Here is a 271,487-nt window from a genome sequence, read left to right as displayed (position 1 = left end):
AACCTGATTTTAAGAAATTGTAGTCAATTAAATTAATTTGGTTCGATTTGTATTAATTTGGAAATAATTTGGGAAGAAAATTAATTGGGAAACACGGACAGAACGAAAACTGTGCATGAGTGTATACATTTATAAAAACTAGCACAGTTGGTTAGAGCATGGTGCTGATAATGCCAAGGTTGCAAGTTCGATCCCCCCCCCTATTGGACAGCTGAATATTCCTGCATTGCAAGGGCTTGGACTAGGTGATCCTCAGGTTCCCTTCCACCTTCCACCTCTACAATTCTATGATTCTATTAATTTACGTAGAAGAGGGGATTTTGGAAGAGGATAGTTTGTCATAAAAGGCAAGGAAAAGTGCATGGAATGACATAATAGAGTTATGCCCATGCTGTAACAGGCTGTTTTACAGCCTGTTGCAGTTTAAGAGAGAATTATATGAAACTCCATTATCGCTGGTACCTGACCCCAGACAGGTTAGCTAAAATAAAGATTTGAATAACAAATGTTGGAGGTGCCAGAACACGATTGGCACACTGTTCCACATGTGGTGGACTCGCCCAGTAAGTTTTGGGAAATGGTGCATGTAGAAATTAAAAAACTAATAAAAATATCATTCGTTAATATCTCTTAGGAATTATATCTCTTAGGAATTATAGGCGGTGATATTCCACGTGATAAAGTTAACATCTTTTTATACGCATCAACGGCCGCTAGAATAACAATTGCCAAAATCTGGAAAGATACATCTACACCAACAAAAGGGGAATGGTTAAGCAAAGTATTTGAATACCTAGAGTTGGTGAAACTTACAGATATAATAAGACAAAAACCAAAAGAGAGGATCAAAAACAATGGGAATGTCTTAATGACTATTTAAAGAAGACGGAAATAGGGAACAGAATATGGTTATGTTTAGACTGATCTAAAGTAAGAAGATAATGTTATCAGATTAATTGCTATATGTGAAATATATTATATATTCTATATTATATAATATATATTATATAATCCAAGACAGGGGGGGAAAGTGAACTGTAGACTACTGTGTGGAAAGCGGTGGAAGTGTATCCCGCAGTGGATTCTTTAGCTGTATTCTTTGATGTATTTTCTTTTTTTCTTTTTTCTCTTCTTTATTTTCTTTTCTTTTTTCTTTATTTCTCTTTTATTGTTTTTATTTCTTTTTCTTTTTCTTTATGTTTATTATTCTATATTTCAATTCTTTAAAGTGTATATATTCTTTATTTCTTACTTCATATACAGTTATATTATTTACATTTATATTATTTATATGTATGTATTTGTAATGTAAATATTGTATGATTTTTTAAAATGTAATTTTATGATGTATAAATCATTGCTGAAATAAATAAATAAAATTTTTAAAAGAGTTATGCCCACGGACCTTATTCCCAACTTCTACACCTTGACCAGATATTCTGCATGCAAGAGAAAAGGCCTTCAATTCCCTTGCATACAGTTCTGCTGTCTGCTCTCCTCCTTCAGACACTGGAGACCTGTTTGCCAATTGCCATAGCAGGTGAGGGAGCAGTCCAGACCAGCACACTGCAGGCACAGGATCCAGGGGAACCTCGGTTGCGCTTGCTCCCACTATAGCATGTCAGGAAGAGTAAAAGGTGCTGACCCTAGACACCAGATGAAGAAAGCTCAGGAAATACTTCCACACAGCACAGAGGCACTTCCAGGCAATACAGTATTGTGACTCCCCCCCCCCAGGAGAATGCAAGCCCCCTTTTCCACTATGCACTGGAAGCAGTGTAGCTCTTGAAGCTACTAACTCTGCCTCCTTACTGGAGCTAACAAACATTGTATGGCTCTCCCTCCTGGCTTTACTCTTCACATTCCTGTGCTTCTGGGAAAACCCCAGTCAGCCACAGAACATTTCCTTGTTGGCTCAACAGACACCACACACACTGCTGATCATTCTCCCTCCTCCCTCTTACATGACTATAGCAAGTCAATCTATCAGTAACTGGAGCAGTAACACAGATAGCAAACACTGCGGGAAAGGCACGTATAACTAAGTCATACCCAGGAATGACCACTGGGAGGAGTGCAGAGAGAAGAAATGCCATGGTGTATCTGCATCAGCACAACTGGATGCCTCCACCTGCAACAAAACATGTCTCTCCTGTGTTGGTCTCTACAGCTACAGCAGGGGCTGTAATTCTCCCACTGTTTGACTTCACCTTCGAAGGCACACTCCTCCATTGTCTCCAGAGACAGACGGGTGCCAAGAACGTACTCGGGGCAAGCCCAGCAAAATCAATGGATTTAATTGATTCTGAATTGATTCTAGAATGTATTTTAATTAATTGACTATGTGATTTTATGTACACTCTGCTATTTTTACATGTTGCTAGCTGCTCTGAGCCCGGCTTTGACCAGGGAGGGAGGGATATAAATGAAAATTATTATTATTATTATTAAATGGCAGTACAAATATGGTGGCAGTAACAGCTGTGGTGCACTGCTTGAAGGCCACATCTTCTGCCTTCTCAGCTTCCCTGCAACATGTTGCCTCTACAACAGCCTCTTGGCAAACAGGAGGCGCTACTGCCTCCCACTCTAGTTCCCAATGTAGAAACCCACAGCAAAACCCCTTCCCAACGTTCCCTCCCTTGATCCTGATGTTGCTCTTCACTTAATCCTTCTTCCCCGGGGCGCCATTTTGTGGTTTGCCTCGGATGCTAAAATGTATTGGGCTGGCCCTGAGGATTGGCATTAGAGATGGAGTAGGCCATCTCTGGCTGTCTCCTAAAATCAAACCTAGAAGTTAAAAGAAAGGACCTCTTCCCAGTGTTCCTTTCTAGGCTAGCCAGGGATGATGGAGCCCACACTTTCCTTACAAGTGCACTGGGGGTCCTTAGCTAAGGCACATTAAGCACCCACCACTCTAAGCAGCCATACTTCGTTTCCTCTTCCATATGTATTTTCCTCCTGGAAATTTGCTATGCGAGATATTCTGCACAGTGGTGTTTTTTTGTGTGTGTGTTTTGTTGTTGTTGTTGTTAAACCTGATCTGAGGAGTTTGCTGCTGGAACAGACCCTGGAAAATAGTATCACCTGAGGTAGTCAGGTCAAAGGGCTGGGAAAATAAAGATCTGCCTGGTGCAAGATCTTAAGTCTTCTCTCACTTCTCCAGACGTGTTGTGCCTTCCCAGGGGTTTCTACACGACCGTTAATAATGCACATCTTAAACCTTTTTAACTCTGATCTGCTGCTTGCCTTCACAGGCTGCCTCAGAATAAAGAATTCAGACTGTAAAAAACTATGTTAAACATCTGTGCATAAACTTTATTCATATTCATAAATTATACAGAACCCAGGTTCCTTAACATCCACAGTTTGATGGGCGGCTTTTGGTAACATCATCACAGAATTAATACACACCAAGGCACATGGAACAAGATTCCACGGAGGTCCTGTGTTCTAAGGCACAGGACTTAAAGTGCAAAACAATGCTCAATGTTTCCCCGTTATCTGAAAAAGCTACTTTAGGCACCAAATTGGTAGTCTGAAATATAAAATCATCATAAAACCTGCCTGTGCAGATTTCGAAGGAATTACTCCATTGTGTACTGTGGCCAAGTTTCCACTGCAATGCGGGTGGGATTCAACAAAGCTTTACTCGAAGTACACCCATTGAAATTTATAAAAATGGCTGAGTTAGGTCCATTAATTACAGTGGGTCTACTCTGAGTAATACTTAGTTGAATACAGCCCTATGTCAACTCCGGTCTGCCTACCTGAAAGCACAGGGGACATTTACCTCATTTGTAGATAAACAGAAAAGGGTCCACTTGTAGGTATTCCATTTCCACGTTGAGGAATTTCTACCTTTGATCTGATGTGATTAAGAAGAATGAATCACATAATCCTGAAAAAGCTCAGTGTGTACTTTCCTCTGCTGCAACCAATTTGTTCTGAAAAGCCACAACTGCCAAGAGGACAGTCAAATTCTTGTCGTCGTCCCCCGCCCCACTTTGGTTTTTCAAAGAAATCTGTGCCAAAATTACTCATTTGACAGGGGCGGGGTGAGGAGAAAACCTGTGCTGGATCCTCAATATTATTAAAAGTCCACCTTAAGAATAAACACCATGCATTTTCGTATTCACCATCCTGAAGATTTAGCGCGGCATTTCACGACCTCTCGGAGGCACAGGGGGAGGAGGGCAGAAGTTGTCACTGCTAAAAGGCCTGCAGAAGAACATTTGAAAAGCAGAGCATAAGAATAGCTTTGGAATATTACACATGCTGAATTTCAAAAGCAAGGAAACAACAGAATGCCTTTGCAGTTTTTATGTGAATCACAACACAAAATTGAATCAGAAAAGCTATTATTAATATTCTTATCTAATGATGCCAGTCTACATCTATATATGTAAATAAAAATGTAAAAGGTCCCCGTTCATACACATCGAGCTGCCTCCAAAACCGCTTGACCAATTGCGTTGAAATTTTGACACAACGTTCCATTCCACTACGCGAATGTTTGTATAAACTTTGATTATATAGGTGTCATACCTGTCACAGGTAAAAACATGGTTTTGTGAAAAAATTGTGCCCTCCATTGGACGTCAAAGGAAGAGACGCCATATCCTTTTATGCAGCAATAGCACCATCTGTTGGACTTCAAAGGAACAGATCCTATAGAACAGTCTACCCCTCCACATTCTTTCCTCCCACTGGGAACCCCGCTGGGAACCCGGGAGGAGGAGAGGGAATCGGGATATAAAACTTGCACCCTTGCATTACCATAAACGTCCACAAGCACACACACACCCCACAAACCTACAGACACACAATACGTACCTCCCACGTCAGGACCCCTGACCGGCTCCATGTTTGAGTGAGTCCCCAACAGCAATGACACCCCCTCCTCCTCCTATGCCTCCTATCTCCCCGTCGAGGCCTCCTGCCCCAGCCACAACGATGGAGACCCTACCACAGAGCTGCTCTGGCAGCCACACGCTCGATCCCTCACCCACTCGGTCGCTCAGAGGGGACTTCGGGTTCTCCTGCGCAGGCGCATTCTCCGAGGTTCCCGGACACTGCGCCTACACAGGAGAACCCGAAGCCGCCTCCCACCGATTGACCAGTCCATCCCTACCTCCACCGGAATATGTTTGGAAGTGCGGAATGCTTTGTCTCCAAAGGCCCACGCTCGCCACAGGACGTGGGGGCCAACCTACAGGAGGCCGGGAGCAGCGCAGGGGGGAGGCCGGGACAGGAGGTCTCGACGACAAGGTAGGAGGAGGAGGGGAAGGGGGAGGGTGGGGGTGCCGGTCCTGCTGGAGACTCAGGGAAACATGGAGGGAGTCAGGGGAACGTCCACTTTCTGTTTTCATTCTTCTCAATTTCACAGACTTAGCCACAGCAACGCATGGCCGGGTACAGCTAGTTTATTTATAAAAATATTAATATTCTACTAGTCATATAAACTATCAGACCAGCTTACAACTGTTTTACATAAAGCCATGCAATTAAAACCATGTAAATGTTTATTTTTAATTGCCAGGAAAAAAAGCTTGGCAACAGGGGCTTAAAGGTTAAAACAGAAGGAGGCTGGATCGGTTTCTTGTTGCTGTCAAATGAGTCTTGCCAACTTAGAAGACAACCAATAACACTAATGATGATGATAATAATAGCAATAATAAAAAATTTCATTTATAACCCACCCTCCCCAGCCAAAGCCGGGCTCAGAGTGGCTAACATCTTGCAGATGATCTCAGTGATTCCACTGGGATGTAAGGGGTTAGGCAGTCCCCAAGGACCTAAGTTGTTCAGGGTATTGTAAATTAATACAAGGACCCTGAACCTGGGTCCGTAGTAGCTGAGTAGCCTGTTCAGATGCTTTAACCATGGTGTCACATGTTCTCAACCAGAAGCTCTCATCAGGAGTCAGGCTCATGTACCAGTTGGAGCTTCCAAATGCAGGTCCACATATTGCTGTAATGCAGCTTTCAAATATACCAATGCATGGGCCACAGTGGTCAGGCTCTCTCTGTCCAAGAACAGATGAAGCTGGCTCACCAGACAGAGCTGGTAAAATGCACTCTTAGGTTTTGGGCCTCTAATAACAGAGATGAATCCAGGACCAGGAGTAGCCCCAAGCTATACACTTTCTCCTTCAGAGGGAATGTGACCCCATTCAGAATGGGCAATTTGCCAGTCTCCCGGACATGGGAACTACCCACCCTAAGAACCTCTGTCTTCCCAGGATTCAAACAGTTTATTGGTCCTCATCCAATCCACCACTACATTCAGACACTGATCCTGAGCTTTCACCACCTCTCCCATTTAAGATGTTAGAGATAAATACAGCTATCTGTCATCAGTATACTGATAAATAATTTTATTATTTATACCCTGCCCTTCTGGCTATTTAACATATAAATGTTAAGTAAGGCTAGGGAGAGTATAGTACACTTTGAAACTACATAGCATACAACACTTTATAGAGTAACACAAGCAGTATTTGTGAAGCTACATGCATACATGTAGCTTCATTTCAAATGAAGCTACATGCATACATGTAGCTTCATTTCAAATTCCGATAAAACTAGAGGACTAGGTCAAAAGCTTTACAAAAAGAAGTGGTTCAAATATAAAACTGGCTTTTACCTCATTGTGCAATTCCAATAAAAGTGAAAGAAATACTGAAAGAGATCACCTTACAGCAGCTATTTATGACTTCCAACTCTTTTTATATCTGCACGCTATTTATATCAGCACACTAAATATTTTTACTGACTATACGGAAATGGCAAAACAACTGGCTTCCATGAGCCTTTTACATAAGTCGATTTAGAAGGTTACGATAATGTTTACGGTTGGCATGCATATTTATGGTATGACAAAGTGAAGGCCCACAGAGGCTTCAAAACGCATATAATTAGAAAATCTCTGTATAGTGTTTGGTCCAGGTATAAAGATTTGTTAGGAAGAAAAACACTTATGCCTAGAACTCCCTCCCATAACACCTTTGTATGATTATCTCTCCTACTTCCTTCAAATCTTTCCTCAAAAACCATCTTTCCCACAAAGCCTCTGGCAGGAACCCCTAGTGCCTATGCCTTATCACACCTCCGTCCGTATTAAGCATAAGCAGGTGTAACTGGAACAAAATAATAACTGCATAGTCTCTTGTCTATATCTGCCACCATCACATTTCGTCTTTCATTTCCCTGTGTCTATTTTAGATTGTAAGCCCCATGGGGCAGAGACCTGTCAAACCTGTTCCTCACGTAGACAGCTGTAGAAAGGTAATGATCATGATGATATTAATAACAGCCGCAGCAACAACAACAACAACCTGCTAGCAACTCGAGGGGGTATCCTTGGAGGTCTTGTAGATGGTCTGTCTGGTGGCTGGGTCCCGGGGTTGAAATTTCTCTTCACTTCTGGCATTTCATTATCCTACATAAAGATGTGGAAGTAAGCTTTTCCTGCAGCATTTTCTTGGAAATTACACAGCCACATTTATGTGGTTGTGTGTGTGTGTGTGTGTGTGTGTGTGTGTGTGTGTGTGTGTTTCCAAGCACAATTCAAAGTGTTGGTTCCGACCTAAACGCCCTCAGCCCAGTATACCTGTAAGAGCGTATCCACCCCCATCGTTCAGCCGGACACTGAGATCCAGCTCCAAGGGCCTTCTGGCAGTTCCCACACAGCAAGAAGTGAGGTTACAGGAAACCAGGCAGAGGGCCTTCTCAGCAGTTGCACCTGCCCTGTGGAACGCCCTCCCATCAAATGTCAAGGAGATAAACAACTTTCTGACTTTTAGAAGACATCTGAAGGCAGCCCTGTTTAGGGAAGTTTTAAATGTTTGATGTCTTACTGTGTTTTAATTTATTGGAAGCTGCCCAGAGTGGCTGGGGAAACCCAGTCAGATGGGTGGCAAAATAATAATAATAATAATAATAATAATAATAATAATAATAATAATAATACACATACATAATGTTTGCATTGCCTAGGACTATGCTAGATCTGCCTTCAGGCCTTCTTCTATGAATGAATCAGTGTGCTACACAGGAACACAGAACACTGCCTTAAACCAAGCCAGACTACAGCTCTATAATTAAGGACTTTGCAACTACCTCGTCATTGGAACTACTTCATTGATTTTGAAGTTTTATATAGTGCCTATGGATATGCAAAGCAATAGCACAGTAATATGAACAGATCAAATGGGGGGGGGGGAAACGACCCCTGTGGCCCTTAGTCCACTGGTTGATGGCAAAGGCCAGAGTGGGTTTCTCTTCAACTTTGCAGCCCCAGAGCTCCTGGCTTAGGAACAGTATATTACTTCAGGCAGGGTAGGGAGTATCATGGCCCCACACCCTGGTCCTTCTCCCTGTGGATCTGCTGGCACCAGACCCCATTTCCCATAATATTTTTCCTGGGAGGCAAGAGTGCAATTCTGCCAAAGCAGTCTTTTTATTTCTCAGTTCCCCTCAGAAACACACAGCGAAGCCTTCCAATGTCACCACAGCATCAACAATTGTGGCTTGGTGCCTCAAATTAACTCTTCCCACTACTCCTTTATCAAGTTCTATGCCAGGGTTGGGGGTCACCTGTGGCCCTGCAGGTATGGTTGTTGGGCTCCAACTCCTATCAGCCCCAGCCAGATTGCCCAATGGGCAGGGATTATGGGAGTTGTAGTCCCAACGCCTCATCACTGCTCTATGCGGCCTGTTTGTTTGTCCACAAATAGGCTACTGCTTGTACACTGAAACATGCATTTCTGTAGCTTTAGTGAGGGATCAGGCCACAGCAGTTTGCTAAGAGAGAAACTTTGCAGTGAGAAGTGTTACCTCGTTGTCGCCATCCATCCCACTGCTGGCACTCAGTATACTTCGTGTACTGGATCGGTTGCTTGAACTACCTGGTTAGATGAGGAAACAAGGCCAGTTAGGGATTCTGAAGCATTTCATAAAGTGTCCACACATTCAGATTTTCTTGTGAGGAACCACCTTCCTGTAGAATAGTGGGTAAGAAGGATGAAGTCACAGCTCTCAAAACAACCAGCTCTTTATTCCAGCTCTGAGTCCAGACTGAACAGTAGCTTAGCCAACTGGCTTATATAGTACTCAGTAACTTGCAACAGTAACAAACTTCCCCTAGCTACCCAATCCGTGAACAGCACTCTCAATCCTTCATTTGCATGTTGTGGACCTGAGTGAGAACTGCAGCCACAGTGGGCAGGGTAAGAACTGCAGCCATGGTGGCCAGAAGGAGTACTGCAGTTAACTTAATACATAACACTTCCAATCCTTTCCCCTGGCCCTGAAACCACCATTCTGCTTATTCCTATAGTTACTGAATTAGGGAAGGGCTCAGTATTAAATTATTTCTTCTTACCTCTCGATTTCTTTTTCATTTTGTGTCATGTGTCTGTTAGATTGTGAACCTTTAGGCAGGGACTGCCTTATCTTTCAATATGTGTACAGTGCTTAGAAAATGGCATGTCCTGAGAAATAGGCTTTACAGTATACATGTTTATCTTACACAGGCTTCCTCAAACTCGGCCCTCCAGATGTTTTTGGCCTACAACTCTCATGACCCCTAGCTAGCAGTACCAGTGGTCAGGGATGATGGAAATTGTAGTCTCAAAACATCTGGAGGGCCGAGTTTAAGGAAGCCTGATCTTATAGGTAAATGGATTGAAGAGGGGAGGCTTTTCCCACTCCCCCCCCCCCCCGGGACAGCATCAAGGAGGTGTGGAATTCTGACCAGAAAATTAAATTACTGTTAAATTAAAAGCTGTTAAATTAAACTAAATTATTGCTATTGGATGAAACTGCAGCATGATGACACTCTTACACTTTTGCCAATCAGCAAAGGGAAAACAAGGAAGTAAAACATGTTTTATGTTTGGTTATCTGAATCTGTGGTGTGTATAGTGAGGTTTGGGTACTAGTTCCTCATGTTTAGATAAGTGAATTTTCATATAGGAAACGTTTATAAAGCGTATAAACAGACTGGGCAGTGCGGGTAATATAGAGCATGGGCTGGGAAAGCAACAATTGCTAAGTGCTCCATCCTTAACGACTAGAAATAAAAAACATCCTCATCTCTCCCTAGATGGTTTCCTGGCTGCTTACTTACTAGTAGTACTTGAGGCGCTTTCTGTTTTCCAGTCCCCTCGCCTGATTTCTTTAATTGGTTGGTAGAGATTTTTCCGAGGACTAGATTCGTAAATGCTACACTCTGGTTTCTTGGGGATGTTCTGGGAATGGCCAACAGGGACAGTGATTTCCAAATCTAGGAAGAAAAAGTCGGGAGTCAAGGCAAGGCAACTTATTATTACTATTAAAACACATTCATTCAAAAAATTACACTTCAGCTTTGTCCCTTTGGCAGTGGGCAAAACTTTTTCAAATTGGAAGTTACACCTCGTTGCTCATCTAGTACGTTCCTTGGCATCCGCAGCTAAAATTCTGATTCTGCCCCAAACAAGGTAATCCCTCCTGCACTTTGGAAATCTGTGCATAGGGCTGCTTGGATTTTCCATTGGGAGCCATTGATGTCTCTTTTCCACCTCACCTATTCTGTGCAAGTAAAGGCTCCCTGGATGGTTAAGTCTAGTCAAAGGGGTGCTGCGCTCATCTTGCTTTCAGGGCAAGGGAGCTGGTGTTTGTGAACAGCTTTCTGGATCATGTGGCCAGCATGACTTAACTGCTTCTGGCACAATGGAACACCATGACGGAAACCAGAGCACACGGGAACGCCGTTTACCTTCCCACCGCAGTGGTACCTATTTATCTACTTGCACTGGAGTGCTTTTGAACTGCTAGGTTGGCAGAAGCTGGGACAGAGCAACAGGAGCTCACCCCGTTGCACAGATTCGAACCGTGGACCTTCCGATCAGCAAGCCCAAGAGGCTCAGTGGTTTAGACCACAGCGCCACCCACATCCCCTTCAGTAATACAACTGGCAAAATTGGCATCTAGTAGGCACAGCTCTGTAGTTACAATAGCCACCGCTGCACCAGTCCAAACCATACTTTTCCCACTAGTGTCTTGCTATCATAAATGATGGCATATGATGAGCTACGACACCAGTGAAAAGAACATAATTTTAACCAGTTGCTATTTGGGCAGTCTTGGTATGCTTGTGCACATACAGCCTGAGATATTCCTGCCCTCTGTGTGTCAAATGACAGTAACCACTGAAGTAAGGTTATGTTTTGCCTCGAGTCTTTATCATAGTCTTTTTATCCGTGATCTTGTTTGTGTCCCAGGACTTTCACAAAAATGTATACATCAACTTAGAATTTCTGGGAGTTGTTTAGCCTTCTGAAATGTAAAGACTGTACTAAAGTAACAAAAAATGAGTTATTGAGAGAATCCCCGTTTACCAGTGATGGTTTCAGGTTTGCTCCCGCATTTGAGGCTCTTCAGATTGCTGGGGGCTGTTTTGCTTTTGCCTCAAAAGCCTTTGTCTTACAATCAGACCAAAGTCAAGAGAGGTTAGAAAACCAACTAGAACTAGGCCATTACAACAGAGTGTACCATGGGCCAACTAAATAAATGCACAAGTGGAACTACTTCTGCTTTTGCAATGCAACTTCCCCCTGCCCTTGTGTGCGTTCCATAATGTCCCCAAATCTGCTATGGAGGGTTGGGAAAAACCCCTAAGAGATTTAGGCAGAGCACAGGGGGAGGAGAGGGGGGAAATGCCCTGCTGTGCAAGAGGAAGTTGTTCCGCTCATGCAAAGTAGCACTTAGCAAAACGTTGCATACAACCCCTTAGCTCCACCACACTTGGCTACAGACCAGAAGGAGTGGGAGACGTCCAACTGCTGCAGTTTTCAGCATGGTCACCAATTAGTCAAGCCCTTTACCTGCATGTTTACCAGCCTTTTGCTTCTCAATTTGCCGGCGAGTGATGCTGTCACGTAATCTTTTCAGGTTTTCCTGGAAACACAAAATGTTATTTTCAAGGATCTGAACAAACATGCACAACTATTCATAATGGTTTGCAAAACTGACAAGATCTAACTGAATGCAAGGTAGATAATCCCATTTCTTCTCATAATACGTGGGCCTCACTGTGTAAGATTTTAGGAAAGAGATTCTAGTGATCATGAAGCAAGATTTAACTAATTATCAGCAATTCTCCACAGCCTCCAGCCCATGGTGTTCTGCTCTTATAAACTGATTGCCCTGTCCATGCACCTTTTTGTGAGTCCTCCTAGCTATGACTCCATAGGTTCTGAAGGTATTTCAGGAGGGAACGCAGGAAATACTTGTGTAGCTGATGAAGTCTGACCAATGTTCAACACACAATCAATAGTAAAGTGAGTTTTGCAGCAATTTGGTGTGGTTAACCAATATTGTGTTACATACTCCAAATATTCCCCCTTTCCAACCATTTACGGTACGTTTATTAGCAAAGACTCCAGTATGGGCACAAAGGCTGGCTTCTCTCTTAGCCTGTAGCTATTTGCATATTTTTAAAAATAAGACCACCCATCAGAGTGACTTCAAAGGCAAGGCCACAGTACAGCTGGGTACTATGGGTTTGTTTGTACAAAGGAGATGTTGGGGATGGTTGGGGATGATGACATTTTCAAGGGCTTGAAATGCAGGCTCCCTCCTTGCAGACTAGTCAGCTCCAATGCAAGTTGGACAATGTCCCCTTTGAGCTTGCTGTGACTTTAATTGGGGCTCCTGCCCCACATACCACATTTGCAACTGAAGCAGCAGAGCAGAAGCCCTCGGCTGTGAAGAGCTGTCATCCATTTGACAGGGGAGGGACAGGGAGGGGAAATCTACTAACTGGACTCTGCCAGCATTCCTTGCAAATCCCCTCAGGTTCTTGTGAGGAATGCTCGCAAAACTCAAGATGGTTTTCTGAGGTGGAGAGGGTCCGCCCATCCCTAGATATTGTTCTCATTGTCCTTTTTGTTAAAAGACACATTTGGGAATACTAAGACGTTTTAGCTTCCAGCTCCTACAAGCTGAAACCACTGCCCACTTGCTCTGCATTCTAAATTCCACTATGCCAACTTATGGAAAGGCGCAGGAGAGAAAACAGCAGCTTTTTACCTTTCCCAGCAATGACAACAGAAAAACAAAGAAAGAATAATGTGTGGTATGTGGTAGGGTAGACTCGGTAACGATGTTGCTTTTTATATATCCCAGTGAAAAGCACTTTTTGACTTACACACCTGCTGAAAGCGAAATGATTCTGACCGCTTCTTCTGATTAAGCTGCCACTCCTTGAAACAAAGGACAGCTTCATCTACAGTGAGCATCCCCAGTTTCACTTGCTCCTGTAAAGTGATCAGTTGCCTTTGGCCTGGGGTTTTCATCCCAGCAAATGGGTCATATATACTGGTTTGAGGCTGAGCCTTTGGAACTCTGTCTGCTTGCTCTGGAATGGAAACAAAGGAAACACTTGGAAAACATCATTAAAAAAACAAAACAAAAACACTGCTAGATGTGTCATGTGGTTCAGTTCAGGGACGGTGTTTGAAAAGGTCTGAGGGGCTGCCGACTCTGCAGGCAAGGGGTGACATAACTGGGCTTGTGAGGCTGTTCCCCCACAGGAGAGCCGCAGATAGAATGTAGTTGGTCAAGGGCAGGCATAGGCAAACCTGGCCCTCCAGATGTTTTGGTACTTCAATTCTCATCATCCCTGACCACTGGTCCTGTTAGCTAGGGATCATGGGAGTTATAGTCCCAAAACATCTGGAGGGCCGAGTTTGGCTATGCCTGGTCAAGGGAGCCATGGACTCAAAAAGGTTGAAAACTTCTGTTTTAAAAAGTATATATTAAGGGAACACCTAGAGCACATCATTGCTTTTCTAATCCAAATGCTTTTGCTACTCCCAGCCCACTCACTTCTCTTACTTATTCCACTACAGCAATTTGCACAGCTCATCTATACTTAATATGGTGAATGGTATTAACCATGAATGGAAGTCATACCCAAGAATTAGCCTCTCGGGCAATGGGAAGAGTCGCTATAACTCCAACTTACCTTTCCTAATATTGCCTGTAGACACGTAGAGGTTCCCTGGTTTCTCCTGGTGCTTTCCTGCAAAAACTAAACAGTCGCAAGCTATTTAAGGCATGAGACAATACGGCAGATCCAGACCAAACTTCAGTCAATAGGAGAAACCCCATTCTAAGCAAAAACAACAACAACAAACCCTAAACTCTTGAGTTAGCTGATCTGCAGATCAGTGTGGGAATTAGCCAGCCAACTTCCATTGGTCTACAGACAACACAGAAAGATAGATGCTGTACTCATCACCGTTGCCATGTGTTGCCAACACTGACGTCATCATCATCATCACCACCACCACCATCATAATTTATTATTTATACCCCGCCCATCCGGCTGGGTTTCCCCAGCCACTTTGGGCGGCTTCCAACAGAAAAATAAACTACAATAATCTATTAAACTTTAAAAGCCTCCCTAAACAGGGCTGCCTTCAGATGTCTTCTAAAAATCTGGTAGTTGTTTTTCTCTTTGACATCTGATGGGAGGGTGTTCCACAGGGCGGGCGCCACTACCGAGAAGGCCCTCTGCCTGGTTCCCTGTAAAGAATACTCATTGCAGTCTATGAAAATCTGAATGACAGAGCATACTGAAGACGGATATGTTTAAAGGAAAAGGAATGGGATGGGATGCACCCAGCGGCGTAGCTAGCCGCCTGGCTGCCCGGGGCGGCAAACCCGAAGGCACCCCGCCAGGGGGCGGGGTGTCCATCACGCCATGCGGCGCGCGTCATGATGCACACGGCGCATGCATACACAGGAGGCATGCGACACGGCAACACGGCAAACCCCGCGAGCAAGCCGCGGAGTGAGGCGGTCTTGGTTGCACCGGCGCTTCTCCTCCATGGCAGCGGCCATCGGAGGTGGACAGCCCCATCTAGCCTGCTGCTCGGGGCTGCGCCCCCCCCCCATTACTACGCCACTGGATGCACCAGCATTGTGTTTTGTGATTTGCATATTCTAGAAGCAGATTTAAAAAGATTTAAAAATAATAATCAAAGGTTCCACATGAAAGAAGGTCATATTAGAAAGAAACGTAACTCCTGCCGTTGCTACTTGCTTCTCATTTTAGGGTGGTGCTATCTTACATTTCTATGGGGAGTTCTGATTTCTGGCCAGGGAACATTTCACAATTTAATTTGTGTTTGTTTGTTTGAGAATAAAATAATAATAATCTGTAAACTGGACTATAAAATAGGATTTACATATTCTGAATAACTGAATGCATGAATGGCTTCTCCAATGAGAACGCAGAAATCACCTAGCAAGACAATGAGAAGATAGTTCTAGAGTAGGGTTGCCAGAGGCAAAAATCCAGACACAAAAAGCTTTTCAGCATTTTTTTGGGCAATCACCCAATAGCCCCTCCTCCTCCACCACCAAACCTGGGCCGCCCACACCAGAGCCAGAGTTTGAACCAGAGCCGCCTGTGCACAATTTAAAAAAAAACAAACCCCAAATCCAGGGCATTTGCTTTAAAATGTATAATTCCCTCTGGATGAGCACGTAGGACCCCCCAAAGGAGCATGTCCGGGAATTCCTGGACGTATGGCAACCCTATTCCAGAGGAGAGCCTGGACCAGCACTTCAAATGCTGTTTCTGCTGTTCAAACACTGCTTCTAACTGGCTTTGGTAAATCTCACAAGACAAGATCTGGAAATCTCAAATAGATAAAAAGGAACTAGGTTCGCACAACCAGATTTGCCTTATTTTTTTCCCCCAATTCACAAAAATGGGCTTGTTGTAGACTGGGCCACCCCCTCAAGCCCCAGCAAGTGTGTCTTCATTCCTCCCACGCTTGGGCCCTGGCACATGGAGGTTCCAGATCATATAAACAGGTTTGTTCTCTCCATGAGTTCCTCCCGGCAGTGAACCCAACTGGGGCCTTGAACATTCCTGGAGGCGGTCATATGTTGGCTGTTAGTTGAATGGACAGGCTGAAATAATGGGAGCTCACTTCTGTTTCCCTTTTATTTTCACCCCTTTGGTATTTGGCAAATATGTTGTTGGGACCCGGAAGACTAGACAAAACCTCTTTTAAAAAATGAGAGGCATAATACTTTGAACTCAACTATAAGCATACAAACTGAGTTTACCCATCCTAGGCTGTATAGCCTACAGCAAAGATGGAGAACCTGCTCTGCAACTCCCATCATGGATGACCACTGACTGAGCATGATGGGAGTTGACGTCCAACAACATATGGGGGACCCCCTCGCTACACGCTACAGGCTTTTGCAAAACGACGTCGAGATAATTCTGGTTCCTCGGTCACCTTTATAGATGTATGATTCTTTGTCCTGTGGTTTAGTGGAGGGATCAGGTCTCGGAACAGGGACAGGCGGTCTATTGACCATTTCCTGAGGAAAACTGTCCTGTTCCACCGCGTGATAGAGTACTTCATCTTCACAATCATGGTATATATCCTCTTTCGTTTCTGATACATCCATGCTCACACCTAGAAAACAAACCCATAATAAGAAAGGGGAAAACTCACGCAGAGTGGAACAACTGTGTGCATTTAAGTTTTACATAACTTGTAGAGGGGGGGGGAGAGAGCTTTTATATATCTTACCAGCTGTACCCAGCCACGCGTTGCTGTGGGTCATCTCTGTGACTCCACCCCACCCCACCCCACCCCGTCCCGACCCATGACCCATCCCAACCTGTCCTGCCCCCACCCCCAATCCAGGCGAGACTCCACCTCCACTCAGCCCAGTCTGCTGTTTTGCTCTCCCCTGCAAACCGGAGCTGAGCTGTTTTGGAGAGGGAAGATTTTCTAGCTGCAGTACCAGTGGCGTCGCCGCTAGAGGGCGATGTTTTGTAACCTCTCATGTTCCTGTTTTTCTGTTTTTTTAAAAAAACCTATGTTTTTACCTGTGATAGGTGTGACATCTGTATAATCCAAGTTTATACAAACAATCGGCTATTCGCATGTGACGTTGTGTCCAAATTTCAATGCAATTGGTCAAGCAGTTTCGGTGAAAAGTGGAATATAACCAACATGGACAGCTTACATATTTTTTATATATAGAAAGATGTTAGTCTGAATATTTTTGTTTCGTTGGCTATGGTGTCACTGAGGGAATATCTAATATTGGACCCGCTGTATCTGAACATATTTACCACTGCATCACTCTGAACTAAAGCAAAGGATTGCCATAGTGTGTCATTTGAACCCAGGTTTGTGGATAAGCTGTCTCCACGATAATGATGAGCTTTTGACCAAGAACAAGCCTTGGCTACAGCTCGCAGTTAGTGACAAGATTTGTTGTTGTTAATAAAATTTGTATAACCTCCTTCATCTGAAGATCCCAGGGCAGTTCACAACATAAAAATACAAAATATGAATACAAAATACATTATAAAATGAAAACTAAACTAAACAATAACCCCCTCCCACAAACATATTTAAAAGGCCACAGAATGTTAATCAGCCAAAGGCCTGGTTGAAGAGAATTGTTCTCGCCTGGCACCTAAAGACATGCAATGAAGGTGTTAGGCGGGCCTTCCTGGGGAGAGCCTTCCACAAACTGGGAGCTATTGCAGAAAAGGCTCTCTTTCATATTGCTACCGTCCAGATCTCTTCATATTAACTTTGAGCCTTCCTCTCTGCATATGCTTACCTTCTAAGAACTTGCGCATCATATAGGCCTTTGTTGTCCGTGCAGAGGAGCTGCTAGTCTCCGACTGAAGCATTTCTACATCTGAAAAACAATGAAAAAACATAATCTACTGGATTCTTTGAAAAGCTTCTCTCATCAGCATCTAAGAACAACTGAGATATGACTCCCATTGAAAGCTGCTGAAAGGGGAAAGCTGCTCGAAAGGCTCCACGGCGCTGCAAAGTAAGGCTGAAATGGGTGAAACTGGCTTGTCCACCCCCCATGTGAACGAACCCACTCGCACGGGGAATTCCTGTAGCGGCACCGCAGCTCTTGATTTTGTTTTGGATGGGGTAGTACTTCCATCTGGGAAAAGCCAGGTTTGCAGTATGAGGGTTCTCCTGCATTCAGTGTTGCATCAGGATGCTGAGATAGTGGCTGTGCACAACTTAGGCTGCTCAGCTGTGCATGTTGCTGAAAAGTCAGGTCTTGCTATGACAGCACATGCCCTAGTGAGACCCAGAGCCAGATTGGATTATTATTGCATGGGGCTACTTGTGAAGAGTCTTTTGAAACTCCCACTGGTCCAGGGTGTGGCAGCAAGAGACTCGGTCAGCACTGCCCACTCTCGAGGGATATTAATTTAATTAATAAATAGGTAACAAATTTGCCCATGGGACCACCATATTACACTCATCCTGCAATAGCTGCACTGATTACCAGTCTGTTTCCAAGCACAGTTAAAAGTGTCGGTGATAACCTTTGAAGTCCCAAATGGCCTAAGATCCCTAAGATCTGGTAGCAAAGCCCTTCTCTGTGTCCCACCAATGATGGAGGTGCAGTTGGATAGGAAGGACTTTCTTGATGGCTGCACCCAGACTGTAGATAACCTTGCCCTACTAGGTTTATCTGGCCCACTCCCTTGCCATTTCCGGTGAAAATGTGCTGAGCCTGTCTTGATATTGCTGTTTTATCCTGGAACGTAGTACTTTGACTGCTGCAAGCCGCTCTCAGTAATGCAAATAAATAAATAATCCAGTGGCAAGGTGAGTCAGTTCCTCATGCCTACCAAAAAAAAAAAAACATCCAGAGGTCGCGATCTGAAAATTCTTTGTTCTGTTGTGTGCATTTGGACTTGAAACAATGTTAGAACATTCTGTGTTTGACCTCCTTGCATGGTACCCTGCCATGTTATGTACATCCGGACCCAGTTTATTTACTGATCTTTGCAATACACTTCCTTTCAATCTGAGTAATTTACCAGTCCAAGAGAAGCTGTTAATTGACACTGGCTTTGTTCAGATCTTTTTTGTTTCTTTGCTTTTTTGGATAATGCTTTCAATGTATTTTTCATGGTACAGAAGATACATTTTGAGAAAACAATTGTTACAACAGTAAACAACAATTAACTTGTTCTGATAAATTGCTTTGTCTAGATCTTGATCAGGGATAGAGCTAGGGGGAAGGAGACGTTTCATTCTACTTACAGCAATACATGGTGGCAGCCATGACTGACTCTTTAGTCTGTCCTTTAATATCTTAATTTAGCTTAGTGGATAAGAAGTCCAAGTTCGATTTATTAAGCTCATGTAAATTGAAGGAATTCTGATTCTCCATAGGAATGGCTTGTTAAATCATGGAAATGTATATGAATTCTGTAGGTGATTCTGAACAATTTGTGGAATACCCTGTTTCTCCAAAAATAAGACGTAGCCATAAAATAAGCTGTGGCAGGATTTTTAAGTATTCAAGGAATATAACCCATACCCTGAAAATAAGACATAGTGATAGGCGCAGCAGCAATGCCGGCCGCGGCAGCAGGAGGAGGGAAAAAATAAGACATCCCCTGAAAATAAGCCATAGTGTGGTTTTTTGAGGAAAAATAAATATAAGACGGTGTCTTATTTTTGGAGAAACACGGTAGATACATTGATTATTATAGATAGGTTGATACTAACTCTAAAGCCAGACACATCTCCAACATTCTCTAATTCAGGAGTGGCCAATGTGATGCTGTAAGACTATAGCTGTTCTGAAAGCATCCCAAACAAATAAGAAACTGCCAGTGTCTGCTTTTAGTTAAAATAATATATAAAGCCCTCACTGGTTCATGGCATTACAGCTATATCTTTTAAAAGAATGCTGTTCAATTTCCAACATTCATATTAGGATTCCAGCCATGCCCTTAGCAACACCCATGAGCAATCAGATCATATCTCTGGGACAATAATGGAACCTTGCGTTTATGAGATCAGGGAAACGGATTCCAGAATTAGATCAATCCTTTTGGAAATTAGAATAAGATGCACACTTGCTTATCTTTCCACATACATGCCACTTACGGCTCTCCAGGTGTCATTTAAGTTGATCTCTGGCTACACCTATTTAGCAACCTGCCTCAGTAACATCAGGGCTGGCCCAAGACATTTTGCTGCCTGAGGCAAAGGACAAGAAGGCACCTTGTCCCCTTTGGAAGAGGCAGTTAAGAGAAATAAACAAGAGGACCAAGAGATTAAAAGGGATCAAGAAAGAATGAAAACACAGGAACTCAAGAGAATATACTCGATAATATTGCACTTCTGGAATTAAAACAAAAACGCTATGTCTGAGAGGCATTCCGGAGCATCAGAATGAAGAAATCAGAGTCTTAATCATCGAACATCAATCTAAACTCTTGAAGATGGAGGAGGAAGAACTGAATAAAGAGATAGATAAAGTTTTCAGAGTAAAGTCTCCATATGCCAAAGCTAAAAAACTGCCACGGGACTGTTTGGTGATATTTAATACAAGAAGCATCAGAGACTACATTCTCCAAGCCCATTTCCAAAAATCACTACAAATAGAAGAACAAAGAATTATCATCTTAAAGGAGATCTCCAGAAGGCTATTAAAAAAAAGGGACTAACTACAGATTCTTCATGGAAGATAAAAGTGTTCCATTCCACTGGGAATACCGTTCAACTATAAGGGTAAAGAAACACAAAGATGTGTCGAGCCTATGTCTCAATTGCCTAACGGTAGGGTCGCAAGCTTATTTCTGATGTTCTTTTGTAGTATGTAATCTAAAACTATGAAGCCCCCTAATCAAAAAACTTTGAGGTCTTGGAAGTTTGAATTTGTTCCTAAGATTATAGTCACTTCTCTGTCAGAGATGAGCTATGGGCAACAGCCTGAGATGAGCCAAGAAAATAGAAAGCTGTCAGACCAGAGGGCAAACCGGGGGGCATTTTGACTCAGCGCTACTTTACGGATGCTGTTTTCTTACAGCGTCTATATAAACGTGGAGCTTAAGACCAAGAGGAAGACTATACATACACAAGTCCTCTGTAGTAGCACCAGGAACCAAACCAGCCATGGATTCATAGAGCTCCTCATCACAGCCAGGGTTCAGAGAGCATTTCATCAGCAGGTCACTGGAAAGGTGAGCCATGGACTCATAAACAGAATCATCTTCCTCGCCCTGCATCAGCTGTTCCTTTATGTGGCTTTTCAGCAAGTCTGCTGTCTCCTAGAAGAAAGAAAATAAACAGACCCATTGAGGCAGTGGTGGTGCTGAATGCCATTGAATCAATCTAAGAGCATGCCCCCATGTAACCAATCCAAAACATGACCCCTCCTACCACACTTGAGTCTTTATATGCAGTGGAGCTGTCACGGCAGGGCAGAACTTTGGGGTAGAAGTCAGCAGAATGAGCAGAAAGACCACCATACAGGGGAGCAGGCTAGTCTTACTGCCTTTTGTTCACTAACTGCCCACAACATTTCGTTAACTCTTTTAAACGTTTAGAGGCAGGGCCCCTACACAATCATCAGCTAGCCACTTTCTGAAACACATACAAGGAAATTTACCCCTTTCCTTTGCAGTCACGCACCTCTAAACTTCATGAAATGGCAGGGTGGGTATCGTATCTTGATAAATCATTATTTTACTGCATTTCGCTTTCTGCACTTTCCACCCTCTAGGGCTGGTGTGCACATTTGCCCCGATTCCGTAAAAACCGCAATCCCTCCCCAGAGCATGGCTCTCTTTCCCACATTAAGGTTCCTCACTGCCCGTTATATGTGGAAAAGGGAAATGTCACAAGTGATGCTAAATCAGAAACTATCGTATCTATGCAGAGAATGACATTCAGAGAATGACATTCCTGCAAAAGGCCTAAGCCATACATTAAATCTTTAAAGCATTCCTGTCTCAGAAATTCCAGAAAAGCAGAGCAAAAAGGTGCTGTTACCTTTCACCTCTGCCACTGATCCAGAGAGACACCGACCTGCCTGTCTCCCACTGACAAATCCACACTGCTTCTGCATATGCTTTCTCTATCTACTTGAAGATCTGTTCAACATTGTTCACAGGTGTTATTTTTCCTCCTACAAACACTGAAGTGTGCCAATATCTCCAGGCCCTAATTCCACAAATATCATCTACCCTATCAATTACTCTAGATCAGGCATAGGCAAACACGGCCCTCCAGATGTTTTGGGACTACAACTCCCATCATCCCTAGCTAACAGGACCAGTGGTCAGGAATGATGGGAGTTGTAGTCCCAAAACATCCGGAGGGCCAAGTTTGCCTATGCCTGCTCTAGATTCTAAAGCAGTGTGTCCCCAAACTTGGGTCTCCAGCTGCTTTTGGACTACAATTCCCATCATCCCTGACCACTGGTCTTGCTAGCTAGAGATGATGGGAGTTGTAGCACCAAAAAAACAGCTCGAGACCCATGTTTGGGAAACACTGTTCTAGAGTAATTCGGAGAAGGGGGTGTTGGGAGTTCTCAGGATCTCTCCTTCAGGTTATTATTTTGCTGTCAGAAAGGAATCATCCATGTGACTTTAAGGAAAATGCATCTTCAACTTATGGAGAATAGGGGAAGGGGACCCACATTCAAATACTAGTACAGTATCACTTTCTGAAGGAATAAAACTGCAGCAATCGAATTCTTGCCACTGGAGTGCAGTTTCTATGTGAGACACCACCCTAAGCAGTGTGAAGATTCAGAGTCCCCGTACTGAGGTATCTCCTCTCCACCACCCTGACAACAGGTAACAGAAGGGCAACAACCCCTCTTACCACATATTCATCAATGAACTGCCGGAGATCTTTGAAGCCCTCATTCTCTGCAATGTTGTTGGGATAGTGACCATATTTGTTGGCAACGCTGTAAGCCTGTAGGGCTCCTGGGCAGGAAAGCAAGAGGGCAGTGAGGTTCTTTAGCCCATATTTAGCAGAAAAGTGCAGCAGAGTTGGCAGCTCTTCATCCCTCTGGCCTGAAAAGAAGGAAACAGGCATGCAAGGCGAGTTACTTTTTTTAAAGTTTTACTCATGGATGATAAATTCGCCAATTCTCAGCCATTATACTGTCTCGGAGCTAGTGTCATGCCCAAACCTCCGATTTCTCAAAAGTTTCCTTCCCAGGTGAAAGAAGCTTTTATTTTTCTACCCTAATTGCAAGGTGCATTAGAACCTTGGACCTTTTGGACCAGCAGCCCAGATCACTTTATGCAGTCACCCCATGGGCCAACTTTCACTGAGTGGTGCACACACCTGTTTATCATCTAACATCAAGGTGACATCAGGTGATGGACAGGAGGGTGATCCTGTTCACCTCAGCTGACCCGTAGGGGTTGAGGTGGGGATCTGCCTTCCTAGAGAAATAAGATTGGCTCCCTCCTTCTTGCCCTTCCACCCTGGTGAAAGCTTTCTTGTTCCAACAGGCCTTTGGGAACTGACTGTTTTAAAGGAAATAATTGGTGCTAGTATATTTTTATTGAAATGGGGTGTGGGTGCATACAGTCGTACCTTGGTTCTCGAACACCTTGTGACTCGAAAGTTTTGGCTCCCGAATGTGAGTGTTCCCGGAAGTGAGTGTTCCGGTTTGCAAACTTTTTTTGGAAGCTGAACTTCCAATGCGGCTTCTGCAGCTTCCAATTGAGTGCAGGAAGCTCCTGCAGCCAATTAGAAGCCGTACCTTGGTTTTAGAATGTTTTCAGAAGTTGAATGGACTTCCGGAATGGATTCCATTCGAGAACCAAGATACGACTCTATACTATTAGTGTTTAATTGTTTTTTCATGATTGCTTTCTTTTCTCTGTTTTTAGCTGTTTTTATTTTAGTTGCAAGCTGATCTAAGTTCATGTCAGGGGTAAAGGCAGGATTTAAATATAATAAAACAACAACAACCAGAACATTCCCTGCAGAGAAGGCTCTGATGAGCAGGATTTAACACACACCCAGCAGCTGATGAGCCAGGGGGCTAAATTCTTATATTAAACCACTCCGGAGCACACCTGTCTCTAGAAGCAGATGTGTTACTCTAAAAAATTTTGTGTTGAGCTGAGAACAAGAGAGCTTGACCAAACCCTCTATCCTATACTACCTTGTATTGTGTGGGATGATCAAACACGCCAAACTGGCATTTCCTCTCTTTTTTTATTCCTACCATTGTACTGTGCCTTTTCACAGAACACAATAACTTTCAAACCACCACCACACTTACATGCAATGTCTTCTTCCTCTAGTTGGTTGATCCCTAACAGGTGCAAACCACTCGCAGGAAGGTTCTTTTTCATTGACTCTGTCAGGATTTTGTCTAGTGCTTCTGTGTTGTAAGGGATTATTTTAAATGCCTGAATGCAAGGAAGGAACCCGTTCATATCAGATTATTTCAGCCAGACAGTATGCTCTAATATATCAGGAGTTCATCCATCACCTGTAAATCTCAAGAACAGAAGTCATCCCCTTCTGGGGAACCGTTTACCCACATTCAAAGGCACACCTGATATTTAAGCAAAGGTGCCACAATACTGATTGCACCGTTGTCCATCTATAGCAGCCTTTGCCAAACTGATGCCTTCCAGATGTATCGGGCTACAGCTCTTACGACGACTGTGCTGGAAGGGGCTGATCAGAATTGTACTCTGATACATCTGGGAGGGAACTGCACTGGCAAAAGCTGCTCTAGAGTCTGTGGCTTCCCAGTAGATGGCTCCTAGGAGAAATTAGGTACCTCAATACCTTAAGGCAGGCATGTCAAACCTGCGGTCCTCCAGATGTTTTGGCCTACAACTCCCATGATCCCTAGCTAGCAGGACCAGTGGTTGGGGAAGATGGGAATTGTAGTCCAAAACATCTGGAGGGCCGCAGGTTTGACATGCCTGCCTTAAGGACTGCCTCTCCCCATATGAACCTACCCTGCACTTATCATGTGAGGCCTTTCTCTGTGTCCTCATTCCCTGAGAGGTTTGGAGAGTGACTACACGAGAACAGTCCTTTTTTGTGGTAGCTCCCCATCTGTGGAATGCTCTCCCCAGAGAGACTCACCTGGCGCCATGTCTTTAGACCCCGGGCAAAAACATTCCTTTTTACCCAGGCCATTGAACAGTGTATGGCCTTTTAAAAGTGGGGGGATGGTTATGATTTTTTCATGAGGTTTTAATTGTCTTTTATTATTATGCTACATAAATGTTGTTTCTAATGCTGTTCACTGACCTGGGATCTTCAGATAAAAGGCAATATATGAATTGAATCAACAACAACAACAACAATAATATGCACACTCTCACACACACTTACATTTAATGAGATTATAGCTTCCTAAAAGAAGCCTTTCATAAATCGTTAAGTGATGAATGTCTAAACACATGTTAGTGCAGGGATTGTATGAAGCAGAGGTTACTCTTTTTATATCTCAAGGTCTCTTATTCAATTTCACACTGGAACTGAGAGGCACAGTAAGAGGGTTTATGGGTGCTCCACTTTTTGTCTGAATTTAGAAACTTAAGCTACTAACTTTGCATAATATATAGAATAACATCCATTCAGCAGCAGCTGATGTCAGAGTCACACAGTTCAGGTAACCCATAGACCTCATCATTGATTTTTGTTTTGTTTTTGTACTCCATCTTTCCCACTATTGCGGAGACTTCCAAAGCAACTAGCCTCTTTTTTGCTTCGCTGCAGCAATGAGCAAGCCCTCCCTTTCATCACTGCTATTGCAAGCACCTTCCTCCACTGTTGTTCCCAAACAGAAAAAGTGAATGCTTAACTCGTGGTGCCATGGAGCAAATTCTTTCTAGCTACTGCTGCATCTAAAATATGTTTCCACATCACACAGTAGTAAACATGCTCCTTGTTCCTTCTTGAAATAGGAAATAAAATAGCAACCTAAATTTCCATTTAAATTCATAAATACTGTGCCTCCATGGCTGAATTTTACATGGAAGGTATATTGCAGTTGTTTCACAGATCTTTTTCAAACTAATCATTTCTATTGCCACCCTGGATTTTAAAACAAATCAAAGCAGCATGCCCACCAGGCATAGCTTGTGTCTCTCAAGACTACAAGAATTATGCTGACATGCAGTTAGCTATTTTTCAAGGTTCCTCCGCTGATTCAAGTTATCTCCTTTGCCCCATCTTTAACATTTACCTGACACATAAATTCCACTGGATTTGCTGCAGTAGACAGCAAGTTGCTAATTTCTTCCATGTCAGTGTAATAGCAAATGCTTGCTTCAGCTATCATTAAATCCCCGGAAAACAATCGCAGGCATACAGCTCCAGGCGATAGGTCTGTGGGATAAGGCAAAGATTAATCAGTAACAGACAAGGTACAAAAGAAAACCCACTATGCTAGAAGAATCAATAAAGAACAATGCTCTGCGTGGCCTTCCTTTGAACACAGTTGGTACAGTTCAGCTTTCGAGGAATACTACAGAGGCCCACCTGCTGACAGGTAGTGCTTGGTTTCTTGGTGCATCTCTAAAAGCAACATCGGCTACCTATTCATTCCTGGGGTCATTCATTCCCTAACAGCCAAGGTTGCTGTTAGGGATGCACCAAGAAACTAAGTACTACCTGTCAACAGGTGGGCCTCTGTTTCCCTCGAAAGCTGAACTGTACCAACCATGCCACCCAAAACCAGTGGTGGAGCTGCTGCTGCTATGCCTCTTTCACATGTATCTGAAAGTGTGGAAGAGCTTAACATGCCAAGAGAAACCTACAGGCTCCAGCAGTGGAAGCGATTACGTAAACCTAAAGTTATGGAAGAGAACAAAACTGGAAGGTCAAGAATCACCCAGCAGCACAATCAGTGCTTTCAACTTGCTTTAGCCGTGATCATGTGATGAAACCAGAGAATGCAGGAAGTATTTACTCAGAACTCCTGGCCTAAACAAAGCCCAAGAAGCAGTCCTGAGTCCTTGCTTTTTTATTTATTAATTGGCACTGGGTGGAGGGGGGAGCCCTAGAATGATTCAGCACTGCCCCAGTCCTCTCTGATGAGCAGTTTCAACGAAACCTGTTGCAGTTTACAGTCGCAAACTCCCTTAAAAGAGTCATGCATGAAAACTAAACAGGGTCCATGCCACAGCCCTAAGCACAATCAACTGCACTACTCAGCCCTTAGGAAAGTGAGAAAAAACTCCTACATATAGGAAAAAACTTGTTTCCGTTAAGGATTTTCATACTCTCCAGGCTGTCATTTGAATAAAAATTAACTTAGCTTCCACAACATAATCCTTCCTATTTTGAATGACAAATCTAAGTTCCGTTATGCTTCTAAAATTACCACACAGCAAAAATTAAGTGCAGCTCTGGCCATTTGGCAGAATGTGGGAGAAAGAGGAAGCGCAAGCCAGCTTCTGCTTCCTGTGGAGGCAGCCCTCTAAACATCTGGAGCTCAGACGTCAACCAACCCATGATGATGAGACTTGCAAGCCCCCACTTCAGACGCAATGCAACATGCTAACAGGAAGCATGGTCTAATCAGGCTGTTTTAGCTCTACTACACTCTAGCAACTATCTATTTGTGGCTTCATGTATACAGTTTTAGCTTCCAGTGCGCTCTTTTTTGGAGCCTTCATAAGAGGACGTGGTTTCTTTCACTTTCTGCTTACTTAGCTGATGCTAAATTTGCCTCTGAGATAAGGTGCAATTCTGTTTAATATTTTCTGCTGCAGAGAAGGGTTTTAGCAAAGCAATGCCAATTTTGGCACCTACCAGGTGCGGAAACCGAAACAGTGTATTCATTCTCTATCCTGGCCAGAACTCGCACTGACTGGCAGCTCTCGGAGGAAAATTCCACTTCCATTTTTACGTGGCTATCCAGCTTACATTTTAGGATGATGTAAACTATTGTCTTCACCTAGAAGTAGAGCATAACATTTTAGAAACACAGTAATTATCTGCAGGCTTTTGAATGCTGTTCAGTCATTATTTATTTGTTTTGCTTAGCAATCCCTTTCTCCACAAAATGTGCCCAAAGTGACTTGCAATAGTTTAAAGCATTAAAATGAACACATTATATATACACATATACATATATATACATATATACACACACACACATATATATTAACAACTTCTAGTTTTTTGGCTGTAAAATCAATCCTTCTGCAGAGAAAGTAGCACAGGATCTTGAGCAGAATCTTCAGAATTTCCTGTTTCTTGCTGCACAGAGAGAAGGATGGGAGATAATGACGGTTTTCACAGAACTGCAGTTGAGAAGGAATGTGTGGAGATTCCCCAATGGGGTAGGGGAGGCAGTTGGTTGGCAAAGGCTGGTTTAAACCAGAGTTAAGCTTAACTGTGTTTCAAGGAAAATGAGGTGTGATGGTGCACAGGGCAAAAAAAATCAGAGCCACCTTGCTCCTCTCCTGCTCCTCCCCTGCATGCTGGGAGCTAAGCCATGGTTCAGCTCAGTGCTATGTCCAAAGCAGGGTTCATAGTTTGTCTGTATCCGAATAAACCACAAGTTGTTGCCAATAACATTTCTTGGCTTGCAAAGTTCTTGGCTTGCCATTAAGGGGGAAACAAGCCATAAGCCCAGGTCTGGAAGTACAGTGGTACCTCTACTTACGAATAGAGCTCTGTCCGCCATCTTGGATGCGGTTTAGATAGGATTTTTCTACTTACGAATTTTTTGATAGGGTTGCTTCTACTTACGAATTTTTTCTCCCAATGCATTTCTATGGGATTAGACTTACGATTTTTTTCTACTTACAAATGTGCGTTCGGAACGCATTAAATTCGTAAGTAGAGGTACCACTGTAAAGCTAAACCAAGCCATGGTTGGCTTAGCTCCCAGCGTTGCAGCAGTAGCACAGCTGAGGAAGAAGCAAAGCAGCATGGTAAGGCTTTAAACCATGGTAAGGCTCAGCTATGGTCTAAAACCTAAGGTCCAGGGGCTGGATGCAGCCCAATTGCCTTCTCAATCCGGCCTGCGGACGGTCTGGGAATCAGCGTGTTTTTACATGAGTAGAATGTGTTCTTTTATTTAAAATGTATCTCTGGGTTATTTGTGGGGCCTGCCTGGTGTTTTTACATGAGTAGAATGTGTGCTTTTATTTAAAATGCATCTCTGGGTTATTTGTGGGGCAAAGGAATTCATTCATCATCATCCCCAAATATAGTCCAGCCCAGGAAGGTGGCAGGTTTGAAAATTAATTATCAAAAAATGATGTTACTCACCAAAAATATGGATGCAAAAGAGAGGGAAGAGTTACAACAACAGACAGGACTAGAAATTAAAGCAAAAGCAAAGTACCTAGGCATCTGGATAACACCAAAATGTATAAAATTATATGATGACAACTATAAGAGAATATGGGGGGAAATTAAGGAAGATATGGAGACGTGGAACAAGCTATCTCTATCATTGTGGGGAAGAATATCAGCTGTCAAAATGAACATACTTCCGAAGATGATGTTTTTGTTTCAAACTATATCAATTCTGGGAGGTATGAAATGTTTTACAGAGTGGAGAAAAGAAATAACAAAATTTATCTGGAATGGTAGAAGACCTAGGATTATATACCAACTGCTGACCGATAGAAAAGAAAGAGGGGGATTTGCTCTCCCGGACTTAGAATTATACCATGTGGCAGCAGGACTAGTCTGGTTAAAAGAATGGATAACCTTGAAGGATCCAGAATTACTCGATTTAGAAGGGGTGAACAACAGATTTGGTTGGCATTCATACTTAATTTACGATAAGGTCAAAGCCCACAAAGGTTTTTTAAATCATCTGATAAGGAAGTCATTATATCTAATCTGGGCAAAATATAAGGAAATCCTGGAGCCCAAAATACCTTTGTGGGTATCACCAAAAGAGATGGTAACAGTGAAAAAACTTAATATGGATGTTAAAAATGCCACATACCAGGAACTACTAGAAAAGAAACAAAATGAGTTATCTCTAAAGAAATAAGAAATAAAAGAACATCTGCTGATTGGCTACAATATTTCCAAATAAATCAAAGGTTTATTTTAGACAAAAAATTGGGACTTGCAAAAGAAAAATCGAAATTTGAAATAGAATTGATGCAGAGGAAAGGAAAATACATTTCACGCCTATATGATCTGTTGCTGTTGCTAGAATGGGAACTTAAAGAAGAAAAAACAAAATCAGTAATGATAAAATGGGCCCAAGATCTCAGATATAACGTCCTAGTAGAACAGTGGGAAAGACTGTGGAAGGAAGATATGAAATTTACTGCCTGTTATAACCTAAGGGAGAATGTATTAAAGATGATGTATAGGTGGTACCAAACACTGGAGAAACTTGCCAAAATGTATAAAAACAATTTGTCTGTGTGCTGGAGGTGTAGTGGAGAAAAGGGATCTTTTATACACATGTGGTAGAGTTGTCCCATCATTCGCAATTATTGGAATATGATTTTTGAAGAACTTTAAAAACTACTAAAACATACATTTAGAAAAAAAACCCAGAAATATTCTTATTAAATATAGTATCAGAGGATATTAAAACAACAAAAAGGACATTACTAATGTATGGAATAGTAGCACCAAGAGTCCTATTGGCTCAAAATTGGAAATCCAAAAATTTACCCAGCATAACAGATTGGCAAACTCTGATGTTAGAATACCTACAGTTGGCAGAAACAACAGCAAGGATAAGAGGACAAACGAGAAAAAAAACACAGGAGGAATGGAGGATGTTCAAAGAATATTTATTGAACAATGGAATATCTGAAACCCTAATAGCAGACTTAGGCTGAACCTAGCATAAACAGTAAGAAATGAAACGATAAGCAGATATAGTATTCATAAATGTACGATAAAATAAGAATAACATAAATTACAGAGAGAATAATTGGAAGAGTTGTTTTTATAGCTAACTAGTGTAATTCAGCCCGTTGAGTAAACGGGCGCTAGAACATCCCGGGGTTCGGAGAATAAGAATGAGGAAGAAAGGAAGAATAAGAATGAGGGAGAGGAAGAAAGATGGGAAGGAAGAAAAGAGGGAGCAGGAGAGAAAGGAAAGAGGGGAGAGAAAGAAGAGTAGGAAATGAGGAAGGGAATAAAGAAGGAAATAAAAAGAAAGAGAGAGAGAAGATAGAAAGGGAGAAAGAAGGAAGGAAGGAGAGGGAAAGAAAGAATAAGAATGAGGGAGAGGAAGGAAGGAAGGAAGGAGGGAGGGAGCAGGAGGGAGAGAGGCAGGAAAGAGGGGAGAGAAAGAAGAGTAGGGAATAAGGAAGGGAATAAAGAAGGAAATAAAAAGAAAGAGGAAGAGAAGATAGGAAGGGAGAAAGAAGGAAGGAAGGAGAGGGAAAGAAAGAATAAGAATGAGGGAGAAAAAGAATGAGGGAGAGGAAGGAAGGAAGGAAGGAAGGAAGGAGCAGAAGGGAGAGAGGCAGGAAAGAGGGGAGAGAAAGAAGAGTAGGAAAGAAGGAAGGGAATAAAGAAGGAAAGAAAAAGAAAGAGGGAGAGAAGACAGAAAGGGAGAAAGAAGGAAGGAAGGAGAGGGAAAGAAAGAATAAGAATGAGGGAGAGAAAGAAAGATGGGAATGACGGAAGGAAGGAACGAAGGAAGGAAAGAGGGAACAGGAGGGAGAGAGGCAGGAAAGAGGGGAAAGATAGAAGAGTAGGAAAGAAGGAAGGGAATAAAGAAGGAAATAAAAAGAAAGAGGGGGAGAAGATAGAAAGGGAGAAAGAAGGAAGGAAGGAGAGGGAAAGAAAGAATAAGAATGAGGGAGAGGAAGGAAGGAAGGAAGGAGGGAGGGAGCAGGAGGGAGAGAGGCAGGAAAGAGGGGAGAGAAAGAAGAGTAGGGAATAAGGAAGGGAATAAAGAAGGAAATAAAAAGAAAGAGGAAGAGAAGATAGAAAGGGAGAAAGAAGGAAGGAAGGAGAGGGAAAGAAAGAATAAGAATGAGGGAGAGAAAGAAAGATGGGAAGGACGGAAGGAAGGAAGGAAGGAAGGAAGGAAGGAAGGAAGGAAGGAAGGAAGGAAGGAAGGAAGGAAGGAAAAAAGAGGGAGCAGGAGGGAGAGAGGCAGGAAAGAGGGGCAAAAAGCAAAAAGGGGCTGCCCGCGCGAATGCCTGGCTGCCTGCTCGCGCCGCCTCGGACGCCCCGTCGCTGAGGGGGGAGGAGGCGGGCGGTGCAGAGGACAGGGAGAAGGGTCGTTTTCGGTGCCGGGTAGGCAGGCATTCAACAGGTGGAACACTCCATAAAAAATAAAAATAAAAGCGCAGCCGGGAAAGGGGCGGGCGCCAACGGCTTTCTCTCCCCTCCGCCCAAAATGCTTTAATTTCCCCTCAAACGCGGCAATGAGAGAGGGGAGCGCTGGCGGCAGCGGCAAGGCCGGATCGTAACCCCGGCGCTTGGCTATAGGAAAAGCCGGGGCCGCGGCCGCCACTTCACGCCGCGCTGCCCGGAGAGGCAGGCACAACGGGCGGCCTGGAATGGAGGGGAAGCCCTGGGACCCACGGCGCACATCCCTGCCGGTGGAGGGTGGAGGCGGCTTCGTGTGACCGGAGGAAAGGAAGGACGATGTTCGCAGGGCAGGGGGAGTTGGGAGGTGGCTGAGGGGAGGAGCGGCGGCTGCCGCCGCCTCACGATACGCCGCCAGGAGAGGTGGGCACAACCAGCGGCCGGGCGAGAACGGAGGGGAAGCCCTGGGACCGCGCAGGCGTCGCCTCCGTCGCTGCCTCCACCGGCGGGGATGTGCCCCAAGGGCCCCAGGCTCCCCCGATGGACTACCGAGCAGCTGAAGAGGCTGAGCGCTGAGCAGGCGGGAGAATGGGGTGCGGGAAGATGGCGGCGCTGGCAGGGCCCACAGCAGCAGCAGCCGCTCTCGAGCGTGAGGCGTGAGGAGAAGCTGCCAGTGGCTCGTTTACTGAGTTCTGGTTCTCTTCATTGGTGGGGAAAGCGCGTGGTGTGTTCGTTCCAAGTCTCTGGTCCAATCCCTGTGTCCCTGGGGTGGGGCACATGCGCAGTAGCCCAGGGACACACGGGAAAACGTGGACGCAGGGACAACTTGGACTTTATATATATAGATTCTACAGTAGTCAAAAGTCAAAAGCTATTCGAGGTTCAGAGCAAAAGCAGCCTGGGTAGCTGTGGCAATACTGAAGATCAAGTCCCGAACATGAGTGCGCTACTTTAGTTATTCCACAATCAGGTAAAAGCAGGAACACCTGTGCTTTAGGCGCGCCTCAAAGCCAACAGAACTATTTGCAGGTGGGTTAAAGCAGAACTGCGACGCCAAACACCGGGCTAAGTTCCTCATGCCCTTCCCATAACACAGAGAGAAATGCAATGGAATGTCCTCAGGTTGTACTCCAAGCAGGCAAACACATGCAAACAATGCTGCAAATAATAATATTGGAGGTGGGAAAGGAAAATGCCCAAGAGGACGGCGTTGCTTCACATATTTCTCTAACGACACACTAGGGCAACCCTCATAGGATTGCTTATTTAGCCTAGTTATTTAGCAAGGCTCGGTTCTGGAAAATCGTAGTGCAGCCAAGCTGCATGCACAGCACAGCATCACACACACATTTTGCCCTTTTCCCCAGCAACTTTGAAAGAATGGAGACATACCGTACCCCACAGCGAATGCGATCAGGCTGCACTGTAATTAGGCTTCCTAGTCTGGTCACCAAGTTCCCATGCTCTCGGCTCATTGCAATATTGCACGAATGCTGTGCGTCTCTGTCGTCTTCCGCTTCTGCATCAGTCACTGAATCACAGCCAGAATCTAAGTGCAGGACAAAGTTGGTATTACTTCTCAATGCAGTCCCAGCAAGAGGTTCGCTAATTAACTAAGAAAGTCCCTTAAGAAGAAGTTGAATGGTTTATTGAAAGCTAGCGCTAGCAAAGGATGCACATTCTGCACACAGAAGGGATTATCTTATGTTGGCCTCAAGCATAAATTAGTCGGAATCAGAAGAGCCCACTGGACTCATTTTAAGCTGCAGGTGCTAAAGCAGAATTAAGTAGGGCCTGGATGAGTTTGTGACCTACTGGCGTCACTCACATTCAGTTGGAAAAATGACACTTTGGGTTTTCAAAATGCCTGATATGGATGTGATGGAATCAATCTCTGATGCTTCCACTGTGTCTGCCATGTCACTCCCTCCACCTCAGGAGTTGTCAAGACACTCTGTCCAGAGGGGGGGGTACACTACCCATCCCATCCACCTGTCAAAAGGCAGAAACGCTCCCCCCTGTCACCTAAGTCCCAGAGATGCCAGCAGGGGCATGAAATAGTGGTTCAGGCCTCCAGGCAGAGTTCCCCCCAAGTTCCTTAAGTGTTTGCCCATGTACGGTCCAGTCCAAGTTGGGTTTCCCCAACTTGATTCTGTATTGTTTGCACTAAGGATTAAGCGTTTCACACGAGGGCTGAGCTACACGTTCTCCACAGAAGACTTTTGATTTGGGATGTGAATAGTGGGGATGGGGAACGGCAACCCCTGGCAAAATTTGAGCTGATGGCAAGCGAAATTTTGGGGTGGCTGAAACACTTCCCCGCCACCCCCAGGTCCTCTTGCCTGGTGGCACCTGCCGCCCCCCTCCAAAAAAGGCCCCCTGAAGAGACGTTAAATAGCACCACTCTGACAGGGACTTCTGGAGGAAATGGTGGGCGTTTTATTTTTAAAGACATCTTCGTCAAACGATGCAGTAACATAGCATTGCTTAAGGGAGTTTTGGGGGTGGGAGTGATAGCTCATAAAAGCTCCAGTGGCAACAGTGAGTTTCAGCTACTGCATCTGCCATTCCACATCCTGAAAAATCACCTCTCCCCACCCCCTCCAATTTTGTAGCCCACGAATGAGGCAGTGAAATGGAAGATTGCATTCTGACATGGCACAAACCCTATAGAACAGTGTTTGAGATCTGCTCCTTAAGGCAATCAAATGAAGTGAAGTTCATGATCATCAAGTGTCACTGCTTGTGCAGGTATATTTGGACCAAATACTGAGTGTTCACAAACACACAGTATTTTTCCCTTAGCTTCTCCCGCCTTAAAGAAGATGTCTCTTTAAATGTCAAGAGGACCAGTTGAAAAGAACAACTTTCCATTCATCCCAGGTCTTTGTGAGAGTGAAGTTGTTTGAGATTGTGCTTATCTCATCGAAATCGCGAGAGATCTTGTGGAGTGCAAGAGGTCTCGTCCGAAATCAGCGATGATGCCTGCGCCACATGGGCAATGCAGGTGTCATCATCGTCAGAGTGATGCTTTCCATTTCGCCTCAAGCACTGAAACAGGACGCCCTGCCCCTAACAGGGGTGTCCAAACTTTTTTCAAAGAGCGCCGGATTTGATGAAGTGAACATGCGTGAGGGCCGGCCAAAGTTGTTGAGCTTTTTAGCTTTTTAGGATTGAAGTCGTTGAGCTTTCTTTTTACAATGCTGAGCTTTTTTCTAGGATTTTGCCCCAGGGCATATACTGCCACGGGGGCTGGATTAGATCAAACGGACTTTGGACATGCCTGCCCTAGGATGTCCAGATTGGCATTCACTGTGTCTGTGAAAACAAAGCCCTCAGTGATGGCATGGCATCTGTTTAGTTCCTGTATCAAAGGTCCTTCGGAAACGTATGTTTAGATTCCTCTTTTTTATGTGCCTTCTACTGTACCGTGAAGATGTAACTATGAAAACGTGCACATGAATAGCACCAGTGACCCAGCAGAACTTTATTGCTCCATCTGGGATGTTTGACAATGTGCTCTCCTGAGTGCATTGCAAACTTCCACAGGCACATAACCTCCAACTGCAATAAGCAGGTACTAACTAGCAAGTTGCGAAACTTTGCACTAAACTACTGAATAACTGAACCAGACTACTGTGACTTTCAGACATTTTCAAATTCATGCAATTCTTTAATGAACCAAGCAATGTGATAAGAATCGCCCACATGGTTGAACACTATGTAGTTTTCACTTCTGAAGTATCATTTTGGTTAAGTTTTTGCCTTTTTAAATCTCTGCCACAAAAGCCACAAATTCTTATACCGGGATATTTTTAGCATCGCTCTGCTTGTGGTTAAGATTCATTTTTAACTTCCCAGTGATGGTGGTTTGTATGATACCTTTAGCTATTAGGCTTACAGATGCAGCCTAAACATGTTTGCTAGGAAATGGGTACCGCAGATTTCATTTTCTACTCAGCAAGCTTGGGGCTTGTAAACTCTTAAGATGTTATGTGCTCAGAAGCAACACAATATGCTCAACATGCAATTTACTTGTTCTCTGGGCATCCCCACTGACAAGGATCCTGTCACTCAAACTTTGGTTTGTACAAAGCTTTCCCGCTAAATATTTTGGCAAATCGTTTGGATCAAATTTGCAGTCTCAGGAATCAGCAGAGACAAAGTGTCTCTGCAGATTTAGTAGCCTGGCTCTCTGAGCACAAGGGGTTGGGATGAATGCTACGGTAAAATATAAACAGGAAGTAAGCATGCTTAGGCTTGAAGCCTCTGAAATGCATATGCTGAACATTCCTGCAGGCACACCTTAGCAACAATTCCTCAGCATCTTAACTGGAGCACAGTTGTAAGTGGTGGAAATCTCACTCTGAATACAACTGAACAGGTGTTAGTCAAATTTCTTCTTGTTGCTGCTGCTGTTAATTCAAGTTATATACAGCCCTATACTCACAGGTCTCAGGGTGGTTCACAAGATAAAATCACAAAATAAAATCACAAAATACATAATCAAAATAAAAGCAAAAGTAACCAAATAACCCCTCCAACACTTTTTAAAAGGGTATTGGATGTCAATCAGCCAAAGGCCTGGTTAAAGAGGAACATATTTGCCTGGCACCTCAAGGTGCATATTGAAGGTGCCAGGCGAACCTCCCAGGGAAGAGCATTCCACAAACGGGGAGCCACTGCAGAAAAGGCCCGGTCTTGTGTTGCCACCCTCCGGACCTCTTGAGGAGGAGGCACACAAAGAAGGGCCTCAGAAGTTGATCTCAGGGTGGGTAGGTTCAAATGGAAAGAGGCGGTCCTTGAGGTACCCTCTCTGCTGGTACCCTCAAGGAGTTGCCTGGTCGAGTTGTTCCATGTGGTCCAGAGATTAGTTAACCCAGTTTTGGGCATGTTGAACTTTGTAGCACTGGTGACTATCTCTGAGCTGCTTGAAGACAAAGTCTCTTGACTTCTTAACAACTCATCAAATCTGGTTGCAGTGCCCAATGCTGCACCTGGCCCAGTTTCAAGGGATTGTTTCCTGTTGGTGTGGCCCAATGACGTGGACAGGATAATTGCAGCAGTGCATCTGACCACATGCCTTCTGGGGCCCTGCTCTCCCTGGCTGCTTAAAGCTAGCCAGAGTGGGGTGACCAGGTGGGCCCAGGATGCTGTGAATGAGGCATCCTCAAAAAGAGTCCGCTCCTTAAACAGCCCACCCTGGACCCAATGGTGTGTAGTAACTACCAGCCAACGCCACTTTTTGGGGAAAGATGGTAAAGATGGTTGTGGTGGAGCAAATGCAAGTGTTCCTGGATGAAAAATCATTTTGGTCTCAGGCCTGGAATCAGTTTTGGTCATCCTGGTAGATGTTTTTTTACTGAGAGACAGAGGACCCTGTTACTGTTACACAATCTCTCATTGGCTTCTGATACCATTCAAAATGGTACCCACTTTGACCAAATGTTCAGGGTGAGCATTGGAGGCATTATATTACAGTGGAGGCTCCGTGGGAAGGCAGTTCTCATGTAGAGACATGCTAACTGCCTGTTATGGAAATGCAATGCCCCAGCAGCACTAAAGGGCTCTACTCTCAAGGCATACAGGTGTTTTAGCAGTTTAAGAATACCTAAAGCTTTTGAAACTTCACACTTTGCTATAAAGATATTGTAATGAACTCCAGTGGCATTTCAGCAGCCTAAATGGTCTGCAGGATTGTATCACAACTGCAGTGGTAGGTAGGTTGTGTGCAGATTGCTAAATATTTGAATTAATAAAAGTTTGGTTTTACCGAGACTTGACATTACTTTCACTAGCCCTCGTTCCTATGGTTACCAAATACTGGTATATAATAAGGTCACATAGTATTTTATTTTCCATCCATGCTCACTTACTAAGGCTGGCATCACCTGTTTTCTGGCTCTTACTCTCTTGGACTTAGATGGCAGCAATACCATGTCTGAGAGAGTCTTCTCTGAAGTGGCCCCCAGGTATTGGGTAATGACTTCCCCTTCAAGGTGCATTTTCCACCATCGTTGCATGCTTTGCAACGATTGGTCAAGGCACACCTTTGGTTGAATAGATGTCTTCTCTCCTCCTACACAGCTGTTTTGCACAGCTGTTTCGTTAACTTAATTATTGGTTAGCTTTGTGGTTTTATTTTATGGTATGTTTTATGGTCTTGACTGGGAAGGGCGGGGTATAAATAAAATTATTATTATTATTATTATTATTATTATTATTATTATTATTGACGATTTGTACTTGTTTTTATTGCGTTGTTTTTGTAGCCAACCCTAGGGCTATTCAGTGAAGGATGGGTTATATGTGCAAATAATAATTAAATAAACTGGAAGAAATACCATCCATATATGAAATGGTAATAGTGTTAGACCAGGCATCTCCAAACTTCGGCCCTCCAGATGTTTTGGACTACAATTCCCATCTTCCCCGACCACTGGTCCTGTTAGCTAGGGATCATGGGAGTTGTAGGCCAAAGCATCTGGAGGGACGCAGTTTGGGGATGCCTGTGTTAGAGCTTCCCATAAACATTCTGAATTTATAATATTGGCAGCAATTTTCATAGGGTTTGTAAGGTTCTGATGAGATACCCATGAGTGAGAGGTTGGAACAGGAGGCGGATGAGCGACTTAAAGCCACAGTCAAAATCCAAACATTTCAACAGGTATTACCAGGTTACCTCCTTCTGAAATAGCCTTCATGACAGCTTCGACATAGACATCTGGGTCATCATCGTAGGTAAGCTGTTTCCACTGGGACCAGTCCTTGAAGAATTCTTGATAATTTCCACATTCTGATATTCCACAGAATAGCTTCACCACTTTGTGGGGTGGCTGGAGAACCTTCTGCAGGCTCTGAAGGACATCGGGGACATAGAAACTCTGCACCAGCTCAGAGGACAGCAGAATAATGATGCACCTGCTGCTCTTGAAGAGGTCCAGCTGCTCGGTGGAAATAGTAGTTCCGCTCTCCACTTGATAGCTCCAGACTTCTTGGCACGAGCTAAAGATGCTCTCAAGGTAGTTGCACCATTCACTGGCATCGCTCCCATATAGAATCAGCACACTGCGTGCACTGGAGTGTCCTTCTGTGAGGGAATAAAGAATGTAAACATATTATACAAACGGAATCTTGTTTATTTGTTACATTGCTCAGTTGGTAGAGCATAATCCCAGGATTGTGAGTTTAAGCCCCATGTCAGATAAGAAGATTCCTGCAAGGCAGGAGGTTGAGCTAGACGACCCGTGTGGTCCCTTCCAACTCTACAATTCTATTATTTATATCCCACCTTTCCTCCAAGGAGCTCATGGATGGGTACATGATTCTCCTCCTCCCCATTTTATATCATCACATCAACCCAGCAAAGTAGGTTAGGTCGAGAGACAGTGCCTGGGTCAAGGTCACCCGGTGGCTGAGTAGGGACTTGAACCCTGGTCTCCCAGGTCCTAGTCTAGCACTCGAACCACTACACCTGTGGCTCATCTTAACCTGCCGTAGTTGCATCACCAAGCTTCACAGCAGTGGGCAAGGTAAACAGTATTAGGACAGAAGTGTGTCAATAATGACTACGAACAAACCAGTGTTTGGTAACCATAGAAATGAGGTCTAGTGAAAGTAATGTCAAGCCTTGGTAAAACAAAACTTTAAAAAAATCAAATATTTAGCAATTTGTGCGCAACCTACCTACCAATGCAATTGAGATACAATCCCGCAAACCATTTAAATGCCACTGACCAATCCCGCAAACCATTTAAATGCCACTGAAGTTCACTCACATATCCTAAAATTACAATGACACATCTTCTGCATAATTTAGCGTTCATCTCAGAATAAGTATATATCTTGATCTAGCAGTAGTTACATCCCCTGTCTTTACACTGTGCTGGAAATTGGTCAGTTACATGTTGTGAATCATCTGCCTCTAAGTAAATGCAGCAATTCTTTTGGTTCTGTAGACATGCACAATACATGCTCATGCACGACACATGAACTGATATTATTCTGCTCAAATCGTTGCTGTATGTTACATGTCATCTACATTTCTTTAGAGCACAGAACGCACTCTTCCATGGAATTATTACTCCAAGAAGCTTCACACAAAAGCATGCATCAGTTTATGATGCAGAAAAATATATGAGCCTCTCCTTTTGAACATAATATAGCAGGGATTCTCTTACCAGGCAACTCTTGGTTGAAGGAGCTATTTGATCAACAGTGGTGAGATCAACCACAGGAAGTGGTTTTCATTTCCCCATTTTTTGTTAAACTGAATTGTTCTTTTATACCTTTACGCATAGAATTGTGGGATTAACATATAATGTTAATATACTGCAAGAAAACTCAATGAAGCTCCCCTTGATTTCTGCAGAAGAGAAACTCTAACTTACAGCTAACAGCTCAAGCTCCTTCCTGCTGATTGTTAGATTTGGCATTAAAGATGTGCCAATTACTCATAAAATTTAACAAAAGCTTAGCCATGTGAACTTTAGCACAGCTAAAGTAAAAGAAAGGCTACCATTTCTTCAGCTGGCAATGCGTAACAAAACATCTTGTTGTCCTAATAATTCACTACAATTGTTTACAAAAGCTATCAAAGCTTCACAGCTTCTTTGGGAACTGCACCTTAGAAGAGATTTTTGTGCAAGCTGGGGGAAAAACAACTTACCTAGCTTGGAAAATCGGTAACAAACAGCAAGCTGTATAGGATTATACAACACAACAGTCCAACTATAAAACCTTATTACTTGGTGGCCCTGTCACCTCGATACAAGAGGGAATAGGGTTGGAGTGACGGTCCTCACTTGCTAAAATGGTAAATCTTAGCACAAGCCAATTATGCCAGAAGCCTGCTGTGTGAAAAGCATGGCAGCTTAGATCAACATACAGTATTGAATTAACCTCCCAAGGCTTATTTTTGGGGGCTCTTTGTACGCCTTACAATTGCCGGGTCCTAACATGGCAGTGACAGCATTCCTGACAAAATTCCTCATGCGACCATCCTCCAACCCTTCCTTCTCTTCCAACTTTGTTCCTTCCAATAATGGCATCCTGCCTTGAGACCTTGTGGGAGATTTTGCAGCAGTTCGACATGCTCAATGGCTCTTCCTTCCTTCCATTCTGTTTCTTCAGCAAGCATGGCTCCCTCGGGTCCCTGCTTTGCGGACAACTCCGTACTTCATTCCCCATCTGTTATCCACGCCGAGTTGTGGCTCTGGACTTCCCCCCTCAACCTACTCTTATACCCTCCAAGTGCCCCTATTTTCCAGGGACAGTCCCGGAGTTACAGAAGCAGCCCCGGTTTCTGATTTGATCTCAGAATGTCCCGGTTTTCCTTTATCCTCCCCTTGTTATGGAAATCACGGAAGGGGGGGCACATCTTTAAAGTTGTTAAATGTTATAAATATTATGCATAAATGTATCCTTTCAACTTGACAGCTCAGGGAAGTTACCTAGTTTTTAAAATCATATAAAATCAGCTCCAGTTTCCTCCATTCCAATGCTATTTTGCCCTTGAAAAGGGACTCCAGGAAGTGCCCAGAGGCACTTTTCTGAGTTGATTGTCGACCAAGCCTAATCCCATCACCAGAACCACCCAGGTAACAGAGGATGCAAAGCCAGGATGTCATTGTTCTTTTCTGGTGTATACTCAAGAAGTTCTTCCCAGTACTTATCACACATTTACTTTTGCCCTGAACCATTACCCTTATGTTAATCTTGTTTACCAGTATGTTAATATTGTATGTACCTCCCCTTTTCTGAGGGTAACTATGATGTAGGAATGATGCTTTGGAAATGTATTCTGGGATTTAGGTGAGAAGTTTTAAAAGTTCTTGCAATCCTGCTCCCGCTCTTCAGTCTTGGCTCGAACCTATTACGCAATAAACCTTGCTATTTTGCTCCGGTTGGTGGCTGGACTCCTTCCTTTATTCCGCAGTGGACCACGGGCTCTTGCCTGACGAGCTGGGTGGCTGAGCAGCCTCGCACCCAGAATTTTCTATAACACCCTCCATGTCCCAGAGAACAATTAAAAGTGATGTGTGTGTGTGTAGGTGCAAAAATGGAGTCCTGTTTCTACTGGGGGGGGGGGAAATCCTGCACCAAATGAAGGAAATGGTGAAGCTGGCCGACGAAGCCCTTCCTATAATTTTTAAGGAAAAGGTCATCAATCTACTTTAAATTATTTAATTGCAGGCAACCATTTAAAAAAGAAAAGAAAAAAAGAAAATCCATTTACGGTAGTGCTTATTCCTTTAGTGCTAATGGAACCTTACACTGTCTACTGAGAAGTTAAGTCCCACTGAATTCATTGGAGCTTACTCACAGGTAACTGGGTAAAGACTGGGCAGCCTTACACTGCAATCCTAAGCATTTTTACACAGAACTAAGTCCTACGCAGGTGGCGCTGTGGGTTAAACCACTGAGCCCAGGCTCATCCTTCCTTCCTTCCTTCCATTCTGTTTCTTCAGCAAGCATGGCTTCCTCGGGTCCCTGTTTTGCGGACAACTCCGTACTTGCCAATCAGAAGGTCGGCGGTTCGAATCCCCGCGACGGGGTGAGCTCCCGTTGCTTGGTCCCAGCTCCTGCCAACCTAGCAGTTTGAAAGCACATCAAAGTGCAAGTAGATAAATAGGTACCGCTCCGGCGGGAAGGTAAATGGCGTTTCCGTGTGCTGCTCTGGTTCACCAGAAGCGGCTTAGTCATGCTGGCCACATGACCTGGAAGCTGTACCCCCTCGGCCAATGAGCGCTGCAACCCCCGAGTCGGTCACGACTGGACCTAACGGTCAGGGGGTCCCTTAACCTTTTACCTATGTTCCTTATCATTCTCACAGTTTCCGTTGTTGTTGTTGTTGTTGTTGTTGTTACCACCTGTCTTTTCGCCTGACAGGGACTCAAGGCAGCTTACAGCTAAAATTTTATTTCATTCCATATCTCTGTTGAAGGTGTTGTCCATAATCCCGTCCCTCACACATTTCTTTTCTTTACGACAATCCCGCGAGGTAGGCTAGGCTGAGAGGTTGTCATTGGCTCAAGGCGGCAGGTGAATATGTGTATATGATGTATATGTTTCCAGCAAGGTCAAACTCAGGAGAAGCTTCCTGATGCAGAATGTCTCATTTTTATTGGAGAAATGTTGGAGGGTATGCACTCCCAGCCACGCCATAGCACACACCCTCTCTTGGCCTTATCAGGGCCCTCTCTCATCAGCCCATTTCACACCAACTTCCTTTCTCTCCAGCTCTTCCCTCAGCTATGCTGGCCCTGCACTCCTGTGACCTCTTCCCGGTCCTCTGCCTGCTCTATAAACCAGCTTCTGTACCTAAGGCCTATGAGAGGTTCATAACCCCACCAAAGGGGCCATTTCCCCATTTTGAAAGACGCCAAACAGAAAGCGTTGGGTAAGTCCCCCGTGAGTAGAAGCAGCCCTCGCAGGGAGCAAAAATGCTTTAAAAAAGAACTTTCAGGAAGAAAAGTACACGTGGGGAAAGTTTATCTGCTCCCGGGAACCTGGTCCCATGGCGCTTTCAATCTCCCTTTACTCCTTTCTCATTTTGTAGGGGTGCAGCACAGGGCTGGCCCAGAACCTTTTGCTTCCTGAGATGAAAGACAAGATGGCGGCTCTCTTTAGTCAACATACAGAAGCTGACTGGACTGTTAAGTGATTCTTAATTAACTGCAGGCAGTGGGGTAGTATCCTTCACAACGAATGCAGTAGATTAGCTTGCAGGGGCCAGAATACATCACATAGGGTACATAGCTCTCTTCCCAGAGGGGAAATAAGAGAAACAGCAAGGCAGCCGCCACCACTGGCACCCAGCATCTGCTGCCTGAGGTGGTTGGTTCACTTTGCCTAATGGTAGGGCTAGCCCCAATGAAGCATGACTTGAGCTGGGCTATGGGTGCATTGTGTTCAGCCTTCAAAGAGGCTGTCCTATAATTCATGACACCTTTATTTCCCAAGGCAGTAGCTGGAATTATTCATTACATTGAAGTTCCAGGACATTGCCACCAATTCAGCCAGTTTCCCTATCTGAGGAGACGATAGATCCGGCCTCCAAGGAGTGTCTGGTAGCTCTAAGCGGCAGCAGCAGGAGGAGGAACCAGATCTGCTGTCTCCAAGGGTCACCTCAACTTGCCTAATGGGTGGACCGGGCACTCCCGCAAGGTATTACAAGATTCTTAGCTGCCTATATTTTGCCATGGTTGCCTGTGTCCAGCTAATACTTCATATTGTCTTAGAGGTATAGGGCGAATAAGAACCTGACTGCATTTGATGTTGAAGATTTGTAAACAGGTCTCCCAATATATTTTATTTGCTTCAAAGCAGCAACAATGTCTGCTATGCTGATCTGGGAAGGGAGTGTTGGCGTAGGCTTGACATTGTACTAAGTTAGCAGCCTTCTCTCTGCTGTTTTGATACAGCATCAGTCATTCCAGCCATGACTCTTCCCATCATACATGTACAGTAGTTTGGTCCTATGTTGGTAGAACACAGCCATGATAGCTTGGGAAAAGCAGGCAAGGTCTTCTCATTGCATTAATTTATTTGAAATGTGAGCCACCTTGAGGAATGTGATGCACCGAATGCCAAGATATGCATGTAATAAACAGAAATTAAAATAGCTGTAATTTCACATACCATTGCATTGTACTTCCTTTGTATGCGCTTGTGGGGAACGTGGGTGTTGATCCTCATGTGAGAATAGCTCATGCAGCTTGCCATAAGGGACATGCATGAGTTCCCCCTTTGTAAATTACTCTCACGGAAGCACACAGGCAAAAAAGGAAGAGAAACTCACTTGTGCTTTCTGCCTCAGACTGCAGTCTTTAGTAGACTTGGGGATGCACAGAAGACCATTTCCACCACCCTTCTGAGTGATCTCCCCTCCCCATCCCCACCCCTCCCCACCCCTTCTCTACATAAGTGCCTGGAAACTTCCATTTCACTGTATCTGAAGAAGTGTGCATGCACACGAAAGCTCATACCAAAATAAAAACTTAGTTGGTCTTTAAGGTGCTACTGAAGGAATTTTTTTTATTTTACTTCGATCCAGACCAACACGGCTACCTACCTGTAACCAGAAGACCATTGATTTAAGTAAACCTAGTTGTGGCTGGCTTTGCACAGGGCACACATCCTATCCTGCTAAAATGTGAAGCCACCCTCGGAATGATGCTCAGTCCGATGCAAACTACCATTCTGCTTGCTTACAACAGCAAGCTCAAGAAGCCTGTCTAATGCCTTTTTTAAAATTGGCAGTGCTCAGTCCCCAATTCAGCAGTGGAACTGGAGTGAACACAAGTGAAGCAAGCTGAGAAGTGCTGCCAAGCTTGATCACTTCCAAAACAATCCCTAACCATTATTGTTACCCAATCTGCATATCCAAACAAGAAAGGACCTTGAACTGCTGATTCATAACTGTCAAGATTATTCTTCTGAGTGAGAGTTTTAGAGGCCGGCATGGGAGGGAGAGGGTAACTTCAACTGCCCAAACTTTTAACACCCTGACTACATATGACAGTCCAGGTAAAAATATATCAGAAATCTAGCAATAAGAGATTACGGCTGCAGTCCTCTAAACCCTACTGGAGTCAGTGGGATTTGTTTCTGAACAGACATGTAATAGAACAGATTGCGCTGTAAGACTGCAGTTCTTACTTGACAGCAAGCTTAATTTAGATGAGCAAAATTTATGAGTTAATTCCCTGAATAAATATGCACAGGATCAGGATGCTAAGTTGCAATCTTATGCAGAGACAGGCATTCTTAATGTCACTGAGCACAGGTGTGCCTAACTACCGTATGCATAGAACAGGACTGTGTGCAGCACAGTTAGCTAGCAGGAAGGCCCACTGGATATACAGGGCTTGCTCTTGAGTAAACATGCATAGGATCCTAAGTAGGACCTGAAGTCTGAGGAGCATTGACTTCCTAACGGTCAATGGTGTCTTTACCTTTACTTTTAAACATACTGCTCACTGGATCAGCAGGATCTACCGTATATAATAGCTGGGAAAGCGATCAAGCACGATCACCCTTTCCAGCCGTGAAACGAAATGGGGTCTAATTGTCTCACCTGATCTGCATCGATTTGGTGAGATTGGGCAAAGCGCACTTTTAGGGCTTCTATTCCCGAGGTAAAACTGACGAAGCAGCCGGGTCTGGGCTTGAGAAAGGAAACCAAGGGCTTCCTCGGTCCTCGGGGTGGCCACCAGTTTTTTCGGTTAAGGAAGGCGCCTCAAAGTTAAGTTCGCAGAACCCGACTCGTGCTCCCCCCCCCCTTACAAGGCGGTCTGTAGGGCGGCGAAGGGAGCTTGTGAACCCCCGGGCGGCTCTGCTTGAGCCCCCTTCGCCGCGGTAGATAGGCGTCCGGAGAGGCGGCTCCGGCTTTGCGCGCCACGGAAAGCGCTCCTCAGAAAGCGCACTTACCTGGAGCTGCTGCCGCCGCCGCCGCCATTCCGGACTTCTTGGCCTCGGTGAAGCCGAGCTCCGGCCGGCAGCCAGAGTAGGAAAACCGACGAGGCGCTCCCGCTAATCGCGCGGGGCGCCTGGCCCCGTCGGAGCTGCGGGACAGAGAGAGGGAGAGAAGCGGAAGCGCTGGCTCCCTGCGCGCTGGGGCGCCTCTGCAAGAGCCTGGCTGAGGGCGGAGACCACTTCCTCCCTTTCCACGCTCTCCTGCACGAAAGTTAATAGGGGGGTGGGAGCCAACCGCTTCTCGGGGGTGGGGGGGAGATACCCCGTGGTGGCGTCCTCTGAAAAGGATGGATTTTTAATTTTATTTTTAATTCTATTTTAAAAATGTAATAACACATAGCCCGGGGAAATAGAACAGAACCCTGCCTTGCGTTACCAGACAGCACTAATATGCAAAACAAAACTAGCACATCCTCCCCACCCCGGCCGTGTGGAAAAGTCTGGGGTATGCTATTCTTGATGCGTGTGGGTTTCATACCTCCGACTCCATTTAGGAGGTGCTACAACACCACTAAAAGGGACAGGTCATCCTATCGGACCGAACACACACTTTTACCTGTGGTTGCTTTTGGACTTGGAACGGCAGTGCCCATCGTTGGCCATCTCTGAGCAATGCACTCAAAAGAGTGTTTATTTATTTGATTTATATACCACCTTTTATCCTAAGATGCCAGGGCAGTGTACAACACTATTATAATTTATGGAGCATAATTATAATAATAAAAAATAATGTAGAGCATGAGAATGCAATAATCATAACAACAGTCCACATACGCCCCCACACACTTAGATTGTTTAATGGCCAAAGGCCTGGGTAAAGAGGAGCGTTTTCACTTGGCACCTAAAGATATGTACTGAAGGTGCCAGGAGAGCCTCCCTGGGGATAGCATTCCACAATCAGGGAGCCACCACAAAAAAGGCCCATTCTTGTGTTGCCCCCCCCCCCCCCGAACCTCTCAGGGAGGAAGGACATAGAGAAGGACCTCGGATAACAAACACAGGGTCTGGGTCAGTTTGTGTGGGGAAAGGAGGTCCTTAATGTATTGATGTCCTGAGCCATGTAAGGCTTTATAGGTCAGCACCAGCAGTTTGAATTGGGCCCGTTAAATAACTGGCAGGCAGTGCTGATTTTTGTTACAATTATATTCACTAAGCATTTAAAGGCAAACTGCTTTGATATTTTTTCTACAAACAAGAGATATAAAAATTTTATGCAACAACTAGTTTTTTGAATTTGATCTTTCTGAAACAATATGAGAAATAAGCCATCCTTTGAAATTTACACTTATCCATATTTTGCATTGTGTTTCTCCAAATAACCAAAATTTAAAAAATGGGATATAAAGTGAAAATAACATACAAAAATGCACTATATAGGGGAAATTGCTCGTAAAAATGTGCACATTAATCAAAACTTATGAATATTTAATCACAAATTGCAACAGAAATGTGAAGAACTAAATTTTAGATCAGAAAAACGAGAACCCAAGAGCACCAAGATTGAAAAATCCTTCAATCCCCAGATCATTTGTGCTATGCTCCAGATCTCATGCCCCCTTGACATGAATTTTTTTCCTGTGCTTATTACACTTTTGGGCACAGTGCCAAGGAGACAGACCTACCACCTTAATTTGCTCAGATACCTAGACTTGCATATATAGTGTATAACACTAGACTCATTTCTGTTGAAATGTATGATACAGTGAATAGTATACTTTATTTTGCAAGAGTGCAGCCGGTTACGTGTCGTGTGGTTATTGTATATAGTGTACTGTATATACAAATTTGTTTCATGAGGCTGTGTTCCCAAGTCTTAAGTACCTAGCAATGTCCTTGATGTGAAACATTCCGTTGCATTGTGAACACATTATTACTTTAAAATGCTCTTATTTTCACAGTCCTTGAAGTTGATGGGTGAGAAATACCTGTTTCTTCTGTAAATCCTTTTGTCTGATGCTAATTTTCTTTCTTCCTTCCATGCTGGTCTGGTGCCCTATACTAACCCATAGGATAATAGCTTGTGTCAGTGGTTGCCAGCCTAACCTGACAATTGGGCCAGTCTGTAACAATGCAATGGTATACACGCTTACCTAGGAGTAAGTTCCCTATGATCCACCTACTTCTGTAGCATAGCATAGGGTTATGCTATGAGTCTTTTGCAGCCCAAGCATTACACAAATGAAATTCACTGAGTCCAGCAGGACTTACTATTATTATGTATTGTTAGATACGAAAAATTTGTTAGTCGCTTTATCTTGCCCAGGGCAACCCAAAGCAACTTACAATAAACTTATGAAGAAGTGTGCATGCACACGAAAGCTCATACCAATAACAAACTTAGTTGGTCTCTAAGGTGCTACTGGAAGGATTTTTTAAAAAAATAAAATAAACAGACAGACAATATACCCCATATCAATATGTAAAAAAACAAGAGGAAAGAGAAATACAATAAAAAAATCCCACCCACTATCTGTCACACAGGTGTGCATAGGAATTCAGCCTCTGTTGTTGTGAACAAAATTTCTAAGTCATATTAAGCAAATAATTGTCAAACTAGAACATAGCTGCCAAGTTCTCCCTTTTTTAAGGGAAATTCCCTTATGCTGAATAGGCTTCCTCGCAAGAAAAGGGAAAACTTGGCAGCTATGCTAGAACCATGGAGCTCTGGATTCCAATTCCAACTCATTAACAAAGCTGTCTCTCAGCCTAACCTACTTCACAGGGTTATTGTGAGAATAGTATGGAGACAAGGAGACATTACCCTGAGTTCCTTGGTGCATTATAAATACAATCGGCTTTTTTCAATCAGAACTCAGCAGAACTCAGTTCTGGCATCTCTCAGGTGGGCACCATTGCCATTATAAGAGAAAAAGGAACGCATTCAAGATGAGTTCCGGCACCTATTTTTCTAGATAAATAGTGCTGAATACAATATAAATAAGTAAACAATCTGGCATATGCACTTCTCAACATGGGTGTAGCCAAGGGGTTGCAGAGGGGGGAGCAGCTGTCCCCCAAATCAAGTAAATAAATAGAAATACTTAACTAATTGCATCACAGATAACTCGGTTCTGCCCCCCTAACATAATGCCTACCCCCTGTAAAATAAATCCTGGCTACACCCATGCTTCTCAACACATAAAAGTGTTTAGTTCTGCCATCTCCCAACCTGTCTGAACCTAATTTTGAGAATGATAATTTTGAGATGATCAGATGAAGGCGCTTAGCAAGCATTACCGTGTTTCTCATATTATAAGACACGTCTTATATTTATTTTTTCCTCAAAAAAACACACTATGGCTTATTTTCAAGGGATGTCTTATTTTTTTCCTCCTCCTCATGCCGTGACCGGCATTGCTGCTGCGCCTATCACTATGTCTTATTTTCGGGGTATGGCTTATATTCCTTAAATGCTTAAAAATCCTGCTATGGCTTATTTTATGGGTATGTCTTAAAATATGAGAAACAGGGTATCTGCGGCCAATGCAATATTCCTTGGAATGTCTGTTGCTTTAAACTAGTTTAACTCTGGTTTTTGCTCTTGTTTGTGTATCAGTGAAGAAAGAGCATTGCTGTCCACATCAGAAACCCTTGGAGTCAAGGACTCCCGCGGCACAGATTTTCCCTTTGGGTTACCATTGAAACCCTAGCGGGCGCTCGCCACCTGCCACATTTTCCAACGTAAAGAAAGTAGTCAAGGTGTCGGCCGTCAGGTGTTCCTGGACTACATTTCCCATCATCCCTGGCGATATGAACCATGCAGGCTGAACATGCTATATCCATCTATCCACAAACAGTTCAGCGGTCGTCTTATATTTTCGCGTAGCAAACAAATAACTTAATATCCACCGTGGGCCAGACAACCGAAACATTCCTACTTCTGGGATCAAGACGCTTTGAACTTCACAATCGTTTACACGCTGCGTAAAATCCCACCGCGTCGGCGCAAAAACCCCAAAGGTTGCGCCAGGCCGCTGGCAGAGCTGCTTTTTTAAAAATATAGATAATAATAAAAATAATAATCAGCTAGTGCCCAATTAAAACCCCAAGATCCCGGACATCTCTCTTTTGAAAATAATGCCAAAATACGGAGAGGCCAGCCAGTTCTCCCTTTGGTTGGTGTAGCGAGGAGAGAGAGCAAAAAGTCGATTGAATTTTGCGCGGTGTCGCTTGATACTTTTCCCTATCTGTATGTTTTGGGGTGGTGGGGTTTTTGTTGTTGTTGTTGTTGTTGTTGTTGTTGTTGTTGTTGTTGACGTGAGCCATCGCTTTTCAAATCAATAAAAAACGAGAATGTGTGGATTTGTGTGCGCGCGCACGCGCGCCTCTCCACGCGCCGCGTTTTTTTTGTTAAATATCCGGTGCCGGGCTCCAGCTTCCTTTTCCGGCGGCGACATGGCGAAGGCGCGCGTGGTGCCGAGCGATTTGTTCCCACTGGTCTTCGCCTTCCTGCAAGAAAACCATTTCGAGGGGGCGGCGCGGGCTTTCGGGAAAGCGGCCGGTGTGGTGAGTGAGGGGGGCAACGCGGGGGTGCGGCTCTTGTTGTTGCTGCTGCTTTTCTTTGGGGGGGGGGTGTCGGTGCGTGCGTGTGTCTTTACCCGCGTGGAGGCAACAGGGATGCATGAAATCCCTGGAAGAAGGGTCTCGGGGTCAGGCTTTTCCCCGCCAGCAATGTGGCATGCCCTCCCAACATTTATCCAGTGAAAATAGGGACGTCCCAAGGGGAGGCCTCGCCAGGTGAGGTGGGAGAGGACGACGACTCCATATTTGGAGGTCAGGGTTCAGATCCCGAACTGAAGGGGCTGGTTGGGGGTGTGATGATGGGAGTTGCAAAGGGAAAGCAGTTTGCGGGGGGGGGGCTTCTCCCATGGAGAGGCGACGTGCTGCGCTTGTCTCGAGGCAGCAGATGTTTCTCGTCTCTGCGCACGTGGGGGGGGGCGCTAGGCAACTTGTGCATTTCCAAAATGAGGGGAGGAAACGTTGTCACGTGGCTGGGGAATCCAAAGGTGTGTTTGTGTTAAATTAATAGAATTTTAGTTGGCTTGGCAAGTAGAATGTGTGCAATATGGTGTAGAGTCGTTAAAAAAAGCTGTTGCCAAGTACTTGCAGTTCTTTTCTGTATCAATCTTACCTTTATCATTTACCGTACCTGACATTTTCAGAAGGCGAAATTAAAACTGTTTTTTGTTTTCCAAAAGCAGCTATATGCTTGGTAGACTTTCCAAGCTAGATGTTGTCCAGCCACAAAAGCAAAGCAGATTTGAATTCCTCACAACCACAAACATACTTTTAAGGCTCCCTCATTGAATAAATTCACAGAAATTAGGTTTCACCACCTAAAATGACATGCCCTAATGGGGGCGGAATTGATCTGTGGGCTTCTGTGGAAGTTAGTCTTTTTTTATTTATACATTAAATTTCTATACCACCTTTCATCTGAGTACCACAGGAGGGTTTAACAAAGCAATCTTTAAGGCACCGCGTAGATCAGGCACCACCAAACTGCAGCCCTCCAGATGTTTCGGCCTACAACTCCCATGATCCCTAGCTAACAGGACCAGTGGTCGGGGAAGATGGGAATTGTAGTCCAAAACATCTGGAGGGCCGAAGTTTGGGGATGCCTGGCATAGATGGATGAGTGGTAAGTAATTTATAAAGGAGGAAGGAAATGTGCTGATGGACTGAGGCAAAGTGCTTTTACTTTGAGGGGCTGTTGGGTTTGGGGGTGGGGAGAGTGGATTATTGACGATGGGCGAAAGCGCCTGAGGAGCCCATGGTTTGGGCAGCAGGACACAGTACATGGTGCTTGCTTGCAAGGAGGGCAGACTGGTCCCCCCAAAGCATCATAACTTACTGTCAAAAAGGTTTCCCCCCCAATATTTTATCATTTTTTCATTGTGTTTGCATTTCAGACAAAACAAGACCCCAATGCCGCTTCTCTCCTTGATGTCTTCAACTACTGGCTGAAGTAAGTAGTGTGGTTTTTCAGAGAGAATCACTGCCTGTTTGTTCCAAGCAATTTTTCATCGGTTACCTGTTTGTTTGTTTGTGTAAAGCTGTTCATTCTCTCTCTCTCTCTCTCTCTCTCTCTCGCTCTCGCTCTCTCTCGCTCTCTCTGGATGCCAAACTAGGAATATGAGTGTGGGTAGTTCTGGTGAATCAGACTCAGGACTTGCCTATAAAAGATGCTTCACAAATTGGAATAACACCAAGTAAATGAGATGGTAATGAAAGAATATGAATTCATTGACCCCATCAGTGCCTCAAAGGAAGTCTTAACATAGGTCTAGCCTACGTTTGATTGGTTTCATCAACATGAGGAGAACCACATGTTCTTCTTTTAAACTGGTTCTGTTGACCTTGACAAATCTAAATCCAACTGCTGAGGGATGAGAACCACCAAAGAAAATCTAGTGTGTACATCACCTCTCAGTATTGGTACAAATATACATGCCCATGCATTCTCTTTATTTGTCCTGGGTTGCTTTGTGAGTAAACCTAGCTGTAAAAGTAAGCTAAGCGTACCAATTCACAAGCATCTGGGGTGGGTGGGTGTGATTTTCACATTGTGCTTGCAGTTTAAGAACGGTTTCGGTTTAAGAACGGACTTCTGGAATGGATTTAGTTCGTAAACCGAGGTACCACTGTAGTTCTGCACATCTTGTTATTGTGTGTGCTCGATGCACATGTTTTCATCACACAGCAGTATAGCAGGGAGTGTTCAGTTTTTATCATTGTTAGCATGAGGACCAGTTTAACATGCAGTTCTTCCTCCCCCCAACCCCCCCCCCCAAACATGCAGTTCCAGCATAGTGTAGTGGTTAAGAGCGGTGGACTCGTAATCTGATGAACCAGGTTCGCTTCCCTGCTCCTCCACATGCAGCTGCTGGGTGACCTTGGGCTAGTCATGCTTCTCTGAAGTCTCTCAGCCCCACTCACCTCGCAGAACCTCACAGAGTGTTTGTTGTGGGAGAGGAAGGGAAAGGAGATTGTTAGCTGCTTTGAGACTGCTTAAGGGGAGTGAAAGGAGGGATATTAAGTCCAAACTCCTTCTTCTTCTTCTTCTTCTTCTTCTTCTTCTTCTTCTTCTTCTTCTTCTTCTTCTTCTTCTTCTTCCTGTTTGTGCATACTTGAGAAATCGGGAGTAACCCCCCCCCCCAATATGGAGTACCACTACTGTATTTGCAAGTGGAGGGAAGTCTGCTCAGAACTAATGCGAAGATACCCCACCCCACAATCCAGGGAGTTCTGTGGTGCTCAGAAGGAGGTAACGGGACCTTCCCGGTTATTCTAGATGTTGAACCAAAGCCAAGAACGAAAGGATTCCACTCTCAGACAAAGTAGGTGCACTGTGATAGCTAACAATGCAGTCATACCCATGTTTACAAGGAAGTAAACCAAATTCAGTTCAATAGATCTTGCTGGATCCTAAAACGACGATAGTTACACCTCTGTTTCCCATCTTCCTTCAGCCAGTCCTGCATTCTTTTTTGGCTGCTGTTTCTTCTTGCCTATCTCCCCCCCCCCCCAAGATGGAGCTTTTGATTCATTTGTGAAGGAGCTAGGAGAGAGGATTTAAAAACCAGGGTGGATAAAAATCAATGATTTTCAATTGATTTAAATCAAATCCACCCTGTTAAAAACTGAATACCAGTTGTGGGAAACCACAGGAGGGGGCAGGGATCTTGTGCTTGACTCCTGCTTGCAGGTTTTCCCACAGTCACTTGGTTTGCCACTGTCAGAACAGGGTGCTGGACTAGACGGGCCATTGGCCTAAGTAATCCAGCAGCCTCTTCTTGTGTTCTTAGGAACAGAAAACCTAACACTGTTGCCTTTCTACCAGCACCTGGGGTCACGGATGAACCTCACACATAGCTCAGTTACACAGTACAGTGGAACCTTGGTTTATGAACACCTCGGTTTATGAATTTTCGGTTTATGAACGCCGCGGACCCATCTGGAACGGATTAATTCATTTTCCATTACTTTCAATGGGAAAGTTCGCTTCAGTTTATGAATGCTTCAGTTTATGAACAGACTTCTGGAACCAATTACATCCATGCTTCAGTTTATGAACGCTTCAGTTTAAGTACTCTGCGGACCCGTCTGGAACGGATTAATCCACTTTCCATTACTTTCAATGGGAAAGTTCGCTTCAGTTTATGAACACTTCAGTTTAAGTACTCCGCAGACTGTCTGGAACAGATTAATCCACTTTCCATTACTTTTAATGGGAAAGTTCAGTTTATGAACGCTTCAGTTTATGAACGCTTCAGTTTATGAACAGACTTTTGGAACCAATTGTGTTCATAAACCGAGGTACCACTGTAGTGACTGTGATGTTTTCCTTTAGGTCGCCTGAAGCCAAAAAAAGACAAGCTGTTCCCAATGGTCCTCCAGCGAAGAAGGCAAAGAAAGAATCTTCATCCAGTTCTGACAGCTCCAGTGAAGATGAGAAGCCCCCAGCTAAAAAACTAGGTAGATTGTGTTAGTTTGCTCCAGTATACAGATAAGGTGCTTCATACTTGGCTGCTAGTTTTGCTTCAGCAAGGAGTAGCCCAGTTACATCACTTGTGTGTGGAAACGCCTTTCTCCTCCCGTTGTTTCTGTCCACATTTAGATACGGGTCACGGGCTCCTTGAACAATCCAGAGCAAATAAGTTATTCAGTGTCCTTGAGTAAAGGCTCCACTATACCGTAATGTTTATCATAAACATAACTCAGAGCAGTTGGAAGTCCATGGCCAAAGAATATTAGGTAAGGGGGGCTGTAGATTCTTTAAGGAGTCCTGCTCAGCAAGTGGGGGAAAATATGGAAATCACGTAAATCCACTTGAAGGTTTTTTAGGGGAAGAAAACAAAATCCAACCCAAACTGAGGGGTGTGTTTTACACGACTGATATTAAAACCAACACATGCAGATGTTTTGCAAACGTAGCTTTATTTTAGGGTTAAAATATTCTGTTCATAGGGTGGGAAGAAGTTTTTTTTTGGGGGGGTGCTCTTTGCAATAGCAACTTCTGCTGACTGCTGTCTGCCGTTAAGATAAAGAAGATGGAGCTAGATTCCTTTCTAAATGACTCCGTGTTTTCTTTTTCTCCCCACCCCCCCGCCCCAAATCTAGCAGCCAAGCCTGCTGCTGTAGCCAAAGTGCCAGCAAAGACAGCTGAGAGCAGCAGCGAGGATTCCAGCGACTCTTCCGATTCAGAGCAGGAGAAGAAGTCGTCAGCAAAGGTGAGATTCTTGCCCTTGCTCCTCCTAAGTCCTGAAAAGTCCTAAAGATGCCCTGAAAGCTACAAAACATGGAAACTCATATGGCTCTGTGAGCTGGCCAGCCCTGTTTTTATTATTATTATTATTAGTGTTCTTAATAACAATGACATTCTTGTTTAGGATAGAAAATAATGTGAAGGCAAAAAACAGTTACCCTACCCCTAAGATTTATGCTTGGTCGCTTACAAAGAACTCTCAACCTTCATCCAAAACTTTTAAAACATGGTGACAGATAATTTTGGATATTGGGTAAAGACCAGCACATGCAGTCAGTGGAAATGAGGGTTGTTCTGGAAAGGGTTTGCTTAAAAAATAAAAAGGGTGGTAAGGAATGGGTTTTAAAGGAAGCAAGGGGAACCAACTGAAGTTGTGATGCCCTGTTCTCCTCCAGGGAAGCTTTACAGAGTATTTCCAAAGGTATTCTAGGGAACCCTGTGATTCCTCTGTAAAATCAGTAATGGTGGCAAGCTTCTTTGAAAGGCAGTGAGCAGGGTGGATTTGATTTAAATCATAGTTTTCTACATAAAGACTAATTCTTGCTGGTATAACTTTAATATGCAAGTAGATGAAGATTTTTAGAATAACAACTTTTCATATTAGTTTTTTATCCCCAGTTTAATAGGTTAATCATTCATATTTGGACAACTTTACTGTTGTACTTAGGAAGGAGAAAAATAATCATTACCTTAATAATAACAATTTAAACAGATTTATTCAACTGAAACAATAACATTACAGCATATGTTATTTGTTTCAACAAACATCCATGTTTGTTAACTAATTTGGCTAAACATAAACAATATATATATATATATTAAGAAACTTAGACTGTCAGCCCAGCCTACACATGAAAAACTTAAATACTGTCCACTCCAAACAATCAGAAAAATATTGTTTCTATTCTATTCACTGATTTTCTTGAAACTTAGCACTGAAGGGGTTGTTTCTGTATTCATAGGTTTGTAGAACAATAGGATTAAGGTCTTTTTCTCAACTCTGTTCATATTATAACATTTTTGCTGTGAAGAAGAGGCATGTGGTCTGTTGAGTCAAATTCAGTTTTGAGAACTGCAAAAGTAAACCAAGCATCTGTGATAATATCCTGTAGGCAGAGAAACTGCCCAATAATCTTACAAAAAACCTCTGGAAGAGCATGACATTGTGAATAGATTAATGGAATTTATTTACCCCCAAAATTAAACATATACAACCTTATTCTACATAATTAAAAAACTAATCTTTATATCATGATGGAATAGCCTTTGGATGGTAATATATTTTCCTCAAAAAGCATTTTATTTAAAAAAATCCGATTTAAATCAAAAAAATCGATTTAAATTAAAAAAACTGATTTTTTATTTTTTTAAAAAAACATTAATTTTTATCCACCCTGGCAGTGAGGCCACCATTGTTCATATTAACCTGCAATGCATAGGGGCAGAAATACAAGCTGTATATTCTAAACTGCCCTCTTGGTTCATATGGAACAGTGATGGGGTCCAGTAGTGGCCAGCGCCCTATGTAAAATGAGCATGCACACTAGAACATTTCCTGGAATCCTCTGCTATGGGTCTCCTGGTTGTTCCAAGTGTCTAGGAGTCATTTGTTGGGTAGGGTATGGATTTATTGAAGCTATAATTCTGAAAGTGCTGGTTTTGAATATACTCTGTACACAGCTTGAGGGTGGAATGTCTTTAAAATATGAACATGGAATAATAGAGTTGTTAAATCGGGGTTTCCCAAAGTTGGGCCTCCAGCAGTTTTTGGACTACAATTCCCATCATCCATGACGACTGTTCCCACCAGCTAGGGATGATGGGAGTTGTAGTCCAGAAACAGCTGGAGACCCAGCTTCGGGAAACTATTAAATGGTGACCATGGGCTCTTATGAAAGCGTACTGGACCCCATCCTCCAGGCTTCTGACATGTATTTGTAACTTATTCATGAAGTTGCCAGCAAATGTACCATAGTGAGAGCAGAGAAGGGTGGAGCGCTCCTCTGCTATGACACTGGACTGGTAACATTCACATGCTTTGCTTCCCTGGGACAACATAGAATAGGTTGATGTCGTGTGAGAAGCAGAATAATAATAATAATGGGCATTTGAGCATTTAGGCCAAGCAAGGCCAGGATATGCTGTTAAGGCCAACTTTTGCTGAAGACAGGGTTATAGTCAACTAAATATTATATAAAATATTACAAAAGTAATGTGGCTTGTGGTGTTTACTGACTACTCTTGTTAGAAGGGAACAGGTCTCCCAGTTAAGAAGGCTATCGTGAAAACAAATCCGCAGAAGAAACCCAGCAGTTCTAGTTCAGATTCAAGTAGCTCGGAAGATGAAGCTCCAAAGAAGCAGCAGCCAAAGCCAGAGGGAGGCAAAAAGGGAGCAAAGCCAGCTTCTAAACCAGGTAACTTGCCTGCGTTAGTGCAGAAAACCAAAATGCGGCTAACAATATCTCACAAGGGGAGCTCTGGAAGGATTTTGTGGCTCTTGAGTTCATTGAATACGTGTAAAACCAGAGTTTTGTTCTGTAGACGCAGCTGACTTCTGTTGCTTCTAGTTTGGATTGTTTCACAGATGATAGACACATAGGGCTGCCTTTGAAATGGTCTAGAAGTTCCGCCTGGTCCAAGGTAGAGCTGCAAGATTAAATGGGAGGGTGAATCAAATCATGCTATGCCAGGATCATACCAACTCAGCTGCCCCGGCTCCCATTGTGTTTCTTGGCCCAATCCAAAGTGCTAGTTTTGACCTTTAGAGCCCTTAATGGCTTGGAATCAGAATACCTGAAATACCACGTTCTCTAGGTCACACATACTTGTCGAAACTGTGAGATCTTCACAGGCCCTACCACAGGTGCCTCAGGCAGGTGATGGGTGAATATTGAGAACAGTGCCTGCTTAAGTGGTGGCACCATAGTTGCTGAATGCCTTGCCCATGGAGGCTTGTCTGGTGGTAACTTGGTGGTAATTTTTGCATCAGGCGAAAACTTAACTCTTTTTGTTCTCCCGGGCTTTTTAAAAAATCTGATTTTAACAAAGAGCTTGTGTTCTGAACCACGGCTTATGTGCTGCGTATTTTTGAGACTGGCTTTTATTTTCTCTGCTGGAAATGTTTCTGCTGCACCTGTTCTAGGTTACTGTGTTGTCGTAGAAAAGTAAAAGTTATAAAAGTTTTTTTTTTAAAAAAAAAGGCCATTCACTGAAAACGGGGATAAAACCTGGACAATATGAATTTCCTTTTCTAGACCTCAGGCCTGAAACAATGCTGAAGACCCTCCCTCCTTTATGATAGCTCAGTTGCTAGAGAATGAGACTCTTAATCTTAGGGTTGTGGGTTTGAGCAAAAGATTGCTGCATTCCAAGGGGTTTGACTAGATGATTGCTGTGGTGCCTTCCAAGTCTCTGATTCTATGAATATATAATTTTTAATGTGCTCAGAAAAGCTGTGGGGTTTTTTGACTGCACAATACCAACTCGTTAAGCCAAGTACAAATAAATATGAATCCTGTTTTAAAGTAAACTAGACCTTACTGAAAGCAATAGAAATAGTATTCACTACTTTTGGATCATTAACGTATCATACCGTACAGCCCAGCAAATTGAACTTGGAAAAGGGGCAGTAAAAAATATTGTAGCACTATGCATATGCAATAGCTGGATTCGAGCTTTCTAATTGCCTCTGTGCATCAAATATTATTTGCTTTTACAACCAGCAGCAAAAGTCACCAAGGGGGCGCCCAAAATTACCAATGGCAAAGCAGAAAGTAGCAGTGACAGTAGCAGCAGCAGTGAGGATTCTGATGCAGAAAAGGGTCCACCTGCAAAGGTAAGCAATAGATCTTTGTGTGGTGGCTAGAATTTCTAACGCTTGTCTTTCCTGTATTTATTTCTTGTTTGGAGGGAACTCAGTTACACTAGAGCATGGGAACTAGGCAGGCATACTTGGTGTGGAGCCTTCGTATTAGTACTGCGGCCTATTTAGACTTGCAGCACTCGAGATTTTATATGCTCATTTTCACGATCCTCTTCTCAAGTCTGTCTTAGACTTGTGGCGCACATGTCTGCTCCAAAATTCAATTTAGAAACTCCTCTGAGTTCAGACAGGCTTACTCTCAGATTAAGGGTGCAAAGGATTGCAGACATAATCTTCTAGCTATTCCCTGTGAACATGGAGAAAATAAAAAAATCTCTTGACTTTTATATTTTCTCCTTATGAGATTATGCACCCCAGAATTTCTCAGCTGATACTGTGCCTCTACTACTCCAAAAATGAGACACTGTCTTATATTTTATTTTTCCTCAAAAAAAAAACCCCACTATGGCTTATTTTCAAGGGATGTCTTATTTTTTCCTCCTCCTCCTGCCGCGGCCGGCATTGCTACTGTGCCTATCACTATGTCTTATTTTCGGGGTATGGCTTATATTCCTTGAATGCTTAAAAATCCTGCTATGGCTTATTTTATGGCTACGTCTTATTTTCGTAGAAACAGGGTATATTTGTATTGTGACTCCCCCCAAAATATTTTTTGAATACATTTTATTAGGATTAATAAAAAGAAATGTCTCTCTTTCTATATCCTAATTCCTGTAGATAGGAGTGTTGCAGTAGACCACATCATTGATTTTCAAAAATTGATTTTGATGAAGTTCCTCACAGAAGGGCTTTTAAGAGAACCTAGTTGTTATGTGGCAAAAAGATAGATCCTTTTTATAGGTAACTGTTTAAAAATAGGAAACAAGAAGTAGGAATAATTGATTGACCATTCTAGGGAAGTGATTGGAAGAGCCCCCTGCCCCGCCCCGGTTTTCTCTATTTAAATTGGTGCTATTTAGCAAACCATGTGGACAGCAAGGTAGCAAGTTTTCAGATTACACCAAATTATTACATTTTTGTATACGCTGGAAGCTACCCAGAGTGGCTGGGGCAACCCATTCAGATGGGCAGGGTAGAAATAATAAAATAACTGTTGCTGCTGCTGTGGTTATTGCGGAAGGAATCTCAACCAGAGTTTGATGAACTCCAAAAGCATAAAAACTTGAAAACAGGATGACAGTTGAGAGAATGCAAAGTTAAGTACCCTGGGACAAAAATAACTAACTTCTGATACTGATTGATTAGCTGCGTCCATCCAGGGAAGTTCTCATGCTCTAATGGCAAGTTAGATAAAGAGTAATGAATAAGTTCACTGGGAGAGGTGAGAGTTTCAGTATTCCATTGGCAGCAGAAAGGGCAAATTCCATGCTGGGAAATGGATTGGAAATAACAGGGCAAGCTTCCTAAATCAATATAGAAATCAGATACAGTCAGATTTAGATTACTACTGACGTGTTTTTTTTAAAAAAAAGTTACGGATATAAAGGGCAGCCAGTGGTTCAGTTCTATGTGTTTTCACTAGGAATGACCTGCTGAGATCAGTGAGGCTTCCCTTCCAAGTAACTGGAGGACAGCAACATCAAACTTTGTATTTGTAGCGCTTATTCCTTTTTGCATGAGAACTAAGGCTGCAGCTCTAAGCACAGTCTCGCTAAAATAAAAATGATTTCTCCGCATGGTGGGAAAGGAAGAGTTTCACAGGGTGATCTCATCATCTGCAACATGGAAAATGGTCTATAACACACATTTATGCATTAATATAGTTCAGGAAGTATTTCTGGTGTGATTCAGTAATGCTAGCCTGGTTTAAACAGTAAGCAGGTGATGCTGTTAAGGAGAACATCCGTGTATAAGCAGCTGGAGTGCTTCAAAACTTATGGCAGCTTAAAAGTATTAGCAGTAAGATAATGCCACATTATTCTGCCTCTTGCATTGCTGCGTCATTTTACCTTGTTTACGAAAAAAGAGAGAAAAGGAATGAGCTGTTTTTTCATTTTTCATCCTTTTTTGACTCCTGGTATGTAGTCCGGTCCTCCTAGACAGCTACTTTATTCATCTGACAAACTGGACTCTAGCCCCACCAAAACTTACGAAACAATACATTTGTTGGTCTTTAAAGAATCCCTATGACTTCTTCCTGCAAGAGTCTTTAACTATCCCCCTGGAATAAATTCTCTTTTAATAGACTTTCATGTCCCCTGCTTGTATTTGCGTTGTGTGCCTGGTAGGGTAGCAAATGAGTACCTTTGGATGGTAATTGCTCTTAAAACTTCACCCTTAATGAATGGGCAATGGTGGGTCATCTTCTCCCCTGTAATAAGAGTGAGCCAAAGAAAACTGCGCAGCCCAAACCTGAAGGTGCTCGTCTACCCACAAAGAAGCAAAGCAGCAGCAGCAGCAGCGATGATTCATCTGACAGTTCAGCAAGTGGAAAGCAAGTGGCAAAGCCCAAGGCAGGTGAGTTGCTGGCAGATGCTTAAAATCCTTCCTGAAGCTCCAGTTGATTCCAGAGCAGCGCTACAAGATTATTAAATGGGACGGGGCAATTTGACCAGGTTATTAATGCCAATGCTGAATAACATACCCACCAGAGAGAGAGCACCCTGGTTACAGAATACCTTTTCCAGGGAAGTTTACCCTCCTTGTTTTCTTTTGAAGACCTTTCTAAATGGTTTTTGTAATTTTAAATCATGTGTTTTAACCCAGGGCGTTTTGTGAGTGCTGTGTCGTTGTTTGGTGTTTTGACTTAATGGCTTTATATCTCATTTCGTATTTTAATTCTTTTTTGGGGGAATAAATTTTACTAGGATTTCTAAAGAGCAATACAAAGATTAATATCAAATATCCCCCTTTTTTGCGGCCAACGCTAAAACATTGATCTAAATACAATAAGAACATAGGAAAAAGAGTGAAACAGAAAAGCAGGAAAAATTATTATTGTCCATGCAGCGTCGGTCAACCATTCCTACTGTGTATTTTCTTTTAGCAGATCAAGATGATCAGGTGACAGCAAAGCCTGCAAGGTTTTTAGCGGGGGCAATTAGAATAAGATCTATTATTTGAATATTGATGTAAACCCCCCCAAATTTATTTTCTATACTGTAGTTAAGTTTTTACCTCTATCTTCAGTATATTTTATTTTTTTGCTATGGCTAGTGGCTAATGCAAATAAAGATTCTTCTCTAGAAAGAGAAATAAAGAAGTAATAGACAAGAGATTTAAAAAGAGAAAGAAGAATAAAGTTCTGAAATTAATTCTTTTTTGTGCTTGTCTATTGTAAGGTGCCCAGTCTGTGCCTGTCCTGTGGCCCCTTCCTCGAATCCTGTGTTATATGTAACATGTAACATATGGGGTTTACTAGCCTGGAGATGGGGTGAATTATAGCTCCAGCTCTCTTTCCTTCCCCAGAGTTTGCCTGAAGCCTGGGCTTCCTTTTGGACCTGTGCATGCTTTACACAAACCACAACTGTCCCCTGCCTACTGTCTCTTAAAGCTTGAGTAGAACATAGGCTGGCTTTCCCACCCTTTATGCTGCATTTCAGAGACATAGCACAAGGTTAGAGACAAGACCCTGCCACTTGGGGAGATGGTGGTCCGAGAGAACCACCAGCAACGTGTGCCATAAATGGTTGACTTCTTGCAGTATCACTTTGAGAAGCATATGCTGCACAGATCCTCTTGGCTAGATGATTTAAGACACACACACACACACACACACACACACACACACTCTGTAATGTGACTAGCTTCATATTTGTCTCTCGTGTTTTGGTTGTTGGCAGACCCCATCCCACCAGATTCTCTTTTGTCCCTTTGCAGGCCAGTACAGCGCTGTGCCACCTCCTTCGTCCATAGAGTCGAAGAAGGGCAAAGCACAATCTCTAGCTGTAAAGACTCCTAAGATAAAGGCGGAAAACCATGATGAAAAGAAGCAGGTGCCCAAGAAGAAAACAGCACGTATGTATTTGTGGAGAGGAATTGAACATTAAGGTGACAGTGTCCATATTTGATGGAGGGGACTCGGGAGACAGTCCTTGTTTTGTTGCATTTTGGGCAGGGGGTTGATGCACATGTATAAAATATGCTCTCTGTTGGATACTGCCTAACGACTTGCTAAAACGTCTAGAAAACTAAGGAAGCTTCCAAGGTTGGCCTTGGTTCTGTATATTCCAGAATTCCTGGCTTCTCTGGCTGGCAAAAGGCTTTGTACCAACAAAGAGATAGGCCTCTTACCAGTTGAATAAAGCCTTTCTGTCATGAAACATGTAAGATTACAAGTCCCCACAATCACTGGCTGAACGCATGTTAACAAACACCTTTTGCGCCTCAGTTTAAAGTGTTTGCATATCAGACTTTGATTGCAAAAGGCTAGGAGCCTTTTTAGGTAGCCTGAGATCAGGATGCTTGTAAGCACCCCAACTCCAGAAACCTTCGTAGTTAAAGGGAGCATATCAGGACTGTTCTGATTTGGGCTGGGCTGGCTGCTTTTAAAAAGTCTTGTTGTACATACCGTATTTTTCTGTGTATAAGACGATGTGTTTTTTACTATAAAAAATAGTTAAATATAGGGTGTCCTATACATGGATAGTGTATAGGGTGGCAGTGCAATTGATGCCAGCCACGAGCAGAAGATTGTAAGTGGTGATTGGGCAGGTGATTGGTGGCTGCGTCAAGGCCTGCTAGCAATTGGCTGCAGCAAGTGGGCGGGCGATTGGCGCCTGCTGGTGTCAAGTGGGCAGCTGATCGGTGGCTTTTGCGAGGCATGAGATTGGCAATGGCGGTCAGGCGAGTGAGCAATTGGTGGCAACCCCCCCCCAAAAAAAATCTCAACTCTGGGCAATCCTTCCCCTCCAAAAGCTGAACAACTGTGTGTAAACCTCTCCAAAAAAAAACCTCTGGGTATGAGCTGTTTGTTAGATTGGAATTGTTTGGGTTCAGTGAAAGCAGCCTGTTTTTCTTTGTAGCTAAAGGACCTGTGGCTAAGCCATCGCCTACCCCCAAATCTGCTGCTGTTTCCACCCAAAAAGAAGAGACTAGTTCAGACAGTGACTCAGGTGAGTACCACAAACAAACAAGTTCTCTGGATTCTTTATCACTGTGTCTTTTACTGAGAAAACGTTTGGATTTCCATATTATGGAGGCAGTGAGCGAGACAGAAGTACCCTCTGTTTGAGGCTACCTGTTGGTTGCTTTTGATGTATACAACTGGTGCAGAGTTACTTTGCACAGGGGATATCTCACACATGGGCAAATGCAGCCACTTGATGAAGAACTGTGCTTGGGAGTGGATTGGGGGATTCTCTTGGACGTTTTATGTCCAGAGGCTTGAGGCAAAATAGCAGAATGAACGGGCCTTCTCTGCAGTAACTCCCCGTATGTGGAATGCCCTCCCCAGGGAGGTTCGCCTGGCGTCTTCATTATATATATTTTAGGTGCCAGGCAAATGCGTTCCTCTTCAACCATGCCTTTAGTTAATATTTTATAGCCTTTAAAATGTATCTGTCGGAAGACAGGGGCTATTTGGTTTTACCTATTTACTTATTTTTAACCCTGTATTTTATTCTGTGAACCACCCTGAGATCTTACGATGAAGGGTGGTGTATAAATCTTAATACATAAATACAGTTGTACCTTGGATCTCAAATGCCTTGGCTCCTGAACAAATGGGCTCCTGAATGACCGAAACCTGGAAGTGAACCTGTTTTTGAACGATTTTCGGAAGCCAAACATCCGGGGCGGCTTCCGATTGACTGCAGGACGCTCCTTCAGCCAATTGGAAGCTGCGCCTTGGATTTCAAGAACCAAGGTACGAATGTAAATAAAATACCTGGCAATAATGATGCTGATTTATTACTTATACCCCATCCATCTGACTGGGTTACCCCAGCTACTTGGGGCAGCTTCCAACAGAATATTAAAACAACCCATAATGAAACATCAGACATTAAAAACAATCATGCCCCATAAGTCTTACAAGCTGCTCTTGTATATTCCTGAGGCTGGACTGTTGGTGGAAAGTGCTACCTTACAGTTCCATCACCAGAGTTCACCTTTGTATACTCTTGCGCATGTCATGGGGCAACAGAGAGCGGTATCGTATGCCTCCCTGTTAGAGGCTCTATATACTGCTGGTAGGATGCAGGTGGCGATGTGGTCTAAACCACTGAGCCTCTTGTGCTTGCCAATCAGAAGGTCAGCAGTTCGAATCCGTGCAACGGGGTGAACTCCCGTTGCTCTGTCCCAGCTCCTCCCAACCTAGCAGTTCAAAAGCACACCAGTGCAAGTAGATAGATAGGTACCACTGCGGTGGGAAGGTAAACGGCGTTTCCATGCGCTCTGGTTTCTGTTACAGTGTTCCCTTGCACCAGAAGCTGTTAAGTCATGCTGGCCACGTGACCCAGAAAGCTGCCTGTGAACAAATGCTGGCTCTCTTGGCCTGAAAGCGAGATGAGCGCCGCAATCCCATAGTCAACCTTTGACTGGACTTGACTGTCCAGGGGTCCTGGCGGAGTAGGATAGGTTGCTTGTTTAGCCTCCATTGATTCAGTGGGTGTTTTTTGACTTGTATCACTCCTGAGGTCAGCGTAATAATTTATCAACGTTGGGCTGTAAGGGAGCAGAGGGTTTGGTGTATGTCCACTCCTTGTCTATCATACTCTAGCCTCTATCCAGTGTTGGACTTCCTGCTGGACATTGTTACATCAGCATATCTGTGATGTTGCACCGCTTGATCTCCACTGACAGAGGCCTATCTCGAGAGATGTTGGCACAACAGGGCTTCTGCAACGCCTTGAAAACCCCACCTGGCATATCTTGAGCACAGGACTGTAAAGCTATCATTAGCACTTCTGTTTGCTTTCGTTTAAAGCACACACCTCGCTTGGAATCTCTGCGGTGCGAGGTTAAAATATGCTGGGACTTAAAACAACTGTCTTGTTTGGATTTTGTGCATAGATAGTAGCTCTGAAGAAGACAAGAAGCTTCCTGCCAAATCACCTGCAACAAAGGTTTCTGCTAAACCCGCTCCGTCAAAGGCAGCGACCAGCTCTTCTGAAAGCTCAGGTACCTGGGGTTACAAGCATACAAGCTCCATGTTGATCATTACTGTTCCCATATTACGAAAACTTCCAAGATCTGGCCACAGTTACACAGATCCCTGGATGTGTTCCTCGCCATATCTAAAACAAGTAAAAGCCACAATGCTGCAAGTACTTTGCTTGATTTTCTTCTACCACTCCTTGTGCCCTTTGGGCTTTAAGTGTGGCCCTGCCGATGAGCTTTGGGATATAAATCGGGGTTCGATCCATGCCACCGTCCAAGGGCTGCATGTGACCCTTGAGGCCTTTTTGGGCGTCCCTCAGCAACATTTTATGTCCCCACTTCCCCAGCCCTCACACTGCCTCCCCAAATCCCAAATTTTGGGCTTGTCCCCACCCCATGCGGCAAGGCAGTGTGTGACCTGCGGGTTCTGTTGCAGCTCACAAGAGACTGCCCTGACGTAGAAGGTCTATAGAAACCATAACCTTCCACAGTTTAAGTAGCCATTGTTTTTTTAATAAGGACTTATGAACCAATCACTTAACCGAGCCTATTCCCTATGTTTATTTATGCTCCAGTTAGCCACAGAAGAGGTGCCGGTCTGTTTAAAAACCATCAAGTATCCTTGCTTCGTTGAAGTTGTCTCACTGTTGGCACGTGGTGAGACATACACAAACCTCATGGGCACTGATCAATGAGTAAACAATCCGATCGCTGCACGTGAAATATGTACACATATATATCTCATGTGCCAATCTGTCTGATAATTAGTAAGGGCAGGGACCCTATAATTAATCTCACACCCTCATAAGTCAGCTTTCCTGACCAAATCCTTTCCCCTCCTACTCTTCCTTGAATAGTGAAAACACTAGTATTTGGATTTGTCCTGTGGACGTACAGCTCGCCCCACCTGAAACTGAACTGTGAAAATAGTGTGTGCAGAAGCCTGCCCTGCTTTTGTCGTTGAAATTTCTCCTTTTAAAATTTGCAATGCCCTTTCCTAGATTCTGACAGCTCTGAGGATGAAACTCCTGCCATTAAACCGGCTGCAAAGGCGGCAAAGAAGATTCCTGTGATGGTTGGAAAGAAGGCGGATGCTGGCTCTGGGGATAAGAGAGTCGCTCCCCCCAAAACTGGTGCAAAGAGCCCCAAGTCAGGATCCAAACCTAGCCTCCCTGCCTCCCAAGCAAGCAGTTCCTCAGACTCCAGCAGCAGCTCAAGTAGTGAAGAGGAGCAGAGCAAGCCTGCCCAGAAGTTGACTAAGAAGCCGCAGGCCAAGCTCGTTGGTAAGTCGGCTTCCAAATCGGCCGGCAGCAAGAACACGGTGGGTTCAAAGCAAGCAGAGCCCGACAGCAGCAGCTCTTCCGACAGCTCCAGCGACGACGAGCCCAAAGTGGCAAAGAATAAAGCAGAGAAAAACAGCAAGCCATCGAAGAAAAAGGCATCGAAAGCTTCATCCGCGCCTGCAGGCAAAACGCCATCTTCCAAGACGCTCACATCTGAAGCGGCTAGCGATGGGGAGAGCAGCAGTTCTGATGATGAAGATGACGGTGATGGGGCTGTAAATGGAGGTACGTCACTGCTAGCCAGGAAGGAAGTAGGGAATGCTGAATATGAAAGAAAGTTAATACTGCATGCAGGGTGGATTTGATTTAAATCGCTAGTCAGTAAGGCTTGATTTAAATCTTTTCTCCTTTTTTTGCTGGAAGACTCATTCTTGCTGTGCTGGCATAATCTTAATATTTACAACCAAAGGAAGGTTTCATTTTTGGAATAATAAATTTTCAGCATAGGTTTTACACTTCCATCAAAAATTACTGATTTGATTATACTATTAGAAATAGATAATTATGGAATTATTGTGAGGTTTAATAAGTTATGTTTGGACCACTTTTCTGCTGTATTTTATTGGAAGTGAAAAAATTTTTAAAAAACAACTTAAGCCTGTGTTTTAGCACGCGTGAAAAACTTAAAACAAATCCTTATTTCCTGATTAGACTATAATGTAACTTAAACAGGAAACTGTCGAGAAAGATTTTTCCTCCAAAAGCATTTTTTATTTTTAACCACCTTGACTGCATGCATTAATGCTGCATGTGCAATCTTTCCCCAGTAACTGTAGTGCATCTTATGTTCATTGGATAAATAGAATATGGGTCATTAAACTAGCACTGGATGTAGGTCGCAACAAAACATTTCTTAATTTTACTCCCACCCCACCCGACTGCTTATTCTATGGGCTGTTCTCTTATATTGAGTAAGATATGATTGTGTTAGGGACGCGGGTGGCACTGTGGTCTAAACCACAGAGCCTAGGGCTTGCCGATCGGAATGTCGGCGGTTCAAATCCCCGCGACGGGATGAGCTCCTGTTGTTCAGTACCAGCTCCTGCCCACCTAGCAGTTTGAAAGCATGTCAGAGTGCAAGTAGATAAATAGGGACCGCTCCGGCGGGAAGGTAAACGGCGTTTCCGTGCGCTGCTCTGGTTTGCCAGAAGCGGCTTTGTCATGCTGGCCACATGACCCGGAACCTGTCTGTGGACAAACGCCGGCTCCCTCAGCCTATAGAGCGAGATGAGCATGCAACTCCAGAGTCGTCCGCAACTGGACCTAATGGTCAGGAGTACCTTTACCTTTATGATTGTGTTGAAACATGGCAGGCCAATCCAAGAAGAAACGAAAAAGGGAGGACAGCCAGGGGCTGGAGACACCAAATGCTGAGAAGAACAAGAAACCCAAAACGCCACATACGTTCCCCAAGATGAAGCGGGTAAGAATCATGGAGATGTGGAGTCGGGAGGGAGGGACCCCAAGGGTCATTTAGTCTAACCCCCTGCAATGCAGGAATCTCAGCTAAAGCATTCCTAGCAGATGGCAATCCAACCTTTGCTTATCCTCGAAGGAAGGAGAGGCCTACAACCTTTACAGCTCTTACTGTCGGAAAGTTCTTCCTGGTGTTTAGTTGCAATCTCCTTTCTTGTAACTCGAAGCCATTGGTTCGAGTCCTGCCCTCCAGAGGAGGAGAAAACGAGTTTGTTCCCTCCTCCATGTGGCAACCCTTGAGATAATTTGAAGATGGCCACCATATCTCTTCTCAGTCTCCTGAGGAGGACTGAGAGGATCTCAGAAGAAGGGGTGGAATTGCCTTCTTGACAAGAGCTGCGAAAAGCTTTCATCTCTGTTGGTTGTCTCCTTTTACCCTGAGAAACCCTGTTGAGTTGCTATATATTTGCCAGGAGCAGCCTGGCATCTGTGGTTCTAGTCCAGGGGTTGGAAAAGTTTTTGTGGCTTGGGCCGGTTCATGGTCCCGCAGACACCGTGGTGAGCCGGGACAGAGTGCGCATGCACGCGCAAATGCTATTTCCAGCACGGAAGAAGTGTGCGCAACTTCCCACACTTCCTGCAGCCAATGGGAAGCTGGCCAGCGTCACGGAAGGCGGTCCCTGCTCTGCGCACCGGTTTAGCGCGGTGCACGGGAGCAGACAAAGTGGGCGGTGGGGGTCCATGGGCCAGTTAAACAACCCCCATGGGCCGCTTGTTGCCGGAAATTAGGTTGCCGACCCCTGATCTAGTCCCTGGGGCATCATGAAGCATTTCTGCCCCAGGAAGATTCTTAACTTTACTGTTTGGGAGCATACAGCCATAAATCCAATGTAGTTTGGGGCTCATTGCTTTAAATTAGCACAATGGCTACTGCAGGAAAATACCAAAATACCAATTTTCTTTCAACAGCAGTCCAGTCCTTTCCGCAGAGTAAAAGCAGAAGAGATTGAGGTGGATGCACGAGTAGCAAACAATTCATTTGATGCCAAGGTAAGAGGAAGATAAGAGTTGCATTCCTCCAGACTGTAGTTTGTGCAAAACTGTGGAATTTTTGCAGACTGTCTAGGACCTGCTTGCTTTAGGGAGCATCACCTCTTCAGTAACTACTCTTTGTTCCTTTGCTGACTGCTGGTCACTGACTCGCTATCTCTTCCAGAGAGGAGCTGCAGGTGACTGGGGTGAAAAGGCTAACGAAGTCCTGAAATTTACGAAAGGGAAATCCTTCCGACACGAGAAGACAAAGAAGAAAAGGGGAAGTTACTGTGGCGGTGCGATCTCCACGCAGATAAACTCCATCAAATTTGAAAGCGACTAAACTTCAGTTGCCTCTGCAGAATCCAAGGCCTGAGCATGTGAAAAGATGCGAAGTGTAGTGGGATATCTCTTCCACAAAGCATCAACTCCTCTATTGGTAACATGGGAAGATGGTTGCTCTTTTACGTAATGACAAAACCTAGCCGTGTCTGTGACTGTCTTTTGAGAACTTCCCAGACTTTCTTAATTAAGTACAAATTCATTTTTAGATGACAGAAGTCCAGTTCTCGCATACCTCATGAAGCAATATGTTGTTGTTGTTTTTGCTAAACACCTTTTTTAATCTTCCAACAAATCTAACATTAAGGTTGCATTGAAAGTGACATCCAGCTCTGTTGCTCCGGGAATCTGGTCTTACCTGCTGTCAAAAGGGTGACCCCACCTTCACAATCTCGCCTATCATTTTTCCTCCTCTTCATTTGGGGCATTCATAAAACATTTCCATAATCTCTAAGAGTTGGGCAACTTGGTTAAATCCAGGCAAATCTCCCTTTTCCTATAAACAGATTGGCTATAACTACTTGAAAATCACTGAGTTAATTGTTTGGGCCATCATTTTTGTAGATGAGGAGGCAAAAATGTCTGCCTGTTTCCTTTCGGTTTCTCCAAAATCCAGGAAAATACCCAAGGGTTGAAATAGCTCCAGAGTGCAGCGCCACTCATTGTTATCTATGTTTTGGCAGTCACGCAATACCTTCGAAGGGAAGTGAGAGTTCTTGCATGGTGGCTCTGCCAACTAATATGTCACTCGCAATGGACGTTCTTATTTGGATAGTGTGCAGTTGGGCCCATTGAAACCTTTGTCCATCTGCTTTGTTTTGCTTTTGGGGAATGTGGTGACTTTTCATTTCCCAGCGAGGCCAGGTCCAGTTAAGGCTCTTCCATGAGAAGCTTGCAACCCCAGGCATGTTAATCTGTGCTGATGTGCTTCAATGTGGCCAGAGAAGCCACAACGCCTCTTTAGGGTGGAGCCTAGAAGCCTGACCTAGAACCCAGCTGCTAAAAGAAACCATTCAAGAAGTACCATCTGATAAGAGAAAGATGGGAGAAGTGATTGTTGGGAGTTCTTACCCCACCCCGCCCCCAAAGAGAAAACCTTCAATGATGTGTTTCCTCCACTTTGAGCATAAAAATAATAAAACCCAGCAGATTAACTGCGTGGGAAGCTGGCTTGAGAGAGAGAGCGTTTTAGATGTTTCCCTGTTGCGGATATCGCTGTACATCAGAATCCGTCCACAGTAAATGCTATGCCAGCAATGTCTGCGGGTTAAAAACAAAACAGCCAAGGTTATAATGTGTCTTAATGCCCCAAAGGGCTACTCTTTTCACAGCCTTGGCCCTTGCCTTTTGATGTGTTCAGATTCCATTGGCATGGAACAAGAAACTGGCAAGACTCAACTCCTTAATGGTGTTGGGACGGTTGGGTATTTTATTTGAATAGACAAACATTTAGTATAATAAAAATGTTTTTAAAATGTCGATAAGGCTTGTTGTTGTTGTTTAATCCAGACCTAAGGGTGTTTGAATTGAGGTGGACAGAAATTGCTTTATTAAGTCCCTAATGCATGGGCATTTAACTATTAAATTGTCCAATTGTCTAATTGGCAATTATCAATAACACAGCTTTGTGAGACAGAAAGATAGCAGAGAAATCTATCTGCCTACGAACAACTTTAGCTGTGTTGCAGACACTTGCAAAAAATACTCGCCCAGTACGCTCCGTCACAAATGTCCAGCCTCGTTTCTAAAACGTCCAGAAACTTTTCCTTCTGAGTTCAGATAACAGTCCGTAGCAGCAGAAGCTTTATCCGACTCTCCGTGCCTTTCCGTGCCTGTGAAATAACTCGGGTCCACTCCCTTGTTCATTAAAACAAAGAGATTTATTGCTTAGGGCAGCTCACAGCCAGGAGAGTTCAACTCCATCCTCGGCTGGAACTGCGACACGAACAGACAGAATAAAAACATACAGAGTCTCATATAACAGAAAGTTACAACAGTACACACAGGTACTTCCTGTTTACTTCCTGTTTACATGAGAACAGGCCCCCGTGATCCAGGACGACTGCTGAGCTGCCGGTATTAACCCTCTCAGCTCACATTAACAAGGCAGCTTTTCAGCCCGTTGGGATTGGTAGAGCTGTGCTCATTCCATATATACAAAGAGTTGTTCGATGGGGGGTGGGCAAGGTAGGGTGAGGGGACCTGATTTGTCAAGAGGCAGTTGTTCTGGGTGAGTAAATGCTTCTGCCTATGGTCCTGGATCTGTCAAGGTGGCAGCTAGCACACAGCCTTATATCCGGCTCTGACTGATTTAGGAACTCCACGCTGTGCTGGGAAAGGAAGTATATTTTACCTCTCTCAGGTGCACCATTGTCACTTCTGGATTTGATGAAAAGGGGTGTTTGTCTAGCAGGGGTAAGAGGTCTTTCCTGCCCAGGAGAGCACGCAGCTTCTGCGTTTTGTGCCAGCTCCCACCTAGGCAGCCAGGAGCAGAGCAAGATCTGGAACAATCCTCAGATAGCCTTAAAAGCCACCATGATCTTTAAGGTAGAGGGTGAGGCATAGGGGACCAGAAGATCTTCTCCATCTACCCTGCTGTGCCTTTTCCCACCACTGGCACCATGCTGCAGTTAGGTTTTTAAAAGCTCCTGGAGCCAGTAAAATTAGTGTATTTTAATATTTCTGTTGGAAGCCGCCCAGAGTGGCTGGGGAAACCCAGCCAGATGGGCGGGATATAAATAATAAATTATCATTATCATTATTATTCTCCAACCAGAAATGTAGCATAGGCGCAAGCTTGTTTTTTTGGGGGGGTTCCCTGCCACTCCCCCTTCTCCTGCATCTTGAAAATGCCAGCAACTGGTTTCCAAACCTGAGCATTTTCCAAAGTATAATTGCCCTGTGTCTGTAATTAATTGCAGGAGTATCTTGACTCTTCCCACTGTCTGTCTCACACCCCACTCACTTTTGGAATGTGGCTTGCAACAAGAGGTGAGTGACTCTTGACCCAAATAAAATGTCAAGCCCCCACTTTTAAAGAACAACCTGCCTCGTGGTTAATTGGGTCTCTTCCTCCCACCCCAATACATATCGTATCTGGAGTGCTAACTAGTATTATCAGCTCTCACCTAGTCAAAATTAAGGACACCTGCTGCCCTAGCTGGCACAGATGAAAGGGGAAAGTAGAACAGGGTGTCTTCAAGCATTTTTTTAAAAAAAAGAACATTGAACACGTTTCTTCATATGACTGGTTTCCAGTGCAACAGCACCCAGCCTACGAAATGGAAAGCTGTGGGAACTTCACGCCAGAGGAATTGCAGTCATCTTATCGCTAGTTGAAGTCCGCTGCTGAGGTCTGCATTGGATCCGCTGTAAAAGCCATCCATCCATTTCCTACCCAACACATGTGATCCAGGATCAGGCCTGTGTAGCGTGTCAATTACATAAGTGCAAAAGGAGCGACTTGCAGGGTGCTAGTTAAATGTTATGCCATCTAGTATCCTCCAGCAACTGTTTAGTTGTGAATGGCTCCTTGAGCAAGAAGGCTCACTTTGAGCCTGTTTATTTTCTGATATCCTTCATTAGTGTGTCCAATCCTTTCTTTTCCCAAATCTCCAATGTCCTGGAGTAGTGTGGCAAACTCAAAAGTCAGCTGATCCTAGGCAGCATCTGACAGGCAGCTGCACATGTTCACTTAGGAGCAAGTTGGCTTGGATTCAGAGGGATTTGCTTCTCCAGAAATGTTGAATAGCCTCATTCTGCAGCTCTTAAGTATTTCCCGTTCTGCTACTATCCAAAAAAAGTCATGGGCGTCAACTGTGTTTGCTACTCGCCTTCAGTTTATTCCTATTCATTTTCCCCTTCCGTGCTTTTATGATGATTGTTTGGGATTTGCATTATTTAGATCAGATATCTCTTTATAAAGCTCCTGCTACCAAATCTTCAACCTGAGAATCTCGGGAGTCAGTAAGACCAGGCACACCAGAGAGTAGCATACCAACAGGCCAGAAAGGAGTTGGTTTTTTGAGAGGGGCTGCAGCATCAACCTACCCCATGTCCAAAGTGGGCATAACTAGAAGTCTAGTGCATTGCTACAACAGGCAGAAAAACAATTGGGTGGTCTGCCTGTTTTCAAGCAGTCCATGTGGCGGCGGGCTGTTTGGGAACAGCTGGTCTGCACTTTGACTGGAAGTGGCTTTCCTTACGTTCAGTTAGGGCTCTCAGCCCTACCTGGAAATGGCAGGACTTGAACCTGGGACCTGCTGCGTGCAAAACATGACCTGCCACTGAGCCTAGGGCCCTTTCTTTAGTTTACAGTAACCACTCATACGAAAATGACAACCCGCACTTGGTTCCAAGAGGGACTTAGAACAGATAAGTCTGCTAGTTTTTTAATTGTGCTGTCATACCTAATGACGGCAGCCAAATGTTGAGCTGCATCTTTGTGTGGGGTGTCCCCAAGGGCTACCGTAAGTGTGCTCTGTGCCCAGTATCAAATCTGGCTCTTTCTCTTGCCTCGGTTCCCGAGGCTGTTAGGCAACAGGGTGAGCACACAAATTAAAGGGGAATGAACCTGTTCCTGGCGTGCAGCTTTAGTTACAGGCATACCAATGCAGTTTTAATAGGGTGGGACACTTGAGGAGAAGAATGGAATCATTGTTGACAAGGGAGCATCACGCACATGCATCAGGGTGGAGTGTGCACCTGTATGCTCTTCCACTCAGCCATGGCTTTCCATTCAGTTCAGTCTCCCATCTGGCTTTCCATTTCTCTCTAACCGCATTTCGCAGCCACTGTGCCCGACAGTCCCCCCATTGGCCTGGTTTGGTGGGCTTCTTCATAATTGTTTTTCTTCTTCGGCAAACTTTGGGGTTTCCAGATCTACAGCTACCTCATGCAGGGGTGGGGCCATTTGAACACCAGAAACCATTAATGAAGATGGTTTGTGGTATTTTGCTGTTTGAAGTTGCCCCAATATTGTGCCCCATCCAGCCTATTATTAATAAGACTGTCTCAAGGCAAATCTAAAAAATGTAGTATAAACACTGACAACTGGGAAACACTTGCCTGTGAGCGCTCCAATGGGAGAACAGCCTTTACTAAAGGGGTCATGGGCTTTGAAGACACTTGAACTCGGGACGCAAGGGACAAACGTGCTAAGAGGAAGGCACACTTGGCAAATCCACACCGTGATCAACTCCCGCCCGGGAACCAATGTGCCCACTGTGGAAGGACATGTGGATCCAGAATTGGCCTCCACTGTCACTTGCGCACTTATGGACACTGTTAAAGCTGTGTTTATGGAAGACAATCTTACTCTGCTAGGAGTGATCACCAAAGAAGATGATTAATAATAATAATAATAATGTTCAATGGCAGCTTAGCCTCTCACAGGGTGGTTGCAATCCATAGCTTGTTTTTAGAGTCTGCTAGCCTGGTTTCAGTAACTCGTACTGTAATAATAATGTTTTTAATAATAAATAATAAATTACAGTTAATAAGTTATGGATTGCATCCGCCCTGTGAGAGGCTATGCCACTGAGCAGTAGTTGGTATGGGGTTGTTAATAATAATTTATTTTTATGCTGCCCATCCAGCTAGGTTGCCCCAGCCATTCTGGGCAGCCTCCAACATTTAAAACATTAAGCACAGTAAAACATCAAACATTAAAAACTTCCCTGTGGGCTGTCCCTTCCAACCCTATAATTCTATGCTTCTATGAATAAGGGAGGCAGGGAGAGAAGGATTTCAGTCCTTTTCCCAGTGCCACTCTGTTTCCCCAACCTGTAGGAGGGCATCTACTTTGATGCTGATCCCAAATGCGAAACTTAGTGGAGCAGCAGAGATCACCCTGTCCTCCCTTCCCGTAAAATTGAAACTGGGTGTTGTGGCAAATTGGTACCTTGGTTGCAGCAGTTGATGAGAGGGAAACAAAGGCCCGCCCCTTTCTCCCTTTGGCAACGCTTTTCCTTCCGTGAATTTGGCAACAGGCAGCGAAAGATCCGGCTGAGCTTTGATTGCGTGGGTTTCAAAGAAGGTGCTCCAGCTTCTTCCTCGCAATGAGAAACAGGTGCCTGCCCATCTCGTGTGGGCTGAATGGCAGCTTGCTGGCATGTCTGTTCCTGTCTAGTTGCACCTGCCGAGCAGCTCCCTCTCCTTAAAAAAAAGAGACAGAACCACAGGGGTGGTGGTGGAATGAGACAGGCACACACCGGACGCATTACTTGCTTGCAGCTTCCCCATGTTGCCATTTGGGTCAGATTGTGCAGGGGGTGGGTGCCTTTTCAAACAACCGCTCTTCCTTTGCATGCGGGGAGGGGGGACGGCGCTGGAGGTGCCGGGTCTCAGCGTTGTAACATTTACCTCCCAGCTCTCCTGCAAGGAGCTACAGGTGGCCCGCGGTTCTTCTATTCCCTTCCCCCATTTTATCCTCGCAGCAGCTCCGCGCGTTGGTTAGCGGGCGAGCACCCAGCGAGCGGCGCGAGGATGCCAGCCTTAGCTGCCATCTCCTCCTAGAAACTGAACCAACCAGTCAAGCCCAGGACTTACTGGATTTAAAAAAAAGTGGGGGGGGGAGAGAAATCCCACCACGTTCTTCCCACGGCGAGGGTCCAACAACAGGCGACGCTGTGCGTCTAGCGAACGCCTTGGAGACTGGAGGTGCAGTTTTACGCACTTACCCTGAAGCAAGCCCCACGTGACCCTGTCCCGCCAATTCCCTCAGAGGGTCGCAGAAGAGACAATTCTTGGGGGCCAAGGTCCAAGTCCCTCAATAAAATATTCGAGGGGGCCGCTGGGCCTCCCCAAAATGGATGGGTATTGTCATTCAGAAATAACGTGTGTGTCCGGGTCTTGCGATCCATTATGTAGGGCAGGGCTTACCTGGACACCCACACCCCAAATATGTTATTCAAGTTGGCACTCCTGGAGTTGGCCCTCTCCCCCCTGCTGGGCCAGAGGGACCCCATCTTGGCTTCTGGGCTTAGGCGGAGAGCAGGCAGGGCCGCCTCGGAAAGGCGGCGAGGCCTGGCCTCCCGCTGCCGGTAAGAGTGCCTCATGTGGGCCGAGCCCCGCCCCGCCGCCCGGGGCGGGAAGCGCAAGGCAAGAGATGGGGCAGCAGCAGAGCCAGCCCAGCCCGCGCCACCAGACGAGGCACCGGGGAGCACCAGACGGACGCCAGGGACCCCGCTTCCGCGGGCGGGCAAGGTGGGCAGAGAGAGTCGCAGGGGCCTGGGGGCGGACTGGGGGGGGGAGTTGTGGGCTTTTCTCCTTTGGGTTTTCCCTGCTGCGTTGTCCTCCCCACCCTCCGCCACCTCCACCCTCCGTCTCTAAGCAGGGACGGGTTTACGCTTTAGCACCCTCTTCACCCTTCGCTTCAATGTTAACTCATCTCCCAGGGGCGCTTCCAGGCCGGGCAGGTGTGGGGGGGGGCCTCAATACTCTGCAAGATTCCAGCGATCGCAAACGGGACCTTGGCGGCAGGTTTGGCTTTTTCTAGTTCGCGCGAAAAGGTGCGCGCAGAGGTTGTACGACGACGCCGTCGAGCGATGGTCATTTCTGGCTTGCTTTCGCCCCGGAAGGCTCTGTGACTTCGCCTCCAGCAGTTGCCACCCCACCTTTCCCTTTCCCGTCGCTTCCCACCGAGGGCGCTTCCCGGGTAGGATCTAGTCACTGCCTGGCAAATGTAGCTGGATAGCTCCACTGGTAGTACACGAGTCTTTTATTATTATTATAATAGTAATAGTAATAGTAATAGTAATAATAATTTATTTATACCCCGCCCATCTGGCCGGGTTCCCCCAGCCACTCTGGGCGGCTTCCAACAAAATATTAAAATACAGAAATCCATGAAACATTAAAAGCTTCCCTAAACAGGGCTGCCTTGAGATGCCTTCTAAAGGTCTGGTAGCTGTTGTTCTCTTTGACCTCTGGTGGGAGGGTGTGTGCTACTACCGAGAAGGCCCTCTGCCTGGTTCCCTGTAACTTGGCTTCTCGTAGCGAGGGAACCGCCAGAAGGCCCTCGGCGCTGGACCTCAGTGTCCGGGCAGAACGATGGGTTCTTTTAATCGATTGTTGTGGGTTCGAGCCCTGTGTTGGGCAAAAGATCCCTGCGTTGCAGGGGCTTGGACTAGATGGCTCTTGGGGTCTCTGGAGACTCTACAATGCTATGATTCTAAATTCTGGTTGTGCAACTGCCGTTGATGTGGAGGCCTTGTGCAATAAATAAACCTGAAAGATTTGGTGACTAAAACCGAAAGATTTGATGATTACAGCAGGGATGTGGAAATGCACTGGGTAATGGAGGTGACAGTTGCTTGGCTCAGCTTCTTCATCTCATCCCCTGGCAAACCCTGGATGCTCCACCATCCGGTCTTTGGGAAGCTGAAAAATTGTGCAACCCTGCTCTTGTTCTACCCAGGAGAAGATGAACATGGAGGCAGCAGAAACTGCTCCTCCAGCAGCCACCTCTGCTCCTTGCTTGCCTGCGCAGCACAGGCAAGGCTACAGAGGCAGTGTGGTGCAGTGGTTAAAATGTTGGACCAAGGACCTGGGAGGCAAAGGTCCAAATTCCTGCTCAGCAGTGAAGCCCACCGGGTGACCTTGGGCTGTCTCTCGGTGTAACCTACCTTACAGGGTTGTTTTGAGGATAAAACTGGGGAGGGGAAGAGCTGTATGTAAGGTGCCCTGAGCTCCTTCGAGGAAAGGTAGGATAAAAATGTGAGGATAATTATAAGAAAGAGCCAGCTGGGAGCTGGAACAGCTCACCTGCTAGCTCCCTCCAGGCAGGAAGACTGGGTCCAACTCATTCTGAGACTCTGTGGCCAAGTGAGAGTGAGTGGAAGCAGCTGCTCCTTTGAACAGCCACTTACTTACCTGCTTGGGGTAGGAGATGGTGCTGCTGGTTTGCCTCTGGCAGAGAGAGATGGAGTGACACAGCGGCAACTACCGTAGGTAAGATTTGGTACCGGCAGTTGCCAGTCTGACAGGGACAACCACTAATGCTGTCCTCGCCCCATAGGACGACCTCAGGTAAAGGAGGCTACCTGAGCCTGTAATGGAAGAAGGAACATTGTGCAAGGCAGGGGTGGGCAGCCTGAGTTTGGGGGTCTTCAGTCTGGCTTTGGCCATTCAGACCTCTGGCAGGAGAAGCCTGCCTTTCCTCCTATGGCCTGATAGACAGGAAGGTGACGGGTAATGAGGCGGAGGAAGTGGCAGATTGATGGCTGTCTTTGCTCGCCCTCCCCAACAGATGATCCCTGAGGGAACATGGCTCCTAACAGATGGAGATTGCCCACCCCTGGCCCTAACAGTGGTTGGACCAATTTAAAAATCACAAGGAAGCAAATTAGCTCAGTTGGTTAGAGCATTGTGCTGATAATGCCAAGGTTGCAGGTTTGATCCCTGCATGGGACAGCTGAATATTTCCGCATTGCGTGGGGTTGGACTAGGTGATCCTCAGGGTCGCTTCCCAGTCTACAAACCTATGGTTCTAAATTTAATGTAGGAGCGACTGCCCTTTGCTTTTGTTTTGAAAGGCATTGTAGGAAAATGTGCCGCTGGTACAGGACAGGGTAGGAGACCCGTATTGAATACACCTGCAGCCTTAAGATGGCTGCAATCCAGGGCCGGCCCTGTCCTGAGGCAGAGGGAGGTAGCTGCCTCAGGAGGCAAATGCTGACAGGTGGGGAGAAGGCAGAGCTCTGTGTGTGTGACCTGGTCTGCCTTGCACCTCCTGAGACAGCCTGCTGCCTTCAGAGCTAGTGGTGGATGCTGTTATGCTGCCAGCAAATTAAGATTCAGCAGCTAGTCTGCTTGGCTCTTGTCCACAGAATGGGAGGGACTGCCCTCTTGTCCTTTGCCTCAGGCGGCAAAAGTTCTTGGATCAGGCTCGCGGCAGCCCTGCACATACTTACCAGGCAGTCGGCCCTTTTGAACGCAATGGCCATTCAATACCCTCTAACATTTCTGCAATGAAAATAGGGGCATCCTAAGGAAAAGCAGGACATTGCGGGATGAAATATAAAACCGGGGCGGGTTTTTTCTAAATCAGGGATGTCCCTGATTTAGGGACACTTGGGGTCTTCCATCCCAGTATTGTTGTACTCCAGTTCCCTTCAGGTTCAGCCAGTAAGGCAAATCGATGGTGAGGGAAGATGGTCAGCAACATCTGCGGAAGGGACACAGGCTGTGCACTAATTGGACAGACGAATCTTTGGGTGCCCCTAGACTGCTATTCTGGGGTGGGATTCATTCACATAGCCGTAAGTGCAGGTTGTTCATTTATAGTTCATTGGGATCAAAAGACCAGACTCATGGGCGTAGCCAGGATTTATGTTGGGGGGGGGCAGGACAACCACCTGTCACCATCCTCTGGCTCTGTCCAGTTAGCAGATTCAGAATGAAATGTCAACCAGTTCATTTAAATTATTTTCTTTTGACCCCTAAGTGCTCAGAAAAACCTGTCAAAAAATCTTCAGATTGTTTGAAAACTAGGAAATTAAATTTTTTAAAAAATTAACATCAGGGAGTACCTTACATGCAGTTAACGAGTATATTTTGCAAAATTACAAAGAATGCACCTTTTTCATCTTATCTTTTAAAAAAATCTGAATTAAAGCAAGTTTTCCTAGATTTGCTGAAAACCTTTTTCAGCACTTCCTCCTTTTTCCCCCAATACAGTTTTCCTGTGCACAACATCATCCAGGTGACCTCAGCAAGCATTTCAGTTTCAAATATTCTGATTATTTCTACTTTTAGTTAAGTGTTTTTATTTATTTATTTACTTGATTTTTTGGGGGAGGCAGGTGTCCTCCTGCCCCCTCTGGCTACACCCATGACCAGACTTTTTGCAGTAAGAAAAGTGATGGTGAAATGCACCAGGAGGTGTGTGATAACGTGGGATTTGATGCAACATCATCTAGGGGCTCATCCACACTTCCGTTTCCCCACCACTTTCCCCCAGGGAAAACCACTGAATCAGAACAAGCAGCAATCGAGTTTTTCACAAAGCACAGGAAAAGTAGGAAACGGCTTGGATCCATGCTTTCTAGGCCTGGAACAGGCAGAAGCATGGAAGAGCCCTAACGTCCTTCCGGATAAATCAGAATAAATGCTCATTAAACAGCCCATGGGGTCTAATATCGGTTATCTAAAAATCAGTATGAATACTCTGTAAACAAGTTGTCTGGAGGCACACTTTGTCTCGCAAAGGGGAGAAAGAAAATGGAACCCTTTATCTGAAGTTTCAGGTGGCACACATGCATCCCAAGAGGGAATTTTGGGGTGGGGGGGTGAACTTGCCTAGGAGGTGCAAGAAGCTGTACGTATCTCTTTAAAAGTTAATCTTCTACACAACTTCAAGGTGTTTGTCTTCCTTTGCCTTCCTTCTCCTTTCCTTCTGTTTGCTAGTCTCTGTTTGCTAGAATATCCCTTCCTCCTGGGTCTTTTCTCCCCAATGCTCCACCAAGTTGGTGTTTTTTCTTTCTATTTTTCAAGTTTGCTAGCCTCAGATCCCCCTGTTCCTATGTATCCATGTTACGAGGCTGTTCTAAAGCCATGCTTAAGGCTGTTTACAACATGGTGTGTGTGTGGGGGGGGGGATACATAACTGCAACATAACAAAAGTAGTCATAAACAATAAATAAAACACTAAATAATACAAAATCGAACTGAGTAGTTTCCACATAAATCCCAACAGAATCTAAAATAAAGATGGGGAAAACCCAACAGCAAAACCCCCTAACAGCAAAACCCCCCAAAGAACACCCTAGCTTTAGAACACTGTAGCCAGAAGAGATCCTAAAGGCTCCCAGTACGTTTCCGAGCACAATTCAAACTGTTGGTGCTGACCTTTAAAGCCCTAAATGGCCTTGGCTCAGTATACCTGAAGGAGCGTCTCCACCTCCATTGTCCAGCTTGGACACTGAAGTCCAGCTCTGAGGGCCTTCTCAGTGGTGGCGCCCACCTTGTGGAACACCCTCCCGTCAAATGTCAAACAGATAAAACAACTATTCGACTTTGAGCAGACATCTGAAGGCAGCCCTCTTACAGGAAGTTGTTAATAGTTGGTGTTTTATGGTATTTTTAATATTTTGTTGGGAGCTGCCGAGAGTGGCTGGGGCAATCCAGTCAGATGGGTGGCTAATATTATTATGATTATGATTATTCTATTTAAAGGCTGTCCCCCACCTGCGACTGGGAAAGCAAGGCAAACAGTACCTGACTTTTGTTAGCTGGAGAAAGTCTTGGCTGTCAGAACCTGTGGCTGCCAGTATTAATCAAGATACAGTAGTAGAAAACACTGGAGGAATATTGCTTCATCAGCGTATGTGGTCACATTCCACTATCTCTTGGGAGCAGGATTATTATATTCTCAGGAGTATTCTGAAAAAGTGACGCCTTTCTTGCTCTGACTAAATAATCTTGGTGTGGAAGTCTGTCATAAGCCTGTTTAAACGATGAAATGTCCTAATCAGCTTTCTCACTGCTGGCTATAATTACCTAAGTAGGTGTCATAACTCTGTCTTGGGCTGGGTGTGCCTAATGGAGTTCTTATACCTTTCTGTCTGCTTGGCTCAAAACGTGCCAAAATCTGAGCTGGCATTGTCTCCGCTCATTGCATAACAGGCCGGAGAGAAAGAAAGCGAGGCGAAACCTTGTGTTTGCTGCTCTTTGCCTGGAGTCTGCTCACCTGCACCTTCCAAATTTTTGAACTGGACAAAACCCCATTCTTACTCTAAAACGTTAGGCTGGTGATAATAATAATAATAATAATAATAATAATAATAATAATAATAATAATAATAATAATAATACTTTATTATTTATACCCCGTCCATCTGGCTGGGTCTCCCCAGCCACTCTGGGCGGCTTCCAACAGAAAAATAAAACACAGTAATCTATTAAACATTAAAAGCCTCCCTGAACAGGGATGCCTTCAGATGTCTTCTAAAAGTCTGGTAGTTGCTTTCCTCTTTGACATCTGTTGGGAGGGCGTTCCACAGGGCAGGCGCCACCACCGAGAAGGCCCTCTGCCTAGTTCCCTGTAACCTCACTTCTCGCAATGAGGGAACCGCCAGAAGGCCCTCGGTGCTGGACCTCAGTGTCCGGGCAGAATGATGGAGGTGGAGATGCTCCTTCAGGTATACTGGACTGAGGCCATTTAGGGCTTTAAAGGTCAGCACCAACACTTTGAATTGTGCTCGGAAACGTACTGGGAGCCAATGTAGATCTTTCAAGACCGGTGTTATGTGGTCTCTGCGGCCGCTCCCAATCACCAGTCTAGCTGCCGCATTCTGGATTAGTTGTAGTTTACGAGTCACCTTCAAAGGTAGCCCCACGTAGAGCGCATTGCAGTAGTCCAAGCGGGAGATAAGTAGAGCATGCACCACTCTGGCTAGACTGCCTGCAGGCAGGTAGGGTCTCAGCCTGCATACCAGATGGAGCGAATGTGAGGCGAATGTGCCACACTGTGCCTCTCTCAGCTTGGCCCTCACAACTCACAGTTCCTTCACCGGCCTCTCCCACTTTCTCCAGGACAAATTCCTTGCCAGCCCTGCTTTGCACCCTCCTGGCTGAAATGCTCCTTTGAACTCTGATAATGCCTCTTGCTCGCCTGGATGAAGGAGGGAACGGAGCCTGCAAGTTTCTGTAGAAACTAGCCTGCCATACAAAATTAACATTTACGTTTGCTGTTCCACCCACTTTTGCCTGTGGCCCCCGGAAAGTTGCCCAGAAGCAAAGCTGGCCCTTGGGATTCCAAAGGGTTCCTCACGCAACTTCTGGAGAGATATCCAGATGCTTTTCCTTAGCATTTTTCTCATGCCAAACTCTGCCCACTGTGGCTTTTGTCATCAGTTAAAAACTGCCGTCTCGATTGAGAGCATTTGGAAAGCAATCAATGCTCCCCTTTGGTTTCAGATAGTACAGGGTTTCCTTAACTTGGGTCGCCAGCTGTTTTTGGACTACAATTCCCTCATCCCTGACAACTGATATTGATAGCTAGGGATGATGGGAGTTGTAGTCCATCGACAGTTGGAGACCCAAGTTTGGGAAATTCTGAGATAGTACATGGGTGGATAAGTCTGAAAAAGCCCTGGACACAAATTTTCAAGGCTCTCTAGCAGCTATGGTGACTTTCATTTGCCAGAAGTAATGTATTTAGTGTTAACTATGGAAATGTATACTCAATTCTGAACTGAACTAAGACTCCTGATGTATATTTTGCTCTCAGCGGTTTAGTTTGGTCTCCGCCACCTGGAGATGCATGCCTGGGGATCCTTGGATCTGGACTGTTTTCACACACTAGGAACACATTCTGTGGAATTCTATCTGTGAGATTTTATCTGCACATTCAGAATGGATTTCAGGAACAAAATGTCATATTGGCCCCAAAATGGGCACTAGGCGTTCTGTTTTGGCAACTGTAACCCTGGTTTAAGGAGACATCTGGCACCTAGCTTATATACCTGAGTTTCTAACACTGCTGGAGGGCATTGCTGCTTTAAAATCCCTACCTACCACCTAAAGGTAAAGGTAAAGGGACCCCTGACCATTAGGTCCAGTCGTGACCGACTCTGGGGCTGTGCGCTCATCTCGCATTATTGGCCGAGGGAGCCGGCGTACAGCTTCCAGGTCATGTGGCCAGCATGACAAAGACGCTTCTGGCGAACCAGAGCAGCACACGGAAACGCGGTTTACCTTCCCGCTGTAGCGGTTCCTATTTATCTACTTGCATTTTGACGTGCTTTCGAAATGCTAGGTTGGCAGGAGCTGGGACCAAGCAACAGGAGCTCACCCCGTCACAGGGATTCGAACCGCTGACCTTCTGATCAGCAAGCCCTAGGCTCAGTGGTTTAACCCACAGCGCCACCTGGGTTAAGTGGACAGGTGGAATTCCCATATAGCAAGGATGGAGAATCTGTGCCCCTCCCAATGTTACCTGACTACAACTCCCATCATCTCTGACCACTGGCTATGCTGACTGAGACTGATGGGAGTTGGTGTCCCACAACACTGGGAGGACCACAGCTTCTATTATACAGCATATTAGAGAAACATTGCACCAACAGAGCAATTCAACCAGGTCACCCGACTTCCAACTACAGGCTTAAACTCGGAGATGATTCTTCTCTGCTGTTTTCTTCTTTTAGACAAGGGTTCTTTTTTTCAAGTCCCTCTGACCCAGGGAAACTTTTCTGGCCAGATTAGTTCCAGGGCCTTCCTGGAGAGATCTCAGAAGCTCACCCACAACCCAAGGCAGAGGCAGTTTCTGGGCACTGTGCTGTAGCTGGCGCTGAATTTTAGCATCACACAGGGTGTTGCTGAAATTTGAGAGCCCAAGGTCCACCACTGAATATGACACCTTCTTTTCTCTTTCAGGGGGCCTCTGTATCTGTTGAGCATCTTTATGTTATTATTTAGACAATTTCTGTACCCCTTGCTATAGAACTTTGCCCCAAAGTGGTGTAAAGCAAACCTGAAAGAACTGCCGCAAAAATTACACAATCATACCATGAATATAAATCAATCAAGTATTGATAAGCAAAATTTTAAAAAATCCTTCCAGCAGCACCTTAAAGACCAAATAAGTTTTTATTTTGGTATGAGCTTTCTTCAGATACACTGAAATAGAAGTCCGCAGACGCTTATGTAGAGAAAGGGTGGGGAGGGGGTATCACTCAGAAGGGTGGTGGAAATGGGTGATTGACTGACTCCTAGCTGTTGACGACTGTAAACGACTGCAAATGGTCTTGCATGAAAAAGCAAGGGTTGAGATGGCTGAAGATCGCTTTATCATGTATAATGAGATAAGAATCCAATGTCTCTGTTCAAACCAGGTCCCTCCATGGTTTTGAGCTTGGTGATAAGTTGCAATTCAGCAACTTCTCTTTCCAGTCTATTTCTGAAATTCTTTTGTAGTAAGACAGCTACTGTGAGATCTTGTATAGAATGTCCTGGGAGATTGAAGTGTTCTCCTACTGGCTTCTCTGACTTGTAATTCCTGATGTCAGATTTATGTCCATTTATCCTTTGGCATAGGGTTTGGCCTGTTTGTCCAATTGATATTGATAAGCACATAATAATATCAGTTATGTCACCTTCTGGTGTGCACATGCACTCAATAACCCCTTGCTTCCTAGCTCTTGCCCAAGATCCCACCCAAGCACCCTGGCTCTCACCTACGGCCTCAACAAACTCACTAATCACCCCCCCCCCAAAAAAAATCACATCAAAGAAGGTGCACTAGGCTTTCCTTTACAACAGGCACCGAGGTTAATGGAGTTTCTGCAAACTGCCCATTCAGCACTGAACCAGCTGCACACCCAGTTGTTCCAGGCAGCAGCAGGCTGGGTTGGGTGACTTTGCTAGGGAGTCCAGAAGACGGCAAATAGGACACCCCTCCACTCACAGCTCTTTCTCTGCACACAGCTCCTCTTCCAGCCCCCTTCCTCTGTTTCTCTTATCGCGCTTCTTTTCTGCAACAACTAAAGAGTACAACCAGTGTACTGTGTATTGAGGCCAGAGAGCCTGTGTGCCAAGACCCAGATGGCTACCATAATCTAGTCAAAGGGTTTTATCCAATACTGCTGTTTCACTAGCACACCAGCCTTCCCTAATGGGACTTCTTTCTCCTTTTCTTCAGTTCCTCATGCACTTTCAAAATCTGCTCCAGGGAATTGGAGAACAACGCCCCTCCCCGGGAGCAGAATTTGTGGGTGTGCAGAGAAGGAAGAGGAAAGGGAAACCCCATTGTACAAGTAGCATTCTGTGTGCGTGCACACACCCAAAGTACCTGGGAGGTGTAGCGACCTTGGCAGTGTGTAGGATGGCTGTATAGTAGTCAAATGAGGAAGTAGCTCATATATCTGTCTTATATCTGCAGCAGTTGAATAGGTGAGGAAATTCTGACCACTTGCACATCATGCACCAATACAAATTTATTTCCTGTACACAATTATCGTGCACATGATACCTGTGTTGTGCAAAGGTGCAACAGGGGGTGCAATCTTAGTGGATCTTGCTTTCCTGTAGCTGCTCCAGAGACCGCAGCAGAAAAGGACTCCTTATTCAGGCTAATAATGCACAAATGCCTGTGTTTTGTCGTCTTCTCTGGAGTCATGTTTCTCATCTACCTTTCCAGATAGATGCTGCTGGAAGAAACACCAGAACAGCAAGTGGGTGGGGGTGAAAAGAGGCAGGTATAATTCAGTGGCTTGGCTTGAAATCTGGAGGAGAACTCAGGGAGGAAACGCTTGCCCTCATATTGAGAGCAAGCTTGGTGATTTCCAGCCTGATGTCTGTTGACTTTAATGGCATCTCTTGTTCAGTCTTGGACTTGCAGAGTTTGAATTACGGTAAGATGTTGGAAATGTGGGATTGGAGGAAGAGGGGAGGGCGTCTACAAGTGTATGTTTTGGAAGGTACACTCCAATACTACCAAGTGCATCCAGAAATTAATACATGTTGAGTAGAGTTAGCACCGATTGCACTAAAAGCAGTTACATGGCTTTCATAAATATGTATTTACAGGTAGGTAGCCGTGTTGGTCTGCCGTAGTCGAAATAAAATAAAAAAATAATCCTTCCAGTAGAGACCAACTAAGTTTGTTATTGGTATGAGCTTTTGTGTGCTTGCATACTTCTTCAGATAACTTAGTTGGTCTCTAAGGTGCTACTGGAAGGAATTTTCCTTTAAATATGTAGATTACCTTGTGCTGAATGCATTTGTAACAGGTGCCTTTTTTTAAACACCATAACTGCTTACTATGGAGTGAGGTTATACCTGGCTAGACCTTATTTTGCATGTTAACAGAATGCACCATCGCAGTATGCTGATCTTTGGAACTGATTACAGTGGTGGCATTGTCTCAGAGCTACTCTCTGCGAAGGTGCACAGAAAAACGCTCCAGTGCTTGTCGTTTGCGCCGAAGCTTCTCAGACCTGAAATTATGCCTGTAACCAAGCCAAAGCCTGTGGAACTGGGATAATTGCATATCCAATATGGTGTCTGCCATAACTTTGGTAACTCCTATCATTGCAGGGCTGGGATCCAGGCTGGCTGGGGGTTGATGGAAGATGCAGTTCACAACCTGAGGGAGGGCACCATGTTGGCCGTCCCCACCTCCACTTCATTCTTGTCCCCCTTTTCCCCTTGTCTCAACTTTTACATGGAAAGCCCATTAGTGTTTGAAATTCGCCAGGCGCATTTTGCACCTGGCTATCGGCTGCTTGTGACCAAGTGAAGATGCTTGGGTGCCAGGATGGCGCCTGACATCTCCACCATCTGGGGATAATTGGATCTGGACTGTTTTCACACACTAATACCCCATCCTGTAGAATTCTATCAGTTATATTTCACCTGCACAATAGAAGCAATTTCGGGAACTAAAATGCTTTTTCTGTGCAGCCTGAGCAGGAGCAGGGAGCAACGTTACAGTTAATTGTTGTCGCTTGTCTTCCTTTACCTTTTTTTCCTTGTCTCAGCTTTTACTCTGCTCAAAGTTGTGAAGAATATTCGTACGTTATGAATGGTCCATGTCACCATTAGGAAAAAGAGGTTGGAATAGGCTGCTATGACCCTGGGTCAAATGACTTTTATTTAAGTTCTCAAAGCTCTTAACCTAGCTCAAGGTGGTCCTTTGAACTAGAATCATAGAGTTGGAAGAGACCACATGGGCCATCCAGTCCAACCCCCTGCCAAGCAGGAAACACCATCAAAGCATACTTGACATATGGCTGTCAAGCCTCCACTTAAAGACCTCCAAAGAAGGAGACTCCACCACACTTCTTGGCAGCAAATTCCACTGTCGAACAGCTCTTACTGTCAGGAAGTTCTTACTTACTTATCAAACCTTCATTAGGCATTATGCAAATAAAACTATAAAAGAGAAAATAACATATAAAAGCCTTGAAATATATATAAAAAGGCAGCAGTTGGCTACATACATATATATATATATATATATATATATATATATATATATATATATACATACATACATACATACATACATACATACATATAGAATCAGTGGTTTTCCTTATTAACCTGCTCCTTGGAGGACTGCTACCAAAAACTCGGCTACCCCCGCTGTTACCCTTTGGTCAACGTCAGATAGGCAGAATCTCACACTTTCACCTTGCTGGGGTTCCAGACCACCCAAAAGAGGGGACAGCACACGTTGACGGAGCGTACTGTACAATGGGCAATGAAAGAGAATATGCTCTACAGTGTCCGGGACATTCATAGAACATCTGCAGAATCTCTTGTTTCTAGGAATGTTTTGATATCTTCCCCTGACAAATGCCGAGGGAAAAACATTCAAACGGGCCAGCATAAAAGCCCTACGTTGGGCTGGGATTATTAACTTAGTGACGTAATTGGCTCTGCTATCTAAGATATTTAAATCATAGAATATAGGGGAGCAAATTTTGTTTACAGCTGCCATAATATTTTGTCTCTTGACATCCTTTAGTCTAGTTAGGATATTATGGAAAATGTATTGCTCGTTAGAATTGTACAGGGGCTCCAGCTCGATGCCTAAAGATTCGATCTTTTTTTCAAGGTACTGATACCATCTTGATTTATAGGAGTCTTTGAGCAAATCAGCGAGCAGACTTGATGGAGGGCAGCGAAAATGGCAGCGTAACCAGTATTTTATTGAGGTGGTCCAGGCCCAATATTCCATTGTGTGTATGCCTATTTCTGCACACATTGTTTCATATTTGATCACAGTTGGGAGTCCAAGAATACGTCTCAGAAAGCTGGAGTGAATCCTTTTTAAATCACTGTTATATGCTTGGACCCATAGCGGGATTCCATAGAATATCTGGGATTGCACTTTTGTTTGAAATATCTGATTGGCCGCAGGAATAAATTGATTACCTTTCTGATAATAAAAACGGGCAACTGCTGATGAGGTGCACTTTGCCTGTTTTATGGCATTTGTGCGATGATTTGCCCACCCTAAATTGCTCTGGAATAAGATTCCCAGATACCTATAGATTTTCACTTGTTGGATTTCTTGCCCTCTTATTTTCCATTTCTCTAATTTCCAACCATTCGAGAAGACCAAAATTTTTGTCTTCTCATAATTTATAGAGAGTTTGTTACATTCGCAGTAAAGGATCAGAGAAGATATAAGACGTTTCAGACCCAAGCTCGTTAATGATAGTAGGACAGCATCGTCTGCGTATAATAAGAGAGGAACTGGTTTCTGATTAAGTTTAGGGGCATGTGATTCTATTTTTTGGAGGTGATCTGGCAAGTCTGATAAAAATAAATTAAATAGAATTTCCTGACAAAAAAAAAATAATGTTAGGAAGTTCTTCCTAATGTTTAGGTGGAATCTTCTTTCTTGTAGTTTGAATCCATTGCTCCGTGTCCGCTTCTCTGGAGCAGCAGAAAACAACATTTCACCCTCCTCTATATGACATCCTTTAATATATTTGAACATGGCTATCATATCACCCCTTAACCTTCTCTTCTCCAGGCTAAACATAGCCAGCTCTCTAAGCCGTTCCTCATAAGGCATTGTTTCCAAGCATTTGACCATTTTGGTTGCCCTTTTCTGGACACGTTCCAGCTTGTCAGTATCCTTCTTGAACTGTGGTGCCCAGAACTGGACACAGTACTCCAGGTGAGGTCTGACCAGAGCAGAATACAGTGGTACTATTACTTCCCTTGATCTAGACGCTATACTCCTATTGATGCAGCTCAGAATTGCATTGGCTTTTTAGCTGCTGCATCACACTGTTGACTCATGTCAAGTTTGTGGTCTACCAGGACTCCTAGATCCTTTTCACATGTACTGCTCTCAAGCCAGGTGTCTCCCATCCTGTATTTGTGCCTTTCTTTCTTTTTTGCCCAAGTGTAGTACTTTACATTTTTCCTTGTTAAAATTCATATTGTTTGCTTTGGCCCAGTTGTCTAATCTGTTAAGGTCATTTTGAAGTGTGATTCTGTCCTCTGGGGTATTAGCCACCCCTCCCAATTTGGTGTCATCTGCAAACTTGATCAGGATGCCCTCAAGCCCATCATCCAAGTGATTGATGAAGATGTTGAATAAGACTGGGCCCAAGACAGAACCCTGTGGCACCCCACTAGTCACTTCTCTGCAGGATGAAGAGGAGCCATTGATGAGCACCCTTTGAGTTCGGTCAGTCAGTCAGCCAGTTACAAATCCACTGAATGGTAGCATTGTCAAGCCTACATTTTACCAGCTTCTTTACAAGAATATCATGGGGCACCTTGTCAAAGGCCTTGCTGAAATCAAGACAGGCTATATCGACAGCGTTCCCTTCATCTCCCAGGCTTGTAATTCTGTCAAAAAATGAGATCAGGTTAGTCTGACATGACCTATTTTTCAGAAACTCATGCTGACTTTTAGCGATCACAGCATTCCTTTCTAGGTACTCACAGACTGTTTGCTTAATGATCTGCTCTAGAATCTTTCCTGGTATTGATGTCAGGCTGACTGGGCGGTAATTGTTTCGGTCCTCTCTTTTCCCCTTTTTGAAAACAGGGACAACTTTTGCCCTCCTCCAGTCTGCTGGGACTTCGCCTGTTCTCCAGGAATTCTCAAAGATTATTGCCAGTGGTTCTGAAATCACCTCTGCCAGTTCTTTTAATACTCTTGGGTGTAGTTCATCTGGCCCTGGAGACTTGAATACATCTAGTATTCTTGTATTACCTCCTTACTTATTCTGGGCTGTGTTTCCCCTGCTGAATCATCTGCTCCATGTTCTTCAGGTCGGGCATTGTTTTCTTTTTTGGAGAAGACTGAGGCAAAGAAGGCATTGAGGAATTCTGCCCTTTCTCTGTCCCCTGTTCACATTTCACCATCTTCTCCTCTAAGTGACCCCACTGTTTCCTTGTTTTTCCTTTTGCTACGGACATACCCATAAAAGCCCTTTTTGTTGCTTTTAACCTCTCTAGCAAGCCTGAGTTCCTTCTGTGCTTTAGCTTTTCTGACTTTGTCTCTACACTTGCTGGCTATTTGTTTGAATTCCTCTCTGGTGATTTCCCCCTTTTTCCATTTTTGGTACATATCCCTTTTAAATCTTAACTCAGTTAAAAGTTATTTAGATAGCCACCCTGGCTTCTTTAGGCACCTTCCATGTTTCCGTCTCATTGGTATTGCCTGAAGTTGTGCTTTTAATATCTCCCTTTTAACAAACTCCCAACCATCATGAACTCCCTTCCCTTTTAGTGTTTCTGTCCATGGGATTTCACCCAGCGTTTCCCTAAGTTTTCTGAAGTCGGCTTTCTTAAAGTCTAGAATTTGAGTCTTAGTATGCTTGGTTGCTCCTTTCCGCTGTATAATAAACTCCAGAAGAGCATGGTCACTCCCACATAATGATCCTGCCACTTCTAGGATCCTGCCACTAGCCAGGTGTTTAACTGAGAATCAATCACAGTCAGTCCATCATTTGAAAAATAAGGCATTGGGGCCATCTTGCCCCAAAATGGCAATTAGGCTTTCCGTTTTGGCAGCTGAAACCCTGGTTTCAGGAGCCCTTTGGCACCTATCCTGTGTATCTGAGTTTCCAACAGGTTGTAGTACAGATCTGTCATCATGTGCACCCTGTAAAATGCCAGGCTCACTGTTTGTGCTGCACATCTGTATGTATAAATAAAATAAATTGCACAGAACTGCAGTTTCTGCAATCAAACACTTCGATTTGCATTACACTAAGTCGGGCCATAGGGTAGAAATCCATTTAATTTGCTCTGCTTCCTCCACACCTGGCCCACACTGTGAGCCCTTCCCGACTTGCACCGCTAAAGGATGAGGACTGACTCTTTCTCTTTCTCTGCAGCGATTGACATGAAGCATTGGCTACACCTTGTGGCCGCCCTCTTTGCTGTGGAAGCCATTTGCGTACTTCCTTGCCACAGCGCCAAAGTCCTGCTGGTGCCCACCATCGTCTTTGACAGCCACCTGCATAACTTTGTACGGATAGCAGAAGCGTTAAGCAGCCGGGGTCACGATGCCGTCCTCCTCCTTCACGAAGGTCGAGTCATGGAGCCTTTCCCCCGGGGCTACAGGGTGCAAGATTACCAAGGGGTCTTCAGCACGGAAAGCGCCGATGACTGGCTGCAGGAGTTGCTGAAGCGAATCTTTGAGGGGAAGATGACCTCCATTCAGCTCTTTTCCATCCTGGAGAAGTACCTGGAGAACTGTGACCTGATACTGGGAAATAAAACCCTTCTGCAGCAACTTCAGAGTGAGGACTTTGACTTGGTCTTGGTCGATACCAACGAAATGTGTGGCTCCATTATCGCCCACGTCCTAGGTGTGAAATATGTGGCGCTCTCCACTGGCTTTTGGTTTCCTGCTGAGATTGGAGCCACTTCACCTGTGGCCTATGTCCCCGAATTTAACTCCCTGATGACTGATCAGATGGGCTTTTTCGGCCGGACTTGGAACATTGTGGTTTTCATCATCTCCCGTGTAGGCACCAGGCTGTTCATCATGCCCAAATTTGACCGCCTAATGGCAAAACATGGGGTGGAGCCGCAGAAATCCATGATGGAGATTGTCCACGGCACAAGCCTCTTTTTCCTGTGCACCGAAGTGGTGCTTGACTTCCCGCGACCTTCGCTTCCCCATGTGGTTTTCACCGGGGGGATTCTCACAGAGCCTGCAAAGCCTCTCCCAGAGGTAAGTAAATGGAACGCGATGCACCCAGTGGCAGATTTATGGTATGTGGGGCCCTGTGTGCAGGCCCCCTTGGGTGGGTGTGGGGCATTTGTCCACATAAATAAATGTGAATTCCTGCAAGAAGAGGGGTGTATGTGGAGAGGGTGATAAATTTTCCTCCTTTGTGCTACCTACTCCCCAAAATGGCCTGGAACAGTCCCTGTGGGGGGTCAAACAGAGGGAAAAGGTGATGATGATGATGACCATGATGATGATCCCCGTGCAATGGGTGTCCCCTCAAAAAAAGTGATAATAATTATGATGGTGATAATGACTCTGCACTCTGCAAACAATTGGGGAGCAATCTGGGAAAAGCTGATAATATCGACAACGCCTTTGCACTGGCATCTCCCCCCACCCCCCAAAAAGAATCCAACAACTTGAGAACCATCAGGAAATAAATGATGGTGCGACCTCAGCACTGAGCTCTCCCCCCCCCCTCCAAAAATAAAAACTTGGGAACAATCGGAGGAGATGTGATGCAGATAATGATGCCTTTGCCCTGGGCTGCATGCACACATACAGATATGCGCCAGCAAGTTAGGAATAACTGCTGCTGTGCGGCAGGCATCAGAAACAGGAAGAGGTTGCCACATCCTCCCATCACCCTCATATTCAGCTGTGTGTGTTGGGATGTGGAGGTAATTGCAGGAATCGGCCATTACTCATTTTGCTGCCTGCCACATGGTCAGCAGGCAGCAAAATGAGTGATGGGCGATTCCTGCAATTACCTCCACATCCCAACACACACTTAAAAGAAGAAGAAGTAGCTGCCTTCCGACAGCTTCCTGTGGATGGATGGTAGCAAAACAAAACAACTGGAGCAGATCCTGAGCCTCTTCCTCCACTGCTCCACATACACATTCCCCCAAAACTCTTCCATGACCAGAGCAGCTGCTCCCTGTTTGCTCCACGAAGTCAGTGAGCAGCAAAGAGAAAGCAAACAGGCCCCAGCATTCCAGACATCTCCCTGCACATTAAACTTAGTAATTTTCTTTCTAGAAGGGCTAAAGACTTCCTTAAAAAAAAAATAAGCTCAGAGTCTGAAGCCCCTGCTGGCATGTGCCCTGGTACAATGTGCCCTACGTGGGGCTACCTTTGAAGGTGATTCGGAAAGTACAACTTATCCAGAATGCGGCGGCTAGACTGGTAACTGGGAGCAGCCGCCATACCACCTAACACCGGTCCTAAAGGAGCTTCGTTGGCTACCAGTATGTTTCCAGGTACAAATCAAAGTGTTGGTGGTGACCTTAAAAGCCCTAAACGACCTCGGCCAAGTATTCCTGAAGGAGCGTCTCCACCCCCATCATTCAGCCCGGACACTGAGGTCCTCCTAAGGGTTTTCTGCTGGTTCCCTGACAGTGAGAAGTGAAGTTACAGGGAACCAGGCAGAGGACCTTCTCGGTAGTAGCGCCCTCCCTGTGGGCCGCCCTCCCGTCAGATGTCAAGGAGATAAAGAACTACACAACTTTTAGAAGACACCTGAAGGCAGCCCTGTATTGGGAAGTTTTTAATGTTTGATGTCTTATTATGTTTTCATATATGCTGTAAGCCTCCCAGAGTGGCTGAGGAAACCCAGGCAGTTGGGCCGGGTATAATTAATAAAATTATTATTATTACTCCAATTGCACCATTGCAAATCTAGACCTGTTAGGACCCTGGGGATTCCTGTTGCGTGGTGTCCAAGCCTACTCACTTATCCCTCACAGCTCTGACTTCATTCATTGGTTAAAAACACTGGCAGGTGACTCATTTAACAAAGAATTGCTTAGCCATTGCACATTACAGAACCACGGAACTGTAGAGTTGGAAGGGACTTCAAAGGTCTCTGAGTCCAACCCACTGCAATGCAGGAATCAGTGGTGTGCAGTGAAATTTTTCTAAGAGGAACAGTTCGGGACAGAGGTGCCAGCTTGCGAGGGCGATTCGGGAGGAGGAAACTTGTGTGATGTCCCGACGTTGCACAGGTGAGCATCGCACCTCCCTAAGCTTGGGAGAAGCTTCCCGGGCTTTGGGAAAGAGGTGCCAGGCTTTAATTGAAATGTGAAGCAGTGCACAGGTATGAGTAATATAATAATAGAATTGTAGAGTTGGAAAGGAAACCCGAGGGTCTTCTGTTCCAACCCCCTGCAGGGATATGCAGCTGTCCCATATGGGGATCGAACCTGCAACCTTGGCATTATTAACACCATGCTCTAACCAATGAGTGCAGTAGTTTAATTTCCTGTCACTTTCCAGTTTATGGAAGGTGACTTTCTGCAGCAAGGGAACCTTCTGTCAGCCCTGCAAGTGTCTCTGAGCCTTTGAGGAACCTGGTTTTCCAGAGTTACGTAATGTGTCGGTCTATCAGGCTCCCCACTTCAGGCCTTCTGTGAGTTGCGACATGACCTGAATTGCAGCAGGAATGGAGCTAGCACATTCAAACCCACAACACTCCCCCCCCCCACCATCAACTATTAAGTAAACATTCTTTCAAATGCCTGCATAGTGCCATTGCTTTCAATCATTTCTGTCAGCTTTCTATCCAGGGTGTTGACCAACTAAGCTCAGAAGCCGGTTTGCCGTGACACAGATGCTCTGTGTGAGCAGGGGGGCCATGTGGAGACACGGGTAACAAGTGGTTTTAACAATAAAATAATAAGAATTGTCCCGCGATTCCTTTGCTCTGATATTCTTTCAGTGGAGAGAGATTTCTGAGTTTGGTGCTTTTCAGAGCCCTGGCGAAGAGGAAGCTAGTTTTGTGGCTTCTGCTGTCTGCAAGGATGGGGATTTCACGGGAGAAGGGCAGAGAAGTCCAACTGCTTTGCCAGAATTCCCGGCAGGCTACCATGTATGGTCTTACCTGGACTTCTATTCTTAGCAGAACGGTTTGAAGTCTCCCATCCAAATACTAACCAGGCCTGACCCTGCTTAGCTTCCCGAGATCAGGCACGCTCAGGGTAGTACAGCCAAAGACCTGAAAGGCTTGAGGCGAGAAAGCTTGATATTGCTCTGATGTGCAAACCTGGGGGTACTTTTATACGTGCAGGGCCTGCGTCTCTGGATGGAAGCCGCAGATGCTGGTGTGGTCGTGGTCTCCTTTGGAATCGGCATACGAGTCCTGCCAAAAGACCTGGTGGAAAAGATGGCCGGGGCGTTTGCTCGCCTCCCCCAGAAGGTTGTGTGGAGGTAACACCTGCTATTTCGTGATCCGTAACTGCATTGTGCTTGCGGACAGCCACAAAGCAGAGGAGGGGTGCCTCTGCACTGCATTGGCATCGTGGAATCTGCCCCAGATCCCAAATAAATGGGGGCCATGTTCTAGAGGGGCAGAACTGATCTGGACACCCCATCAGGCTGCCTTTCCCCATTTTTCTCTGCCTTTGGCGTTTTGCAGCCTCGGGGAAAGGTCAAGACGCTGCTTCGCCTACAGAAGCCAATTGGACCGTCAGTTGGACCTTAACATCAAAGCTAGCAACAGGATAGTGTCCGCCATTGCACCCGAGGACAGCAGGATAGTTATGGGGGTACAGGGTGGGCACACACAGCTCCATCTGCCACCAGCAGGGGCCTCAGGAAGAACAGCGGTGGGGGGCTGTCACAACTGCTTCCTAGCATCTGCCCGCCCTTGAGGAGGTCATCTCACTCTGCCAAAGGTCCAGCCCTTCAGATGAGATTCATCCTAGACATCAAGGACCAGGCTGTTTGAGAATGCACCCAGACAAAGTAACTGCCCCTTCCACCTGCCAAAGAGCATCCTCACGTGATTCTGTGCATGTTTACTCAGAAACAAGTCCTGCTGGGTTCAGATGGATTTGCTCTAAAGGAAGTGTTTATCTTCTTTCCTATACATCCGTTCCGGAAGTCCGTTTGACTTCCAAAACGTTCAGAAACCAAGACCTGGCTTCTTATTGGCTGCAGGAAGCTCCTGCAGCCAATCAGAAGCTGCAGAAGCCGCTTCGGACATTTGGGCTCCAAAGAATGTTCGCAAACCGGAACACTCACTTACGGGTTTGCGGCGATTGGGAGCCAAAACGTTCGAGTTGCAAGGCGTTCGTCAACCAAGGTACGACTGTACCTGTTTGGCACTCTCCTGCCACCACCTGTGTTCCCAGGAAAGCTGCTCCAAGTGAGATTCTCCTCCCCACATTTAACACAGCTGGGTTGCTTGGGAGGAGGGAGCGGGTTGCAAAGCGCGAATTCCCATGCGAAAATGTCTCTCAAGCAGCTGAAGGGATGGTGTTCTTTGCAGTTGGGGTGGAGCAAACAAGAGAAATTGTTTGTGTGTGTATGTATGTATGTGCACTCTGACCAGAGACACCAAGAGGTAGCATATAGCTAGTTGGAATTTTTTGCTAAATCTTTAGATGCAGTCAACTGGTATTTACTTATCTTGTCGGTACCCACGTTTGAGATATCTTCTTCCTGGCAAGCGTAAAAGCGGCTGGGGTAAGGTCTTGATACGGGACATGGGAGAAGGGTTAAGTGGTTATTATATTTTAGACAGCATTAAAAAAAAAATGCAGAACCTGCACATAATTGGCACTTTCACCCTATGTATACATCACACACTATGTATTCTTAAACGTTTATCGTTTCCTCTCATTCTCCCCTGAGTCAGGTGGGAAGGAACTTATTTTAAGTGACGGATCTTTTGCTGTCCCCCCTCCCACTGTCCTTTGGCAGATACTCTGGTCAGAAGCCATATAACTTGGGTGAAAACACACTGTTGATGGATTGGCTGCCTCAGAATGATCTGCTGGGTAAGTGAAAGGGAGCAGCCAAACGAGGGGGTTGGACTAGATGGCCCTTGGGAGTCCCTTTCAACTCTACCATTCTATGATTCTATTAGAGCAAGTTACTTTTCCTTGCCCGGAAGGAGAGAGCAAACCGTGCCCTTCCCGTGCCAGTGTGGTGTAGTGGTTAAGAGCGGTAGACTCGTAATCTGGGGAACCGGGTTCGTGTCTCCGCTCCTCCACATGCAGCTGCTGGGTGACCTTGGGCTAGTCACACTTCTCTTGAATTCTGTCAGCCCCACTCACCTCACAGAGTGTTTGTTGTGGGGGAGGAAGGGAAAGGAGAATGTTAGCCGCTTTGAGACTCCTTCGGGTAGTGATAAAGCAGGATATCAAATCCAAACTCTTCTCTTCTTCTTCTTCTTCTTCTTCTTCTTCTTCTTCTTCTTCTTCTTCTTCTTCTTCTTCTTCTTCTTCTTCTTCTTCTTCTTCTTCATTTCAATGGGTCTACTACTCTGAATAGCTTGAGTGCCTCATACTGAGTCAGAAAACTACATAATAGATGGTGTTTAGCAGATGAATTACCAAATTATGTAGATATTATGGATGCGAGCTTTTAACGTTGCTCGATTTCTGTTGCAGGTCACCCCAGTGTGAAAGTCCTTGTGAGTCACTGTGGCATGAACAGTATATTTGAAGCCATTTACCATGGCATTCCAGTTGTGGGCTTCCCTTTCTACGGTGACCAGTTTGATATTATGACGCGAATCCAGGCGAAAGGGATGGGTATCCTGGTGGACTGGAGCCGGGTAACGGAAGACAGCCTCTACCAAACACTGTCCACAGTAACGACTAACCCAAGGTAAGTCGGCCTAATAGTAGCCTTATTCAAAGAAGAGCAAAGGAGTGAATCTTTGGTTACGGCATTAAAGAACGGCAAGAGTGGCTGTATAGATAAGTTACCTTCTGTTTTAGCCCCGCCCCCTTTGTCTTCTCTCAAAGAATCCTGGGAAGTGTAGTCTGTTAAGGGTGCAGAGTTGTAAGGAGACCCCTATTCCCTTCACAGGACTACAGTTCCCGGAGTGGTTTAACAGTCTGGAAGGGTACTCTGGAAATTATAGCTGTGAGGTGACTTGGGGCCTCCTATCAACTCTGCACTTTTAAGAGACTACATTTCCCATGTTATGTTGTTGTTTTTTGCGGGGGGGGGGGGGGAGCCATGGCTGTTCAAAATGGTATGATACTGCTTTTACATACCAGTAGTGGTGATAAGGCCTATGGTTCTGTGGCAGTGAATGGACCATGCATTTTATTTCTCCAGTTATATGGAGCACTACTCAATTAACTGTTTTTGAGAGAGGCATTCAATTTGCATGTTTGCTTCTCCATCTCATGGATTCAGCTGATATAGACAGATTATTCTGCGGGTGGGTGCAAGCACCAGGAGAGCCCATAGCTCTGTGGTGAATTGGCCAGGTCTCTGTGAAAGTCGAGGCCACAGTTCTATGGGCGCCCGGGCTGTGGAACAAAATTCCTGCCTCAGTTTCAGTGGGCTCCTAAACAGCATCAGCTGGTGGTCCTGTAGCTTCTGATTTAGTGTCCTGGTCCTTGTTGGACCCCAGGATAATGACTGGTGGGACCTTTGTGCCGTTGAGTCCTGGCAAAATTTGGTAATGTAGCAATCAGTGGGGGACACGTCATTCTCCTAGCATTATTGTTGACGTTCCTCTTTTGCAGTTTCCCCAAGGCTGCCAAGAAGATCTCAGAAATCCACCTTGACAAGCCCATGCTTCCCCTCAACCGGACAGTCTACTGGATGGAGTACGTCCTTCGCCACGACGGAGCTCCATTCCTCCGCCCGGCTGTCTACAGGCTTTCCTTTTACGAGTATTACTGCTTGGATATTTTGGCGGTGCTGCTGCTCTTTGTGGGAGCCATCGTCTATGTTGTCCACAGGCTGAGCTTGCGGTACAGAAGGTCCGAAGTCAACCCAGCACACCTGAATGGCCACGTTTTGAATGGGCACATCTTGGAAGGGAAGAAAGTGCAGTAGGACTTACTTGGCCCTCATCTGGTCTGAGTAGACTGTCCCTCTCTGAATAGAATAGATAAGGGCAGTGGTAAGGCCAAAAATGGATAAGGCTGGACTTTGTGGGAGCTTTGAGATGGGATCTGAGTCTGTGAAATGCTGGAGAGGAGGACATCCTCTTTGCCATTCTCCCATGCTATGTAAGATGGTGAGGAGAGAGCAGTGATTATGCTTTTAAGAGTGAGTGAGTGAGTGTGTGAGTAAGTGAATGAGTGAGTAGCTGTGGAATGCCACTGCCCCATATCCTGTAAGGATAAAGGGAGACCCTTTATTATTATTGCAAGGAATCTGAAAAGTGGTGTTTTAAAAATTTGTTTCAAACGGCTGGTACTCCTCGGCTTTCCTTGGCACACCGCACTCTTGCCATTGTGTGATACTCCATCGTTGTTGTTTTTCTAAAAAAATAAACCACAAATGGCTTCCCTCCAACCAGAGTGCAGATGCGAATTTGAAGGCAGAAGCAGATATTTCAGGTTTGCGGTTCTTGTTGGGATCGAGATGCAACCGAAGCCAGTCTGCCCCATCCTTCGCTTCAAGGGAGGATCCCTCATTCCTCAACGAGAACAATCTAAATTATTGGGAGAAGTTGAGCAAGCAAGGTTCTGCGCCAATAGAGCCATTCAAATAACTGAAGGAACGATGCCCTTCCCTCCTACATATTATACCTGCCTCTGATTTCCCTGCAGGGAGTTGCAAGAATAGTGAAGAGTCTTGCAGTAACTCCCAAGACTTGAAGGTGCCACAAGCCTGTTTATTGGTTTTGCACAGCATGCTAAGGCAGCAGTTGTGGTTGTGTTTTGGGACATTTTCATGGTTCCTTCTCAAGTTTTAGACGCCTCCCTTCTGCAGGGTTATGGTTGCATAACAAACGACATCAGAAAGGTGGCAATCTCTGTGTTTTTCCTGCCTCCATCTCCATTGTAAAGCCAGGCACTGTTGTGTGCCCCGCTCTCCAAGGTTGTCTTTTGAAGATTCATCATCCCCCCCCCCAAAAAAATCTCCTATACATTCTTACTAGGCTACAAAAGAAGAAAATACACATTAATATACATTTCCGAGCACAGTTCAAAGTGTTGGTGCTGACCTTTAAAGCCCTGAATGGCCTTGGTCCAGTATACCTGAAGGAGCATCTCCACCTCCATCATTCTGCCCAGACACAGGTCCAGCACCGAGGGCCTTCTGGTGGTTCCCTCAATTGCGAGAAGCCAAGTTGCAGGGAGCTAGACAGAGGGCCTTCTCGGTAGTGGCGCCCGCCCTGTGGAACGCCCTCCCATCAGATGTCAAAGAGAAAAACAACTACCAGACTTTTAGAAGACATCTGAAGGCAGCCCTGTTTAGGGAGGCTTTTAATCTTTAATAGATCACTGTGTTTTATTTTTCTGATGGAAGCCGCCCAGAGTGGCTGGGGAAACCCAGCCAGATGGGCGGGGTACAAATAATAAATTATGATGATGATGATGATGATGATGATTTTGATTATATTGCCATCTCTGTTGGAAGGGATCCCAAGGGTTATATAGTCCAACCCCCAGCAATGCAGGAATCTCAGCCCAATCATCCATGACAGATGACCATCCAACCTCTGCTTAAAAACCTCCAAGGAAGGAGAGTCCACAACCTCCCTAGGGAGACCGTTCCACTGTTGAACGGCTCTTACTGTCAGAAAGTTCTTCCTGATGTTTAGTCGGAGTCTCCTTTCTTGTAACTTGAAGCCATTGGTTCGAGTTCCACATCTCCAACAAACATTAGCTATGCTTCTATACATTCTGGACAGCCTGGAGGGCGTGAGATACCACCGGTACATCATTTTATACAAGTTTTCTTTGATCGTATATGATACCGTGAATTTCATATTGCATTTCCACAGCTTCTCCCATTCCTCCATCATAATTACATGGCCAAAGTCCTGGGCCCATTTTATCATGACCTCTTTCACTGCTTCATCCATTACTTCCCACTCAAGAAGAAGGTGGTACATTTTAGATATTACAGCCTAGAACAGCATTAGCTTAAAAAGGATCTAGGCGTCTTAGTGGACCACAAACTTAACATGAGTCAACAATGTGATGCAGCAACAAAAAAAGCCTAGAACAGCATTAGCTTTTTTTGTTGCTGCATCACATTGTTGACTCATGTTAAGTTTGTGGTCCACTAAGACGCCTAGATCCTTTTTACATGTACTACTAGTAAGCCAGGTGTCTCCCATCTTATATTGGTGCATCTGGTTCTTCCTGCCTAAGTGCAGTACCTGACATTTGTCCCTGTTGAAATAAGTTTTGTTAGCTTGGGCCCAGTTTTCCAATCTGTTCAGGTCATTTTGAATTAAGATTCTGTCTTCTGCGGCATTCATTACTCCTCCCAGTTTGGTGTCATGTACACATTCGCTGAGCATCCCCTCAGTTCCTTCCACGAACTGGCACCATGTTACCCCAATAAGTGTTGAAACAAGACTGGCCGCCCCTGATTACAAGCTCATCAGTTTAATCATGAGCGTATCGGACAGTGATGAATGGAGAGGAGCATAGCAGCAGTGTAATGGGTGACCACCACAAATGCAGTGATAACGGCTTTCAAGTTTCACTGTTCCTTGTGACGGATTAGCACAGTGAAAATCGTATTCTATGACTGTTGGTCCATCCCAATAAACTGGTCATCATGCTACGTGCTGATGCTGTGTGTGTGTGTGCAGGATATATCTAAATCAATACAGCCCCCTCCCTCGAGGGTGTGGCTGTGGGTGCTATCACAAAAGTGTAAAGTTTGAAAGAGATGGTAACATGGCCGTTCTTTTGAGCAATCTGAAATGAAATTTGTAACATATATCTGCCCGATAGCTGGTGTTAAATTCAAACTTCGGCTTAGTCCCTGCGCTTCTGCTGGGGTGGGAGGACAAAAATGCCAAAAAAACTTTTAATGTGTACCTCGCCAGTGCCTTTTTTTTAAAAAAAAAAAAAGCATTTTGCCTTACTAATGAAATGTATGTTGAAGCTGCTCCCAGTTTGACACTTTTGTTTTTACTGTTTTCGTAGAATTGTAGAGTTGGAAGGGACCGCGAGGGTCACCTAGCCCCAACCCCTTGCAATGCAGGAATCTTCTTTGCCCAGCATGGGACTCAAACCCACAACCCTGAGATTAAGAGTCGTATGCTGTACGGACTGAGCTATTCACTATCTGCTTTTGTCCTGTGAGTTTGCCCTTCCTAGGCGTGGGGGTGGAAGGAAGGAAGAAACTTGCATGCAGGGTATCTGAAAAGTTTGTCCCATTTAACCTCTTTTTCTTTATCTTTATTTCTCTCTTTCTCTTTCTTTTCTCTTCATCCTTATATTGTATTTAGATCAAAGTCTTAGTTTGCACAAAAAAGGGAAATATATTTAATATTAAATTTTGTAATTCTCTCTATAAACCCTAATAAAATTTATTCAATGTGTGTGTGTGTGTGTGTGTGTGTGTGTGAGAGAGAGAGAGAGAGAGAGAGAGAGAGAGAGAGAGAGAGAGAGAGAGAGAGAGAGAGAGAAAGAGAAAAGTTTGCCACAGGGCCCACAGCATTGAGACTAACCTCATTGGTTTGTAAGTATTTATTTACTTGCCTTTGGTGTCCAAGATGAAGGGCAAGTTGTACAGAAGCCAATTAGACCAGCAGTTGACAGAATAGAATCCTCAGCCGTGCCTGAAAGCACACACTATTCTGTCTCCTGACATTTTCCACCACTGCCTACTTTGCAGTATCCGCTGCCTGAGGTGTCTGTCTCCCTCCAAGCAGAGGCAGGACGGGGCCAGTCTTGTTCATATCCCTCCCTCCTTTCGCCAGGGTACCCAACCCCAGGCACCAACCAGACCCAGGCCTGCTTAGCTAACACTGCAAGGGATTGGACGCAGATAGCTTTATGAATTGCTTGTGTGTGAATGAACTTGCTGTTCCGGTTTGCGTTCCCCTCCCAATCAGGTTATTAAGAACCTCACCTAGTCATGAGGAAAAACTGCTTGCGGTGGCAGATGGCACCCGAGATAATTGTGGTTACGGGAATGAAGAAACAAAGGTGTGTGTGCGTGGCGTAGTCACATTTGGGAGGATAGTGGAACCTAAATATTAGTAGAATTGTGTGCCAGTTCTGGAAGTGTGCGTAATGTACCTATTAAGAAGAGGGTTTTTTTGTATCGTGGCCGGAATGGAATTTGTGCGCTTCGTCCTTTCTGCTTTCCGTTAGATGCTTTTGAAAATAAACAGCTGAGGTTTCGCCATAGAAATAAGTTGGGCTTTTTTGTTTTTTTTAAAAAATAAATGTTATTTAGATTTTCAGATTTACAAACTATCATCAAGCAAACAAATATAACCATTTCCACAAGTTCCCTTGGACTTCCCTTCTCCCTGACTGTGGGTAATTTTGTTAACTTTTTCTCCTGCATCTTCTCTGTCAATCCAATTCTATTAAATCTCCAATAAAACCGTAGCCTGACTTTTAACTACAAGCGTCATTCCAATCCTACTAATAATCTTAATTGTTTGCAATGATTAAAAAATAATTATATATTTTCCCCATTCCTTATTAAAATTTTGGTCTTCCTGATTCCTAATTCCTCCGGTCAGTTTTGCCATTTCTGCATAGTCCATCAGTTTCATATGCCATTCTTCTCTGGTAGGTGTGGTGGCTTGCAACATAGGGAATGTGCCGTAGTTGTGGTTTTGGAAAGACAGGCAGGGTGTAACTATTTTAAAGAAATGAGGTTCGTGGGAAACTTGGGAAGAAGCGGGCAAGACTTAGAAATTTGCATAATTTACCACCTTGCTGAAACGATTACTTGTCGATGTCTGATAGCATGTGCAGAATCCTGGGAATATTTTAGAGGAAGCACTTTACAGTGTTTTAACGTTTCAATTGGGAAGCACCAAATGCATGTTCAAAGGCTATTCTGAAATAAGCAAAAGTGAGACTTGCATAGACTTCAAACTGTGTAGGTAAATGTAATATAACACCTTACCAAATTGCACATTCTCAAACTTCTCAAATTTATACTTGCAAGCCATTCTGCATTGGTTCATCAGGACTACTTTTGCTGGTGCAGCAGATAATATTCCAGTCTCCCTTTCTCATTCCTGTTGGAAGATCAGGAACTTTGCCGTTGAGTCTTCCTCCATGTGAGGCACTCCCAACTGTACATGAAGCAGGTTGCTGCATCCAGGTTTTTCTTCTGATACAAGCAACCATGCAGTGAATTCATTGCAGTGATAATTTCTGTTCGTGTAGAGATCAAATTGCACTGTATTCAAGTTCTGTACAGTCATACCTCGGTTTAAGTACGCCTCGGTTTGAGTATTTTCAGTTTAAGTACTCCGCGGACCTGTCTGGAATGGATTAATCCACTTTCCATTACTTTCAATGGGAAAGTTCGCTTCAGGTTAAGTACGCTTCAGGTTAAGTACAGACTTCCGGAACCAATTGTGTTTGTAAACCGAGGTACCACTGTACCTTCAGATTTTCCTCATATAGGTGTTTTCAGGACCAGATTTAGGTTTGATGAGGCCCTAAGCTACTGAAGGTAATGGGGCCCTTTATATGTCCCGCTGTCCTTTGTCAACAACAAATTGTCGCTAAATTTTGTGCTGAATATATGCTATATGGTAATTTATGGACCTAATAGCTATCTAAAGCCATTTGCACATAACAAAAATGTATGTTATCAAAGTAATTGTTGAACTGAAATACAATTAAGAAGAAGTATATTAATAGTGAAATACAATTAAGAAGAAGTATATTAATAGTGAAATAATTATTAAGCTCTAACTTAAAATGATTGGGGGCACATTACTTGCATCATAGGAACCTACACAAAACAAAACAAAACACTATTGCTGTGTGTAGGTTTTATTTTTTTTGTTTTTTATCTTATATTTTAGAAATGTAGATCCAGTTTGTTTTTTGCCTTTAATTTTTTTGGGGGGGGGGTGCTCCAAGAGAGTGGGGCCCTAAGCTATAGCTTGTTTAGCTTAGCTTATACGTAAATCCGGCACTGGGTGTTTTGCATCCAAAGACTATCATTCTTTCAGGGCTCACGTTTTCTTGCAATTCAAGCTGAGATGCCCAAATTAGTAATATTTCAGTTTCCAGAAGTGTCAAAATGCTGTCAGTTGCCATTGCCAAACAAAACATTACTGGTGCAATACCCAGTTAACTGTGCGTGCAAGGACTGTAATCTTGCACCTTTCTTTTCCTATTGATTCTTGCCAGGAATCATATTCGGGAAGACTGCTGTCACCCAGGCATATAGTCCCAGCCTATAAAAAGGAGTGTTTGTCCTTAACACCCCCAGGGGCTAAACTTACCAGGACAGGAGCTGGGAAAGTCATGGACTAGGGCATGGAATCTCCTGCCAATTCCAGGAATTAATTTTCAGGCCCATAGACCTCTCAGTCTATGAGAAAGTAGAGATCGCCACTGATCTTTCTAGAATCTTAGAGGTGCTGTACATTATATTCTTAATGGCCTGGAACTTGTACTATGTGTCTGTGGTAGAAAGGTCTTTCGAAGATCACCCGAGGATGTGTGATATGAGCCGCTTAGAGCATTGCTCGATGCAGTAATAATTCTTGTGCTATGTGATTCTTTGTGAGCCTTGCTGAAATTTATGTGTTGCAATTGTAATAATGTTTTGTCTAGTCTGTTGTAATAATATTTTGTCTAATGCCTCATAACTTCTTATCGGATGTGGTTGTTACAGTTGTGACCTTCAGCATTTTTTGTGGTTGCTATATAGCACTGTGCCTGTGGTTTTGTATCTGACTGTATGCAGACATAGACAAAAACCTCGTCCTTGATCTCAGGAACAATAATGCAGAATTTGGCTATGACATCCAAAGGCTTGGTATTGATTCGGAATTCTAAGAAACTAAAAAATCAGTGCATTTTTTAAAGGTTCAGTTTACCATCTTGATTCAAAATGGCACCCACTTGTATCCAAGTGTAGATGAAAACCCACTCCTTGATCCCAGGAATCATAAAGCAAAATTTGGTTATGATAGCGTAACAGGTGTTCAAATGTATAGTGATCAGACAAACGACTTCCCATTGACTACTATTGGCATGGGGTGTTATTAAGTGTCGCAATGCCATGTGTTCAAATAAATTACTTGGACAGGTGCAATGCTACGGTGTTCTGTAGAGGATACTCACCTGATTGTGTTGGTGCATGATTTGCGGTGACTCAAAGCCTATTGAGCAGTAAACTGAAGACCCCCACTTCCTTATTTGTAAGTATTGCCTGAGGTTGTTGCATGTTAAAAGGAATTTTACAAAAACAAGTGTTTTGATTAGAGAGGAGTCTTGTGGATCTTCAAGGGCATGGTTAGCAGTTGGCACAAAGCATATGAACTACAGCTCATTACACAGTGTGTTCATTCAGCTTTGTTGCAAATTTCTGCTGGAAGAAGGTATATTCCTGTGTATAAGACTACTTTTTAACCCAGGAAAATATTCTCAAAAGTCGGTGGTCGTCTTATACGCTGGGTCGTATTTCTTATACGGCGAGTACTGTATATCCCAAACTCTATATTTTAACTGGAAAAGTTGGGGGTCGTCTTATATGCCCAGTCGTCTTATACACCAGAATATACGGTAATAATAAATAAATGGGTAACCCCCAAGCTGAAACACAACAGCTAATTTTGAGGTTGATGAAATGGCTTGAGAAAGAGTCGTTGTCAACTTCAGCCCATAAAACATTAAGAAATCGCTGTAAAACTGAGAGAAACAGAAATTCTCTATTCCTGGGAGTTTCCTTTCCATTTCCGTTTTACACAAATATAGCAATGCAGAGAAACTCCTTTCTCAAATGAGGCTGTCAGCACTTAGGAGATTTTGATTTGCATATCTTTGACAAACTAGTCAAACTAGCCAAGACCAAGACAACCCCATTGGATAGAACATAAAAGCAAACATAGACTTGAACCCACCACAGTTAAAAGGGAGAGGGTGGACCACAATGTTTTATTAATCTGTTCCAATATTTCTTTGTCGATGGCTTTTGAGATGTTGTCGCTCCTATTCAAGTGAATTCAGCAGACACTTGTAATGCTCTGCTGCCACCTTCTGGCCAAATATATGTTGCACTGCCACCCTCTGAGCAGATGGATAAAATCATGCACCCCTCACTGGGTTGTTGTTCATGGGTGACGCCTGGATTTTTTTGCTTGGGGGGGGCAGGCTTTTGTTAGGGAGGAGGAGAACCTCGGATTTGCATTGATCTGTATTGATTTGTATTGATTGGAAGGGCAGCTGCCCCCCCCCTGGCTATGCCCATGCTGTTGTTGGCATCCGTCTGCCTCAAGAGACAATGGAGTGCGCCTCCAGGGGTGAAGTCAAACCCCTGTGTTGCCAACACTGAAGCAACCTCCCCAGGGCACAAGCCTGGGCAGTGTGTCTGGAGGTTCTGGGCTGCCCAGATGACAAGACACCCCCCCTTCCTGGCCTCACTGATTTGGTCCAAAGGAAAGCAGAGCAATATGTTTGGCTAGCTCTGCCTTGGAGGAGCTAGCAGCCTTGGAGCAGGGGGAGGGGATATCCCCACTGATGCCAATACGGATTCCCCCGCCCTGCACAAAGTCTCCTAGCTGTGGGGAATAGTAGTGGGAGGGTGAAGAGATAAGTCTCCTTTGCAACCCCATAGTCGCCTGTGACTGGACTTAACCGTCCAGGGGTCCTTTACCCTTTTTACCTGCTCAGTAAGAACTGGACTCTTCTGTGCCTTGTGCACACATCAAGTTCCTTGTTCCAGAGCCACACTGCTCTGCCACACACTGATATGAACCTGGAGGCACACACCCCCTCCCTGGAACACAAAAGGAAAAGAGGTAAGCATCAATTCAGGCCCAAGGAGAGGGAAATACATTAGGGAAGACAGGCAAGTGGCAGGCAGAAGTCCATCAGGCAGAACCACTGGCAGTAATCTTTGAGAATTCCTGGAGAACAGGCGAAGTCCCAGCAGACTGGAGGAGGGCAAATGTCCCTGTTTTCAAAAAGGGGGAAAGAGAGGACCCAAACAATTACCACCCAGTCAGCCTGACATCAATACCAGGAAAGATTCTAGAGCAGATCATTAAGCAAACAGTCTGTGAGCACCTAGAAAGGAATGCTGTGATCACTAAAAGTCAGCATGGGTTTCTGAAAAATAGGTCATGTCAGACTAACCTGATCTCATTTTTTGACAGAATTACAAGCCTGGTAGATGAAGGGAACGCTGTGGATGTAGCTTATCTTGATTTCAGCAAGGCCTTTGACAAGGTGCCCCATGATATTCTTGTAAAGAAGCTGGTAAAATGCGGGCTAGACAATTCAGTGGATTTGTAACTGGCTGACTGACAAAATCCAAAGGGTGTTCATCAATGGCTCCTCTTCATTCTGGAGAGAAGTGACTAGTGGGGTGCCACAGGGTTCTGTCTTGGGCCCAGTCTTATTCAACATCTTCATCAATGACTTGGATGATGGGCTTGAGGGCATCCTGATCAAGTTTGCAGATGACACCAATTTGGGAGGGGTGGCTAATACCCCAGAGGACAGGATCGCACTTCAAAATGACCTTAACAAATTAGACAACTGGGCCAAAGCAAACAAGATTAATTTTAACAGGGAGAAATGTAAAGTGCTACACTTGGGCAAAAAAAATGAAAGGCACAAGTACAGGATGTGTGACACCTGGCTTGAGAGCAGTACATGTGAAAAGGATCTAGGAGTCTTGGTAGACAACAAACTTGACATGAGTCAACAGTGTGATGCAGAGCTAAAAAAGCCAATGCAATTCTGAGCTGCATCAATAGGAGTATAGCATCCAGATCAAGGGAAGTAATAGTAGCACTGTATTCTGCTCTGGTCAGACCTCACCTGGAGTACTGTGTCCAGTTCTGGGCACCACAGTTCAAGAAGGATACTGAGAAGCTGGAATGTTTCCGACCAGGGCAACCAGAATGGTCAAAGGCCTGGAAATGGTGCCTTATGAGGAACGGCTTAGGGAGCTGGGTATGTTTAGCCTGGAGAAGAGAAGGTTAAGGGGTGATATGATAGCCATGTTCAAATATATAAAAGGATGTCATATAGAGGAGGGTGAAAGGTTGTTTTCTGCTGCTCCAGAGAAGCGGACACGGAGCAATGGATTCAAACTACAAGAAAGAAGATTCCACCTAAACATTAGGAAGAACTTCCTGACAGTAAGAGCTGTTCGACAGTGGAATTTGCTGCCAAGACATGTGGTGGAGTCTCCTTCTTTGGAGGTCTTTAAGTGGAGGCTTGACAGCCATATGTCAAGAATGCTTTGATGGTGTTTCCTGCTTGGCAGGGGGTTGGACTGGATGGCCCTTGTGGTCTCTTCCAACTCTATGATTCTAGGCAGATAATTTGGCTAACCAATGGAAAAATGCAGCAATATCCCCCAAAATGCCAACTTTGCCCAGAATGAGGGGGTGCAGCAGACTGAAAACTTTACGGCAGCAACTTTCTGGTATGCCAGCTGACTCTAAGCCATTAACATTTTGGGGCCATGTTGAGAATATCCCGACTTGACGCAAGTGGCTGTTCACTTCTCCAGTCGGAGCTGGGTATGCTGGACTTCCGATTTGAATTCATAGTGGCAGGTGGGGAGCCTTAGTGAAAGACACTTGACATAAAGTGAGCACAGGTAATAAAAACAGCCAACAGGATCCTCTAGAGAAGAATGGAAGGGAGTTCCCTAAGCACTTAGACGGCAACCAGAAACCTCAGATCTGCGCCTGCGGCCGGAGTGAAGGGTGTAAGAACAAATCAACTCATACAGGTGAGCAAAGAAGAAGGGATACCCAATGCCTGGTGCCTAATCATCCTTCCTCCATCCATGTCTCATTCCCAAAAACAGGAACATGTACTGCTGAAACACCAATGGCCACAAACCATTGAATAAATACATTGAATCAACTTCTCTCTCTTTCTCTTATGGGCTTCTTCATCCAATACTGGTGAGATGCTCAGCTCCGCCCTATCCTCCTTTGCAGGAGGACAAGCAGAGGGCAAGAAAGATATCCATTAGCTTTCCATGCTATGCAATGTATTGTAAAGCTACAGCAGGGCTCTTATCAGCAAACAATTCAACACACGGTTCACAACCTCCAAATCCAGATCCTGAGGTAAGGAGCATTGAATTCCACATGCATTATGTAAAGTGCGGGGGGGGGGGCAGGGAGGAAATAGCCTAATTTCCCTTGTTCTACATTTTGCTAGTTATGGGACATGAAGCTCATCCTTCAACCACTTAAAAGATTGATTCCGTTCATTCTCTGGGTTGAGCAAAACCCATCTGTGGTCTATGGCAGCTTTTGCCAAGAAGAAAGAAAGAAAGAAAGAAAGAAAGAAAGAAAGAAAGAAAGAAAGAAAGAAAGAAAGAAAGAAAGAAAGAAAGAAAGAAAGAAAGAAAGAAAGAAAGAAAGAAAGAGGTGTACTCTGTGCTGGTGCTGATGTAGCCCCAGAGAACATCAAATTGGAGAAGGCCGGTGAGAATCCACTTAATGTTCCTGCCCTGGGTGACATCGCTGACCTTTTCAGTCCATTGTCAGGCCACAAAGTGACCAAACCCTTTGCAAAAGTTGTGCTCTGTCACTGGAATTTGCTGCCATCTGTATGCTGTGAAATCCCTGAACAGCTGTCTGAAGTAAACAGTAATGGGCTGGATGAGGGCCAATAAGCTGGTCAGAGAGATCCTGTTACAAAGGTCCTCAGGCAACCACATTGCTTACTGGTTAGTTTCAAGGCCTGATTCAAAATGCTAGTATTGTATGTGAAGCCTCAAATAGCGAGGCTATTCCCATCCGTTGGAATTGTTAAAGGAGACACCGCTGAGAGTGCAAGAGATACAGGTGGCCCTGCCGCGGACCTCTGCCCGGCCATCTCTTGTACAGTAAAGTGGTAAAAAGGGAAGATTTGGATATTAGGATGAACTTCATGTTAAAGAAATTAAAGTTTTGTGTGCATAAAATGTTGTGTTTGAAAAGTTATGAGGTTTTCATTTGGTGTCTGCTAATCGATGACACATCCCAGGGAACCAGAAGCCAGCTATCTCTATCAGCAGGAGCAAGTTGCATAAATGGAGCTCTCTCTGGGACCAGAGAGAATAGTCCTTGGACAATATTAAATAGTAAGATCTTAAAAAGAAGGCTGGCCTGCATTGCTAGTTGTTTAAGAGCAATGTGTTCATTTGTTTTTGAAATGTTTATTTTGTAACTAGTTTAAGACAGTTTGCAGTAGAACTTTAGGAAGTCTTTATTGTGGTGAGAGCTTATTGATTTATACTCTGCACAAGTTCCAGATCAGGGAACTCCACTCACAGCAACTAACACTTGTATTTATCGTGTTTCTCTGCTTCTGCATTGTCTTGTTTTGTTGTATCAATTTAATGATGCATAGTTTTGATGTGCAAAATATTTTACATGCTGTTTTGGGTTGGTTAGCAGGGTGAATATAAAGAAGGGAGCGATTAGCTAGCTTACTTTTCCTAAACAGCAAAGGGGCTGCCTCTGAAAAGGAATAGCTGTGGGGAAAGATTTTGCCAGCTTGAAGGTCCAAAAATATTATTTCAGAATTGGCTGCTACACCCAGGGAACCTACAAACTATCAGCATAACCGGCAAGTTTAGGTTTGTGCAATTAAAGTGGATTAAGGCACTCGTGTCACCCCAGCACAATAAATAAACTTTTAGAAAGAAATTTATTTTTACTTTATTTTTTGGTTTGGGAAAGTGCCTAGGAAATGCATTTAAAAGTGTGGGGTGAATGGAAGATTTAATGGGAACACGTAAACAGCCCAACAAAAAATCTCGATAAACCCAGGAGGAATACTCAGTTATATAACATCCCTGTAAGCAAACCTGAACAAATGCTCAATAAAGACCAGATACAATGTAGCCTCTGTGAAAGCTTTGTGGAAAGCAAATCATGCTCAATAAATAGGTTGTCTGGAGCAGTGATTGGGTTCACGCTACATGTCTGAAGACAGGTTTTTTTTTAAAACGGGTTCCCCACGTCAAGGCTGCAGTGAGAACATAATGGATAGACAAAATATACCGGATAAAAATAGGCATACTTGTGTCAATTTACATTTTAAACTTTAGCAGGACCAAGAATAGCCTGGGAATGAGGCAAATTTCTGGTTTTGAAGTGTTTTCAGTCCATGTCCCCTTGGAACAGTGTTCCACAGTAATTCAAGCCTCTAAACTTTTGGAGGTTCAAATACGACTCTCCAAAAACATTATAACTAAAAGCTGATGTAAACGAACGTGAGTAAAACGTCAAGAGTACCAATATCTCAGCCTTTTAGTAGAAAACGTGCAATCTACCCAAATATGAAAATGTAAGACCTAGCGATCTGCTGCGTGGTGCTATTTTTGGCAAACTCGAGGGTAACACCTAATTTTCAGACACACTGAGTTCTAAGATTTAAAAAAAAAAAGTCTGCTGTGACTGCGAAGCCCAGTTTCTCCACATTCAGGAGGGGAAAGCAACAGAACGCTTTCATCCTGGATGCTGGTTCCACATTGCTCTTGCAATAAACAGACACTCATAAAGATTTCGAGGATTTCTTCCAATTTATTTTGTAATGGAATTTATTGTTGGGAGCACAAAAGAGCCATTGACTGCAAAAGGAAAGCAATGGGGTTCTGTATGTGGATATACTGATATTTAACTCCCGCCTGGTCTAAAATGAAATCCAACAGGGAATGTTTTATTTGCTCATATTTCTCTATATCTTTTCACTCTTCCCTTCCCCGACTTCCACAGGCAGGCATGGGAGGAACTATGCAGCTCTCGGTTGTCACTGTTTTGTTTTTTTGCTAAAGTCAAAGTTCTGTATCCCTTTTGGCGACCTGCTAGCACTGCAGCTTCTGCTGTAGTCTTAGAAACCAGTGTAAATCGGGGGGCAGGATCTGATCATAGTGCCCGAGTGGATCTCTCCATTCAGCTGGGTCCCAAACCCTCCCCACGCACGGCTCATAATCCCTCTTCCATAACCACATCTTCCTTTGCCGACTCTCAACTACAAAAGGCCGAAATCTGCAAAGAAGAAGAAGAAGAGACAGAACATTTTGCAAACATTCGTGAAAGAAATCTAATCCTCAATGCACCGATCTGTGGTTTTTCCAGCACAGCGTTTAGACCTCGGAGGGTTTTGTGTTGCCAGGCATGCAAATCGCCGCGGCGCACAGACATACGTTGTGAGTGGAATCAGCAGCTGCACCGTTGTCCCTCCCCCCTTTCCTGGGTCTCCCTTTCTCCGTATTGTTGCACGAACGGGTTGCCTGTTCTCGGACCGGAGCAGGAGCAAGCCGAGAGCTATCGCATTACAGCGCCGGATTGACAATGACCTCAGAGCCTGGCAGAAAAGTCCTCTTTCCCAAATGGGCTTTCGATGAGTGGTTGTGTTTACTTTCACCAAAAACAAAAGAGAGAAGTCAGAAAGTTTATAATAGCATGGTCATAACGAAGAACATCTTCCTGGAATTTGGTTGGTCTGGGTGTGGCTGTCGGGCTAACGGCCAAGTTCCTGATTATCGGGGTTGGGTGGGTGGTAAAGGGTCCTAGTCCTTCATACTGGCCTGTCCACAGCATACTGGCAAGGGCTGAGGCTGGAGGCTGCTGTCTGCACTGCCGGATAGGTGAAGTTGGCATGTTGTTTGGCCTTCAACCTCAGGCTAGCCAGGCTGGAGTTGCACGTGTCCCGGTACATGTATGGGCTGGCTGGGGAAGCGTATGGGCAGGTACTGGAGGAAACGGCAGAGTTAAGGCCGGGGCTGTTGAGGTTGTTGAGGCTGGGGCCTGGCACGCCAGTCACTGTGGAGGGAGCTACCATGGATGAAGGCATGGGCATGGAGCCGATGGAGCTAGGCGTGGAGAACATGGGCTGCGACGAGAGGGGGCTGACGTTCATTGAGTTGAAGAAGGGGAAGCTCTTTGCCGACAGAGTGCTGGTGGCAAGGCCTTTGGTGGCCCAGCTGTTGTACGAATAGCCGCTGTACATGTCATCGTAAGGCTGCATCAGTCCATTGAACTGGGCTCCAAAGCTGTTCTTGCAGAGTTCGGCCTGTTGGTTCCTTTCCCGCTTCCTCCACTTGGCCCTGCGGTTCTTAAACCACACCTGCGAGAGAAAGGGAGCGTTTTCTTAAGTTAGCATTCTGTGTGTGATAGCTTGGTGAGAAGAGCTTTTTGCCCGCCAGGCGGGGCTGAACTACAACTCCCATCGGCCTCAGTGAATATCGCAAAGGATCATGGGAGCTGCAGTTACAACGGGTCCTCAGCAATGCTAGAGAACAGGTGGAACTTGCAACAAAATGTGGCAGGCATCCTCACTTCTAAAATGAGTACGGGATCCCAGCCAACCATTATCTCCCATCACCCAATGTTCCAACTTTCTTTCCCCTTATGTTACTCCTCATTCCATGTCTACTGAGCATGCTCAATCCACAATAGGCTTTTGTTGGTGTTCCTCCTCCCCTGTGTGTCCCCCCTGTCCTTTCAGCTTGTTCATGTTTGGGGAGGAAATGTACTTCTGCAAACCCCAGGGTTTCCTCAAGCATGCAAGTATCTCCCCCTTGTATCTTAGTGATTCTACTTTGGTGGCACTTGCTGCTTGAGTTCATTATTAGGAGTGATTGTGAGAGGAGTGCCTCACTTTTTAAAATGCAAGATTTTGAGAGTAATCTGTTCCTCAGAAAATACTTGCACTGTATAATAGCTCACACAAAAAGATAAAAGCCACATGCAGAGGCCTCTTCTGCTTGGTCTGCTATGTGGTTCGTTATCGAATCCTCAAATTCTGACCACATTAAGAGAAAGTGGAGCAGGTGTTAATGAGGCCTACCCGGACTCTGGCTTCAGTCAAGTTGGTCCAGACAGCAATTTCCTCCCGGGTGCTCATGTCCGGATAGCGGTTCCTCTGGAAAGTGGCTTCCAGCTCCTGGAGTTGTTGGCTAGTGAAGTGAGTTCTCTGCCTGCGCTGCTTCTTTTTCAAGGAGCCATCCTCAGGATTGGAGTCATCGGTCTGGTTCTGCTGTGACTTTTCTGTGTCTGTGAAAGCAAAAGCAAGAGCACAGATTTGTTGTAATATACTGTATTACTGACTCACAATTGCGTGCAAGAAAGGGTTAAGCTGAGCTCAGGTTGCCAGTGTGGGCGGAGCTTAGCAGGCTCTTAGTCTTTTCTCTTCCTGCTTCCTGGAACTAGCAAGAAGAACCAAATCTCTCAAAAAATGAGATTTCGAAGCCTGTATCTTTACTAACCCAAAGATTGCATGATCCTTTTTTGTAAAGAAACAAAATACTTTTATTTTTAAGTCATTTGGAAGCTTTTTCATCTCTGATTTACTGCCAGTGGTTGGAGACTTATTTGCTGTAACTTCTGGAAACTTTGTGAGTAAAATATTCACTTATCTGCAAAGTCAAATGCCTGTGATTTATTCTAGCCTGGGGGGGTGGATTGGGGAGAGGGCATGACCTGGGAAATCCCTGAGGGCCAGCTAGAGGCCTGGATTTTGGCCTTCAGGCATGAGGTTCTGCAGCTCTCCTCTACCAGTTATGATACGCTCATGTCTAAGAAACAAATATAGAGCATTTCCCTTTCTAATCAGGCCAGAGCTGGAGGTTATGAAATGAGAAGCACCGTTTGCTGTTCAGAGCAAAGCCAATTTTGTACTTACCGCTGTGCTCTTGCCCCTTGCAGCTGTGCTCATGTTGTGGTGTCCCCGACTCTGAGAGGGAGAGATTGGGACTGTGGGCCTCTGAATCAGTGAGCAAGTTGAACTCCATCGGCCTGGAATAGGAACCGGAGAAGAGCTGAAAAAGAGGCCCAAGTGATGTCTGAGTGGCGTATATGATTAGCAGGTAAGTTTACTTGGTAGGAATAAGTTCAACTAAGTGGGGTTAACTTCCAATAAGTGTGCTTGTTGCAGCCACAGGCTAACACTGTGAACAGTTAGGTGTCTTTACTCCAGAACAGGTTCCATTGTGCACAGTGGGATTCTTACCTTCCAAGTCCCGGACTGCAGAATCCGGGACCGGCAGCCGTGTGACACCGGAAGTTGCATCGACGTAACTTCCGGTGTGGCTTTGCCCTTCTATAGGCACCAAAAATGGCCACTGCCGGCTTCGAAAGTCACTTGTACGCATGTCAGGAAGTGCGTCGACGCAACTTCCGGTGTCGCTCCGCCCATCTATGGGCACCAAAAATGGCCGACGACGACACCGGAAGTCGCTTCTATGCACTTCCGGACATGCGTAGATGCGACTTTTGAAGCCGGCGGTGGCCATTTTTGGTGCCCATAGAAGGGCAAATCAGAAAGGAAAAAAATGGCCGCCGGCAGGAGAAAATAACGGAGAAAAACGGGAGACAAAGTGATACGGGGGACCACCGGGAAAAGGTAAGTAAAAACGGGGGTTTCCCGGGGAAAACGGGGTACTTGGCAGCTATGGTGGGATTTACTTCTGGGAGTGCAGCTACCTTTCAAAACTAACAAATAAACCTTCCTGTTTGTGGACTGATAGTTTAATGCCAAATGTTTGTGGTCTGGTTACTTTCAGAAGCTAAAGACAAGCTGACCTTTGGCCTCTGGTGCAAAATTTACACCTATTTCCACAACGCAGGCAGTGTCAAAGCTGGGAGGCAGTGTCTGCTTGTGAAATGGTGGGCATCTTCCCCCTCCCTTCCCTCACATTTTCCTCCAGTTTCAGCCTGCACTTTTATTACAGAGAACAACATATATGCAGTTAGAAATATTTGTGTTGTCCCCCCCACCCCTGACTCCTTTTCCAAGATAAAGGCCAGCGTTTTTAAGAGAAAAAACATCTGGACGGTTTCCCCCCTCTGCAGTAAACATGAAGGCAATCACAGTGGTTTGGCACATGTGCACATGCATGCATAGACAGTGTGAACACATGAAAGCGCACAAGTCGTCCTGGCACTTTGAGATGGTGCACCTGTACGTGAAACGCTGTGAAGGCGGGAGCCGTGTTTGCCTCAATATACCTTTTCATGCAGCATTTTGTGTAAGGAGGCGAGTCCATCTGCGGCTCTGGCTATTGTCATGGCTTTTGCGTGGTTCCTGGAATTATGCAGAAACGCGCAGCACATTAATTCCCCGGATTAAGACTTGATTAAGATGTGTGTAACTTTGCAGTCTCAGAATTTATTAAGGCCCCCTTCTCAAAGAAGCAGCAGATGGAATTTCTTCCCAGTGTTTGTAGATGATAATTCCACCCCCCCCCCTCTCTGACAGCTATTTGCATGCAACTGCATCTGCCGAGCACAATTTTCTCTCTTCCAGGGACTGATGCTGCACAGATTTGATTCAAATCCCTCATTTTCACCTGCTAAAGACCTGAAGCGAGACAGAGCAAGAGGTGACAAGTTTAGCCAATTTGCAGAAAGATAAGTGGCATTAAAAAAGAGATCTGTAGGCACCCCAGAAAGAGGTTTTATTCTGCCTGAAGCAAAAGGTATTTTCGGAACAATTTTGCTTCTGTACAAGAAGCTACACATCACACCTATTTTTGCAGCCCTGGCCCTGTATGTTTCCATTGACTGAACTGGGACACGAACTCAAAAGAGTATGTTTCAGAACACAGCCTCAAATATTTGTTGCTGAGTGAGCAGCAATAGGCAGGGAATTTCTCGTTGTTCTATGCCCTGGCCCCAAATCAGCTTGTCATTGTTTCGAAAATAATATTTATTTGCTCAGTCTTGGTGCTGTTTGCTGGTATGAGCGAAGTATGAATTCATCTCTGGCTATTTCTAAGCACAAGAACTACATTTCACTGTTCTTCCTCATCACTGAATAGAAGTTTATGTTCTGAAGGAAGCCATCTTCCACTTGATGATGTGAATCAACACGCAAATGTATGAGCTGAAGGACCAGAACTACCCAAAGCACAAGAAGAGACTTGACACAGGACATTTTTAGCTCAACAACAGAGATAGGCCAAACTACAACAGGAAAAAAAAACAACTAGAGCTAATTTGAATTAAAAGTAGTGTGTTGTTTTTTTCTGGTGGTACGTGCCGGTACACAGGACCGGCATCTCCACCCAACCCCAAAATCAAAGACCTGCGCCTCCTTCCCAAAGCCCAGGAAGCTTCTGCCTGGCTTACAGAGGGAGGTAAAAACAAAACAAAACACTGGTCACGACTCTCTAACATCTCCAACCTTCCCCTTCTTCTTTTTCCCATGGTTCCTCATGCTATCCACTTTTGCCAATGGCAGTTCAGCCCCATTCCCCAATTCTCAGTTCCCGGGGAAAGCATTGACCGCAGGTACGTGCGAAAGGAGGTGGGTCTTTCAGCAATTTGGGGCCTGAGTCATTTGGGGGCTTCAAACCCCAACACAAACAGCTTGAACTGGGCCTGAAAATAACCAGGGCAGCTGTTTTAAAACAGGAGGGTATATGAGATCTAAACAGAACTGGAATCTGACTGCTGCATTTTGGGCCCATTGATGTTTCTGAGTTGCCTTCAAGAGCAACCCCACATAGAGAACATTGCAATCATCCAATCTGGAAGTTTCCAGACAACAGACAACACAGCCATCTATGTCCAAAAGAGGTTGTAGCTGGCAGGGGCGGAGGAAGCCACTCGGGCGCCTGGGGCAGTGTGCTTGGGGCAGGGCGAGTTGCCCACAGAGGCAGGCAAGCCACCCATAGGGGCGGGGTGCACCACGGGGCCTCTGGGGTCTGCCTGCCTCCTCTCACTCAGCTGCCCTACAGCTAGATGGGAGGCAGCGGGCGGACCATTTGGACAGCACAGAGCCTGTGCGCGCCCAAGCCACCGAGCCCGCATGGCTCGGGTGCTCTGCAGGCCCCACGGTGAGTGCCACCCGGCATTTTGTCAACCCCCTCAGTGGTGACACCTGGGGCGGCTCACACACACTGCACCCCCTTTCTCCGCCCCCAGTAGCTGGCGAACCTGCCAGAGCTGGAAAAAGCCACTCGGAGCATTTAAGGGTGGCTATTCAGAGTTCTGTGCAGACTTCCACTCTGTCGCTCCGAAACTGACCATTCTGGGACACCACGAATGGCTCTATCTCATCCTCATTACTGCTTTAAACACGCACACTGAGCCACCAGGGGAGATTTGGGCCATGTGTGGTGTCATCAGCATAAATATAAACTTCTCTGTCCAACCATGTTCCGAGGACCAGGGCAGCAGCAAATTCAGATGATATCTGATTTTGAACACACAGCCCAGAAATGCACAAAAGGGGGGAAATGATCTAAGTTCAAGGAAAGGTCATGAATTTCTTGTATATAAGAATTTGGGGGAGGATGGTGGACGGGAGTATAAAGCATCAGGGCAATTTTCCTACACTTGTGATCTTAATGGAATTGAAACGGGAACCATGGGAAACCATTAATCACCGGAAGATAAACAGCCATGATTAGCTTGCTACTCAGAAGTAGCTGAGGGCCTGTTGGTAAGACAAGGCAAGCTGTAAGGTTTCTGCATTATCCAGTCCTCTGTTCCCATCAGGTTTATCTGAACCAGCTTCCAGTTCAAGGTACCAGGTATTTAAAGCCCAGTCCCAGCGTAGCCTTAGACGACACTCTCTCCTGTTCCTTTCCTCCATCTTTTGTGATCAGCTAGTAAGAACAGCAACTAAGGCCAAAGGACCTTTTGTTGAAAGAAAGGGATCATTCGCACAACTTATTCACAGCCAACTTTCTAACAACAATGTATATATATAATTAAAATTTCTGTCAAGTAATTCAACATTCCACATATCCTGTGTTTCAATACATTTAAATTTTCTGTTGTAAACCTCTGAGCACCTTTTAGATGGAAAGTAGCTATGCATTTACAATTTAATAATAATAATAATAATAATAATAATAATAATAATAATAATAATTTTTTATTACCGTATTTATACCCCGCCCATCTGGCTGGGTTTCCCCAGCAACTCTGGGCGGCTTCCAACAAAAGTATTAAAATACACTAATTTCTTAAAGATTAAAAGCTTTCCTAAACAGGGCTGCCTTCAGATGTCCTCTAAAAGTCTGGTAGTTATTTTTCTTTTTGACATCTGGTGGGAGGGCGTTCCACAGGGCAGGTGCCACTACCGAGAAGGCCCTCTGCCTGATTCCCTGTAACTTGGCTTCTCGCAGCGAGGGAACCGCCAGAAGGCCCTCAGCACTGGACCTCAGTGTCCAGGCAGAGCGATGGAGGTGGAGACGCTCCTTCAGGTATACTGGACCAAGGCCGTTTAGGGCTTTAAAGGTCAACACCAACACTTTGAATTGTTCTCGGAAACGTACTGAGAGCCAATGCAGGTCTTTCAAGACCGGTGTTATGTGGTCTCAGCGGCTGCTACCAGTCACCAGTCTTGCTGCCGCATTCTGGATTAATTGTAGTTTCCGGGTCACCTTCAAAGGTAGCCCCACGTAGAGCGCATTGCAGTAGTCCAAAACAAATATGCTATGACAGATTTTTAAAAGTTGTGGGAATTAAGGGGTAAATGGCCTGTGAAAGACTTGCAGTTCCTTCCTTCCTTTATAGACAATGAAAACTACAGAGAGCAGAAAGTTAGAGAGAACCATCTCATTGTCTACATATGCTGTTTCATGCTGAATGTTTAAATGTTTTCCCCTGCCTGTGGAAATCAAATGAGAAACCCAAGGTTTTAATTTACCTGGGACAGGGCGACAGAATGTCCACTCTCAGACAAATTTTCCTTCTGACATATCTATCTTATGTAAAAGGTTGGTTTAAGCCGGTTTGCCAACACTTTAAAATAATCCTCCCAATGCGAGTGCAGTCTGTCAACCCGAAATTTGAGGGTCAATGCAGCTGGGGCTGAGGGAGAGTGGCTTGTGAGAGTAAACTTCACTCTGAGAACTTCAGAGGGTTAGGCTGAGGCCAAGGGAGTTGCTTGCAACATCGCTGCAATGTAATCTACTGCTGTTGTGCTTTTTTTGAAGACTGAGGGACCATGCTGAAAAAAGTAGCTTACATTAGTCTTACAATGTAGTTCAGTGTTAATATCATGGATCGGGGGGGGACATAGGCTGGTATGGATTTCTAGCCAAATTATGCCACCCCGCCCCCGCAAATAGATTACACATCAAACTTCTTTGCAGGCCAAATTACTGCTTGTCCAGTTACTTTTAAGTATTTTATACCACCTTTCAATCATATTCTCAGGGGGGGCTTACAAATCTAATGGCTTCATTTGCCACATTGGCATGTCACATTAAGTCAACCCTCCAAAATTTCTCCAATAAAAATAGGAACATTGGGACATTCTGGGATCAAATCAGAAACCAGGATGGCTTCTGTAAATTCAGGACTGTCCCTGGAAAATAGGGACACTGGGGTACAAATGTACTGGCAGGGGCAAACTTTGGTAATATGGCACCCCAAGAGAGGACAAAATTTCCGCCTCCCATTTCTTATGATGGCAATAATTCTTTTTCTAATCCCAGTTGCTCTTTTTATGGATCTTCTCAGTAGGCACCTGTAAAGGTAAATGACCCCTGGACAGTTAAGTCCAGTCAAACTTGACAATGGGGTGTGGCGCTCATCTCCACTTTCAGGCCGAGGGAGCTGGCGTTTGTCCACAGACAGCTTTCCAGGTCATGTGGCCAGCATGACTAAACCGCTTCTGGCGCAACAGAACACCGTGATGGAAGCCAGAGAGCATGGAAATGCCATTTATATTCCTGCCACAGTGGTACCTATGTATCTACTTGCACTGGTGTGCTTTCGAACTGCTAGGTTGGCAGAAGCTGGGACAGAGCAACAGGAGCTCACGCCGTCACAGGGGTTCGAACCTCTGATCTTCTGATCGGCAAGCCCAAGAGACTCAGTGGTTTAGACTACGGTACCTGTATAAATTGTTGTTGTTGTTGTTGTTGTTGTTGTTGTTGTTGTTGTTGTTGTTGTTGTTGTTGTTATGCACACCTCCATGGCCCAGCGCCATCCTAAATCCAGCACTGCTACTGGACCCCAAGGAGATGGTAGCTGCTTTACTCCTCCCTGGCCAAGCTTTGGCTCAACATGTCATCCAAACCCAGGTTTGTGATTAAGGTCTCTCCTCTTTAGCCAACAAACCTGGAATCCAAACCTGGAATCATGGTTAATGGCTTAGCTGCTGCCCTGCGCTAATCTGGGGTGAGACTATGCTCTTAGAAGCTGCAGCCATCAGGGTAAAACGTGTCCCCACATATCACATGTTGTTTTCATTCTTAACCAGCTCTGCATTGCTTTCAGATTGCTGTTTCCTGCACAACTGTGTCACACATACAACCTAGAATGATCTAACTATGGCAGGGAGTGACAAAGAATTCAAACAAACTTCCACGTTAAGTTAAGGGATGCTGTCTGGGAGCTTTTTACTAGACAATCATTTTCTCTGGTGTTCTGATGCCACTGCATAGCCAAAGAGATCCATGGGCCCACACGACTGCAGTAACGGGGAAACCTTTGATACTGGATCCTAAGGTTCATGGTGCAATTTTGGGCAAATTAAACAGCAAAATAATGTGTTATAAAAGTAATTTATGGATCTACAGCGCCTTATTAAAAGACATATCCATGTAGCAAGCTTGGAACATTTGTCAAAGAGCATAGGCTTCCCTGCTTGCTTATCAAGTGGAAAACACTTATCAAATATCACACACTCTATAGTCTAAAGATAGGGGATGATGTATAGGTTGGCAAAAAAAGAATAAGATTTTGCATACCCTTCAACATTTCACTCTTGTAAATGAGTGTGTAGTCCTAGGGGCATGGTCCAAGGCCTTAACACAATTCAGACTCGGATCCACCACAATTAGAAAACAAGAGCTAAAAGTGTGCACATGCACTCATTCCAACTAGCCGATAAAAGCTGTGGGGCAAGCCACATACCCCACAGCAGTTCAAATACATATGAAACACATAGCTTCCTTTACGCAATTTACAACAAGAATAGGGGATCTGTGGCTCTTCAGCTCTTAGCCTCCCAACTCCCAATGTCAACCCTAGCCAGCATAGATAATGGTTAGGGATTATGGGAGTTGTAGTCCAACAACATGTGGAGAGTCACAGGCTCCCCTTCCCTGATTCAGAGGATATTGAACCCATTTTATAGCCGAGGGTGATGAAATGTACAGTTAGAAATTAGCCAGGCGCCAGGCGCATTTTGCTACTGGTGTGGGTCCAGTTGCAACTATGTGGAGATTTCTGATCGCCAGGTTGGTGACCACAGTTTAAAAACCTCTGCCTTAGACCATAGTGAATTCCATTTCTGTTTCCACTGTGTGTATTTCTCCTTACATACTGGGGCAAGTGAATTGTAAGAGTAAGCTGCAGTTTAGTTTAGTTTAGATCATAGAATTGTAGTGTTGAAAGGGACTCTGAGGGCCATCGAGTCTAACCCCCAGGCGAATAAACATTCTGTTGTGGCAACCGTAACCTAGATTTAAGGTGCCATTTGGCACCTAGCTTATATATCTGAGTTTCTAACGCTGAGTAACTGACTACGAGTTCAATTCAGTGGCTACAGCACAGAATTCTTAAGCAGAAATAAAGAGAGCACTTCTGAACATATGCAGACTGTTTTCCCCTCGCCACTGAGCAACTACAAGTTTCCCCCTTCCCACGCACTTAAAAGTAAGAAGTGGTGCTTACAGAATGATGGCATATCACTCACACCAATACACATCTGGTGGCATATGATCACGTGCAGCACTTTTTGATAAAGAGAGCCTATTCCAAAGACACAACTATAATATATATATTGAAAAATTAAGTACTGTACTGATCTAACATCAGTTGCAAGCAAATGATGACCAGAGCAGATATCTGATGGGAGGGCGTTCCAGAGGGAGGGTGCCACCACCGAGAAGGTCCTCTGCCTGGTTACCTGTAACTTCGCTTCTTGCAGTGAGGGAACCGCCAGAAGGCCCTCGGCGCTGAACCTCAGTGTCCGGGTTGAACAATGAGGGGGTGGAGAAGCTCCTTCAGGTATACATTAGTGGCTTAAAACACAGAGAGTCACCCCCCGGTTGCATTTCAAGTCACATTTTCACTCTGCTGTGCACATCAGAGGGGAGGGGGGATGCCTTCACCTGATGCATTTTGCCTGATTTCCTGCAATGTCCCCCAACTCCTTTTCCATGAAACCGTCATTTGTGCAGACGCTGTCATCCATGCAAGCAGAACAGCTGTCTCAAAGGTACACACCTCAACTGCGGAAGGAAATGTGGCTTCAGTTTCCTTCCAGATTGGAGCTGGTTTGAGGGAAAACATATCAGACAACAGTATTTCTCAAGACACTACGAGGTAACGTTGCGTGTACTTGGATTCAAAACCAGAGGCGAGAGCACAGTGGAAGCAGATTAAGGTATACACAGCCTTAGAATGGGAACAGCCAAAGAAAGACAGTGTCCCGTTAGGATCACATTAACACTTCCCGCGATCAACTGGTAGATCTCAGGATAGACCTGTTGAACAGGCCTGTTATACAAGAACCAGTCCTTGCGATAAGGTATTTTGTTTGGATGCTACACCCATAGCAAATTATACTCTTGGACCTGGAAAAACACATGAAAATTTGGGTCACTGATTCTCATTCTGCCCCTACTTTCTCCCAAGTGTGACAAGGAATCACATTTTTGAAGGACTAAAGAGTGTGCTTGCTTGCAAATATAGGTAATTATTAAAACAACAACAACAACAACAACAACAGAAATCCTGTTTGTTTTATGTGGGCCGCAACATTCCCATGCATATTAATGGACGATGAGCTGGTTTCCCTGGTGCAATATTCAGAGATGAAAGAAGAGAAGCCAGGAAAGTTGTTTTAAAAATTATTTAAAGTCAGAAAGATTCTGATTCACTTCATTTCCTATGCAAGGTACCATTCGTTTGGCAACGGAAACAACATTTGGGATAATGACAAGCTGAGGCATAGGCAAACTCAAGCCCTCCAGATGTTTGGAACTACAATTCCCATCATCCCTAGCTAACAGGACCAGTGGTCAGGGATGATGGGAATTGTAGTCCCAAACATCTGGAGGGCCGGAGTTTGCCTATGCCTGGGTTACCTGCTCCAGACAGTGAGCTGAAGTTCGCATCTATGAAAACAGGGATGACAAAAGGAAAACGGAACACTGTGTGCTGTTGTTGTGATAGTTCATCTGTTCTGTAGGCTAGGGGGAATTTGCTGACTCGTCTTTCAGGAACCTCTCTCTGATGCTGCAAGAGCTACTAACACCATGTTAGGTGAGGAGAAGGGGGGGACTCAACCACAATTGCCCCGATGGTGTGGAATTACCTTCCTGGTGTGGTGTGGAGTTTCTCTGGTCTTATAGCTTTTGAGATCATGTTCTTCTCCAGGGATGGGTTCTGTGACCCTGTGCTTCTGCTGCTGATTTCATTGCATTTATTACAATTGTTTAAATCAGGCATCCCCAAACTGCGGCCCTCCAGATGTTTTGACCTACAACTCCCATGATCCCTAACTAACAGGACCAGTGGTCGGGGAAGATGGGAATTGTAGTCCCAAAACATCTGGAGGGCCGAAGTTTGGGGGTGCCTGGTTTAAATTTGTTCTGATGTTACTTGTACTGTATTACCTTGCAAGCTTTGGAAACGTAAATTATATTTTTTTTAAGCAATGGCAAAACTTTACAGAACTGCCGGTTTTCATTCTTGCCCACCATTCAGAGGAAGAGCTCAAGTCCAGCTAAGGATATAAGGGTGGCTGATTTATCATTGCTGTTAAACATCCTTTACTCTAAAAGGTCTAAGAGATTGCTAATGTCACTTGTGCTATGGAACAGTGTACATTACTTATAATATTTATATCCCACCTGTCCCTGTTAAAGAAGACGTACACTACTTCATTTTATCTCCTTAGGAATAGTTTGGAAGAGACATCAGGACTGTTCATCTGTTACATTCAGTGCACATACAGTTTTTGCACAGTGTACACAAGATTGCTAATTTTTACACATATGAAGTTATGGACATTCTATACACATCTGGTGGCATATGATCGCGTGCAGCACTTTTTGATAAAAGTTTTTTTTTTCCAAATTCTTGGAGAGCCTATTCCAAAGACACAACTATAATATATATATTGAAATTATTATTATTATTTTTTATTGGTTGGGGCTAGAATGCTGCTTCTTAAATATTGCGGGGTGGTATCAAACATTCTGTCAGCTGACGAATGGCTTGGAAATATGGTAGATTGCAATTATGGCAACTTTTGAAGCACTCTCAAAAGCTACAGTGGGATTTATTGAAGCAATTTTAAAGAATTGCTAGGAAATAGTCGTTATGGCTGCAATCCTACACACATTATAAAGTTTTTAACATCGCTACAGTTATTGGCATCTTTGGTCTTAATTTTTTAAAACAATGTTACATTTTTATATTACGCTTGCTCTTTTTATAGCTTTGTATGGTTCTTTTTGTTTCAGAATCTTGTTTAATGTACAAAGATTTGGGCATTACTTTCTCCCATTTCCCCCCCCTTCTGCTTTCCCCCATTTTCAATTTTCTAATAAGTGGATTTTTAAAAAAGGAAGTGGGCGATAAGAGTTTTCAACCCGTTTTTTTCAGTGGGTATAGCGAGTCTAACTAACATTGGCCTTCACCCTGTTAACATTTTCCCACTTACAAACATTGATTTAACAAGAAGGGAAGAAGCAAAATAAACAGTTCAGTAACAAATAGTCAAATTAAGGTGGGTCTCTAAATAACAACAGCAACAAAAACAGGAGAGGATAGAGTTCAAATAATCAGCTATCTACCACCGAGTAATTAGGGTATCTTTTAGAGCATTCTCTGTTGCCGCTGCTACAGTCCTGGATTGGGAAGCAGCTGTAGGCTTCATCCTGTCATTCCCTAGCTGCAGAATGATGTTTTAGGGCAGGAGGCAGCAGTTCTCTGCTCCACTGGCTTATCTGCATGTTGCTTTTTTACTCTCTCACTCCCTCTCTGTGGTTTCACATGATCTCCCCTCTCCCAAATCTCCCACTCTCCCAGCAAAAAAACAACAACTACATGTCCTCTTAATCTCCTGTCAGCAAGCTCCTCAGAGCCAAAACACTTGTGTTCCAGGTATTGCACAGAAAGCCACACTTTATACAGGGTCATGTAAGGTTATAATGTATAACCAGTTCACCTGAGGCAGAAGCATTTCAGGAGGGTGGAGAGGAGGGATCTCCCTTGTGGAGAGGGTCTGGGACCCAAGGAGGGGCACAGCCTGGGGAGTGTCCCAAGGACTGGACAAGAAGTTTTTGGGGTTGCATTCCCCCACCCAAATCAAGTAAATAAATAAAAATACTTAACTAAAAGTAGAAACAATCAGAATAATATTTGAAACTGAAATACTCGCTGAGGCCACTTGGGCTTTCAGCAAATCCAAGAAAACTTGTTTTAGTTGAATTTTTTTTAAAAAAAACAAAACAAAACAAAAAAGGCTTCTTCTTTGTAATTTTGCAATATATACTCGTTAACCACATGAAAGATACTCCCTGATGTCAATGTTTTACTGTATTTAGCTTCCTAGTTTTCAAACGACTGAAGATTTTGACAGATCCTTCTGAGCCCTTGGGGTCAAAAGAAAGTAATTTGAAACAACTGTTGTTGAGACACTTCATTCTGAATCTGCTAGACCGAGGATAGTGACAGGTGGGTGTCCTGCCCCACCCCTCCAACATAAATCCTGGCTACACCCATGATCCCCACATTACCTGTATTTATACATATGCACAGGAGTGGATGTATACTATAGATCCCACAATATGTTGAGATTGGCTAAGGAGACCTGGCTTACACTCCTGACCAGCCATGTGGCATGGCTGAAAACCTATGCAAGTTGCCTGGCTGGGCAGTAAGCTGGGTCAAACTCCCTGGTCCTGTCTTCTGGCTGGTTTTGCAAAACAAAAAGAGCTTGAGTCAGCAGAAACACATTCTTTGTTTAGAATCAGCAATGCAAGCATTTAGACTGCTAGCATGAAATGGGAACCCGGACAAAGGAAAAGAAAGAAGTATCTAGCCTGATTATTTTCCACATCTTCTGACATCCTCTACGCTGGTCTGTCTCAAACAGCAGCAAATCTTGAATGCCTCCTTGTCACCTTGTTTACTTGTTGGAGAAAGGAGAATCACACCCCTGCTCCACTAGGCCTGAAAATACCCAGGATGGCCTCAAGTTTTCATACCAGAGAGAATTCAAGGCAACCATGGTGTTTTAGCAGACACAGCAATCCAGGAACATCTCAGGGCTGCCAACTCACAGCCGTGTCTGTGGCAGGAATCCCACCTTTCCGTCATGGATGCAAAAAGGGATTTGGTTCCCATTTCCGGTAAAGTCCTAGTTAAATGACCTCTCATCATTCCCCACCCCCAAAACAAGCCCACTGAACCTTACACCACTTTCCCACTTAGCAAAGCTGCCTGCACGTTAGTCAAAATCCACACACACACACACACACACACACACACACATATGGGATGGGACACAATTTGCTGCTCAAGCCAGGGGTTTTCAAAGGATGTGGCAGAAGAAAATAGAAAGTGTGGCAGGAAGATTCAAGGGCAATCAAAGAAACACAAACATTTCAGTATAGTATAGGGTAAAGGTAAAGGGACCCCTGACCATTAGGTCCAGTCGTGACCAACTCTGGGGTTGCGCGCTCATCTTGCATTATTGGCCGAGGGAGCCGGCATACAGCTTCCAGGTCATGTGGCCAGCATGACAAAGCCGCTTCTGGCGAACCAGAGCAGCACATGGAAACGCCGTTTACCTTCCCGCTGTAGCGGTCCCTATTTATCTACTTGCACTTTGAGGTGCTTTCGAACTGCTAGGTTGGCAGGAGCTGGGACCGAGCAACGGGAACTCACCCCGGCGCAGGGATTCGAACCTTCTGATCAGCAAGCCCTAGGCCCTGTGGAACCTTCTGATCAGCAAGCCCTAGGCTCTGTGGTTTAACCCACAGCGCCACCTGCGTCCCTGTAGTATAGGATAGGATAGCACAAAACAATTATTTTACTTGTAGGATATGCACAGATGTCTTTTTACAATGAGAGCAATCCTACTTGTGATCTTTTTATTTCCCAATGCATTTCTTATCATAGAATCATAGAATTGTTGAGTTGGAAGGGACCATGAGGGTCATATTGTAGAAACACCCTGCAATGCAGGAATATTTTGTCTCCAAAGTGGGGCTCAAATCCATGACCCTGAGATTAAGAGCCTCCTACTCTACCAACTGAGCTATGTCAGCTATCAATTAAAAAAACAAAACAAAATCTTACCGCAATTTTTTATTCTGAAAAAAGTTGCCAGAGGGAAATTTTTTTGAGAACCACTGTCCAAACCCATCGGGGCCATCCATCTCATGCCCCTTTGAAAGCGAAACCGCCCCCAGTGGAGCCATAATGCTGCCTGTGTGTAGCAACTCAGTCAGCACCCTTCGAACCCGCAGTGCTTAGCTCCTGGCAAGCAAAGGACCAGCGGGTCGCCTGCCGTCGAGGCTCGAGGGGGCGCCCCTCCCGCTCCTGGGAGGCGCCCTGCCACCGCTCCGAGAGGGGCGTCTCTTGCTCCGCCCGCCCTGCGGAAAGGGATCGGGCTGCCAGGATGCGTAGGGGCCGCCTAGCCAATCGCCCACGAGGCGGGCTCTCTCCTGCCAAGCCGAAAGCGGCCACGTCGGGGCGGTCGGCAGCTGCAAGCCAGCTGCGCCTTTCTCTGCCGCGCTAATCTGGCACCGCAAAACCAGGGGGAGCTGGTGGGGAGGCGCACCCGGGGAGGCACCACCACCGAACTGTGGATTGGGAACACGAGGTGCTCCTCCAGCTCCCTCCACCGGGGTGAAAGTGTTGCAAAGCGTTAGCCACCAATCGCGCGCCAGATCAACCCGGTCGCGCGCGGGGAATCATGAAATTGGAGAGTTTGGAAGGGATCCCCGAGGCCGAGGGGGTCATCCAGTCTAACCCGCTGCAACGAATGAGAGCGGGGGTAGGTCGGTGGGTAGGGGTCTGGGTGGTACGTCAAAGGTGCTGCCTCTTATTCCTGCCACCATTCCGCCGCTCTCGCTGAACTTGCGCGGAGAGCAAAGTGCGTAACTGACTCCTTTATCTCTTTACCCAGATCCACTCTTGGGAGAACCGACTGCGGCCCAAACAGCTTTCCGCACCCCCGCACCCTGATCCGAAGGGAGGCAGCGGGGCTGCTCCCTTGTTTGTCCTGAGCTGGGCGGCCAGAAGGCGTCCAAGCATCGCCGCCACTGCGCACACGCGGTTCTGTATGCTACAGTGCTTTTTTACGGTGTTTTATAAGCAAAAGTCTACACAACAGAAGCGAGGAAGGAATTGCGAAAAAACGATTAGACAGCGGGGGCCGGCTCCCCCCCGGCCCCCTTTTCCAACGCACAGCCTGGAGAGTTGGGTGGCTACTGAGAGGGAGTCCAGCTTGTGCGCGAATAGTCCGCCGAGTATTTGGCGTTTTCAGCCCAGACTAGATGCTGCGCTTTTCTTCCCCGAGTCACAGTTTGCTTGTGGCACCGACTTAGCAATGCCTGCTGGTTTCTGATCATAATGGGGGGGGGGTCATTTGTAAAGAGCACTGGTGATCAAATGCCAAGTAAGCCCTGATAAACTAAAACCACACAGTAACTTCTGCACAATATTCGTGGGGTGGGGGAAAACGGTTATTATGGACATATTTTTAGCCTACTTATGGTTTTACTATGGACATAGAACTTTGCATATCGTTGCATTCCGAGTAAGAAAAGACGCAAAAACTGAAAAGTTACTTTAGTGTCACGAATGTGCAAATTACTGCATTCTGTTTTGTTGAATTATAATTGCGATTATTTTAAATAAAGGACAAACGTATTGATATTGTGGTTTATTTTGATGCATTTACATCTTCCTAGTCGCCTTGGTTTTCATTCCGAATAAAGTCAGGATGAAATATGTTTTTGAACAATTTTACTGTTAAATTATTTTTTATTTGGTCTTTGAAAAATATTGTCTTCTGTAAGTAATGTTAAATTATAAATAGAAATTTGAATAGAGAAAATAGTCCCAAAACTATTAATCAATAACTATTAATAAAGTAACTGAATTAATAAGGTGACATCAACATGCATTTGGGTTTTGTTTTGTTTTTCGTTTGAGGCTTTGCTTTTTGCAGCGGTTTGTCGATTTAATAATCATTCTTCTCTCTGAAGGGTCTCCTTCCTAGGCAGAATCCAATTTTTATTTTCGTTAACTGAGGATAGATTTTAACCAAAATTAAAATAGAATAGTCCTGCTGATAAGGAGCCGTATTTGCCAGCAAAAAGCGGAGAAAAATTAAACAAGGGTTCCCAAGGGGGAGACCGAATATCTCCTCTTCTGGGAACCTGCAAGATCCCTCCGGTTGTAAACAGGAGCCGGATCCTTACATAAATATCATTTGTCTATCTGTCCAAAAGCCGACGGACTTTCCCCGCGCCATTTCTCTCTCTCTCTTTCTCGCATACCCGCAAGCTTGTTTTTATCAAACCGTTACCTTACAAAAGAAACCCCGGCTCATAATTTCGCCCGTCTACAGCACTGCTTTTTCGACTCTGCGCGGAAACTTAACCGGCGTCTGGGTTGCAGTTCAGAAAGCAGAGTTTATCCGAGTCGGAAGGATCGCCTCGGCTCTCCTGCCCAGGCGTCTCGATTGTGCCCTAGCCACCGGATCAACTCACCCTCGGGTTCCCGAGCCCCCCCTGCCCCGTCCGTCTCACTGGAGTGCCCAGGAGCACTTCGTGAAGCCTCGACGGCAACGAGAGCCTGTGCGCCGCCAGGGACAACGAGAGCCAATGCGCCGCTCTCCAGGACAGCAGAAAATCACGCCCGGCCCACCGGCTGCGGCAGAGGGAGACTGAGCAGAAGAAAGACCGGCCGACCTTCACCACAGGCTCGAAGGGAAGGCCGGGACCAGACAAAGGACAAGATGCGCCCTCACCTTTCCAAGAGCACCTGGCAGAATAGGCATCACCACACCCAGCGCCGGAGCAGCAAGGCAAGGGGCGCGCAATGCAAACCATCGGGCACACCTAGCCTTGTCCCGGCACCCCGCCCCGTCCTGCCCCGCTATCGGCTGCCTCCATTGCCTCGCGCCGCGGGGAGAAGCCGGCACAGCGACCACTTACAGCGCGCGGCGTCCGTGCGCCCAGAAAGAGCCGTCGGCAGTCCTTGCCTCGCCTCCGCGCCAGCCTTCGGGGCTGCCCAGCTCCGGCTCCGCTCGTCGTAAGTCCCTGCGGAGTAGTGCTGCCGAGCTGCGTGCGCTTGGCCGCAGCCTGCTGGAGGAGGGTCCCGCCGTCGAGTGCGTCCCCTTCGCGGGGGCCATCGGCTTTAAGGATGAGGCCATCGGCGCCCCCAGGCAGCTGCCATCGGGCAGCGCGCGCCTAGCCCGCCCCATTCGCAGCCGCGCGGCTGGCCAAGCGCCCCCCGCCCCCTTCCCGAGGCAGGCGAGGCGTCGTCGGGCCCCGCCCTTGCCAGACTCTGGCGCTTCCCTGGGCCCGCCCCCTCGGAGGCCCGCTTGTGGGCAGGGGCCAGCCCGCTCCCTCGGGCGAGGAAGGAGGAGTCGCGGCGGCGGCGGCTTGTCAAAGCCACCAGGTGACAATGAAGGTCCCGGCAGGAAGGTCGTCCGTCCCCTCGGGCTTCTCTGGAGCACCCAAAGACCGGAGAGTTAGGGAACGGGAGGTAAATGCAGGAATGACTGGCAACCTTTTAAACTGTGAACATGACAATCAGTGCCGGATTTAGGCTAAGTAGGCTGAAGCCTAGGGCCTCTAAATCTAGGAGGCCTCTCCAGCCTGCCCACTCCCCAGTGAAGCAATCTCCCCTCTCCCAAAATTGCAAACCCAATACTTCATGAGAGGGCAGGGCAACTGGGCCCAGCAACTATTAGACTCAGGGCTAGCCAGTGGGGCCCAATTTGAAGCAGTAGGGTGCAACTTGAACTTTTTTTTGGTAGGGCCCCAGTTCACAGCCATTTGGGGGGGGTAGGGCCCCAGTTCACAGCCAAAGTCTTTTATTTATAGATATAAATAAAATCCATCTAGATTGCCCTGGTACGGGGGCCCCTTAGGAGCTGCACACGGGGCCCAATTTGGCCAAATTGCTCCAATTGCCTTAAGGTGAGCCCTGATGAGGTTGTGCAGGGGTTGGACTGGTGTCACTATTCAGAGTACAGACTCAAGGACTTGTTATGGAAATAAAGGGGGGCACTTATTGGAAATCATTTTTGTCACCTCTTCCCCCCACCCCCAACCCCCAAGACAATGAGCCCAGCCACCTATTATTTACAGTCGCATAAGCACTACACTACAGCATAGCCGTAAACTTGTACATTCAACTGCTGAAATATACACCCAATATGTGGCAATTGAGATTTATGTTACTGTTATAAATGAAAGAACACTGTGTTTTACAAATTGACTCTGTATTTTGTGAATTACCTAAGAGCTCTAGAATCTGACAGCTAACCACTTGGGTTCTACCAAACAGCAACCCCTATTGCTGAAAGCAGGTAACCAGCAGGGAATGCTTCAGCTCAGCCCTAGCCTTGTTGACTGAACACCTCCTGCTGTGCAGATAATGGAGAAAGCTCATCAATTGTATCCCTTCTGGCATCCTGGCGTAAACCAGGTGTAAACCCTGGTGCACCAGAAGCCCAGAATAGCAGCAATTAAAATCTGCTCATATGTCAGCGACTGATAAGACTTGTCAACCACTTCTTCCAAAGTCTTCCTAAATTATAAAGCTCCAAAATACAGGCCAAAAGAGAGCAGGTATAGGAAGAGTGAGGCATACAATGGGCACCACCAGTGAAAAGGCCCTGCTCCGTGTAACTCCTGCCCTGTCATTTGATAGGGTGCCCACTTGCCTTCCTCCTTGACATGGAATGCTCTCTATTGGAGTCTCCTGGTCCAGTGCAAAGACCATAAGAAGGGAGAGCAGGGACCTTGAAGTTCCCAGCAGCACAGGTCACCTTTGTCACAGACAGTCTTATGTCCTGGCCAGGCCTGCACCCAGTTTTGTTTTTGTATAATCTCGTTTGTCAGTAACCAAAATTATATTATCAACATATACAAGCAGAAAAGTTGTCTTCCTTCATTTGCAAGGAATCGTACAAAACAAAGTGGCACTAATAAAGAAAAGTTCCAGGGTGGCAACAGAAAGCAAACTAAAAATGCTTTTGCAGTTCATCAAAACTATCCAGCAATATCAAGTTACAGTATAGGAAAACTGGTGCTATTAACAGTAATCCTTCTAGTTGGTTAGTTGGTTCGGCAACTTCCATGCACATGACATGTGATGCTAATTATTTTCCCCAAGAGTTAAATGATAACTAATCAGAGGCAGCTACAGGAGAGCTGTGAGATTCAGTTTAGGGTCAGATGCCCAGCAGGTATATAAGGCCACCTCATCTAAAGATTTTAGCATAGAAGCAGGCCTATGCAGAAGACATTCAGTCAGATATGTAGATCCCAACATATCTAGGTGGTTAAAGTCTAGCTCTTGTGTGTGGTCTGCTTCCATTCTGTCCTCTGCACATATATGCAGTCATAGAATCATAGAGTTGGAAGAGACCACAAGGGCCATCCAATCCAACCCCCTGCCAAGCAGGAAACACCATCAAAGCATTCTTGACATATGCCTGTCAAGCCTCTGCTTAAAGACCTCCAAAGAAGGAGACTCCACCACACTCCTTGGTAGCAAATTCCACTGCAGAACAGCTCTTACTGTCAGGAAGTTCTTCCTAATGTTTAGGTGGAATCTTCTTTCTTGTAGTTTGAATCCATTGTTCCGTGTCCGCTTCTCTGGAGCAGCAGAAAACAACCTTTCACCCTCCGCTATATGACATCATTTTATATATTTGAACATGGCTATCATATCACCCCTTAACCTTCTCTTCTCCAGGCTAAACATACCCAGCTCCCTAAGTCGTTCCTCATAAGGCATCGTTGACCATTTTGGTTGCCCTTTTCTGGACACGTTCCAGCTTGTCTGTATCCTTCTTGAACTGTGGTGCCCAGAACTGGACACAGTACTCCAGGTGAGGTCTGACCAGAGCAGAATACAGTGGTACTATTACTTCCCTTGATTTAGATGCTAGTCGTGATAGTCTCTCTCCCCCCCCCCCAAGTTCATAGTTTTATTGTTCTATCCAAAGTTCATGATGAGGTTGTACCGTAATAGCATTACTATTACTAATACAGAACATATTTCCATAATAAAAGTCAACATCCATGATGTAAGAGAGGAAAGATACAAATCTCCAACTCACCACAAGTATTGTAAAAGGTTTCTGTTGCATCATTGCCTTCCTAGAAGGGTTCAGTGCAGGCAAGAGCAATTCTTTATTCCGGCAATGTTAGTCTGTTTTAGCATTTTAACTTTTGCATGTTTTTGAGTAAGTTTGTAGATACTGTACAGTATTTCTGTTGCAGGGGGTTGGACTGGATGACCCTTGGATGTATTCAAAGTCTACAATTCTATGATTTATATTGATTTTATTATTTTAGGTTTTTATTAATCCGCTTTGAGATTGTATTTTTTCACAAATCAAGCGGCACATAAATTTTATGTAATATGGAATAAAATTCAGTGCAACTAACATGTGACAAGGTAAAAATGTAGTAGTGCAGTAGCCAGCAATGCATTTCCTTATTTTGTTTTTTGGGTGGTAATTTGTGGGAGAGAGCAAAACACACACACACACAAAAACATACGCCAAACCAATGAGTTGCGCGTTTGACCATTCACACGCTCACGCAGCCCAGAAATGACAAGCTGCACCCCATAATGCACAGCAAATCTTCGCTCTGCAGTTCAATCACACTTGACTCTCTCCTCCCACCCCACCCCCCCGGGAGGCTGCTCACCTATCCGGAGGGTTGGCTTTTCCTTTCCTTTCTCTTTCCCACACAGCTATTGGCAACTAGCGATGCCAATAGCGCCAAGCCTTTCTCCTGATTGGCTCCTCGCTAGGGGGGCGGTGGCGGAAGGGTTTCTCCTCCCCGCCCCTCGCCAATCTCCCTCGGAATGAGCCGTTCCCATTGGGCGGCGGGTGTCCTGTCTCCTCAGATGCTGGTTTCGATTGGCTAAGGTCCCTCCCCGTCCCCGGCAGTAAACCGCGCAGCAAGCTAGGCTGCGCTCTTGTTTCCACGTCAGTGAGAGAGAAGCGAAGAGAGGAGAGGAGCCGGTTCCAGCCGTTCCTCGGGGCGGCTGCTTTTCTCGGAGCTAGCGGGCTTCCCGGAGCGGGCCGCCGCCGGTCCGGCTCCCCGGCAATGCCGAGAGGCCCTCAGACGCCTCAACAACTGCCCTCAGGCGCCGCCATTTTGGATGCCGGTTGGATGGAGGGGTGAGTGAGCCAAGCCAGCCAGACATTCCCAGCTGCTCTTCCCGCAGCCTAGGTCGGGTTTTGCCTGCTGAGGAAGCTGAGGGAGTTTGGGCCCGGGGCCTGTCCTGCGTGTGTGGGCGCCGGCAAGGGCCCGAAGGTGGTGTCCGGCCCAGGCGTGTCGCGAAGGCCGCGGTTTCCCTGTCGCGGGAGGCAGGGCCGAGGCAAAGTGCAGCGAGGGACCGGTTGGCGGCTGCCTTCCGGCCGATATTATTACTGTGGTTGTTATGGTTATGTATTTACTTATACCCCGCCTGACGGGACTCGAGGCGGCTTGCAGATAAAAACAAGAACCGCTAAAAAAAGAGAGAGAGCAAGCATCGAAATAAGCAGCGTCCAATCGAAAGTGGGCCCTCAGCTCCCGTTGGACTGCAACTCCCATCACCCCCTAACCTGCTAGCTAGGGACTTTGGGAGTTGTAGTCCAACAGCTGCTGGAGACACGGGTGCCAACTTGAATAAAATATTGGGGGGAGGGTGTAAGTCACGCCTCACATAATTGATCACATGGCACGGTGCACACACGTTATTTGAATGGCAATGCACATCAACTTTGTGGGGACCCATACCCCTCAAATATTTTATTTTTTTAGGGCAGCGGGTGGGGAGTTGGTTCCTGTGGCTGGAGACCCAATGGAATTGAAAACTGCATACCTATCTAAGCTCTGTTTTGAAACATAATCAATAATCTCCATAAGATCAGCATGGCACCAGTCATTACAATAAGAACAGCGCCGACACCTTTAATTAAAAGCAGGTGTTCCCAAAGGCCTGTTGGAGTAAGAAAGGTCTTTTTCACCTGCTGGTTGGGAGGACAGCAAGGCGGGAGATGGTCCAGAGGAAGGGAGTTCTGAAGTTTCCTGGGAGCTGCCACTGACAATAAGGCCCTCTCCCGTGACCCCACTGAGTGTTACTGTTGAGGGGGGTGAGACTGAGAGAAGGGCCTTCCCCCAAATATCTCAGGGTCCTGTGCAGGTTCCCATAAGATCCTCCTGCACTCTTGGGGCACCTGAGCTGAGGTGATTGGTGACTCTTTCTGAGCCGGTCCAGTTTTGGCAGTTCAGCTGCTGCTGCTGGGGTACCCTAAAAAGCATAAATGAAGGCCTTGGTTAGTGAAGGCAGTGTGCACTTTGCAAAGTAGAATGCCTGAGACTGTGTTCTCAGCTTTTCTGGTTAAAAGATCTGTGACAGCAGGGCTATAAAAACATTGCTTGCCTAAGGATCTGGGCCATTGGCTTGATTTTGGGACAAGCTTCAGGGTTGGGGAGGGATAGGCAAAATCCTGCCTGCGAGGGTCTGGGCACACACTACATTGCATTGGGTATTGTGAATGGTTTTGAAGATAGTGAACATATTTTAATTTGTGCTTGGTGCCTGGGAAGACCCAGCAGCCTGTGTCATGCAAAGTTTAATGTGAGAGGAATGAGGCTTGTCAAGTACAGAGGATTTGGGGGTGAGGGACAGTATCTCAGGTAGTCTGATTTGCACTTTTGGATGGGAGGCAGCATTAGGGTTTAGAGTTATCTCTGGTCTTTTTAGCCCTTTGCATGAATGGAGAGATCTTACCATCACCCCATAGTATTCCAGAGGAGTCCTAGGTGGAATGATTCCTTATGTCCAGCACAATTTCACATTTAGGTGGATGGAATATCCCCCAATGAGAGGGAACACACTGCATCTCGTCCTTGCCATTGACACTCCAAGTGACTTAGGGGTTGAGGGTATGGACGTTGACTCAGTGACCTTCCAAGCTTGCCCAGGTAGGCCTGGGCTGGTTCTCATAAGGCAATGCTTTACATATTTACACACTTTCAAATATGGCTGTAAACACCTTCAAATATGGCTGCAAATGCTATTGGAACATAGGGGAAAAACAGATCTGTAAAGTGTCTGCTGGAAGTCAAAGAACTGGGCGACAGTATGAATGTGGAAGTACCCAGAACTGGCATTTGGGGCCTGTACAGTATACATGCCTCGTGTCCATATAGTGTTATTCGTTTTTGAGTTGGTGGTGATAGAGTTCATGTGACACACAAACATGCCAACTCTGCCATCTTTCCAAAGACTAGTAGATACAACTTGTCCTCATTACTTTTTGATACATTACCGTGTGGCTATCTAACTTGAATAGAGCTTCCTCAAACCTGATTTGTTGGAGGTTGAAGTTGGGTAGAGTTGCAGCTTAGTGGAAATGGCAACTACTTATGACTGTTGAACACATGCAATATGGGGTAGACGCTGGATTACCTGAACACATGGACTGCACTACCCAAATGTGTATTTCTATCTGACAAGCAGAAGGGTTAGCTGTCATAATATATAGACCTCTTAAAGGTGGTTTTGACAGAAAGAGTTGAGTCTTTGAGCTACAAAAGTAGCGACCAATCGTTTTTGCAAGTGTGCCACAAGGAAAGCTTAAAGTATTGGAGAATGCCAGTCTTAACAAACACTGGGTGTGGTTTTGTCTTAAGTCTCCTAGATTGGGGAGCAGGCACTAGTGCACTTCAGCAGAGTTTGCTCCATGTTTAATCCCACAGTACGGTACCTCCAACTTACATTCAGGTATGATGTAAACTCCTGCTGCCCATGCCACTTGTGGATTCACCACAAATGCAGCATTTTGTTTTTTCCAGAAGATTTGTTTCCTGTACTTTTGCAGTGCATTCACATTGCTCATTTTACAATGCTATCTTACAACGGCAGTATCATACTATCAACAATATAAGAATAAAACAATGTGAAAATGGAAAACAGTGCAGTAGACAAAAACCCTAAACAAGGTCCACCATGTGTCATCTGCCTAGCAAGATGAAAGCTTGCCAGGGGAGAAAGGTTTTCACCAATGGGCAGAAATGGCAAGGGAGGGGACCAACTAGACCTCAAGTGTTCCCATAATCCAGAAGGCCCTTTCTCTTGCCACAAACAATTGTGCCTCCATGACTAGTGCAGCCCAGATATAGGCCTCTCTACCAGATCTTAGGAATAGTAAATATCCAAAAACTTGCCAGTTCCTTGATTTTAATTATATTTTAGGTTGGTTTTAATTGTGTTTTAATTACATTTTATGCAAGCTGCATTGAGGGCATATACATAAAAATACTATTGGATTTGACTGGAATAATGAACAAAACAATGAAATTATTTTAATTTCATCATCTGTCCTAAGATTTCTCTCATGGTATAACACTCAAGGGCCTATTTTCACCCTGGAATAAGGCTGTGCAAAATTTATATGAGTAGATAATCCAGATCTCTCTTGTTTGTTTCCTTATAGCAGGCTTTCTCAAACTTGGCCCTCCAGATGTTTTTGCCTACAACTCCCATGTTCCCTGGCTAGCAGGACCAATGGTCAGGGATGATGGGAATTGTAGTCTTAAAACATCTGGAGGGCTGAGTTTGGGGAAGCCTGCCTTATAGAATGTAGTAGATAAAGAAATATCAAATGCAGCTGATTCATTTTCAGTTTATTACCTTTATACAGCTCATTACTCCATCTGGACACTAGTTCAAAACCGAAACTGTGTCTTATTTAGATATAACAGAGAAGCAGTGCTCGGGATTGCTGACACTGTGTCCCAAAAAATCCTGATGACTGCCCCCAACAGTTTATTTAGATGTTAAATAGTGTTGGGGACAGAATAGTTCTTAGTGATATCTGAGAGTGTAGGTGTCTGGACAGTATTCCCTGAATCTGGTCCCTCAGATAGGAATCTAAGCATTGCAACACAGCACCCACAAGTCCTATCTCATCGAGTTGGCCCAGGAGAATACCATGTTCAACGCTGTCAAAATCTGCAGAAATATCCAGCTAGAGTAACAGGGTTACTCTCCCTTTGTCTGTTTCCTAGTAAAGGACATCCATCAGAACAACTAAAGCTGATTCAGTCCGAAAGCTTGGTTTGGAACCCTGTCTAAAATTGGTCTAGATAATTGGTTTCCTCCAAGTGTTTCTGAAGCTAGGCCATTACCCTACCCCACCCCTGCACAAGCACCTTGACCCTGAAGGGAGCATTTGTGATCAGCAGCAGTAATCAGGAATCTCAGGGTCAGGATTGGGTTTTAAAGTAGGGACTGTACCACTGCCTCTTTCAAGGTGGTTGGCACTACACCCCAGGGGTCAGCAACCTTTTTCAGCCATGGGCCGGTCCACCGTCCCTCAGACCATGTGGTGGGCCGGACTATTTTTTTTGGGGGGGGGGAGAATGAATTCCTATGCCCCACAAATAGCCCAGAGATGCATTTTAAATAAAAGCACACATTCTACTCATGTAAAAACACCAGGCAGGCCCCACAAATAATCCAGAGATGCATTTTAAATAAAAGGACACATTCTACTCATGTAAAAACATGCTGATTCCCGTACCGTCCGCGGGCCAGATTGAGAAGGCTATTGGGCCGCATCTGGTCCACGGGTCTGAGGTTGCCTACCCCTGCACTACACCACTCATGCAGTGATCCGTTCATCACATTCTTCTTATCTCAATCTTCTGCCTTCTACCCCCTTTTCCTTTAGTCCTCTTCCATGGTAGCCCATCTCTGTGACTTTATCAGTGAGATACCGTGTTTCCCCTTTTTTAATACGTAGTCATAAAGTAAGCCATGGCAGGGTTTTTATGCATTCGCGAAATATAAGACATACCCCGAAAATAAGACGTACCTTCTTGCTTTCCTTTACAGCCTCGAGAGGCTTGAAACCAGTTGGGAGGGGGTGCATGAATTGAGCGCGTCACCAGGCGAGCCACGCTGGGAGCCTTTCCGCTCTTCCCAGGACTTTTTTTCCACTTGGGCCAAGCGCCCGGAAGGGAAAACCCCTCGGCGTCGGGAGCCCTGCTGGCCCCTTCCGCGCCGCTGGAATGTTGTGGGGCCGCATGGCCCGAAGCAGAGCGGCGGCGGGTGACAGGCAGCGGCAGGAGCCACGCCGCCGAAAAGTTCTGGGGCCGCATGGCCCGAAGGAGAGCGACGGCGGGTGACAGGCGGCGGGAGGAGCCGCGCCGCCGAAACGTTCTGGGGCCGCATGGCCCGAAGGCGAGCGGCGGCGGGTGACAGGCGGCGGGAGGAGCCGCGCCGCCGAAACGTTCTGGGGCCGCATGGCCCGAAGGAGAGCGGCGGCGGGTGACAGGCGGCGGGAGGAGCCGCGCCGCCGAAACGTTCTGGGGCCGCATGGCCCGAAGGAGAGCGGCGGCGGGTGACAGGCGGCGGGAGGAGCCGCGCCGCCGAAACGTTCTGGGGCCGCATGGCCCGAAGGAGAGCGGCGGCGGGTGACAGGCGGCGGGAGGAGCCGCGCCGCCGAAACGTTCTGGGGCCGCATGGCCCGAAGGAGAGCGGCGGCGGGTGACAGGCGGCGGGAGGAGCCGCGCCGCCGAAACGTTCTGGGGCCGCATGGCCCGAAGGAGAGCGGCGGCGGGTGACAGGCGGCGGGAGCCGCGCCGCCGAAACGTTCTGGGGCCGCATGGCCCGAAGGAGAGCGGCGGCGGGTGACAGGCGGCGGGAGGAGCCGCGCCGCCGAAACGTTCTGGGGCCGCATGGCCCGAAGGCGAGCGGCGGCGGGAGGAGCCGCGCCGCCGAAACGTTCTGGGGCCGCATGGCCCGAAGGAGAGCGGCGGCAGGTGACAGGCGGCGGGAGGAGCCGCGCCGCCGAAACGTTCTGGGGCCGCATGGCCCAAGGCAGAGCGGCGGCGGGAGGAAGCGGGAAGTAAAGGGCAGAGCCAGGCAAAAGAGCTCGACACTTGCGTGTTGGTTCGCCCTGGTTCCCGCAGACCCCTTTCCGGCAGAAAAATGGCAGGGGCAACCGTGGTGGTGGCAGCATTAACGGCGCCAGGAGGAGGCGGTGGATGCAGTCCAAGGCAAGGCGCTGCTCCGCTCGCCGCCTGGCTCAGCTCGTTGCTGCGGGCGGCTTGTGTGAGTGGGTTTCTCGTGTCTGGGTCAGTGCGCCTGAAAGGGAAGGAGGGGAGCCAAGGAGGGAGAAAGCAGGGCGGGAGAAAAGCCTTTCCTCTTTCCTGCCTTCATTTGTAGCGCTGCTTTCTTAAAGCAGTGTACAGTTCTTACTAGTTGTAAGGAGGTACTTACAGTAATAATAATAAAAAGACACCCCCCGAAAATAAGCCATAGGCTTATTTTCTTGAGTAAAATTAATATAAGACGGTGTCTTAAAATGTGGGAAACACGGTACCTACCAAATGGTACCCTAGAAATTGGGGAGGGAAGCCTACTCTAATGGGCAGGGTGTGCTTTTGGCTGCTTCCCAGATTGGTATATATTTCTTTGCTTTTCCAAATACTACACTGCTGCAGAGATGCACTACTTGGATTGTTCCTCACTTCTGTATGCATTTCTGATCCTTTGCTTCCAGGCTGTTAACCACTGGCAGGCTTTACTCCCTCTCCCCCCCCCTTTTACAGTGCTCAGTTGATTGCCAGATAAGTTGTATGCCAAGTACCAACCCATATCTTTCCTGTAGTGGTTTACTTAGCACAATCTGTGGTTTGCTGGGTCTAGACTGTGAAGTCATGAGTCCTTTCCCTCCAGGTTTATAGTGGCCTTTAAGGATTTTCTTGCTTTTGAAGCGCTAAAAGTTGTATCTTAAAAGAAATAGTGAAACTCTAGATTTATTGTACATGCTGACCCTTATTTCCCCAAAGCAAGTGAAGGAAGGAAGGAAGACTTGACTCTGATTAAACATTTTGGTTTGATGGGTTCAGTGTCTTGAGAAACTAACATAAAAACATTGTGTCCTGATTTGTGAGCTGCTTTGGGGCCTCTCTGCGAACTAAAAGATAGGGTGGAATAGCTAATAATAAAAACATATAAAACAGACTGCACCAAGATAATTTAACTATTTCTCATTTCATGAAATATTTCTATAATTTTTGGCATCCAAAGAGTAAATTCTGGGACATACTTTCGAATTTCTTTCCTGGTATGGAATAATAATGTTATTTTTTGTATTTGAATGGGTACTAATTTATTTTTTCAATTCTAGGTCTGTCAGGATTGTGGATAAGAACATTTATATTATTCAAGGTGAAATCAATACAGTAGTAGGAGCCATAAAACGCAGTGCAAGATGGAGTACTCATACACATTTGGTAAGTTATTGAGTGTTCTATTAAGTAAATATTGAATATGTCTAATATCAAACATATGTGAGAAACTGAAATAGTTATTTGCTATATGTTGCTGTAGGCACTTGTCTAATTCTAGTTAACAAAATAATTTGGAATGTGGCATCTACTGTATAAGAGACTGAAAAGTGCTGAACTCTGGGACGGGGTACCAACAGGATATTGTGAGCCCACTCTACTGCACCCACATATTGGGATAATAATACTGGTCTAAATTGCAGGGTTGTTAGGATCACAAAGATGCTCTCTGAGCATTAGAAATGTGCAAAGTAGTATTATGTGTGCTACATTTTTATACACCCATTCATATAATACCTACTTATTTGCATAGTTTGTGCATCTGATAAAACAAGCATCTGATAAAACAAGATCCTGCTTACAAAAAGTTTATGTAGAAACAAATGTGTTAGTCTTTAAGGATCCACAGACTTCTTCGGTCTTTTTCATTTCATATATACCGTACTCTTGTAGCACTAAACATCCTCCTGGCAGTATCGGTACCCCCTTTAGGATTGGTTGTTAAATTCTGTGTTGTTGGAGGGGTTGGTACAGTCTTTCCACACCTTTGAACTGGAATAAAGGGTTGTCACTTTCTGTTCTCAAATCCTGGTGCCTTGAACATTGTCTTTCAGAGCCTGTCTAAAATGCTTTTTCTCAAGCTTTAAAAATGCACACACCCATGTGATGTAATACTTCTGATCAAAGCTTTAAACTTCTGATTGGAGCAGTTTAAGAATTGAGAGACAACAATTTAAGGACAAAGTGCCTTTGGGTATGAAGTAAAGTGCCCTTCACAGTTCTGAGAATATTGTAAAGAAATAATAAAAGTATACAAATTCCTCCCCAACTTTATAACCTTCTGCTGTGGCAGTTGGCTATTCCATTACATTTTGCTGCCCAAGGTGAAACTAAAATGGACATCCCATTTGAGATAGTCTAGGGATAGGAAGTATGTTGTTGGACAACAGATCCCATATGCCACAGCCAGTATGGCCAGTGGTCAGGGATTATGAACGTTGTAGTCTAGCAACATCCAGAGGGCAACAGGGAGGGAAACCTATGACAGTCCATCATCTGGAGGTGGGCCACAGGTTACTCACAACTGTGTTTAGCCATTCATACTGCTGATCCCATTCATTTCTTAAGGCTGCTGTGAATCTATGCATACTTACCAACCCTGTGCATACTTACCAACCCTGTGGGACTTCTGAGTAGGCCTACATAGGATTGTTCTGCATACCCACCCACACCCCTGCTGACCTGGATATAGATGCTTTCTGTGTAGCAGCTGGAATCATTTTGGCAAAGGAACTGCGTGCTACCTCTGTGACCTTCCTCCTAACACCCATTTTGCACAATGCAATCGAGCTGGATTAGCAGCTTGGCAGGAATGGGGTGGCATGCCGATGCTGCTACTGTTGAACTGGCACAAGGGGTGGTGGGCGAGCAAGCTGGCCGGAGCACAAGGCAACATCCTGAAACTAATTCCCAGCAGTCAATGACCATATACTACTAGTAGGGCTGGGCAGTGTCAGGTATTCAACATTGTGATGCATCACCAGCCAAACATTGCAATCTGGTGTGACACCGCAAGCTGCATTGGCCTCAGCCAGCGAGGCGTGGGGTGAAACTGTTGTAGCACTCACTGCAGGAGCTGAGGTGCTTTCACCGCAGCTCCTGGTGGGCTGGGGACAACACAGCTTGTTTGCACGTCTCATCTGGGGGGCAGGAAGGTTCCCACCCCCCTCCAGCTGAGTGAGCCCCAATGGTTTTCCCACTCGCACATGACCAGGAGAGACTTTGGGGCTTCTTTGAATAATGATCTGTTTAAGTGCATATTGAAAGATGATATAAATATTTTCTCCCCCTTTGTGAGGGAGTTTTAACTTAGTCCAGTTCTGACTTAGTAACAACCTTTTCATGTGTTTAGGATGAAGACCGTGATCCTCTTTTGCACAGCTTCAGTGTCTTGAAAGAAGTGCTGAATAACATAACTGGTAAGCTGTTGTTGCTGTTTAGTTAATATTGGGTGTGTAGAGAATCAGGGCACATGCCTATATTCTGCACAGATAGATTTATTGTTTTTTTAAAATAAGGATATGGATTACCTATCGGTATAGAACAGCATTGCATTCATAGCTGGCACCAAGAATGTGGAATCTAGGTTCACTTTCAAACCATGCCTTCACAGTGCAGTGTACATAATAGGGTCAATACATAAACGAAAGGAGACATATTAGGTGGTATTATAAGGAAAAAGCATCTAGAATTTGCAGGTCTGCCAGAGTTTTTGATTTAAAAATGTAAAATGTAAAACTGGCATGGTCCTGATATTCATATCACTTGTGAAAAGACCATGCCAGTCTTCATGTCTCCTGTGTGTAGGTTAATTCTGTCATGTAGCACTGACTGGAAATCCTTCCTAGGTGTTCTTGGGAACAGACTTGATCCTAGGCAGGGTATTGGTGGGCCCTGATTGCATGTGGTGCTGTTGTCAGAGACCTCCACTTTAAAGAGGCAACACAGGGGCAGAGTTCAGCTCTTACTTGCATTCGGTTTGAACATTTCTTCATTAAGTTACAGAAGCAATGACTTTCATATTCAAATTTATTCAAGCAGTAATCTTTGACATTTGAGTTAGCTTTTAGAACAGTTTTGCATTTATAGTAATATATATTCTGTATTTCCTCAGTCCCTACTGAGTTTGTTTTAATCTGTACTGGATGCAAATTTCCAACTGCCTTGCCTCATTTCTTCTCGTGTTCCTCTTTCCTTCTCCCCTCTGTGGACTATGTTTGATCAGGTGTGGCAGGAATATCCTTTCTCAAGCTGCGCCCTTTATATTAGTCAATATTGCTCTTCTCTCCCTCCCGTTCTCTTCCATCTCCTCTGAGCTTTATCAGTTGACTTATAATTTTGGAATTCTCATTGGAGTCTGTAATACAGTTTGTTCATTATTTAAACAAAATCTGTTTAATGAGCAGAGAGGGGCAATGTAAATGTTAGGCATGTTGCAGTAGAGTACCTTTGTTCTCCTTGGAGTCTTTGCTTATTTAACTGTTTAGGAATGATGTATGGGGTGCCCTGATTTGGGAAAGAAGGTATACCATAGAGCCAACCTACCCTAGGAAAACAGTGTGAGTATCCTAACTCGCCCATAGATTCAATACCTTGTGGCTTTGGATTTTTGTTTTTATATTGGATTTAGTTTCTTACCTGTACAAAGTGAAGGTGCAAGTAGAGAACATCTTTTAGCCCTATACTTGCTCTTTTTAGAAACCATGTCTATATAACACTGTTTCCTTTAATTTTTGGTGCAGGATGATGTGGTGGCCAATAAAACAATAGTTGAGTGATGTCTCACATTGGCTACTTGCAGATTGGTTTAGAAACATAAGTAACCTTCCTATTGATACATAATACAATTTTTTAAAAAAGAAGAAAACTTTCTTTAAATCAAAGAACTTACCTGGCTTAAAAACTTTCCTTAAATTAAAAAGTCTATGAGGGAAAATATTTGGGATTATGAAAGAGCATAAAAGAACATAAAGTAAGATCATGAGCACACTTACATAGGAGCTTGTCACAGATTTTAATCAAAGAACTTACCTGGCTTAAAAACTTTCCTTAAATTAAAAAGTCTATGAGGGAAAATATTTGGGATTATGAAAGAGCATAAAAGAACATAAAGTAAGATCATGAGCACACTTACATAGGAGCTTGTCACAGATTTTAATTGTCCAAAGAAAGGCATAATTCTTTTTGTCCAAACTGGCACCTATTTACTCTTTGTCTTTGGTCAATTTACTTGCAATCTGAAATGAATGACTAGTCTTTGGGGCAACACTTCTTAACCCTTTACCCTCCACATGTCGCTGTACTATAGTTCCCATCATCCCTGACCATTGGCCATGCTGGCTGGGGATGATGGGAGTTGTGAGTCGAACAACACCTGCAGGTCCACAGGTTCCCTAGGTAAAAAGAGCAGTTCTGTCTTCCTTCCCATAAAACCTGTGTGTGTGTGTGTGTGTGTGTGTGTGAGAGAGAGAGAGAGAGAGAGAGAGAGAGAGAGAGAGAGAGAGAGAGAGAGAGAGAGAGAACTATCCTACCAGACTCATTTGGACTCAGCTGCATATCCCTTTTCCAATGACAAGGCTGAGCTGCAGAATGCTTGAAATAATGGGCAGTCACTTGAGTAGCCAGCCTATGCAATCTAAGGAAAGACTGGGAATGAAAATGTATACAAAAGCATTTCTTTTTTAAGCTGACATACCTGTAACTTCTTCAAACCCAAATGGTTAAAGATTCAGTGACCTTTGCATTTCATTTTGCACCAGTCCTTAATTATTTAGCCTTTGGGCAGGAGAAAGTAAACAGAGGAAGATAATATTAATGTTGACTCTGAATCACTGTGGCAATTAGTGAGCCTCAATTAGGTGAGAATGACCTTAAAAATCCTGTAGTGGACTAGGAGTGAATGGTGGGGTATAAATAATAATTTAATAAAATAGTGAATAAAAAGTGTGTTATCTGTTGTGAGCTCAAAGTACTCGTCATTGTGTGGAGCATGGGCAGCAGATATTTTTAAAAGGCAAGACATACTAGGTATGTCATGTAGATCATGTGCTTTGGTATCTACTCCTGTGCTGTACCAAGTACCAAGGTGGGCATAGCTGGGAGAAACTAACCCCATGATTTGCTCCTCACCCAGGTCTTGATTTTATATGCCAGGTCAGCATCCTTAACCCTGATTAAATTGTGGGTGAGGGAGATCTTAATATAGACTGACCTGGCATTTACAAGCAGCAGCTTGAGACCCAAATACATTGCTGGCACAGCCACAACCAAGACTTTGGCTGGAAAAAGGGTCAGGACACAGACTGAAACTGTCTGTGCCAGAGTCCAGACTTCAATTATACTGTATAAGTGTACATGAGAGAGGCAGACTTCAGATTTGGAACAAAAATCTTCATCTTTCCATTTCCAATGTGTCATATTTCCATTTTAATTCTAACTGCAAGGCCACTGAGGACCAATAAGTGGGATACAAATTAAAAACATAAATTTTAAAGTGAATATTCAGATCACAACTACTGAAATTGCCATGTGCGTGTGTGAGGGAGGGAAGAAGGAATGAAGAGAAATTATTGGAAGGCACTGTTCACCCCCTCAGAGTGCCTGCCTGCAATGTGTGTTTGAAGGCTTTATGTCCAAGTGTTCTGCTAAAACCGTTAGTATGCATGGCTGTGCTTGGACAAGGCAAGCATGTAGTTTGCCAGGCCTGTTCACTTCAGAAGTGAAGTAGTTTTTGCTGGAACAAAAATGCTTGCTGCTGCCTTGCAATATAAACTCCTGGGCATTTGTTCTTGGACCCAATTCCACCCAGAAGTCATTCTTGTGCAGCATTTCTGTAGCACAATCACATTAGCAACAGACTTGCTTTTTATGTGTGAAAATGAAGAGCAAATAACTTTGGTTTCAATCTCTTATTTTTCTGAATATAAAAACTGGTCCTGTGGTCCAAAAAACTGAAAATTAAAAAATAAGGCAAGATATATTAAGCATGGTCAAAATCCTGACAGGTTATAAACTATCTAGATTATGTTTATAGGTTTTATAAATACAAAAATATTTGAGGTTTAGTTCAGAAGAAATATGTGGTAATGTTACATTTCTCTGTTACTAGAGCCAATTAAGTGCATTTTCTGCAATGGGTAATGCTCTGTCTTGACCAGTAGGAAGCAGACTATTCCAAATATCTTTCTGAAGGCTCTCTTTCAGCAGTCTCAGTCCTCAGATGTTTCACTGCCTCAGCAGTAGATGCTTTACTGTTGCTTAGAGGGAGTTAAAAAAGACTCAGTGGAAGAGCAGAAAGCCTGGTTTCTTTTTCTTGCCCTTTGGCTTGTCTCTGCCAATCTTTTAGGAGCTAAGCACAGAGGGCTGAGTAAGTGCTTTGAGCATTTTTGTTCAGCTCTTATTTTTAAGTGAGCTAACTGAATACAGTGGTACCTCGGTTTAAGTACACAATTGGTTACAGAAGTCTGTACTTAACCTGAAGTGTACTCAACTTGAAGTGAACTTTCCCATTGAAATTAATGGAAAGTGGATTAATCTGTTCCAAACGGGTCCGCAGAGTACTTAAACTGAATACTCAAAACTGAAGGGTACTTAAACTGAGGTATGACTGTACAGTCAAACCTTGGTTTGCGACCGCCTCTGTTTGTGACCACTTTGGTTTCCGACCACCGCAGACCCGGAAGTGTTTACTTCCGGGTTCCGTGGCGCTCGGATGCGCAGAAGCGATTTGCACAGCTCGCGCATGCGCAGAAGCGTGCCTTGGGGAGCGACAAACTCAGGGAGCAACTGGCTCCCCGGAACCAATTGTGGTCGTGAACGGAGGTATGACTGTAAGTGGATTGCAGTGCTGTTTTCCTTTGGTTTTTCCACTTTTCCAAATGTTAGATATAGTTAATCAGCTCAAAAGAATGTATTAAAATGCATATTTAAATGTGGACTTTTTAATATTAAAATGCATTCAAAATGCATATTTTAGGTTAAATGTGTATTAAAATATGATTTTTTTGTGTGGGTGAAAGTTTGCAGAATGAACACGGACACAGACTAGAAATAGACTAATCTGTCCATCCCTACTTTATGATTTGCCCCGCAATTGCCATTTCTATCTGATAAGGCCTCAGAAGAGTGTGGCCACTTTTTGCTGTTGTTGAGCTCTGATAGTGACAAGGTAGTACTGTCAGGTGGTGAAGCAGCTTGGAATTAGTGCTAGAGGCCCAGAAAGATGTGTGGCTCCTGTGATTATTGTGTGTTCCTTCTACCTTTTGGTCTTTGCATCGGTCTGATTTGTCTCTTCCAGGTATTGGTTTGAATGCCCACTTTAAAAAAAATAATCATTTATTTATTGAGCTTAAGAATCACCCTCCTCAGACGATGTACAAAAAAAAAAGGATAAGCAAAAAAAATTGTATCAGTAATTAAAACAAAATCAAAACTAAAACATACATAACTTGGCAGTAATTAAAAATACAACCCATGCACTGCTGTTCAAGGCAAACATTAACTTAACACATTATAAAGACCTAGGTAAACAAATGTATTTAGTTGATGTCTAAATCCCAATAATGAAGGGGACAGAAACATTTCCAGTGGGAAATTTGCAAAAGGGTTTTCTATGAGTCCTGTCACTATGAATCCTTGGGGCTATGAGGAGTGCCCTACCCAATTTTAAGGATCCAGTTGGCTGGTATTCGAGGTGGCACTCCTGCAGATGCTTGGGCCCTGAAACAGAGGAAGCTGGCTTATACAATGGTCCATCTAGTTCAGTATTTTTTACTCTGACTGACAGCAGCTCTCCAGGGTTTCTGACAAGGAATCTCTCCCAGGATCTAACGGGAGATGCCTAGGATTGAACGCAGGATCTTCTGCATACAAAGTTTGATGATCTACTGAGTTACGTCCCTTCCCTGAGTTGTTTTGGGCTTGATAGACCAGCATCTTGAATTGGGCATGGTAGAGTCCTGGATGTCCCATTCTTGTCCCTGCAGGTTTTCAGGCCATCCCAAGTCCTCCAGGCACAGACCAAGTGGTGTTTTAACCTCTTGATTGTTCTCTCTGATTCAGATCAGTCTGATTCAGGGCAATTCTCTCATACAGGAAGGGAGAATTAAAAAAAAAAGGATCCATTTTGGGCCCTTCTTCCCCAGCTTTAGTCCACATCTGAAAAGATAACAGTGCTTGACTTTGAGCCTCTTGAAACCCCAAAGCTGTAAGGGATTAGTATTTGCAGGAGCAGCTAGTTTGTTTTCTAATGGCACATTTAATGTATTTTGCTCTTCAGGTCTTGGTATTTGGCCACTATTTGATGAAAGGCTTCTGAAATCACACAACTGCTTCCCAAATAAATTTTATTTATTTATTTAATGCCATTTATGGGTTGCTTCCCATAAATTATCTTGAAGCAGTGTTACAATAAAACATCAGCAATAGAAACAATTCACATATAAAAAACAATTATTACAATTAAAATAAGAATTCATAACACTTTTTATGTGAAAACAATTTGAAATCCAATCCAATGCAGACTACGATAAAAAGGGAGGCTTTTCTCTCTCTTTCCTGCTAAAGGTGAACAGCAAAGGAAGCCTTAATGAAAAGCACAACTATTTCTCTCTCCCTGCCCCCCTGTCCTCCTGGGCATTCTCTTGATTTTCCCTGTGTCCAGGATGATTGGCAGGAACATGTGCCTTAAGTACAGCTGGAAATATGCAACTGACCAAGTTGGGTTGGGTCAATAGCAGGAGTGGGTGGCTGTCAGTTCAGGAGACAAATTGTTCTGGGAAAGGAAGCTTTGTCTTTTAACTGAGAAACAATTTCTTACCCTTCTGGGACTTCCAATATAGAAGTTGGCAAGAGGCTGTTGCATTTGCTACAGTCTATCTTTTAATCATTGTTTATGGCGACTATAAACAATAGGACCTCTATCCATATAATGGAAATGTTTCCTGAGGATGATAACATTGCTAGTTCCCTCCAGTCAGGCAATTTTGATTGAAAATGATTCTGAATGGCAAACTACATAACAACTTTTTAGAAAACCTAAGGACAAGTATGGCATAGTTTTGTTTTTGCCTGTGAAAACTGTAATGTAGTCACATGGGCGGGTCCGAGCAAAAACGAAAGGCTTAAGGAATAAAAAGGGATGTGAGAGATTCCTGTATCTGGGGTCCAGAGACTTCGGGGTGAAGAGAAACCTGGGAGTGCGGGAACCAGTGCAGAGAGGTCTGTGAGAATAAGGAAAGAAGTAGCTGAGAGACAGAGATACAGAGATTGGTGGCGTGGAGGAAGAAAAAAGGGGATAAGAAATTGGGGTGCAGGAAAAACCTGTGGAGGTGTGGGGAGAACAAAAGAACAATAGAGAATATTGCTGAGAAATGAGGCTGGGTGTAGACGTAACAGAGATGGGGGTGAAATAACTTGATAGTGCAGAGAGAACATGCAATGGAGTCCTGGAAAAGAAAACAGAGTGTTATAGGGTGGAGAGAGAATGTTGGACAGCAGAGAGTGGTCCAGAGGTCTGCAGTGATGAAGAAAACGAGAGGAGGATATCATGCTGTGTGGAATGTGCATGCATGTGCAGAAGAAGATTAATAGAAAATGGGTGGAAAACATTGACTTGAGATTGTACAAAAATATTTTTTCACTGCAAGGCAGGGCTGGCACCAAACTTCAGGGGACCCTCAACCCGGTTTATGGTCCCTCTGTTCTTATTCCCATTTTTCTCTTTGCAAAGGTCCTCCCTCTCCTCCACCCTGCCATACTTCTTTTAAAAGGGCCTTTTTTCTACCTAAATGGAATGTTCATGTTTTGCTGGTGCCTGGACTTGGACCTGGAATCTACATTTGTGTGTGTGAAAGATGACTTGTACGTAAGGCACCTGCTTCTTGTTCTTTAAAGCTTTAAATCCACCTCTTCTTCCCTTCCTTTTCTGTTGTAAAGGTCACTTTTTAACATCTGTGTGCATTAACAAGATTTAGACAAATCCTTTCATTTTTATTCATACACGTATTGGTGTTTAGTGAGTGGAAATCACCTTTGTATTCAGAGGCAGGCAGAGCTCATTACAGGTTAGGTACAGCAAAACACACAGTTTCACATTGAATGCACCTCTGAATTTTAATTCTAGGTCAGATAGCCAAGGAATGTTCTAGTGAGGACTAACTTGTTCATATCAGTTCTTCTAAAATCAGAATATCACTTAAAGAAGGTGTCAGGTGCTCTCACTCTTGTGCTTCTCACCAGCATGGTCTTTACCTGTGGAGTAATCTCACCAGAGGCAGATCTCAGTTCATGAGCTGGGCTATCGTGTGTGTGTGTGTGTGTGTGTGTGTGTGTGTGTGTGTGTATGTGTGTGTGTGTTTATAAACATTTTAACCTGCCCTCCCTCAAAACATCAAACACAAAATAACAAATACAGTCTTTTTCGCTCCATAAGACGCACCTAATTTTTTAGAGGAAAGGGGGAAAGCCCTCTTTTTTGGATCAGCTCACAGTTGTGCAGCTTCTTTTGCAAAGGGGGAAAGCTCCATTTTTTAGGATCAGCTCAAAGTCGTTGAGCTTACCTTGCAAAGGGAAAAAACCCTAGTTTTTATGGGGTTCAACTCACAGTTCTGCAGCTTCTTTAGGAAAGGAAAAGGAGCCATTTCTACAGTTTCCAGACAGATAATCTAATCAGCCAGGCCCATGTCGCTGGGGAAACACAATAATGGAGGCCTGGGCAAGGGGGCTGGGCCAGGAAGGGAGCTAGTGTCTCTTATCTCCCTACCCGATCTCTTGCAATCAGCTGCTGAGCGGGTTTCTTTCAACACCCTCTTTCCCTCTTGTTAGCCTTTAGCTCTTAAAAACAAAGCACGATCTGCTTTTCGCCCCTGGGCAATTCGGCCCCAGGGACCATGCATTCACTCCATAAGACGCACAGACATTTCCGCTTGTTTTTAAGGAGGAAAAAAGTGTGTCTTATGGAGTGAAAAATACGGTAAATTGCAGGGATGTTTTCAGTTGTTTAACACTAAAAGGGACTCTAGCCATCTCTAGAAGTATCTTCTCACACTCATTCCTTTTGCAAAGCCTCTGACTATGACCAGCTCCAGGAATGGAGGCTGAACATAGAGCAGGAACAGGTGATCTCTGAAGAAGGTTGCCAACCCAGCAGAAGTTCAGAGGAAACTTGCCTCTGTTTGATCCTCAGCTGGGTGATGGCTTGAAGCTTGGTCTCTCACTTCCCGAGCAAATCTTATCTGGGATTTGGATAAAAATAGATTTATTTCTTTAAACATTCTGAGTTGGAGAATAACTTCCTAGTTAAAGGTTTGATTTTTAATGCATCTGAACATTATATGATAGACAGATACTGTATTCCTAAATAATATAGTACTGGAAAAGCAACTCTGTTGCTGTACCTATGTTAATCACTCCAGACTCTAGTTTGCTAAGTGAGATATTTAGCTTTATGCCTAGTACAGTAGTGTTTAAATATTTGGCTGCATACTGTATTAGTTAATGAGTCAAGTTCAGTGATTTCTGGTTGCCATTTAACACCCTAATAATTTGGTATCAGGATATATTGCAGACTGTTTCCCCTATATAAACCATTCTTTACAATCTTCTGAGGAGACTCTATTGGTGATTTCATGACCAGAAGACTTTTACTTAGTGACACTATAGAACCTGGTCTTCCTGGAGATGGAACCCACCCTCTCGAATGCCTTCCATTGGGTAATTCATGAGGCAGACACAGTAATGACTTTTAAATGCCTCTTTAAAACATTTATTCCCTATCCCTCCGTAAGCTTTCCTGAACTCTTATATTTTTAATATTTTTATTGTACACATCTAAGTTTTATTTGCGATATACAGTTATGTTTCTATCTTTTCAAAAGTATTAAAAGTGATTACATTAAGTGTTGTTAGCATTTTCGTTGTTATATTATTCTTTTTGTAAACTGTTTAAAGATTTAAGTGGTATATATATATTTATAAATAAATAGTGAAATGGTGTGAGATCACCCTAAGCAGTCTTTCCATGAGAATATTAATATACTCATATTTCTTTGGATAATATGTTGAACCATTTAATTTCTATTATTTGTATTCTATCTTTCAAAAATATATTCAAGGTAAAGGTAAAGGTACCCCTGACCGTTAGGTCCAGTTGCAGAGAACTCTGGGGTTGCACGCTCATCTCGCTATATAGGCTGAGGGAGCCGGCGTTTGTCCTCAGACAGCTTCTGGGTCATGTGGCCAGCATGACTAAGCCGCTTCTGGCGAACCAGAGCAGTGCACGGAAACACTGTTTAACTTCCCACCGGAGTGGTACCTATTTAATTGAACTTTGATGTGCTTTCGAACTGCTAGGTGGGCAGAAGCTGGGACCAAACAACGGGAGCTCACCCCGTCGTGGGGATTCAAACCACCGACCTGATCGGCAAGCCCTAGTCTCTGTGGTTTAGGCTTTACCATTAAATACAGTTAACTGTTATATCCAATCAATTATATAAAGATGAAACTATTACAAAAATTAGAAGTAGCAGTAGAATTTTGGTTGTTGGCATCCATCTATCTTGGGAGACAATGGAAGAGTGCATCTTCAGGGATGAAGACAAACTGTTGGTGAGTTACATCGCCTGCTGTGGCTGTAGAGACTGATATGGGAGAGATGTGTTTAGTTGCAGCTGGGGCAAATGAAGGTGTCCAGTTGTGTTGATGCAGGTGTACTATGGCATTTCTTCTTTCTGTGCTCCTTCCAATGATCATTCCTTCTCTGGTCACTGCTATGGATAAAGAACCTGATTGATTGTCTCCAGGGATTCTGACATTGCTCCCAGGCAATTTGAACTGTTATTTCCTCCCCAAGATACTAAACTCTCTCTCATTGCCACCTGATTATTTTTTACGTTCTGATTACTCCCAGTCCTAATATCCTTTTGACCTCACCCAACAATTTCATGTAGATAGTTGAAGGCGGGCTAGCGTGTTATACTAGCAGTATTTTGTTTATTAAGGTATTTATATACCACTTAATTAACAAAGTTTCTGAGAGTTTCTCAGATAATAATGAAATCACAGAAACAGAAATGTCCTGTGGGCATGTAATGCCACATTATGACTAAGTAAAATTATATATTTTCTCCATTTCACTCTATGAGTGGGAACAAAAATTATTTGAGTTAAGAAAAGTTGTCATCCCTACAAGTTAAATGAAAATATTTATGCATATTTAGCTTTTTAAAGAATCAAGTAGTATCTCCATAACAGTATTTTTGCAAGTCAGCAGTGGTTTAATAGTTGTCATTAATACATTTAATTTAAACTTTTTTGCCCAGAAAATGGCTGTAGTATATAACTGCTGATTAAACTAACCTTCAGGAAATGTTAGTAATCCAGTCATGTGATATGTTGAATGGAATGTGGCAAATAACTAAATGGGTTTCTGTGAGGAGTCCTGAGCCTCACAAAGTTAAACAAGCACACAGTACCAGGCCTCTTTGTGTTTCTTTATTCTGATCAGGTGTCGGAAATGATTAGGATCAACTATTTTCTTTTTTTGTTTTGTTTCATTGGCTGATATCCCATGGTGTACTCGAGGAGAGAGAAAAGGGGACTAGGCTCAGCAGTTCTGCAGCGGTGTGGAGTGCATTAACTTCTGTCTGACTGCAGATGGACAAAACTGCAACAGAATACTGATAGAAAACTTTTCTGAGTTTGGTGCCACTGTGTTGGCATCCACCTTTTGAAGTTACTAGAAGTGTTCTGCAAAAACTAGCAGCGTACTTGTTAGCCTATATGGTTGCAGAATTTTATTTTATTTTTAAGAGATGAATTCTTCCTTAAATGCTGTGTGTGACATTGCCACAACTTCTGACACGCTGGCTCTCAACCCCTGGCATTTAACATCTTCATGCATCATCATTGCAGGAGATGAGGATGACCTCTGGAAGAAGCATGCCATTCTCAGTAACTGGTTATGAAATAGCAACCTAGGAGAAGATGCACATCTTTTCAGGTGTTCAGCAAAGGCTGTAAGGCCACTTTTTCAGCAGGACTTCGATGTAGTACTGGTGCTAAATAGAGCTGTATCTGATTGCTTTTAATCTGTTTTTATGTTCTTTTGCTAATCTTGTGTGTGGATTTTTATTAGGGTTGGCACCCAAATAAATATACCTAAGTTGTCGAATTGTATTATTTTAAATTGATTAAATATGCAAAGGGAAATCCCTGCTTACTTTACATTTAGATGATGTGGACATATTGTAGCAAGTATCAGTTTAGGAGAGACATTCACACAGGTGGGGCTACCTCTTCTAAGATGATGGTGGTGGTGGTTATTATAATTATTAATAAATTATACAATATGCTTTGTCAAATATAAAATATGCAATATAAAATCAAAACAGTTACATAAATCTACATAAAGTAATAATAAATAATTATAATAAACAGATAATAAAATACAGATTTTATTTGCTATGGGAAGTTTCTATAAGTGCATCAATTGGAAATAATTTAAATCATTAAAAATTTGTTTGATTAATTTGGGACACTTTTAATTGGATTAAAATGTTTTGATAGATTAAAATAACTTATTAGTCAACCAAATGTTGCAGCTATAATTTTTCTGGATTTTTGTTTTGTATCAATATTTATGAGAGTTTCTACAAGAGGTACAAATACATTAAAATGGCAAAAATTGTGGTCAAACCTTTTGCTTTCAATGGAATATTTGGCACCTTTTATTATAGTTTAGCAGCTAATACTGGTTTGCAATGCTTTTTAATATATTGCAGCAGTTGAGTTTGACTCAAATAATATCATACCACCCTTGGGAAAATTGATGCGTTCAAGATGGCACTCATCAAAGCCAGAAAATAACCAAATATGTTATTGCAAGACACAGGAATATCCCTGCTCTCCAGGCTCTAATTGTAGGATTTGGGGTATAAGGAGGATGTGCTTGTAGCCTTCTAATGTATGTGAGAGAAAATAAACCACAGCTAAATGGATTAATTACCTTAATATTGATACTGCAGCACAAATATTAGAATTGCTATCATTTTCTGTTCCATATATATTGCAAAAAGATATGGGACTGTGTGATGATTCCATTTTTTCAGGGTCTACCCTGAAATGTTCCAGAACTTTTATTTCATGCAAGCACACTCCCAACAACAGTGCTTTTAGCTGCTCTGCCCTTTTCTATTTGAGGGAAGAGGAGGTGCTGGCCAACAACTGATACATATGGTGGGGGACAAACTAAATTATTAGGGTGCAATAGGGTAGAGGGACACGTGTGGATTAGCTTTTTTGATGTAAGTTGCACTTAGTAGAATAAACCTCATGTTTGGCAAGAAGATTTATCAGAACATAAAAGTTTTTACAATGGTGTTGAAATTTTGCAAGACACATTACAATTACAAAGTTGGAAGGAATCTCAAATGTAATCTAGTCCAACTCTGCTGATTGCAGGAAACTCACTGATACAGCATTCCTGATGGATGTTGAGTGCTATGATAGTCTGGCAGCTGCGCTATCATATCAGAAACTTGAATTGGCAAATCACATCAAGATTATTTATGTTTTGTGAGAGAATAAATGAAAGGAGAATTTCCATTGATGATGTCTTATTTTTTGTGGCATTATGCTCCATATACACTGTATTACTTGAGGGGGAAAATGAGTGACTACCACTGTTGAAGACAAGGCAAGAGAAATACATATTGTGCCACCATCCAGATGTATGGAATGATGTTTGATCTGACAAGTTTATAGAAATGACATTTATGTGATGTGGACTCAACAAGAATGTCACAACATATACACATTGGTGGGAACCACATACTTGTTTTTAGTCTGATCAGCCAATAGAGAGTGGATATACTCGTGAATCTATGACCCCGTGAATCCTGATTATTGTCCACCTGGTGCTATGCTAAGCATCATCTTTAGTAAAAATCTGCCAAGAAAAAGTAAACATAGATGATGCATTGGTTAGTAGGTTTTGAGGGAACAAAAGCAGTTTGCCTGAAGGCTTCACTGAACCATTAAGTAGAAATGCCATAGCAATGAATACAATGTGTTCGTTTGGATTGCTATGTGTTTTAACAGCAACCTAATTTATTCCAGGGTTATGTGCTTTATGATGATGTAAGATATGGACCTCAGAAACAGTTTTACATATGAGTTGGTATCCATACTATGATTATTGTCTTTGCAATTCTCATACCCCTTTTGTCACTAAAGTCAGTACAGTATTAAAAAAAGAATTTGCAGCTGAAAATTCCGTTCAAGCATCACAGTTACCATTACAGATTGATATGTGGTATTTTGGATTATATATTTTCTATCACAAGATGCAATACAAGATTACGTTGACAGATTCGTAACTTACATTATAAGAACATTGGTTGAATTTCCACGTATTAGACACTACAAATAGTCACTGCAAATAGAGTATTAAGAATACTTCCAAAACAAACCACTCAGGAGATCAAGAGGGCATATAAACTTAGTTGGTCTTTAAGGTGCTACTGAAGGAATTTTTTTATTTTGCTTTGACTCAGACCAACACGGCTACCTACCTGTAAGAGGGCATATGGTTGGGCATATAGGCGCAAGGACCTTGTTGACATTAGCTGATTGCATTAGGTACTTCATCTGGATTGCTACAACTGTAGATTCAAAGAAACTCCAAAGTTGAGCAGTTTTATCCTCAAAATGTGTAACCAGTTGGTCACAGTGGGTCCTTGAATACTTCAGTATTCCCTTCCCCAGGTTGGTCAAGGATGCCATTGGGTGGTCGATAGACATGCAGCATCCCCAGTCTGTCTCTCCAGCCCAACCCTCTAAACCCACCCCAAGATGGGTTTTTGTGCTTTTGTGGGATGGTGCTTCCTTGGACAATAGCAACACCTATTAGCTGTTGCTGTACTGAGTACCTAGATCAACAGAGCTGAATTAGGTGAGGCCCACCTAGCTTACCCATCCATGTTTTGGTAATGCATGCTTTGTCAGCCCCTTCATCCACAATCAAGTTTTAGGTGAGCGTGGTCTTACTATGGACTGACCTGGTGTTCAGTAACAGCACCACCAAACCAGAGGACTCAACAAATAAGTTACCAGAAACTTTTAGAGGATCAGGAGGGCTGAAACAATGAAGTTCTGAAGATCATGAGCTGTAATTGTAACTACTGTATACAAGTGAACAGTCATGTTCGACCGGAAGGTGTCACTGTGGTATATTTTGAATTTGCCTGCTCTGATTTTTGCAGCTGTTACAGGACAAACAACTGCAGAAATAAAATGGAACAATTGTATTGGTAGCGGTGAGGAGAATGAAGACAACTACAAATACAGAGTCTAGATTTGTACACGACTAAACGACTAAACAACAACAACAACAAAGGCACTGAAATATAGTTCAGAGGCTCTCTTATCTGTGTTATCACCTTTTGAGGAAATGTTGAGGAAATGTTATAACCTGCAAGAAATATCGTCTCTTTGGTGGTATCCTTAGATCTATACCATTTGGGAAGATAGTGAAAAAATCTGCTGCTTTACCTGGCCTTTGGCCTTGAGTTCTATGCAATTGATTTTGATGAACTATGTTGTACTCTGTGGTTGCTATAATTGATTTATCATTGAATTGTATTATTTTGTGTTCAATTACTGTTAGTCATATTTATTAGTGGTTAGTTACCTTGAGGATTGTTGGTCAAAAAGTGAGAGATTAATGATATAATTGGAATAAGAGATCACATTTATGGAAATGCCAATTAACTGCTATTTCCATAACTTAGATTCATGAATCCCGACCTCAAGATAACACTCTGAAATAATGATAATAAAAACATCACTCACTAAAATACAATTGAACAACAAAGCAGATATTAAAAATAAGACTATTAGATTATGTGGCAGGATTTCGTTATAACACTTTTTACTATGGAAATATTATTAAATATTGTCTCCCCATATTTCATCCTCCATTTGAAGGAGGAAAAAAAATGAATATTTGTTCTTCCATCTTCCTGCGTTCATCTTTCTTGGGTGGTCAGTTATACTTGCACTGGAAATTCTGCCATCTCTAGTAGTCTGAGCCACAATATCATTTGGGTGTACAGTATGTCCAAATCAGTTTATTATTTTCAGATCTGGAAGACTTTTTCCAACAGTAGTTACCCCATGCCATGCAGTAATATATGATCTTGAAAATGACATTTTTGAGGACATATTTGTCACACTGTGTAGAATTGATACTGCATGGGAGGCTGCTTTTAACATGTCATTGCAAGTAACTCATTTTCTGTCTTTTTAATTTTTTTATTAAATATTTTCTTGATTTACAGAAATATGTGCAATGTCTCTCGTAACATATTTGCAAATTTTCTAAAGCGTTTTCTGGATTTTGTCTGGGGCCCTATTCCAAATTTGATTTTCCATTACAACTGCTTTACTACCTTCCTTGACAATATATGCAGAAGAGAAAACTGTTTCCATTATTTCAGTTTGGCATTTTTTCCCCGTCTGCCATTCTGTAAGTCCTGAATCCTGTGAAATGAACTGGTCGTCTTTGTTATAGCAGAGTACCTGCAGTGAAGGCAGGTGTTCTGTGGAACATCTGTTTAATCTCTGAATGAAAACAATAGTTGGAAACTGGTTTTTAGAAGTGGAGAGGAATTATTTCTCATCTTGTGGACGTGGGAAGTGCATGAGGCCTGAAGGTTTTCCTTCTTGTTCTTGTGGATTACAGAGTACAAAACAGAGCATTAGACATACTCTTCTTCAATGACTTTGAAGTATCTGCTGTAAACAACTGTCAGAAATCAAGTGTATTTTGTTGGGTAGGTTACGTGTTTCTGTTTATTGGAGGTGACATTAGCAGTGGAGCAATGGCAAAAAGGCCATGTTGCCATTGCTAAATATACATCCCTGGCAGTCTGATAATAGGTTCCAGGAAGTTCAGTGGAAAATTAAAACAAAGCAACATTTATAGCTGATTGAACTTGAAAAGCAGTTTTCATGCTGAATGGCAAATATGTGGACTTCAGCATTCCAGGAGTCTGATGCAATCCCCGCTCGATGTGACTGACCTTGTGTGTACAGAATGGACTGTGGATACAGCAGCATGCAAAACTGCTTCATCTCTAAAGTGCTGTATGGGAAGGCAAATTTTGCTCCATACACAGAAACAATTCTTCTGTACACATGCCTATATTTATATAGTACACAGAAGACTAAAAAACTTTTCTTATTACCTTCTTAGTCCCCCAGTGAATCATAAACTATAATACTTACATGTTATGATAATGCAGTGACTTTGCTAATTGAGAGTGTGTTGGGATGTTGAAATGGAACTATTCAAACTGTTTCAATAACCTAATACTTTGGAAACTACCCTAACAGTACAGTCCTGTTAGTAAGTTCCACTGAGCTCAGTTCTACTGCATAGGTGGAGAGACAGCAATATGAGGAATCAAGTTTTTTGTGGCTTTCTGTAATGTTGTTTTGAACCAATTGAACATTAATTCAATTCGTAGCTATGAGTTATGTTTGGAGATGCCTATAGTGACAAAGTTGGAGAACAACATCATGGAAAATCTGGGGGGTGTTCCCATAGGTACATGATAGATTTGAAAAAAATAGAGATAGGGGAGACTACAAAGGTGTAGGAAGGGCGATATTTTAGTTAGTCCAAAACTTTTCAATCTTTCTGACTCTCTCACTAGCAACTATCGTATAAATGCAAAATGTATTGCAGTCCATTAATAATTATTCTGTGAGACTACTCAGATGTCAAGGAAATAAGCAACCATCCTACTTTTAAAAGGCATCTGAAGGCAGCCCTGCTTAGGGAAGTTTTTTAATGTTTAATGCTGTATTGTGTTTTTAATATTTGATTGGGAGCCGTCCAGAGTGGCTGGGGAAACCCAGCCAGATGGGCGGGGTATAAATAATAATAAATTATTACTACACTGCAACTGCAGTGATAATCCCATATATGAGAACATTGCCTATGCCACCTTTTTTTATTTGGCAAAATACAACTACTGAGCCTTTTGGGGTTTTTTATCCAGGATTTTTACTCTAAGCTTTATCAAATATAGCTCAGTCGGTAGAGCATAATACTCTTAATCTAGGGGTTGTGGGTTCAAGGTCCACCTTGGGCAAAAGATTCCTGCATTGCAGCTGATTGGACTAGAATCCCCATGGTCCGTTCCAACTCTACTATTCGATGATTCTATGAACAATCCTATGCACACATACCTGAGAATAAGTCCTGTTGAACACTATGTAGCTTGCAGGTTTCAGAATTGCTTTATTGTTCTTCAAGAAAAATAGGATTAAGTTAAATAAATGTTGAAAAAAATAAGTTTCTTAGCTTCCTCCATTATCCAGGCTACATTTTAAACTAAAATTTTCATTTTATGATACTCTGCTTAGTTCTTAAGATTAGAAATTGTTTCGCTAATGGATTGCATATATATTTTGCTTCTACAATTGCCCTGAGGAAGAGTCCTAAGATTTTAAATTAATAAACAGTGGTCCCAGGACAGAACCCTGTGGCACCCCACTTGTCACTTTTTTCCAGAATGAAGAAGAACCGTTAGTGAGCACTCAGTCAACCAGCTACAAAGCCACCTAACAGTTACCTTGTCCTTCCCACATTTTACCAGCTTCTCTGCAAGAATATCACGAGGGACTTTGTCAAAAGCCTTACTGAAATCAATATACACTATGTCCATAGCATTCCTCATAGCCACCAATCTTGTAACTCTCAAAAAAATAAATGAGATTAGTCTGGCATGACTTGTTTTTGAGAAACCCATGCTGGGTGTTAGTAATCACAGCACCAAACAGAAAAAGACCCTCTCTTTTTTCTGTTTGGTGCCTAGCTATCTTGCCTTTTCTCTGATGGCTAATAAGAAACATCCACACTAAGGCTTAATGTAGTAAACAGAATACTTCTATTTGTGAATAATGCCAAATTAAGACCTAGTAACAGATTGTCTAGTGTTCTAGGAAAGAAGCCTGAAGTAGTTTGAGTCAGGAAAGTTGGTGCTAAGGCTACTTATAAGTAAGAGAGATGAAATTAGTTTTAATAACTTACTCTGGGTTTTAAACTTTGCATTCTTCTGTTTCTCCTACAATATGGAGTTTTACTGTCTGATTTGACTGAAACATTATGATGCAGTTATTTTATGAATGAGTTGGAGAGGATGCTGAGAGCTGCATGGAATGGTTCAAGGAGATTGCAATAGCCTAGTGGAATTTTACTGTATTACACAATATTTTTGAAACTCCTCTTAGTTTGGAATTTGGTGAGTGCTGTTCAGGGTGTGCATGTGTGAAGAAAGCAAATATGAAGTCCCCTTGCACACAGAACTAGAATCACAGTTTTGTTTATTATCTTGGCTGCAATGAAATACTGGGAAAGGGCTTGTGTAGTGGGGCATAAATAGGTGTTTATCATGGAAATGAGAAGAGAGGAGCAGAGGGATGCTTTTAATCAGGGGTCAGCAACCTTTTCCAGTTGTGGGCCGGTCCACCGTCCCTCAGACCATGTGATGGGCCGGACTATATTTTGGAAAAAATAAATAAATGAACAAATTCCTGTACCCCACAAATAACCCAGAGATGCATTTTAAATAAAAGCACACATTCTACTTATGTAAAAACACGCTGATTCACAGATTGTCCATGGGCCGGATTGAGAAGGCGATTGGGCCACATCTGGCCCACAGGCCTTAGGTTGCCTACCCATGCTTTTAATTATTGGTGAATGGGTAGGCTTCAGTTGTAGTGACATCTGGTGGAATTGACAAATGTGGATTTCCTCCCCCTGGCTCTGGGATGATCTGGTAGTACTCTTTTGTACTTTAACCAAAATAGATGTCAGCTTAACATCAGAGATGGTATTACTAGAGTGTATTGAATTCATAGATTCAAAGTAATTTAACTGAATAGCTGCCAAGTAGAGCATTTAATCAGGGCACTTCTTACCATGGTCATACTGACTTACATAAGACTGTCTTGACGATTGACTGCCTTGTTTTGGCAGCTGAGGGTTCTTTTAAACAGAGACCACAAGGCACAAATTGGCTAGCAAATCTGTTTCAGGAACGTGACGGCTATCTATGAACCATCTGACACACAAATGAGAGGAGTTCCAACCCTTCCCTTCCCTTTATGGGGAAGTAGAATTGGACAAAGTGCTCCCAAACATACTCTTCTCTTTTCAAGTTCCTGTAACATTTTACGGAGTTTGTGCGTTTGGCAATTTAATGGGAGATTAGCCTCCCAAACTGAGTGTAAGTCACCTTCGGTGTAGGGGATCAAGATAGCAAAAGGAAAGAGGTAATATGCTTTAGGAGTTTGGAGACACATGGTAGGTTAGTAGCTGGTGAGACAGGATGGGTCAATGGGTGTATTTTTAAATACAGAGCGGTGTGCTGCTTGAATGGAGGATCCAAAGAAGAGGCGCTATAATGGCAACAGATATAGCAATCAGGAGTTGGGAGAGATTGTATCAATGGGATGTTAGATGTGGAAAATTGGATTGTCATTTTGTCAAGCGAGGTGTGTGGAAAAGGTTGAAGGAAGGTACCCAGAATAGCAGAGCAAACAGGAGTAACAACTGGAAATGAGCTCCCACCTTCTTATAAGCATATTCTCTAGGGGCTCGTGTGGTCACAGATAGCCACTGGCTCTCCTGGATTGTGCTAGTTGAACGTAGTAGAGAAGTTGTTTTTTACCAAAATAAGCAAAGCAAAAAACAAACGCTTGGTGGTGTTTAATAGAAATGAAGCTACTTTGTGTTGTAAACATAATGTTAAATTTCTGGCATTCTACAGAACTTTAAAAACTTTATAAAATGAATGATAACAGCAAGTGTTTCTTGCTGTATTAACATTTTTTCCACTTTTGACACAAGAAACGGTAGCTTTCTATGAGTAGAAAATTCATTCTAACAGTTATTTGTGCAAGCAAGTCCACTGAAATGGCCGTAATTTATGAGTTTTGTTCTGTGCTGGGAAACTGAGCAAACCAGCTGCTCTGTGGCCCTTGCCTGTTCTTCAGGGTTCTTAGTACTAGTGGTTATCAGCAAAAACAATAGTGAATAAGCATTAGCTATGCTAGCTTCAGCTGCCCAAAAGATTTGCAGTGGAGTGGTGGTATGACTGAGTCTGCTGGGGATTCAACGCCCCATGCACCAGGGAGGGAGGGGGGCAAATATTTTCAGGGTTCATTAATCTTCTTACTCTTGTTTAGGCTTTCCCATGCTGCCCTCTGGCTCTTGTTGGATGGAACAGTTACTATTTTTTGAATAACCTGAAACAGCCAAGATTAATATTAATCCCCTTAATACTGTCGTCAGTACTTAGATGACTTTGATATCCTCCCCAACTAACTGATGTGTTTTATTAAATGAACATGTAAGATTTAGACTGAATACAACTCATTGGAACATACATCAAATGAATGTTTCTGACACATTGTTTTGTTTAATTTACTACTCCTTGTCCATAGTTACCCACTTTTGGATTATCAACCGAATTAGCAATTTCACGTATGTGTAGGGAAGGGAGGCAAACCTTACATACCTCTTATATAAAAAATTAGAAAATAAAATTAAAAGACAGGTTACAAATGATATATAACTGAAATAGTTTGCAATGTATTCAATTTATTTGCTTTAATATTCAGTAATAATGGACACAGTGTCTGTGATATTTCTTCCCAAATGAAATCCAGATTTATATTAGTGCTTTATAATCAAGAATTAATCAAAGTGGATCTTTGCCAGTTAGGTGGCAAACAATAATATGATCATATGAATGTATGATTTTTCTGTAAAGTCACTGTAGAAAATAATGAATTAATAGTTATTGTGCATATACAGGTGAAACTCGGAAAATCAGAATATCATCAAAAAGTATTTCAGTAATGCAACTTAAAAGGTGAAACCAATATATGAGATAGATACATGACATGCAAAGCAAGATATGTCAAGCCTTTATTTGTTGTAATTGTAATTATTTGTCGTTAGGCGGCTCAATTATAAATGGAATGTAATTAATGGAATGTAATAGCGATGTTTATTTTTGTATTGCTGTATTGTAACTATTTGTTTTATTACTGTGGAATTTCCAAAAGAAAGCATTTGTAAAAATTAAAAGAAAAATAATAAGTTGCATTACTGAAATAAATGCACTTTTCAACGATATTCTAATTTTCCGAGTTTCACCTGTATTGCCTGTTACTTTAGTTTGCAACATGACAACATGTTTTTTGTCACTTTTTGTCATTATTTGTGATCCATTTTATTTATATATAATTGTACATTTGCAATTATGGTTTTTTTGTTTTCTTTACTGTTTTTAACAGACAAACTCTTTTTCTTGAATTAAAGTATAAATTGTGAACAAAAATAGAATGTAGCCCAAGTCTACATGCATGATCCTGATTGCCCCCGGCCTGGTTTCCCTCACCACCACTGCCACTTTGGGGTCTGTGCAATTCCACGTACTTGTAGATGAAGGCATGTTATGCTGTTGCTGCCACTGCTGCTTCACACAAGTGCAACAGTCTTGTTTTCAGAAATTAAAATGTTACTTTTGCTGCTGCCACAACACATCACAAAAATAGCAACTGTTTCTCAAACTGCCACAGAAAAGATACAGTGAGCATTGCATGATACAATTAAGCCAATTTAACCATTGTCTTTTGAGCAATATTCTGCCACTCTGCATAGCACAAATAGATGCACATGTTGTGCACCCATTAAAATGCCTTCCCTATGTTTTGCATTGGACATTATGGTGGAAGTGGGAGGTGCTAACATATCTGCTTATCTGCACTTGGACAAAAACCACTCAAGTTTTTGCAAGATCAAATTACCTTAGATTTTTGTGTGTAAATGGTGCTTTATTTTATTAGCTTGAAAACCTCAATTAAGTTGGATGTTTCAGTAAAAAACTGAGGTGGGCATTGTGTCATGGTTCTCTGACATGGCCATTCTGGGTCCTCTTGCCCAGTAAATCCATGGAGTCACCAGGCAACAGGAGAATCTGCCAGGTGACAGCTGCATTTCAAGTTTTTAGGCTGCAGCTGCTGCCTGTGTTATTATGTACACCCAGCTTAAGGGGGAAGCTGTCTGGAGAGACCTGTTGCAGCCTCTCTGCTCAAGCTGTGTGCTTCCTAGCTGCCCTGATCCAGGAAGTGGAGTGGGAAGAGTGAAGCCTCCTTTTGCAAGGCCCATCTTTTCATTCCATTAAGTCCCCACCCCCCACCTTGATGCTTATAGAGGAAAAACTCTGGATACTGTCAGTGAATTATATTTACCTTGATCATAAGCAAGCCCTAAATCTTTAGACAGCATATTCAGAAGACAGGAAGGAGTTAATCCTTTATTAGAGGTGCATTTTCCTAAAAGTTTAAACATGTGCTGCAGCCATGACTTAATTTCACACTAGTTCATTTCAGCAGAAAACACAACTGACTGTGTTGCAGAGAAAAGGCAGCCGCTTTACACAGTTGTTTCACCTGCTGGGTTCTATCAGTGAAGTTAGTGACACATTCCAAGGAATGGCAATGCCCTTCAACAGCACTCCACATGTGAAACAAAATGAGATATAGCCATGCAAATGGCATGGGAGAAAGTAGCTTTACTTTGCATCCTGTTTTAAAGAACCATGCTAAGGAGACAGTCACAAAAGGTATCCATTGGTAACAACTTGGAAACTGTAATATCCATGTTTACCACTTCTTAAACAAGTTCTCTTGCGTGTTTTTTTAAAAAAATAAAAAGTTACCTGTCCAGCTCCTCTTGTGTGTTTAAACATTTCTGTCCTTAGAGGGCCAGACATTTCAGCTACAGTGTGGTCCTATCAACTCTCTTCTCTTTCTCCTCCTGCATGTTCTCTTCATTGTTTTCCCACTATTTACATTTACATAACCAATCCTCAGACATGATAGTCTGGTTTAAAAACAACAACAATAGAAGGTGTGTCTGATTTTGACTGGATCTACAGTGCTGTGGTTTAAACCACAGAGCCTAGGGCTTGCCGATCAGAAGGTTGGCGGTTTGAATCCCTGCAATGGGATGCGCTCCCGTTGCTCAGTCCCTACTCCTGCCAACCTAGCAGTTTGAAAACATGTCAAAGTGCAAGTAGATAAATAGGTACCACTCTGGTGGGAAGGTAAATGGCGTTTCTGTGTGCTGCTCTGGTTCGCCAGAAGCGGCTTTGTCATGCTGGCCACATGACCTGGAAGCTGTACGCCGGCTCCCTTGGCCAATAACGCAAGATGAGCGCCGCAACCCCAGAGTTGGTCACGACTGAACCTAATGGTCAGGGGTCCCTTTACTCTCCAGTAATCAAATCCACATGCATATAACATCTATATGATCTCTGTTACATCTCTAGCATTAACAAGAAATTATTTTGGGTCTATGCAGGTGCTACATGCCAATAGTGCAGCACTTAAGAACAGAGATTATTGAGCACATGGAACTGCTTATCCCAAGTAGGACCACTTAGTCTTTCCTAAGCCCTACTATCAAGCATTCTTTATTCATCCTGAGATGTCAGGGTTTAACTCTGGCATCTTCTGCATGGAATGCGCTACTACTGAACTATAACCCCTCATCAGTCTATTACTGATAATAAAGTTTTAAAGATATTTCTATCCTTTATTTCACCCTATTATTGTTTCAACAACCCATATACGTCCCATACGCTCTCAACCCAATTAGCCTGGCATCTGCCATCAATTTACCTCCACCATGGTCTTTGGCAACAACTCTGCTCTGAAAAGTTGTAGCATGGCCTCCATGATGTTTTTCCAGCCCTCTCGCAAAATGTCACCATGGCGATGAGCCAAGTGGAACACAGTCTTTGCCGCAATATGAGCCTAGGGCTTGCCGATCAGAAGGTTGGCGGTTTGAATCCCCGCAATGGGGTGAGCTCCCGTTGCTCAGTCCCTGCTCCTGCCAACCTAGCAGTTTGAAAGCATGTCAAAGTGCAAGTAAATAAATAGGTACCACTCTGGTACCTGGTAAACGGCATTTCTGTGTGCTGCTCTGGTTCGCCAGAAGTGGCTTATTCATGCTGGCCACATGACCCGGAAGCTGTACGCCGGCTCCCTCGGCCAATAAAGCGAGATGAGCGCCGCACCCCAGAGTCGTCCAAGACTGGACCTAATGGTCAGGGGTCCCTTTACCTTTACCATAGTGCAACAAGGGGAAGCTTAATCCCTTCCCAACTATAATCACAATGAAAATCCCTCAGCCTTAGAAAACAAGATCTCAGTGACAACTTTTGGTGCAATTGTTAATCCTTGTTTTGGAAGAAAATAGAACTGTAAAGTGTCCCTGTATTTTTCTTTTTTGGCTGTGTTAGCCTCTGACATTGGAAAACCTATGATATTGTAGTCCTTTAAGGCAGCGTTTCTCAACCGCTGTTCCGCGGCACACTAGTGTGCCGCGAGACGCTGGCTGGTGTGCCGCGACGTGCGGCGACGAGAAGGGCGATTTGCATTGTCACGTGCCTGGCGGCCGCCAATGTTCCCCACTAACCCGCCGGAAAGGAAGCCGGCCGGGTCACGACGCGGGGCGAGCGCAGCTCTCAACAGCCACCACCACGGGAGGGTGGTTTTAGACAAACTTAAAGAAGCTGGCTGGATGAGCTCAACCTGAAACTTGCTGAGCAAAGGATTGTGCTGGCAGAGAAATCAGCGGCTTGTGAAGCCTTATTACAGGAGATTGCAACCAACACAGCAATTGGCAAGTGTTTCTTACAGTCATAATTATATAGTCAATATAGGGCGGCACAGAGTTAAATTTTTTAACTTTTTTAATGGTGGTGTGCCTCGTGATTTTTTTCATGGAACAAGTGTGCCTTGGCCCAAAAAAGGTTGAGAAACACTGCTTTAAGGGTTGTTTCAGCATCTCCAAGGCCTTGGCCAAAGATAGATGAAGCTGCATTATTCTGAGTCAGATCATTGGCCTATATCACACATCCCCAAACTTCGGCCCTCCAGATGTTTTGGACTACAATTCCCACCTTCCCTGACCACTGGTCCTGTTAGCTAGGGATCATGGGAGTTGTAGACCAAAACATCTGGAGGGCCGCAGTTTGGGGATGCCTGGCCTACATTGACCATTATTGTCCACTGTACTCTGACTAGCAGTGACTCTCTGAGGTCTCTCGTAGAGGTGTGCTAATCAAGAATTTTTTTTCTTGGTAGATATGAGTTGAAACTGTGGTAATTACAGTATTGTATAGCACCTTTTCATTTCAAAGAAGTACCAAGGCGGTTTACAGAAAGCCTTTGAAGAAAAGCTAAGTAGACAGATGCAACAGCCAAGATAATTAATTGAGAACAAAGCTGAAATTCTTGTTTTCAGGCTCTCTAGAACAATAGAGCATTTTCTTTGACAACAGAGTGAATTGGGAATGAAGAAGTTATTCATAGTGTGCAAGCCATGAAGAGCTATGGAGAGTTGCGGAATTTAAAGTATTGCTGTAGAAGTTTTAATTTCTCCTGGGCTTTCCAATTGCCTGCTTGCTTAGTTTTGGCCAGTTATCTTGAAAGAAAAATCTGGTATGAAATCCCACATTGGAGTAGTGACTGAAGAATTCCTTAGTGTGTTACAATGTAATTGGTCTTTTTGACATGTGTCAATCTCTATTTGAAAGGTAACATGAGTGCTTAAATTGACACACTTCAAAACTTGATTCAGACCATTCTCCTGTCTGTGCAGTTCAAAGGAATTCCTTTGGGTTTCATTTAGCTTTACTGGGGTGCTGGAGCAGTTGCTTTCTCATGTTAAGAGAATTTTGGAAACTTTGATTTAATTCTTAGTAAATCCAGGATCAATAACTATCAATGCTTGGTCATGGGGCAGGCACATTTGTCATGAGGGGATTGCTTGCATTTTGTCTTAGTAATTTCATTTGGAGTTACACTCCGTTGCCATAAGTCTACAAGCACTGAGCCTTGGAGTTGCTGAGAATTCATTCATGTCAGGGTCATGCAACTCTCAGATCAATTACTTTATCGTGAACCTGTCTTTGAAAACAGTTTGGAAACTACAACTGGTAGAGATGGTAAAGACTTCCTATGAACAATCCTATACAGTCTGGTTAAGGTGCACAAGTATTCCAAATATGCTTCGTACTTAATTTGTTTCTAAATAACAGGGTTTTATCAGAGTTAAGCTGGGAAAGGACAACTGTCAGATTCACATGAATGAATTCTCAGCACCTCCACTGTGTCAAGGATTTACTAGAATGATTCTACTGCAGTTGAGTGGATGTCATTACAAAAAGAGGGACTCTCTATGATGCTGGCAAATATGGTTTCAGATGTATGTGTGTGGAAAAATCCTGGTTGTACACAAATTGAGAAGATTTTATGCATTATAGCCTCCTCAGCTCTATTACTTAAAGCAATCATTTTAATATGTATTTTCTTCTTTTATAGTCTTGTACATGTGATGGGATAATGATGGGTTCTGTTGCTTTTTATATTTCTTCTGTTTCAGTTGTACAATGCTTTGCCTTGTTGAAACAATCACAAAACCACAACCATAGTCATTAAAGGCCATAACCTCTAAACCATGCCCTTCTGCCCACCAGAAGGATACCCAGTCAGATGGGTGGCATACAAATAATAAATTTATTATTATTATTGTAGGCAGCTGACAGTTTCCTAATAATCATGAGTGATTAGAGAAGTCTAGGAAGAGACTGACTGAACTTTGGTGTAGCAAGTATTTATGGTCCTTCTACACTTTGAGAATCGTGTGTCTAAAGTTAATTTCATTATGTGCTATAAAGAAAGGTAAATTGGTCTTCAACACATTCTTTTATATGTATTTGAGGTATCCAAGGCAAATTATTAATGCCTGTTGTAGCTGGTGGGTGCTGAGTGGTCCTGGATTTTTGTCTGTGTGGCTAATATGATTGCTGGCATTCAATCAAAATACTACCATTTCTCTCAGTGAATTGGCCCCAGTATGCCACAGCAGTATGTTTGTATTTAAGAAGTGCTCTTGCAATTGAAACTTGCTCAGGAGTTTACCAAAATATTAAGTTTTATAATCTCTCTGTGCTTGTGTTCCATTCTTCGATTCCCTCTTCTGGGCCTTGTCTTTTTAATTTTTTCCCGTGCAATGTTTAACTTATTTGAAACTTTACATTACATCAATGAAATTGCTCAGTGTGTTAACCATGAGTTTGCAAGACTTGAGTCTGAGAAGGGGAGACATTGCTCTTCCTGCACTGGAGGTGATGTTACAGATTTTTTTAATAATGTTGTGATTTGTCTTTTGCCTTAGAGCTTCCAGCCATTGAGCCTATTGTCTTCCTTCGACCTTTTCTGGAAGTTATTCGTTCGGAAGATACTACAGGCCCCATCACTGGATTGGCCTTGACATCTGTAAATAAGTTCCTCTCATATGCACTAATAGGTAATGATTTGGAATAATTTTTTTGCTTTCTAATGTCAGCTACAATTGGTGCATAATTTCACGCAGCTGAGTGAATGTCCCAGAAGGAGGACAGCATTTCAGTGCTGGGCATGGAGGAAGATACTTTTATCTCCTCCCTGCCCTCAGCAGATATACCATATGCTTCTGGGGGAGGGAAACTGAGCACGAGCCATTTGAAAATACTGAAAACTGATTACAACTGAAGAATGGAAGGTATATAGAGTAATATGTAGTAGTACTTCAAAACCAATATCTTTGGGGATCCTTTTACATGAAGGGTGGAATAAAAATGCAGCAAATAAGGACTGATCTTTTGTACAACGGATTTTGATGCAGATAAACCTACCATTAAAATTATGGACTGGTCATTTCTTCGTCAGAGGGCAAATGGACAAATTTAGCATGGGATCAAATACTTTCCTCCCTCACTATATTGTGTGAAAACCAAGCTTACCAAAGTTGGAACTAAAGATAATAAATAGCACGCTCTAATTACTGGAGCATTAAATGCATGAAATTAATCCATTGCCAAATAAGAATTTATATTTTGTTGAACCATAACTTGAACTGTGATTCTAATCTGAGTAAAGGAAGTTTTGGATGAAGTGCAGGGAAGGGAAAGAAAAGCCATGGAAATAAGAATGGATAGTTTTGCTGTGGTGCAAAATTCCCCTGGTTTGATAATGTCAAAAAAATTCTCTGTTATACAGATTCTAACCATGAGGGCACAGCTGAGGGAATGGAGAACATGGCAGATGCTGTCACACATGCCCGGTTTGTGGGCACAGACCCTGCAAGTGATGAAGTTGTCCTGATGAAGATCTTGCAGGTATGTGGAACAAAGGGGCAATCTTGTGCCTGATGCCCTGTTAATCTTGTTCCATGGAGACCAGATTGGGAAGAAGAAAGGGGTTGGGACTTCTACTTTTCATCAATATATTTAAACTTAGGACTCTTGTACTTGCACTAAAAGCTTTCCAGTGCAAAATAACCCTCAACTGGATTTAGAGAGGAGTTTTTTGATCTTTTGTAGTGAAAATTAGGCTTCCTTGGTGTGGTAGAGTGAGGGGTGAGAGCCCAATCACACTACGTAGCAAAGCATTGTTTGCTTTCATTCATTAGAGTGAGAGTAATAGCAGTTATGGCATGCAAGAGATGTAGTCCCCCATTACCTTTCTTCAGTTGAAGTTTTCAGATATTTTCTGTTGTTGTACATGAGTTCTCTTCCTGACACTGCTGTTGGAATGTCATCTTTATTTGTTCTTCTTTCAGGTCCTGAGGACTCTTCTCCTGACTCCGGTTGGAGCTCATCTCACCAATGAGTCAGTCTGTGAAATCATGCAGTCTTGCTTCCGTATATGCTTTGAGATGAGACTTAGTGGTAGGTTTTCAATACAAGAAAGCAAATCCCAAACTTTCCCAGATGGGTATAATGGTTTCTAGTAAATGACCAGAGTTCTGTCTGCAATATGTGTATGCGCTAGAACATAAACAAGCATAAAACATGCTAAATATGTGTAGTTGAACTTAATAATAAAAAAGGTGTTTGCAGACCACTTTTTGCTCAGTTGCTTGTGTTTCACTCACCCGCTGTTTCAGCTCTGTAGCGCCACTTAGTGTACCTTTGCACATTCTGCTGCACAGCTGAGGCTGAAGCTGGTTTTAATAAATTTTCAGTAATCCTTTGTAAACAACACTTGGAGGGGAGTCTACTTGGAGAAGCCTCTAGATAATATCACACCAAGTAATGACACCTGTGTTATTTGTTTTTGTCTTCAGAGTTATTGAGAAAATCTGCAGAGCACACTCTGGTCGACATGGTGCAGCTGCTCTTCACAAGGTAAACCTCCTTGTGTTTGTCTCAGCACAGCTCAGGTGGCCCTTCAAGGACAGGAAGAATCCACACTTCAGTCGGGGGTGGGTGGGTAGGCAGGCGTGCTCCTGAAAATCACCCAGTCCAAGCATTATTTGGTCCATGCAAATGCTTGGTCCTTGCTGAGGCTCATTCTTAGCATGCTAACTGTGGTTTAATGTGACATCCAAACATGGCAATAGTGTTGAAAATGGTGCAGAGCAATGAGAACATGAATGGTTTGCAACTCTGCTGGTTTAAAGCTTAGCAAAAGGGTTTATGTTCCAAACAACATGCATCTGAGACACTTTTTAAAATGCAGGATCCAGAAGGGGGATTGTTAGGTAATTCGCTTTACTACTCAATATATTTCCAGTTAAGATAGTTTGTTCCTGCTTACTGAAGTACTTTTTCACCTTGGTTCACTGTGAATCTGGGAAAACTAAATTGGAGAATTTGTCTGTGACAAGGAGTCTGTGCCTGAGTTATAAGCTTTCCAACATATCCTGATACACTTTCCAGTTACTGTACCACAGCATTTATTCTATTACGACCAAGGATTTTCAAGAGTATTTCATATTAATCTAGATCAGATTGAGTATTTCCTATAATTGCTGTAGGAAATTGGGACACATAATGCTTAGGTTTTACAATGTAAAATGACATTGCTTACCTTTTGTACTGTTGTAGTTCTGATGTTTAAAAAATGGGTTATTAATAGTTTTTTATCTACATTTCGCTCTTAAATACCCTGTTTCTCATATTTTAAGACATACCCATAAAATAAGCCATAGCAGGATTTTTAAGCATTCAAGGAATATAAGCCATACCCCGAAAATAAGACATAGTGATAGGCGCAGCAGCAATGCTGGCCGCGGCAGGAGGAGGAGGAAAAATATAAGACATCCCTTGAAAATAAGCCATAGTGTGTTTTTTTGAGGAAAAAATAAATATAAGACGTGTCTTATAATATGAGAAACACGGTATTCAGTTGGATGTTTCCAGATGACATAGTTAGCTTCAGAAAAGGACAGAAAGGCAAGCTACTCTGTGTACAAAGAGCTATAGGTTTCCAGCATCTTTGAAAGTCTGCTATCTCACTCAGTAGGGATGCAAAATGATATATGAAAGAGAGCCCATTTGTCTGTGGTACTTTGTCACCTCAGACATCATTAGCATCCTGAGTTCTAGCTAACTACGCATTTCCTAGTTGCTACTTGGAGATTTTGGTTTAGACTTTTGAGGTAGGCACTCAGATATTAAGCTGCCTCGATCAAAGTACTGTGATAGACAGTGAACATTGAACACCATGCATTTTGCACATGGGAGAGGCCTACTAGAGACTGATATTGCAATAGAAATGACCCTAGTTGTTCATTGAGGTTACGTCCTAGCAGGAGATGCCAAGTACTGCTTTGACTGGTCTTTCACTAAAAAGGCCGAACCTTAGAAGGTGAAAGTTTCACTGAATAGCCTAGCAGATCAAATGAATATCAAAAGCATTTCTCTGCCTTTTGCCTCAGTTCTTATCTGAGCTGTACAACCCACTTACCCACCAGGTGATTTTAAAAGCTCCAGGTAACTGTGTGCCCTTAAGCCAGCCCAGGACACAGCTTAAGGACCATTTTGAGTTTTAGGAGCCAAGAAACTCTAAATGGAATTTCTTTGACCCAACTGAGCTAAAACTTGTGCATATATATTTATCTTTCTATTTGTTGTTGTTTATGAACCATTTATAGGTATAAATAATAGCAATGCAAATTTATTAGATCTTATGTCTACATTGTTAGCAGTATATATACTTCAATGCTTTCTTGCAGTTTTTCAATTAGAATATTTGAATTAAAATATATCTTTAGTCTTCTGCAGACCTCAAAAGTACACTTGAAACAATTCATTAAGTTCTAATGAGTTGAGCTGGGGGATTTATCTGCAGGGACTAAAGCAAGATAGCTCATTCACAGTGGTTCTGTGCTGAGGGAGGCAGTCTACCCCCCTCCCAAAAAAACCCACCCCCAAATAAATCCATTCCACCTGCATCCAGCAAGGCAGTTCTTAATTAGTTTTTACTATGTGGCCAACCCTGCATTTTCAGTTACAATAACCATGTTAGTTTGTCATTTTTAAAGAAGAATAAGACTCTCAGCCAGGGGTAGGCAACCTCAGGCCTGTGGGCTGGATGCGGCCCAATCGCCTTCTCAATCCAGTCCGCAGACGGTCTGGGAATCAGCATGTTTTTACATGAGTAGAATGTGTGGTTTTATTTATAATGCATCTCTGGGTTTTTTGTGGGGCATAGGAATTTGTTCATTCCACCCCTCCCAAAAATATATATATAGTTCAGCCCACCACATGGTCTGAGGGACGGTGGACCGGCCTATGGCTGAAAAAGGTAGCTGACCCCTGCTCTTAGCTATAATGAAAAATGTGAATATTGATGAAAATGCACAGACATCTAGACATTCAACTTTGCTTTACTCATCCATGCCAAAATAAGTGCTCTACTGAATTAATGGGTCCACACAGAGAAGGATTTTCTTCTTCTTCTGGACTGTTAATGTGTTTTAGATACTTCACTTTCTACCATGGGAACACTCAGAGCTAAAGAGCAAATGTTTCTTTAGGTGTGTCTGTGTTAGGAGTCAAAAGATTATACTTGACCAGTCATCTTCTGAAAATGTCAATTCAAGTCAAAGCTCTGACCCCCTGAACTGATAAGACTGATTATTCCCTTTTCTGATTATTACACTGTAGTGTAACTTTTGATCAGAAGAGGGCAGATAAACCATATTCCAAGGGGAAGCCTTCAGGGAACTGCAATTCTACTCTGTTTGCTGCCAGGCAGGAAGAAGGCCTTCCCTTATTCCTTTTCCTAAATATATGTGTTTTCTTCTTGTTCCAGATTACCTCACTTTAAAGAAGAGCCTAAGAGCTACATAGGGACTAACTTAAAGAAGGTAAGACCCAAACTGTTGGTGGCTTCTTTGCTTCTAAGTGTTTGTAGTTACGCTATTCTGGGGGCAGGTGGGACAAATATACATGTGTATCAGTGGCACAGCTCTGAATCTTGTGCAGGCTTATCTACTGTAAGAAATGAGTTTGGGTTATGGCGCTTTATGCCAGTGTGAATCAGTCAGTCATCAACTGTATCGCTTAACCCAGACATTGTAAGAAAGTGACTTCTGCGAGCCAGATCTGTTGCCTCCTTCCATTAACTGGCACCTTTTTTTGGTAATCTTTATGCACCTGAAGAAGAGTCTGCATCAGGAATTTTTTAGAGCCTTAGCTAAAGAACTGACCTCATGTCTCCCTCCCAGAACAGGGAAGTGCCCATACCTCAAAGGGTGGGCTGAATAGCTTCCCACTCAGTTCTTCTCTTGCTGACATGTGGGCAGCAGCTCATGTGTTTTAGTAAGCATTTGATTGTTTCTTTACTTGGGTCTATTTCTCCTCTGTTTCTCTGCCCCCTTGTTCTCCCTGCTTTCTTATTGGGCTCCAAACTCCTGCTCCGTCTCTCTCTCTCTTTCCTTTTTAAGGAGATAGGAATCCCTTTTCTTGTGACCACACATCAATAATTCAGCAGTCATCCTTCAAAAAGTGTTATTCTTGTAAATGTCCCAACCACCACCATCACTGAGGTCCGTGTCACTTGGCAGGGCGTGGGGCTGAACAGTAAAAAAAAGCAAAGGAATCTGTTGCTTAGCCTGTACTGTAATAACAGGAGTATTTTCTTCCCTGTCAAGTTATACAGGGAACTTTACCAGAATCATAAGGAATATTCAGGACAACAATTTTCCTATTAATAAATCTGATTTGTACAAGAGAGAAAATTCAGTTAACCTTCTGCAACTTTGCTATATTCAAGAGTGAAGTGCCGTAGGGTGCATGCATAGATCTCTTCCTAGATTGATGTATTAGGAAACATTTTGAGCTCAGGATTTGCACCAATAGGCTCAGTAGTACTTCTGATGGTTTATGCTTGCAAATACAGGTATATGCTGTCTTCAAATTAAGAGTGTGTCACATAAAGCAAGCCTTAGATGTAAAAGGCTTTTCTGTAAGTAGATCCTGTGTGAGAGCTTTTCATTCATCAGTGGGTGGCTCCTCGCATCTCATAGAGGCCTTGGTTTTCACTCTTACTGTCCTGCTTTGCTTTTCATTATGTGCTTTACATCATTCCTTGCATTGTTACATGGATTCTGTCTTTGGGTTTAGTTTTCTTTTTTCTTTTTCAAACGCTACATGTGACTGTCTTTCACAGATTTCTCCATATCTCCTCAGCAGACTGGAACTATGTAATGGGGAACAGTCCAAAGCCCTGAACCAGTTAGAGAGAGTACTACTCTTTAAGAAACTGAAGGTCTCTCTTTCTCTCCTTCCCTTCTGCAAGCATCTGTGGGTGGTAGTTATGTGTTGTGTAGCAAAAGTTTTCATTCATTTTTCTTATGCAGCATGGCTTTGGGGAAGAATGCATGTAGCAAACTGCTTCTATTTGGGATAGTGTTGGGAGGAAGGCTTTAAATATAGAGGAAGTGACATTGCAGACATCAGGAATGCTGTTGTCAAAATATTCTGAGAATTTATAGAGGGCATAAACTAGAGATGGTGCAATTGGTGGCCAGTGATTAAGTTATCTTGAAAGCTATAATTTTGCCCAGTTTATGAATTTCTGGAGATCTTGGCCCAAATGAATGAGGGTGGTCATAACTATTTGCGGCAAGGAAGCTGGCTGCAACTGTAAATATTTCTAGGTTTTATGCATTGTCTAAGGTAGGGTACAAGGCTTAGTATACGGAATCATAGAATTGTAGAGTTGGAAGGCACCCCTGAGGGTCATCTAGTCCAACCCCCTGCATTGCAGGGATCTTAGCTAGAGCATGCGTAACAGAAGGCTATCCAATTTCTGCTTAAAAACCTCCAAAGAAGGGAAGTCCACCACCTCTTATGGGAATCTGTTCCACTGTCAAACAGCTCTTACCATCAGAATGTTCTTCCTGATGTTTAGTTGGAATCTCCTTTCTTGTAACTTGAACCCATTGGTTTGAGTCCTATCCTCCAGAACAGGACAAAACAAGCTAGCTGCATCCATGTGATAGTAATTCAGGAAAGGAAAAGCTATATGTAGAAAGGTAAAGGGTAAAGGGGCCCCTGACCATCAGGTCCAGTCGTGTCCGACTCTGGGGTTGCGGCGCTCATCTCGCTCTATAGGCCGAGGGAGCCGGCGTTTGTCCGCAGACAGCTTCCGGGTCATGTGGCCAGCATGACAAAGCTGCTTCTGGCGAAAGCAGCACACGGAAACGCCGTTTACCTTCCCGCCGGAGCGGTCCCTATTTATCTACTTGCACTTTGATGTGCTTTCGAACTGCTAGGTGGGCAGGAGCTGGGACCGAGCAACGGGAGCTCACCCCGTTGCAGGGATTCGAACCGCCGACCTTCTGATCAGCAAGCCCTAGGCTCTGCGGATTAACCCACAGCGCCACCTGGGTCCCTTACAGTATCACAAATATGCAGGATCCACGCTTTCCCTTATCAGGTAGCCATTATTTGACAGAGTTGTTTAGCCAGAGCTAGATTTAGGTTTCCAAACTGATTATTACTAATAATAATCTAACATAAAATTCCTTCCCTTCTAATGTAGCTGGATTCAGAGAGCTTAAGGCGTGTCTTCAGACGTCATATTTTAACCATTGTGGTGTAAAGAGTTCCACTTAAAGCTGCATGATAAGCACTTTTCTTTTCCACAGATGATTTATGTCAGGTTCTTTGTGGATAAGGCAACTAACAAGTGGCATAAATTGCAATGCAAATTGTGAGATTTCATTTTATGTCCTTGATGAAGGAGAATTATATTTAAATTTCATATTTCACGCTCCAGGTCTGCCCCTAGAAGCTCTGGATGGATTCCTGAGTGCCACGAGTGTATATACTTCTGGTTAATGTGGCTGCTACATCTATTGAAGCCCTGCTCACATTGTGGGATATGTAGATGATTGAGGATATAAAGATTATCACTTCTAAGTGCCCTTCCACTGAATACAGCCCATTTGGTGTCCTGTTATACAAGGATGCAGGAGGCAGCAAAGCAGATGTGATAACAACTTGAACACAAGGCACATAAAACTTGGGCCATAACTGTTCTAACACTGTATGAGCCTACTTGGTGTCAGAGATGGTGCCAAATAAGCAATATATATATATATTGTCACTATTGCACCTGCGTGGTTGGAGCCCAGTGAAGCTTTTCCCAGTCTACATTCTCCAGTCTACATTTTGATTTTAAGGAACCCTCAATGATTTGCACCATGATTTATTTGCTAAGCACGTCAGGAATAAAAAAGCTTGTGTCTCTCTCAGCTTGGATGGCACCATGTCAGCAGTCCAGTCAGTGAATGTGTTCAGAACATCATCCATTTAGAAATTGTATGAATTTTAGTTTTTGAGGCCTGATGATGTGGATGAGTTTCTTGGAGGTGTGTGTTATATTATCTGCTTGCTCAAACTTGCACTTCCTGGCTAGCATCTCACGATGACTGACTGGTTCCATGAGTTAGTTATTGCTTCATTGTGATAGAAGGTGGTCCTGGTTGTATTGAAGGGGGACAGTCATGAGACCACTCTTGAAGAAGCTGTCCTTTAATCCTTAAAATTGTTCTTAGTATTGGCTTGTCACAAGGGCTGTATATTTGTTTCTAGATTACCAGTATTGGAAGAAGGACAGGAGGAATGTGACCCTGTTAATTCTCCTAGACCTCTTAGTGGTTTTTGAGTTCATCCACCATGGTCCCTTTCTGGACTGGAGGTTGGGTGAGGATTGACTGCAACATGCTCCAGTGGTTGTATTCTTATCTGTATGGCTGGTTTCAGTAGGTGATACTTTGAGCCTGTTACTCTTTTCTGAGCCACTTTTACTATGGGTTCTGCCTCTCATACTGTCATCTGCATGAAACCAGTAAGAGAGGTCATAAAGTACTGATACTTGACTCTAATCAATGTGCTGATTATGACCACCTCAGTTTTTTCTCCATTTTCATCAAATTCAAGTGAGGCAGCAGATGTGCTGAATTGGTGTCTGAGATCAGTAGCGGACAATATAAGTGCCAATAAATTGAAGCTCAATCCAGATAAGATGGATGTACTGTCTGGATGGTATTGTACTCCCCCTAAAGAATTGGGTTCACATCTTAAGGTTGTTGTTAGACACCCAGAGACAGGACCAGATCTAAGTGTCATCAGTGGCAACAAGTGCTTTCCACTAGCTAAGAACCCCTCTTGGCCATACTTATACATGCTCTAGTAGCATCCAAATAAGACTACTGCAGTGTATTATGTGCTGCCCTTGAAGACTACTTGAAAATGCCATTTGGTCCAAATACAGTTGCTAGACTGGAATGGGGGCAGCTGGGCAGCACATACCTTACAAATTCTAAAGCAATTTCACTGATCCTTAAGTCCATCTCTAAATACAATTCATATTGTTGGTTTTAACCTTTTGAAGTCCAGTACAACTTGGGCCCTTTTTTTAAAAAAGCAACTACCTGCTCACCTATCCAGTTATTAAAATAATCAGCTATGGTCCTCCTGTGGGTGCACTTGCTATAAGTGGAGGGGGTGGGGGTGATCAGGGAAGGGGCCTGTTAGTTGAAGTCCTCTGCCCTGGGAAATATCTTCTAGTGCAGTGTTTCCCAACCAGTGTGCCTCCAGATGTTTTGGGACTACAACTCCCACCATTCCTGACCATAGCTGCCAAGTTTTCCCTTTTCTCGCGAGGAAGCCTATTCAGCATAATGGAATATCCCTTAAAAAAAGGGATAACTTGGCAGCTATGTTCCTGACCACTGGTCTTGCTAGCTAGGGATGATGGGAGTTGTAGTCCCAAAACATCTGGAGGCACACTGGTTGGGAAACACTGTTCTAGTGAAGCTCACCTGGTGCCAAATTTAATGAGTTTTAGGTGCTGGTGGAAGTTCCTTTTATTTTCCACAGACCTTTTCTTCTTTAAAATAATAACAATCATGCTGCCAGTTGCTGAATTTATAGTTTTTGCTGATGTTCGTCAGTTTTAGTGTTGTGTGCTTAGGTATTTTCAAGTTTATTTTAGTTTTTGTTCAATTATAAGGCACCATGGAAAATCACAGAATTGAAAGGCAGGCTAATAATTTAAAATGAGTGGTATTTTCCCTGCAAAGCAATGTTCTTGCCATCTTGGCTGTGAGTCCTGGAATACATGCTTCCTGCCTTGTGGGTCTTTTCCCACCTGACCCTTGAGAGCGGGGCCCTGACTAACTCCAGCTGCAAAAACTGAGGCTGCTAACTCATGAGCTGGGGTGTTGTTGTGGGTTGGTTGTTGTTGCTGATGGTTTTTTGTATCTTTGCTATAGATCTTGTGGAAATTGTTCAGTTTGGTTGTGTTTTTAATGTTTTATTTATTGTTTATGACTATTTTGTTGCGTTGCAGCTGCTGTATGTATTTTTATGTTGTAAGCCACCTTGAGCATAGTTACTGTGGAAAGGCGGCATTCAAATAAATAAATTTATGTATGTATGTATATATGTATGCCTTGCCTACACGTCCCTTAAGCTGAGATCATGCCACTTCAAGATTAGGAGTTAGAACGTGTGTTTTGGTGCTAACTGATCTGCTCGTATCTCAGGTGGTATGACTTCTATTTCTCACTTTCTTTTCTCCATCAAAGGTTGATGTGAGTGTTTTTGCATCTATAGAGAGGCAGAGCAAAAGAAATGATATATTATGTGATTAGGTAAAGGCAAAGGGAACCCTGACCATTAGGTCCAGTCGCTGACGACTCTGGGGTTGCGGCGCTCATCTCAGTTTACTGGCCGAGAGAGCCGGCGTACAGCTTCTGGGTCATGTGGCCAGCATGACTAAGACGCTTCTGTCAAACCAGAGCAGCGCACGGAAACGCCACTTATCTTCCCAACTTATTTATCTACTTGCACTTTGACATGCTTTCGGAGCAGGGACCGAACAACGAGAGCTCACCCCGTCGCGGGGATTCGAACCACTGACCTTCTGATCGGCAAGCCCTAGGCTTAAGTGATTAAATGCACTTAAATCTATTAAGTTTCCTTTCGTTTACAACAAAGATGTTCCAGGTGGATTAGAAAGCTGTTTTTATTTAGACTTAGCTATCGTTACATTAAAAAGCAATGTTGCCTTTGTAGCTTTTTAATTTGCACAATAGATTTCCAGGTTTAAAATAATAATTATATTTGGGCAGGCCTTCTGGAAGCACGCTAAGAGGTAGTAGGGGGATGTAATTGGTCAAAAGGCCTACACTTTATTTTTCACAGCAGTTTTGTAAAAGTCTAAGTGGGATCCTAAAATCCATGTAATAAAGAAAAGCTGGCAGCCCATAATGTAATGCTGCACATATATCCAGGCAATGTCGCACACCCACTAGACAACTTACACCCTTCTTTATGTGTGGGAGGATGATGATTGGAACCTGCCAATAAAAGTATAAAGAAATATTTGTGAGCAGAGAAGAAAGATGTCTCCACTACAGAAACATTATTACCTGTTTTTTTTTAAACTATGTAACTCTATTCTGTATCCAAGTTTGCAACTTGTTTACTTGGTACCAGAGAACTCAACAAGAGCAACTGAGAACAAACTGAGGCTCTCCTCACCTGCATAACTTGACTTTTGATTCTGTTCCTTGGTTTTGCGAGAATGTGTGAGAATGTCGTAAGGAGTGGTTTGTTTGCATATACATACATAGGCACACAACAATGAGATTCAGGCTCAGCCCTAGAATCTCTTGTGCTAACAAGTTTTAATGTATTTTATAAACTGAAGTAATACACAAGTAATGAATTTCTAGCTAAAGTTGGGCTAGATCATGAGTCATGGGATAGGAAGCATGGGTAAGCTGGCATGATCATAGGGTTCTATGTCTGATCAAATGCTGTTGCCAATTCTCTTGTGATGGTGAATGGCTATAAGAGATATTCTATGTGTTTTTCTGTTCACAGTTGAAAATGCGAGCAGGGGGAATGAGTGACTCATCAAAGTGGAAAAAGCAGAAGAGATCACCACGGAACTCTTGCCATGTAGCCAAAGTATCTCAAGGAACAGAGCAGCTTGCTGCCAATGGTACAGGTACGGCAAGTGATATAACATATAAATGGAAACCCAACTCTAATGATAAAAGGTGTTCTTCAAAGATTCTGCAACCACAGAATACACAATAGTATGGATATTGGTGAATGAACAGAGCTGTGACTGTTGGGAGCCACACACCAGTTGGCTTCCTTGCTGGTCTTTGGTGCATTATAGCTTGACAGAGTGGCCCACTGCTGTGGAGCCTGTGTTGCAGGCACCTGAATATGCCCCACCTCTCTGGATTTTTGTTCCATGGTTGTAAGAGAGATGAATAAAGTCTTCCCGCTTGGTTGTAACTGAAAAGGGAGAAAATAGTAAGTGGCAATATAGGTAACAAAATTAAAGGGCACCTTAATGTTTCTGTATTTGAAAGATCTACTACTTAATACAGTGGTACCTCGGGTTAAGAACTTAATTCGTTCTGGAGGTCCGTTCTTAACCTGAAACTGTTCTTAAGTTGAGGTAGCACTTTAGCTAATGGGGCCTCACGCTGCCGCGGCGGCGCTGGAGCATGATTTCTGTTCTCATCCTGAAGCAAAGTTCTTAACCCGAGGTACTATTTCTGGGTTAGCGGAGTCTGTAACCTGAAGCGTCTCTAACCCAAGGTACCACTGCCTAAGACAGTTACAAAATACATTGTTTGCTTGACATAAGGCAGGGGTCCCCAAACTACGGCCCCCGGGCCGGATGCGGCCCAATCAGCCTCCCAATCTGGCCCGCGACGACCCCCGCCGCCCGCTGCCGCCGCCCGCTCTTACGGCGCGCGGCACGGCGACGATCAAAAAAATCGGCAAAAAATCGCCGAAAATCCATTTTGCGCATGCATATGGGCCTCTCCCGACCCAGAAGAGGTCATTTCCGATGCACTTCCGGGTCGGGGGAGGCCCATACGCATGCGCACAAGCGATTTTCGGCGATTTTCCCCCCGTGCGTGTGCGCAGGCGCACGGGCGCGCACTCCCCCGCCCTCCGGTCCGCTGCGCGGTCGGCGCGGCGGGCACCGGCCCACTGCACGGTAAGTCTGGGGACCCCTGAAATAAGGTATTTGAGAGTGGTACAACCGTTAGCAAGTAAAGTATGAACAATTAGCAAATAAACTTTCAGTTCATCAAGAAAATAGCTGAGAAACTTGGGGGGGGGGGAATTATACTACAAAACATTACATACATTTTTAAAAGGGGTTTCAAGAATAATAATTTTAAATTAGCAATTCCTGAACTCATAGAATTGCACCTTGAATTGTGCCTAGAAGCCAACAGGAAGCCAATGCAGCCTAGTGGAATACACTCTGTGCAACCCATTCCAGTGAGGCAGGCCACTGTGTTCTGTGTCAGCTGAAGTAATTAGCGGCAGCCCAATGTACTGTGCATACACAAGTGGGAATGTGGCCCTGAGCTGCTTAATAATGGGTGCATAGCTACTACTTATTGCTGCTGTTTCTTATCAACAGGTGGAGTTAATTTCATTGATGTACCGTCTCCCGTCTCATCTGGAAGTTCAGAAAATGCATCTACTACAGTCAGCCCTTCCACTGACAGTGGCTTAGACAGCTCCTCTCAGATCAGCTCTAAGGAAGATCTTACGGACTTGCAGTTGGTCAACCCTTTAGGAATCAGTACATCAGTTCCTTTAACTGAGTCTAGAGCTAGAGAGCAGCTAGAGACCCAGGTATGAACTTAAGGTAGTTTGTGATAAACTGTTCATCTGGAATATAGTTTGTACAATCAGCTGACCTAAAGGAAAGTTCAGGCAACTCTGGTCTTCAGCTACTGTAGTTGGATAAGTTTGGGTTAAGAATAACATACAGTACACATTCTGACGTAGCAAAGCAATTCCACAACAGTATAAGTAGCCTAGCCTTCAAATACAGACCAGCATTTGCTGCTAATTTAGGTGTCTGATGTCTAGCTACTCAGCCAAACATTGAGGTACGTAGTCTGATTATGAAAATTGATATTATCTGAATGAATGGGGTTGCTTGTGTCAGTGAACTGCTCATGCAGCAATGATAGCTTATACTAATTTTCCTGTATTGCTAATTTGTGTGACTAAAGAATGAATGCCCCCAGGAAGAAAAGACGCAATCTGCCTCAGTGGAGTCTATCCCAGAAGTTCTGGAGGAGTGTACATCTGTAGCTGAACACTCAGACTCTGCTTCTGTTCATGACATGGACTATGTCAATCCCCGGGGAGTGAGGTTTACCCAGTCCTCTCAGAAAGAAGGTGAGTGCTTTGAAATAAAAGCAAGTTTCATTTGCTTCTATCCATCCCACTCATTGAAGAGGAGGGGAAATACCTAGCATTTGTCTTTATCAGATTTTTTTTTGTGTGTAAAAAATCTCTTGAGCTTATTGGAGAGAGGTTTGCTCAGAAGTGCTATAATTGTGACCTTTCTACTTATACTCCCTCCCCATTCCAGGTACAGCTTTAGTACCCTATGGGTTGCCCTGTATCCGGGAACTACTCCGCTTCCTCATCTCTCTCACTAACCCACATGATCGCCACAACTCAGAAGTGATGATCCACATGGGGTTGCAGCTGCTCACTGTTGCCCTGGAATTGACCTCTGTTGCAAACTGTCCATCTCTCCTAGGACTGGTGAAAGAAGAATTATGTAGATATCTCTTTCAAGTGAGTTTTGGACTTATCGTAGTCTTATGCCTATTAGGCAATATCTGCAGGGATATAGGCCTTGTGTTAGTGTGGTCCAGAAGAAACATTTATATTGCAATTTTGGTTTGCTTTTCAAATAGAGGGAAAATGAATATCTCTCCACTAACAATCTTTCAACTTCTAATTCTTTCCTAGTTACTGAACGTGGAGCGACTCAATCTGTATTCAGCTTCACTTAGACTTTGCTTCCTCCTCTTTGAGAGTATGAGAGAACACCTGAAATTCCAACTGGAGGTGAGTCTTTTGAAGTGCGCCTACCTTGTATTTGGAGGAGGTAATTTAAACAGCTTTGTGGCTTTGTTCATGGATGTGTAAGAAATCCTGTCTAAGAATGTGTGTAACTGGAGGTGACCTTGTGACTTTCTGAAGATTGGAAGGTGCTGTGCCTGGGAAGACCATGCCCATTGACAGAAGTGGTGGCTGCTTGGTCTCTCTCCCTGTCATCTCCCATTGAGGCAGCACTCGGATCTATAGTTGCCTTGATTGGAATGTTGGAGTCTGAGCAGCAATCATGGCCAGATTTGCATGCTTCCCTCTCCTCCTACTGACACTACTTTAAGTTTCAAATAATCTCAACACAGCGTTGCATGTGAACCAGAAATCCTGGTTCTTTGAATTAAAGTTCTTTGAAATGGGAAGAAATGGAAGGAGAGGAGCACATAAGCCTGACTCTTTGCCTTGATTCCCTGAGGATTGGCCACAAAGCAATAGACTAGGAGTCAGTAGTCAGTGACCCATGAGCTGCAAGCCACCTTTGGCCTCTTTTCATTTGGTCCTTGGCATAATCTCATCCTGACAGTAAGGAGGGGGGAAATAGGGAAAGGGGGTGGCAGAAAGAGAAGGGCTGTTGTTTCACCACTCATTCTAGCCCTGCCATTGCTGGCATGTGACCCCAACAAGTTGCCTTCAAAGGAATGCAGCTCTCAACAGAAATATAGTTTCTCACCTTTGTGCTTATGGATGGTTTAGTTGTGCTATGTGTAAACCGGTGTCCCAAATGAAATTAAATACTCTGCCTTGTTTTGCATCCTATATACTGAACTCATCTCTTTTGTCTACCAGATGTACATAAAGAAGCTGATGGAAATTATCACAGTGGAAAACCCCAAGATGCCCTATGAGATGAAGGAGATGGCCCTGGAGGCCATAGTTCAACTCTGGAGGATTCCTAGTTTTGTCACTGAGCTGTACATAAATTACGACTGTGACTATTATTGTGCTAACCTTTTTGAAGACCTCACCAAACTGCTATCCAAGGTCCTGAAAATGAGCTACTTTACTCTTGTCTTTCCATTAGGATGGCTCAGCAAAAAATAATAATACAGATGTAACTTGATCTGAGTGTGTTTGAAGAATGAAATATCAGCCGTGTGCTGATGTGTTGGCACCTGGGGAGGTGTGGGTAACCCTCATGCAGTAGGGTATCTCTAGTCTTGCCCTCACAGGATGCAATCACCTTTGGTAGAGGGCACGAAAAAGAATTGCACAGTATCCCAGCTGGATCTCGCCCCCAAGCTACGATTAAACCATAAAAAACAGCAGGAGAACCGATCATGGGTCTCCTGCCACATCTACTTTTACCATAGGAATTCTTTCTTTAGAACAACAGACATGTTTGCTTGGAGCATTGTGAGGAACACAAAGTTTTTAGGGCTTATATCGCCAAATACGTGAGGCTCCACAGCTGATGCATTACAAGGAGCTGTAGTTGACTGACTCTCTGGTATGTGTCTACTGAAAGTTTGGTGATGGGCATTGTTCCTTCATCCTTCAAATGTTACTTGTAGGAAACATAGGTGTAAATGCAGCAAACGTGCCTTCCACCATAAAGTATAAAATCCGTTACAAAGTCTTAGTGAAGTTTTACCTTTAATGTGCAACCTGAGAGAGAACAGCTTATTTGCAGGGGAATTATTTTTTGAGGAATGGGACAATGTTAGGGAGGTTTGCGTGGATGTATAGAGCTTTGGGGCTGAACAGCTTCTGTGGGTAGTTTCCTTTGCTCAAATGATTAAATCTAATTTAATGCTTAGCTATGCCTTATTTTCCCAGAATGCCTTTCCTGTTTCTGGACAACTGTACACTACTCACCTGCTGTCCCTTGAAGCATTACTGACAGTGATAGATAGTACAGAAGCACAATGCCAAGCCAAAGTGCTCAGCAGCATCTACCAGCAGGAGAAGGAAGCACTAAAACCAAGTACAGAAACTCCCTGTAACATCAAAGAAACAACCCATAGTGAGAACCTTTTATTTGGTGCCTTCATCTTAATTTTATAGTAACATTTGTCCTTCCCGACTGTGTTCTAGACAATACTGCTATCTTTTCCCATAAATCCTCCGTCCTAGCCTTGACCTGATTGCTTCAGAACATCTTAAATGATGCCTTCTTGCTTTCTGTAGGATTTTTTCTCAACAAGGAATTAATTCATCATTTCCATTTTTTAATTTTGTGCATGAATTTGAGCTGGTCTGTGGATATTCATTCTCTGTTGAATAACATTTCCTTTCTTTGAAGGTGAATGGTTAGGTTTCTTCAAAGTGAGTAATAACTGTATCTACATAATAACACCGTGACTTTAAAACTTCGTCCTGGATAACTCTGGTTCTCTTCTTTCCCGTGTAGTTGTCGAGGGGCTGCTGACAGATGGCAAATCACCCAGTGCAGAATTGCCAGACACTAATGGCTGCTTGACAGCTAGCCACATGAAGCAGCAAGACAGTCTGAATTTGGAGTTGGGAAATAACGCAGGTAAATAATGAACATTTGTGTGCAATGGACACTTCAAATGTTGACTTATTTTTGCCATTCTGTAGCTGTACTACAGCTTGAGGTCTCTGGCACCAGTGAAGCATTGAAATGACACATGTTTCCTTTCATGTTCTACAGATGAAACTCAGATAATTAGAATATTGTCGAAAAGTGCATTTATTTCAGTAATGCAACTTACTCTTTTTTATTTTCTTTTAATTTCTTTTAATTTTTACAAATGCTTTCTTTTGGAAATTCCACAGTAATAAAACCAGTAATACAAAAATAAACAAAAATAAACATCACTATTACATTTCATTAATTACATTCCATTTATAATTGACCCGCCAAATGACAAATAATTACAATTACAACAAATAAAGGCTTGACATATCTTGCTTTGCATGTCATGCATCTATCTCATATATTGGTTTCACCTTTTAAGTTGCGTTACTTAAATAAATGCACTTTTCGACAATATTCTAATTTTCCGAGTTTCACCTGTATATATTGAGTCAGGCATTTGTAGACCACTTGGGATAAGGGTTGTTAAATGTCACTGGATCGTGTCGTATGTTACAGTAGAAGTAAGTACATGATTTAAAATATATGCTATACCTTATTCTATCCCATAATGTGTGAGGCAGCTACATGTTTACTTGCCCTTTCCCCCATTACTTGTGGTTGCCCGCATTGTTTCCACTGAATAAACAAAGTGATGGGGGAAGATAGCTACTTTCTCACGTTACATGGGAGAATATGTTTTTCTTTGTACCTCCATCTACTGTAATGTGTGAAGTAGTCCCTTGCAAGACTTGGGCTTATAGAGAAAAGCATTGATGCTGGGATGGGGTTGTGGGGTAGGGTCATGTGAAAATAAGTTGTTTTTATCTGTATATTGTAAGTAATGGGAAATGTGGGAAATGATCCAATGTGAAAATATTCTGCTTTTGTTTTTAGCAGAAAAGACCATTCCAAAGAAGCCTACTCGCTTTTCCTGCGTCCTACCCACAACACACGAATTGATAATGATTAAGAGCAAAAAGAAGGTATGGCATGTTGTTGATCTGAAAGATATGTGAGTAGGCATGACACATAAAATAAAGAACAGACTTTATCCTCAGACTTACCATTTTAAAATATAAGATATATTAGAGGAGCATGATGAGTGTTTTGACTGTCTTTTAAATACATACATACATACATACATACATACATACATACATACATACTTTTATTATTTGTACCCCACCCATCTGACTGAGTTGCCAACAAAGTATTAAAAGAACAATAAAACATCAACCAGTAAAAACTTCCCTGAGCAGGGCTGCCTTTGGATGTCTTCTAAAAGTCAAATAGTTGTTCATCTGTTTGACATCTGATGGGAGGGTGTTCCACAGGGTGGAACCTTTTTCTTTCTGAACCTGCTTTCAAATGAGGTGTTCCTGCATGAAGCTGTTGTGGTTTTGTTTTTTTGAAGTTGTTGTGTTTTGAATCTTGAATGCCAATAACCAGTAATGGAAAATTGTGTTGCGGTGACTGCTGTACCTGGTGAGATATTGCAGGAAACAGGACTTTGCCAGAGAAACAAAGAAGGATGCTGTTTTGTACATATCCATAGGAATTGGTCTTACAGTCATCAAAGTGTTGTTTCCTGTTAGTGATGGGCAGTAACCGAGGACTGACATTTATTCTGGTGCTTTAGTAAAGTTCACATAGATGTTTGTGTTTGATCTCTAGTCACACACAACCTTTTAGTTAACCCTCTCTTGGGTAGCTCCTTATGACATTATCTACTTGTATTACGTATTCCTGAGCTTCAGAAACCCAGTTTTGACAAATGTGAATAATGGTTAACGTGTATGCTCTGTGTTTATTCAACAAGTGGCCATATCCCTTTCGAAGATGAACCTTAAAAGATGAACTTGTTAAATTTTATTTATATATTGACAAGATTTGAATTGCTGTGACAACAGAGACCTGGTTGTCTTAAATTGTTTTAGGATCATCTCTTACTACTTTAGGTTTTGAAAGACTAGGGCACACCTTGTGCTGAATTATTCCCAGAGCAAAACAGTTATCATCCTGCTGCAACATTTTATGTGGATAGTGTCAGATGAAAACAATTAGACTCTTGTTTTCAACATTCGACCTCACCGTTAAATCCAAAGACAAACACCTGACATATATTTAATGATTGAACAATGCTTTGCTTAAACTATTCCCTGCGACAGTGGCATTGTCAGACCAGCTGTTGTAGGTAGTGAGTTTATAGAAGGAGGCAGCCAGATAAAGACACCATCACATAGTGTCTACTTTCCTTTTAAGGTTTTAATTTTATAACCTTTCAGATCTGACTTACTGAGATACCAGTTTTGTCTACATGGCCTGCCATTTATGTCAGTGCTTTGTTTATGGTGAGGTTTAATTGGAAGAAGGGGTTTGTTGTCTGCTATATATAGATATATTTTTGTGTGTGTGTTTCATGGAATAGAGCAAACTGGATACTCGGCGCAGAGAGTGTTGATTTCACAATCAGCAGTGTGTGGGATAGGGGGATATGCATGTGAAAATGATATGACAGAACAGGCAAAGGGAACTTAGACATATGTGCTATCCTCTTAGCCAATGAAACATTGGTTGATATTTCTAAATATTATAATTTTATCTCCCACTTTTCTATTTGAAAATACTGAAACAGGCTTTTATGACAAAGAACACATTTAAAAAGTTGCTTTTTATGAATGTGTTGCATCACAGAGGACTTTAATCAGAAGGTGAAATGCAAATCTAAAAACCTAATGGAAATAGGTTATTGAAGATATGGCACAAATTGGCTATTAGGATAATATTAACTATATAGGACTATGCAGGATGTCTTCTATTAATTATATTGTTTTGACTTTTTCCAGCTCTTGATAAGTGGTTCAGAGCAGTTCAATCAAAAGCCAAAGAAAGGGATACAGTTTCTTCAGGAGAAGAACCTCTTGGCTACCCCTATGGATAATAATGAAGTAGCAAAGTGGCTGAGAGAGAATCCTCGACTGGACAAGAAAATGATTGGAGAATTTGTGAGTGACCGGAAGAATGTAGACTTGCTGGAAAGTTTTGTGGGGTGAGTAGAAATGTTTGGATTGGTCATAAACAGGAAACCAGTTGGAAAGTCCTGGCATGGGAAAATTCACCTTCCCCAGTCTTTTGCATCTGCTGCATTCTGCACTGCATGAAACCCTTAGCTCTAACCACTATAGAGGTAGACTGTTTTTAAAGGACCTTGATATTAATAAACTTAATTACAATACATTCTGTGGTGCTGTGTTGTTGTTGTTTTAACTTCATAATTAGTGATTTTTATTTCATGATTTCTATTTTGTGTTGTACTGTAATTTAATTTAATTTAATTTAATTGTTATGGCATGGATTAAACTAACCCAGCACACTAGCAGAAATCAGTGCAAGGGCTCCTGTTAGTGCAATACTGCTTTCCCCCTTCCTCTTGTGCATCCTCTGCACCCCCCCTCCCCTCCACCGAATCCTCTCTGGAGGGTCAGGAGAATCCCCAGTGTACAGTGGGAGGATGAGGGGGCTCATTCTGTCTGACAAACAGAAATGCTTCTGCTGACATGCAGAGCACAATCTTATATTTTTGTAACCCAACTTGGAACCATTTGATAAATAAATACAAATAAAAAATGCTTACTCTCAGACAAAAGTGAGAGAGAATAGCTTTCAGCGAGAGCATCCGAGGTTGGCTGAGCCTTATGGCATGGGTGAGCTACTCTGCGGTGCAAAGCAATGCTATCCTCATCTCCTTTCCTGTACTAGGATGTTTAGCATCATTGTAGACTGTACATTAAAACAGAAAAAACCAAAGCCTAGAGAAACTGAACTCCTTACTGTCGTGATAGTCTGGAAATATTTTTTGTATTTTGACCCTTAAAGATTTTGGGGTATATGACTGCTTGCAAGCTATGTTCTTCTAACCACTTTTGCTGCTTATGTTTCAGGACTTTCGGTTTTCAAGGCTTGCGATTAGACGAAGCGCTGCGACTCTACTTAGAAGCTTTCAGGTTGCCAGGAGAGGCTCCTGTAATCCATAGGCTGTTGGAAGTCTTTACAGAACATTGGCGCGTAAGTTTTGAAATTGTCGAGAATCAACACTTCTCTAGTCTTCTCTGTGGCAGTTGGTCAGCATGGGAAGAAATTACTGATTTCAGTCAGGATGTGTTCGTTCCACCTCATAGCGCAGTGAGAGATGTTGTTGTTGTCACTAGTTTAATTCATTCTTTGCTTTTTGCAACAATGGAGCCTCAAAGCAACTTAACAACAAAAACAAAAAACCGGCAGCAAGTGACAAGCTGAAACAAAAGTGAATGTATGTAACAAGAAAGTCTGGGGTGATGGACTATACAGTACTGAAATGGTGAAGTTAACTGCCAAATTAAGAGGGCATAATGACAAAGTGTTTAAGGAAGAATGGAGACCACTGATGGTTTTTCTATTAAATTATCACCCATATATGAAGTCACGGGCAGATTTGAAATATAAGCAGTGGATTACTGAAAGATTTAATGGTAGCAGGGTTTAGATAATAAAAATATATGTGTTATAAAAGAGCTAATAAAAAGAAGTAAAAAACAAACATCAGGAAAGGAGAGGTGGGAAGTCAAGAAGAAACTTCAGATGTTAAAAGAAATGTATATAATGATAAATGCTTTGAAATGTTTTTGGAGACTTAATAAAAAATAATATGAAAAAGTATGGGGCAACATAACACTTGCCATCCAGATGCTAGAAATGGCATGAATAGGAAGTAAGTGTTGCATTTAGATTGTAATGTGTCCAATTTGTATTGTCATTTTACATTTCAGAAATCGAATGGGTCTCCGTTTGCCAATAGTGATGCTTGTTTTGCCCTTGCCTATGCAGTTATCATGCTGAATACTGACCAACACAATCATAATGTTCGCAAGCAGAGTGTACCTATGACTCTAGAGGTGAGCTCTGATGTCTTCTCACACCTTGCATATCTAGACGTTTTTGCTGGCTTTCACATCACTGAGGTCTATTCTTTCTCGACCACCACTGTTGCTCTTCTTTCTTTCTTTTTGACTTGTAGTATTTTAAGACATAATAGTAAAATAGTCCTCCAGTAGCCTTTCAGAAGGCATTTTGTTGCTGTACAGGTAAAGGTAAAGGGACCCCTGACCATTAGGTCCAGTCATGACAGACTCTGGGGTTGCGGTGCTCATCTCGCGTTATTGGCTGAGGGATCCGGCGTACAGCTTCCAGGTCATGTGGCCAGCATGACAAAGCTGCTTCTGGCGAACCAGAGCAGCACACGGAAACACCGTTTACCTTCCCGCTGTAGCAGTACTTATTTATCTACTTGCACTTTTATGTGCTTTTGAACTGCTAGGTTTGCAGGAGCTGGGACCGAGCAACGGGAGCTCACCCTGTTGTGGGGATTCGAACCAGCAACCTTCTGATTGGCAAGCCCTAGGCTCTGTGGTTTAAGCCACAGCGCCACCTGCATCCCTGCTGTACAAGTACATCATACTAAAACTTGCCTGCAAATTGCCAACAGTCAAATATATTGACAACTGATAATTCAAGTGTACATAAAAGATGCTCTCACCCCCTATATACCCACAATGTGCTGTGTTTTGCACATAGCTGTCAACCTCTGGATTTGAAGATAAGGAATCCTATGGTGCTGTCAATTCCTGGATATGAAAGTGAGGGCACTGAATAAGGGAATTTCCCACAAAAAAGGGGAAAGTTAACAGCACTGGTTTTGCAGGAGAGATTTTGCAGATATCATCCTGCCAAGAGAAAGTTGGCTTGGGATTTTAGTGTAGTAGCAGCTACCCTCTGGAATTCCCTCTCATTGTACTGTATAAGGGACAGGCACCTTCCCTGTTGTATTTCGGTGCCTGTTAATGACATTCCTCTTTCAATAAGCTTTCTAAGTGGAGATCTTTGTTCCAGTTTGTTTCTGCATTGGATTTGGATGGATTTCATGTATGTGTGTTGTTGTTTTTCGAACAGTTTTTGCATATACATACCGGTAATTGCTTTTCTTTAGATCAGGCATAGGCAAACTCAGCCCTCCAGATGTTATGGGACTACAATTCCCATAATCCCCGACCACTGGTCCTGTTAGCTAGGGATCATGGGAGTTGCTTTAGATTGTTTTTCTTTCTGCAACTTGTTTTATATATACTTTATTACGTTGTAAATTGATTTGGGATACTTCATAGGAAGCAATTTGTTAGTGACATTTTGTGCGCCAGCACCTAGCAACATGTTAAAATAATTGTAATATCTGTTTCGAGGCGGCGATCACAACGTAATATTCTGCTTTCTGTTGCTACTGCTTAACAGGAATTCCGAAAAAATCTGAAAGGGGTAAATGGAGGCAAAGACTTTGAGCAGGACATGCTGGAGGACATGTACCATGCCATCAAGTAAGTGTTTTGGCGTTTCCCCTTGGAGAGGGAGGGAATTATCAGTTCCACACACACTCACTTCTGGTGTGGGGAACCTTTGGATCTTCAGATGTTCCTGAACTACTGCTCCCATTATATACTTGCTGAGGCTGATGGGAGTTGTAGTTCAGCCACATCTGGAGGGCCACAGGTTTCCCACACCTGCCCCTGGTTGATGTTAGGCCAGCCTTTTCTACCCTTCTTTTTCCACCTCATTCATCTTGTCGCAAATAAGACACGCACAGTGTATTATGTTGGGTACCAACAGTTGTGTATTGATGCAGAATGTTAATATGGAAACACAATATTTCTGTCCTAATCTTGGGTAGAAATGAAGAGATTGTGATGCCAGAGGAACAGACGGGCCTAGTAAAGGAAAACTACGTATGGAGTGTGCTGCTGCATCGTGGAGTCACTGATGAAGGAATCTTTCTGCATGTCCCACGTGGTAGCTATGATCACGACCTCTTTGCCATGACCTGGGGGCCCACTGTGGCAGCTCTGTCCTATGTTTTTGACAAGAGCCTGGATGAAACGATCATTCAGAAGGCTATCTCTGGTTTCAGGTAATGCTCTTTCACAACATCTAACAGAGACTTGTTTTGTATATATAAATTGTTTTTACCTAGATCAAAGCTTTTTGCATACAGGGAAAATAAGCTGGCACTGCCTAGTAAATGAGTGAGGCATATGCTGCTTAAGCCTATTGAATATCTATCTATTCATGGGTAGGCAAGACTGGAATATCAATTTCTGCGCAGCCATTTTTTTAAAGTGTCTACTGGCGGACAGAAATGCTTATCCTAGATGCCATTGAGCTGTTTTACCACTGTGGTTTCTGCCTCATTTAATTCACAGTTAAGTTCCATCATATCTTGAGCTTCTGAAATTTGAGTGTCATCATTAAAACATACAAACACAAAATTTGTCATTAAGGTGTTGCCAGCTAGAATTGAATTATCAAATTTGATGCAAGTTTTCCACTGAAGGGTGGTGTGAGGACCCTGGAGCTCCTACAGAAAATGTACTGTGTGCTTCCTCTTACATTGCTGTGGTTTGTCTTTTTCAGAAAATGTGCCATGATTTCCGCCCATTATGGCCTCAGCGATGTTTTTGACAACCTCATAATTTCTCTCTGCAAGTTCACAGCTCTTAGCAGTGAGGTGAGTCTACAAATGAAGGCAGATGGCGTGAGACTGGTTCTAAACGGAACCATGGTTAATACCCATCAGCTGATGGTGTGTTTAGGGGAGTTAACACCTGATTTCTGCATGGTTGAGCTGTGTGCGGGAGTTCCATCCAGCAGCCCCCCTCCCACATATCAGCTGTTGAGTGGGGGAATGGAGGATTAAATCCTGCTTTCTGCAGGGAACAACTGTATATGCCTGTTCCTCACAGCTGAACTGAATTGAACCCCTTCCCATCGGCTGACGTTTCTTGCCCTTAGGGTGTTGTCAGCTGATTGTTGGGCTTTTTTTTAATGGCCTGGTGAACCAAATTGGAACCCCTGGTGGGCCAAATTTGGCCCACAGAATGGAGGTTCCCCATTCTGGGAGTGACTTAAAAGAAATAAGGAAGGTGTTTACATGGAAGGCCGTTTCAAGCATGAAGGGCAGCTAGGGGGGAAAGCCAAAATCCTTGATGCCTTGTGAGCCACTCCATAGAGAAAGTTTCTTACTTCTAGCACAGCAATTGGGAACATCCTGCTTCACATCTCTTAACATTCATCCTGGGATGATCATAGAGAATTGATAGTCCAATAAAGGTGAATGCTCTGCTCAAGTTACAATGGAATCAGATCACCTTGATTTACATAAGTGATAGACCATCTGTGAAATTGACAATCGTAAAGGAAGCCTGACAGGAAGCCATCCTGGAGCAGGTTGTGTGCTTATGGAGGTGAACTTCCTGAACTGAAGATTTCAGTTTGTCTTAAGAGCTGTTCCACATAAAGCACATTACAGTAGACAATCTGTGAAATTACAGAAGCATGAATTATGGTTCAAAGTCCTCCAAGAAGGGTCTCGGCTAGCGTTGATGATGTTCCACTGAATGGCCTGACTGGTTTGTGGTGAGCTTCTCCCCACCCACCCCTGACTTCTTTTGCCATTTCTCCTGCAGTCCATTGAGAATCTGCCTACAGTTTTTGGAAGCAATCCCAAAGCTCATATTGCGGCAAAGACTGTGTTCCACTTGGCTCATCGCCATGGTGACATTTTGCGAGAGGGCTGGAAAAACATCATGGAGGCCATGCTACAACTTTTCAGAGCAGAGTTGTTGCCAAAGACCATGGTGGAGGTAAATTGATGGCAGATGCCAGGCTAATTGGGTTGAGAGCGTATGGGACATATATGGGTTGTTGAAACAATAATAGGGTGAAATAAAGGATAGAAATATCTTTAAAACTTTATTATCAGTAATAGACTGATGAGGGGTTATAGTTCAGTAGTAGCGCATTCCTGACATCTCAGGATGAATAAAGAATGCTTGATAGTAGGGCTTAGGAAAGACTAAGTGGTCCTACTTGGGATAAGCAGTTCCATGTGCTCACTAATCTCTGTTCTTAAGTGCTGCACTATTGGCATGTAGCACCTGTATAGAACCAAAATAATTTCTTGTTAATGCTAGAGATGTAACAGAGATGATATAGATGTTATATGCATGTGGATTTGATTACTGGAGAGATAGGTAAAGGTAAAAGGACCCCTGACCATTAGGTTCAGTCGTGACCAACTCTGGGGTTGCGGCACTCATCTCGCGTTATTGGCCAAGGGAGCCGGCGTACAGCTTCCAGGTCATGTGGCCAGCATGACAAAGCCGCTTCTGGCGAACCAGAGCAGCACACAGAAACGCCGTTTACCTTCCGCCGTTTACCTATTTATCTACTTGCACTTTGATGTGCTTTCAAACTGCTAGGTTGGCAGGAGCAGGCACCGAGCGACGGGAGCTTACCCCGTCGTGGGGATTCGAAATGCCGACCTTCTGATTGGCAAGCCTTAGGCTCTGTGGTTTAACCCACAGCGCCACCCGCATCATCACTGGAGAGATAACAGTACACAATTAATTTTTTTTTGTTTGGATGGTAGAAGTGGTCTAGAGCAGAATCTTGCTGGGCCAGAACTTCTAAATCGAGAATATTTTAAAAATTGGACTATGTGATATGGGGGAAAGCACAAAATAGGACAGGCAGAGGCAAACTTGGCCCTCCAGATGTTTTGGGACTACAACTCGCATCATCCCTAGCTAACAGGACCAGTGTTCAGGCATGATGGGAATTGTAGTCTCAAAACATCTGGAGGGCTGAGTTTGCCTATGCCTGAAATGGGACACACTATTTGAAAACATGTGACTAATAAGCCTTAAAACATGTAACTGATAAATCCTTAGACTTGTAACCAATTTATGCTACTAAAATTGCCTAACATTCTGGAACTCTCATTCCTGTTAAAGAAACTGCCACGTGTCCCTTCTCCTTCCTCTTTGTTCACTCTATAGACAGTGCAATAGCCATTAAGGCCCATAAATAGGCAAATAGTGCCTTCCCTAGAACTGGTGATGATTCATGGTAGGGTAGACATTTCTTGTAGGAGACCAGAAATAGAAAGGTTCTTTAATTCAAAGTACCCAAAGTTAATCAAGCAGCATGGGAGTTAATTAACATCACCTAAAGTGTGCAGTATCTTTGAATAGTAATCAGAATTGATTTAGCTCAGTTCCAAGAGGCGCTGCTTTCCAAGGGGCAATCCTTTTACCTACAGTGGCCCATAGTTTGTTGTGCTAAACAGGGATGCTCCAATGAGAGTGTTAATTTGAGAAGGAAAACAGAGTTGTGAACCCAAAGGACCAAATTAAACTCTTGGTTTGGGTAATACACATGATATATTGGCTTAATTTCCAGGTTGAAGACTTTGTAGATCCCAATGGCAAGATCTCTCTGCAACGTGAGGAGACACCTTCCAACCGGTGAGTAATCTGGAGAGTGTTTACACATTGGCAGGCAAATATGCTCTTCTGTTGCCAGGTATAAGCTACCAGGTGCTAGAGAACACAAGTAGGATTTGTAACAAAATATTGTAATATGGCATGCTCCTGTTCCACCAGCCAGCCAGCACAGTCATGCCCTATTTCGGGATACTGTACTCTATTCTATCGTTCGTCCGTCCCCCCCCTTCAGATTTTCCCTTAATAGTCCAGTCATTATTTCCCCTAAGTCGTCTTGTACCTCTTTGTTGAGTGTGGATGGTGCTGTTTGACTACAGTCAGTTAGCATTTGGTGCCCTCGAGCATGCACAATCCTCATTGGGCTGTTTCTTTTGTTGGGGAAGTCTTCCACTACTTGGTTCTCCTGCATGAAGATTCCCCCTCCCCCACTTCTGCAAACTTTGAGGGTTACCAGGAATCTTGTGTGTGTTGGTGTTGTCGTATTGGCTACATAAGCACAGGCACTTTCCCCCGAAGAACAGAAGTGGAGTAGGACAGGTGTGATCCCACAACAAAATGGAGTGCTTCTGCATAGGTGGTGCAGTTTTGGCAACATAAGCATAGGCACTCAAAATCTTGAATTGTTATGTACAGTAGATATAAGATATATCAGTATGCCCTTGACATGACCGAATGTACTTTTTTCTTCTAGTGGTGAGTCCACAATGCTGAGTTTCGTTAGTTGGTTGACACTCAGTGGCACAGAGCAATCTGGTATGAGGGGACCATCTACGGAGAACCAGGAGGCAAAGAGAATGGCCCTGGAGTGTATAAAGGTAATTCATGGTCAACAAGCTGGGAGGGCACATATACAGGAGGGCAGTGGGCTCTGTCTGCCCACCTGCCAGAACTGCACTTAGACAGCTCTTGTTTGAACAGGCTCTCTTCTCATAGCACATGATGAGAATTGGGGGCTTAAATGCAACTTCTGTGTCCCCACATAGTTAGCATAATGTAAGTTTATCTGGGGCAGTGCCTTCTCTCCAAGGAAGCATTTATTTATTATAGCGGCTGGAGCTGTATCCTGTTCTCCCTCCAAAGAGCCGAAAGTTGTAGTTAGGCTGAGAGATTATAGCTTGCTCAAAGTTACTTGGCTGAGTTTTGTTCCCATGCCCAGCCCTGGTTTCAGACTGATGGGTGTGATTCTATAGGAATAAACGCCCCATTTTTCTCCCCACTCACAGTGGGTACAGTCCCTCTGGTTGCCACATGCCCTTCAGGGTCCTCTGGGGAGGCTTTTTTATGTTTATGCCCTTCATGACAAAAAAAGTCATTCTGCCATTTAGACATACAGTAAAAGGGACTCCCTGCTGCCCTTTGTGAGCTGTGGGTGTTTCCCCCTCTCCTATTTGTCAGTATTGTGATTCACGGCAGATAGAAAAACCCAAAGAGGATGGCTTGCTTAAAGTTCTGATGCCTCAACACTGAACTAGGGTACTGTTGGTCAGTGTGATTATATATATATATATATATATATATATATATATATATATGCTTTATTGAGCCATTAAAAAAATAGGTTTGGTGCATCTCAACTTGAGTGTCCTTTTATGTCTTAATTTCCATAAAAAGAGGTGCTGGGTTCAAATCAGAGGCCCTTCCCCTTAACTGGTGGGGGGGACTTGGTGGCAGGGCAGTTAATTATGGATCTGGTCAAAGACACTTCCTCCTCCTTTTTTGTACTTCGTAAGTTCTAGGGACCGTTAGGCCTTGTTTTCTTCCTAATGCACATCCTTTTTTTCACTTTCTCCTCTATAGCAATGTGACCCAGAGAAGTTGATAACTGAAAGCAAGTTTCTGCAACTGGAGTCCCTGCAGGAGCTAATGAAGGTGAGGGTGAATAAGTGTCCCATATAGGTTTGATGTATATGAACTGCATGGGTATAATCTTGAACTGTGTGCTCAAGTCAACAGGGAGTCATCTTGCCCAAACACCATGGAAGTATTGCATGCTGTGTTGGCACACATTGCCCACAGGAGACTTGGCCAGTTCCGTTCCTGAGTTGGAGGTTTCCATGTGAGACTAATGAGCCAGAGGCTCATCCATTGCAGAGGTCTCTGAACATGCCCCTTCTCTAGGTTGTTTTACAGCGTTGCTCCAAACAATTGGGTTTCATTTTTTTTTAATTTTTTTTTGTAACTTGGATAATTTGAATCATTCATTGTGAATTTGGATTATTTTTAATTATTTTCCCACCTCCTTTTTTCCTATTGCATTTGTTCAGCATAATTATTTTCCCTGGACTTTTCTGGCATTTTTGCAGCTCTACTATTAAAAGTTCTTTTTTTAAAATGTCTGCTGCTTTGGAAATTCTAAGGTGGGGGACTGCAGAAGGGGGTGGGATTCCAAAAAAGCAACCAAATTTTCTTCCTTTCATACAAGTCTAGTGTATCATGCTGAATAGTGAAGTCCAGTTGTTTGGATTGGCACCGTAAGTAAAACTTAAGGGCAGCTGACAGATAAAAAAGACCCAGTTGGCCATTCTCCTTAGTTCTGTAGCCATTGCTTTGGCTTTGCATTCCCAGAGATATAAATCCATTAGAACAGGAACCAATGGTCCTGCTACTTCACAGCAGCAGTGCATCAAAGGATGTATGTACACAGTGTTATGCCTACATGAACTTCCTTGCTTTTTCATTTCCATTGCTGCTGCAAGAAGTCCTTGAGGAGAGATCGAACATATGTGGACTTCTGTTGTGGGGAATTTTCATTCCATATCATTCTCTAAATATGTCTGGGTATTATTTGCTTGCTTCAGGCTCTCATCTCTGTGACTCCTGATGAGGAAACTTATGATGAGGAGGACTGTGCTTTCTGCTTGGAGATGCTTCTGAGGATTGTGCTGGAGAACAGGTGAGTCATATAGATGCACCATCAGAGGCATTCCAGCTTTGAACTGTTCTTTTTATGATCATCCATGGAGTTGCTTTATGTATAGATTTATATTGAACTCATACACTACCTTAGCTTTCTTTGTATTCTTACAGTACTGGTCAGGGAACATATTCTCTTATTCTTGCCACACCTATTTAGTTGTGGGCTTGAGGGACCTGACTTCCCTCTTGTTGTGAATCTGAATATAAAAGTATTTGCACATGCCAACTGGGTTGCAGGTCTTCTGAAGCTGTCCTTGCATGTGTCTTGTTGTCATAATGTCCTCTCTCCCTCTTTCTCTAGGGACCGTGTAGCCTTTGTATGGCAGGCAGTGCGAGACCACCTCTACCACTTGTGTGTTAATGCTGTGGAGTATTGCTTCCTAGTTGAGAGAGCAGTGGTGGGGCTGTTGCGGCTGGCAATCCGTCTTTTGCGCAGAGAGGAGATCAGTGCCCAGGTAAAGGGGGACTTTATGGAGTGGTCTGCTCTTATTGTTGGACCTCTTGTTCATTGTATCTCTGAAATGATGACTTTCTTCCTTGAGTTTTGTGGCTGAAGCACAGAATACCCATCATTCCCTCTATTTCTAAAGTTTAGAGGTGAATACTAGTCCTTACATAACTAAAACATGACAGCCTTGTGCAAGTGGGAGGAAGCAGCCCAGGAGAGTTCCAGGTTTGCATAAGGACTTTTTTTCCCTAATGAAAATGTCAGGAGCACACACACAGACAGCTCCAATACCTAAACAGCTCCAGTTTATCCTCCTGTGTTGATAAAGGACCTTTCACATAATGCAGACGGTGGTCGAGGAGTGAAAGCAAAATGCAAGAGTGAAGCTGATGTAGAGATAGCTTGACACTCTAGTCCTCACCCTTGCTTCTCTCTGAGCAGGTGCTGCTCTCCTTGCGTATCTTGCTCATGATGAAGCCCAGCATGCTGAACAGGGCCAGTCATCAGATTGCATATGGTCTTCATGAGCTTCTCAAGACCAATGCTGCCAACATCCATTCTGGAGATGACTGGTACACACTCTTTAGCCTCCTGGAGTGCATCGGATCAGGGGTGAAACCACCCCCAGCCCTGCAGGCTACAGCAAGAGCAGAGAATGACACAGGTAAGATTTGTCCATGGCAGTGGCCCTTTCTGTTGGTTAGGATAGGAGTGAGCAGTGAGGTGGCCAAATTTGCTGATGATACTAAATTGTTCAGCATCGTTAAAACAAAAAATAGATTATAGAAGCTCCAAAAGGACCTCTTCAAACTGAGTGAATGGGTGGTAAAATGCCAAATGCAACTGAATGTAAACAGGTGTAAAATGATGCATGTTAGGGCCAAAAAAAAAAAAATTACTTCTTTCACATATATGCTGATGGGCTCTGAACTGGCAGTGACATACACAGTTGCCACTAGCACAGCTCTTTGCTGCCATGAAATTGGTATTACCTTGCATCTTTTGTCTCACTCCGTTTTGCTTATTTAAAGGGGCTCAGTCAGACAGTGAGATCTATCACCCAAATGAAGCCAGCCTAGATCGTGGCTACACTTCTGATTCAGAGGTGTATGCAGATCACAGCAAGCAAGGCAAAATGCATCGTTCGGTGACTGATGTGGATGTGATGAACAGCGGCTGGCTTGTGGTAAGTAGTACCAAGGGCTTCCACATGCTTTATGCATATTTTCGTTGAGGCAACAGGCTGTAGAGAAAGCCCAAACAGATTTGAGGTTAGCACTGCCTCAAGGCTCCTATTTCTGAGTCTGGAAACAGTCTTGTTTGCATTGCTAGTCTCTGGCAACACTTTCACCCAGATTCCAGGGTAAGACAAGTACAACCGTATAGTTCTGTCCAAAGAGTGCAAAAACAGGCCTTCAAACATAGATTTTTCTGCCAAGTGAATTGAGTGAACTGGCCCAAATCCAACTGTCTCCATAGGGATCTGGCTATTTATGAAAAGGCAACATTCTAAGAAAGCAGGAGCCCAGAGACTTGGAACTGCACATCAGGTGGTTATTGGAAGTTAGTACAGGCAATGCAGCCCGTTCTCTTGGCTGTAGAGAGGGCTGACGGTTGCCCTATTGGACTCAAACATACTTTTCATTTCACAGGTTGGGAAGGATGACCTTGACAGCCCAAAGGCCATGGCTGGACTCTCCAAACTGGGCAGTTCACCCTTGGTGAATCAGTACAGCCTGACTGTGGGGATGGACCTGGGCCCACACAATACCAAGTCACTCATGAAGTGTGTTGAGTCCTTGTCTTTCATTGTGCGAGATGCTGCCCATGTCACACCTGAAAACTTTGAGCTCTGTGTCAAAACTATCCGCATCTTTGTAGAGGCCAGTCTAAATGGAGGTGAGGCCATAACTTTTCTGTAACCTGTGTATTTGGCTGTGGGGCTCCAGGTTATATCTATATCAAATTAAGGGAGCAATCTACACCCATTAGGCGAGGGTTGTTGTTTTTTTTAAGGAAGACAGATCAACTAGACATGCTGTCATGGGCTGGCTGAACACAGAGGGATGATGGGAGGCACCAGCTAGGGAACCCACAAGGGGTGAAGGCTCAGAGCTCAGGGATTGGTGGTGGAACGACAATGAGTCGAGGGAGGGAGAGTGAGAAGCCTGGGGAGGGGGGAGGTGTCAGAAGCTGTAGAGGTAACATATCCTGTTAGTGTTGCCAAGGACAGGTATGTTCTTTTAAGAATGACGTAGAACTTAGCATCCCACCAGAAATGCTGGAGTTTTAATGTATCACGCCTGGGGATCCCTGAGCTGAGAGTTTCAGGTTGTTTATTTAGCATTAGAATTAGGCACGAGGTGTTCCCGGAGATCCGCAACCTAGAGAAATTTTTCTTTTTTCTTAGGGTGCAAGTCCCAGGAAAAGCGAGGGAAGAGCCACAAGTATGACCCCAAATCAACCCGTTTCAAGAAGAAAGCAAAGGAGAGTTCTCTGAGGCACTTGAGGGCATCTAGCCAGCATCAGCACCGCTCAGCCAGTGATGAGGATGATGAGGATGAGAGCATCCCTGCCAGTTACCACACTGTGTCTTTACAGGTTAGTCAGGACGTAAGTATAGCCTGGATTTCTTCCTTGTCTTTCCCTGCGGTTATCCTGGTTGCAGTAGCTTTGGGTCAACCTAGGTGTGGCATTATTCATATTCTTTGGCCTTGCATGACTGGTTTTATTTTCAGAGTACAGTGGTACCTCAGGTTAAGAACTTAATTCATTCTGGAGGTCCGTTATTAACTTGAAACTGTTCTTAACCTGAGGTACCACTTTAGCTAATGGGGCCTCCCACTGCTGCTGCGCCGCCGCCACACGATTTCTGTTCTCACCCTGAAGCAATGTTCTCACCCTGAAGCAATGTTCTTAATTCAAGGTAGGATTTCTGGGTTAGTGGAGTCTGTAACCTGAAGCGTCTGTAACCTGAAGTGTCTGTAACCCGAGGTACCACTGTAGTGTGGGAAATAGCTGAGGTGGCAACGGTTGGCAAGGAGAGAGTGAATTGGATCGGGACCATGGCTCAAGGGATGAAGGACTTTAATTTGATATTCCCACTGTGGTCCTGATGCAAATCAAGGAAGACCCATGTCCGTTACTCACCATGGAAGGAAAACATCCATTGGTGTCAATAGAAACTTTCCTCCCATTGCAAATAGCAGGAGCAGTGGAAGGGGCTAATTCTATTTGGGAACACCATGGGAGCAAAGGTTGAAGCCCCACTTCACCACAGTTCCTGTACAATTTCCCCGCCACCAGCCAGCTATTGTAAAACACACATCAGCCAGCCACACAAGGCCAAACAGCATGAATAACATCACATCTAGTTTGATCCTTAGTGATGCAGCATCTGCAGGGAGTTTCCCTATATTTTGTTTGATACTATAAAATACCGTGTTTCCCCTTTTTTAAGACGTAGTCATTATATAAGCCATAGCAGGATTTCTAAGCAATTGCGCGATACAAGCCATACCCCGAAAATAAGACATACTGATAGACCCTTCACCCACTAGCAATAACCCCCCTCCCGCCAGCCAACTCCCCCCTTAAAAATCTCTCCCCATTTTGCTGTCGCTCCACAGACATGTATTTCCCTTAAAAGCTTGTAAAAATGTACCGAACAGCCGTAGCTGCTGGCTGCCGAAGCCTTGTGATTTCCCTTCCCCGTTTCTGAGAGCATTTTTTAAATAAAAAGATCCAAAAATAATTTTTTTAGCCAACTTGGTGAAGGGGAGAAAAGTGGGGTGGGGAGGAGATGAAGGCACGAGGAAGAAAAGAGTGGCGATTGAAGAATGCAAAGGCTGTTTTCCCTTTTAGGGAGAGACCTCCGTGCGCGCGTCTGTCTCTCTCCCCCCCCTGCGTCTCTCTCTCTCTCTCTCTCTCTCTCTCTCTCTCTCTCTCTCTCTCTCTCACACACACACACACACACACACACAGCCCACCTCTCGCTTCCCCCCACCTTCCCCTAAATTCCCTTCCATTCAATGCACGTTGATTTCCTCTTAACGGGAATCTCCCGTGTCTGATTGTTGTCTCATTGCTTTTACCGGGCATAAAGCAGCCTTTTAAAAATCCTGCTGCAGTTTTCTTTCTACCTTATGCTGCTTGGTTGTCTGTGGAGCTGCCCCTTTAAGGATTTGTAAGTAGTCTGGATCGCAGTCCTTGCCTTGGGGACTTTTTTTTATTTATTAAGGACTTTTTCCTTCGCTGTTTGCGAGCTGCTAAAAGGAGCTGCTAAACGCTGCTTTACACAAAAGTTAAACTGCCGGTCCTAACAACACGTGCTTCCTCACCTCGCTGGCTCAATTGCTTCTCAATTGCTACCTGTGAGGGACAGGGGATATCGCGAAGTCCCTCCCCTCCTAAGTTCAAGCCAATCCCCGAGCACAGGGGGAAGCAGAGAGAGTTCCGATTCCAGTGGGGAAGCAGGAAGTCGTGTCCGAGGCTCAGGCAAGGTAGAGGAGCCAGGGTCCCAGGTGGGACAGGAAGGGGCGAATAAGGGCGGGAGACCCATCCCCCCAACTCCGGAATTACGCAGAAAGAGGAGGGGAAAGAGGATGGGTCTGCCAAAGCTTTTGTGTTGGAGAAAGACGCGCCAAAAGCCATTAGGAGGTTCTGAAACCGACTGACCACATCACTCCGTGTAAATAGCAATGACTTGAGCACTGTAAATACGCAGCACCAATAAAAGAATAAAATGCAGAGCTGCGTAGCGTCGTTACTCTGAAGTAGTCCACTCCGGCCACTGTGACAGCAACCTCCTAATCCTTTTTGGGCTACTTTGGAGTTGCCGGGATGAGCGTGTCAGAGGCGGAGCAATGGCGGCAGATCGCGGAGCAAGCACAGCAAGAACTGCAGCAGCTGTCGCTGCAGGCGCAGGGGGAATTGAAGGCAGCTAAAGAGGAGACAAAGAAGGTCCAGGACGACCGGCTACAACTTGCGGAACAGGTGAGAGCGCTTCAGGAAAAAGAGCAGCAATTAAGGGCGGTGGCGGTAGACCTCCAAAACAAGCTGGATGCAGAGAAAAACAAGGCGGGAGGGGCACCCCAAGTCCAAGTGCTGCCAGGAAGAAGAGCCGGGACCCTAGTAAGCAAGTTCAATGGAGACCCGAGGGAATTTCAGGGCTTTGAGACTGAGATTGTGTATGCTCTTGAGCTGCACCACGATGAGTTCCCTGATGATGAGCACAGAGTAGCGTTTATTGTGGAGCACCTTACCGGGGCAGCCAGGGAGTGGCTAAGACCGTTAATTGCAACAAGGAATCCTTGCATGAAGAATGTCAAACTATTTCTAGAAGGTTTGAAAACGATGTATTCGTCCGATAGTCATATGGACCAGACTAAGGAGGAACTTCATAATTTACGCCAAGGAAATATGACAGTTCGCGCGTATTGGGCGAAATTCACCATGCTGGTGCACAGATTGGGGTGGGAACTAGAGTCGCCCCCAATGCAAGCGGCGTTCTACTTGGGGTTGCATGAGGAGGTGAAGGATGAGCTCTCGAGAGGTCCAAAGCCCAGTAATATGGATCAGCTGAGCAAAGCGGCTCTGGCGGTGGGGGTGAGACAGGAATCCCGGTGGAGCGACAAGCAAGCAACGCGCGCAAAGCGGGCTTGGTTCCCACGGTCGCAGGAGAAGCCACTCCCCCAACAACCCTTTCAAGCCACGCCTGGGGCCAGTCAGGACCAGGAACCCATGCAGATTGATAGCGCGCGCGCGCGCGGGCTTTTCAAACCCCAGCGGCGCCAAGACGCAAGGAGGGAAGGGGTGGGAATTGCTTTCTCTGCAACTCCCCCCAGCATCTCGTCAGAGACTGCCCACATCGCAGGGAGTGGCAAGGAAAGGCGGGAACGGTTGTGCCCTCCCCCACTGACGCAGCACCACAGCAGGGAAACGGGAAAGCCTGGCTGCAGGAGACAAGGGGCGGCAGCCAGGCACAGTCAGCAGACAACAGCCCCAGCCCACCCCTCCCAGAGCAGGAGTGGTTCTAGAAGTGACGCTCACGCTTCCAAATGGCTATCCCCTGACAGTCCTCGCCCTAATTGACAGTGGGGCGTCAGCGAACTTCTTCTCGAGAAACTTTGCAGAAGAGCACCAGATCCAGCTTCTGCAGCTGGATTTTCCTCTGCACGTGGCAACCATTGACGGCAGAGAGCTGCTGGGGGGGGCCATCACTCATCAAACCCCCCCCATGAGAATGACGGTTGGAAGGCAATCAGAGACACTGGCATTCAACGTCACCACCATCTCAGACCCCCCCATCGTTTTGGGCATGAGCTGGCTGGCGCGCCACGACCCCTCCATCAGTTGGCACCAGAGATGCATCACGTTTGGGTCGGACTTTTGCCTGGAACATTGCATGCAGCACCAACCAGGGGAGGGGCCCCCGATAGCCACGGCGGCCACCATGCACGTCAAAGGGGGTGAAGCGATACCCAAGCCGTACTGGGACCTGCAGGAGGTCTTCAGCGAAGCGGAGTCCGACCACCTACCCCCACACAGGCCTTTTGACTGCCAGATCAACCTGGTGCCAGGGGCAACTATACCCCCAGCCAAGCTGTACGCCATGTCAGACCAGGAACTGGAGGATCTGCGCGCTTTCATCGACAAGAACCTCAAGCGGGGGTTCATCAGAGAAAGCAAGGCAGCAGGGGGCAGCCCGGTCTTCTGGGTGGACAAGAAAGACACGCAACAGCGCCGTCTTGTGGTGGATTTTAGACGCCTGAATTCAGTGACAGAGCCAGTGGCTTTCCCCATGCCCAGAGTGGATGATCTCCTGACAGCGGCACGCAGGGGCAAGATTTTCACCAAGCTAGACCTGAGGGGGGCGTACAACTTGATCAGGATCCGGGAGGGCGATGAGTGGAAAACCACGATGTTCACGCCTCTGGGCTCTTTTGAATATCTGGTGATGCCCTTCGGGTTGCAAGGGGGCTCAGCATGCTTCCAGGCCTTCATGCACCACGTCCTGGGGTCCCTCCTCTTCAGGAAATGCTTGGTCTTCCTGGATGACATCCTTATTTACTCCAACGACCCAGTGCAGCACGTGAAGGATGTCAGGGAGGTGTTGCAGCGCCTGAAGGAGAACCACCTGTATGTGAAGCTGGAGAAGTGCAAGTTTCACACCAAGGAGGTGGACTTCCTGGGCTACAAGCTGTCAGACAAGGGGCTGGCGATGGACAAGGACAAGGTGCAGACCATCCTGGACTGGCACAGCCCCAGGACGCGCAAAGATGCCCAACGCCTACTAGGCTTCGCCAACTTCTACAGGAAGTTCATCAAGAACTTCTCTCGCGTTACGGCTCCCATCACTGACTGCCTGAGAGGCAAGCAGAAGTTCAGGTGGACACCAGAGGCGCAAGCAGCGTTCGAAAGCCTCAAGAGGGTGTTCGCCTCAGACCAGAACCTGTTCCACGTGGTTCAGGACGCGCCCCTACGCGTGGAAACAGATGCTTCTGATAGAGCTGTGGGCGCCATTTTGTTGCAACTGGACGCCAACAGAGAGTGGAGACCCTGTGCCTTCTTCTCCAGGAAATTGACTCAGCCAGAGCGAAACTACACAGTGTTTGATCGGGAACTTCTGGCGATCCACGCTGCGTTCCAGCACTGGAGACACTTCCTGGTGGGCGCCAAGCACCCCATCCAGGTGTGCACAGACCACAAGAACCTGGAGTTCTGGAGAACTGCCAGGGTGCTCAACCAGCGGCAGATACGGTGGGCAGAGTTCTTCTCGAACTTCAACTTCTCCATACACTACATCCCGGGAGAGCAGAATGTCAGGGCGGATGCCCTCTCCCGCAAGCCAGAGTACATGGAGGAGGAGGCGCCACCGGCACCCAGGCACATTTTCCCCCCGTCAGCATGGTCCTGCGGAGCAGCACTGGTGGGCGAGGCAGAACTCACAGCACTGACGGCAGCGGATGAATTTGCCAACCGCATCTTCAGAGAACTGAGAGGGGGGGGGAGCAGGCAAAAGACTTTACAGCACGCAGGGGGCTGCTTTTCTACAAGGGTGCACTGTACCTGCCCACCACCCAGCTTAGACGTACGGTCCTCAAGCAGATGCACGACAACCCAACGGCGGGTCATTTTGGGAGGGACAAAACCACTCACCTAGTCATGAGACACTTCTGGTGGCCAGGGGTGCGGGAAGATGTTCGAGACTATGTAAGGGGCTGTGACACCTGCCAGCGGGCAAAGGTGGTCAGAGCAGCGCCACCGGGATTGCTGGAGCCCTTAGCCACGCCACACAGGCCGTGGGAAGTGGTGTCCATGGACTTCATCACAGACCTGCCTTCTTCCAGGGGCAAGACCGCAGTGTTGGTGGTGGTGGACCTCATGTCCAAAATGTGCCATTTTATACCGTGTGCCAGGGCGGTCTCTGCAGAAGAGACAGCCAAACTGTTTGTGGATCACGTATTCAGACTGCATGGATTACCCTTAAGGGTTATTTCGGATCGTGGCCGCCAATTTGTTTCCAGGTTCTGGCGGCGGCTCATGAACCTCCTGCAGGTGGAGGTCAGCTTGTCGACGGCTAGACACCCGCAGACCAATGGACAGGCGGAGAGGGTCAACGCCATTCTGCAGCAGTACCTGAGATGTTACGTCAGCCAGAGGCAAACGGACTGGGTGGATCGCCTGCCACTGGCAGAATTTGCCTACAACAATGCGGTGCACGTCTCCACAGGGGTGTCGCCCTTTAAGGCCAATTACGGGCGCGACCTCAGATCTTTCCCTGAGAGGGAGGGGGAGGAGGAGGAGGAGGGCCCACAGGCTGAGGATTGGGCAGAGGAACTGGAGACGGTGCACCAGCAGCTCAGAGAACACTTGGAGAGAGCCAAGGAAGCGTACAAGAAGGGGGCAGATCGCCACAGGCGACCGGGGGAGGTCATTAGGGTGGGGGACAAAGTTTGGTTGTCCTCGGAGGGCCTTCCCATCAGAGGGCGATGCAAAAAGCTGGCGCCCAGAAGGTTGGGCCCCTTCACGGTCACGCAACAGGTCAACCCGGTGGCATACAGGCTGGCACTGCCAGAGGACATGAGGGTGCACCCAGTGTTTCATAGATCGCTGCTGTCGCCGTACAGGGAAAGCAGCAGGCTCCGAGACAGCGAACAAACCCCTGAGGGAGGGGGGGAGAGGGAAGGCAGGGAGCAACTCAATGAGGCCACAGCCATCCTGGATTCAAGGTGGGGGGTGGGGGGACTGGAGTACCTCATGGCATGGGAGGATGCTCCACCGTCCCAGAATGAATGGGTCCCAGCCACTCAGATACAGGAGGAATTCCTGGTAGAAGAATTTCACGCCCTCTTTCCCCATAGACCCAAGCCCTGGCACATGGAAAGGGAGGGGGAGGGGGAGGAAGCACGGGAGAGCAGTTCACCATGGCGCTGGGAAGCGGAGTTTGAGGAACCAGAGGATGAGGTATGGGTGTCACCGAGATCCACCCAGTCAGAGGAAGGAGCAGATTGGCAGAACATTTTTACCCCCACCAGCTCCGACGCCACAGACTTTTTGGGATTCCCGTCCTCCCAGGCGGAAGGGGGGGGCTTGCAGGACTGGGGGGAGGTGTTCACACCAACGGGCTCGGAAAGCACTGAGTTCTTAGGCTTCCAGTCGTCACCGACACCTGGGGGGGACCTGGGGAGGGGTGAAGGAGAGCTTGGGAGGGGGGTGGATGTGAGGGACAGGGGATATAGCGAAGTCCCTCCCCTCCTAAGTTCAAGCCAATCCCCGAGCACAGGGGGAAGCAGAGAGAGTTCCGATTCCAGTGGGGAAGCAGGAAGTCGTGTCCGAGGCTCAGGCAAGGTAGAGGAGCCAGGGTCCCAGGTGGGACAGGAAGGGGCGAATAAGGGCGGGAGACCCATCCCCCCAACTCCGGAATTACGCAGAAAGAGGAGGGGAAAGAGGATGGGTCTGCCAAAGCTTTTGTGTTGGAGAAAGACGCGCCAAAAGCCATTAGGAGGTTCTGAAACCGACTGACCACATCACTCCGTGTAAATAGCAATGACTTGAGCACTGTAAATACGCAGCACCAATAAAAGAATAAAATGCAGAGCTGCGTAGCGTCGTTACTCTGAAGTAGTCCACTCCGGCCACTGTGACACTACCATTTACCAAGTCAGCAATCTTAATTGCTGCTTAGCTGGCTTCTTTGTTCTCAGCAGGTATCTTCTTTGCTATCAGTGATAGCACTGCAAAGTGCTATGTTGTTGGAACTTCAGACAGTCTTGCAGTCTTGGGCAGCTGGCTGGTAGAGATCCTTACTTGCTTTAGGTATAGGCTACTGCTAGGACTGTATCACACAGATAGATTCCATTATACTGGTTTAGATTTAAGAAGCTCCAGTGTAGCAGATTGCTATTAAGTGAGTCCCCACCTTGGAGGAGAGAGAGAGCAGCCCTTCGTGAACATCCCAGGGCCGGGGAGAGAGGGCTGCACCAGGGACGCACACACCTCCCTTCCCTCAGACTTGTAATAAAAATACCAGTAAGACATCCCACCAAAAATAAGCCACCCTGTGGTTTTTTGAGAAAGAAAAGTAATAAGACGGTGTCTTAAAAAGGGGGAAACACGGTATATGGATACTATAGTACAGTCTAGCGTAGTTTATTGGAAATGTAACTTCAGCAGAAAAAAACCCAACCCATCTTGAATAGGAAGATTTCATTCCAGGAATATGCAGAGGCCTGCAGACAGTTAGTTCCCTTGATAACAGTGCAAATGAGCATGGAATGACTTCTATGATGATGATACACCCTTAGGAATAGGACAGTGTTTGCTTGTGCTTCAAGTGACTGAGAAACTACAGTACTTCTGTCCCTGAAAGGAAACTGAAGCTAAGATGTGGGATTGTATCTAATGAAGCACACAAAAAGTTTTGAAAGCAAGCTGTGTTTGCTTGGAGGGTGAAGTTGGCAAGGGGTATGCAGGATTAGAGTTTCATTAGTGAAGAATTCTTAGGTGGGTGGGCACAATGTACCCACAGGTCATTGTTGATTGGTGACCTATTGGCCAATATCTAGTGGGAAATCTTGTTGCCTCTTAGGAGCTGGGGTTCTTGTTAAGGTAGACCTTGGTCTGTCCTAGCAATGCACATTTTTTGCTTGAGTGTCTACTCAGCCTCTTTTTTTAATACAGGTCTCTTTTATTTTAACTATTAAAGTGGTATAGTGGTACCTTGGTTCCCAAACAGCTTAGTTGTCAAACAAATTGGCTCCCGAACGCCGCAAACTTGGAAGTACAGTAAGTGTTCCAGTTTGTGAACGTCCGACGTGGCTTCTGTGGCGTCCACAGCTTCTGCTTGAGTGCAGGAAGCTCCTGCAGCCAATCAGAAGCCACGCCTTGGTTTCTGAACGGTTTCGGGAGTCGGGCAGACTCCCGGAATGAATTAAGTTCAAGAACCAAGGTACCAGTGTATTGAGTTTGCACTCATACCTTATAGTTTTAGTCCAACCATAGGTATCCTAGGTAGAAAATCATGATCACACAAAACTGAGGTTGCTACACCCTTAGGTTAGAAGGATGCAGGTATTGGGGGGGGCGGGGGGGTACCTCTGGAAAGTGTCCAGAGGGTTGGTGTGGGTACAGTGTTCCTTTCTATGGGAATTGAAAAGTGCCTTAGTTCTTGCCTGCATGGTTCTGTCTCTTGTTGGGGTTATGGGGGCATTTTGCTATGAATCTGTATTTCAATACAGAGTAACACACCGAACCAGATATTCTAGAAGAGTGAGAAATTAAAAATAAGAATTCCCTTCCTATAGATTATGGCTTCCTTAATCAAACCAAGAATCAGTTGGAACTTCTGAACACATTCATACACTTGTAGGCTTATTCTCTCAAGCGTGGGTGATTGCCCTGTTTCTTCACCTTCTGATAATCAGATTTGTTTTGACACATCCACGATGACAGGACATTGCTTTTCCTCAATTCTGAGCACTGACGGTGGATTGTTTTCATTTTGTTCATAAATAGGCAGGTTGTTTGTTGCCAACTTACCAATTCTTTTGCAGCTGCTGGACCTGATGCACACCCTTCACACACGGGCTGCCACCATCTATAGCTCTTGGGCTGAAGAGCAGCACCATCTGGAGGCTGCGGGAAAGAAAATTGAAGCAGACTCTCAGACATTATGGGCCAATTGCTGGTGCCCATTACTGCAAGGTAAGCCTAGCCCATCCTAGCATACAAGAACAGGGCGGCCCAACTTTTCATATCAAGTGGGCTGCAAGAGAACTTTGATGTGGAAGCTGCAGGCTGCACACTACCTTGTCAAGGGGGAGGGGAGCAAGAGCAAAATTTGTCACCCCACCCCACCCCACCCTGTGCTCACACTGCCCTCTTCAACCTGGCTAAACAAAGTGCTGGGCTTTGTGAAGAAGGTGTGAGGCTCTAGCACGAACCTAGAGCCCTCACACTTCCTTCCCCAGGCTGGTAATGTGCTAACTAGGCTTTAGGAAGGAGATGGGAGGACTCTAGGACCCTGTCAGAGCCTTCAAGCTTCCTTCTCAAAGCTCAGCACCTTGCTTACATGGCTTTGGAAAGGCAGCATGAGGGCCAGGGAGGGGTGTCAAATGTTGCTGATAAAGGCCTTGAGCATTGGGTTGTGCATTGGACTGCCCTGGACTAGAAGATAGCAGCCACCTGCATCAGAATTGGACATGAGGCAGTTGAAGTAATACACTTTAAGGGAAGAGTGATATTAAACAAAAAAAAAGTTTGTTAACCATCAGCATCATCACTTTATTATTTATACCACGTCCATCTGGCTGGGTTTCCCCAGCCACTCTGGCGGCTCCCAACAGAATATTAAAAACATGATAAAACATCAAACATTAAAAACTTCCCTAAACAGAGCTGCCTTCAGAACACATATTCAGAACACGTTAAGAGCAGCTTGAGATGTGTGTTCAACAGAGCAGAGACTGGGCTTATTATATGTGCTTGATATTCTATGTCAGTCTCACACATGCATTTTTGAAGGGAGTTTCCATTCAAAACTAGTAGCATAATTAAGCTGCTTGTTGCTAGTAAGCATCTTGCTACCGACCCTGTTATTTATTTTCACTGCACTTTGAGAAGCTCAAATAGTATTCCCCCTTTGCTTTTAAGAAAGATTTTCATGCCAAAATATTACAAACTTTTCCTAGTGACTTACTGGTCCTGGTGGACTCCCCACCGTGAACCTTCTGATTCGTTACACACAGGAACACCTGATTTGAATGGCTCACGCATACAGTTCTCTAGATTGCAGCCCTCTCTAGATTGACAGCAACTCAGGATTGTAATGGAGTAAATTATATTTCTATGTGACAGACCCATGGGTTGCTGTGACAGATTCATTTTTCAGCCATGCTGAAAACCTGGGAAACCCAGGGCTCTATGATGGTCCAGGACTACATTTAATAAGCATCCAACGGTTTTGTGCTTTTGGGGAGGTTGTATGAAGGATGTAAGCAAGGGCTGGAGTTGCTTGATGCAGAATGAAGATTCTCCCTCTCATTTTAACTTGCACTCTTTGCAGGTATTGCCTGCCTGTGTTGTGATGCAAGGCGACAGGTGCGGATGCAGGCGCTGACCTACCTGCAGCGGGCTCTCCTTGTGCATGACCTGCAGGCTCTGGATGCCTTAGAGTGGGAATCCTGTTTCAATAAGGTACTGTTATATGCCTGCATCAGCAAGGGAATGCGGGCAAATGGGCTCATCTTTCCAGGGGGAGCAATGGAAGCTTGTGGAGGAAGATAGGGCTTCCCCTGACCCTAGCCTTGCCCAGTTCTGGCACAATTTATACTGTGTAACTTGCTTCCACCTCCTAGTCTTTTTCCTCCCCTGGCAGAATATGCTTCTTGAGGCAGGGAGGACATCTGAGAGATTTCTTGAAGGTGAGACAGTAGATCTGCCTGGTCATCACACACTCTTTATCTGCTTTCCTTTATCTCTTTATCTGCTATCCTGACAAGTGGCAATGCAGAAGAACAGTCAGGCATGAGGGAGAGTTTTCCGGGCTGCAAACCGACCAATTTATTTATTTATTAAGGTCCCAATGTAGTAATTTATTAAGGTACACAGATGAAAGGTTAAATGTTCAAGGCAAATAGAACAGATGATCTGTTTTCCTTTATCTTAAAGGTATCTCACCTGTACATTTGAAAATCTAGGCAGGTCCAAAGCATATATTGCACATCTTTTTTCTTTTCTTTCTTTCTTTCTTTCTTTCTTTCTTTCTTTCTTTCTTTCTTTCTTCCTTTCTTCCTTTCTTCCTTTCTTCCTTTCTTCCTTTCTTCCTTTCTTCTTTCCTTTCCTTTCCTTTCCTTTCCTTTCCTTTCCTTTTTGGTAATATTGCACATCTGATAGAAAGGACTGCCCCTATTTCAAGTAGAAACAGCAGAAATCCTCTTCTCCCCCCCCCCCCCAGTTCTGAAGGCTTGGGAGACAAGGGGGCTTTCAGCTCCTTTGAGGGCAAGATGAGTTTTCCTACCTCAAATTAGAACAATCCAGTGGGAAGCAGGACATGTAGCCCCTTTACAGCATAGTTGTAAGTAGGCAGCAAATTCCTACTTGCATAGCGTTTGCCACCCTGGTGCTTTCTTGATGCTCTGGACTACAGTTCCCATCAGCTGTGGTCAGCACAGACCTTCAGTGGGCCTCTGCATCTTGCCTCCCTCAGTTGCAACCAATTCACTGGAAGATGTGCGTCCATATAAGTCAATAGAAAACTAGCTAGGGTGAAGAGCAGTTCAAGGAGAATTGATATGGTTGCATCATCATTGGAGGGGGTGATTTCTCTTAGGGCAGCCTTATTTTTCTTTGTCCCCCTGGACCCCTTCCCAATAATCTTTATGTTGTTGTGATCATCTGCTGCCCCCTAGAAAAAGTCAGGCTGCAGGAAAGCTTCCTGCTCTCAACCCATACTTTATATTTTGCCTCCTGTTCTTATTTACCAGCGTGTTGTTTATCTTGGATAATAGGTGCTGTTTCCTCTGCTGACCAAACTCCTAGAAAATATCAGCCCTGCGGACGTCGGTGGAATGGAGGAGACCAGAATGAGAGCCTCTACTCTCCTCTCCAAGGTGCGAGGCCTCTTACTTTACTTTTCAGAGAGTGAAGCTTTCTAATGTTAAGTATATCACTTTAAAGGTCCCTATGACTGCCTATTAGGTAGTGGGGATGATCAGACTTGAACTGGGGCTTTCAGGAGACACCCAGTGTCTCCACTTTGAATTGCTGCCTTCCTTTGAACTGGTGTCCCCATTCCCAGTGGGAAGTGGTGGAGTAGCCTCCTGCCCTGCATTCATTGTCACTAAACAAAAACAAAGTCTATTCTCCTAGTAACTTTTTTCTATTTATATGTACTTCATCTGCAATCTCTGTAGCAGAGTGAGGAATTTGTTTTAGCTCCCTGTGGTTGGTTGGCTAACAAGCTTTAAGGAGCTAGAGAGGATTTATTTTAAGTAACTACATTTTCACCTTTACAGTTGAAATGAAAGGATAACTTGCAAAAAGACAACTCTGCTTGTGCAGGACCCCCCCCCCCCATTTAAACACAGAATTTAAAGCTTAACAACATTTTGAAGTAATATCACCTTGCCTGTCTTAAGTCTGGCCATCTATGTTAAGATTGTAGCATGTGTACAACCTTGTTCATTTCATTAAATTGATTGCTCTCGCAGGATTTAAGCATTGTGGCCACATGATCTTGTGATTTTTTACAAGAGGCCTTAAACAAGTTTTTGGGCCACCAATCTGAAAGGGGAGGGCTCAAGTGTGGCACAGCATTCCCGGGGTTTGGAATCCTTTAACAGGGCAGAACTGTTTAGGATAGATAACATTGAACATACCCTGTGGTGTCAGAGCAGCCACCTCAGGCCCCTCTTCCTCTCATGCTATATATGCTTACTATGTCATCTTCTGTTCTTTTCTAGGTCTTTCTGCAGCACTTGTCTCCGCTGCTCTCCCTCCCAACCTTTGCTGCACTATGGCTGACAATTCTGGATTTCATGGACAAATACATGCATTCTGGGTCCAGTGACTTGTTGGTATGTATTTGCTGCCCCTTCAGGTTTCTAGGATCTCTCCTTGCTAGGCCCATGTCTAAAATGCATGTTAACACCCCTCTGGGCCTTTCCACCCCTCTTGGTCTTCCAGTGATCCACTGGGCAGCCCCATGATAACCTCTGATAGTGATCTAAAAGAGGACTTGAGGGAGCAGTTGATTCAGAAGGAAGAAAGTGTACAGGATCTCAGATTTTAGGTCTTAGATATGTCTTGCCTTGCAGCCAGAGGCCATCCCTGAATCACTGAAAAATATGCTGCTAGTAATGGACACGGCTGGAATATTCCACAGTGCTGACTCACGAACAGGTTACTCTGATCTCTGGGAGATCACCTGGGAACGCATAGATTGCTTTTTGCCAAAACTGCGGGATGAGCTCTTCAAACAGACAGTCATCCAAGGTATGCAAGCCAACCACTTTGTATTATGTTTAGAATCTGTGAACAAGCTTCATGTTCTGAGAGAGGCACTTGAGGTTTTATAGAAGTGGCCATGCAAGGTTCCTTGCAGAAAGAAATGAAACAAACAGGAAAGCATGCTTAGTTACTCACTGAAGCAAAGCTCTATATTTTAGCTCAGCATGTTTGGTAGTAAAACTCCTTCAGGAACTTGAAAAATGTGTGAGTTCTTAAAATTCAAAGCCACCTTATTCTTCACATCTAATCAACTTGTAAACCTAGTTCAGTATAGATGGCGAGGGTTGCGTTCCTACTTTTTCAAGCTGTTTCTTGAGTTGGTTAGAGTTTGAGTACAGGGTGTTTTTGAACATTAATAACACAAGTTTTTCAAGCTCCTGACGGGGCAGTGTTTTACTCTAAAATGTGTTGAGCTGCAATAAAGAGTTTTTCATCAATGAGCACCAGAGCCTGTTCTCCTGTTCATTTTTTTCTCTTAAGGCATTTATTTTCCCCTTTTCTTGTGCTCCTTGCAGAAGGGAGCCAGTGCTTGGGGCTTGAGATGGACCCTAGAATGCAGTAGATCTGAGGCTTTACTAGACAGCAACAGAAATGGAGCTCCTAGCCAATCCCAAAACCAATGTTGCACATCTCTTGCTTTCTTTGCCTGAAAAGATGCCTGGGCCTGAGCTCAAACAGTCCTGATGGCTTACTAAGTTAAGATTCACACCACAGTTCATGCTTTGATTCCCTTGATGATGCAGACTATTGGGGAGGGGGGCTGTTGCACTAGAATAGACTCCTGATATCTTGTCATAGCAGAGAATACTCGTGGTTGGGTTGGTGTGTATAGTCTTGTCCCATGTTGCCAGAGCAGCCTGATCTGTCATGAGTGGGAGCACGCAGTCTTGATTTAAGGGAAAGCCTTTTTCCTCAAGAGGTATAATCTTTCTTTCTTTTGCTTGCTGTTTTTATTTAGACCCAGTCCCTACCTTACCAATAGAGATGCATCCTCCCAAACCAACAGTATCTTCCCTGCCACATTCCCCTGGAGGGGATACAAAGACTGCCACCCATTCAGCACCCTCTGAGAAGTCTCCTGAGCTGGCAGCCATTGGTAAGTCCTACAGCTTCTATCACCACCACCACCACAATCTAATACACATGATATAAAAGGAATGGGAAGGGAAGAGGAAGCAAGCATTGGAGAGGTGTTGTTTCACTGGCTGATGAATGGGAACATGTTTGTCTCCTCCTTGCCATATTCTTCCTGAGAAGCAAGTGGCCTATGTCACCTAGCTGGTGGCAGAAACAAGAGTTTGCCTCCTTTTCAGGCAGGCAGCGAGGAAACAAACCCCCTGCAGCAGTTCCTTTTCTGTCTTATGGGTGGGACCAGATCTCTTCTTTGCTGCAAACTGGTGGCAGTAGTGACAGCAGCAGCAGTATTGCATGACTGTAACTTTTCGAATATCCTCATCATTGAACATGATGCTTTACAAACTAATGTAAGTTTTTTTAAAAAAGCGAACCAGCAACAAACATATTCCTGTTCCAGGTTGGTTACAGTCTAAAGTCTTACAATGCGTGAAGTACAGTAAACAGAGGAGAGGAATCCGTATTTGTTCATTTTATATCCTGCCTTTCCACCAAATGGTGCTCAGGGCGATTAACAGCAGTAAAATACAAAGTAAAAATAAAAACAAGTAGGTAAAAACATCAGTAAAATGCATCCATTTGTATATTTACAGATGCCCTAACAAGGTGGGTAATGAGGTCACACACTTCTCTGACTAAAATTGCTTTAGACTGCTGGCTGGAGGGTTAAAGATGGGGCTAGACCAAGAAGAGGTAGCGCTGGATAAAAGAGAGAGAATTCAGTTGCACTGCTTAAGCTTCAGTTAGAGGTTAGGCCAAAGCTTTCTCATAAAAGATGAGTTTCAAGGTGAGGTTTGAAGGGGAGAAAGAGTTGGCGCCACATGTGCTTGTGTTCTGAGAGTTCCAGCCTAAGGAGCATCAAGGAAGAATGGGTAGAACAATTTAAGAGGAGAGGAATCTGTTGAACTGCTAAAGGTGTAGAGTTAAAGAAACAAATATATCCCCACTAATCCCCCTGGCCTACCACCCATTATTCCATCACGCAGCACAAAACCTCCAGATTAAAACCTGGCAAACCAGAGGCTTATATTGCCTAATAGACTTCTATAAAAATAACAAACCCTTGACAACACAAGAAATGCAAGGCAAACTAGAAGACACCCAAATGCCCTGGTTAACACTTCACCAATTACATGCCTTCTTAAACAATCCAGTAATAAAATCAGCAGCAACTAGGCCCCTGACAACCTTTGAAAACCTCATCCTAACAACACAGGGACACGGCAGAGGGATGGTATCTGCAATACAAAATACTACTCCAAAACCCCACAAACTCCCTAGACGCAATAAAAGAAAAAGGGAAGATGACATAGGATACGAGATTAACCCCACTCAATGGACCAGAATGTGGACTAACCCCACCTTTAAATCCATATCAACGAAAAGAAAAGAACTCACTCTGAAACTAACCTACAGGTGGTACCTAAAGCCAAGAAAATTAGCGCTAATATGCCCAGGATCCTCACCAAAATGCTGGAGAGGGTGCACCTACACAGGCACACACCTCCACATGTGGTGGTAGTGCCCCAAAATCCAACTATTCTGGACAACAATCATACGAGAAATAAGTAAAATAACCAAACAAGTATTAGAAACCACCCCAGAACTGGCCCTACTAAACATCTTCCAAGACAATAATGCCCATTTACACCACAAAGAACTCATAACCCACCTACTTTCAGCAGTCAGAAATATCATAACCAGACACTGGAGAGACCTGTCAGGAGTAAGCATGGACCAATGGTACCAAATAGTATGGGAAACAGCCTTACTAGAAAAATTAACCAATAAGCTGAAACAGACACGGGAACAAATACTGTAGAAGACCGCTTCACCCTGATATGGCTCCCCTTTATCACATACACAGCCCAACAAGTTAATGACAAAAATCCACTAACAGCATACAAATCAATATGGCAAACCTGATCCAAAACACCCATCCCCCCCCACAGGAAAACAATAACAAAGACCACCACAGCCAACCACAAATGAACAAACACACCCTAGGCCAACCCCAACCTCCCTCACCACCAAAGGAACACAGACGAACAACAGAGAACCTGCACAAGTAACGCTGACATCAAACCCTACATATATTAAGTAAAATAGAAACATTGTCACCCGACCCCACCCACCCCCTCCCTGTCCACCTCTCTCCCCCTTTTCTTTCTAATGTCTCAACAAATGAAACTGATTTGTAAAAATGATACATGGAAAAAATACGAGAGAGAGTCATTGCACATACTTTTGTAAATCAAGAAATCTTTAATAAAAAATGGGGGGGGGGGGAGAAACAAAATTGGCAGAATGAGAAACAGAATGGGAAACTAGTATAGGAATTGGAGGAGGCACATCACATCGTGTGACTGAAGAGGCAGTGAGTAGATGATGATGATGATTTATTAATTTATTAAATTTATATACCGCCCTATACCAGGGGGTCTTAGGGCAGTTCACAGAATAAAATCAAGATATAAAACCACAAAAAACCTAATAAAGATGAAAACAACAATCCAATAGCCCCCCCCAACAAAAAACTCATTTTAAAAGGGCATAGGATGTAAATAGGATCAACCAAAGGCCTGGTTGAAATTTTGCCTGGTGTCTAAAGGTGTATAATGAAGGTGCCAGCCAAACTTCCCTGGGGAGAGCATTCCACAGATGGGGAGCCACTGAAGAGAAGGCCCATTCTCGTGTTGCCACCCTCCGAACCTCTTGAGGAGGGGGCACACAAAGGAGGGCCTCAGAAGATGATCTCAGGGTCTGGGTAGGTTCATATGGAAAGAGGCAGTCCTTGATATTACGGTCCCTGGAACAGGAAGTGAAAAGAAACCAAGAGAAAAAGGAATGATTTGTGTGTACTTCTACACACCAAGAGTGAGCTAGGTAAAGCTTGGGGAGGTCATGGAACATATTATCTGGTGACTAATTTTCCTCTTGAACAAGGGAAAAATCTATTCTCTTCTCTTAGCAGACCCTGAGACGGCTTCAGTTCCAAGCAGTTCCAGTCTCTCTGGACCACAGTTCCACCTTCCAGCAGCAGCACCTGTGAAAGTGAGCTCGGCGAAAGATGCACCTCAAGCGGTGGCACAGCAACCTCTTATTCTTCAGCCTCTGGCCTCCCCCTTACAGGTGGGAGTGCCACCTATGACTCTACCTATTATTCTGAACCCAGCCCTCATAGAGGCCACCTCTCCTGTGCCTCTTCTGGCCTCTCAGCGGCCGACTGACCCCATGACAGCTTCTGAAGTCAACTGAGGAGAGGAGTAAAGAGGACAGTTGGCTGTAAGGGGTGATGGTGGTACAGGATGCTCTGTCTGGTAGAAGCCATGGTTGCTGTAGGGAAGCCCCTAGCAGAAGTGTGGAAGGCCACTTTGCAATGTGGCTGTCCTCCCCAGTGGACCTAAGGCCAAAATTTCCATCCCAACCCATCTGTTCCATGGCCCTTGGCTCCTTTTGTGCAGAGGCAATCTCTGTGTGGATGATGGCCAGCTTCTCTTTAGAGTTAGGGGGCAGCAGTCAGTTTTTCAGCACACACCTTCTGCTGCCTGTGATCTAAAAGAAAAGAAAGAAGGTAGGCGTTTCCTTCAGAGTGGAGCAGAGGAGCCAGATTCCCTAGGAAATTAAGCAGAGACGCTCCTATTATGGATATTTGCTTGCCTATATTCTTTGGCATTGACTTGAGAATATGACTTTTCCTATCACCACTCTTTGGCTTGACTCTTCAGGGTACTCTTCAGCTACTCTGCTGGGTAGCGAGAGCTGGGGGAAAAAAATATCTGCCCACTGGACAAGACCAGAGAATGTGGGAAAGGAAGCAGAGGCCTGGGCCCAGGACAGGGAGGGGGAACCTCTGCCGTGCTGAGCGAGCCGTACTATCTTGACTAAGTCTTGTACTGGAAGCTCTCCTCCTTTCAGTTAAATCTCACTGGGTGCCCTCCAGGGATTCTTTGCTTGCACTCACGATCACTTTGCAAGATAACTGGACTCGGGCGATTAGTGCCTGATAAGGTGAGAGGCTTCTGGGAGCGGGCAGGAATTGGCCTCTACCATACATGATGTTATAACTCATTTGGGAACAGGCTGCTAAATTTTCCTTCTGATCCCTGCTAGCGTTTGCTTTCACTTTAGGAGGATGCCCTTAACCCCTCCTGCACCTCTGGCCTCTTAGCACAAAAGCAGAGTGAAATGTGTCTCATCTAGTGCTTCCTTCCTCTCATGCATTAGGCTAAAATTCTCCACATTTATTGCAGAATCCCATTGGGAACTGAAGCCAGTGTCTACTGTGTGGAACGGCAGGTGACTGTGTGTGTGTATATATATATAAGGAGTCTATTGACTTTTTACAGTGGAATAAATATGACCTGTAAATGAATTATTTTGGCTTAGCAGTTATTCTCCCCCGCCCCATCCCCCCCACCAGGGGTGTCAACTTGAATAAAGTATTGGGGATCCCAGGTAAGCCGCACCCCGTATAATCAATCACATGATGTGACACACACACCATTTGAATGGCCATCAACTTGGGGGGGGGGCGGCGCGCGATCTCCTCAAATATTTTATATTCCCCTATCATATTCATATTTTGATGCTGTTTGAGGACGTGGATCTTTTACCACCCTTAACTATTGAGGATAGTTTCTCACGGACATGAGGTTCTTGTCCCAACCTTGGGGACTCAGCCAATCCAGCCTTTTCAGGTGCTCCTCATCTGTCCTGAGGTGAGGGAGGCGCTGCAGATGACCAATTGTCTATTGATGCCATTAGGTAAGCCCACATGGTGGCGCGTACAGTCCATTGGCACCACACTGCTCCTCACTCACCAATCTGCTTGATGTCCACTCAGGCATGTTGTGGTGGAGCATGTGCATCCCATGAGCACATGGAATGCCTGCTAGAGTGCACAGCCTGGAGTGCCTGCCTCTCTGCCGCCTCAGTCTCCCCTGCATTTCCTGACAGTACTGCCTGTGATGCACTGAAAAGGAGATTAGGCAAGACAGCCAGTCATTCCAAGCCAGTAATAAGCAAACATTACTTGTGGAGGGGGTGGTGTCAGGACGAATGGCCAGGGGGCTGTTTCCCCCTCAACATCCCTCTCTCCCTTTTCTCACACTTGAGACTTGGCAGAGCACTCCTAGGTTGCAGTTAGGAAGGAACACAGATATTGTGTGTGCGTGTGTGTGCGCGCACACACCACAAAATTGTTGCCTTCAATCGCAGTGTGGCTAGAATCCAATTTCTGTCACTGTAAAGTAGGGATTAGCAATTATGAAGGCTTTGGGGTCAGGTCTGCCCCTCTGTGTGATACCAGCTGGTCTCCCAATTGCCCATATTAGTGCACATTTTACAAAGACGTGCATGCAAACATGTCTATATCAATGGGAAATAACATTAGCAGTGGCATTCTGCTAAGACAGTTGCTTGCAAAAATGTGTACATTAGGCAAAATGGCACAGAGAAATGCATGCATGAGGATAAATGCACCAAAGTGTTATGAATTTTCACAAATATTCTTTTTTTAAAAAAATTGCAAACTTATGTGAAGATTGAACAAACTGAACTTTAGATTGTAAAGTTGACAAACTCAAAGAAACCGAGAATGAAAAGGTTTGTCAATTCCTCATACAGCATCCTCCACCTGGTGACACACTGTTCCATTCTACCGAGTATGTAGACCACCATTAAGCCTGTTACTGAATCTTTCCCACCTTAAAACTGCTGAAATTCCTGATACACTTTTGAACTCGAGTCGCATTAAAAGGCCACTTTCACCAAACGTGTCCATATAGTTCTAACATCCCAGCTGGAGAAAGCATTTTTTAGTGCAACCCATTGCTATGAAACTGTTTATCACAGGTTTGCATTCAGCCTCTACCTGATAAGAACATCCAGAGTTTGCTGAAGTAAGCATAGGGATCCTCTCTGCTTATACAAATGACCCAAAGATTGCAGTTTCTTTCCAGCTCAATGTGTGTGTGTTTGATAAGATGCTTGTGATCAGCTCCAATCACCCTATTAATGTATTTTAATTGCATTGAAAGTATTGCATTGAAAGTATTGCAGCTTGAAAATGCAACAACTGGTGCAGGAAGAATGGCGTATAATTGCTCAGGGTAAAGACAAATGTGAACAAGAGGATTGTCCCCGAAACATTTGTTTGCTTTTAAGAGAATATTTACCTATGAATACAAGAGCTGTCTTGCAGGATCAGAGCAAGGTCCATGTAGTTCAGCATTCCACTTATCACAACAGAAACTTGGATGCCGATGGAAGGTCACCAGCAGGGAATGAAGATGCATAGCAGGGCCGTCTTAAGCAGATCGCTCCGGCGCCCCCGCCCCGCGCCGTTTCTTCCCGCAGCTGGTGGGCGGGCGCAGTGCGGTTTCGCCGTGCAGCGCCCCCCTGCCGACCCGGCACCCTGGCGCCACCCAGCCTATCCCTAGAGCCGGCCCTGATGCATAGAGCATTCTGGAGTGTTCTGCTTGCAAACAGAACTGTCATTCAGCTATTGTGGCTAACAGAGACTTTTTAAAGCAGCCATCTCTGCTTTTGGTCATTACTACATCTTGTGGCAATTAATTCTGTGTTACAAGAGTTCCACTGAATCTGATGAAGGGCGGTTCTAATAGTTACCAATACTGCCCAGAGATTTATCCAGGAATCTGACTTGTAGGGCAAGAAAGCAACACCTCTCTCTTCTTTTGTTAGTTGCCCCTGCCCATGCAAGTGGTGTTCTCAGGTATGGTATCTGTTAAAATAGATTCTAGTTCATGGTCATGGCTTAATAACAACTGATGGGCTTGGATCAACTTACCTGACCCTCTTTTACAGGCATGTCTAAAGTCTGTTTCGGGGGCCTAATACCGGCCCGGCAGTCTGTTTAATCTGGCCCCTGTGGCAGTTTATTTCCTGGGGTAAAATCCAAAAAAACCCCCAACAACTTCAACCCTAAGAACTCAACAACTACAACCCTAAAAAAAGGTTAACAACTTTGGATGGCCCTCACAGCCCTTCACTTCATCAAATCTGGCCCTCTTTGAAAAAAGTTTGGACACCACTGCTTTTAAATGTTGGCCAGGCGAGTGACCATCAACACAATATGTGGCAGTGAATTCTCTGTGTGTGTTATGTGTTGTTTGGCAGTGGATGCAGGATACTTATTCAATAAAGTGTCAATGAGTGGTGCAGCGTTCTAGTACAGTATAATAAAGAGAAGGATATGGAGTGAGGAAGTACCCAAAACATGCATTTGGGGTGGAGGTGGAGGAAGGGATCCTGCGCTGTGGACTAGATAGGAAAGCACCTATCAGAACTCATGCCAATCTTTTGTACTTGTTACAGGTAGGTAGCCGTGTTGGTCTGACATAGTCAAAACAAAAAATAAAAAAAATTCTTTCCAGTAGCACCTTAGAGACCAACTATGTTTGTCATAGGTATGAGCTTTCGTGTGCATGCACACTTCTTCAGATACTTCAGATACTTCTTCAGATTCTTCAGATGGTATCTGAAGAAGTGTGCATGCACACAAAAGCTCATACCTATGACAAACTTAGTTGGTCTCTAAGGTGCTACTGGAAGGATTTTTTATTTATTTTTTGTTTCAATCTTTTGTACTGTTTGTGCTACAAAGCCTGGATTTTGTTTTGTCAGTTAACACTGTTTTTAGGGAACTCCCTCCTCTGACAGTAAAGTCAGAAGATTGGTGTCTACCTGTAAGGTCTTTTCTTGGGCAATTAAACCACGACTGTGTATTTCTGCCCTTATTGAAGAACTGGCTAGGGAAACTGTTTAAAAGTCAGCAAAATTGTTCAGAGATCACAGCTGGTAGAGGTGCCTATTGTGACGGTGGAGATGGCAGCATTGTGTATCTCCACCATGGAGGTATTGACAAAGAGTGAAATCTATGCTTGAACACCAAAAAGAGCTGGCCTCCCTGACAGCTAGAAACATGGATTTGGGAGGGCAAAGTAAATGTGACCTGGTGGTCTTCAACAGTGCACACACACAATGTAACTGGATTTGTGATGGCTTTTTTCAAAGATCTGCTGTATCTGATTAAATGTGGAACTGGATCCCTTAAACCTTCACCTGCTGGAGGTATATTCCCTGAGCAGTCATCTTCAACATGTTGCACTTTTCCACCAGAGAAGACATTGTGTGTTGTGCAGCACAGAAAGTGGCTAACATGAACTTCCTGTTTCGGGCGGTGAGAAATGGCTGACTCCCACACAATTGGACCTCAGCTGTCCCGGTAATTCAGGGTTGATATGGGGGTAATTAGCCCTGGCAGACTCCCCAGGGTGGGGGAGGACTGTCTCATAGACCCGCAGACCGTCCGAGATTGTCAGCTTGCATCAAGGTGCAAGCAGGAGGACGCTGGTTCCCAGAGCACAACATGGCTGGCACTCTCCGAAGTCACTCTCATAGCCAGAAATATCTGTTTGATAAAATAATTCGATTTGGACAATAAACAGACATAGTCTGGACTGAAGAAGACTGAGAAAAAACCTGCAGAACTGCACAGTCCCTGGTGTTTAAGCTCAGACTTCAAAGAGACTCTCATCATGGTGTTTGGATTACGGAGGTGATTGGTATGTTCTTTTTTCCCTTCTCAATATCTACAATTGTTTTTCTATGCCAAGCCTCATTAAGAAACCTAATATTTTTTTGAAAAGTACAGATGGACATTTAATTAAGTATTAAATTGCGCAGCTTAGACTTGAAAGACTTGATATAGATAAAATAAGAAACAAGATGGCGCTTGATAATATGACACAGCATAGAAAAATGAGAATTCCTCCCTTTTTTGAGGGAAGTGGGAAATACTTGCTAGCTGACTTTATAATGACTTGAGACAACAATTTGGGATAACATACAGTGCATCTGTTTGCAGAATTTCTTCATTATGAGCGAGAGAGAAGGCTAAATGGATGTCTAGCAACCCCTCTTCTAGGGCCTGGGGAGGGGGAATTATGTGGTCTCTGGGAAAGCTGATCAATCGCCAAATGACATCTGTGGAATACAGTTCATTTACATTGCAATATTGCAAACAGTATGCTCAAACGACAGGCTTGGACAACAGCCCGGATTGGAACAATTTAACAACTTGGGAGTTGCTGCGTCATTAAACTTTAAATGATAGACTTGGACAACAGCCCAGATTGGAAGATTGGAATGAAGTCAGGAAAAGCTGCGCTGGCAAATAGTTGAAATATATATATACACAAATAAAGCTGTACTTGATGGATGAAAGGATATATGATTTCTGACATGATTGAGAATCGCATAGCAGGGACGGAGAACTTTAAAGCGTTAAGATCGGAATGTGGAAAATATGAGAACAACAAGTAGAAGGCAGGAACGAAGATATTGGAGATATACTTCAGAGGTCCAGACTATGGGAAGCCCGGAAAAATGAATAATTAATAATTTGGATTGTATTTGGTTGTTTTTTATTTTATTTTATTGTTTTTAATTGGATTATGATTATGTTTTGATGGATATGTTAATTGGCTGTTTTTAATTGGAAAACCAATAAAAATGATTTTTTAAAAAAGAAAAAGAAAGTGGCTAACATGAAATTTACAGCTGCAGTTTGTCTATTCCAGAAAGCACCAATGGCAGCTTCCATTCTGATGAAAATAGTAATTGGAACCATGGCATGGGATGAAAAGACTACAAAACCCTGCACTCACACCACAGCCCAATCCTGATTGCTACCAGCACTACCTGCTGGTCCGCAATTTAAAGGCCAAACTATATGTTTAATGTAATGTATCGTATAGCCCTTGGTCCTCTTGTGTTTATGCTCCAAGCCCACTGCCACCATGCCTCATTGCTTCTCAGTTAAGAGTTCCCAGGCTATTGCTGCATTAAAGTATTGAACAGGGGTAGACTCCATGGTTCCCTCCAGCTACTGTTCATGAAAATTCTCATCACCCCAACCATTGGCTATACTGCCTGAGGCTGATGTAATTTACAGACCAACATCTGGAGGCTACTGTATGGACTAACATTGCTATATTCATAATGAAAGATGACCACTAGAGGGTCTGTAGAACCAGCATAAATGTTCATTCAAGTTGGACAAGTAGTCTCTCTTGTGTGTCTAATATTCAATGGCCTTTGCAGCTGAAGAGTGTGATGATCTGTGCCCTTTGTAGACTATGCAGGCACACACATGGGAAAATCCTGCATAAGGCATATTCCAAGGGGTGGGCTCACATCTTCCCTGATTTTATTTGAGCACCACAATGATTTAAGGTCAAGATTATTTATGATTTATGGTTCAAGAGTAACCAGGGGTGTTTCCAGGCCTTTGCTGCTTTTTTGTTTTTGTTTTGCATACTGGCAAATTCAGGTTGCACAAGTATAATTAATTTGGAGCTCCTGTACAACGAACCCACATCCCCCAAAGAGCGGGCATTTTGCAATAAGGAAAGTGGTGGCGAAATGCACTGGAAAGTGTTGAAGGATGCTTGATTTGATGCAATATCATCTAACAACCTTCCTGCAAACAAACCATAATAAACCGGCCATTTGGAAGCCCTCGGCATCTGTGTTTTCTCCCTTTTGTGTGTGTTTTCATTTTCACTGTGTGAGGCACAGCAGCAGCCTCCTTAAGGAGTGTATAGGATGTGAGGTCAAGCTGCTGCTGCTGCTGCTCCTCCAGCCATGGACACAAGACTTTTCTCCTTGTGGGGAACCTCTGACAGCGAACAAAAGAATCTACAAAGAGGTCCACCAAAACCCTTATACTTTTCCTTGTGGGATCTGGCAGGTGTGATCTCTTTCCTGGCATTATAGTCAAAATGGAAATGGGTGGAAGGGGTGCGAGGGCGGTGGGTTAAATAGCAGGGGGGGGCAGAAGTGTAGTCTAGTGATTATAGAACAGCCCACAAAGTCTGACTGGCTTTTGGGTCTGCTGGAAGAGACATTAAATGCTGTTAAACCTGCTCCCCTATACCTTTGATGTCCCCCTTCTTGGGCTGTGTGTGGAGTAATTGTGCAAGACTCAACTAATTTAAGTGTGGGGAGAAGGTTAGAAATCTGGAGGTCTGTGCATTTCATTGGAGATTGAAGGTGGGGTATGTTGGAATCACATTGCAGCCTCCCCATAATAAATGGAGAGTTGATTTCCCTACCCAAACAGGGCCAATCCAAGACATTTTTCCACCTGAGGCAAAGTCTCTCTCTTTTAAGGGAGGGGAATGGGAAAGAGATCTGGGGCTTGGTGCAAGTAGCTGGGACTCCGCCTTTGGAGCCCCCCCCCAGCACTCTGCTTCCATTGGCGCTGATAGAAAGCTCTTTTCAAGCATAACTGCAGTTTAGGGTTTGGGTGATGGTCGCAATACATGGGATGGGAGGGTTAACCATTTTCTCCCCAGTTGTGAGTTAATATTTACTTATTGCTATATGTATTAGTCTTTTTTATTACAAAAATAATTTGAAATGAATTGCATCTTGAGCTAGGCAGAATTTACTCTCAGATGGCAGTTGCTTTTAAAAGTGTGGCTGGGAGCAGGGAAGAGACTGCTGAAAGATCCAGGTCTTAATCCCTTTGGTTTCCCCCCCCTCCACTCTGAGAGTAATTGGGCCTGCGGATGTGGTAAGATGACCATGCATGTAGCATATGCCTCCAGAGTTACACCTATACGTGTAGTGTCCCGTCTTCAGTTTAGTAATAGATTTACACAGCTCAGCATCTCTGAGATGCTTAAGTATTTTGCCATCATCCCCGAAGGTGTACCACAGGGCAGTGGAGCCACAAGAGTACTTTGACACCAAAACCCACAGGCCACACACTGTCATTATTATTACTACTAATTATTATTCTTATTATTGATTTTCTTGGTTTACAAAAGTACATTTTGTTTAAGAAGGCATGAAATTGATGGTGTGTTAGCCAAGGTATTTAGGTGTCCCCTAGTTTGTCCTGTATTTCCTGTGTTGCCATGGGTTTGTTGTTTTTGTAGAAGTCTTTTAGACCTTTGGCTTGCCAGGTTTTTATCTGGAGGTTTTGTGCTGTGTGTTGGAATAGTGGGTGATAGGCCAGGGGGGTTGTGGGGGCGGGGATGGGGATAGTTTGCCTACTTTCCCTTACTGACATACACTCCCTTGTTGTGTGGCGGGGGTTGGGGGGGAAGGAGCCAGGCCAAATTTTGATTTCCCCCCCATCTTGCAGCCCTTGCACTGCCTTCCCAAAGCCAGCTGAGGCACTGGGTGTGTGAGGCACTGGCAGGGTCCTGGAGCCCTCCCACCTCTTTCCTGATAAAGTGTTAACTAGACTTTAGGAAGGAGTCATAGAATTGCAGAGTTGGAAGGTACCACAAGGGTCATCTAGTCCAGCCCTCTGCAATGCAGCAATATTTGGCCCAATGTGGGGCTCGAACCCATGACCCTGGTACTAAGAGTCCCGGGCTCTACCAACTGAGCTATCCCAGGAGGACCTTGTCAGTTGTCAGAGCCCGCATGCCTCTTTCCAAAGCCCAGTGCCTTGCTTACCCAGCTTTGGGAAGGCACAAGAAGAGCTAGGGAGGGGGGCTTGTTGGGCAACCCTTGTTCTAAGCCCCACCCTGCATAATTGATCACAAGACATGGTGTATGCCCACTATGTGAATGTCAATTCCCATCAACTTTGGTGGGGCCCGACCCCCTCAAATATTTTATTGGGGAGGCGAAGGAACCTCAGCCTCTAGGAGTTCGCTCCTACCCTGTCCTTTTGATAAGCTGGGTAGGTAAGAAATCACCATCCTAACTGAATTCACAGGTCTCCCACTCACCTGTAACCAAACAGAGAAAGCAGCGGCATTTTAAAGAAAAGAAAAGAAGAAAACTCTGCCCATTATGGCGGGCGGGGGAATGCATAGGTGACTAATGCATAGGTAAGCCAGGGCAGTACATCCATATATATATATGGAGAGAGGGAGAGATTAGAACCAAAGTTTCTTTGCGGGAGTGCGGTAGGGCTGTAGGTGCAGCTGAGGAAGCCACTCCCACTCCGTGAAACAGTGGACCAGTGTCTCCAAAACTTGGGTCTCCATCTGATTTGGGACTACAATTCCCATCATCCCTGACCACTGGTCTTGCTAGCTAGGGATGATGGGAGTTGTAGTCCCAAAACAGATGGAAACCCAAGTTTGGGGTAACCCTGCGTCTGGACCAATGGTCTGTCTCGGTCTCCCGAAAACTTTCCTACGCTCTCCTCACACGCGCATTTGCCAGAAGCAGCGCCAACTCTCTCTCTTTCTCTGGTAACTTTCCAAGCCTCGCCGGGCCACAGGCGCGAAGAGCACGAACCAGGCCTTGAGGGAGAGAGACGAGGAGCTTCTTCTGCCGAAGAAGGGCGCTTTCTGGCGCGCCGCTCGCTTCCCTCAGGAGCCCAGCGGATTTCCCCAGCGGGCGGGGAAAGGCACAGCCTCTCCCTTTAGCTGAGGCAACGACGAGCGCGCCCAGTGCTCTCCCTTCCCCAATCTCTCCAAGCCGGGGCGGGCAGCGCGCGGAGACCAGCCCCCGAGGCGGGGTCGCCCCGTCCCATGCCGGCATCGCTCCTCCTCCTCCTCGGGGGGCGGGAAGTTACGCTTTGGCCGCCGCCGGGCCGGAGCCCCGCCGACTTTGGCGCCGTCGTCGTCCCGCGCTCCAGTCTGTCCGCTGCGCAAGGGGCCGCCGAGGGCCTTCGGAGGGGCCGGCGCCAGGCGCGCTGAAGCCGACTCCCTCCTGGCGCCCACCAGACGCTGGCTGGGCGAGCGGGCGAGCTCCCCCTGTCGGGCGCACCTCCGCCCCAAAATGCCCGCCTGGGCGATCCTGCCTATCGCCTTGCCAGCCTTCAGCATCACCGGCATGTGGATCGTGTGAGTAACACAGGACGGGAGGGCGGCAGGGCGGGAAGGGACCCACACCAGCGGACCTGCGCGAGGGGTCAAGCGCGCCACGCTTCCAGCCAGCGGCGTTTTCGGCCCCGCTTGCTTGTCCCGAGCGGCTCTGGGGGCTCCGGCGCTGCCGGGGGGGAGGCGAAGGTGGCGCGTTGCGCTGCGCTCCGGAGACGTGGCTGCCGCCGCCGCTTCTTCGCGGCTCCTCCTCCTGCTGCTGCCCGCGCCCTGGCCTGGCCTCTCTGCTCGGCCCTGCGCCCGCGAGCCTGCCCTCCGGACGGAGCCGGGGATGGCCCTCGCATCTCCCGCGCCCCTGCCTTGAAGCTGCTCGAATAAGCGTCTCCGCTTTTCCTCCGCCCATGCAAGCCGGGGTGGAAGTGAGCCGGTGCCAGTGGAAAGTTTCAGGGCTGAAAGACCAGTTGGGATGGGTGGGGGGTAGCATCTGCGTGGAAGGATGCTTTTGCAATTGCGTGTTTTTTGTTTGTGTTTGTGTATCGTCCACCCGGAAATGCGATCCAGCCTGCCACATGTTTCCAGGGTGCTGCTTATAGTGCTATGCGCGCTCCTCGTGCGTGCGCGCGGTGTCTTCCCGACGACCTGCTTATTCCTCCGGATTTGTTTTCGCGCAGTTTTGGTCACGCGTTGGATGGCGTCCCGGGTGTACTGAGCCTTGATTCTGATTTGTTGGGCCAGAGATGTTCGGACATTGCATCAAGCAATGAAAGGAGAGAAAGGAGAGTCCGACAAAACATCAGGAAGAACTCTCTGGCAGTAAGAGCTGTTTGGTCTCCCTCTGGAGGTTGTGGTCTCTCCTTCCTTAGAGGTTTTTAAGTACTGTACTGTAGAGGTTTTTAAGTGCATTTCTCCTCTTGTCTCTTTCATTTACAAAGTTGATTTCCAAACCTTTGCATTGTTTGACCCGGAGTCAGTTAGCTACTGGGAAGTTCCATTTACTTCATCATGCAATTGGGTTAGAATTGTAGAGTTGGAAGGGACCGCGAGGGTCATCTAGTCCAACCCCCTGCAAGGCAGCAATCTCAGCAAAAGCATCCATGGCAGATGACCATCGAAAGGCAAGGTAACTGCTTTTTACAGAAGTGAAAGCCTTGCCAAAATGAAGGACTGGCAGAACAAGTGCAAACCGATTATATGGCAAATCAGAAGAAACAACAAAAGGGCACCCCTAAAGGTGCTTAGGCTAAATAGTGGAGACTTCTTTAAAAATGCACCAGACAGGTAGTGCAGCTGTTAAGATGGAAAAAGGTGCAAAGGGACGGGGGCGGGGAAATAATAGAACAGCTAAATTAATCCTTTTCCCTTGCCTACAGGGGTTTAGAGACCCACAAGTGAACCATAGATAACTATATCTATATCTATCTATAACTATAACTGTAACTGTAACTCTCTCTCTCTCTCTGTGTGTGTGTGTGTGTGTGTGTGTGTATTAGCACTGCACCCAGTGGAAGGTGCTCAGAGTTCCACTGCCCAACTTCAGATTTTTACAGGAGCTCCTGAAGTCTATACTCTGCTGCTGAACTATTTCAGTAGCTATTGCAATAAAAAGCATTGATCTCAAAAGCATAAGAAGGAGGAGGCCACCTAAGAACAAGATATGGTATATTCCAAGCCTCCATTAAAGTTGGTTTGGCACCCTTACCCAACAACTTGACCCCCCCCCCAAACTGGACTTCTTGCTATAAGGAAAGTGACATGAAAAGGCACTGGAAAATGTGGCAGAACAAATTGCTTGACCCAGTGCCGTATACCCTCCTGGAAAACAAATCGGAGCAAATGTTCAGTACGCAGCCGGCCACTGTCTAACTTTCCCACAAACTTTGTGTGGGCAAAATTGGGAAGCAATTGAAAGATTTTCCAAAAGTATACTCAGTGTCTCTGTTTTCAAATAATAGAATCTTCACACAGGTCCATTACAGTCAGTTCGAGACATTTTTGTTGTTGTAGAAATGAGGGATTGATGAAGGATGAGAGGTGGGGAGGGAGAAAAGGGAGAAAGAGAAAATAGGAGGGGTGAAAGCAGAGGGGGTGAGGGACCACAGGCGGAGGAAGAGGAGTGCGGGGGGAGCGCATCTCCACTGGCAGCGGTGCGCAATCCCCATGGGGTGCCATTGCGGCTGCCCCCCACCTGTGCTGGGTGCCACGCCACCACAGGCGGTGTGTCATGCCCCCAGGAAGCATGCCGCACCCCCAGGACACACACCAGGCCCGCCCCTGCCTGCTCTCCGCCCCCCCCCCCCCCCGTGCCGGAGCATGAAGCTCCGCCACTGTGAGGGCTTCCATTATTTACATAGTATATGAGTGGATATTTTTTTTGTCCGCATAGCATGGGTAGGTGTCTTATTTTTGCTGGCAGAGCGAGAGATCAGAGGGCCCAAGAGAGATCAGAGGGCTTAGTTGCAGTTGATTGGTTGCAGGGTGTTTTGTTTGTGTGTGAGGGGTGGGCACCACTGGGTTAAAGGTAAAGGGACCCCTGACCATTAGTTCCAGTCGTGACTGACTCTGGGGTTGCGGCGCTCATCTCGTGTTATTGGCCGAGGGAGCCGGCGTACAGCTTGCAGGTTATGTGGCTACCACGACAAAGCCGCTTCTGGCGAACCAGAGCAGCATACGGAAATGCTGTTTACCTTCCCGTTGTAGCGGTAGCTATTCATCTACTTGCACTTTGACGTGCTTTTGAACTGCTAGGTTGGCAGGAGCTGGGACCGAGCAATGGGAGCTCACCCCGTTGCGGGGATTCGAACTGCTGACCTTCTGATTGGCAAGCCCTAGGCTCTGTGGTTTAACCCACAGCGCCACCCGCGTCCCTATATCACTGGGTTAAGTTAGCCCTATTGATTCATATGTTGTTAGGGCAGCGGAGGGGGTCATTGTCTTGTTGGCCTTTGTTTGTGATAAAGAGGAGCCACACAAGGGGGAAGGCCTCCTCCTTTGTTTGATCCCATGATAGATTCAGTCTGCTGATTAGTTTTTCCAGTAGGGCTGTTTCCCCATGCAGTTTAGTACCAGTGGTCCATGTTCACTGCCAAAAGGACATGTCTGGTACAATATTGACCCTTGCATTTCCCCCTGTTCAGGGGTGCCAACTTGAATAAAATATTGGGAGGGCGGACAGGTAAACTCCACCCCACATAATCTGTCACAAAACGTGGCACACATACAGCATTTGAATGGCAATGTCCATCAACGGGGGGGTGGAGGCTCAAATATTTTATTGGGGGTGGCTAAAAGTACCTTGGCCCCTAGGAGTTGGCCCCCCGTTTCTGGGGGAAATACCCACACAGTTGTTGTTGTTTTTTTTTTTTTTTAAAAAACCCCAGCAGCATCAAGAACACCTTGATATTTCCTTGACCTTTTTCAAAACATGAAGCCCTTCCCTGGAAATATGCACAATCGCCATTGTTTGCCTGGCTTGAGAGTAAATCCTATGGATTAGTGGGATTTACTTCTGAGTAAGCACACATAGTGTTGGGCTACTGGTTTCTCCTCAGACTAAAAGATCAAGCAACCTGCCTGGCCCTAGTGGGGCTCTCAGGGTTGCCTGTCACTGCCAGATGTCACTGCCTACCCCTTGATTGGTGTGTTTAGTTAGCAGATTCTTCCAAGCTGAATCACTTTCTAGGCTTCTTGTCAATTCTGGACAATGCAGGAGAGGCAGACGGGTTGCCTCAAAACATTTGCGGTGCCTCAGGCAGGAAATCTGCATTGTAAAAATATGTGGCTAAACTAAATTACAACTGGCTGCCCTTTACAGATACATATTCCGAAATGTGCTGCCTGAGGAAGGCTGCCTCGACCTGACTGATTGGTATCTTGTTAAATCTGTCTTGTCTGGTTGTAAGGAGACAGTTGCCTGCTGTACAACTGCAAGGCAAGGCGTTTGGGTTGTCTGGCTAGAGAGGGAGCAAGATGCAAATATTCAAATAGCTCCAGGTATATAGGAACATAGGGACCCAGGTGGTGCTGTGGGTTAAACCACTGAGCCTAGGGCTTGCTGATCAGAAGGTCGGCGGTTTGAATCCCTGTGACGGGATGAGCTCCCGTTGCTTGGTCCCAGCTCCTGCCAACTTAGCAGTTCGAAAGCATGTCAAAATGCAAGTAGATAAATAGGAACCGCTACAGCAGGAAGGTAAACGGCATTTCCATGTGCTGCTCTGGATTGCCAGAAGCAGCTTTGTCATGCTGGCCACATGACCTGGAAGCTGTACGCCGGCTCCCTCAGCCAATAATGCGAGATGAGCGCGCAACCCCAGAGTCGGTCACAACTGAACCTAATGGTCAGGGGTCCCTTTACCTATATAGGAACATAGGAAGCTACATTTTGAGTCAGGCCGTGGACTGCATCACCGACACTGGCCAGCAGCAGTTCTCCACAGTTTCAGATGAGGAACAAATAATAAGCCCTCTTGCGAATGAAAACACAAGATGGTTCCCGAAAATTCATTCTGACTGGGCAGATAAAATATAACAGATAGAATTCTGCAGGGTGTGTTCTTAGTGTGTGAAAACAGTCAAGCTCCAAGGAAGCCCAGGCATGCACCTCCAGATGGTGGAGACACCAGGCGTCATCCTGGCGCCCGGGCATCTTCGCTTGGTCGCAAGTGGCTGTTAGCCAGGTGCAAAATACGCCTGGCAAATTTTTTAGAATAGAATAGAATAGTAATTTATTCGCCAAGTACTTACATACAGTACTTGGAATTTGCTTTGGCTAATTTTACAATGTAAACGTACTTTATACAAAGTATCTGTTAAATATCTGTGTGAGGATCGGAGTGTGCAGAACACTATTTCAAGCAAAGAGGAGCCACTCCAGCTGCGCCTGGAGCTTTTGCCTTCTGTCCCTGTAGTCGTGACTTCAGAACAGGTTTTGAACACTCTTCCTGGAGTGTTGGCTGCTGCCATTCCCAGATGCTAAGCAGAGTTTGCAGGAAAGTGGGCAAAGACTTCAGAGGGATTCACAAAAGTGAGGAGGGAGCAGGTAGGTTGGCGGTTCATAGGGCAAGGGATTCACTTTTGGCTTGTTAATAAGCCAAGCTATTCCCTGTCCCCCCACCACCACCAAGAAGCAACTTGGTTTATTTCTGAGTCAATGTTGAATACAAGCCATAGGTGACTTGCCCATCACTCCCACCAATATACAGGTGAAACTCGGAAAATTAGAATATCGTCGAAAGTGCATTTATTTCAGTTACTCAACTTAAAAGGTGAAACCAATATATGAGATAGATGCATGACATGCAAAGCAAGATATGTCAAGCCTTTATTTGTTGTAATTGTAATTACTTGTCGTTAGGCGGGTCAATTATAAATGGAATGTAATTAATGAAATGTAATAGTGATGTTTATTTTTGTATTATTGTAACTATTTGTTTTATTACTGTGGAATTCCCAAAAGAAAGCATTTGTAAAAATTAAAATAAAAAATAATAAGTTGCATTACTGAAATAAAATGCACTTTTCGACGATATTCTAATTTTCCGAGTTTCACTTGTACTGTGCTGCAAGGCGTTTCTGGGGAGGCTGGCCAGAGATCCCCTGTTTTATGTGGCCAACTTGCAAGCACAAGCAGTGGAGGTTTATGGCCTAGGTCCTAGGAGTATGAGAGCCCGTGGGGCCAGTTTTGGATGATCAGGTGCAGAGCTATATACTTTAGGACACATTGAAGCAGCACTGCGTTTCACAGGCTGGTTTTGCAAAAACAACAACGCCAAACCTGACCCCTTTTGGACTGGCTCTTTTCGGACTGTTTTAGATGGCATGCCAGATCTGTTCCAAACCTGCTTCTTACTGCAGAGCATCACAGTTTCCTTAAATACAATGGAGCACCTTATTCCAGTGGGTTCCCTCCTTTGAAGCAGCTCTGTTAATAAAAGATAACAAAAAATCATTGCAGAAGCTACTTTGTTGATGCAGCCTTATTTTCAGAGTTGGTGGTGAGGTGACACCTCTTCTCCCACTCCGGGTGGTGTTTCCTTAAGAAAGGCTTTCTGCTCCCCCACCCACACTTCCCTTCTGTTGATCATTAGCTGTTGTTTATTGTCTGTCAGCCCATGTGACAGCACTTGTATCTCAGCCAGTTTGCATTAATTTCGAAAACAGCGTTGCATGAGCTACTGCCTCGAAAGCTCATAAGGGAACCAGCAGGAGTTACAACGCTGGGAGTACATGTCTGCCGTCGAATTCTGCAGAATTCACACGCAGTCATGTCTTCCTGCTGTTTGGCTTGGGTTTCGTTTCTACCTGTGGATAGCTCAGCCTGTAGAGCATGAATCTCCTAATCTCGGGGTCATGGGTTTGAGCCCCACGTTGGGCAAAAGTTTTCCTGCCTTTCTGGGGCTGGGGCTGGATGACCCTCGAGGTCCCTTCCAACCGTGTTTCAATGATTTATCTACCTCCGCTTGCCAATCTGCAAAGCAGAAATACAGTGGCAGCTTCTGAAGGTGGTGGTTGAGGGTACATAAGATAATGGAAGTTCCCATTGGTTTGTGAAGATCAGCAGGTGGTCACTGCCAGCCTGAGCCTCTTCTCCGGAATGCTACGCAACTAAAATACAGTTTTGGGCTCTGTTGTGAGAAAAAAAGGCTCCTTAGAGGAAAAGAGATGAGGCAAGCTGTAGCAAGAGTGGCTTCTTTGATACAGAACTGTTGTGTCCAGAAGAAGCAGATGATGAGCTAGGTTTGCAGACTGCACTTCCTTGCTTATAGTGATCCCAGGGTGGTTCCCAAAATATCACAAAATAAATAGCAGTTACAAAAATATACAAGCCCTGGTTTTGGTTTTGGTTATGAGGTCCATGCTTTTGTTGCACTGGTGTGCTGCTTTAGGGGCAAGTGAGGACAGTCCCTTCTGCTGCTTCAAGAGAGCTTCTGTTTTCTGAATTGGTCTCTTTCAGAATTGTGTGGAGTTCTACCTAAGCAGAAGAGGCACTCTGTTTCTCCCCGATCTTGACTTCTGCTGTGATACTCATCCAGCAGATAGGTATTGCAAGTTCAGAAATGCTTGCAAATCCTTTTGATTTGTGTTTCTCTAAGTTCCTTGGGCTTTGCTGCAGACAGTACCAGCAAGGTTGCTTCCAGACAACCTTCTTATCGAGCATCCTGATTTGTTTATGGGTGTGTGTGTGTGTGTGTGTGTGTGTGTGTGCGTCAACTATTTATAGAGCATTCATTCTAATTTTTATGTTCACAGGGAGTTTAGACCATGCTGAATCAAGCAAATGTTACCCACTGCACTTTTCTCTGCGTTTTGAGGAAGTGAGTTTATTGCGCAAGACTTCCCAACAGACGATAATTGCACAGCCTGAGTTTGCTAGTATGTGTTCGAATGCCACCCCAAAATATCAACAGTTGGGAAGCACCCAGAGCGTGCTATGGGTGAAAGCTGAAGGTATCAAATACAGCAAAACCCCTCTGAGATCAGTGTTCCCAGTTGGTTGGGCAGCTCTCATATCCTGTTGTAGGTCCTAGCCACTGGGGATTAAGTGCTATTATTAAGAACCTATCAAAAGCCCAGAACCACAGAGCCTAGGGCAGTGATGGCGAACCTTGGCACTCCAGATGTTTTAGAACTACAATCCCCATCATCCCTAGGTAACAGGACCAGTGGTCAGGGATGATGGGAGTTGTAGTCCCAAAACAGCTGGAGGGCCAAGTTTGGGGGTGCCTGCTTTAGGCAAATAGGAGCACAATCTTACCGACTGCTTCACCATCACTGGCCTAGGGCTTGCTGATCAGAAGGCTGGCGGTTTGAATCCCCGCGACAGGATGAGCTCCCATTGCTCGGTCCCTGCTCCTGCCAACCTCGCAGTTCAAAAGCACGTCAAAGTGCAAGTAGATAAATACCGTATATTCCGGTGTATAAGACGACCTCCAACTTTTCCAGTTAAAATGTAGAGTTTGGGATATACTCGCCGTATAAGAAATACGACCCGGCGTATAATACGACCCCCGACTTTTGAGAAGATTTTCCTGGGTTAAAAAGTAGTCTTATACGCAGGAATATACAGTAGGTATCGCTCCGGCGGGAAGGTAAAAGGCATTTCCATGCGCTGCTCTGGTTCGCCAGGAGCAGCTTAGTCATGCTGGCCACATGACCCGGAAGCTGTACGCCGGTTCCCTTGGCCAGTAAAGCAAGATGAGCACCGCAATTACAGACCCCCATTGAAATTCAAAGTTGGCTTTAAACCACATTATAATACCATACCCTCCAACATTTCTTCGATGAAAGTAGGGACGTCCCATTCCATAATGATAATTTTACTATTTATACCGCCACACATCTTACTGGGTTGCCCCACCCACTCTGGGCAGCTTCCAACATATATAATAACATAATAAAACATTAAACATTTTTTTTAACAAACTTCCCTATACAGGACTTCAGATGGCTTGGGTGTGTGTGTGTGTGTGTCAGATAATGTCATACCCTCCAACATTTCTCTGATGAAAATAGGGGCATCCTAAGGAAAAGTGGGACATTCCGGGATCAAATCAGAAACCAGGATGGCTTCTCTAAATCAGGGCATCCCTGGAAAATAGGGGCAATTGGAGGGTCTGCTGTACAACACAGTACTGTAAAGGATAAAACCATAAATAGAAGCAATGGATGCAATGACGAGAAGGCAAGCAGAGCAGTCTGGATGCTATGCTATGCTTATACAAAGCAGGTTGGATGAGGACCGTAGATGAAGCCCACGGCCTTGTGAAAAAGGAAAGAGCCCTATGTGACTCCAGCATAGAATTTTGAATGTGGGCACCCAGCAACAGGAAGCCCTCCCCCCCCCAGTACACCTGAGAAACTGCAGCTCCAGGCCCAGTCGTAGAGACCAATTACAGCATTTAGCCAATTGCTAGTTTCTCTTGCATGATTCAGGATGTCTGTGGTTTTGTCTAGGCTCCTTCATCCCATCCAGCCACTATTCCTCCATGTTAATTTGCTTGGCTGGTTGTGCTGGCTGCTTATTATACCTCAGCCATAAATAATAGAAGTGTGGCTGGTATCCTAGGGTGAATGATGCTTGTACGTGGCTGGGCATGGTTTGGGCACTTCTTGGGGTCTTGCCCGCTGATCCTACCCCCTGGAGAAAGCTGCTATTTGAAAAATAAAACCTGCAAACTTGGCATTGGCCAAAAGCCATTCTCTTGCACAACACAGGGCTCAAACCCACGGCCCTGAGATTAAGAGTCTCATGCTCTACCGACTTGCACCATGGTAGTGCCAGTTATGTTGTCTTCCTGCCTTTGCCAGTGAGTGAAGGATGTGGTAAGGGAGCTATGAGTTTTGTTTAGCGGTAGGAGCAGTCAACCTTTAGAGCTGGCCGAGCAGTCTTGGATTTCTCGGACCTATAAGTAATAAGTAAGCAAATGAAAAGTAGGCAAACTCGGCCCTCCAGATGTTTTGGGACTACAACTCCCATCATCCCTAGCTAACAGGACCAGTGGTCAGGGATGATGGGAACTGTAGTCCCAAAACATCTGGAGGGCCGAGTTTGCCTATGCCTGAGTTATAACATCATAGACTGGGGGCTGCCTGTTATTTCTTTATTTATAAATGATGTGAAGGTCCTTGCAAACAGAATGTTGCAGAGTGTATAATTGGGGTGCGTGCTTGTGGTCACTTCAGACAACCTGTTTACTGAACATCCAGATTTATTTAGACAAAGTTTGCAGGTAGGTTACATGTTTATTGAATATTTATACAGATTAAATAAGGTTAAGTCAAGCAATGGTTACCCCACGCTTTCCAGTACATTTCCTAAACCCCTTTCCTATTGCAAAAAGTCTCATTTTTTTTGCAGATGGGGGAGAAGCAGATTTATTACATAAGAGCCCAAATCCATCCTAATTGTGCAATGGCCACTTTCTGGTATGAATTGAAACCCACCCACAATACAGTGACAGCCTGGAAGTGTTTCCTGTTTTAGCCTGTGGCAAAGAGAGTTGAAAACACACACACACAACCCCATCAAAAATGGGTTGCGTGCTCTATTTTGGCTCTTAATTCACAAACAATTTTGTTTAGATTTTAAAATGTTAAAAGTGCAAGCAGTCTGCATGCAAGTCAGCAAGCGATTGAGTTAATTGGGTTTGGCCTGGGAGGACGTCCAACGGTGGCTCTATCTCTGGGTTGGAATTTCACAGGGTGTTACTTTACAGGACTTCTGAAAGCTGCCCTCCTCCTCACAACGGGGTGCAACAGTAAACTATATCAGAGGGTCCTTGTAGGCTCCTCTCAGCCCAACCTGCAATGTGGTGGTTTTAGTGAAGGCCCAGAATCCCTTGTGCTCCATTTTGCCTTGGCAAAAAAGGTCACATCCAGCGGCACGGCATCAGTTGCTGACACCCGGGTGTTGGTGTGGGTGGTTCGCCAGCCCTTGCCACCGGAACGACCCCAACCCCTAGCGGGACTGTGCTGAGCCATTGGCCTGCCCGCACAGAGGGGAGCCCGGCTGGCCAACATGACCCTTGATGGGCAGAGAGGAGCATCAGGCCTCTCTGCGGTGGGGGCACCTGGTTTGTGCCCACTTAAAAATTGTGTGCGGCCCCCCTGGCACCCCCCCATGCCATGCCCTTGGTCATGTCTCTCCCTGAATACACAAAAGTACAGGATAGGTTCTGTCTGGCCCTACTCTAGCCCATCTCCCAACTTCCAAAAGGTGCCAAACCATCTCCCAGAGTGATGTGATGGACTTGTGAAGAGCTGCTGCCTTGCCACTCTGGCAGCCCCAGCAAGGCGCTTCCCCTCCCTGATCCACTCTTCCCATTGGGTTTACTCCAGTGGGATTTAAAAGAGCTATTAGATTATAATTTTTATCAGGTAGTAATACCAAAAAGTTTGAGCCATTTGCACCCAAATAGAAAGGTTCCGCTCAGCTCTTGTTTTTCCAGGGTGCTGAAATTTAGACCCTTCACAGCGGGTGGCGCTGTGGGTTAAACCTCAAAGCCTAGGGCTTGCCGATCAGAAGGTCGGCGGTTCGAATCCCCGTGATGGGGTGAGCTCCCATTGCTCGGTCCCAGCTCCTGCCAACCTAGCAGTTCGAAAGCACGTCAAAGTGCAAGTAGATAAATAGGTACTGCTACAGCGGGAAGGTAAACGGCATTTCCGTGTGCTGCTCTGGTTTGCCAGAAGCGGCTTAGTCATGCTGGCCACATGACCTAGAAGCTGTACGCTGGCTCCCTTGGCCAATAACGCGAGATGAGTGCTGCAACCCCAGAGTCGGTCACGACTAGACCTAACGGTCAGGGGTCCCTTTACCCCAGGGGTCCCCAGACTTACCGGCCTTTGGGCCAGTTCCCACCGCGCCGATCGCGCGGCGGGCTGGAGGGCGGGGGGCTGGAGTGCCTTACTGGCACGGCGGCGCGCTTCCAGGTCGGAAAAAAGCGCCGGAAATCGTTTGTGTGCATGCGTATGGGCCTCCCCCGACCTGGAAGTGCACCAGAAATGATCTCTTCTGGGTCGGGAGAGGCCCATACGCATGCGCACAAAGGATTTTCGGCGCTTTTTTCTGACCTGGAAGAGCGCCGCCGCGCTGCGCGCCGTAAGAGCGGGCGGCGGCGGCGAGCGGCGGGGGTCGTCGCGGGCCGGATTGGGAGGCCAATTGGGCCGCATCTGGCCCCCGGGCCGTAGTTTGGGAGCCCTGCTTTACCCTTTACCTTTCTTTGTTAGGTTTTGGCAGAGGCAGAAAAGGACTGCCGTGGTTAAAAAAATCAAATGCATACAAATATACAAATGCATACAAATATATATGCAAATTGGGACTTGCATTCTTTCTCCCACAGCTCAAACCTGGCTTCACCCAACCCCCTGTTTTTGGAAACAGATTTGCTGGCCAGCCTTTCTATTATTCAGGCAGACTGTTTGCGTTTAAAAAGAATTATTTTAAGCACCGCCTGTTAGGGATGGACAAGGATCTGTGGTTTGGGCTTCTTTCGGTTTTTGTCCCCTTCTCTCTCTCTCTCTCTCTCTCTCCCCCCCCCCTCCGGGTCTTCATTCAGTTCACCACATTTCTGCATCAGTCTGCATTTTTATATTGAAATGTGAAAGCAAAAACGTGTGAATTGAGTAATACTGCTATTAGATAGTATGCTAAGAATGCGGGATCTTAGAAATTTGCAATTTGGTGTACACGCCCTAAATGTGCTGCTGATGGTGGTGGTCATGATAATTGACAATGTTCAATTAAATGGAAACGACAGTCCTGTGGCTACTTTAGCAGTGGTGATGAGCAGTATGCATGTTGTCCTGCTAACGCAGGGTGTTGGGGGGGGGGTCGGGGAAACCTTGGACCCAGGTGTCAAACACTACCCCCAGGGCTCACTTATTTGGCCCTTGGGATTCTTACCAGGCCACACCCTCTTTCCCTGAGCCACACCCCCTTACTGGCTTTGGGCTGCAACCTGCTAGAGTGTTTTTGCCTGGTTGGAATGTTTACTTGACCTCTGAACCTGGCTTCTTGCTTGTCTGGACGGAGAATAAAGAGGGATGTGCGACTGGGTCTAGAAACTAGCCTGCTGTACCAGGGTAGAAAATTGTATCCATTGCTCCACCCACTTTTGGCCCTGACGCCACCCACTGCTGGCATGTGGGCATGGCTGCCCAGAAGCAAATGCAGCCCTGGGGCTGAAAAATCTTCCTTAAAAGGTTGCTATCTAAGGGGCGGGGAAGCATATGGAGACTGCCTGGGATGCATGTCGAATCTTATCACTAGACAAACACTGCCAAGCAGATAGTCATTTGCCTGAGTCTGGCAGGGGATTCCAAGTGCAGGGATGGCCCCCCACCTTCGCTAGAGTGAGGCAACTGCTTCAGACAGACAGTGCTATAATAAGGCACCCCCCTCCCACTGCCTGCTATTTCTCCAGAGTTCATCAGCTCTTCCCTTCTGTGGGAGGACAGCAACACATGCTAGCCCAGTTCCATTAACAAGTGGACCCCCAAATTTCAGATCCCCCTGAAACTGATGCCAAAGCTTAGTGCTGGTTTTATGCCGCAAATCCCACGCATCATGCTGTGCGTCCCCCACCCCACCCCAGCCGAGTAATTGACACAGCAAATTGGGGTCACAAGTAAATAGCCAAAAACCCAACGTTGTCAGTTTGACTCCATACAAGGTGTGTGCTGGTTTTGTGCCACAAACCCCACTTTCTGTGTCATCCCCAAAACTGTGTATTTAACACTCAAATCAGGGGCAACAGGTACATCCCAAACAGTGTTCGAAACTCCCATTGTTCTAGGTGCATTTTGCGACAGGGAATTTCATCAGCGTGAGCAGTTTCTGAGCTCTGGGCGCAGTACCGTGCCTAACATTTCAGATTAAAACTGCAGAGTGGAAGGAAAGGAGGACCTTTTTTCTGCCTCCCCACTTCCAGCTACTCTCTGAAGCCTGGAGAAGAGACCCTCTTAAGAATATTAGCGCATAGCTGCCAAGTTATCCCTTTTTTTAAGGGATTTTCCATTATGCTGAATAGGCTTCCTCGCGAGAAAAGGGAAAACTTGGCAGCTATGTATTAGCGGAGTGGGCAGGGGAAGGGCTAGACCATGTGAAAAATGAACATAATATTTTAGCTGCCGTTCATTCATTTTCAGCTTTGTATTAAAAAGCGCGCCTAGACGTTCCACTGTTGCGTCCATTATCTTGGTTTCAGGTCCCATTTAGCTCCTAACTTTCACATCTCCGTATCTAACACTGACCCCAAAGCCCAAGCTTGTCCGATTGACTGCACACTGGTATCAAAGTTGCATGCTGGTTTGGTGCTCTATCCTTAACACACCTGTTGCCCCCAGGTGTGATGAAGGATGCTACCCAATTGCCTAGGCAGAACTGCAGTGCAGCATGACCCAGATTGCCTCAAAATCTTTACCAATCCACTTTATAGATGGGCAGCAAAGGTTAAGAGAAGTGACTTGCTGAAGGCTACGCACCGAATCTGTGGTTGAGGAGGCAGGAGTTTGAAGACTGCCTCCCACTTTTGGCCTGAACACCCTGTTTACTGTGCGTTCTTAATGGAGGCTTGAGCATGGGGGCTGCTCCTAGGCTGCAGGGAACTGAGAAGCAGCCATTGGGTGTTTGAGGAGAGCAGACACGATCACTTCTTTCTTTTATTCCCTACAGGTATGCCATGGCACTGTCCAACAATCACATCTGCCCAGTCCATAATTGGTAAGAGTTCTTCCTTCCTTTGCGCAATGGCTTAAGTTGGTGGCTGTGCCTGTCTGTGTGGGTTTTCCTGGGCTGCTTCTCATCTCCTTGCTCATTTGCTTGCATTCTCCTTCTAGCCAGGAGGGAAAAGACCTTGCTCTGGTATTGAAAGCGCAAGATGGTACCGTTTACTTAGACTCTGTGCTTGCATAGGCTAAAGAACTCCCATTTATGAAAGCCTGAAGATGCAAAAGTTTGCAATTTTGCCAACAATTGCACGGTGCATGTAGTCCGCTATTTAAAGCACAGTCTGCCCACCCACTGCATTACAGGGTTTAAAAATAAAAAAACACCACTTGGTGGTCTTCATACTTGTGGAGAAAAACGTAGGTATGCTAAACAGTTTCACCTTAAGTGGCAGTGAACCTCCAACCTGCAGGCATTGTAATTCAGATTGTTCTGGCCAAGCTCTGCCCACTTCATATACAATGATTCCTGGTGTGGTCTGCAGGGATCAGCCATCAAGCTGGAGTAGCTTGATTTCAAAGCGGGCTGTCGAAGGGAGTCCAATGTGCAGGTCCTGCTGATCAGCAGAATGTTGGCGCTTGCAAATACTTGTGACTTTGCCCGTGTGCTTTGAGTTGAAACTGCAAGGGCGAAGGAAAATGACATCATCCTGATACCAAGAGTATTGACAGGTAGGTGGGCCCAGTCCTCCGGCCAAAATGGATTGAGGGACATAAACACCCCCCCTTCCTGGCTGGAAAAGGGACCTGCGTAATCCTTAAAGGCTCCAAATCCTAAAGGAAAGAGGGACTGGAGTCTTAGTCTTTTTGATTCCGGATAGCTCAGCTGGTTAGAGTGTGGTGCTGATCAATGCCAAGGTTGCAGGTTCGATCCCCATATGGGACAACTGCATATTCCAGCAATCACAGGGGGTTGGACTTAGATGATTCTCAGGGTCCCTTCCAACTCTGTGATTCTCTTTGTGGGGACTTTTACCTCCTCAGCAGGAAACGTCAGCATCATGAGACACCAATAGGCTTTCATGATCAAGAAGTTAGTAAGTAGAGAAGCAACATAGACTGGCTACAAAACATAGCATGAAAACAGTATTTTGAATCCCTCCTCTTCGCCACTTACAAACCTCCCTCCACATTAAAGCACAGTGGTACCTTGGTTCTCAAACTTAATCCGTTCCAGAAGTCCATTCCAAAACCAAAGTGTTCCAAAACCAAGGCGCGCTCTCCCATAGAAAATAGTGCAAAATGGATTACTGGTAATCTGTTCCAGACTTTTAAAAACAACCCCTAAAACAGCAATTTACCATGAATTTCACTATCTAATGAGACCATTGATCCCTAAAATGAAAGCAATAAACAATGTACTGCAGTCACACAATCAATAAATCATTCAGTAGCTGAACTGGGTTCCACACAGTCACAAAAACAGAAAAAAACCCCACAAAAACAAAAACGCAAAATAAATAGCAAAAACAGACCAACCTCAGAATAATACTCAAAACGGAAGTGTGGCACTCAAAACAGAAGTGTGGCACTCATATTGTTCCTATCAATGGAAGCAAAGAGGCACAGAAAGCCACCCAGACAGAGGATTTTAGAGAGTGGAAATGGAGCAGGGCAAGTAAATATTAAGCGAGTGAGCAGAGATGGCGTGGAAAGTGGAGGAAATTCAGGAAACAGAAGGAAGTGTACCAGGTGACATCAAGTCCTGGTGAACCCAAAGGGTTGTGGTGTCACATTTCAGCCAATACTCCCTCTACTCCCTTTTCACAAATTGTTGAAACTTTATTCCCCACCCATATCCCATGTGCTGCTCTTAGGAGCCCAGGGAGCTGGCTTCTGCTAAGTGAGTCCATTGGCCAACTAGCCTGATAGGCAGCAGCAACCCTCCAGGGTTCAGACAGGAGTGTTTCCTAACCCTACCTGGGATTGAACCTGGGACCTTTCACATGCATATGCTCTAAGATGAGGCAGGTAGCAGCTTTGGGGTGCTGTCAAGGGCGAGCTAGCCTTGTTTATGAATTGACCTCATATCCCTTGCGGGTGGGTGTTGGTAGAACCAGTTTCCAGAATTGTTGGCATCCATGTGTCTTGAAAGACAATGGAGTGCTCCACCAGAGGTGAAGTCAAACCACTTTGTTAGCAGCACCGAAGTGACCTTCCTGGGGTGCAAGGCTGGGCAATGTGCATGGAGGTCCTGGGCTGCCCAGACAAGGCTCTTTGGTCCAAAAGAAAGTAGAGCAATATGTTTGGCAGCGGCTTGGCTGCAGGAGTTGCCGGAAGGAGGCATACAAGGCACCGTCCAACCATCTTAGGGTCTCCATTCCAGATTTGTGTAGGGTTTACTCCTTAGCCCAGGCACCCCCAAACTGCGGCCCTCCAGATGTTTTGGCCTACAACTCCCATGATCCCTAGCTAACAGGACCAGTGGTTGGGGAAGGTGGGAATTGTAGTCCAAAACATCTGGAGGGCCAAAGTTTGGGGATGCCTGCCTTAGCCCTTTCTTCTCCTGAAGACATCCTGCAAAACAGTTTTTCTTCTTCTAGATGGGCTACTTTCCCAGGTAAATAGGACTGGGTGAACGGCCTTTTCAGCATTCTGTCATTATGAAGCACATAAATTCTATTCAGCATAATATGATGACAATTTGTCCCCTTGGTTGAAAATTTGGCATGGGAAATCTTCGTTTCCGCTGGAGAACAGTCAGTTTCTCTGGAGACTTCTCATTTTGCTGCTGTGTTATTTTAAGTCGTCAAATAGCTCCAGTGGGAAATGCCAGGAAAGCGATCTCTGCTCCATTTTTGTCATCCCAGTTATTTCATAGAATCGTAGAATTGTAGAGTTGGAAAGGATTCTGAGGGTCATCTAGTCCAGCCCCCTACTTTGCAGGCTGTGTCCCTGCTCCAACTATTGGAGCATTCGTCTAGCCTTATTAATTATTATTATTTGAACAAATGTGCCCCTAGACACCAAAAAGGTGGCTCAGCTCAGTTGGTTAGAGCATGGTGCTGATAATGCCAAGATTGCAGGTTTGATACCTGTAGGGAGCAACTGCATATTCCTGCATCGCAGGGGGTTGGACTAAATGATCCTCAGGGTCCCTTCCAACTCTACAATTCTCTGATTTCTAAAAGTTTATGTTCAATGCTCTTCCCACTTTTCCCTCTTGCCCCACCCACCATTGGCATGTGGATACTGGAAAATTGCCCAGGAGGAAGTGTAGCTCTCAGGCTAAAAACGGGCCCCCAATTCCACCTTAACTAGTTATAGGCATGGTGGGGGAGCCTCACTGCAAGGCAGCTTGTGGAGAGATGGACCTTATCCCTTCACCTATCAGTATGATTCCCTCCCATGCAACTAGGAAGACACCAATGAATTGTCCACACCCCAATCTATTATGTTTGGCAATTGGGCTTGTGCAGAGGTTCAGATCTGGCAGTGACTTGTTGGTTGTTGTTTTTTAATTGTACATAAAAGCCTTTAAAATCAGTTTTGATACTGCCAATGTTTTTATTATAAAGGCTTCTGTTAGCTCCCTTTGAGTTGAATTCGGAGCACAATTCTGCCCCATTTCCCCGCAAACCTCGGCACAACTGTCCTTGCATTTCCCCCCCCCCCAAAAAAAAAGTAGTCAAGGATGAAAATTATTCTGGAGAAGTTACAGGGTGTGCTGGGAGATGAGTCTGAGAGATAGCAGAATGTGTTTCTTGGAAGCTCTTCGTGGCCAAGCATCTCAGCCAAGAAAAAGACATATTTAGTTTGATTCCGCATTTCCAGCTGGGAAATAGCTGATATAAAATATGGATGCACATACTTGCCACGGAAAAGAATCCACCAAGTTTTCTCAATTGCTTCTGTTGCATAAACAGGGGGGGGGGGAGAATATTGAGCTGGGCCAAGAATGCTGTGGTTTGGGGGAGGTCAAGGAGGGACAGAGGAGGAAGGAGGTTGCCACTGTTTGTGTTTCTTGCCTTTAAATAAGTTCAGGGTGTAAACAAAAGAGAGCTTAGGAAGGACGTGGAGAGACACCAAATGTCATCTGTCTGGTTTTGTGGGGATGGGGGTGAGGCTTAGGAGTGAATCTGCCATTTTAACCTGCACATTTCTGAGCCGGTTCAAATGAAAATATTCCCGGCAGTGCCTGTCTCTTGCTAGACTAGAACCTGAGAGAACAGGGTTCAAATTTCCACTTGGCCATAAAGCTCATTGGGTGAGCTTGGGCCAGTCACTGCCTCTCAGTCTAACCTACCGTATATTCCGGCGTACAAGACGACTGGGCGTATAAGACTACCCCCAACTTTTCCAGTTAAAATATAAAGTTTGGGATATACTCTCCATATAAGAAATATGACCTGGCGTATAAGACGACCCCCAACTTTTGAGAAGATTTTCCTGGGTTAAAAAGTAGTCTTATACGCAGGAATATACAGTACCTCACAGAGTTATTGTGAGGATAAAATGAGAAGGGGTCAAGCATGGGGGTGTCTACATTCTTGATCTCCCCCCACCCAATTTTCCAGTAATGCTCTCAATGCATTTTTCCTTGAATAGTTCGGTTGGTTAGAGGCCGTGGTGCTGATAATTCCAAGGTTGCAGGTTCGATCCCCATATGGAACAGCTGCATATTCCTGCATTGTAGGGGGTTGGACTGGATGATCCTCAGGGTCCCTTCCAACTCTACAATTCTATGATTCCATATCCGAGATTTTTGCTGCAAATCATTTGTATGGCAGTCCTTCCAAATGGATGCAATCAGGAAAACCCTTGTTCTGCTCTGCTCATTCTTCCTCTGGCAATCCTGTCATTCAAAATTAGTTCCAACTCTTGAAAAATTAGGGAATCGGTCGTCTTAAAGACCATTCATCTGTATCATCTTATTTATTTAGTGCACTTATATTGCACCTTTTTTATTGAGACCCAAATTGCTTTGATTATATGATGATGATGATGATGATGATGATGATAATAATTTATTATTTGTACCCCACCCATCTGGCTGAGTCTCCCCAGCCACTCTGGGCGGCTCCCAATCGAATATTAAAACAATTAAATATTAGAAACAGGGCTGCCTTCAGATGTCTTTATGTTATATTATTCTTTGTGCATGTGTTTGAAACCCTATATAAGCTTTGTTACAAATTTGCTCTGGACAGTCTTTTCTAACTGGGTCTGCTGAACGATTGGTTGGCAAGGCTGTCCTGTTGCAAAAGTTCATAAACCAGGTTCCTAACTGGATTCGCTGATGCTTGCTGTAATTCTCTTGGTTCCGTGTTTTATTTAAAAGGTGTTCCCTCACCTGGGTAATGAGCAGGTGGTGTAGAAGCCAAATTCTTACCCCATATGGAGTTGTTTTGGCTTTATCATCTTGCAGGGTGAAAGCAAGTGTAGCTGGAGGCTTGGCTGTGCCAGCATCATCTTGGGAAGCTCTGTGTGTAGAGTTAGGCAATGCACAAAGCTACTGTCCAGCCCTTCTCTTGGGGTGGAAGTTGGGAGTGCCTCTTTTCCTGTGTAGCAATTGGTAACCAGGTGCTTAAGGCTGTCAGTAGTGGAGTCAAAGTTACAGGCACAGAACTATAGATGCCAGGAGTTGCCTGGGATCTGCCCCCCCTCTATAATTTTTATTAGATTTTCTGCTTTTACAATTTAAAATTCTCATTTTACATCCTTAAGATATCAGTGACTTCCCTTCTCCTCTTTCCATGGTTCATTTTACATATCATAAATCCCTGCATATTTTACAAAAACTATACCATTCAGTATTCCATTACTGCATCCATCAAAACTTATTTACACTGTTGAATTTACCTTAATGCTGCCAGCGTTTTCAGCTGTGCACAGTTATTTCCCATATATTCAATGAATGTTTTCCAATCTTCTTTAAACGTATGTACTTCTTGTTCTCTAATTCTATATGTTAAGTGTGCAAGTTGTGCATATTCTGTCAGCTTAAGTTGTCATTCTTCTTCGGTTGGGACCTCGCTCGTTTTCCATTTTTTGACCAACAAAACACAGGCTGCAGTAGTAGCAGACATAAATAACCTTTTTTGACACCTGAAAATTTCAGCCTGAATTATCCCCAACAGGAAGGACTCTGGGTTTTTTTTTTGAAAGTACTTTTGAACAATTTTTTCCCGTTCATTATGGGTCATTTCCCAATACTCGTTCACCCTTTTACAAGTCCACCACATATGAAAGAATCCACCTCTTTGCATCTCCAGATGCAATGCAAAGAGGATCTGCTTCTGCATTGAAAATTCATTTCCCTCGACCATTCTTCACCCATTCATAAGAAAAGGAATTGCATTCTAATATTACCAAAGGGGACTTCAGTGAAATTCTCATGCATGGAGTGCAGGGTTTTTGTCACGCTTTATGTATCTTTTGCTGTGGCCAAGGGATTTTGCGAGTGTGTTTTTCTTCCATTTACAAATCATCTCTCCACTGCATTTTGCAGTGCATGCCTGTCCCCCAAACCCCATGATGTCCTTGGCTAGGTTTTCTGGAGAGGCTGTGCTCCTGACAGATGCCCATTGTTAATTCTTCTTAAGGGAAGCCCTTTTCTCTTTTAAAAATACACCAGTGTGGAAAGATGGATTAGAAAACAGGAAAGACTTGCGTTAAAAACAAAATCAACAAATGCGCCAGTCTCAGGGGCTTGGTAACCAGCCTCCTACCTGTCATGGATGTCATGGAGTAATCTGGAATTGGAGAGCACTGGGAAAATGTTCAATGGGAACTAAACACAAACACGGGATGCGGGTGGTGCTGTGGTGTAAACCACTGAGCCTTGGGCTTGCCGATTAGAAGGTCGGTGGTTTGAATCCCCGTGACGGGGTGAGCTCCTGTTGCTCGGTCCCAGCTCCTGCCAACCTAGCAGTTCGAAAGCACGTCAAACTGCAAGGAGATAAATATCATTCTGGAGAAAAATTATTCTGGAGAAGTTACAGGGTGTGCTGGCAGGAAGGTAAATGGCGTTTCCGTGCGCTGCTCTAGCTTCACCAGAAGCGGCTTAGTCATGCTGGCTACATGACCCGGAAAAACTGTCTGCAGACAAATGCTGGCTCCCTCGGCCAGTAAAGCAAGATGAGCGCCGCAACCCCCTAGTCGTTCGTCCTTTACCTTTAAACACAAACACACACCACCCTTCGCCACTTCTCAACCAGTAAGGCAAGGTCAGTCCCGCAGCCATCAAAATGATAAAGGAAAGCACCCGTTAGTGAATGGGACAAAGAAAGACAGGCCTCTTCATGGGGGAAAAAGACTTTCAAGAAACTGGAAGACCAGTTTCAGCAAGTCCGGCTTTGTTTCCTTTCCCCCTCTTTCCCTTAGGGCAAAGCCACCTTGCGATTTCTGGGAATGGTTGCATCCTCTGGCCAAACCCGTGCATGAGTCATGTCTATTCCAGGGAAAGCTCTCCCCTCCTCTGGGCCATTTGGAGTCTGTTGAACTGGTGGCCCAATTTCTAGAACCAGCTGCAGGAAGGCCTGCCTCTGTGCCTTTGAAAGGGAGGCTCGCCCCCCTCATCTGCATCTGATCTGTATTTCCGATAAGGCATCTGAGGAAAGAGGAGCATTTGTTTTGTTTTTGTTTTTTGGAGCTTCCAGAAGTGCTAAGCCAGTCCACTATGATTGGGGTTATTTGTCTGACACAGAGCTGTATCTAGGCAACTTACAGCCAAGTTTTAAAACGCCAAGCTTCCATCAAAATGCCCACGTGAAGAGGAAAGCCTTTGTGGCACAGGGTAAAAAATGTCAGTGTCAGCACCGGGCAAGCTTCACTTGGGACATCAGCCGATGGTGAACTGAAAAAACTTCCCTAGTTGCCACCCTCCGAGCGCCTCTGGGAGGGACACACAGATAAGGGCCCCAGACTAGGTTTATATGTTTGAGAAAGCTTTGGGTCTTCAGAATCCAGCCTTGTCCCTAATATTGTTGCTCTCCTGCTGCATTCAAGGGTTGCACATTTGAAAAGAGGTGCTCTTCATGGGGATAGATATAACGTTTTTAAACAAAAAATTGGGATTCTTTGAATTCCATGCTTGCCCAGCTGTCGTGTGGCATTGCAGAATATCTGTCCTTGGGAATATATATCTAGTTGGTAAGTGTGCTGCTTCCTGGTTCTTCATACTCTCTATATCTGGGAAATCTACTGCACCTGTAATTAGTTTTTGCTGGTCCATAGAATTCGATGCCAGGTGATATTTGGGAGAGTTTGGGCCGTTTCTAGACAGGATGGCATTTTTCTGAATTGACCCAAACTTCTTTTTTGGGGAAAAATAGATTTTAAAAGTTGTTTGCATTGTTTAGAGGTGTAAAGCCTTAATGTAATGCGTTCTGCTTTCCTTTGCAGGATTTATAATCAATCTTGTGAGCTGGATAGCCCTATTTTCTGCTGTACGTTGGATCATATCCCTCTTGTCAGGTAAGGAACACTATTCCTTGCTCCCTGGGGCAGGTTGGTGGGTGATGTCTGGAATTTAGAAGCAGCCTTGTAGGCCAGGGATCCAAAATTTCAGGGCAAATATAGCCCTCCATTCTTTTCCAACTGGCCTTCAGGACTCTCCCCAGGCCACAACTTATCACCAGCCCAGCTCTGCATCCTCTTCATATGCTTTTGCCTGGCTGGGGTGTGTCCTCGGGGCTGCTTCCAACAGAATATACAAAACCACAGTAGAATATCGCACATTAAAAGCTTCCTGATACAGGGCTGCCTTCAGATGTCTTTGATAAATTGTGTAATTTTTTTATCTCTTTGATATCTGGCAGTAGGGCATTCCACAGGGAGGGTGCCACTACCGAGAAGGCCCTCTGCCTGGTTCCCTGTAACCTCACTTCTCACAGTGAGGGAACCACCAGAAGACCCTCAGAGGTGGACCTCAGGGTCCAGGCTGAACAATGAGGGTGGAGACGCTCCTTCGGGTGTACAGGTCCAAAGTCTTTTAGGACTTTAAAGGTCAGCACCAACACTTTGAATTGTGGTTGGAAACGTACTGGGAGCCAATGTAGGCATTTTTGAACTGGTGTTATATGGTCCTGGCTGCTCAAGTTTATAAAAGAGTTGGGCCTGGTGAGCACTCATTGTTCCAATCCCCTATAGTTATAATCTGTGGGTTGCCATCCAATTTTTTTCTGCTCCAATTTTGATTTTAAGCTGTATTTTAATCAATCGTTTGATTTATGCTTTTAATGTATCATACTTTGACGTTAGCTGCCCTGAGCCCGCTCCTGGCCAGGGAGGGTGGGGTATAAATAATTTTATTAAAAATATTATTATTATTTATTATAGAGCGATTAACAGCACATTATAATAAATGAATCATTGAGAAAGGAAAATATAATGTGGCTGTTGCATGCAAAGATTATAATATGCAAGAGTAAAATTAATTACAATTTAAACACTGCTGAATTGTACATTGCCCCTCCCTCCTTATTTAAATCTTCCAACATAATCTTAGCTGTCCTAACTACAGGAACTTTTAAGAGTTTATTTACCAGGCCAGAGTGAAATTCCAGGCTAGAATATAAGATCTAGGAAAATCTGAACAGAAAACTAGCCCAAGCAAGCTTTGTTTTCATGCCACAGTGGGGACCAAGGCCTCATGTGATGCAGTATTTGACTGGGGTGCCAAAATTTCCTGGGACTGTTCTCCTTATCTGGTCTTCTGATGCCTGTGAGATAACATGCTTTGATACCTTCTCAATGTTCTCCCTACAGCAAGTGTGGTACCTTCCCCCCAGAGAGCTGCTTCTTCAGCCTGATCTGCAGCTTGGGCTCATTCATGGGTGAGTCGGTTTGTCCCGAAGCAAATATTTGGATTTGTTTGTAAGAAAAGAAGTGTTAGAGAACAAAATATGGGGGTGGGGGGGGGAGAATGGGAAATTGGGAAGGAGAGGAATGGTCTCCCTCTGGAGGTTGTGGTGGACCCTGGAGATTCTGGGCCCTGAGCACTGTAGCTGTTTTGCTGGTGGTGGCTGGCATGCTTTGAAATAAATAGATAGATAGATAGATCGTTAGATAGATAGATAGATAGATATAGATAGATAGATAGATAGACAGACAGACAGACAAAGGCTAGGGATATCTTTTTCTCTTAAATGAAAAAAAGAGATTTTAAGGCATTAGCTGCCTCATATATTTGGTATGAGTTGCAAGAACTCATTTGGTGGAGCACCAATGTTCTTGCTCTTTTTCTGGCTTACGAAGGGGCAGAAATGCCGGTCCTGTGTGCAAGTTAGGTGGAGGCTTTTCAGGCAATGGTTGAGGCTGATTCTTGCTTCCTTTTCTTAGTGATGCTGGTTGGCCTGCTGAGATATGCGCACGTTATAGAGCATTACGGCTCTTCTCTTCTCAACACTTTGGGGCTGGCTTTAGGCTGGATCTGTGCAGCTGGCCTCATTATGGTGGGCAACTTCCAGGTAAGACGACTGACTCCTCCGTTTGTGTAAAGTGTGGTAGGGAATCTGTGGCCTTCTAGGTGTTGTTTGATTGTAACTTTCATCACTCCTGCCCATCGGCCATGCTGGCTGGGAAAGTTGGGGGGTTGTAGTCCCAGAACGTCTGAAGGTACACAGACGTCCCTGATATAAAGCCTTAAGACAGGAGAGGGCAGTTTGAGTTTAAAGAGGAGAATGCATGTCTCTTATCTAGGATGCTCTGCTTCTGAATATCGCACAACAGTGGCCTTGATTACCTAGTCATCTTATGCTTATATGAGCATTGTAGAGATATTTTATGTTACTTTTATATAATTTCTATGTTGTGCTATCAGAGAGTGAGTGGGTGAGATGTTAAAGTCAAGTGGCATGTCTATATTTCAGGAGATAGATTGGGGATTAAATCTGTAGATTAAAATTAAAACGTTATCCATGTTTGTGGGAGAAATACAAAAGTACCTTTTTAGCGGGGTGAAACACATATGTTTTGTGGCTTACTAAGGGTTAGAAATTATGCGATTTAATCCCTTTTATTTGTGGCCTGCTGACCTCCCCCTCTTCACCCACGTTGCAGAGAATGAACCACACATTTTTAGTAAGATAAACAAAAATGGTTTACTTACATTTCAATGCAGGCAGCAAATAGAACGCAAGTAAGAAAACCTCAGGTACAAAATATAAAAAGCTGGCTTGAAAAATGACTGTGTGTGTGTGTCTGGAGTGCCTAGACACGTCTGATCATTTTGGAAGCATGGTGGAGAGAGAGTCTCCTCAGAGGCAGGAGAAAGTATAAAAGGTTATCTCCATTGTTACAGAATTCTCTCCCAAAGGAGGCAGGGGAGTGACTTCACAGAGGGCCTTCTCTAGGAAGTTCAAGAACTCTCTGTGTAGTAGCCCCGTGCTTGTCTAGCAAAACATGCATTTGTGGTTTGGCTGCAAACCCCACATATATGTGGCAAAATGTCACAAGAGTTGAGCCTAGGGACAGGAGTGTCATTATTGACACTAGGATCCGTGGAGAAGGAAGCCATCGTAGCATAGTTTAGTGTCAGACACTGGCAGACTTCCTCTGCTTTTAATAGTCATGGAAAAGAAGAATTCTGCCACCTTTGGCACCCTCTCTCACTGTAGCATTGTGACCTGGCAATTTTAAGGGTGCAGCAAAGGTCAAGGAGCACTGTGGGAAGCTGAATGTCACATATATTTAAACCTGCCAACCAATTATTTGGCTGCAGGTGTCTTGTAAATTTATTTAGCGGCCTGGCTATATTTGCTACTTTATTTTTAAGTTCCTTTTCTCATAATTCCTAATATTGCATTTGCCTTTTTCACTGCTGCAGGAGGCTGAATGGAACTTTTCATTGGGCTGCCCTGCCAAAACTCCCTCTTTTGTAGGTGGCCACAGCCCCATTAGCTCTGAACCACATGGTCTGAATCAAACCATCGTGGGTCAGACTAGACATGAAGTGGAAGCTTTGTGTTTGAATCTCCTAAAACCCATTACCCCTTGAAAAATAGGTGAGGGCATTTGGGATTGAAGTCAGGGGAGGGGGGGGCTTAACCTTTCGCCCCTGCACCGTGGCCCCAGTTTCAACACCCTCCCCAATCTCTGATAAGCTGTGGAGGGGGAAATTGGTGGGCTTTAAGAATGCAAACCCAAAGGTTTACCTGTCTGTAACCAGTAGCATATTTAGAGGGGGGGAGGGATTTGGAGTTGCTTTGTTAGAAAGCAAAGGGTCTTTGGGTCTCCAGAGATGGAACCCCCGCTTCCGGTTTAGTTTGACACTGTTGCTTACACGATTGCAGTTCCTCTTCTGGCACAAAAGGAGGATGGTGCTGTGTGAAAACCTCTGCCTGGGCAGCTAATGCTTTATTGCAGTGCCTGGCCTTCTCTTCCTGCCTCTGACTATTCTTAATGGGCGTGGAGAGATGTCTGTTCAAAGCTGAAGGAGCTGGATCTGCCAAGGCCCTACCCCTGCAAAGCATCTTGGCAACAAGCTGTGTAGTAACTGGCTGCGAAAAATTGATTCATAGAAACATTCTCATTCTCCTGCACATGTAGACTGGGCAACCCAATTGGTTGCGTACTGCTGGGATAGCTCCATCAGTAGAGCATGAGACTCTTAATCTTAGGGTTGTGGGTTCGAGCCCCACATTGGGCCAACAGATTCCTGCATTACAGGGGGTTGGGTTACAGATTCCTGCATTACAGGGGGTTGGGCACATTCTACTCATGTAAAAACACGCTGATTTCCAGACTGTCCGTGGGCCGGATTTAGAAGGCGATTGGGCTGGATCTGGCCCTCAGGCCTTAGTTTGCCTACCCGTGGGTTAGAGGACCCTCGGGGTCCCTACAGTTCTGTGACTGCGTGCTTTGTATTCCTAATCAGGCGCTGCTTCTTTCTCCTAGGTGGACCATGCTAAAGTCCTGCATTACATCGGGGCAGGTGTGGCGTTCCCTACCAGCATGCTTTTCATACTCCTTCAGTCCATCCTGACTTACCGCATGGCAAAATCCAGAGGCCATTACTGGACTGGGCATCTGCGCAGCATCCTGGCAGCCCTGGCTTTCATCACCCTCATCTTCAGTATCCTTTCTGCAGCAACATGGTGTGGTTGGGTTTTTTTTGGGGGGGGGGGGAAGGAGGTGGAATAGATGTATCCAGAGGCAAATAGGAGTGATGGATCACATTGAATTAGAGTTTGGCCAGGCAAGCCGAGGCGGAGACTGGAGAGAGGTCTGCCTGGCTATAAATAGGGCCCTTAATGCATTTTGGGTTGTGGAAACAGAAGGGCCAGACTACGTATTAAATCATGTAAACGTTGACTCACAGCTACATCTCTTTGGGAAGAGCCATGCTCTTCCCCTAAATTACAGGGGTCTGAGTCACATCGAGAAATTGGAGCAGAATGAGCAAGTGATATCCCACCCCACCCCAACTGCTGAGGTCCTGGTGCAATTGAGGAGGTGCTGTGGTTGAATTTTTAAGAAATGTAGATGGGTGAAAGAAAAACTCCCATGAACCTCCAGAGACTCTTCCAGTTGGGCAATGGAAGACTCATGCTGGAAACAGCGTCCAGTTCTGCGATGGACTTAATAATAGGTTCATTCTAGAGTCCACACTCCAGCACCTTGCAGCGTGAAAGCTTCATTGTTGTTGTTGTTTAGTCGTGTCCGACTCTTCGTGACCCCATGGACCATAGCACGCCAGGCACTCCTGTCTTCCACTGCCTCCCGCAGTTTGGTCAAACTCATGTTCGTAGCTTCGAGAACACTGTCCAACCATCTCGTCCTCTGTCGTCCTCTGTCAAGGACGAAAGCTTCATAGTGCCTGCTATAGGGTGGGGAGTGGGGAGGAATTGGTTGGCTGGGAGAAGAAAGAGGGGCCAAGAAGTACTGGACTTGTGGCATTTCTGAGGAAAGGACAAGGAGCAGGAGATGGAATGTACAGAGAGCAAGAGGTTTGGGCTAAATATTACCCTAAACCTCCCTGGAAAGTTACAAGGTGCCTGCTCTGGGAGATTTAAATAAACAAAGGCGAAATGAGGTTTTATCAGGGTTGCTCAAGACAGAAGGCATCCTACCCCGGAGTGGGGGGAGGGGTGTATGGGAATATGCATTAGAAGCCCTTCTTTCCTCACAAGGTGGAATCACATATTACCAGAGTTCATTGCTGCTTTTTAGGGGTTGTTATTGTTTCCGCAGAACACCAGCTGACGAGACAGCAATTTGAAAGGGGCTGATGCGGAGGGGCCTCTTAATATTTTTCTCTTGGGCTGTTTTGCAGCTGAAAACTGCATCCTATCCGCTTTTAGCCCCACTGGAGCAAATTAACGTGCATCTCATTGTTTCTTCTGGCCCAAGGGATAAGTGGCTGAGGGGCATTTGTCACTGGAAAAGAGCCTACAATGTGGAAGTTAAGAAGCCCTCCTCCTCCTCCGATTTTTAACTTGCAGCCACACTTTGCCAAAAGAAAAAGTCTCCCTAAAAAGGGATATTTTCGCTCCCAAGATGATAACCCGATCGATAGCGGTTGTTTTGGACGACTGTTGAAGAACAGTCCACATGACTGTTGGAACTAGTCAAGCAGCCTATGTTTTAACTTCCATACTTATTTCCGGCTGTGAGGCCAATGGCACTCACACTGTCAAATGCTACAGAGGAGTGGCTTTCTGTGTGGCTGAAGTCCCCCACTACCCCCCTCCATCCTCACCGCCATTCGGCTTATAAATGATAATCAATATACGGTACATCCTAATATTCTATGATAGGTGGATGCTGCGGTATCTGATGTGAAGGATAACGGAGGGAACAGTCAAAAACACTTGCACTCAGAATAAAAGTATCACTGATGTGAAAAGGTATTAAAAATGCTGACTGAAGTTGCTCCATGAACATTCACTATAATGTAAAGGTTTCCTGTGATGAAGCTTCAGTCTTCTTTTAGTACAGAAAGATGTCCAAAACCCAGTTTGCACTGAGGGCAGTGTGTTTCCTGCTTTAAAACACTGGCCAAGGTGTGTATAGTTAGCTGTTTTGCAGACATGGGAGATTCTCTGTGAGATATTTAAAATTATATTTAATAACCACGACCTATGCTAAACTGCTTTTGTCAAAAAATAGACTCCCTACTCTCCAGGGCTGAGGCAACAAATGTGCCACATTTAGTTAGGCCCGAAGCCTGACACTGTAGATCAGAAATCCCCAAACTCGGCCCTCCAGATGTTTTGGGATTACAATTCCCATCATCCCTGACCACTGGTCCTAGTTACAGGTAGGTAGCCCTGTTGGTCTGCCATGGTCAAAACAAAATAAAAAAATCCTTCCAGTAGCACCTTAGAGACCCACTAAGTTTGTCATTGGTATGAGCTTTCGTGTGCATGCACACTTCTTCAGATACACTGAAACAGAAGTCACCAGACCCTTATATATAGTGAGAGGGTGGGGAGGGGTATTACTCAGAAGGGTGGTAGGAATGGGTGATTGGCTGGTAGGTGTGGTAAACCTGTTGACAACTGTTAACGACTGCAATAGGTCGTACAGGAAAAAGCAGGGGTGAGTTGGCTAAAAATAGCTTTATCATGTATAATGAGATAAGAATTCAATGTTTCTATTCAGACCAGGTCTCTCCATGGTTTAAAGTTTGGTAATAAGTTGCAATCCAGCAACTTCTCTTTCCAGTCTATTTCTGGTCCTGTTAGCTAGGGATGATGGGAGTTGTAGTCCCAAAACATTTGGAGGGCTGGGTTTGGGGGTGCCTGCTGTAGATATTTAAAAAGTGGGGAATAAGTAGCTAAATAAACCTGACGTGGCACATCTTTTCCTGTAAATGTGTAGTAGCAGGTTCTAGGTTGTTCCAGTTCAGCACCTCTCTAAACTATCCATGAATAATTAACTTGTAGGTTGCCGGGGCGAGAGGGGGAAATGAATGTGATGTGGACTTTCCCAGGGCTTGAGACGGGTAAAAAAAATAAGAAGAAGCAAGAGTGTTAATATGCATCCAAAGTCTTTTGAGGTGGGATGGGTTCCAACAAATAACAAGGGTGCTGTTGAAGGTCTTGTTTCCCCCCAGTTGTTGTATTTTCATGTTTATTTGGGTTAGTGTGTGATCTCCACACACACACCCCATGCCACAGAGACTGTGTTTTTGTATTCCCCAGCCTTTAGCCCAGAAATAGCTCAAGACGTTTTGTTGCCTGAGGCTCAGGATAAGATCCCATGTAAAGAAGTTGATTGGACTGGCATTTGAATCTTACCTCAATGCGAGAGATAGGACAATGCCCTCAGCTGCTGCAGAGCAGGGCTCATGGCACAGAGAACAACTCTGAAACACAGGAGGAATGACAATAGGTCCGCTCCTGCCACCTCCTCCCTAGCATCTACAGCCTGAAGCAGCCACAACACTGCCTAGTGGTTGTACCGGCCCCTGACTTTACATGGGATGGGGTGCTTGGAATAGGAGATAGGCTAAATGAGGTGAGGTAGACCATTTTTCAGCTTGTCCTCTTCCCAGTGGGCTGATATTGCCAGAGATCCTGCAAAAGGAGAATTCATTAGCTGGGGAAACATTAGCTAATTCTGAGCAGCAAAGAGAGTATAGTTCATTCAAAAGGGAAACAAAATGTTTCACGTCAGATAGCGGCATTCAAAGTTGCTGTTGCGGGTTTTTGCCTGCTTTACAGTACAATGAAACTTGATGACAAGAAGCCAGCTCAGTTCAAATAAGGTTTGCATACTGTTTTATGAGACTGAGATCATAAGGAACAGCTACACTAAAGGGCTGGGGTTTTTCACAAGCGGTGCTTGCAGGCCCCCGTCTGAACTCTTCACTTTTTGTAAAATTAGTGAGTCTGCTGAAGTTCAGAAAAAACAAAACAAAAAGCAAACGGGTGAGGCTGCTCAGAGTAGCATTCTGAATAGGTCTTTCTTGCCTTAAGATGCTTAAGTGTTTGGCATGCAAGACGAGGCTGTTACAAGTGTATATATGCTGGTTTTGCACCTGTGTGGACTATTCAAAGCCAGCTGTTACCAAGTTGATAATTCTGGATCCAGCAGATGGGAGCCTCCCACCACTAATTTTACTAAGCCAGTTAGACCCTGCCCTGCCCTGTTTCTGGTGAGATCCTTCCAACAGCTTGTTTGCCTTGACTTTAGCACCCCCATGTGGCGTATTTTTCATCCAACAGAGTTTCGTCCTGCAACACCTAGCCGCCCTCTGCGAATGGATGTTCATCATAAACGTCCTCGTCTTCTACGGCACCTTCACAGCTGAATTTGGAGCCATCTCCACGGACACCTTTCTGGTTCTCCTGAAAGCCAGGCGGACTCCCAAAAGCTTCAAAGTGGATAGCAGCACACCAAGCATGTCACATGTTCACAGCCATTTGGAGAACATGGCCATGATGGGAAGGGATGGCTAGGAAACTGGTTCCTCGCAAGAGCCGGGGAGAGCTGTGCTTACTGGGACTTCCAACGATACCAAAAAAAAAAAAAGGGAGAAAAGACAGAATATTGTTGTGAACTTGCCTTAAGAATCACCTCTTGTATTTATTTTGCCTATGTTAACACACTTAACGGTGCCATGGGCATAGCCACATTCCAGTACCACCAGTAGCCTTTATGGAGCAAGATTTCCATATCCTTGGATCAAAGACTCTCCTTCCAATGTGCACAAGAGGAGGGAGAAGATGACAAATGGCAATACTGAGAAGTGTAGGTAGGATACCTGTTGCCATTGACGAGAGAGAGTAAGACAGATTTAATTTTGGGTAAGTGGCACAGCTCACCTTTTTGGCACCTGCAGTTTAGTACCTGGGTTGAAGAAAGATGCCCATGATCTGGATTTCAGACCCACAGCAGATATGGACTTTTTTTTAAAAAAAAAACACCTGGGACTTGGAATCAGATGTGAGCTGTCCCTATAAAACGTGCTCCTTTCATCCAAGGAGAGAAGCCCTCTTTTGAAGTGGCCTTAATTTCTTCAGGACCAAAAGTATGTGTTGCGTTAGTTGTTGCTTTTTGCCAACTTAGTGCGGTTCTGTTTACTCGAGCAAGAGGATTAGCAGTGAGCAATAATTACAAGAGGCTTTCGTTTTATGCTCCTTGAAAAAGTCCCAGCTGAGTTGGTAGCCGATTGCTTATCAAGGAAGTCTTGGGCAAGTCCAGAATGTCTCTGATCAGTCTCACATCACTGTCTCACATCACTAAATCTCACCGGAAGGATCCTCTGCAACACAAGTCGACAGCCCTGGTGGTGCTGTCCCACATAGGAGAAGTCTTGGGAAACCCAAATCTTCCGCGTAGCTTTCTTAGAGATGTCATCCTCTCCCTGTTCTAGGTGCTAGCAACGGTTGTTGCCTCCAAAGAGCTCAACGGGGACTATCCTCCTGGTTTTCTTTGCTATGCTTCCCATCCCCAAAAATGCAATTCAAAAACTGTAAGGACTTTGGGATACTTGTTTTCTTCCCAGCAGAGAGCTGGAAAGTCCGCAGACCCAGGGAGACAAACTAGTGCATTCCAAGCCGTCACAAAAGTTTGTCAGATTCTGCACCCTTATCTTGTGGAACAAGACAAAGACTGTGGTTCACCTAGTGCTTTACTCCATACCGAAATGCCTTTAACATGCTCAGCAGCGTTTTGTTCAGG

The 271,487-nt window shown here is 44.6% G+C and overlaps 6 protein-coding genes and 1 long non-coding RNA gene across 38 annotated transcripts; 5 read left to right on the top strand and 2 right to left on the bottom strand.

Moving 5' to 3' along the window:
• Positions 1-3,297: 3,297 nt before the first annotated feature.
• PIK3AP1 (phosphoinositide-3-kinase adaptor protein 1) lies at positions 3,298-46,960 on the bottom strand. 2 transcript variants are annotated; one of them, XM_035138125.3, is made up of 17 exons: positions 46,529-46,960; positions 38,778-39,185; positions 33,493-33,644; positions 27,644-27,788; positions 26,073-26,215; positions 24,141-24,270; positions 22,715-22,911; positions 20,961-21,153; positions 17,667-17,747; positions 16,316-16,498; positions 14,017-14,082; positions 13,202-13,407; positions 11,873-11,945; positions 10,135-10,290; positions 8,841-8,911; positions 7,340-7,443; positions 3,298-4,221 (listed from the first exon to the last, which is right to left on the bottom strand). In XM_035138125.3, the coding sequence occupies exons 1-17, from the start codon at positions 46,554-46,556 to the stop codon at positions 4,152-4,154; spliced, it is 2,406 nt and encodes an 801-aa protein (XP_034994016.1). In that variant the 5' UTR covers positions 46,557-46,960; the 3' UTR covers positions 3,298-4,151. The 2 variants fall into 2 exon arrangements, with proteins under 2 accessions (XP_034994016.1, XP_088525585.1); XM_088669459.1 differs by having other exon boundaries at positions 38,778-39,182; positions 46,529-46,698.
• A 3,992-nt stretch (positions 46,961-50,952) lies between these two features.
• Positions 50,953-72,382, top strand: NOLC1 (nucleolar and coiled-body phosphoprotein 1). 4 transcript variants are annotated; one of them, XM_088669460.1, is made up of 14 exons: positions 50,953-51,079; positions 52,486-52,541; positions 54,927-55,051; positions 55,700-55,806; positions 58,090-58,255; positions 59,567-59,676; positions 62,046-62,181; positions 63,544-63,681; positions 64,689-64,778; positions 66,679-66,786; positions 67,767-68,333; positions 69,422-69,531; positions 70,494-70,574; positions 70,741-72,382. In XM_088669460.1, the coding sequence occupies exons 1-14, from the start codon at positions 50,969-50,971 to the stop codon at positions 70,897-70,899; spliced, it is 2,064 nt and encodes a 687-aa protein (XP_088525586.1). In that variant the 5' UTR covers positions 50,953-50,968; the 3' UTR covers positions 70,900-72,382. The 4 variants fall into 4 exon arrangements, with proteins under 4 accessions (XP_088525586.1, XP_034993925.1, XP_034993924.1 ...); XM_035138034.3 differs by having other exon boundaries at positions 59,564-59,676; XM_035138033.3 differs by having other exon boundaries at positions 55,697-55,806.
• A 5,465-nt stretch (positions 72,383-77,847) lies between these two features.
• Positions 77,848-101,733, top strand: LOC118096504 (2-hydroxyacylsphingosine 1-beta-galactosyltransferase). The gene is made up of 6 exons (XM_035138421.3): positions 77,848-78,104; positions 93,722-94,566; positions 97,634-97,773; positions 99,271-99,347; positions 99,963-100,182; positions 101,058-101,733. The coding sequence occupies exons 2-6, from the start codon at positions 93,730-93,732 to the stop codon at positions 101,371-101,373; spliced, it is 1,590 nt and encodes a 529-aa protein (XP_034994312.1). The 5' UTR covers positions 77,848-78,104; positions 93,722-93,729; the 3' UTR covers positions 101,374-101,733.
• A 12,409-nt stretch (positions 101,734-114,142) lies between these two features.
• On the bottom strand, positions 114,143-134,879 carry PITX3 (paired like homeodomain 3). Of its 5 annotated transcripts, XR_015949961.1 has the most exons (5): positions 134,581-134,879; positions 118,104-118,216; positions 117,270-117,475; positions 115,624-116,546; positions 114,977-115,465 (listed from the first exon to the last, which is right to left on the bottom strand). XR_015949961.1 is itself a non-coding variant. In XM_088669461.1 (4 exons), the coding sequence occupies exons 1-4, from the start codon at positions 134,847-134,849 to the stop codon at positions 115,998-116,000; spliced, it is 1,137 nt and encodes a 378-aa protein (XP_088525587.1). In that variant the 5' UTR covers positions 134,850-134,879; the 3' UTR covers positions 114,143-115,997. The 5 variants fall into 5 exon arrangements, 3 of the variants coding, with proteins under 3 accessions (XP_088525587.1, XP_088525588.1, XP_088525589.1); XM_088669461.1 differs by having other exon boundaries at positions 114,143-116,546; XM_088669462.1 differs by having other exon boundaries at positions 114,149-116,546; positions 118,104-118,239; positions 134,394-134,755.
• On the top strand, positions 117,601-133,294 carry LOC118096369 (uncharacterized). Of its 3 annotated transcripts, none has more exons than XR_004693903.3 (4): positions 117,601-117,816; positions 118,127-118,287; positions 129,952-130,081; positions 132,543-133,294. It is a non-coding gene; the product is annotated as an uncharacterized LOC118096369 (long non-coding RNA). The 3 variants fall into 3 exon arrangements; XR_015949963.1 differs by lacking the exons at positions 129,952-130,081; positions 132,543-133,294 and adding exons at positions 118,984-119,086; positions 119,727-120,421 and having other exon boundaries at positions 117,677-117,816; XR_004693902.3 differs by lacking the exons at positions 129,952-130,081; positions 132,543-133,294 and adding an exon at positions 119,727-122,168 and having other exon boundaries at positions 117,612-117,816.
• A 3,679-nt stretch (positions 134,880-138,558) lies between the features above and the next one.
• Positions 138,559-229,240, top strand: GBF1 (golgi brefeldin A resistant guanine nucleotide exchange factor 1). Of its 22 annotated transcripts, none has more exons than XM_088670082.1 (42): positions 138,559-138,800; positions 145,815-145,920; positions 147,887-147,953; positions 175,868-175,999; positions 176,731-176,849; positions 177,293-177,401; positions 177,800-177,860; positions 180,775-180,829; positions 182,134-182,232; positions 187,869-187,995; positions 189,448-189,665; positions 190,052-190,220; positions 190,417-190,628; positions 190,806-190,904; positions 191,733-191,927; positions 192,723-192,909; positions 193,297-193,422; positions 194,386-194,471; positions 196,335-196,537; positions 197,430-197,553; positions 198,294-198,419; positions 199,810-199,892; positions 200,243-200,479; positions 200,983-201,076; positions 202,035-202,211; positions 203,812-203,876; positions 204,547-204,670; positions 205,653-205,724; positions 206,654-206,748; positions 207,073-207,226; positions 207,661-207,883; positions 208,251-208,405; positions 208,872-209,118; positions 209,630-209,820; positions 219,276-219,426; positions 220,787-220,917; positions 222,231-222,332; positions 223,185-223,298; positions 223,539-223,716; positions 224,690-224,827; positions 227,837-227,997; positions 229,119-229,240. In XM_088670082.1, the coding sequence occupies exons 1-42, from the start codon at positions 138,727-138,729 to the stop codon at positions 229,134-229,136; spliced, it is 5,604 nt and encodes a 1,867-aa protein (XP_088526208.1). In that variant the 5' UTR covers positions 138,559-138,726; the 3' UTR covers positions 229,137-229,240. The 22 variants fall into 22 exon arrangements, with proteins under 22 accessions (XP_088526208.1, XP_088526207.1, XP_088526206.1 ...); XM_088670081.1 differs by having other exon boundaries at positions 194,383-194,471; positions 227,840-227,997; XM_088670080.1 differs by having other exon boundaries at positions 194,383-194,471.
• Positions 229,241-238,326: 9,086 nt separating this feature from the next.
• On the top strand, positions 238,327-270,712 carry LOC118096429 (transmembrane protein 150A). The gene is made up of 7 exons (XM_088670074.1): positions 238,327-238,715; positions 252,859-252,906; positions 261,258-261,329; positions 262,623-262,690; positions 263,196-263,323; positions 265,752-265,931; positions 270,008-270,712. Exons 1-7 carry the CDS (start codon positions 238,651-238,653, stop codon positions 270,260-270,262), a joined length of 816 nt encoding a protein of 271 aa, XP_088526200.1. The 5' UTR covers positions 238,327-238,650; the 3' UTR covers positions 270,263-270,712.
• The last annotated feature ends 775 nt before the right edge of the window (positions 270,713-271,487 follow it).

Source organism: Zootoca vivipara, chromosome 5, assembly GCF_965207765.1.
Source record: "Zootoca vivipara chromosome 5, rZooViv2.hap1.1, whole genome shotgun sequence".
In the NCBI taxonomy this organism is placed as follows: domain Eukaryota; kingdom Metazoa; phylum Chordata; class Lepidosauria; order Squamata; family Lacertidae; genus Zootoca; species Zootoca vivipara.
This window is presented reverse-complemented; position numbering and strand designations above follow the sequence as displayed.

Coding starts and splice junctions, on each gene's coding strand:
- PITX3 (XM_088669461.1), bottom strand. CDS start 134,849: ATGGGGCGGGCTAGGCGCGCGCTGCCCGATGGCAGCTGCCTGGGGGCG. Junction 118,217..134,580: donor GCGCACGGACGCCGCGCGCT/GTAAGTGGTCGC, acceptor TTCCTATTCCAG/GCCGATGGAGTTCAACTTGC. Junction 117,476..118,103: donor CAAGGGGCAAGAGCACAGCG/GTAAGTACAAAA, acceptor TTGCTTTCACAG/ACACAGAAAAGTCACAGCAG.
- NOLC1 (XM_035138032.3), top strand. CDS start 50,969: ATGGCGAAGGCGCGCGTGGTGCCGAGCGATTTGTTCCCACTGGTCTTC. Junction 55,052..55,696: donor GCCCCCAGCTAAAAAACTAG/GTAGATTGTGTT, acceptor CCCCAAATCTAG/CAGCCAAGCCTGCTGCTGTA. Junction 70,575..70,740: donor ACAATTCATTTGATGCCAAG/GTAAGAGGAAGA, acceptor TATCTCTTCCAG/AGAGGAGCTGCAGGTGACTG.
- LOC118096504 (XM_035138421.3), top strand. CDS start 93,730: ATGAAGCATTGGCTACACCTTGTGGCCGCCCTCTTTGCTGTGGAAGCC. Junction 94,567..97,633: donor CTGCAAAGCCTCTCCCAGAG/GTAAGTAAATGG, acceptor TTATACGTGCAG/GGCCTGCGTCTCTGGATGGA. Junction 99,348..99,962: donor GCCTCAGAATGATCTGCTGG/GTAAGTGAAAGG, acceptor TTTCTGTTGCAG/GTCACCCCAGTGTGAAAGTC.
- PIK3AP1 (XM_035138125.3), bottom strand. CDS start 46,556: ATGGCGGCGGCGGCGGCAGCAGCTCCAG. Junction 33,645..38,777: donor GAAGGCTATTTCAGAAGGAG/GTAACCTGGTAA, acceptor TCCTGCACTTAG/ATTCTGGCTGTGATTCAGTG. Junction 22,912..24,140: donor AGAGGAAGAAGACATTGCAT/GTAAGTGTGGTG, acceptor CCTTCTTTTCAG/GCCAGAGGGATGAAGAGCTG.
- GBF1 (XM_035137339.3), top strand. CDS start 138,727: ATGCCGAGAGGCCCTCAGACGCCTCAACAACTGCCCTCAGGCGCCGCC. Junction 190,905..191,732: donor ACCTGAAATTCCAACTGGAG/GTGAGTCTTTTG, acceptor TTTGTCTACCAG/ATGTACATAAAGAAGCTGAT. Junction 206,749..207,072: donor AGGATTGTGCTGGAGAACAG/GTGAGTCATATA, acceptor CTCTTTCTCTAG/GGACCGTGTAGCCTTTGTAT.
- LOC118096429 (XM_088670074.1), top strand. CDS start 238,651: ATGCCCGCCTGGGCGATCCTGCCTATCGCCTTGCCAGCCTTCAGCATC. Junction 252,907..261,257: donor ATCTGCCCAGTCCATAATTG/GTAAGAGTTCTT, acceptor TTTCCTTTGCAG/GATTTATAATCAATCTTGTG. Junction 262,691..263,195: donor CAGCTTGGGCTCATTCATGG/GTGAGTCGGTTT, acceptor TCCTTTTCTTAG/TGATGCTGGTTGGCCTGCTG.